The sequence below is a fragment of the Macrosteles quadrilineatus genome, unplaced genomic scaffold (genome assembly GCF_028750875.1).
Source record: "Macrosteles quadrilineatus isolate MER2022 unplaced genomic scaffold, UCM_ALF_1.0 Scaffold_9__3_contigs__length_116548681, whole genome shotgun sequence".
Taxonomy (NCBI): domain Eukaryota; kingdom Metazoa; phylum Arthropoda; class Insecta; order Hemiptera; family Cicadellidae; genus Macrosteles; species Macrosteles quadrilineatus.
The window spans coordinates 70515958-70799751 of record NW_026542602.1 but is presented as its reverse complement, the minus strand read 5'-3'; the positions used below and the strand labels follow the sequence as shown (position 1 = coordinate 70799751).

At 35.2% G+C, this 283794-nt stretch overlaps 9 protein-coding genes across 26 annotated transcripts; 5 read left to right on the top strand and 4 right to left on the bottom strand.

The window, feature by feature from the left end:
- The first annotated feature begins 16196 nt into the window (after nucleotides 1-16196).
- LOC129003801 (ribonuclease P protein subunit p25-like protein) lies at nucleotides 16197-24707 on the top strand. Its single transcript, XM_054432108.1, has 5 exons — nucleotides 16197-16278; nucleotides 18561-18657; nucleotides 19930-20105; nucleotides 20843-20959; nucleotides 24399-24707. Exons 2-5 carry the CDS (start codon nucleotides 18562-18564, stop codon nucleotides 24697-24699), a joined length of 690 nt encoding a protein of 229 aa, XP_054288083.1. The 5' UTR covers nucleotides 16197-16278; nucleotide 18561; the 3' UTR covers nucleotides 24700-24707.
- Nucleotides 24708-25246: 539 nt separating this feature from the next.
- LOC129003113 (alpha-amylase 4N-like) lies at nucleotides 25247-38829 on the top strand. Its single transcript, XM_054431353.1, has 11 exons — nucleotides 25247-25267; nucleotides 25912-26088; nucleotides 26562-26704; nucleotides 27263-27434; nucleotides 30167-30282; nucleotides 33556-33686; nucleotides 34655-34777; nucleotides 35573-35691; nucleotides 36254-36452; nucleotides 37214-37329; nucleotides 38503-38829. Exons 2-11 carry the CDS (start codon nucleotides 25915-25917, stop codon nucleotides 38692-38694), a joined length of 1485 nt encoding a protein of 494 aa, XP_054287328.1. The 5' UTR covers nucleotides 25247-25267; nucleotides 25912-25914; the 3' UTR covers nucleotides 38695-38829.
- A 2584-nt stretch (nucleotides 38830-41413) lies between these two features.
- Nucleotides 41414-55234, bottom strand: LOC129003973 (uncharacterized). Its single transcript, XM_054432333.1, has 5 exons — nucleotides 55217-55234; nucleotides 45510-45657; nucleotides 43387-43609; nucleotides 42771-42951; nucleotides 41414-42274 (listed from the first exon to the last, which is right to left on the bottom strand). The coding sequence occupies exons 1-5, from the start codon at nucleotides 55219-55221 to the stop codon at nucleotides 41977-41979; spliced, it is 855 nt and encodes a 284-aa protein (XP_054288308.1). The 5' UTR covers nucleotides 55222-55234; the 3' UTR covers nucleotides 41414-41976.
- A 5392-nt stretch (nucleotides 55235-60626) lies between these two features.
- Nucleotides 60627-87120, top strand: LOC129003563 (alpha-amylase-like). Its single transcript, XM_054431859.1, has 11 exons — nucleotides 60627-60641; nucleotides 62052-62225; nucleotides 63364-63524; nucleotides 67229-67403; nucleotides 68896-69011; nucleotides 72138-72268; nucleotides 76046-76171; nucleotides 79160-79275; nucleotides 80762-80960; nucleotides 84942-85057; nucleotides 86873-87120. The coding sequence occupies exons 1-11, from the start codon at nucleotides 60627-60629 to the stop codon at nucleotides 87059-87061; spliced, it is 1518 nt and encodes a 505-aa protein (XP_054287834.1). The 3' UTR covers nucleotides 87062-87120.
- An 8291-nt stretch (nucleotides 87121-95411) lies between these two features.
- On the top strand, nucleotides 95412-107025 carry LOC129004265 (alpha-amylase-like). The gene is made up of 11 exons (XM_054432780.1): nucleotides 95412-95500; nucleotides 97394-97579; nucleotides 97743-97888; nucleotides 99434-99578; nucleotides 100593-100705; nucleotides 101317-101447; nucleotides 102030-102155; nucleotides 103363-103472; nucleotides 104244-104442; nucleotides 104949-105067; nucleotides 106778-107025. Exons 1-11 carry the CDS (start codon nucleotides 95444-95446, stop codon nucleotides 106985-106987), a joined length of 1542 nt encoding a protein of 513 aa, XP_054288755.1. The 5' UTR covers nucleotides 95412-95443; the 3' UTR covers nucleotides 106988-107025.
- Nucleotides 107026-110211: 3186 nt separating this feature from the next.
- LOC129003561 (alpha-amylase-like) lies at nucleotides 110212-124943 on the bottom strand. The gene is made up of 11 exons (XM_054431858.1): nucleotides 124887-124943; nucleotides 123000-123170; nucleotides 122683-122822; nucleotides 121858-122026; nucleotides 120733-120848; nucleotides 117159-117289; nucleotides 116481-116606; nucleotides 114737-114861; nucleotides 113556-113754; nucleotides 112830-112945; nucleotides 110212-110421 (listed from the first exon to the last, which is right to left on the bottom strand). Exons 1-11 carry the CDS (start codon nucleotides 124941-124943, stop codon nucleotides 110212-110214), a joined length of 1560 nt encoding a protein of 519 aa, XP_054287833.1.
- A 5047-nt stretch (nucleotides 124944-129990) lies between these two features.
- LOC129003560 (alpha-amylase-like) lies at nucleotides 129991-140750 on the top strand. The gene is made up of 11 exons (XM_054431857.1): nucleotides 129991-130047; nucleotides 130910-131080; nucleotides 131463-131605; nucleotides 133115-133352; nucleotides 133693-133808; nucleotides 134179-134309; nucleotides 135799-135924; nucleotides 137002-137105; nucleotides 138307-138505; nucleotides 139569-139684; nucleotides 140495-140750. Exons 1-11 carry the CDS (start codon nucleotides 129991-129993, stop codon nucleotides 140702-140704), a joined length of 1611 nt encoding a protein of 536 aa, XP_054287832.1. The 3' UTR covers nucleotides 140705-140750.
- Nucleotides 140751-146206: 5456 nt separating this feature from the next.
- LOC129002564 (tropomyosin Per a 7.0102) lies at nucleotides 146207-211018 on the bottom strand. 16 transcript variants are annotated; one of them, XM_054430468.1, is made up of 9 exons: nucleotides 210885-211018; nucleotides 204151-204406; nucleotides 171282-171415; nucleotides 167187-167304; nucleotides 158183-158253; nucleotides 156108-156183; nucleotides 155246-155308; nucleotides 151633-151702; nucleotides 146207-146464 (listed from the first exon to the last, which is right to left on the bottom strand). In XM_054430468.1, the coding sequence occupies exons 2-9, from the start codon at nucleotides 204388-204390 to the stop codon at nucleotides 146385-146387; spliced, it is 852 nt and encodes a 283-aa protein (XP_054286443.1). In that variant the 5' UTR covers nucleotides 204391-204406; nucleotides 210885-211018; the 3' UTR covers nucleotides 146207-146384. The 16 variants fall into 16 exon arrangements, with proteins under 16 accessions (XP_054286443.1, XP_054286436.1, XP_054286437.1 ...); XM_054430472.1 differs by lacking the exons at nucleotides 146207-146464; nucleotides 167187-167304 and adding exons at nucleotides 148385-149268; nucleotides 168549-168666; XM_054430464.1 differs by lacking the exons at nucleotides 146207-146464; nucleotides 158183-158253; nucleotides 167187-167304 and adding exons at nucleotides 148385-149268; nucleotides 157446-157516; nucleotides 168549-168666.
- Nucleotides 211019-222242: 11224 nt separating this feature from the next.
- LOC129002860 (unconventional myosin-IXa-like) lies at nucleotides 222243-281046 on the bottom strand. Of its 3 annotated transcripts, none has more exons than XM_054430960.1 (34): nucleotides 280704-281046; nucleotides 266915-267305; nucleotides 264569-264812; nucleotides 263586-263748; nucleotides 262667-262874; nucleotides 261964-262126; nucleotides 260843-260978; nucleotides 258648-258838; nucleotides 258245-258420; nucleotides 257829-258029; nucleotides 256986-257121; nucleotides 256243-256441; nucleotides 255884-255938; nucleotides 255425-255472; nucleotides 252419-252641; nucleotides 251279-251436; nucleotides 250523-250673; nucleotides 249691-249765; nucleotides 248933-249136; nucleotides 247934-248007; nucleotides 247712-247804; nucleotides 247152-247243; nucleotides 246027-246137; nucleotides 238352-238517; nucleotides 237609-237859; nucleotides 237103-237380; nucleotides 230889-231056; nucleotides 229352-229637; nucleotides 228116-228333; nucleotides 227746-227823; nucleotides 227187-227383; nucleotides 226400-226655; nucleotides 226010-226199; nucleotides 222243-223993 (listed from the first exon to the last, which is right to left on the bottom strand). In XM_054430960.1, the coding sequence occupies exons 2-34, from the start codon at nucleotides 267202-267204 to the stop codon at nucleotides 223875-223877; spliced, it is 5598 nt and encodes a 1865-aa protein (XP_054286935.1). In that variant the 5' UTR covers nucleotides 267205-267305; nucleotides 280704-281046; the 3' UTR covers nucleotides 222243-223874. The 3 variants fall into 3 exon arrangements, with proteins under 3 accessions (XP_054286935.1, XP_054286933.1, XP_054286934.1); XM_054430958.1 differs by lacking the exon at nucleotides 255425-255472 and adding an exon at nucleotides 253349-253594; XM_054430959.1 differs by lacking the exons at nucleotides 246027-246137; nucleotides 255425-255472 and adding an exon at nucleotides 253349-253594.
- Between the last annotated feature and the right edge of the window lie 2748 nt (nucleotides 281047-283794).

Here is a 283794-nt window from a genome sequence, read left to right as displayed (position 1 = left end):
AATGAAACAGTGTTACTCATTATATGAATTTAGTTGTACAGAGTAATTACGTCTTTGAGGTAAAGTTTATCACCAAACCATATTGTAGGTCTATACAAACGTGTGTCTAAATTTCAGCCAGCTTGTATGTCACTCTGATTTCATGGTAAAATGTTTACTGTTTACTTGAGTTACCAGATTAATGGTCACGCTTACAAAGATGGGCAGATTTAGTACAAGTAATCAAGTAATTTATTGGTCATTAAATAATCATTGATTACAATAGACCTCGTCAGAGACACATATATAAAACAATAGCGATACATTATCACAGTCACATTTTAGCATACAAAATAGAAAGGCTTGCATATCACAGACGCTACAATAAATAAATAGCTGTACAGTTAAATAGATAGAAAAAAACATGCATAGAGTTATAAGATTAATACTAAATAAATATAATGACAGTCAGAATAAATATAATGACTAGAATATCATGTTGGCACTTTCTACAAAAAACTCATTCAAGTCATAACAGGGATGGTCCATAAGCCATTCTAACAACTTATGTTTGATGTACAGGTATCAGGTATCGAGGTATCCATGCGTTCACAAACAATAACGACCACACAAAGCACACATATAATAAAAATATTAAGAATCAACTTTTTGTTATTAGAGCAAAAGCATAAAAACTTCAAATTATTGGAATTAACGTATGATACTATTTTGGCCATTTGAAACTTGACCCATTCACCCATTCGTCATCGGGCTTTTATACTATAGCATTGACTATATAACACTACTATAACACTATCATAGTCAATGATGATAGCTTTAAGTTAACTAAAACCAAAAATCACTACAGCCGACCACTAATGATATTGTCAATAGTCAAGAGTATTTATTCCATTGATCTATAACAATACAGAAATAGGAACAGTAAAATAATCTTACTAAATGCTAATACATTGTCTTGACTTCACCCATTCCCTACGCATCGGACAATTATAGTGCTCTCATACAACAATAATATACTATCCAAATCCAATACGACTTAACCCTAAACCATACATTTAATATGTGCCAATACTGCATACTCTCAATTCAAAATTAATAAAGTAAAATACAGTATACGGTTAGGGTTCACTTACTCTACGAATCATTGACACTATGAGCCTCCAAATATGTAATTCTTAAAACACATGGCTCACTTACTCTACAAATCATAGTCTATACGAGCTTCGTAAATAATATTGAAGGTTCACTTGCACTACAGGCTCGTATACTATACGAGCCGATCAAAAATATCTAATAAATGAAGAGGGTTCACTTACTCTACAGATCATAGTGCCTATGAGCCAAGCGTATGAATTCTTGAATAATTCAGGAATAAGCTCGTATAGTATACGAGCCAAAATACTGAATTTAAATAAATTACAGGAGTAGGCTCGTATACTATACGAGCCTATTTCATGATAACTATTACACAAATAGATGACGGCTCACTTACTCTACAGTTCATTGGCACAATGATCAGTAGAGTAAGTGAACCCTCTACAAATATTAGAAGGCTCACTTACTCTACGGTTCATTTAGCTACTCGTCGCGTGGTATGCAGCGCATCGTTGCAGGCGTGTATGGTAAACCAATACCGCAGTTCTGCCGTTCTGCCTTTCTTCTGCCGTTTACTATTCTTGCAGCGTGAAAGAGAGTATGTTAATGCATTGTTGAATTTTTAACTTGTGTACTCGTTGCTAGAAATCAAGCAATTATCAAGTACCGGTATTACAGGAGCTATTTTAAGAGTTATTACAGACTTAATTTTCAATTAATTAAAAAGACTCACGTAAAAGCTTATGCAACTAATGGAATTACTTACTGTGTTATGAACATTTCTATATAATTAAAGTTGTAAATATTTTAAAATTGTTTAGAAGATTGCCTTTTTAGTGTTTTCTACAAACGTGTCTCAACTTAAACACATAGCCGCATTAATGTTAATGTGCATGTGCATTTTCGCCAATGATAATGTACCAATGTCGACCGTACCAATGTCTAAAGTTTACTTTCAAATGGATTTGTTGTTAATTTTTTTTATATTTATACATCATACATAATTTAAATGTTTTTACGTGACAAAATAACGAAATATAACAAGCTACATTACATACAATATAATTTAGGCTTGAGCTAATGGAAAACTGTAGTTTTCGCATACTTGTCTTAACTTACAGATTCAATTACATCCTTTGTTTACCAAACAAGATATTTACATTTATTGAAAAAATAACACTTAGACGGATCAATAATTGTAAATTACGATGACAACTGCATTTACATAACAATCATTATACAAAGAAGTGTGTTTTTGTGACAAAGAGGTCAAATAGAAATTTCTTTTAGAACTATATAATTTATAAAGACCGGCCTTTTACAGTAATATGGTTTACAGTACTTATTAATTGCGCAGTTGTTAAATGCCCTTATAAACATATGGAAATTAAAAATTTAAATTATTAAATCATTTTCTTTACAAACTCATGAACAATACAAAACGTTCGCTGACCCCTCATAGGAATGAAAAGTAAACAGTTTTACAAAGTGTTTTTAAATTTTTATTAGTTTGGGCAGGATTATTCATCAAAGTTAGGTTTTCTCCCATAAGATTAACATGGAGGAATCTAAATATTTAATTGGAAACTTTGTGTCCACTAATTCGAGAGAACGGCTGGGCGTAGAAACTTGGTAGAGGTGTCCAAATAAAGGTCTTGGTCTGTAGATGAGTTATCAGAAGAAAAACTAAGTAAATTCCCTTAGGGCTCTACCCCAGAAGCCTTTAAAGATCCCTCCACGGATTTGTTTACATTTTGGTCATGTGGATAATACTTTTTAATGAAACAGCTGTTAATTTTTAACTGTATTTTAAACAACACACATTTATTAGGAGTTACTGAACTGTCCAAAAGAAGTATTTGCAATGTTATTATCTGTTTGTAATCTATATATTAATTTGAAACTGTTTTTCTTTGTGACAGCTATTTTGAGAGAATGGCTAGGCGTAGAAACTCGGTAGAGGTGTCTAAAGAAAGGTCCCGGTCTGTAGATGAGCCATCAAAAGAGAAACATGGAGATTTCCCTCGGGGCTCTGCCCCAGTGGCCTTTAAATTCCCATTCCATGTTATTCTTATGGGGGAAAACCAGGGTTTTGTCACAGCTAATTTGAGAGAACGGCTGGGCGTAGAAACTTGGTAGGGGTGTCTAAATAAAGGTATTGGTCAGTAGGTGAGCCCTCAAAAGATAAACGAGGTAAATTTCCTTGGGGCTCTGCCCCAGAGGCCTTTAAAGTTCACTCTGCAATTTTGTTTACATTTCGACCATATGGATAATTTTACACTACTTTTAATGAACCGGCTGTTAATATTAAAATTGTATTCATAGGTCTACTGAAACTGTCAAAATTAAATGTTTACATTATTATTTATGATTTTAAATGAATTCTCCACTGCATGACAAGTTTTTTATAGTTTCAACAAATTGATGAATTTATGATACGTTTTAAATGTTTTGTTCAAAAATCTATGCTTTATTGTTCTTAGAAAATTTTAAATTATGAAATAAGTGTGACATATCAATTTCAAAGGAACATATAAGTATTCCTTACCGGGTAAGCTTATGTATATTGTAAGGTTGGCACTTGCCTTTTTTCCTACTTTCAATCATCATTTATTTTTAAATTCAAGAAAGAACACATGAGATTCATTTATTGGTATAAAAGTTTTTGATAATCGGGTTGAAAATTGTGTCATAGATGAGTACGATGAGGATGAGAGCTGTGTTCAAGTTTTGGAATAGACTAACTACGGAGTCTATGGTTTTGGTAAAGTAAGTGTACTAATGTCAATTCAGGTATTAAAAAAAATTGTGTACACAGTTTTTACTTTGATGTACACATGTAGCTAGGTCGAACAACGCATTTAAACCTCACTACATACAAAACATTCGGAAACACAACAGTGTCATCACATCTCATCGCATTTGCATAATTTGTTACCGGACTAGGTTATGGATTTGGTTCCGCAAATGTTCAAGATTTGTGATAAAATGTCCTACAATTACCTATGGTTAATTCCAATCCACGAAATACACGCACAACTTTATGTGATTTATATGGCCAAGGCAAAACTAACCCATAAGCTAATGAATTATCAAGTAAGAACAGGATGATTAAATACATGGGTCGATGTGGCAAGAGAAGGAATTAAAATTGCTGAGATCGGAGTAAGAATGTTACTGCTTTCTAGAGAATCAGATATTTTTATCAAACAGAAAACTGATTTAATATGCTGATAGAATTCTGTATTTTTATGACCAAAGATGAAGATTACTTATAAATCAGGATAGGTTAGTAATAAAATTGACTCTTTCCGTAACATATGATAGACTAATTATATGAACTCACTCTCCCATATAGTAAAAGTGGCTTTGGTATGAAACAAACTCATGAACAAACAATTATAAGACTCCTAAAAAACCCTTAGGGCAACCTAAAGCCGATAAAAAGGTAGGAAATATTCTGTTAAACGAATTCATCAATCACGTTTTTTAAGGAACACAATCGTCATACTTATTAATGCTTATCCTCCCTTCATTTAACTAAGATTTTAATGACTTCACTCTATCCATCGCAGTTAGCTGAATTTACATAAAACCTCAAGATTAACCGTCGATTTCGACGGGGTTCCCCTAGTAGCTATTTACTTTACAAGTGTAGTAAGAGCAAGAGCGTTTTTACATCACGCAGGTGAAGGTTGTGCAACAAGCGGAAGCGAGTTGCATAATTTACCTAAGTGATGTATAAACACGCTAACGTACAAGATTTTACCTGACCCGACAATATACAGGAGGTTACGAACAATATTAATCATTATCCATTTCACTCATCTTCTAACAGTAACGTTCATTTACAAACAAAAGCTAGGTAAGAAAATTCTTCAAAACATAACAATAAAATTCAAGAGCACAGCTGATTTCTAGCGTTGAACGTCGTTGGCTCCATAGAGGTATATTTTTTAAGTTAATCACTCAATGTTATTTAAATGGGTTTCATTACATCACTGAGTGAGTTTTTGATACTTTACATCACTCGAGAAGTAAGGAAGTTGTATACATCACGCTTGGGATAGGGAAGTTTAACATGGCGGGTTAGGTAAAATTAATTTTCTTCTGTATCATGTCATGTTTTTCAATATAACGTTTCATCACGAAATCAGTTAAAAATCCTTTTATCACAGTAACTCTTTGTAATAGAAATGAAATAGATTACCTGATCAGAACAAGGCTTTAATTCACTTAGGAATCTATCTATATATATATAATACGCTAAGCCGATTTTTGTGAACAGAACTCCTCCCTCATTTTTGGACCGATTTTGATGATGATTAAAGTGTCAAAAGAATTGCCCTGATCTGTAGTTTTGCAAAGTGTTTTTAGTTTTTTGATATCTTTATTAGTTTGGGCAGGATCTTCCATCAAAGTTGGATTTTCTCCCATAAGATTAACATGGGGGAATCTAAATATTTAATTGGAAACTTTGTCTCCACTAAATTGAGAGAACGGCTGGGCGTAGAAACTTGGTAGAGGTGTCCAAAGAAAGGTCTTGGTCTTATCAAAAGAAAAACGAAGTAAATTTGCTTAAAGCTCTGCCCCAGAAGCCCAGAAGCCTTTAAAGATCCATCCACAGATTTGTTTACATTTTGGCCATGTGGATAATACTTTTTAATGAAACAGCTGTTAATTTTAAAATTGTATTTTAAACAACACACATCTATTGGGAGTTACTAAATAGTCCAAAAGAAGTATTTGCAATGGTCTTTTCTGATTCTCTTCTGTATCATGCCATGTTTTGCAATATAACGTTCCATTACGAAATCGGTGGAAAATCTTATTATAACGGTAACTTTTGAAATTATTTCTTATTGAATTATCTTATATCTATTGAATGGGTTGTGTCTGCATTTTTTACCACTTTTGCCTATATCATTCAAGACATGATCATAGGTTCGTGAGATTATTGTCATACATGCTTTCAATCATTGGAAAAATGTTCTATTGTGTAATACAATAAAAATACAAGTGCAAAAGGGCACGGTGCCCATTTGAACCGTGTCCATATTTTGTTAAATTGATAGTGGTTTACAGCAACTGGAGAAAACGTTTTACAATATTTTTGTAGAAATATGTGCATGATTTAGAAATTTATTAAGCTGGAAAACTGCAATATACTGCAGACTTTTACGAGAGGTTACTTCAATGTATTCATTCAGCTTAGTGAAAACATAATATAGATATGTAAACAAATAAGAACCTAAACTCTTAGAGAGCCTTTGAATGTCATTAGACTAACGAAAATGGTTGTGCATGTTTACTAGCGCTACTATGCAACAAAAACCATTAAATTTATCCCTAAAATATATATTATTAAAGGGCACTGAGCAGCAGTCTAAAAAATCTATGTAACTTACCCATATAATATAGATACAAAATGATCAAACTCGAATTGTGACATTTATAATTCGGCTTATATTTCTCCAACAGAAAGTTCATCTGCAAAATTTGATTGTAGGCCTACTCTTACCGTTTCTAATAACATCCAAACACAGAAACCATGCCTAAAATAATACCTATATTGACATTTGCAGTGGCCTATATTACTGACCGTGGCCCACTAGGTTCGTAACATTATTGAAAATAACACGACATTTTGGCTGTAAAAATGGCCCAATGAGTAAATGCTATTCAAGCAGCTACTGTTATGACAGAAAGGTCATATTCCTTTTAAACTAGATCACATCATCCTTTATAAGATACGTTGATTAACAATGCATGTAAACGTCAATACTTACGTAACAGCCAATTTACATAATTTTTTTGCTTTTTGGAAATGCCACATTACTATATCATTCGCAATATTTGTTGCCAATGAAGCTGCACGACCATATAAATGAGGGGCTAACAGTTCAAGAATAAAAGCCAACTTCACTTCAAGTATATTCCACAACACCTAACATTCCGTAGAGAGATTCCGACCGACGCGCGTCTACATGTCCATAGTAAAAATGAAAGTGTAGGCCTACCGTGTACTGTATTTATGTTTTATTCGTCATGTGTATAAGTGTACATTTTGTGTATGTGTTTTAAAAACTCCAAGACGCAACTAATCGGGAAGCTCAAGACCTTATATTAGGACTGATGATGGCGATTTAACTTCGCCGAAATGCATCTCCTGTAATAGGATCGACCGGTGGACACAGGTAATTTAACCTTTTATTGATTGTCATACCGATCCGGAACAACAACAAACAACATAAAATGAAGTTATGTATAATAGTTTGGCCAGCATATCTGAAAATATGCAAACCAACTGTTGTTCTTTAACATCTTGCCAATCCAGTGAATACATTAAAATGATTTGGAACTTTGATAGGTACTCTCGTTTTTTCAGGAGAAGGCCGCGTAAAATGGCTCTTGGGCCGTGACAGACAGACAGATAGAAATTTAGATGAGACTTGTTTCGGTTTCTTTAATGTATAAAATGTAAAAATAACCTAAAAGTTTATGATTCTGAGCAATGTATAGACAAAACTCTAATTTTATTTATATAGATTAAGCTGGAGAACTGCAATTTACTGCAGACTTTTTCAGAGAGGTTAATTCGATGTATTAATTCAGCTTAGTGAAAACATAATATAGATATGTATAAAAATAAAAACTTCAACTCTTAGAGAGCCTTTGAATGTTATTAGACTAACGAAAAGGGTTGTGCATGTTTACAAGAGTTACTCAGCAACAAAAACCATTTAATTGATCTCTAAAAAATATATTCTGAAAGTGCACTGAGCAGCAGCATACAAAATACTATACTATAACTTGCCAAAATAGTTACAAAATGCTCGAACTGGCATTGTGACATATATAATTCGGCTTATATTTCTCCAACAGATTATTCATCTGTGAAGAAGTTATCGTGTCTAATAACACCCAAACACATAAACCTTGCCTAAACTGGTACCTATCTTGACAATTTATTTGTAGTGTCCTATATTACGGACCGTGGCAAACTGGGTTGGTAGCTAACATTACTGAAAATAATAAGACATTTTGGCTGCATTTAAGCAGCTACTGTCATGACAGAAAGGTCATATTCCTTTTCAAATATATCACATCAGCCTTTATGAAATACATTGATTATGCACGTAAACATCAATATTTAGTTAACAGCCAATTTACAGTATTTATTTTGCTTTTTGGAAATGCCACATTGCTATTTCATTTGCATCATTTGTTGCAAAAGAAGCCACATGACCATATAAACGAAAGCGAGTAAGCCCCTAACATTACGTGGAGAGATTAATTGACAACTTTATGTATGTATAAGCCTGAGACAACGAACTGACATCCCCCATGTCAAGATAAACCAATTTATTAATGAATTTTAGCCTTAACAGTAAGACCACAACCAATTTCTCAAAACTATGATAAAAATAGGGATATTCATTGGCACAGATGTACGATATGATATGAACTGACGCGACGTGACGAAGGAAAAATCAAACTTACACTGTAACGGATATACACTCCTTTGAAGTTAGAACGTGCCTTCTCAACAAACAGATATTTTTTCTCAAATAAAATCATAGATTAATCTGCTTTACACTGGTAAAATATCGGACATATAGAAATCACTACTAAAATAAACGGTATCAGCATTCTGACACATACTTTCTCCCATAAGTTTGACAACAACCTTTATCATGTGCAAGTGGTGAGAGTAAATATACGGAGATGGGATTTGTACAATTTTGTTCAGAATTTAAAGGTCTATAACCATAGATAAAAGACTCCTTTTATCTATGCTACAACATACTAAATTTTTATCAAACTCGTTTAAACTTTTTTTAAACTAGAGCAGGTAAAGTGATTAACTACAATAGATCCACCAATACGATTTCAATACTTTTTAAAGGTTCTTCCAAAAGAAGAGATACCAGTTAACAAACTAATAGTCTAATAACTCCGATGACGTACGGCACGGGAAATATTTTATTGATTGAATGATCAACCATATTTGGTAACTAACGCAATTAATATAATTATTGTTTTTACACGTATTACTCTTTAAACAATGCTAAATGGTCAAAATATGTATATTAATTTCACTCAATTTATCGCAATTAGATGAATTAGCTTGAGCCTGAGCCTTGAAAGTAACCGTCGATTTTGTCGGGTTTCGCATAGTACTGTATAATCTAATCATAGATGAAGTTATGTAATGAGATAGGCCACCATATGGAGTTTAGCGTGGGCATATTTTAGCCTAGTAGTGTGCTGCTCCTAGTATAAGGAGCTCTAAATATTTGCGTTACCAACGGAAGCGCAAACAATAGCATTGTTTCCTATTGTACAAGCATTCGAGCGCCCGGTTGGCAACGATATAAACAACTCATGGATCGCTGGCTCAGTGTTGGCCGCGCGGTCGAGCTTCCCCCACCACCTACTGGCAGAAGCCGACGCAGCCCATACATTCGCCATTATAAAACACACTTTTTATTTGCTGCACTGTTGAAATTTATAGGGATAGAATATTGCTAACGCTTGTCAAACTCTTTTTACTAGTTAAACCTTTTATGTCTGTTTTGTTTCTTGCAGAAAATAGCCCATCTGAATTCTTTAAAACTATAAATTCACTAAACCCGTTTTGTAGATGTTTTTAGACAACTGATATTGCTTGTTCCAAATTGTACATGGTAAAATAATAAGTGATTACAAAGGAGAAATAGAAAGTACAATATTTGTAATTGTAATTCTATTTTATTAATCGAAATATAGTACATAAACATTTAGAATAATTTTGCCAAGTTTTTGCCGCAGTGGTAACGTTATGTTTGACGTAAACGCGATATTTTTTCATTCAATGTTTAATGACAATGTATCTTACAAAATAGGTCATAAAAAAGTATGCCTATCACGTTAATGTCAAGCATAGATTTGCGGTAAAAACTGGACAAATGTAGTAGGGTTTTTAAGAGTTCAAATGTGTTATTTTCTGCAAGAAAAGAAGAGGACATAAAGTTTAGAACAGTAAAAAGTGTTTGGCATGCATTAGCAATATTTTATATCTATATATTTAAACAGAGCAGCAACTTAAAAAGGTGCGTTTTACAATGGTGAGTGTATGGGCTGCGTCGGCTACTGCCAGTAGATGGTGGGGGGAGCTAGACCGAAAACAGCGCCCGCAGTGCTACTGAGAGCGCAATCCAGTAGTTTTTACATCGTTGCCGGTTGGCGGTTTTTTGCTGTGTCTACTCACTATTTATATTACTGAGCGAAGCTCTTATTCGTCGACTCTTTTATGCATTAGTGATACGCAAACAATTACAGGTCTATTAAAGACCTACCTTAGGGCTATGCCTCATAGATCTATAAAGCAATTCCTTTTATCATTTAGACATGTCTACGCACAGGCCCCTGGCTATGTAGACCTTTTCCTCATAATTTGATAAGGTATTCTTTTTTTCCTCTTTGTGCCATTTATATATAATATACTTTTGTAATTTTTTAAGTTAAGGATTGTATAACAACTAATGTAAATACCATGAATTGTATTATGCAGTTGGGAAATAAAATATTATTTCATTTCATTTTCATTTCATATGGACTAACACGATCGGGTGACATTTAATTGCGAAGCATTCGTTTTGGCTTTGAAACTGTCAGATATTGTATTTGCGGAGGTTTATATGTATTCCTATACAGTTATAGTTTTGCCAGCATATCTGGGAAAATGCACACTAAATATGCAAACCAACTCCTGTTCTGGTTTCAACTTACTACAAAATTCCCGTACGTAGAACGGGCAAACAGCTAGTTCTACATACTTTCTTTGTAAGTTTACTATAAGTTTTAATTTGAGATTTATTGTAGTGTTTAATCAATAGTTTTTTTTTGAAGTGGAATAACCTAAACTAGCTGTTTAAATAACCTCGACTCTTACAAAACAACCTGAGAATAAAGATTAAATAGATTCGTACGGAAATATATTTGTTCATTAAGTAAGTACTATGAAATGTTCCAATGGGCGGAAAACAATATTGTTTAAAAAGGAGATTTTAAATAGGCGCTGTCTTACGCTTTGAGCAAAATAGGTTACTAGCATGTATAGTATATAATAGTAAATGGAGCATCCGTATATAACAGTAAATCCTAGAGGTAGTTTCCGTTTCTTTATGTTTCCTAAACAAACCAAAAGTATGCATGTCAATGCTGATGAAAAGAAATTTCGTGATTAGTTTCGATAACTGGGTAGTGGAACTAATCTGATTAAGGTATGTTTGCTAATTTAGCGGTTTTGACCAAGAACTAAGCTTACCTCAACACACATTTATTTTAATTTTCACATTTCACAGTTGTGTAAAGTGCAAAGTAAAAAATCAACTGCAGTGGGTGATCGTAGATGTTGCTGTGATCTTGGAAGATCTTTCTAATTTCACTGTGATCGTAACATACAGGGTGATTGAAAAGTATGGGTACGGCTTAATATTTTAAAATATAATGCAGATTGAGCTACAATACTTGGTACAAAGTTACAGGGCATAAAACTCTATTTTAACACATATTCATTGATCCAATAACTCTTCAGGGGGACGGCCCACAAGGAGTCGGAAGAAAATCTTAAAAGGAAGCATAGGTCAATATGCACATCAAATTAAAGGTCTTTTTAGTAGAATACAATGCCGCAAACCGTACTTCAAAAGGTTGATCCTGCGCAAAATGGCAGATGTTCAAAGATTTCTTGAATCCGCCATTTTGAATCTTTGAACGACTATCATTTTTTACTCAGGCATTCTTTTGAGCTTGAATTTACGGCCGCAAACCCTACTTCAAAAGGTTGATCCTGCGCAAAATGACAGTTGTTCAAATATTCATTTAATTTACATTGCTATTATACGCTTACTCCTCAGGGGGCACAGCCCTAGGAATCGGAAGAAAATTGTTAACGTAAGCATAGGTCGATATCCACATCAAATTAAAGGTCATCACTAGTAGATTACGATGCCGTAAATTCAAGCTCAAAAGAATGCCTGAGTAAAAAATTATAGTCGTTCAAAGATTCAAAATGGCGGATTCAAGAAATCTTTGAACATCTGCCATTTTGCGCAGGATCAACCTTTTGAAGTACGGTTTGCGGCATTGTATTCTACTAAAAAAGACCTTTAATTTGATGTGCATATTGACCTATGCTTCCTTTTAAGATTTTCTTCCGACTCCTTGTGGGCCGTCCCCCTGAAGAGTTATTGGATCACTGAATATGTGTTAAAATAGAGTTGTATGCCCTGTAGCTTTGTACCAAGTTTTGTAGTCCAATCTGCATTATATTTTAAAATATTAAGCCGTACACAGACTTTTCAATCACCCTGTATGTTTAACTTGCAGATGTAGCTAAAATCGCAACTCGCTTTTTCCAATGTGTCACTTTCGGTTTCTACTTACTTACATTTCAACAACGACATCGGTACTTTTTCTACTTAGGAAGTAAAACTACAAACGTCCAAAACCCCAGATTTGTGCGTTTTTTGTCACATTTCCTCCTAATGTTTGCTAGATATGTGTACCGATTATAGTTTAGAGATTACGTAATCTTTTAAAAAAGAAACCTTTGTTTGGATAAAGGTGGTTTCTTCAAACTGTCATTAGCTAATATGTTAACATTAAAAGTTGCTTACGAATAAATGGGAAATAAATATAATTTTCGAAAACTTAAAAAATTTAAAACCAAGGGAGATTAATAGCTTCGGTACTGCACCACATCAAGTGAATGTTTTTTTTTAGCAAATCATAGTGAGTTTTTAAAGCTTTACGTTGTTAACGTTACATGTTTTGTGGCCTGTGTATTTATTTATTTATATATTTTCCAACGAATTACCACCTACAATACAGTTTGATTAGAAGGACAGTTTGAATTGGTCGTAATCGTAAGTACTATAGTTCTTTTCTTAAATGTAAACGTTGGTTTTTGGTACTGCTACTTTTCCTTAGAACTGGTGTTAGCAGCAAGAATAATTTTTACGTACAAACACATCACTCTTTACAACTATAGTTATCGTTAGTGCTGTACCTTATTTCTTACTAAATTTAAACTGTATAATTTTATTGCGTTTTCTGTCTGGACTCCAAAATGTTACTTTATGCTATGAAAATGATAATACATTAATGAACGATTTTTTTAGCAAACCATCATGAACTTTTAAAGCTTGGCGTTGTTAACGTATAAATGTTTTGTGGGCTGTGTATTTATTTAATTATTTATATACAAGCTGCTATACCCGTGCGTTGCAACGGGAAGAAAATGTGACCCAGAGAGCTATTAAAGTGGTGCTGATGTGCGTTTTAAAATACAACAACTCTATGATTTAGTATTAAAATATAAACTGATTTTAAAGTGTACCTACTTACTTTCAACCCCCTACTTTTAATGTTAATGGATCCAAAAGAATATGACAACATACCTTAGTGTAGCAATAGCATCAATTGCTTCATATTGATGCTTCATGAATGACATGTTTTATCATAATTCTTCAATTTTAGTCAAGCCTCTTTATACTTAGCTTACAATATAAACTACAAAATACACGAAACTTTGAGCAATACTTACAAAACGTATATACAACCTTTCTTTAAAATCAAACATAACCCTCCTCATACATAAAGCGCCACAAACATCTTTTTCGAGTAAATAAACAAACACCAGTTCATTGTACTGACCAGCTGTTTCATTAACTAAATTAAATTAAATCATCGAAACTTTAGAAGCATGCCAGGCGTAGCCCTTTGGAAATCAGCCTGTGGGGCAGAGCCCTTAGGAAATTCATCCATATCAATACTTTTCGGAAAATCTACACACTCTAAGCTTCATTTTGATGTATCATATGCTTATATTTGTATTTGGTAAATGGCTTTAACCGTTTACATACAATTTGATTGTATCACTTTAATAATATAATAGATAGATTTGCCAACGGATTTAAACCATTTTTACAGTTTGATTAAGCCTAAAAACGATTATTATAAAATTTGATGACACTATCAAAACTTTCAAATATTGTAATTTGCTTTGGTTAAAGCGTAGTAAATCCCCTAATTCATTTCTGTATTTGTGTGTGTAAGCCCGTTGGTAACGCATTAATTTCCTTATTTCTCAGTGTTTCGTGAAAAAAGAGCACCTTTGTTAATGAAAATTTAAACCCGAATAAAGTGTGCAGTAGTGAGGTTGAGGTAGTATTTTTACTACTTTTAACCAGTGTGAAAAGTAACTTTCAATTACAGGCCTCCGTAAGGGCTATGCCTCATAGATCTATAAAGCAGTTCCTTTTATCATTAGATATAAAATATGGACTAACATGATCGGTTGACACTTAATTGCGAAGCATTCGTTTTGGCTTTGAAACTGTCAGATATTGTGTTTGCGAAGGTTTATATGTATTCCTATACAATAATAGTTTAACCAGCATATCTGGAAAAATGCACACTAAATATGCAAACCAACTCCTGTTCTGAATATAAGGTTTCAACCTACTACAAGATTCCCGTACGTAGAACGGGCAAACAGCTAGTATTTTGATAAAATTTGGAATATGTTTTTATTTCTTACCAACTATTAACATAAAAAAACAGTTTAACCCTCCCTGATGCAGCAATCCTAAGTACTTGTTAAACTAATTCTATTTAAATAGGAAATAAATGTTATATTTTTAAGTAGACATTTTAGTGTAAATCTAATCAGGCAAATGGAAATTCGCTTAGTTGCTGGTTTGATGCGGTGGGGGTTTTTAGTCTTCACGTACAGAGACTTAAATGTTTGTATTAAATTGTTAGCAATCATTAATCGTGGACAGAATCTTCCACAAAAGATAATTACAATATAGTTTAACACCCTAGAACTCCTTAGAGTAACATTAAAAAAATATTTTTTGTTAAGGCTTCGTCATAGTGTAAAAAATACTCAATACAACAAATTCATTAATTTTACATAAGTAAACGTTGATAGTTGTATGCGTATTGTATTTTTTATATATCTTCTGTATACATCTAGTCCTCTATATTTTCTGTGTACACAAATGCTTTTGTATACAATTTATTTTGCAACTCACAATAACTGAGAAATATGTTTAACCGGTGAACTGTTTTTATAAATTTTTGCCATTATTTCTCAACCCGTGCTTGAAAAAATAGTGACTCGTGGATAAAGCCAGATACCAAATTTAATCTAAATCGGACCACAGGTTTTGTCTGTAGATCTGTATCTGGATCATACAAGTGTGTGTATTATATTACCTGATATTACTCAAAATATGTTTTATTCTACCTATAACGTTTAATTAAATTAAACATTAAAGTCACGCTCCCTCCATTTTTGAAGTATTCAGTCCAAAAATGTAATAAATTTACTTGCGCATACTTTTTTATTTCGTGTTAATAAATAATTGAGGTGATGCAATACACTTATGTAGGCAGTCGCAGCAGTCAAAGCCGGGCATAGCGCCTAGAGTTTCACGAACGCAAACCGCGCAACGAGTAGCTAAATGAGCCGTAGAGTAAGTGAACCATCTAATATTTTGAAGAGGGTTCACTTACTCTACAGCTCATTGTGCCAATGATCTGTAGTGTAAGTGAGCCATATAATATTTTTCTGCAGGCTCGTATAGTATACGAGCCTATTCCTATAATTTATATTGATTCATGATTTTGGCTCGTATACTATACGAGCCGATTCCTGAATTATCAAATAATTCGTGCGCTTGGCTCATAGTCACTATGATCTGTAGAGTAAGCGAACCTTCCTACTGTATTTTTAAATATAATACACGAGGCTCATAGGCACAATGATTTGTAGAGTAAGTGAACCCTCTTCATTTAATTTTTATTTTCGATAAGCTCGTATAGTATACGAGCCTGTAGTGCAAGTGAACCTTCAATATTATTTACAAAGCTCGTATAGTCTATGATCTGTAGAGTAAGTGAGCTGTCCCCCAGTATACATTTACTTTCTTTAGTCTAACAGCCGCGATGATCTAAAACGACACAGCTGCATAGGTAAAAATTTAGGCAGCGTTCCTCTGTAAAAAAGTAACTTGCTCGATGTTTTTTGAGCATGGTTGTGTCGTCGGCAGTGTTTATTAGCCTAACCTAAAATTTCAATTTCTAAATAAATTATTGAAAATATACTACAGTTTTCAAGTGTCGGTAGGTTTTGCCACATTCTCATTATTTCGTCTTAATTAATTTGATCAAACTATCAAAATATTTATAAAAACTGCATTCTAGAAAATAGAAACCTTGCAAACTTTATTTGACAAGGTTTAGTTTTGACTAGGCTTGGGCCAGATGGGAAGGCCTTTAGTGTAGGCCAGGATAGAAAACAATTTTTCTTCAATTAACTTATAGACTATTATTGTCTTATTATACGTAATTGATAAGTGACAAGATCAGTTTTTAAAGTCTCTACCATCGAGAATAAGTAGGCCTAAGCAAATTGCTTCTTCCACGCTAAAAAGATTTTTCAAGAAACCCTTATCAATAAATTTTTGTAGTCCACTAAATTTGTAGAGTTCCACAGAGAACCTACAATATATTATGTAAATACCTTTAGCAAAGCATAAGCTATTACTTAACTTACCCCATCCAGGATATTTCATTCCGATCATATTTAGGACTAGGCCTACAGGTTCGGCCTTACAGGCTACCAGCAAAAGTTGCATTTATTAAAAAAATATAAGTTATGCCTAGCTTAAGGGTGCGCTGTACCTCATATCCGAAATCTCCTCGGGCTTCAGTAGCTATGTTTCACCATTGAACAGTGCCGCAAGAAGCGCTTGCAGACGTTTCCAAGATTACTGTTTTAGAATTAACAAATAATGATAGCGACACACTCTAAACGGCTTATAGTAGTACAAAGACCAATCTATAGTTCTGCGTTTTTCAAATGTTCAAAAAACGTTTTTTTTAGCGAATTTCCCTATAGGGAAGTAGATATTAATAAGTTAAGGCTAGTTGAAAAGACCCTTTTTTCTTGTACTACAACTCAAGTTTATAAGGTGTGTAATTTAAAATAATTGAAATATAGAAACAAAGAACTAGAAAATTTCATCCTCTTTAATATGAGACCTTAAGGCCGTCGACACACGGGAAGACTGTTTTCCAACTGAAATCGGCAACCAGTTGGACAAACTAGTCGCCTACGTCCCGACCAATGTAGTTAAGTGGGACAGTGCACACGGTGCGACTGCGATGCGACCAGTTGAGGACCAGTCGGCGATCCGTCGTTAAGCAACCGGACCTGCCGGTTGCTAGGTGATTTCAGTCGCCTGGTTTGAACAACTTTTCGCATATTTGTATTGCGCTTTTCAAGGATCAGGTATACCAACTGCGATAACTCTTCGTAAGTACTTTTGACATCCTGTACATAGACTGAAATTTTGCGTCTGTTTCTTGTAATGCAGCAACAGCTACAAAGAGCCTACATTAAATATTTGTTTTAACATAAGGATGTACCCAACACCTTCTACTCTACGCTTTCTTGATTGTTTATAAAACACTAGGTCTTTTTCATCTCTATTACTCATTTCAAACACCATACACAGTAGGCCTACACAGTATCGTTATAACAAAATTAGAACTCATTCACTGTCTCAACTCAATTATAGTCGCGCCCGTGTGCGGATGTAACCAACGCAACTGCTACCGTAATCGCGTCACAAAACAGTTGGTTCAACTTTAGTTGGGTTTCAGTCTTCCCGTGTGTCGACCGCCTAACTTTGATTCTACCTTCAATATATCAGGTGAAAACAGAAATCTTGCAAACCCTTGCATTCGGTTGCGTGTCTGGGGTAAAGCGCGCCCTTAACACTGATTTTTGATCGTAGCCATAAAATATATTTTTGTGAGATAATGAGTGATGCTATGTAGCCATTGTTTTTGTCACTCCCGCAGTAAAATAAAAATTTTAAATACCGGTACTACTTCTAAGTTTGTGTTCTCACCAATATCAAAGAGGAAAGTTATTTTCACCTAAGTACCGTACTTAACTTATTCATTTTGAAAATGAAAAACACGGGAAACAAAAATTTTAACTAGGCCTAAGTTTTAAACAACTTAAAAACTTATGTGACCTCATAATAAATCCAACATAGTATCTATCATATTTTAATCATTTAGATTGAAATACCCTGGTAATAAAACCATTTTGGTATGTTCTTGGAACATTTTTCATTGGTTACTTAATCAAGAAAAATCAATTATCATATGGCAACTTGTAAAAAAAATTCTGAAGTAAAAACTATTAAGTTATTTTCCCTCATGAAAATATACCCTTTGTGAACATATACTTGGGGCTACATACACTTAATTTTGAAACTTCATTAAAACACCCAAAGTACCATTTTTTTAAAGGATTTTAAAGCATATAAAACTTTTGGAATTCAATGCTGGTACATTTAATGGAAATCAGAACTTTTATTTGTTTGTAGGATGGACAAGTACAAGAAAGGAAGAAATGAAGAGGAACCCTGGGAAAAACACTTGATACCGATCAGCAATCTTCCAGAGGACTTCCTTTGGATGCATGTGAGATATAATTTCTTCTTAGTATTTTATTTGTTATGAAAGCTTGTAATATTTTATAACTTTTATACGGATTAATGTTCCTGGATCAATTTCCACAGTCACCTTCATTGAATAGTAGTCGACATCAGACTCCAACTCCTCAAAACACTATTCTACACCGACGTTTTGGCCTCAATGTAAGGTACTATCCTCAGGGTGATTTGACTTCCACAAAGATTACGGTCGTCATAAAAAAACTACGATTTTATAAGTATTTTCTACGTTCACCTTATGTAGGCCTACACCTTACGTTCCTGTAGTACTACTCAAACAGGAGTTGGTTGTTTTGCTCTTTTAACAACTTTATTTTTGCCTATTACACGCCTAATTTATTCCTGAGGTTATGTAGTAGCATTGACTATTGGAAACAGAAGAAGACATCCCATCTATATGGATCAGCTTTCGCCAATTTTTTACTAAAACAGAATGTAGTTGTGTGAGCCAGTCACAGATTGGGCTAGTTTCTAAAACTCTATTTTGTACCTTATTTTTCGTTACTGACATAGTTGCTGGGTCACAACAGTTGCTATAGCTCATAATAAGTCATTCCATCAGTTTGACTTGGTAAAAACCATCGTGTAGTTGGCAGAAATGAGTAATTTAGATATCAGCGCAATCTGTAGGTGGCTTACATCAACTAAGACAAATTTTATTAAAAACCTGGCTACACCTTTAACATGGGGATGGAATGTCTAGTTGTTGTATTAATAGTCAAAGGTAGTAGGTACTTCAGTCTTGTTTTTCATTTACATTTTGTTTCCATATTGATCTTATGACTGTTGGTCTTTACTCCAGAACTTGTCTTGAGTTGAAGCAATCCTATTGCCTCCATGCTGATCTTTCTGATTAATTTGTCTGTAGTTTGCTAACTGAAACAGGCCATTCCTTCAGAGGTGACCACGTATATTAATTAATTTATTTTGCCCCAAAAGGCTTTTTACAAAAATGGAGAAGCCATGGACGCTTCACCATTGCTGATGCCCACTTGTCAGCGCCCTCTCTCTGGCAGTAGCCACATGGTCCTTATGCGGGCCCTGCTTAGATCAGACCTAACGGTCTACACTACAGAACCCTACCCCAAAGATTAGCTACTTTGTAACTTAATTCACAGGCCTTAAGCCTTAATGGGCATGGTTTACAGCCATTTTTGTTGAATTTAAAATCTTATAGGCTACCAGTTATGAAATCAATTTTTTAAATAATATTTTGATAATGCAACTTTTGTATTTTCAGGTAAACCCAGGGACAAAGATGAGAAATGTGCTCGACTATGCCATTGCTGAGATGAAAACGAGGAGAGTTGTTGTGTGGTCGGGGTCGGGTGCCGCAGTCGGCAAGGTCATCAGCTGTGTGGAAATCATCAAGAGGCACCACACCTTCCACCAAGTCAACAGAATATGTTTTCGAAAGTAAATTGTTCTTTTTGCTATAGCTAATTGAGAGGGACCACACTAAAACGTGAAATTGAAAGAAAATACTTTTTATTATAGGTCAAGAGTACTGTACAAAGGAATGCAAAAGCAGGAATGAAATTCCACTTTTTGCCATTAAAAGAGTTTAAACAATTTTTAACATCCATTGTACGCAGTATGACGTACAATGATTAATCATCTGTAGAGAAAACCCCTCAATAGATATGCCCTATTTGTTTGCCAAAAGACTGTTTCCTATTATTATAAATAAACAGTCATATGTTTTTTTTTAAATTCTTTTGTCAACAACAGATAATAATTTAGTGTGGTTTTTGTTGAATGAAATAAAGAAGATGGTTTTTGTTAATATTTATTTTGTCATTTTTTAATGTTTGATATTATGTAATCGTCCGTGATATCAAAGTTATTGACGATATCAAGTATTGAAAATAACAAAACACTGAAAATTAAATAACAATGATAGGCCTAAACTGCATTGCAGAGACCTTGGATGTATCACAACAGACTGTGGGCTGTGTCACCTATCCAAGGCTTTTGACTGTGGATCATGGTATACTCTTAGGGTCACTCAGGCTTTTCATGATTTGAATATATTAACATAAAAGGCTATTCCTTGTTCCGAACAGTACCATAATTTAAAGCCAGATCACAACCTTTTATGTTAATTTGTTTTGCGTCAGATATTGTTCAATCTTGAACTGGTTTCATTTTAGGGTGAAGGAGTATTGGGACCCTTTGATAGAAGATTTGGATCCTTTGGTGGTGACTCGTGATCTTCCGACCATTCATATCCTGCTGAGTAAAGACCCAGTGGATACTTCTCAGCCTGGGTAATCTACGCAGATAATCTGCGTTTTATCTTAGTTAACAAGAGGTCGTCTCTGATGAGTGTAAAAACTAGCCTATTTGTTGCCCAAATTCTGCAATGGTAGTCAGGCCCTTTTACCTGCAGTGGGGCAACTGCTAGTATTGTCAAGGTGGCAAAATCTCTTGCTATAAAAATATTCAAAACTCTTAAACTTGGCCTTTTTCTTCAGTCTGACCTTACAAACCATCAAATGGTATAAGGATATGTTATGCTATCTCTTCAACCCTAGCAGTGGCCAACCGTCGCCTGGTGACGGTATGACGTTGATGCTTAGAATGGCCAATGTCGTCTGGTGACGGTATGGGCCGAAATTTTTGTAACGGTAAAAAAACACTTACAATCAACTCAGATGAGAATAATATATATACCATTCGAAAGATCACATTCTGAACTTTCATTTGATTACATAAACAAACCCTGTAGCAGGTATATAACAATGTCACGACGATTAGAAATCAAATGAAATTTTGGCGCGGTACGACTTTTGCAGCCGACACTTGGGAACTGGCAAAACACGTCTTGTTTGGCATTACCCTGCTCGGGTAATTTTCGTCTTGGGATGTTGCGGGTGGTACCACTGGATAGCCATTGATTTTATCTTCATTGTGGTAGTGATATTTATAACTAAATATTGATTGCACAATCGGTACGATTTTATGAAAACAGCTGTTTTCGAAATTTCTAACAAATGGCCAACAGTCGTCTGGTGACAGTATGGAAAATACAAATTATATACAGTGAAAGTCATTATTACTAGTCATATAGTATTTCATTTTGAAGAGGAAGAAATTTAGATTCAGAGAGTGGCAGCCCTGCACTCAGGGTTATTTCTGTATGCTCGCATGTAGACGACGGAAGTGAGTCATTACTGCTACAGTCTGTCAGCTGTCTTGTATTCGCCATTGTTTGTTTGTGTTGTTGCCGGTAATAGTTTTATCCGCGATTTATTACTATGTTATTAGTTTGTAGTGTTAGTGAAGTGTTGTGTGTGTGTGTATAACAGTAATCTTCATGCATAAATATTACTGAATTGTGTGAAATAGGCTAGTGTTCATAAAAGGTTGTATTTTGTTAGCATCATGTCCTAAAATGACGATTCTGACATTCAGAGATTGTTGTACCTATATAATGATATACCCAAGGTGTTATACATTTTTATAAAGGTAAATGAATACACTACAACATGTTTATAATGGTTTGGGGGCATATTCTTCTGCATATAAAAAGAATTTTGTAAAAAAGTTATAGCCTATACTAAATAGACCTACTACTGTATTTTGTTAGCATCATGTTCAAAAATGATGATTCTGACATTCAGAGGTGCTATATATGCTATATAATGATTTACCCAATGTGTTATACATTTTTATAAAGGTAAATGAATAGGTACACTACAACATGTTTATATTGGTTTGGGTGTAAAAAATTTGGTAAAAAAATTATATAGGCTACTAAATACTGTACACTCCATTTTCTCGAAATGCGCAAAAAATTCAAAACGTTCTCAAATTGATACATAATCATAGGTGAAAATAACTTTTTACCATCATACTTATGACTTTTTTGGATTCCTTACTTCATTAGCTTTACAAATATGTAGGCTACATATCATCAGCCTACATAATGTTTCACAACACAAGCAAACACTGTAGGCTATAGTTTACACTTATTTGCGGTTTTGCGGTTATTGTATTATTATGTCCCTATTACGTACCTACAAAAAAAAAATATTTCTAACATGTTATACATTTTTATGTAGGTAATTGAATACACTACAAGATTATTATGTTGGTTTGAAGTAAACAAATTTGGTACAAAAGTTGTACACTAAGTACTGCGAATTTTTTTCTCGAGAAATCGCTAAAATATAAAAACATTATTTTATATACGTATGTTTATAGGTAAAAGATTATTTTTACCATAAACTTTATGACTTTTTTTGATTTCTTACTTCATTAGCTTTACAAACATGTATATATCATTATTAGTATACACATATATTATAGAACTTTTTACAACATAAACTAACACTGTACGGTTTTCAATTTTTTCGGTTCTCCGTTTGTCATTATATTTCGCCCCAAAAACTTATAAAAAAAAATATTTTCCTAACATCTTATCTTACTAATATTATAAATCTGAAAGTTTGTGAGTTTGTGTGTATGTTTGTGTGTATGTTTGTGTGTGTGTTTGTGTGTGTGTTGCTCAATCACGCATAAACTACTGGACGGATTGGGCTGAAATTTGGCATGATGATAGCTCACATTCCCGATTAACATTAAAGCATATTCTTATCTCAAAAACCCTTTCGGGCTCCGCCCCAGTGGCTCTGTAGTTCCCCATGTTAATCTTATGATTTTTCATATTTAAAATGAATTAATGAATCTTAACAGCTGTTTCAATTAAACAAGTTGGTTCTGTTCTATGATATTCAATAGCATAAAAGTTAAAAGGATTACCAACAGGGTGCAGCACTATTAATTTTTTTTTAATATATGACAACAGCTAATTTCCAACCAAAAGGTGAGTGAGCGTAGCGAACGAACTTCAACCTGGAGGCGAGTTAGCGTAGCGAACGAGCTAACCTGAAGGCAAGTGAGCGCAGCGAACGAGCTCCAACCTAAAGGTGAGTGAGCGTAGCGAACGAACTTCAACCAGGACGTGAATGAGCCATGCGAATACTTATGAAGTTAAACGGGGCGAAGCCCGCGGGTACAGCTAGTGTTATATATTTCTATGTAGGGAATTAGATTGTCTACAAAATGTATATAATGAATTTCCCATAAAAAATCCGTAGAAAAAAATGCAGATGCCGCTTATGAAATTTCAAAAAAAAAATTCAAATGTTTTTATTTTTTTCACTTTACCGATAAAATACACTGTCTAAATCATTATGATATTACTATTTCTAGATTCTCCTGCTCTTTCCGAACAAAATGAATATGAGATTGGCTAGGTTTACTTGTACGGTTGAATTTTTACGAATTTTCAAAAAATGGTCTGCAAAATCGCCAAAATGGGTTGGCCATTCCCCACTTCTAACATTGGCCACTGCTAGGGTTAATTACAGGAAACAATAAATTTTTCCTTACAGTTGAAACATTCGTTCTTTCTAAAAACAGGTATATGAAATCAAACTTATTTGTTACTAAATGCTAATGTCAGTTAATCTGATATTTTCTTTCACACAAAAAAGTATCAACGGTTTTACAAGCTTATAGTGTCTTGCTGTCAAACTACTATTTTGCTGGTACTCAAACATGTTCGGTTCACTACCATACTACAAAGATACTTTTAATACTTTCTTATTAAAAATACAAAAAAGCTAATGGTTAAAATATATTTGTGATATGCATATCAGCAACATTGACCTAAAATATTGAATATTTTGTCTGTTTCAGCTATCAAGGGCCCTTGGCTGACTTGAACCAAAAGAGAGACACACCGAGACATCAGAACAAGCCTCAACGAAGAAGAATAGACGGTGACAAATTTGAATCATTTGGTCTTCGCTCTAATAGAACTAAAACTCAAAAGAGAAAAGATCGGGAACCAGAGAGAAAAGAAAGAGGTCCTAGGAGAGATCAGGATGTGGAGAAGAGAGACAAAAGGGTGGAGAATAAACTTAATGAACCAGAAAGTAGGAATAACCACAAAAAAGAAACAAATACTTTAACTGCAGGACCTTCTGATGTCGGTTGAATGTAAATAAAAATAGTTTTATACATCTGTGTGATTTCATTTAAATCCAAAAAATGTTACATAAATCCCGCTACATAATTATTTAAGTTTGTTTATCTTTTATTAGCCTCTAATTAATTGCAACTAACCTTTTACATTTATTTAATAAAATGACGTGATTAAATTTTTTAAATATCAATTGTTTATTATTCTTTCAAATTATAAAAGCCAATCAAATTTAAATATAACAATATCCAAGATTTAATATCAATTTCAGTAAGAAATCTAATGCAATTAGACAGGCGAAAATCAACTGTAATTCAAGCAGAGAGTCGCAAAATTGTTAATATTGTCATCTCCAATTTAAAATGTTCTAAAATTTGATATTTCATGTGATACTGCTTATTTTGTAACCTGGTTAGGATTGCTGCCATAAAATTATATGTTTTTTTACCCAACAAAATATGTTGGGTACTGTATTCAGTGACCAAAGCTATTATAAACAGCTGATAAGGAGAAAGAAGAAAGGTTGCTTAATTTTATCAGCTGACCCAGGGTCATTCTTCAAACAGGTTCAACTTTGCATGGTGTAAGTATGTTTTATCCTAAAATGACAATCTTAAACTTAGTAATGCTTTATTCATATATTTCTTATGAGAATTGCCATTGTTTTATAGAAAAATAGCAATAAACTAGTAGCTAATTTCAAATGTTGTGAGAAAAAAAGTTAAAAGGAAGAAAAATTTAATTTTTTTACAGCAACACAATTTTAAAAGCACTGCATAGTGGAACAAAATTTAAAATATCTCAAAGAAATAAAAAAAATTCATTTGTTTTATTCCAGGCGTATTGGTTTTCTTTAAATGTTCAATTTAAAACTTTAACCTTAGAAACCTTTAATTTAAGGAATTAGAAAAACTTCTTACTATCATGATGGTTGAATATTGTTGGTTAGGACCTGCACATATGCATGTCTATTGCTTACTAAACTTTTTTCAATGAAATTCTTAGCATTTTTCCAATACAAATTTTGAGGCAAACATCTTTATTAATATTTATTACCTCGGTAGCAATATATAGAAGCTTCAATGGGTTGCAAACTTGAAGGATAGTATTCTATCAATTTGAAACCTTTAAGGAAATTTGTAATATGTTATGGAAAATTCAGAGCAATAGACGTTAAGTACTATTATTTAGCCTATAAAGGAAAATTTGATACAACAAATTTCACAGACCATGAAGACAGCAGTGGCCGTTGCTGCCTGTTTACTTGCAGTAACCTACCTTGCGGAGGGGAAAACACTGGATTTGCAGAGAGGTGTGATCGTACATCTGTTTGAGTGGTCGTACCCCGAAATAGCCAAAGAATGTGAGGAGTTTTTGTCTCCAAAAGGATTTGCTGGCGTCCAAGTAAGTAATTAACCTCTTGAGATCCCAATTTGATGAAAACCATAATTCCTCCATATACTTAAGTACAAATACAGTAATTTTTAAAAAATAAAATTGAATCAGTGAACTTCTAATGTACTAGGCGAACTATCTACCTATTTAGCTAGTCAGCTTTACATTATTGGATGAAGTTATTAAACAAGTTGACATATTCTCACTACTCTCAGCTGGACATGTATTTATCCTAATTACAGTCTGTATAATGGAACCTGTCTCCTGACTGTCCTACCTGCCTGCCTACTGGCCAGGGCCTTAAACCATTGGTTAGTCCCCAGGTAGATGAATGGTCAGGAGACAGGTTCCATCATACAGACTATAGTTGGACATATCGGAATCATATTATTAGTCTTGCTTGAAAACATTTGTAAAACCTACTAACACAATTTATTATTTTGGCATGAACATAGTGTATCAACTGTGGGTGATTGTTACAGATCTCCCCTCCTACAGAGAACCTTGTGGTGGAAGGACAATGGTGGGAGAGATATCAGGTAGTCTCGTATCAGCTGATCAGCCGTTCGGGAAATGAAAATCAGCTGAGAGATATGTTAACAAGGTGCAACCGTGTTGGTGTCAGGTCAGTATTTGTTGTACAATATACATTGTATTCTTTGACATAACCATTTTGAAATAAAAAAACAACTTTGTATATGAATGCGTTCGAAAGACTCATCCTAAAAAGTATATGATCATAATCATGTTGAAAGATTTATAATTCAATAAAAAGTTCTAAAGCAGTTAATATTTCAATCATACTTTTTATGATTTATACAATCGTACTTCAATTAAACGCTGTGATTAGCCTATAATGTTAGTTTGGTTAAATAATTCACTTAAACGATTTAAAGAATACAAAATTTTATTTCTTACCTCTCTAGTCCAATTTTAATTTAGAAAATGCTGGCTAGCCTTACAGTAAGCGCAACATTATCAAATCCTGCTACACGTCAAAACATTAAAATAGTGATAATGCTGCACTAGCTTGACTACATTTTTACTGCAGATAATAAATAATATTTTACATAAAAACAGTCCAGAGGCAAGTTAAACCTTCAAACAAAGTAACTCTGAAAATAGACACAAAAATTTTTTCATTATAAAAATTGGAAAATATTAAAACAGTTATTACTTGCAGGGTGTTTGCCGATGTAGTGTTCAACCATATGACAGGGAACAGGGACAACTGTCGGGGTGTGGGAAATTCAACATGCAACACTAGAGATTTATCTTACCCAGCTGTTCCGTACACAAGAGATGACTTTCATCAGCCTCAGTGCTCCATCAATAACTACAAAAGTCCAGGAGAGGTATGTAATGTATAGTGTACATGACAAAAGAGAGGCAATTGTTTTGCTATGGAGTTTCATCTTGTATCATTATACAAGGTGAGGCATAATAACAAGCGATTTTAAAAATACTGTTAAATAAAAACCCTTTGTTAAAAAATTATTTTTATTCCACAATATTTAAAAACATGAAAAAGCATTTTCTGCAACAGTAAAATGTCAGTTATTTCTTGAAAATAACTCCAGTAAGATGGCGTCCGTTTAAACGTACAAATTCCTCCAGCCGGACCTTGAAGTGACTCATCACATTTCGTAGCATTGCCAGTGGGATTTGACCAACTTCCTGCCGGATCCGCTCTTTCAGGGCTTCAATTGTTCTAGGAGGATTACCTTGGTAAACCTTACTTTTCAGATAACCCCACAAGAAAAAATCACATGCTGTGAGGTCAGGTGAACGAGAGGGCCATGCAATATCTCCATTTCGGGAGATCACACGATTTGGAAACAACTGATTGACAATATGCATGCTTACTCGAGCAGTGTGGGATGTTGCTCCGTCTTGCTGGAAAAACATTTCATCGTTCACTTCGTACTGTCCAAGTTGTGGAGTAAAAAAGTTGTCCAACATCTCTGCGTATCTCTGCGAAGTCACTGTCACCGCATTGCCTTGGCCATCTTCAAAGAAGTATGGCCCTATGATCCCTAATGAAGACATGGCGCACCACACAGTTACTTTTTTGGAATGCAATGGCTGCTGATGCAGTTCTCTAGGGTTAACATCACTCCAAAATCGAAAGTTTTGCTTGTTAACATAACCTGAGAGATGGAAGTGCGCTTCATCACTCATCCACAAACGGTTTACAATGTCCTCGTCTTCATTAATTAAATCCAAAAATTCTAAGCTGAACCGGCTTCTGCTTACAAAATCCGTTTCCTTTAGGGCCTGAACCATTTGGATTTTGTACGGGTGGAAGTGCAAATCTTGGTGTAAAATTCGTCTTACCGTTCGGTTTGAAATCCCAAGTGTAACGCTGTGTCGGCGAGCTGAGCGACGAGGGCTTCTGTCAATGGCGACTCTTACACGTTCAACGTTTTCAGGTGTGCGCACAGTTTTCGGTCTTCCTGTTTTCTTCCTTGTCGTTGACGCAGTCTCTTCAAAGTTCTTAACCCAATTTTTAATCGCACAGGCAGATGGCACCGGCTGATTCCGATTAATGTTGAAATGGTTGCGGAATGCACGACGTGCTAACTGGTATGAACTACCGTTTTGATAAAAGGCTTTGACAGCGTACGCACGATGCTGTGGGGTCCAGCGCTCCATTGTGACTAAATGCTATTTCGCGCCAAACGTAACTGATGCTATCCCCTCCACCTCCCTCCAACGCAGCATGGTTCGCGCGCTTTTTAAAATCGCTCGTTATTATGCCTCACCTTTTAGAACCATCCCTCCTGATCCACAACCTTTTTTTAATGTTAATGATGAATGTAGTTTTGAGACGTAAAGTCTAATATCCATCTAACTTATTTCCAAAAAATATTTATTTTCTAAAATATATGCCATCTACGAAAATATTTGCCATCTACGAAAATATTTGGTTGTACAGATCTGCTAGAGTTGTCCATGAATAAAGGTCTCCAAAAAGTTCCCGTTACAGCTGTGGTGGTCTAGGAACTTGTCAGGGGGGGATAACGGGGAGAACATTTTACTATTTTTAAAGCCATTTGGTGACTTTTTAAAGCCATTTTTATTGTCTAGAACTGTTTCCAAAAACCTCCGTTACGTCTTCATGACAAAATGTATGTTTAAATTTATATTTCCAAGGTCCAGTAAGGTGGGGCTCTTAGGGGCTTTCTATAGTAATAGCCCCTCCTTGAAACCAATCACAGCCAATCGAGCTAGTTCAAATTTGAAACTAATGTCATAAAACAAAATTCCCCTAACTTTAGTCCCTGCTTCAAACGAGACTGATGAACCACAGTAGCTGGATTACACCATGGAAAACATTAGGCCTATGCAAAAGTTGAAGACCACCTTCGAATTCCCTCCACCCCAGACACTTGTTCTACGTCAAAACACTTTATTGTCATCTGTCAACTGGTCATAGACATAGACAATACCAGTTGCTAAAAAAGACCACAGAAATTTAAAGACAACTCAGACACAACACAATCCATATTTTTTATTTTGTGTGTATTTACGCCAGTGGCATTTTTTACGTTTTGAAAGGGAACGGTCCAAACCCTGGTCTTGTTACTATCTAACGTCAACCTTTTCAATCAATCAATCAATCAATCAATTTATTTATTGAATTACTTTATTGAATTACTTTTTGTTAGATAGCATCATTAATTCATAGCCCAATGACAAATGGCATCTGGGTCTGGAAAACGATCTCGCTTGGATTCGAACCAGTGACCTTCAGATTTGAAGGCAAGCACTATAACCACTCGGCTACCCAGACAATACCGTAGGTGGTAGGAGCGTCAATTTCCCTTAACAGTCCAAAAAAAGAAGTATTTAAATATGGTTTTCAAATACTTTGCTGGGACTAATTGTTCTATAGGTGTGAGAACCGGCTAAATAATGAATTAAGTAAGGAACACAACTTTGGTCTCGGTTTGTGTTAGCTTCCGTTACTCTTGATGGAGTTATTATAATTTACAGACAACCTTTGTATATAGTTTTAAAACAATTTGATATGTTTATGTACAGTATAAATTACAGCAGTTTAGTTTTATTCTTCTTTTTCTAGGTAAGAAACTGTGAACTGGTTGGCCTGCATGATTTGGACCAGTCTCGAGAGTCTGTCAGAGAGAAGATTGTGAAGCTTTTAAACCACTTAATTGACATCGGAGTCGCTGGTTTCAGGTATAAAATACCTTTTCAGCTTTTAGGTATGATAGATTTATGTTATAGAATGAACGATTGAAATACAATTGTCTTCAAGAAGCTGAATGCCTCGTATGTCGACTTGGGAAATTGTGGGGTTGCAGTATTTTTAACATGATTATTTTTATAATTTAATGATGATTGCTAAAAACAGTTAAAATCTTTGTGTATCAAAGAAAAGTTAGGTTAAAAAAGAACAGACTTGTGATCATCAAGTTTTGTTTAAAGTAATCCAAATAATTTTTAGTACCCTATAACATATATTACTGAATTGGTTTTTTACCTCTCATATTACCAGTGTTGGGGAAGCTACTTTTAAAATGTAGCTAGCTACAACTACTGCTACATTTCCAAAAAAGTAGCTTAGCTACAGCTACAGCTACAGTTCCGCAAAAGTAGCTAGCTACAACTACAGCTACATTGGAATGTAGCTACAGCTACAATTTTAGCTACTTTTCCAAAGACGTTACTTTTTATTCCACGCACATTAGGTAAATGTAAAATTAATTGCAACTAAATTTTTACTGAACAAACATTAAAAAAATTTCAGTATTGTATCCAACATTAATTGGAAAACAAATTATTCCTAATTCCTAGATTGTATTTAATTTTTTGGCATTATAAACCTAACATTACAACAACAGAACCAAATTGTTCGGTGTCCCATCATATTTAGTACTTATTTTTAAATATTGCATTATTTTTAAGCATCTTAAATGTCAATTTCATTAAGTTCAAAGGACATACAACCAAACTATATTTTAAAAGCTCATTTTATTTCTTTAATATAGATTCATTTATAGATGTCTTATATCAACAATTAAGACCAATAAAACTGTAAAACGATTATTTAAAAATACTTTTTCCTACAGTCGCCCGACAAAGTTGGCTTCCCTGTACTGTTTATAGTACAGAAAGCTGCTAATTGCTGCATATTTATACTTTGCCGTACGGTTTATACTTTGCCGCACATCAGGATTCCAACCAAACAACACAAAACAGTGTGGTTTTATTATGCACGTAATCCGTGTACGCTTGGAAATAGGTTGGCAACACTTAAAGATAATAATTCTATGAGCAGCTGATTGACTAATTATAACTACGATTTAACCTGTCATTTCGTGTTTATAGTTTCGGTATTCCTGAACTTTCTGGACTTTTCTTTTAAACGTTTTTAAAATATTCCTACGATCTTAATAAACAAAAAAATACCTTTTAAGCATTTTTTAAGGCGCGGAAACCACTTCAAATTAAATTACTAAAACATACGGAACTATATTCTCAAAACGCGTAGCAAATTTCTTGCCGAGGAAAAATAGCGGAGTGATACGGACCGCGGGTACTACTTTCTCTAGGGCACCATTTTTGTTGCCAGCTGAACCTAAAAAAGCTTTGTATAGTGTTTGAAAGACTAATTATTTATATGCTTTATAGTGACTGTAGGAAAAATATAATGTGTAACACGAGTGAAAAAGGCCTTTGCTGCACTCGAGATCATTCCTCTCGAGTGCAACATTGCTCTCGTGTGCAGCAAAGTGCCACTTTCACCACTAGTTACACAAATAACTATTTTGTGTTACAGAGCCTAGCCTACTGAAATTGGAGTTTATTGCCTTTCTTTTAATGTTAAAAACGACATTGCTATAAACTTTTAAGTGATAAGTTACTTGTAGGCCTACTATGAATAACACTTTTCAATGTCAAGAAATCGTCCTTTATTGTCATTATGCATAGGGCAAATTGTGCTTCAACCTAGTTGGTACAGAAAACAGTATCCAGTAACTTATCCTGAAATCGGCTTTTAATTTAAACATGTTGAAATTTGTAAAGTAAAAATAACATGTAGGCCTACTTGGCTATGTAACAAGTTGGCTATAGTAGGCTTGTTCTTGTTCTTGCTAGGACTAAACAGATAGGATTCCTAATAATTGAACTTGGAACTTGGTATTCGTCTTAAACCATAGCATAGCCTAGGAATTAATAGTCCTATACAAGAGCTGTTACCAGGAGCAAACTATGCTATTTTTTCAATGTAAGTTTCATGTTATATGGAGATTTTTTCGTTACAATTATCATTTAGTCTATACATATCTTAAACCACATCAGGTAATTTCCTCTTTGTTAATTTAGTAAACCTTTGAAAAATCTTCGTAATCTAACCAAGGAAGGGCTTGTGATGATGAACCACAATCAACAGCTGAAGCAAAGGTTAATAGACCAGCTTTCTCATTATTTTAAGGTTTAGTGTTGGTTTCCATTAAAATCCAAGTTGAAACACTATCGGTATAATAAACAAACTAAATTGATTACTAATTTCCCTGTCAATCACTTGCAAGCATTCAATAGCTTCTCTTGTCACCGGTAACGTTTAAACGTCGTCTGCATCTATCGATTTTATTTTATCTGACAGTAATCATAGAGTAGTAAATTAAGGAAATGAGAGCCAAAAATGTGGATAACACTCATTTAATGGCCTCCATGTCCACACAACGTTGTAATAGGGAATAAAACGGCTGCAACCAGCTGTATGAAGCCAAGAAAGTAAGGCCTAATTTTTTTTTTAAATCTCAGTTTGAAAGAGGTTGTTTCACGTAAGGTTGAGGTTATGATAAAAATCACTATCTCAAACAATGTTAATGTAGCGAGAAAAGTAGCTAAAATTCCGCTACAACTACTTTAAAAATGTAGCTAGCTACAGCTAAAGCTACAAAATCTTAAAAGTAGCGTAGCTACAGCTAACGCTACAAAAAAAGTAGTGCGCTACTTCCCAACACTGCATATTACCAAATAGGCCCTATGATTCTTTTTGGCGTCAGTCATATCTATAATTTGTTTGTTAAGTTGTTAACCGCACCAGGCTGCTTGTTTAGTTTGTGTTTGTGTCCGTTTTTTTCATTCAATGGAACATGATGTAAAGCTGTAGAGACTTTTTTGGTGTCTACCTCTCCCCAATAAGGCCATCTTCGATCTTCAAAACAACAAAACAAAACACTTAGAAGAGGAAGTGCTGGACGTCTGGCTAGATAGTACGGGAAGTGTACCACCTACCTTCTGCATGGATTCCATTGAGGGGATCATTAGTCTATTTCCCTGCACCATCCTAGGAAGGGTGTGCTGATGTTTAACATTTTATTGAGAATCACTCCTCAGACCTTTCCCAGGGAGAAGAATGAATAAAAAGCTATCTCCTGTTAAAAGTACACACATTCCATCTGTTTATGTGTAATTATTTGTATTTATTTTATATTCCAGAATAGACGCTGCCAAACACATGAATCCTAACGATTTGTCAGTGATCTACCAAAGACTGAAGTATCTGAACACAGAACAAGGTTTTCCTGCAAAAACTAAACCTCTGATATACCAGGAAGTCATCGATAAAGGTTTGTAGTTTAATGAAGTTTGATGAGGTCTGTAAAAATCTGTTCAAATCTCTGAACCCCCATAAGTATTCATTTATCATTGCAAATTTACTACAGGCGCAGGATACAACAAATAATGTACAAAACCTATATAAACACTAAACAGCTATTAATAGTTAACTAGTGCACCTGTTGTTCGAATTCGAGCAATTGCAAAGTATTACAGGCGTTATTTCCAAACGAATAACAGTCATAATTTCCGAAGACTTAAAAGAGTCAACTCAAAGATAATGTAATCAATCACCCCACACCATTTATCGAAACTGAAAACGAACTCACTCTGAAAATAAACGCTCTTGTGTGTATCATATGTTTGTTATAAAGTATAAACAGCTCTAATTAATACAAATTATTCGTCTGTATAAGTAAACAAAATCTTTTCTTCATAAGAATTACATTGGGATTTTGATGGCCTGTGGGGCAAAGCCCGAGGACTTTTATCATAGTAATTGGTGAAAGGGGTTGTCTACGCAAAAAATACTTAATTTTGACACATTGTTTGTAAAAATCTGTATTTGTTCCTTTCCTACTATTTGAAACAGCTGTGATTTTTACTTATTGTGTACCATGGTACCATGCACGAATACTAGAAATGACCCGCTATGGATCATAAACATAAACGAACAATGTTTTTGGCCCGAAAATGAACATTATTTAACATTGCTAAAATGGAACTAACAAAACCTATGTTAACGCTATTAGTATAGGATTCGCGCCAACAAAGTCATTTGTTTATGTTTATGATCCATACCGGTATTTTTTTAGGATTTGTGGTACCATGTTTATAATATTCAGTTGTAGAAAGTTTCAAGTCATAGTTCAAGTAATTATTAGTTCTAATCACTTCAAGACACAATAGTTATGATTCATGTTAAAAAGTAACAAGTAAGTAAGTAATGTAAGTAGTGTTAGTAAGTAAGTGTTCACAGGTGGAGAGGGAGTGAAGTACGAGGAGTACACTCCACTAGGATTGGTTACCGACTTCCGGTTGGGCGATGAGTTGGGGCGCTGCTTCCAGGGCAAGAATGATCTCAAATGGCTTAGGAATTTTGGTTAGTTTTGATTCTTATGACGAATCCATTCATAAAATTGACCTAAGTCAGTCGATATAATAAACTTAGTGAGCGTTAACTTTCACTAAATGGGAACATTAAGTTAACAAAGCAGATTTTTCTTTTTAGTTTTCAAAAGAACAGATAGTTCGGATTATATCAAAGTTACTTAACTTATGATAGGTTCTGTTAGTGTAATATCTTTTACAATTTTACACTATTTTAATTAAATTTTTTTTATGTGTTTGTAAATTAGTTAAAAATTAAAACCATAAATTATTTTATGATTTTATAGTGGTGATTGTGCTTTTAAATGCCAACTTAAATAATAATATAATTGTAATTTTAAAAAGGATTTGTGAAAAAATAAGGATTAGGTTTGGGTTCAAATCATCAATATCGGCTATTTCATCATGCTTATTGCCTTCAGTTATAGATACACATATTTAAAAAATCATAGTGAAAACTAGTTTAGGAGAACTTGTATTACTAAAATTACTAGGTACTCAATTTTTCAACAGCCGTATGAAATAACCACTACTTTGTCATTAATTTGTTTAACCGTCAAGTGAAAAGTATCTTTTGTATTACCTATATAAGTTTATCGTCATTTTTCATGTACATAATGAAATCGTGAATGCATAGCAAATAAATTTTAGATGTCACAAGTGCATAGCTATTGTAATCATTTTAATATGCTTTAGATTTAATACAACAAAATATTCAGTTGAATTATTTGGAAATAGGGTTATTTTTACAGCTTTCAGTATTGTTCATAATTTAGTTTTGAACCAGGCACAGAGTGGAATCTTCTGCCTGAACAACAAAGCGTTGTGTTTATTGATAATCATGACACGGAACGGACTACAGATGACAAAAACACTCTAAACTACAAGAAATCAAGAGCGTATAAGGTAATTGATTCATATTTTTTTGGTTGCATAATCCTAAAAATTTAATGAAAAGTGTAAAATTCTCAAAAAAATTATTTGGCTATTGGCGTTATAGAAATGCAATTTTTACATAATTTTTTTTTTAAGAATATTGTAGACATAGGCGCCATGAGTTGCTCAAAATAAATTAAATCCTATTAAATCTTAAATAGAAAATAACGGATGAAATGGGATTTTATCAATGAAGGGCAATAAGTACCATGATTTCAAAGCGTCTTTTCTTATGTTTCACACATTCTGTCCCACCCTCTAAATTTTGAAGGCTAAAGCTTAACAAATAAGATTGAGAAACAATTTATCACCAAAGAGAGGCTCAAGCACCTGGCTGCTCACCAGATGATTCTGCACAAACAATTTGAAATTACTCACCATTCTTAAAACGCAACCAAATCTAATACACTTTTGAAACTTGTATTCAAGCACTGAAAAACCACAAATTGATTTCAAACCCCAGCAATCTAGTATAAGAAATAAGATTAATTGGTTTAACCGAAACACTTACATTTCCTCACACTCCCCACAGATGGCAGTGGTGTTTATGTTAGCCAAGGGAGATTACACTAGCAAGATTCTCTCTGGTTACCAGTTCTCCTCATTCGACCAAGGACCTCCTAGTCAGCCCCCACGTCCAATCAACAAGAATGTCTGTTCCCATGGCTGGGTTTGTCAACATCGGTGGCGTCAGATATACAACGCGGTGGGATTCCACAACGTTGTCAAAGGTAGAGTCGGATAACACGTAATAACCAAAGGAGAAAGTTGATATACCGTATATAATAGTATTTGATACTAGTTCTTCTGAGAGAGGCATTTTCCCAAACTCAAGTTTCATTTCACAGGAACACAAAAAAATGTGAGTTATTTTCACGTAAAAAGCGAAGCCGAGGATGGGAATGATTGGAGTAAGTGCCAGGATTCACATTCAGAACAAGTTATGAACAATACTTTTCATCACAACGCAAAAATTACTTACATACAGAACAACAGCCCTCAGGAAAATTAAAAATATTGAATTTTCAATCAACATAAATAAAAGCATAAAGGTTATTACCCTACATAACAATGTGAGAATTAGAAGCTCAAAGTTACGTTCATTGTTCAGCTCATATTATAAGCTAAAACACAGCATAAGCTAAAACACAGGATATGTTGGTGCATAATATTTCTGTTCACATTTTTATTTTGAACAATGAAAACAGCTGATTTCAATAATAATAGAAATACATAAATTGTAAACAAAACACTCGCTAATGTAGTGGGCAATGGGAGAACTGATTGAAAAGGGAAAGTAAATTTAGGGCAAGGGAAACTCAGTTGATCGTTTTCCCTTGCTATAAATTTAGAGCTTGTGAACAATTACGTCGTTTGGATGAACCTACCAAAAGAAAACACATTTATTGAGGATCTCCTTCTTTACAAAAAAAAAAAACTTTTAATACCTATTAAAATATTCAAATACAATTTGAGTTTGGTGCTTATACAGGAACTCCAGTATCGTCTTGGTGGGACAATGGCAAAAATCAAATAGCTTTTTGTCGTGGAAACAAAGGATTTGTGGCTTTCAACTTAGAAGACTACGATTTGAAGCGTACACTCCAGGTATTAATATTGTTTGATCCAAATGCCTTTTAATTTTTAAACATGAGATATTTCTGTATTTTTATATTACTATTCGAGTGTTACAATTTGGCCAGCAGCCATGAGCTGTATTTACGAACAGGGAGAATATACAATGTACGGTTCAAGATATGATGATTTATCATTTGGATAACTATTCTTTCAACCTTTGTTACTGCATTTTTAGTACACTAAATGATGAATCTTTATTTATTTACTAGATCTTGCTAAATTTTACAATTAAATAATAATCTAAAAAGTGGTAAGTTTTAGATAACAGTGATGTGTAAGGAAGTAACTTATTTCATAAACCCTTGTGTTAGTTAAAACAGTTTTATGCACCACCAAAACATGAAGTCCTATATGGTGTGGTTCAGGAGGTATTTGGAAAGATACAAATAATTTTCAGAAGATTAAGCCACAAAAAATGAGGTACAAAATTTAAGAAAGATCTGCCCTTACAAAGATAAATCCAAGACGCTAAGTCATTAAGGTTCTGTCTGAATTTGTATGCATACCAGTCGATCCTGAGAAAAACGCGTAAGACAGCAATTATCGACAATTTTTTAGCCGATACAGTACAAAGGTTAAGTGTACTGATAAAAAGTAGTGGTACAAGGATCTGAACCCAAACCCATGACATCACTGCCTTGGGGCTGAAGTCTGTGGCGCTGCTGACTGAGACATCGACTTACTTAAATTTGCATTTTCTGGGTGGTAACAGTGTATGTAACCATAGATAAAGCATACTCCCTTAGTAGATTTCTCATCCGTATGGAACAGCTGAAGCCAGTTTTATTGTTAGTTCTGTCCAGTGCACTTTAGAGGTAGTTTTTGTTTACAATTTGTTTTTTGTTATTTCAGTAATTTAAAACCTCAATCAACCAAATAAAATGACCTAATCAAAACAATAACTCTTCCTCTTGTTATAAAGCCAAACACTAAAGCCCAAATCATGAAATTAACCCTGAAATAATAGAAACAAAATTTTGTCTGCACAGTCAGTAGACACGTAAAACGAGCTTGAGCATTTACAATGGGATGAGATGTCTACTTGTGTAGGTTAGTCTATGATATAAAGTAACATTACATTTATAATGAAACACCTCAAGCATACGTTTCTGTTAAAAATGATCCCTATTTATAATGTTTCAGACATGCCTGCCAGAGGGAGAATATTGTGATATAATATCTGGAGAAGTTACAACTACAGGGTGTTCTGGCAAAACGGTTCATGTCTCGAAAGACGGACGTGCAGATATATTCATTTCAAGGTTTAATCCTGAAAGTGCTGAAGACGGAGTTTTGGCAATCCACGTCAAGTCTGTAACTCCTTCAACTCAGTGAAAAACTTCACAGAAATCGCTTGATATTAAATTAATTTTAGTTTGTACTAGCTGTGTACCCGTTCTACGCACGGGGATCTTATAATATTCAGTTGAAACCTTCTTATATAAAGAACAGCAGTTGGTTTGCATATTTTAAGATATGCTGGCCAAACTATTATACATAGCTTCATTTTATGTTGTTTTTTGTTGTTCCGGATCGGTATGACAATCAATAAAAGGTTAAATTACCTCTGTGTCTGCCGGTCGATCCTATAACGGTAGGCTTACTTTTATTTTTACTATCTGATCTCGTTTGCATGGCTCAATCACGTCCTGGTTGAAGTTCGTTCGCTACGCTCACTCACCTGTATGTTGGAGCTCGTTCGCTGCGCTCACTTTCCTTCAGGTTAGCTCGTTCGCTACGCTCACTTGCCTTCAGGTTAGCTCGTTCGCTACGCTCACTCGCCTCCAGGTTGCAAATTAGCTGTTGTCATAAATGTAAAAGAAATAATAGTGCTAGTGCTGCACCCTGTTGGTAATCCTTGTAACTTTAATGCTATTGAACATCACAGAACAGAACCAACTTGTTTAATTGAAACAGCTGTTAAGATTCAATAATTTCATTTCTCATAAGGTTAACATGGGCTTCCAGAAATTCCACGTCAAAAATCGACAAAAACTTGATTTTCAAGGGTTTACTGTTAAATATCTAACTGTCTCATATTCGATGAAATACGTCTAAAACCATCTCATATATGTATAGTATTTGGAAAATAAGTTTCAGGCGGGACAGTGCTATAGTTATTGAGGAGTAGTTGTAATAAAGTGCGTATTTTAGCGTTACCAAGAGAATGACAGATAGACAGACAGACAGACAGACAGAAATTGAGATAAGGTTTGATTCGGTTTCTCTGACCTATGAAATGTAAAAATAACCAAAAAGTTCATTATTCTAAGCAATGTACAGACAAAACTCTAATTTTATTTATATAGATTTTAGGGCTTGAACAAATCTTTTGACACGGGTAATTATATACATTTAAATTTAGCCTTGGACCATGTAGTTTGTTCCTAAACACTGTTAACACTTTTGTGTTAAGTATATATTGTGATTTGTGGTGATGTCTTGATTTGTGATGATAATTTTCTATTAAAGTCATTTTAGTCACAATATTTTTTTGCTATTATTGTTCTGTTTTATCACTGAAACAAAATGATGAGTGAAAATTATCCCAATAAAAATGAAAAATGTAAACCAAATCCTATAGGTTGAATCCTGCAATTCTTTGATACACTATTGGAGTACGCTCCAAGTTACGTATGAAAATGAATGAAGATATATAATCTTTTCATCAATATTTTTATCATAGGTTCCAAGTTGACCACAAAATTTTAATTTCATTAAAGCGCAATTTTGAATCAAATACATACACCTTTTTTACAAAAAGGGGTACCTCTACCTTCGGTAAGAGCCAGCAGGGCAGGACCCTTAAAATTTCAATATTCATAAACTATTTATATCTTTATGAAAATAAATTTGTTTAACACTTTTATATCTCAAACCTTTGACTCAAACACTAAAATGGCAAATGGCTAAAACTGCTCTGAAGTAAAATGTTGTAAAACTGCCTTTGGGAGCGTTTCATAAACTCCAAATTTCACAAACTCCAACGCTTAAAATATTAAATAAACAGAGCGGTTCATAACCTCCAAATTTCATAAGCTCCAAATCTATAACTTTCAAATAATCACTGTTACACAATGTCCAGGTTTCACAAACTCCAACGTTTAAATATTAAATAAACAGAGCGGTTCATAATGTCCAAATTTCATAACCTCCAACGGTACAGTCTGGGCCAGAAGTCTCTCTAGTGGTTGCCACAGTCGTCAGATAGCAGGCACCGTTCGCCAGCACTCAACTACTGATTATACGTACATTTTAATGATTGAAGAACACTCAGATGTGTGACTCAAATATATGTTAGCACACAATGTGCAAATCAAATTTACATTTCAGCGAATTTCCCCTATAGGGAATAAGCTATTACCGTAGTAAAAAGACCTGGTCCCAGGACCGATTTACTTTTTCGTTTTGAAGTCCCTAGAGACCAAAAACACCATCAGATATATATATATTTATATGTGTGTCCGTTAGCGCGATAACTCGAGCAAAAATCATCCGATTTTGATGAAATTTGGTACAAACGTGTAAACCTACGTTTATTCGAACGAGTTCGCGAACCAGCATGATCGGACTATGGGAACTCTTACGGAGCAACAATGATACTTCGTGTTACACCGCTACAACAGTAGAACGTGTAGCGCCTACATCCCGAACCACGGCAACCTCTGCAGCGACTTCTGGCAGAGACTGTACCGTTGGAGCTTATGAAACTTGGAGGTTATGAACCCCTCTGTTTATTTGATATTTAAACGTTGGAGTTTTGAAATTTGGACATTGTGAATCGGTGATTATTTGAAAGTTATAGTTTTGGAGTTTATGAAATTTGGAGGTTATGAAACGCACTGTTTATTTAATATTTTAGACGTTGGAGTTTGTGAAATTTGGACATTATGAACCTCACCCCTGCCTTTCATGTGGTTTTTCAATAGGCAAAAAAAATCTGTTTGGTGAAACAAAAAAATAAACATTACACATTTCTTTGAAAAAAGTAAAGAGGTGTAAAATAAAAACCGTATCGTCACTTAAAAATTATCATTTATTTATTAGCTTAAAAAGTTAAATAATTTAACATACCTTATCAAAAATAGAAAAATTACAAAAAATGGTGGGAATCAAGAGGTGGGACGGTATAACCCTATTATTTTATGTTTGGATACTCCAAAACAAAACAATTAAAAGGTTTAAGTATCCATATGCGCCATTCTTAATTAGACCTCTACCCAGGGTTGTAACTAATACACCTGCAGACAATTTCCATAGAGAAGTAAAAGGTTACAAAACTTGTTTACACAATTTTGTAAAAAAAGAAAATATCTCAAATTACCGTACTTATGTTCTGGAGAGAATTTCTTATTTCTTAACTATCCTGATTTGTGAGTGAATTTTGCAGAGGTACCCAGTTCAAATTCGTTCTGCCACTGCATTTACCTACAATAGGTTAAGAAAAATTACAAATGACAAAAAACGTACAATTTTTAAAATTTAAACCATAGAGCATTGCATCATAAAATATGAGTTCTTAACAATAATTTAAACAGTATTTGAATAGAATCAATATGAGTACTTTTCAATTTATCACAATTTTACAACTTTTAAAGGCTAAGAATAAAACTGAGACTACGTTATAAATTTAGAGGAAGATCGAATAGAGATCGGCGAATTAGAGAGATCAGGGACGAGGCGTGTAGAGTTGTCATTATCCGTAGAGTTGGAGGCTGACTGTAGAGTTGTGGGAATCTCCAACTTAACAGGCTCTAGGGAAGGCTCTGGCCTATCATAGGTGGGGGGGAGGGAGGGGCGTCGCTGCCATGAGGGGTAGGAGGGGTTGTAGCTGTAGCGGTTGTAGTTGTTGTAGTTGTTGTAGTTGTAAGGAGGCTCTACGTCTATGATAGTGAACTTTGGCGTTGAAGAAAACCTGAAAAAAGAACAGTTTGAATTGCAAATACATTTGGATCAAACACAAGAACTTTCATTCCAAGTTAATTGTGTTCCTGAATTTTTATAACAGGCAATTAATTAACAATCTCACTTAACGATCATGGTTTTAGTCTTAAGTTGTCACAACAATAGTTGAAAGTGATCTCATGTCTGTGGAACAACCAATGGGTTTTGTTATGTGTGTGATGATGAGCATAGCTGATGAAAGGCCTCATGAAAATAAAAATTCAAAAATCTTGACAAAGTTTTTATTTTAAACTTGAAACCAAATGGGTGTGACTAAAAGAGGACAATGAGAATAAAATATGATTAATACAATCACAATGTAGTACGACTAAACCAATGAGAGTGTGTTATTGTATTCAGGAAAAAACAAACTTCTTACTGAGGTGAGAGGTATTTTGAAACAAAGGTGGCTGAGATAAGATTGTAGTAATACCTTTAATTTTTTTATTCTAAATTAATTTTTCTACCTATTTCTGGGTGGAGTGACATCAATGATGTTTGACTGAACTCTGGTGACTTCGTTTTCGTTGTTGTGGTAGCCCTGATAGCCTGTGTATCCGCTGTATATGGGTTGGCGGTACTGCTGAGGACTGGAGGCTCTGGTGTCGTAGTAGTCCAGCCGCTGATCATACCATCCGGGAGGTCGAACTGAACAAGATGAAAATATTTAAGGTTTATTGTCTGTAGAACAGAATTTATCAAATAATTTCATTGTTAGTTTATATGAAATACAGTTCACTGACCAGCAGCAATAGATTAGAAACACAAAATGAAAATATTCTTAATAATTTTCTTGGGCTCAATTTGGTAAGCTTCTGATTGAAGGGTAAGCACCACTGGGTAAATTAGTAATTTTTAATATTTTTTCTTCAGTATCTCTCTGTGTATTCATGTAATTTTTCGTCATTATGTCCCAATAGGTCACTCAATTACTAAAAATGAACATATTGATGTATAGCCATGTGCTACTAAAGTTATTTATGAGTGTTGTTAACCAGTACTTGACCTATAACCCATGTTTTGCTGAAGTTTGGTTTGCTCAACTTTCTAGTTTATCTTCTCCTTCTGTATCTCTACTCTCACCTATCTCAGGCAGAGTGGCGTAGTAGATGATTCTCTTGCCCTTGCGTCTGGCTGCGGTAGGGGCGGGGGCCGGGGGGTAGACCCTAATGATGGCGGGGGGAGAAACTCTGTCCTCCTTGGTGACAAACTGATGCTGTCGAGGTCTTCTCCATGAAGTGACAGTCGCTCGCTTGCCTCGGGGTCGGTCTCTATGAGGAGTCACTCTCAAAGCTGAACTCACTACCTGCACAATAAAACTACTGTAGCACAGGGCCGTACTCAGACCAGTTTTTACGGACAATTTTACCGGAGCCAGGGCCCCAAGGGGGCCCCGCCAAACATGTTATTCAAGGGGAGGGGGGCCCGGCTTAATATCTTTACCGGGGTATAACCCGGCGTTTTTTTTTTTTTTTGAAGTTTTAATTTTTAGTTTTGACTAGCTGTGTGCCCGTTCTATGCACGGGGATCTTATAGTAGTCAGTTGAATGTGACAAAAATCACAAAATGTGTTGGGATTTTGGACATTTGTAACTTTATTTCTTAAGTAGGTAGGCCATGTATTCCATGGAAAAGTACAGGTATCAAGAATCGTCATTGAAAAAGGTTGTTATGAATAAATAGGTAGGCGTACGTACCCAAGAGATGGGCTATGCGCCTATTGGCTGTATGGTCCAGCGATTGCATCACACGGTGAGTAGAAACAGAAAGTGACACATTCGAAAAGCGAGTTTAGCATCATCCGTATACCTCTATTAGGCCTACTTACAACCACCCACTGCAGTTGTGATTTTTTTTACTTTACACTTTACACAATCGCCATTGAAGCGCCGTCAGTGAATGGAAACCTTGTTTGTAAGCTATTGGCGACGATCATTATAAGTGTCCCAGTCCTATACAACACTGATTCAAGATCTTCTTTCTGGTTATCAAAACTCAAGAACAATTTCAAACACAAATAATCTCTGGTTCCTGACCTGGATGATGCCTAGTTATTTAATTTCATTTACGGTTACACTATAATATTGCACTTGCGATTAATTAAATCCGTTATGTAAGAAAAACGTTTTTAATCTCACTTTGTTTGGGATTTGCTTTCAAAACCTGATCGGAAATGATTTCGGTATTTGTAAACAACATTTGTAAACATATCGGTGACAGCTAGAAAAAATAATCTTGATCCGAACAGCTGTTCATTATTTCATAGATGATTAATATGTGATAAAAATTGACCGAAAACTTGGCAAAAATCGCACAAAACCGCATTTTTGAACGTCCGTAATTTTATTTACAAAGTAGTGAGGCCATGTTTTAATGGCTAAAGACACTCTCGCCAATCCAGTGAATACATTAAAATGACTTGGATCTTGATAGGTACTCTCGTTTTCATGGAGAAGATTGAGTAAAATGCCATCTTGAGTGTTACAGAAAGACAGACAGACAGACAGAAATAGAGATAAGACTTGTTTCAGCTTCTTTAATGTATAAAACGTAAAAATAACCTAAAAATATATAATTCTGAGCAATGTACAGACAAAACTCTAATTTTATTTATATAGATTCCATAAAAACCCATAAAACAACAAAAAATTTGCTTTTCATAAAAACCGCGCTAACTATTTTGTTTAAAATTTAGTAGGTTAACTTTTGGTCGTTTAAACTGTTAACAAAATAGTACAACACCTAATGATGTAAATATTACGGTTCAAAAGTTATTACAATTCTGGTGATTTTTCCCATAAACTAGCATAGTTACTCTCAGCATTATAATTGTTGTTGGGAGGAAGCTAGTGTATGTCTCAGTTTACTGGTACAGGTACCGTTTTTTATGTTTTTTTTTTATATTTTTAGATTACAGATTACAGTCTTGATACTGACTTCACTTCAAACTAAATTAGTAAGGTTTTACTGTTTTTATTTTTTTTACTTTTTTGTTAGAGAATAGTCCAAAAGCTTGAATGTTTTGTTGAAAAATATGCCATTGTATACTTGCTTGATGGTTGGACAATTTGTGCCTAAAACGCTCATTTTACTTTTAAATACAATCGCAATATTCCTTGTACATCCATTTTACAAATCCTAACTTACCCCTGTAAAATGAGTCTTTTTCTATGTTCGGTTTGTAAACTTAGATATACAATACTAACCTGTATTCTGTCCAGTCCGATGTCTGTGCCAGGCTGTAAGTCATTGGAAGGAGACTCCTTGGCCGGTCTAGCGTAGGGAACTCCCACCCCGAACTGACCACTGCAGAAGCCTAGTAGTAGACACCCCACTAGAAGCACTGCTCCTACCCTACAAGTCATATGAATATCAATTATACTTATCATTTAAGATGGGAACACAACCTATGTGCGTATTTCAACCCAAATGAGTGAAGGATGAGTGTAGAATGGAGTTATGATCTTTGTAGCTTATTGTTTCTAACTAAGATCAGCTGTTTCATTAGCCAGGACCATTTATCAAGGCCTATATGATCAAGCACTGCTGGGACCAAAAGCTACACACTTTTCTGGATTGAACCGGCGACCTTTAAATTACTAGGTGAGCAACCCATATACGAGTACTTTACTCGTACTTTACTTTTCACATTTATAATACACATGTATAGTATGATATTACATACACATCTACAGGGTTTGTCCATTTTTGGATTGTGGCCTTTCATTTTTCACAGTAAAAATCGCTTTAGTATAATTTCAGTTTTAACTTGTAAAGCCCTTACAAGTGCCCTTACTAGTTATTTAAACCTTTCCCTCTAAAAAATACCAGAGGGATAGAAATAGTTTGCAAATTATTCTTGTATTTGATCTTAATAATTTTAGATTCGTTTAAGCTTTTATCATTCTAACACATCGGAGTGAATATTTTAAGGCGGAAATTAGTGAACCATCAGATTGAATGAATGATACGTCAGCTCTGTCACTGACTAAGATCACTTGGGCCTTTATTCAGGATAATTTATTAAATTCCCAATGTTCAAGGTAAACTGTGCCAAGTTTCAAGCCCTTGAAAAGATTTTGTCTTTTCTCAGGATCGAACCTACAACCATCTCATCTGATCAGACAAGCACTGTATTCACTCATCTAGCTACTGGGCAATTATCCTTTTGCTCTTGAAAGAGAATATAATTAAGCTCTTTTTGACATTTCCAGAGAACTATTAGAAAATCTATTAGAATGTATATTTTCCGATCTATTTTAAATTTATGCCAGTAATTTCTAAGGGTGGTATAGAGATTCCATTTTGTCACATAAACTCTTTTAGATGTAATTCCGCTGACCAAAAGGAAAACTTTCTTTTAATCTGTTCTAGGCCTAAGAGTTATCCTATTTTCAAATATTGCTTAAAGTTTGATATGAATCACAGCCAATTTGATGGATCATATTGCCTAGTAGACAGGTTGGTTTCTTTGGTTTGGCCATTGTGTGAAGATGACCTGACCGAGAACCGTGTCGAAAACATAATTGTAGAGAAGCACAAGAAGTGTAACGGAGGTTCACACAGCGGTTCCGCCTCGACCTACACCAATTACCATTTTACTTCATGCGCGATATAAAATATGAATCTTATACGACACAAAATTTGTTGCTTGCATGATTTAATTTTGACTCATAGTAATAACATAAAAACCTTAATCCATGTTTTATTTGGTACAGTTATGAGCAACAAAACATAATAGAGTGTGTAACAGTGTAAGGATATTATACTTTTTAGCAAATTTGATGTATAAAGTTTTCATTTGTGTCACGGATTCTATTACTTCACATACACAACCGCACATTAAAAACTATGAAGGTTTTTCGATGGTTTTGTAACAATTCAAGTTTCTAAAAGCTTATATTGAATTCAATCTATTTAAATAACTGTTCGGTTGCATAAATATTTAAACCGCTTGTAACAAAACCGTCAATATGATTACAAAACATATGCAATTTTTTTCTGCAAAATAAAACTATAAAACTAATTGCCTTGAAAATGCTGCGCAATTGGTACTGTAGTATTCAATTAAACTGTTTAATTCAAATGGGCAAGTCTCTAGTCTCTATAAACCTACTTGGTACTAAGTTTAGGCCTAATTAGGGTAGTTTTATGAAAGAACTAGGAACAATAGCAAAACAATTAATGCATGGAGACAGGAAGACATTATGGTAGCCCACCTAAATGGGTAATGGTTCGTGCAAGAGATTTGTGCCATGACAATCTTTTGTATGTAATAGACAGTCACATAAAAACACCATGGTATGATACTATCTACATTTATTTACAACATGGGAAAAATTATATTAGACTATAAAGGTTTTTTTTCATAAAATAATGGTGGGGTTTTAACTGTCTGTAAAACTATTATAAGATGAATTAAATATTTCATATTGGTACCCCTGCATCTGGTAACTCAAATAGTTTTGTTTACATTCAGTAAAACAGCTGTGTTGATTGTTGTGCTAATCTACAACTTACTTATTCTTTTAAATAAACTAAGTTAAAAGTTGTGTTTTCTTTACAAACAGGTTTTCCATCATGATTAGGTTAAATGATTAAAGTTATTAAGTGAACTTAAATCAGTGACTCTTGTACAACAAGCATTTAGAAGAAAATTTAACAACACTCTACATCATGAAAATAACATTTTGTTGGAGTGTTGGAGTAAGCAGTTCATAAACACTGTGTCAGTTATGACCAGTCTTGAACCAGAAGGTTGAAACCATTAGACTTGTGTAAGAAGTCCAACGAAATCCCTCTCTAACCATCGTTTCCTCAACTTGATAGAATGGAAAATGCAAACCGTTTTCATTTTCAGCAGGATGGAGCCCCTCCACATTATAAAACCATTTTTCGAGATGCCTTAAATTTTAAGTTCCCAACCAGGTGGATTGGGAGATGTGGCCCCAAAGCATAACCTACCTCCAAGAAAACCGACCTGACTCTCACACGTGAAAGTGATTTTTTTTTCTTTGATTATATGTAATCCAGCTACTGGGAGGTCACGAATTGTGGATATTTATAGGAATGCACTGTGGATGCGATGCTCCCTGGTGTGGATTAACGTCCGCACTAGTGAGTACTACGACTATCCGCAGTACTATCCTGATAATTAGACCAATTCGTAAATTACAAGGAAAAATGTGGTTCGGATTCCACTATAAACTGTAGGTCCCTTAGTTGCCATTAGCTGTATGGGCTATTAATTAACAGCTGTGTCTAAGGAACATGTCGGCCTTAGTCACTAACAAGACTACAAGATCGCGCCACTCATCCTACACTCATCCTTCACTCATATTTGGGTTAAAATACGCACATAGTGGCGTCCCCATCTTAAATAATTGATAATTGATAATTGATTGATAATTGATTGTAGCAAACATTGTTTATTCTGAAAAAAACCGAAATCAGCCACACTAAGAGAATGAATCAGAGATGTGGTGTCCACTGTAACACGAGAAATGTAGCCTACAACATGTGGGCTGAAATATGAGTAGATCATCGTGTGGATGTATGTAGAGCAAGAAATAGTGCCCATGTTGAAGTTTATAAGCTATGTATAAAATCTTTTTGATGCCAGGAATACAACAAAATAAATCTTTTTTGTATCTTTTCTCGGGTTCTTTTTATGTCATCACTATACCCCACCATTGTTTTACCCCAAATATTCACTATTAGGACTCATTTTGAATTAATGCAGTGCGTTTTTTATAATGAAGAAACACTACTGATCTTTCAATTGTCTATTAAGAACTGCCTATAGGCAGTTGAGAACTTATAAGGAGACTTATAAGGAAGCAGACTTGTACTTCTGGTGAGAGAAAATCCCCAATGATGGTAAGGCTGATGAGGACCAATAAAGGTGCTAGAACAGTGTTTCCTGAGAAAAGTCAGTACGGTAGCTTTTTTGATGGTTCTGGACCGAGGCAATTGCCTTGACCGGACTCAGCTGTTCCTATGATCATAGGGCTTTAAATAAATAATCCTGAATGATGAATCAGCTGATCTTAGTCAGTAACAAAGAGACACAGATCACTGAAACTCCACCATGTCACCTAACACAAAGTGCATGCTGTCTAAGTGAGGTGAGGGTTTTCAATTGCATTAAAAAAACAAATTCTACAGATTGTTTACACATTAAACTAAAACTGTGCTAACCTTTTTCTGCTAATACTTTTAGCTAGCACTTAATTTTAGTGTTAGTAACCACTAGAGGATATGTAACACTCATGGCTGTTGGAATCCCTACAAATTTACAAGATGCAAACCAAATGTTGTAATTCAACAATGAATTCTTCATGGACTCCCTCTAATGTCGTACTAAAGATTTTAAATATCAATTTATTTGAATCACTTAGTATTATACTCAATGTAACATGCCGGAGAGGCCCTGCAGGGCTGAAACGTCACATCCTGGGACCCATTGTTTTGGCAGAGAAGATTTAGTCGAAGAGGCAGATAGTTGCATCAACGCCAGTGGGGCGGAAAACCGGCGTTACAGAAACAACCATCCACGTGCCACTTGCCAAATAACATCCAAACATCGCAGCAATGATCTATCGTTTTAGTACCAAGAGCTGGGTAACAACATACGCCATTATCATTGCTTCTTGGGATCTATTCTTTAAAACCAGTGGAACACTCAGATCATATTTTTTGTTGACAAATAATCAGAAGTCAATATTTTTATAGGACATAAAATTATGATAAAATATTCGTGGTTAGCTACGATTTGTGTAGTAGCTTTGAATATCGTGGAATATCAGTATGCACAAATATAAGAACAGATGCAGTATGGATCATAAACATAAAGCAATTATGTCACTGGTCCGAAAGTTGTTTATTGGATATTTAAACTAGTGTACATGTTGCTCGAATTCGAGCAATTGCAAAGTATCACAGGAGTTAGTTCAAAACGAATAACAGTCATAATTACAATGAATTTAAAAGAGTCAACTCAAAGATTACCGGTGTGTAACTCAGACCATGTTGATCTTCGTTGTTATTGATAAACCTAAAGCATTCCGGCTGGTTTTCTCCTTCGCAAAATGCCTCGCTGACAACACAGGTCATTGATAGGGCCAATTATTGAGAACGAAAAGTCGTTTTGGGGTAGTGTTAGGGCGCATTGTAACCTAATAGTTGAGATTGTCCAGCGTCAGGTGCTGACTGTGATGCCTATTACGCGTCACTGTTCTGTAACTACGGCCGTTATCACGGTTACGCCTCCTGTCTATGTTTCGTTGTCGTCGCGTCGGAGGCATTTAAAAGAAAAAAAACAACAAACAAACAAATTATAGCTACACAAAACAACGATAAATGCACAAATTTAAGTTACAATCATGCTAACACGATCCGTCATAGCGACACAAAACAACGATAAATACACAAATTTAAGAGACAACCATACTAACACGATCCGTCTCGGAGGTTATGTTTACACAAACTCAAATAATAAATAAATGTACTCAATGCGTTTCATTGAATTGGAAAATAAATAACAACAATTAAATTATACAGCTGATCAAAATGTAAACAATTATGTTCTCCATAAGGATAACATGGGAACTTTCAAAGCCACTGGGACCGTGTCGTAACACTTCGGCCCAAGTAACACTTCGGCCCAGTAACATTTCGGCCCAAAACCCTCAGATGTGGCCTACAGTCCAACTCTCTACCTGCCCACTAGTAACACTTCGTCCCAACAAAATATTTGACAGGTTAGGTTAAGTTAGGTTAGGTTAGGTTAGATAAGATTCCACCGATTCTCCGTCATGTGAGGTCAGAGAATGCAAAGGGTGACGGTTGGGCGACATTCCACCAGAGGGTGGTTGCAAAGTATACAGGTCATGTACCTCTTACTACCTGAACTGCGTTCCTCAACCCTTGTCAATTTTTCGTCGGGCCGAAATGTTACTCCATTAGCTTATTTAATCGTCTGTAAAAGCGAGTGGGACGAAGTGATACTGTTTTTCTAAGAAATTTGAGTTTGGCCGAAATGTTACTGGGCCGAAGTGTTACTACATCACTGGGACAGAGCCCAAAGGACTTTTCAAAATTTAAAGACCAGTTTGCAAATCTACGCGACACGCTTTTTCCAATGATACGTCAATGGATAAAATCGGTTAACAAATGGTGGAGATGGGACTGTCAAACCAACTGTCACGGCTACGTCATCTGTTTATGATGATGAGCCATACCGTTTCTGTACATGTGGTAGTAGGCTATGTTATTCGTATAGTTATTTTAACTCATCTCGAAAGAGGAGTTAATATCGGTAATATTGGATACAACTTTAACTATTCGAAAGTCATTAACTACTTTTACAAACATATATTTTTAATGTTTTTTAGAACAGACACCACAGCTTTAGCAGCAATAAGGACATTGATGGAGCATGCAACAAAACATTAAACGATTACAAAACTACAAATTTATGTATATAAATATATGAATACAAGTGCAACAATTTGGTGCTAACCATGGGTGCTAACAGTGCATGCAAGAGCAAATCAAAAACAAACACAGCTAAGATATGACTTGACAAAGACATAGAATTAATTGCCTAATTAATAGATTAGAAAGGCAGTGGTAAGCAATGTCGTGGGTCTCTGCGAAATCAGCTGCAGTTTCAACAGCCTGTCAACATCCTGTCCTGTAGCCTACTGTCAACGACACCTCGGCCAACAAACTTCTCGTAGAATATGTATTTAGCAAAAAACATATTGCAACGAAAAAGCTCTTAGTTACTTCTCAGTATAAAACCTTTAATAATTATCGCATTCTTTTATTTGATTTACATTCATTGATTTTGTCAAGAATGTAATAAATTGTCTTTGTTGCTTACAACACAGTAAAGCTATATTTTTTTGTATCAAATTTACTACGAATTAGAAGTTTGCAATACTGGCCAAATTATCAGGTAAGGTAAGCAAAATTGTTAATTTTAATTGCTTACAAAATATGTTAACGAAGTTCATTAGTTTTATTAGCCATGTGGTTGTTATTTCCTCAGGTTAAAAGAAAAGTTTATCAAATTCAATTCCGAACATCTTATGATTTCCTTTATCAACGACTGTTTTTGTAGGCTACAACGATTTATATTTTGAAAGGAGTTATCTATAGGAAATATGATGCTGAATTAGATAGGCACGCCTGCAATAAGGAGCTAGTGGACCGAAGAACCCCATTACCGTGAAGACGACCAAGTGTGCGAAAAAAATAGCAAAACGCAAAACGAAGCAAAAGCTAAAAAAACTGCCAGCTGAGGAATAAAATCAAAACAGAACCTTTGCAATGGTGTAAATCCTGAATCTATACGGCCGCAAACGATTGTGAACTGTTGTCCTGTAAATTATTGTTTTTTGCAGAAACGGTTTTTGTAACATGAAAAATATATATTTCAAACTCATTTACTTTGTCCCCTAAGCACTTAACTTTCTAAATTACTCGTCGTCAGAATAAACAAAGGCCCAGGAACGTCTTTTTCCTTGTGTAATTAAATAATGACACCTAGGAGGTGCGTGAGGCGGAGAGGCTACCGGTGAGAATGGCCTTGACTTGAGGCTAGCCTGGTGAGGCCGTTGCCCGAGTATGAGGCTATGAGGCAACCCGGGATATTTACATATCCACAATGCGTCGTCACGGATCACAACTGGCCCTCGGACAAGGGATTGTTTTGGAACTAATGAAACTTGCATTGCGTAATATTGGAACATCGGAAGCTTTGGTCTGATAAAGGATAATGCTGGTGGTTTGTAAGGTTTAGGGGGAGGGTAGTTATGGTATACACCTTTACATTCCTTACTATAGTCTGTATGACGAAACCTATATTCGGACCGAGCTGACCGGTCAATGGTAGGCTGTCCCAGGTCGACGAAGGGCCAGAAGACAGGTTCATACAGACTATAATATGCACAAATGTGTTTATGAATGGACAAGATTAAAACAAGTTAATATAAAAATACGGACTGTAAACATTAAAACAAATTGTTGAGCGTGTAATTGATCAGCTGGTCCGGTATAATATTATTGCAAGTTGTACAACAAATTAGTTGAATTTAAACAATAGTACCTGGGGACCGAGCTATGGTTCGGTTAAGTTAAGTTTACTTTGGTAGAAAAGCAATAAAGGATACTCACGTTTAATTTACAACTATTTTTTTCTTTTAGTATTTAAGTTTCAGTGTAATTTCAATTTATTATGAAGGAAATTTTAACCTAGCAATCCATCCATCTTCCATAGGCAAGCATGTTTCTTTAAAACCTTTTTACTCAGCTCGTGTGCATCGCAGGGAAAATCTACGCACACTGTTGGAAAGATATATCCCTGTAGATGTGCAGAATCCCTTTAAAAATTAAAATAGGCTCAAATATAAGCGCAAAAAATTAATTTGAAATTAAAAAAAAATTAACATGAGCTTGATGGGTTTCCATACTGGTGAAGAAATATAAACACAAAATCGAAACAAATGGAATAAATTCCAATCACATGTTTTATTTACAGCGTGGGGGTGAAAATAGAGAAACCTTTACCTTTGAATTACCTTTCTATCACCATGTTAAAGTTGTCACCAGTTTTAACTAAATTCGTCGTAGTTGATGTGAGTCACCAACACATTGCGCTGATCTAAATTACTAATTTCTGTCTAAAATAACTAATAAATAATAAATAAACTATTTTTTACCATTTCAAACTTATGGAATGACTTATTATGAGATATAGCAAAAAAAAAACATTCATTTATAATAGCCCATACAATACTTGCACTTGCATAAACATAGTTTTGACTTTTTTTTAAATGAAAACAGCTGATTACTTTGGGGTAAGTTTTGGTAGGAGAGAGCCAAGTTAAATAATTAGTATTTTTGATCGAAAATTTCACATATAATGAGTACCTAAGTGTAATTTTTGCTAATATCTCCCTTTTTACTGTATTTTGTAATTTGCTAATATACTCTGTGGATGGCTTGTTATAACCACATGTTCATGTTACAAGTCTTTTGTTTACTTTATCCTTGTTGTTTTGTTCAGCCAACATGGGTACTTGGCAACCCATAAGGCCTATGTAACAAAATTTCGAATTGAATTTCATTTTTACGTGGCCCTAATTAGATTATTGCCGGCAGTTTTAACTGCATTAAACACGTTTTGTTTAGGACATAAATAAAATATTTACAACATTTGAAGGAAATCTTCGAAGCCGTTTTAGAGATCTTTGTGCTAGCAAGCAGCATACATACAAGCAAACATTGCTCATATAAGAGTATAGGATAGGATATCAATTTTTCATCACTACGGCATGATAAATATCTATCACCGCACATAAAATAGACCAACATTTTGGTTTCAAACACGGCCCATGTGTTGATTTTTGAGTTTTCATATGGTTTTCTACTTTATAGTTTTTTGTTATTTTTGTTTTTTGTTATTTTTATGTAGTCCTTAACCTTATTTAGTCCTTAGTTAAGTTCCTTAGTTATTTGCAAAACGAATTTCCAATAGCTTTAGTCTCTTTGGTTCAGATCTGTCCGAAGCATAAAATACATTAACTCAATGACCACTCTGCTTCAAATTTACACAAAATGTTGTTTTGATTATTTTCCAAAGCATAACATTTGATACTAGACAATAAGAAACTATGTCCATAAAAATCAATCTACACATAAAATGCCCTCTTCAAACCTACGTACTCATTAAACTGATTTTATTTAAATAGAGAATTAGTCAAATCAAGGAAATTAATAAAATTCTGATCAGGCAGATTGAAATTTGCTTAGTCTGTAGGTTTGCTGCGGTGAGCGTATTTATAGTTCGGTTTATACTAAATGTATTCATTGTTTTTATAGTTCTATTTGACAGGCTACTCACCTCATTGTTGACTGCAGCGTCGGCCGTGACTGATGCGAGACGGGACCAAGTCTTGTACAGAGTTGAAACATCGTTGGTCTATCGCCTTGGAGCACAAGCTGATCGTAGCCCCTCTCAAAACTTGCATTGTTCTACAGTACTTTACCGTACACTGTTACCTTTGCTAATTGATTAAATTGATTGAATGAATATCTAACAAAAAATTACATTTAACATTTTCTACAAAAAAAAAAAAACTCTCAAACTGCAGTGGTTTGTTGTGAGTTATACGGTTATACATAACTTAACTCAGAGTGATTAAATCATACAATTCTTCGTGCCGAGTAAGTTTTATCGGTTCTAGGTGTGATTAAATAGATAACGTAGATGCAAGTGCAATTATACCTTTGATTACTAATCGCACTAACGAGTAACGAGATCAATGAGACGAGCAACAAAATAGAACATTTTCAGTTAGTGGGCTGTACAATCGTCTAGTGCTCTGCGGCGTTAGACCTGGTCTGTCTGGTTACTACGCATGCGCACGGCTGGACACTCATCGGCGCGATGTCTGTAAAAAGCGTCGTTGTGCTTGCGTTCACCGACCTCCTATGTTATCATGTCTGCGCGATACTTGGGCTACCTTGGAATCCGGCGGTTGAAAAAATGCCGAGGTTAGACAATACTGATTTTATAATGGTGTATAGGCCTATGAAAATGTTTGGACGAGTGTTCCATTATGTTTTATCTCGGAAGAAATTATAGTTTTAGTGATTTTCCCATATATATAGGAAATATTACCGTAGGTCTCGTGTTGAGACCTAGAGCTGGGACCGATTTACTTTTTTGTTTTAATATTCCCAGAGGCTAAATCGCCAGCTGCATTTCTGTGTGTGTCCGATAGCACAGTTTTGTTTAAACGTGTTTAAACCTATGTTTATTCAAATTGGTTTTAAAGCTAAAATTTAGATTATAGGAACGGGGTTTTATGGTATATAAAATGGGGGTTCCCATTCAATTTATTTGTACGCATATTTTTAAAATAAAATAAGTTTAGTAGTCATACTTTTAGTTAGTAATATGATATAAATTTAAGGGGTTTTCGTTTTCATATTATTTTTTGTACCGGGGGATCGATAGCCATGGCTTGCTATAGCTTATTTCGATTGTAAAAGCAATCATAAAATAAATATAATATTATACAATTTTTATTTCACTGCTAAACCAGAGTTTACTAACAATTGCCTCGTTTTCCCTTTGTACTGTCCAGTTTACTAGGCATGCGGCCTCAGGTCCGCCAATTGAGCGGAGTAAGCAAGCTTTGATATAAACAAATAACTTTAATTTGATTCATGATTCAAATTGAATACATGATGACGTCACCATAGCAACAATCCAATTGAATTATCGTGGTTGGTTGGAAGAGTTGAAGGAAATATGAATCCAGTCAGCTGTTTCTATTAGGTCATTGATTTTCACTTGTACAGTATATATGAGTAATAGTAAAACTGTGTGTTTGTAATAGCATAAAGATAAGTATTATTTTGTCAATATCCTAATGTTTGTTTAGCTCCCATTTATGTAATAGGCCTATAGGCTTCCTTCTCATTTTCTCCAACTAAAACATTTAGCCAATTAGTAAACTTTGCTCAGCAAACAGAATGACAGAAGAAGGTGACTATATAAAGCAATACCATAGTCAATGGTCACCACAGGAAATAAGGCGTGGCTAATTTCACGAGCTGATGATACCCTGAAAGAGATGGTGGTTATCGCGACGCTAGTGGCATTGAATTGGTGACGTTTGCGCTAGTTCCGCCCCGTTGCCAAAATAGGCCTACTGTACTCAATAAATAGATTAGATTTTAAAGACGGCACTGGATAGAGAATTGATGAATTAAACAAGAATATATTTATTCCTCATGCTAAATTACAGCATCATCATGAAAAATACTGTATATGCATAATAAATTACCGTACAACAAAATTATTAAAATCAAATATAAAAGACGTTTTTATATTAGGCTATGGCAATTTAATTTGAGAACCTGCACTGTGTTGATGCTAAGCCTATGCTATTGGGTTGTACTAAATTTTCAACCTGACATAAAAATGCCAACATGCTGTTCTGTTAGCTGTAATAATTCATCTTATAGTAATTCCTGCTTCGGAAATACAGTTTCTATAGATTTCAATTTGAATACTCTCTTTTACTGTTTATAAACTAAGTACCTGGAGACCGAGCTTTACTCGATGAAAATCTTTTCCCCACTCTGCGATGCCAGCCTTTACTACTTCCTTCACCATTTCCTACGTCATTGTTTCCTTCCCTTCTCATAGCATTTAAGTATTACAGATACATTAATCTAACTGCCACAAACGGTTCCCACACCCTGCGATGCTAAACTTTACTACTTCCGACGTCGTGGACATGTTGTCATATCTTTACATTGCATTTTAGTATTTTAAATACATTAATCTAATTGCCAACAACATTTCCCACACTCCGCACTGCTAGCATTTACTAATTCTTTTAACCATTTCCTATGTCTTGGACATCTTTCCATCCCATCTCATAGCATTTCAGTATTTCAATTTCAGATACAGAAATTGAACTGTTACAATTAGTTTCCAGTTCCCAAACTCCACAATGCTCGCCTTTACTACTTCCTTTACCTCTTCCTACGTCGCGGACCTGTTTCCCTCCCTTCCCATTGCATTTTAAGATAGCAGATACCTTAATCGAATCGTCATAAACAGTTTCCACACTCCGGACTACTCACCTTTACTACTTCCTTCACCACTTCCTTCGTCGCAGACCATGTTTCCCTCCCTTCCCATGGTATTTTAGGATTGTAGATACCTTAATCTAATCGTCATAAACAGTTCCCACACTCCGGACTACTCACCTCTACTACTTCCTTCACCACTTCCTTCGTCGCAGACCATGTTTCCCTCCCTTCCCATAGCATTTTAGGATTGTAGATACCTTAATATAATCGTCATAAACAGTTCCCACACTCCGGACTACTCACCTCTACTACTTCCTTCACCACTTCCTACGTCACGGACCTGTTTTCCTCCCTTCCCATAGCATTTTAAGATTGTAGATACCTTAATCTAATCGTCATAAACAGTTCCCACACTCCGGACCGCTCACCTTTACTGCTTCCTTCATGACTTCCTACGTCGCGGACCTGTTTCCCTCCCTTCCCATAGCATTTTAGGATAACAGATACCTTAATCTAATCTTCATTAATAGTTCCCACGCTCCGGACTACTCGCATTTACTACTTCCTTCACCACTTCCTACGCCGCGGACCTGTTTCCCTCCCTTCCCATAGCATTTTAGGATAACAGATACCTTAATCTAATCGTCATTAATAGTTCCCACACTCCAGACTACTCGCCTTTACTACTTCCTTCACCACTTCCTACGCCGCGGACCTGTTTTTCTCCCTTCCCATAGCATTTTAGGATTGTAGATACCTTAGTCTAATCTTCATAAACAGTTCCCACACTCCGGACTACTCACCTTAACTACTTCCTTCACCATTTCCTACGTCGCGGACCTGTTTCCCTCCGTTCCCATAGCATTTTAGGATTGTAGATACCTTAATCTAATCGTCATAAACATTCCCCACATTCCGGACTAATATTTACCACAAAACTAATAGCAATAACAACAATTAAAAGAAATAATCTGCTTGGAATAATTCAGTAAGGCCGCCAGAAATTATGCGAATCGGTGTATTGTTAAACAACGCTTAATGGTATTCATCGGACTCCTTTTCTTTTGTACTGTCTTTTGTAAATAGGCCATATGTGCATGTGCAAGCTGAGGTGCCCGTGGGTACAGAATGTCGAGTTGCATACGCTACAATTCTTTGTTTACATCTACGTTGTTATCTCGTAACCATCATGGCAACTCATAAGACGCATGTTAAACATTGCAAATTTTATGTCAGTCTTAAATTGTACAGGTATCATCAAATTGAAATTTGTTTGTTTCGAAACATCAAAAATATTTGTCGAAATACCCCTGGTAAGTTTGGATTCAATATGTTCAGCCGTTATTGAGTTAATTGATTACATAGTTTGCATAAGGTCCGATCTCAAAGAGCTTCGCTCGCTTCGCTCGCTCCGCTCAATTATAATTTGCTACTGTGGATGACTTAATAAACACATGTTACAAGTCTTTTGTTTACGTGTTCCTTGTTATTTTGTTCAACCAACATAGGCCTAGATACTTGGCCTATAAGGTTAATGTTAAATTTTTAAATTTTCAAATGAGCTGTGTAGCGAAATACAAAACCTTCCCTAGGTAGTAGCTGTCACCAATCACGTTTTTAGGACAATAAGTCCCTAATAAAAAAAAATAGTCAAAATCCTTCCGCGGGATTTCGAGATGTAACAATGATATTATTACAGACAAACATACATAGAGACAGACATGAAAACAGACATAGCTTGTGTTAAGAGTAGAGTATATAAAAATATTTTCAATTTCAACGCATTAACACCAAAGCTTTCAGTTCCCAAGGCAAGGCACTGAGTTGAAATTGTATGAACCCAAGAAGGTTAAGTTCTGTACTCCAGTTGCTGTTTTATTCTTCATGCTGATGCATGTTGGTTAAACAGGTACAACAATTTATACACGTGTCGCCCTTTCGTTTGCTGAATTCGTGGAGTGTAAACAAAATTGTCGGTAAAATCAACAAAATATCAACTCGCAGCATTTTGTAATCATCCATCCAAATTTGTCATGTGATATCTGACAAGTAATGGCCAGATGGTTTAACAAATTGCAGTTTATTTTGAGCAAGGCAAGTATGATGTTCACACCGCTGCAAATAGCTTTATCACAACTGACCTTGTTCTTATTATTGGTGAGTTTTAATCGATAAATATCTACTAGTTTCAACTTATATAACTTCATCAGATAAAATAATACCATTTTATACCTATACAGGGTGTCCTGTAAGTAAACAGCCAAAATCCAGTTTTTCGGCAAATCTAAATGGTTTCATGAGTCAAAATAAACGAAGATCAAGAATAACAATTTTTGTTACATGCCTTGTTAGCGAGATATTCGCTACTGGTATTTTGTTTTTTAGTATTTAAAATGTATACCTCTAAATCTATTATAGAAATCTTTATGCAATTTGATTTGCAATATAAATTTAGCAATAGACTATTTTTGTAAAAAGGACATTTATAAAATACCGGTATTTGTGTGTTTCCAAATTACAGCTATTTTAATTACTAAACAATGGCTAGTTACGTATATAAAAAGAATTTCTAGAAAACTTGCATTTAGCATTAAATTTCTTATCAAACACCTTCAAGTTCAATAAGATTGAACAAGAAATAGCTAAAGAATCACCACTTTCTAATTGTAAAATAAATAAAATCCGTTATATATCCTATAATGAGGCTCAATGAGGTACAACTGGACTATCTTAGCTTCTTTTACCTCATTTTACAATTAAAATGGTGATTCTTCAGCTATTTCTCATTCAATTTTATTGAACTTGGTTTCATTTTATAGGAAATTTTATTTGCTAAATGAAGATGTTCATGGCATATTTCCATCAAACTATTATTACCATTATTCAATAATATAAGATATAAAAGTTAAAATGGTCACAATCTAGAAACCAAGCAATAGGTATTTTTTAAATGATTATTGTTTATGAAAACGTTTAAACTTATTGCTTATTTGAATCGTATGCCTAATTTCATAAAGGTACCTTTTATACTTTAACTGTACTTTTAATACTTTTCTTAATATTTTTACAGACAATGAACGGATGGTGTTTCATATTCAATAATATAAGATATAAAAGTTAAAATGGTCACAATCTAGAAACCAAACAAAAGGTATTTTTTTAATGATTATTGTTTATGAAAACGTTTAAACTTATTGCTTATTTGAATCGTGTATGCCTAGCCTAATTTCATAAAGGTACCTTTTATATTTTAACGGTACATTTAATACTTTTCTTAATATTTTTACAGACAATGAACGGATGGTGTTTCATATTCAATAATATAAGATATAAAAGTTAAAATGGTCACAATCTAGAAACCAAACAAAAGGTATTTTTTTAATGATTATTGTTTATGAAAACGTTTAAACTTATTGCTTATTTGAATCGTGTATGCCTAATTTCATAAAGGTACCTTTTATATTTTAACGGTACTTTTAATACTTTTCTTAATATTTTTACAGACAATGAACGGATGGTGTTTCATATTCAATAATAAGATATAAAAGTTAAAATGGTCACAATCTAGAAACCAAACAAAAGGTATTTTTTTAATGATTATTGTTTATGAAAACGTTTAAACTTATTGCTTATTTGAATCGTGTATGCCTAATTTCATAAAGGTACCTTTTATATTTTAATACAGTACTTTTAATACTTTTCTTAATATTTTTACAGACAATGAACGGATGGTGTTATATATCTAAGGGAAGACCAAAAGAAAAAAGTAAATTGGTCCCGAGTCTAGATATTACCATCAGACCTAAGGATTTTTATAGTGTATTCCCTAAATGGGATATTCACTTATATTTCATGGTACAGTGTGTAAATTAAGTAACGAAACAAATATGTATTTTGTAAACCGAAATAGATAGAAATATTTTGTTTGTGGCATTTATTGTTAACAAAGGTTCAGCAATTTTTTACATAAATAATGTTTAACCCCCCTAAAGGGTAGGTGGTAGGGGGTGGATAACCAAGTTAGTTACTATTTCTATCTATTTCGGTTAAAAAAAATACAGATTTGTTTCGTTACTTAATTTACACACCGTATGGTAAATTCGCTAAAACCAAACATTTTATAGGCGGAGAAGATAAAATGTGACCCTGTGGATTTTGAAGAACCAGCCAGTCCTCACCATCAGAAAACATTCGAACTGAAGAGTGGTGTTATCGCACATATGTTCATGTGGCGATATTCAGATATAGCCAATGAATGTGAGCAGTTTTTGTCCAAAAAAGGATTTGATGCTGTCCAAGTAAGTTTCTAATTCTAGCTATATATTCAAAACTTATATGGATCAAAATTTCTGACCGAAATATTTTTCCCTGGCCAACAAAACTTATTAGGCCTAATAAACTTTTTGTCAGACTAATCCTATCCTATAATACGAGCAATGCCTGTTTGTCTGTAATATATATCTCAAAATCCAACGGAAGGATTTGGGCTGAATTTTGGAATTACAGACGTATAACCCTATAAAACGTGATTGGCGAGAGCCACTACCTCAGGAAATTTCGTATTTCGCTACACAACTCATTTAAAAATCTAAAAATAGTAACTATGTGTTGGTTGAATAAAATAACGAGGTACAGTAAGCAAAACACTTGTAGCATATGTTTATAACAAGCTATCCACAGTACTAGCAAATTACAAAATATAGTAAAATGAAAAACATCAGTTGTATCTATTGAGCAAGGATTACACTAAAGATTTGATTGTTTGTGGATGCTCTAACTAAATGTACTAAACAAACTTTTTGGTGGAACAGTAGGCCTATCGCAGGAACTGTGAATGGTGCTGAAAAAAAAATAATTTGGTAAATAAAAGTCTAAGAACTGGACTTATGGGGTTTTAGATTGGAAAATTAAAGGAGCAGAAATAGATTTGATCATATAATTACAACAATAATATAATCCAAGTAAATTAATTACATTTGGGGGTTTTAATTTGCATAAAACTATTACCGTGTGCTAAAATCGCAATGAAAAAAGATTCAGAATCTCAATTTCTTTAGAAATAGTAGCACAAAAGCAAAAAATTGTTGTCACAGGCATTTGAAACTATTATGCTTTTGTTTATATCATACTTTTATCTGCTGTCATCAGTGAGCACTAAAAAAATTCAACAATATGGGTTTCAATGACTAGAGGGGAGACACATTTTGTGCACTTAAACTTAGTCAAGATCATAAAAGTGTATCTTATTTTTGTTTAATATTGTACACTTTTACTGAGTACAACATTACAGAGTTGTTTCTTATTTCAGCAATTAGTATAAAATGTGTCCGTTTACGATATTGTTTTAACGATTAAGCCCAATTAACCGAGCAAGGTTCGGTCATCCGGTACTTTCATGTAAAAAGAGTAAACAATCCTCTCATTTTCTTTAAATAGTTTCTCCGCCATTGTTACAGATCTCCCCCCCCTACAGACCATGTTGAGGCAGCTGGGCTAATGAATAGGTACCAAGTAGTCTCGTATCAGCTGATCAACCGGTTAGGCAGCGAGCACCAGCTGAGAGATATGGTTAATAGATGCAACAGTGTTGGTGTTAGGTCAGTATTTCTCTGGTTTACAAAAGGAAAACCCACAAAACACTAGGATATTAAAAATAACATTAAAATAAATAAATAACTCCGGCTTTAAACTAATTTATGGAGCTTCAAAATTCATCGTTTTAAAATAGTTAATACATCTACAAGTAACTAAACTCATTGAGGGTTCATTTGGAAACACAAGGACTTTGGAAATTCCGAATGCGCTAAGGGAACTTGAATCTTGTATGCAGATTGAGTCTTTGCTTTCAAAGCACCATGCTTTATAATGAGATTGTTCAAACCGACGAGATAATTGCCCCAGGGTGGAGTCCTAAACTTTATAGCAGTTGACTTAATAAAAACTCTGAATGAAGATGCCACAAACTGTGTTTTGCCTTATGCTATATTGATGATGTGGCAATCCTTTTGGTTGGTAATTTCAACGGAGCAATCATCAAAGCAGTTGGAATTTAAAGACTTATTTAATAGTATATTACGTTACTAGTCCTGAAAATAAGTGTTTACCGGACGAGTGTGGTCGTTCCCGTGCGAGACGAAGTATATATATGATATATATGTATATATATGGTATATATGATAGTAAACTATCGTACGTAACTCGTCCAAAATGTGTGTACCGGACTCGTATGGTAATCCCGTACACACTCGTCCAGTAAACACTTATTTTAAGGACTAGTAACGTAATATACTATTTTTAGTTACAATTCCGACCATGATACCAATACAGTAACACCATGAACATATGTAGCTTTAATGTTTGAAGTTTCATGACAAAAGAAAGGGATTTTCCTTTACTATTGTAACCATTTAAAACTTCTATCAACAATATGGGATTCTGGGTATCTATATAAATTAAATTACAGTTTTGTCTGTACCTTGCTTAGAATCATGCAGTTTTTGGTTATTTTTACGTTTCATAGCCTAAAGAAAGCTGAAACGAGTCTTATCTCAATTTCTGTCTGTATATATCTGTTTGTCTGTCTATTCTGTGACTCCGTCTGTGACGCCAAAATGTCATTTTACGCGGCCTACTCCTAGAAAACTAGAGTACCGATCAAGGTTCTAATCATTTTTCTGTATTTACTGGATTGGCGAGAGTGTCTTTGGCTATAAAAACATGGCCTCGCTTCTTTGAAAACAAAATAACGAACCATCAAAAACCCAATTTAGTTCGATTTTTTTCAAATTTTCTCTTCAAGGACAGTTGTGTAAAGTGCAAAGTAAAAAACACAACTGCAGTGGGTGATCGTGGATGTTGCTGTGATCTTGAAAGATCTTTCTGATTTCACTGTGATCGTAACAGAGGTTTAACTTACAGATGTAGCTAAACTCGCTTTTCCAATGTGTCACTTTTAGTTTCTACTTACTTACATTTCGACAACGATATCGGTACCTTTCCTACTTAGGAAATAAAACTACAAACACAGACAATAATGTATTATATTGTCTGTGCTACAAACGTCCAAAACTCCAGATTTGTGCGATTTTTGTCACATTTCCTCCGAATGTTTGCTAGATAGGTATATGTACCGATTCGTTTAGAGATTACGTAATATTTTTAATAAGAAACCTTTGTTTGGATAAAGGTGGTTTCTTGAAACTTTCATTATTAAAAGTTGCTTACAAATAATGATATTAATGGGAAATAACTTTGATTTTTGAAAACTTAAAAACCAAGGGAGATTAACTTCGGTACTGCACCACATCAAGAAAAAAAGTTTTTTTGAACAAACCACAGTGAGTTTTAAAGCTTTACGTTGTTAACGTGACATGTTAGGTACATGTTTTGTGACCTGTGTATTTATTTATTTGCCAACGTATTAACACCTATAATACAGTTTGATTAGAAGGACAGTTTGAATTGGTCGTAAGTACTATATAGTTCTTTTCTTCAATGTATACATTGGTTTTTGGTACTGCTACTTCTCCTTAGAGCCGGTGGTAGCAGTAAGAATTATTTTTACGTACAAACACATCACTATTTACAACTATAGTTATCGTTAGTGCTTCACCTTATTTCTTATTAAATTTAATTGCTTAATGTATAATTTTTGGCGTTTTCTGTCTGGTCTCTAAAATGTTGGTTTATACTATGAAAATGATAAAACATTAGTGAAAGATTTTTTTAGCAAACCATCATGAACTTTTAAAGCTTGGCGTTGTTAACGTATAAATGGTTTGCGGACTGTGTATTTATTTACTTATTTATATATTTGCCAACGGATTTACGCCAATTTTACAGTTTGATTAGGCCTAAAAATGATTATCATAACATTTTGATGACACTATCAAAACTTTCAAATAATTATTTTGTTTGTATTTTGCTTTGGTTAAAGCGTAGCAAATCCCCTAATTCAATTCTGTATTTGTGTGTGTATGTATGTTGTTAACGCATTAATGTCCTTATTTCTCAGTGTTTCGTGGAGGAAAAGACAAGAGAGCACCTTTGATAATGAAAATTTCAACCCGAATAAAGTGTGCAGTAGTGAGGTTGAGGTAGTATTTTAACTACTTTTTCCTGCAGTCACCCGACAAAGTTGGCTTCCTTGTACTGTTTATAGTTCAGAAAGCTGCTAATTGCTGCATATTTATACTTTGCCGTACGGTTTATACTTTGCCGTACGGTTTATACTTTGCCGTACGGTTTATACTTTGCCGTACGGTTTATACTTTGCCGTACGGTTTATACTTTGCCGCACATCAGGATTCCAACGAAACAACACAAAACAGCGTGGTTCCATTATGCACGTAATCCGTGTACGCTTGGAAATAGGTTGGCAACACTTAAAGATAATTATACTATGAACAGCTGATTGACTATTATAACTACGATTTAACCTGTCATTTCGTGTTTATAGTTTCGGTATTTCTGAACTTTCTGGACTTTTCTTTTAAACGTTTTTAAAACCTTCCTACGATCTTAATAAACAAGAAAATACCTTTTTTTAAGCATTTTTTTTAGGCGCGGAAACCACTTCAAATTACAAAAACATACAGAACTATATTCTCAAAACGCGGAGCACATTTCTTGCCGAGGAAAAATAGCGGAGTGATATGGACCGCGGGTACTACTTTCTCTAGGGCACCATTTGTGTTGCCAGCTGAACCTAAAAACGTGTTGCATAGTGTTTGAAAGACTGACTAATTATTTATATGCTTTATAGTGACTGTAGGAAAAATATAATGTGTAACACGAGTGAAAAAGGCCTTTGCTGCACTCGAGATCATTCCACACTCGCCTGCGGCTCGTGCGTAAACATTGCTCTCGTGTGCAGCAAAGTGCCACTTTCACCACTAGTTACACAGATAACTATTTACCGGTGTGAAAAGTAACTTTCAATTACAAGCCTACCTTAGGGCTATGCCTCATAGATCTATAAAGCAATTCCTTTTATCATTGGATATAAAATATGGACTAACACGATCGGGTGACATTTAATTGCGAAGAATTCGTTTTGGCTTTGAAACTGTCAGATATTGTATTTGCGAAGGTTTATTTGTATTCCTATACAGTAATAGTTTTGCCAGCATATCTGGAAAAATGCACACTAAATATGCAAACCAACTGCTGTTCTGAATATAAGGTTTCAAACTTACTACAATATTCCCGTACGTAGAACGGGCAAACAGCTAGTAGGTAAATAAAATGAGGGTTCTTTGTAAAAACAGAAAAAAACAACAAATCTCTTTTGCTTATACAGGGTGTTTGCCAATGTTGTATTCAACCATATGACGATAATGAAGGAAAATCTAGTTGGCACGGGAGGTTCATCTGTTTACCCTAAAGAAATGTATTACCCAGGTGTACCATACACAAAAGAAGACTTCCATCCACCCTGTGATATACCAGAGGATAAACCGGTAAATGCAAAACAGGTATGTTCAGACATAGACATATTTTATGTACACAAAACGTTCTTTATAAAGTACATTTCATACACAAGAACATGTGTTTCGTCATAGTGATGTATTTTATAGTAAAATTAATAGTTAAAATAATTCAAATAAACTCAAGTAGGATATCAGAGTTTGTATCTACACTATAGGGTTCTCCAAATATTTATCCAGTGAATAGTAGGCTTTATAAATTATTTTATCTGTTATTTGATCTTTGAATTGAGAAGCATTTACATTTTATAGATACAGGGGTAACTCATTGTACAATCTTAGACCCAAGTCCCATATATTGAGGGCTGTTCCTAAATATTGTCAACTTGTTATGGGGTAATCTGAAATTATATTTATTCCTTTATGTGTAAATTTTACTTCATCTGACAAATGTTCTCTAGTGTTATATATGCAATTTAGAATTTCATTTATGTATGGTAATCAAAAAATTGTGTGAATTCTAAGATTTTTAAACAGGTTTTTACATGATTTTCTCCTTCTTGATTTGGTTAAGATTTTAATGATTTTTCTCTGTATAATTAGTAGGGGTTTGACCTCCGTTGACACTCTCCACAGTATGATTCCATACCTCAATATGGATTCAATGTATCCATAGTAAAATGTGATACATGTATCCTGGGGTACTTACACAGTTTATCAGGCGAAAGAAAGCAAAAGAATTGATCTTAGTTTCCCTTTTATCTTATCCATGTGAATCTTCCAATTAATATGAATATCAAGTAATATACACCCAAAAATCTATGAGATTCTACTAAATTTTGAATTTTATCGAGAATTACACTGTTTTTTTTAAAGAAAATTTAATTATATAAGTTTTGTCAATATTTAGCTTTAACCCATTCATTGTCCGAAAACCAATTTTTTATACAATCCAAAGTGTTTTCCATTGATACAATTCAGTTATTTACTGAGTCCTCTCTTATGATATTGCTGTTGTATCATCAGCAAATAAGATTAAATCCCTGCCAATAGCTTTTGGAAGGTCATTATAAAGATCAGGACAACGTACGGTTAAAAACCGCACAGTTATTTTTTTAGTAGGTAGTGTAAAGAAGAGCATTGGGGCTTTCACACTGTACATTTACGGTTACAGCAGAAACGCGTCTTGCAGCCATCCACTGTCACTGAACCGGACGGTTGTCGCGGCGTGGCCGTGCATAAGTGGGGCATGTTAAATGCAAGAGCTACCTCACGGTTTTTAATCAAACGGAAGCCATAGCCAACCGTTCAGTGCAAATAGATTAGCGGTTTCAAGGTTTATCTTTTATACGTTAACGATACGGTGGCGGAAACTGTATTGTGTGAAAGGAGCGTAATGCTCTTCTTGTCACCAATAAAAAATTTACCTGTACAGTTTTTAACGTCTGCTTGTATTGCTGGATCTAAAGTAACGATAATTAATATTTTTACATTAAGAATTCATATATAGCCTAGTTGACTTTTATTCTTGCTTGTTTAGATGAGAGAGTGTCAAAAATTTGGTATGAATGACTTGGACCAGTCTCGTGAATCAGTAAGGGAGAAGATTGTGCATCATTTGAACCACTTGATAGAAATTGGTGTAGCTGGTTTTAGGTAAAAACTGGTTTTACTTTTAGCTTTCACACACATGTATATAACCCAAACGTAATCTTAGGTACAATTAGTGATGTGGGCCGGGTAAATACCCAGTGGGTACGGTATTTATGAACGCAGAGGATACGCGTCCGGTATTAGGCAAAACGGCAGATACTGTCATAACCTAACCTAACTCACCAATCTTGCTGATAATGAAAAAATTGAGTGAAGGTTAAATTTTGTTCATAAAATAAAATTATAAATGCATCAAATTCTAACAAAAGAGTTACAGTTAAGAAGAAATGGCATTACAAGCAATAGCAAAATATTTGACAGAAAGTCAGTGTCACCGATGGGATTCGATCTGAATACCCCTTGGACATCAGCCAAGTTCTCTATCCACTTCACTACAAACACCGATGGCTGCACTTTGTATCGTTAAGGTAATGGTGTTCCGGGCCCCCACAACCCGGTGACGTCACACCCGGACGCCTAAAACACGACCGGTTACCTGAAACGTATCCTCTGCGATTTATAAATGGGTATTACCCCAGGACATATAAACAAGTGTAGAACGAGAGTTATTAATTTTGTATTAGTGTGATTTAAACCTTATACAGAGTTTTAAGTAACTTATTAACTCATCAGCAATGTGTTTTGCCAGCTGGGGCTTAACCGGCTTAGAACTTCGACCACACTTTACACACTGACAGAGAACAGACGGAGGAGACCAGACAGATGGTAGACGAGTTAGCTTAGTTCCTCACCAGCACTGACAGCGATTATTTCGAGAAGTATTCTCAAGTCCTGAGATCGTGATTGTCCATTTTTGGGGAAGCGTAATTAACTTGTGTGATACTTCATATATAAAGTCTTTGATTTAATACACTAACTACACACTATACACTATAGAAGGGGCGGTGACAGGGCTCCGTGCGATGATCCAAATTCCCGGTAGACCGTATCGACGAGTGTCGTCTGCAACGAGCAGTGCGGCAACGACAGGTTTCACTGCAATGAGCGGGAAACCGATACAACATAGTGACAGGGGTCCGTGCGACGAGCTGGATTCCCAGACGAAAGGGATCTGTGTGAGAAACCAGATGCCCAGACGACAGCGGCAGCTGATGGGACGTACCGGTAAGACGTACTCCAGTAGCAACGGCGGGAGTTACAACAGACCCAGCCTGCAACCGGGCCAGGTGAGGCCAGATGAGCCCCAGCCTACTCCGACGAGAGGAGGGATGGAATGAGCATCAGCCGGCGGCTGTGACAGGAGGGCGGCCGTCAGAACACCTAACAGACCTCAGCGAACCCAAGCACCTGGCAGAATGTCGTGTGCTGAACACGAAAACGTTTTCGGGGGTGGCGACTAGTGTCCATGGAAGGCCACCACGTCTCACTGTGGTGCAAGGGGCAGTGACAGGTCCGTGAGGATTAATCCGGATCACGCCAACATCTTTGTGATGAACCAGATGCTCGAGATCGCCGACGCGGTAAACGGTAAACCTCAGCTAATGCAACGGCCCGGTTGAGTGTGATGTGAACATTACTCGCGAATCCTGGAGTACTGATTTGAGTTTTATTAAAAGAAACAATGGGGTACATCTACACATATATGTCGGGTGCAGGAATGCAATTTGTGAGGAAGTTTCCTCCAGAACACTAGGCCTTATCAAGGGTGCTAAGGGTCAATAAGTGAAAGACTGGGTATCTTACACTTCCATTTTATTCCATGATTTAGGCCTACCCTAACACATATGTTTCTATGTACAATTGTAAATACAATCTTGATCCTGGGTCCGTAGTCCTCAGTGTATCAGGTCTCTTGTTCAGGGTTTGGCAGAGGTTGGATCAGTTCTTGCGTACGTCCTTACTGGTCCCGTGGTCTACAACCCTCCTAAAATATATCCGTGTGGGTCCGCAGTCTAGATCCTTGGTACCTTCACCCCGGAATCCTCAGTCCCCTAGCTGCTACTCTCCACTGGAGACGGTTCTGGCTTTCCTGCACAGAAGTCAAGCTGGGCCAGTTTAATGTGCTACTGCTCTCCACTGGAGACGGTACTGGCGTCACTTGCTCAGAAGATAGCACTCTCTAGGCAGTCTACTCGGTCTGCAGTCCGACGTAAACTCCGTCAACAATTAACGTATACCTATGTATATGCTTTCAAGGTAGTGGGGGACTCCAAAGTCCTCCCCTCCATCTTCGACTACGGACCCCGCGAGGTAGCCCGCGGGCTCAACACGCCCGTCCAGCGGTACCCGTAGCTCAACACGCCCATCAGCTGTCCCACGGGTCCAACACGCCCATGCGGGGGTGCCGGGGGCTCAACACGCCCGTCCGACAGTGCCGGGGGCTCAGCACACCCGTCCGACAGTGCCGGGGGCTCAACATGCCCGTCCGACGGTGCTGGTGGCTCAACACGCCCATTAGGTAGCCCGCGGGCTCAACACGCCCATGCGGGGGTGCCAGGGGCTCAACACGCCCGTCCGACGGTGCCGGGGGCTCAACACACCTGTCCGACGGTGCCGGGGGCTCAACATGCCCGTCCGACGGTGCTGGTGGCTCAACACGCCCATGCGGAGGTGCCGGGGGTTCAACACACCCGTCCGACGGTACCCGGGGCTCAGCACGCCCGTCAGGTGTCTCACGGGCTCAACATGCCCGTCCGACGGTGCCGGGGGCTTAACAGTCAACACGCCTGTCCGGCGGGGTCAGGCCGGAGGCCCAACTGACTTCTCGATGCCAAACACCCTTGTCTTATACCCCGATCGGTACCCAAGTGGTGGGGGGTGTGTACCTTACCCCCCCCCTATCGGAGCATCTTTCCCCTACTTTGGAGTCATTCTTGTGCCTCCGAGTACTTTTGTAGCTTTAACCTCAAAATTATCTAGGGAGTCAAAAACACTTCTTTACAAATTTATGATTGAAGGATTATTATGGCAGTTTTTTACAAAATGTAAATTCAGTTTTCTTGTCGACATGAGCATACACAGTAGTTTGTAATTTAATAATTCTAGACTTAATAATTCTTTCAATAATCAGAACTGTTCTTGAAAACGTTATAGAAGAAAAATACTATATTAATGAAGCATACGTTTAAACTGTTTACATGATGATGATATTATTTACAAATATTCCAGCATAGATTCCGCCATTAACATGCACCCTGATGATTTGTCAGTGATCTACCAGAGAGTAAATCATCTCAACACAGAACACGGCTTCCCTGCAGAAACTAGACCTATGATATACCAGGATGTCTTAATTTTGGGTTCGTAATGTTGTTTGAAATTTAATTATATTTAACTTATTCCAGGGGCGGATCCAGAACAGAGTTTTAGGGGGAGAATTTAAGATAATGTTACTCTTCCAAATAATGTCTATTAAATCAGGAGTTCCTTTTATAAAGCGTTTATAATTACCTTCCATATTAGATAAAAAAGAACCAGACTGTGGGAAATTCATACGTTAGTTACATATGAAATAGAATAATAATAATAATAATAATAATATCAAACATAGTAATAGTAAAAGTTTTATTGCTTTGACAATATAAAAAAATGCACGACACACATTGCCTAAAAACACTTTTAAAATACAATTAATTCTATGACTTCCACTTTTAGCAAAACGATCATCAAGTTTCATAGGATCAACTGATCAACATCTATATCTTTGTGAATATTTTACAAACCTAACCCTACCAGTCTATTCTCTCTCATTGTTGACCTTGTTAGGTTTTTATGAGCCGCAGCATAGAAAAAGACCCTTCTGAGCTAACAGAACCACTGTAGGCAAAATGTTGTAGGTAATTGATGGTCGTCTAGCATCTAGCAGTCAGGAGGCGCAGGAATGTACGAGAAGCAGCGCAGTGCTCAGTGTTACTCACCAAACGAGAAACTACACATTTCACAAAAAAATGCAGACAGTATTTTTAAAACTGCAACACTACAATCCAAACCAAATCTTTCATTCTTAAAAAAGAAAATAATTTACTTCTATCCTGTCGAACTATATTTTAAATCTATGACTAGTTCAAATTTATAATCAGCTCTTGGCCTGGAGTCATTTTGTAGAATTTTTTATAATTTATTTTTATTTGGGGGGGTGGTTAATTTCACTCCCAGCTTGGATCCGCCCCTGACTTATACAATTGTCGATCTCTGATATATGTAGCATACAAAGTCAATTGTTTCTAAATTATCAAAGCACATAAACCAGGTGTAGCGATACTGGGCTCATAGGATCGATTTGAGACTCAATTAAATTCAGAGATTTCTTGTGCGTGCTACCATTCTAAGTCAGAATATTTTATTCAACTTAACTAAATATCTGAGCCAAGCCACATCTATATCACAGCCATTTTGATGATCTAAATTTATTAATGCATTCAACCAATTATACTAATAAATGAGAATAAGCTAAACAACTCCCTTCGCGCCTTATGGGCCCGAATGGTACGGTTATCTCAGTTTTCATAATATAAATATTTAATTAATGATAGAATCCCTAACCCCTTAGTCCCCTCCCTTTACTGAAAAGAATTAGAACATGATTAACATAAATGTAATAATTAAACTTAACACTATCGGTCTCATTCCCATTCCTCGACGACGTAATCTCTCCAGTGGTTCCAGGCGACGACTGCCCTTCTTCTACCCCTTCCCTACTCCCTCCAGTGTACGGGACTAAAGCGGATTGAACCAGTTGATAGCAGCGCGGCTGTGACGCGAGCGTCACAACCTCCCCGGCTTGAAAAAAAATTTTTTAGGTCAGACTAATCCTCATTTTATAATTTGTGACTTACAATCAAACCACAATCTTATGTACCAAATGGCAAATTTTTTAGAAGCACAGTTTAGTAACAAAGCATACCAATAATTTGGAGAATGTGATATTAATGTTTATTTGGTTATAGCGAATTTCCCATATAGGGAATAAGCTATTACCGTAGTACTCATGGTAAGACCTGGACCGATTTACTTTTTCTTTTTGAGGTCCCTAGAGGCCAAAAACACCATCCGTTCAAATTCATATATATATATATGTGAGGCGAAAAAGAAAAAGGGGCCTCTTCGCGGCAATTTACGATTTACTTTACACCTACTTTATATGATTTATGCATAACGAAAGTCTGTATAAGTATAAAAATGTATGTAAACACTAGCTATTAATATAGCCTACCCCAGAGAACCATTCTTAACACCCAACTTGCCTTTACAGTTGATTTTTCAAAAAATCATTAAAATTTACTTCACAATCTAGGTAGGTTGAACTTTACTTGTCATGGATTCATCGCAATTGCCCAGAACCAAGTGTTGTATATTCACCACTTCAATACCTATTGTCAAACTGATATGAAATGTTTGTGCTATGTTAGGGGATAATGTATTTGTTTAAATACTTAAATATCACTTCGGTCCTATTAGTGGTTATACCGTAATCGTTGTCACAATCTTTTTCGGTCCTTTTCATAAGTGCCGTTTTACATATGAAAACGGCACTTACTCGAGTTTCGTATAGTCCTTTTTTCTGGAACTTACTACATATTCCGAATACAGAACTAAATGTAGGTTCCGTTTCATATACTGAAGTGGCACTTACCTCTTTTCTGTATACCATATAATTTAATACTTATTCATTATAGCCATCGTTTAAACCTAAAAAAAAAACAATATTGTATATTATAGCATTTTTGTACAATCAAAGGTTTCAGATAAAATAAAAAAATAACTGTACATTTAAAATCCCCATGTTATTTTAATGGAGAAAAAGAAAGCTGTGGAAGTTTGATTGTTTATGGATATTATATTTTGATCAGAATTTGGCAAATTTATTTATTTTATCCTATACTATTAACATTTGATCAAAAGAAATTTAAGTACACCTAAGTAGGTCTACTTGTTAAATCTAATTTTATTTAAAGAGGAATAAATATGACTTGTCTATATAAAATTATTTTTGTTAAAATCCAATCAGACAAATTGAAATTCGCTTGCTAAGCAGGTTTGTTGTGGCAGTGGTATCTTTTACCATATTTGTAACTTTGTAAGCCTTAACGGTATAAAGATTATACAGGGTGGCCAAATAAATAGGTACGGTACTCATCATTTCACGGCAATTATTGATTGTTTATTGGCTGTACAATCTTATTCCATCTTAAAACGAAGTGCTCTACATGTTTTCCACAATTGTTTATTACATATTCCATTCCTCTGCATGTTTTCAACCATTCCTGAACATTGTTGTGGAGTAATGTAATCTATCGCTAATATAGGGGTTAATAAAAATATTACATATGGTTTCCCCAAGTAAGCCTAGAACAAGCCTTCAAACACAACTTCAAATGTTAATTTAGTTGGATGGACTCAAAGCAAACATGTTTGTTTTATTATTCAAAATGGGACTGTCAATAAAGGTCCAAACGAGATGTTAAGGCTTTTAGTATACGATTCAGGCTAGTGTCGTCATTGGATTATATTATTCGATCCATACCGTTTCTGTTCTAATATCTGTGGAATAATGCTACCAGCTATATCTTGATCTACTTCATTCAAAAGTCCAGCTGATCTTATGCCTTTGTTTATGTGTCAAATACTGCTTCCATAAGGATTACATTGAAACTTTGAGGGCCCATGGGGCGGATTCCTAAGAGATTTGTTTGACGCTATATCGATTTTGGCACTCACCGATGTGGTCTTTATCACCATGCAAAATTTGAAAACGATTGCTTCAGCCGTCTAGGAGAAGTTTGCGTATTACGAAATGCATAAGAGTCGACGTATAAGAGCTTCGCTCAATTATAAAATTATAAGCAGCAGTTTAGATGAGTACCTTTTTTGGGCTACCCTGTATAATAGGTACCATAGATAATACTAAAGTAATACTATGATAGATAATACTAAAGTAATACTATGATAGATAATACTAAATTAATACTATGATACATAATACTAAAGTAATAAATTGATGAATGCCACCTTCAACGAGAGCAGATGTGAAAATCAAACTGATATTATGATGATGTTTATCAATGATGTGTTCACAGATGGCACCGAGCCAGTAAAGTATGAGGAGTACACCCCACTAGGATTAGTCATGGACTACAAGTTTGGCCGTCAGTTGGGAAAGTTTTTCCTAAGCGAAAAAAATCTCAACTATCTCGAGAACTTTGGTTTGTTTAGTTTAGTTTAAACAGTAGTATGTTAATATACTGGCTGAGTAGTCAAAAAATGTTTGCCTAACAATCAAAATGTCGCCTGTTCAATCCTGAGAGCTTTTTTATAACTCGTAACTGGACCCGATCATTATGGGTTTATCTATCATTTATCCCGATCATTCTTTAACTGTCTTCGATTGGGCTTTAAATAAATGATCCTGACTGATGAAACAGCCGTTCTTAGTCAGTAACATCCTTCATCCTTCACTCATATTTTGGCTTAAAATACACACCTAGGTGACGTCCACAGATAATGATAGTATGTTAAAATAAAAAAAAATACCAATAGCTGTTAGAAGATAAGGCCTGTTGACTCTGCCGTGGACATGCAGACGTCTGCAGACTTATTCAGTGTTAAGGCCCCAGGCACGATACGAGCGGTGAGCGTTGAGCGGCATGCGAGCGTCACCAGAGCGTCGAGGGTGGTCACGATACAAGCTGCATTAAGAGCGCCTGTTTGAGCGGCTTGTACTTTTTGCTTGAAAACTGTCCCTAAAAATACCATATTTTGATGGATATTATTTTATTAATTTAGCTGACATGTCAAACGCTGCTCCCACTTCATCTCACAGCTTCCTTGTTAACTTAGTGTTCATGAAGTTGTTGTCTTTATCATTCCATAATGATGAACAACACAGAACCTCACATATCAATTTTCAATTTGACTATCACTAAGCTTTTTCAAAGCAATAATGTATTTTTTCTTCAGTTTGGCCAGAGGCCCACTTGGTCCTATCTCCTCTGACATCTTAAACTAGACTGAAAACCATGGGAAGATGCATGACTCATCTGAGCGTTGTACAAAAAGTGTTCTGCAGGACTGCTTTCGACGCTTAACAGCACCGCTGACTGCCGCTCGCCGCTCAGGTCTATCGTAACACCCCTCTTCAAATTTGCACGGCAACATATGGGGCACAATTGCAGATGCTGGTTTTGTGCCCGGGGCATAATACGTTGCCCGTGCACTGTTCACACCTCCGCTACGTCTGGCGGCTACGTAGCCGATGTGTTACAGACACTTTTTCCCCTGCCCCGTCCCACCAGTGCCATATACTCCATCCTTTTCATATAGACGAAAAGGGTTTTTTTTGTATAAGAAGTGTATAAATTGTGTTTGAGAAATAAAATTCATTTGAGAAACTTCTTCTTCAATATTAATTGGATGTTTCCATTTTTTAGGTTTTTGGGATATTGAACACAACATGCTAAGTATATGGAGTATATGGCGCTGGTGGGACGGGGCAGGTGAAAAGAGAAAAGCGAAGGGGGTTTATAGACTTTTAAATAGGTTTTGTAACTTTTTGGATCCTTCCTTATTACTTATTACAAATAGATGGATTTGAATTCACAACAACGCTCACGTCTGCCACATAACTTTTCTTTTATTTATTTGATTTAACGGTTTTTACGTAACAATAAACGATCAGTCATTATAGAGCTTAAACCAGCAACAAAAGCAAACAATTGTTACCTATTCATCCATTTTGACACAATAACAATGTGATCAAATTAATATGACAGTGTAAATGGCAAAACATGTTTGTAATATTTTACACAATATTATTTTTTTCATCATCTATGTATTATAATTAACTAGCGTTACCCGCAGGCTTTGCCCTGTTTGACTTCTGGTATTAATAAAATTATTAATTACCATACCGGGTTGGGTGGCATTTTGAGTGACTTTTCATGGTTACTTCGAAGAACAACATTGGACTTACAGTAATAAGCTGTCAGAGCTCATTCAAATTAAAATGACTATCTCCTGGTTTTGGATCTATTCATGAAAAAAAATCAGCTCAATTGGTCAAGTAGTTTTCACGTTATTGACATACAGTAGACTCCCTCTTATCCAGACTCCTCGGGACCGAGCCCAGTCCGGATAACGGTTTTTCCCGTTAAACCGACGTCCCCAAAACCTCGTTAAAACGGATTATTTAAATGCATACTCTATACAGTATTTGACTTAAAATTAGGAGAGCATTGTATTTAGACACGTAATCACTGGTCTCAAATCTTTCCCACAAGAACAGTCGTTTCAGTACCGCCCACTTTCTGCCGATCTAGTCCGGTTAAACCGATGTGCTGATAACAATTATCCGGATAAAGAGATGTGACTTCTACCGATTGTAGTCCGTTCAAACCGATTTCCGGTTACAAGGTGTCCGGATAAGAGGGAGTCTTCTGTACTTCAAACATTCATATCTATAATATTAGTTTCTTCCATCGAAGTCATTGACTAACAAGACTACAAGATCGCGCCACTCATCCTACACTCATCTCGATTCATACTTGGCTTAAAATACCTACTCTGTATGGTCGCCATTTAGTATTAAAAGTATTAAAGACTTGATCAGCAATGCACTAAAATTATTAACAGGCTACTCCGTTTCCTAGAGATTATTTTTGGAGAAAACAAACACAATACTTTTTTATACAAAATTGAAAAAATAAAGTCAATAAGTTTATGAATTATGCACTTAAAAATAAAATTACCCTATTCACACAACACCACAGCACAGCAATTTAGTATATCATTGTGTATCACAGTTTTTTGTTGCTGCTTTGTTCAAATGAGCTGTTATCATAAATTTAAACGAAAAGTTAATAGTGCTAAGTTAAAAGTCACCCGCGGGAAATGTTCTCGTCGATATCCGCAATCGCAGCAAAAGCGTAGGCCTAATCTTTCAATTTCGTGAGCGTGATCCCTCCAGACATAAAAGCTTTTACTTTTAATTGGGCATTATTGTATTGAGTACTGAGAAAATCGGCTCGAGTTAGATTTTCTGACTTTGTGTTTAATCTCTCAAGCTTATAGGCCAGAGTGCCTATCTATTTAGAGCACACTTTATGTACCGTTCACTGATATCATAGCACACGTTGTAGCATACTAAGCTATTCAAAACAGTTTTCACTATTGTTGTTTGTTTGATTTAAAACCAGGCTCAGAAGCAAGTAACCTGTCCAAAAAACAAAGAGTTGTGTTTGTTGAAGATTATATAACGGAACGTATCGGAGACGTCGCCTATTTGAACTACCAGAATCCAAAACGGTACAAGGTTAGAATTTACTGTGTTTTGATTTATTCCGCTATTTAATAAAATTCATCATTTTGTAGTTATATTTTATATGTCTTTTTCTTAAGTAATAGTTTTTACTATTTATCTGGGGATGCTAACCATTATCCAAAAACTTATTAACATAAATTAAAACATAGGATTCTTGGATAATATAAAGCCGAGTTTGATTACACCACATTCTCACCCCCCGCCACTTATGTAGCACTTGACCAGTTAAATTGTAACACAGAAATTCTGTATTTTTCATGTTAAAATTGTGTATCCGTTTATAAATAAAAATACCCCCACCACAGCAAACCTGCTGACTAAGCGAATTTCCATTTGCCTCATTGGATTTTCACGTAAATACTTCTATATTTTTTTTATTTATTTATTGAGTTACATGTCAGTACATCATAATAACAGGACATATTGTCAATGGTTAAATAAAGACTTAAAACTAATAGATAAAACCATAGACAAAAAGAATTAAATACAGACCGCCAGCCGTGCAGTGGCACAGAAAACATACTACTATAACCCAGAATGCCAACCGCATGGTAAAAAGCAATAAGTGTTTTGAGAGAGCTTTGCCTGTCAATTCGTAGGCAGCGCCACCAGCGTTGCTATGCTGAGTGCATTGCAACGCTGGTGGCGCTGCCTACGGATTGACAAGCAAAGCTCTCTCTCGAAACACTTAATGCTTTTTACCATGCGGTTGGCATTCTGGGTTATAGTAGTATGTTTTCTGTGGCAGTGGTTACCATAGGTTGTGGCACACACCGTTGGGAGTTCATGCCCCAGTCACGTAGCGCGTAGGCCGCAACCACATGGCGCTCCCAGCGGCGCACGCCAGAACCCATTGGCAAGCCTGGCTTGTATTGTGTGGCAGAGTTCTTTACTTGTGGATTTTGAACTTTACAATTTTTAAGTTCATAGAGTGTTACTCAAATCTTATTGGTTATGTTCGTTTTCTATGAAGATTGCCGTTTACATTGATGTATGGACGACGTTGTAAGTAGCTTGCAGGTGATTGAATAACTTTAATCTAGTGACCTCCTGATTTGATTGAACTACCTTTAATCTTACATATGGGACATCAAATTTGTGAATTTGAACGAATGGTGTTTTTGGCCTCTGGGGACCTTAAAACGAAAAAAGTAAATTGTTCCCGGGTCTAGGTCTTACCATGAGATCTGCGGTAATAGCATATTCCCTATATGGGAAATTCGCTGAAAGGGCGCCATAAAATAGTATAAAATGGTATATGCACATAAAACAACAGCTAGGTTTCAGATACAAAAGGATACACACGTTATGTTACGTCTATTGTATTTTTAATTTATTCATAATAATTTTAAGGCAAGAGAAACTGGATTTTACCAAATGTTCAGTCACTGAAACACCATTGTAATCCAAGCAATTGCAGTATCTTGAAACTTTATTTAAGAATTAGTAGGAGCTTTATTCTTTTTCCTATTCACAGATGGCAGTGATGTTCATGTTGGCTCATGGAGATTACACTTCCAAGATATTTTCGAGTTTCCAGTTCTCAAAATATCGTCAAGAACCTTCTGATCTACCTCCACGTCCTATCAAGAAAAACATTTGTTCCAACGGTTGGGAGTGTCAACATCGGTGGCATCAGATATACAGCGCGGTGGAATTCCACAACGTCGTACAAGGTAAAATGCAAAAAAGAAGGAACGGAACTGATGTGAATGTTATCTTATAGGAAGTGTTTTTACTTTATCCCCTTGTACATATTCTTGTACATATTGTACATATTGTGTATGCAATATATGGAGAAAGTCTTGTTGTTCTGTAAAAATACATTTAGGTTTGAGTTTCGGGTGGAAATATCCGTTTTGGAACCCCCTGAACCCAAAAAAGTGGTTTTAGAAGTGATGTCTATGTGTGCATGATTACAGAGTGTATATTTACAGACTACACCTGTCGTCCTGGTGATACTGTTATCCTGATTGGTTAGTGCGCTGATGGCTGGGCATTTTTTTTAGTTATAAAAATTAATTTAATGAGTTTAAAGAATTGGTGGAAATTTGAAATGAAAAACCCTGAGTTCACTGGTTATGCTGATTTAATAAGAGATGATAAAAGTTGAGAATACACAATGAATTTAATTAAATTGAGAAACGCATAACTTTTAGTGGACTGTATAAATGAATAATTTACTAGAAAAATGCTAACAGAGGATGCTGTATGAACACTGACTGTTACCCTCATAAAACATCCCCAAGCCCTGACGGGGCAAGGGAAGGGGTTTTTAGAAAGTTACAAATTTGGCAGGAGCTCTATAACACTGATATTTTTAGAACTCTTAGCATTTCCTCTCCAATCTTGCTTGTTTAGGAGCTATAGGATGCAGAATGTACACAACAAGCCACTTTTGCCAAGATGTAACACACACTGTTACTCTTAACGAGTACCTAGCTTTAACAAAACATGTGAACAATAACAAGTTTTAAAATTGCATTTACATTCCAATACAATCATAAAATACAAGATGTTCGTAAAAAATTTTAAAGTTAGTCGCCATTTTAGAAAAGTGTAATTTATATTTTGTTATGTTATAAGAAATTAGTTGAAGTTTTCAATTATTTGATGTTTTGTTTAAACCTATCTATATATATTTCATTAAGTAAGGTGATTCTTTGCGTCAAAATTGTGAGCGACTGGAAAGTCAAAGAACATTTGGATTACTTATTAACCAGTCAATTTTGCAATGTACCGTACCATATAATATATAAACCATGGATAACGTTATATACAGGGTGTTTCAGTAAAGCGTAGCGGGCTGTGCAGATTCAGATTCTACATGCATATAGTATATGCATATAGCTTAGTTAAGCCGTAATCCGCCATTTTGTATTTTTTTGAAAATAATTAACACGATATATGCGACGCCGCGGTCATTGCCACAGACCGAGGTATACATTTGAATCTTACACATGGACCGGCTGTCACTTGGTTAACATTACACACAGACCACGGGCGAAAACCTGTAAAACAGCGATAATTTACATTGTAATACGCTACAATCATGTTTGTAAATAATTTATTCTTGTTTTTTTTTATTTTGTATAACCTTTTGTAATGTTGCATATTTGCGACGCCCGGTCTACAGCGAAGACAATAGTGAAAATTATCATAGTTTTATTGAAATAGACCAAACGTCACATATATGCGACAGTCCATTTTTGTTTGTGTTTTGAGGTGAAAGTAAGTAAACAAAACAGATTATTCAAGAACAGTTTATAACTGAACAAATATAAAAGCTACATAGGATAATGCAGCATACATACTGCATACATACATACAGTAATGCAGAAAAGTAAAGACCAGTTTTTTCAACTATCATTATGACGTCACCAATCATCATAATCACAGACCGAGCGACGCAGTTGTAATCAGACATCTCTGTAGACCACTGTTACAAAGATATAAGCATTTTAATAAAATTAGAACCCCGACGCAAATATGCGACGGCAGTCTATTTTAATGTGACTAGCCATCGCATATATGCGACGACAGTCTATGAGTGGAAACCGGCCGTCGCATATGTGCGTCGCTGGTCCATGTGAATGGAAAATTTCATACTATTGCAGTAGGGAACGTGTTTATAACTCGAAAACCCTTGGAGATATTTTTATGAAACTTTGTATACACTTTAAGTCTATAGGTAACATTCTCCGAAAATATCTTTGATCAGGCTCATCAAATTTCAAAATGGGGGCTGGGGGCTATTTAAAATTTTGTTTTAATGGCTGGTTTTCATGGAATTTTACTTTACAAATTTTAAATGGCCGCCATTTTGAAATTTGATGAGCCTAATCAAAGATATTTTTGGAGAATGTTTATACCTATAGACTTAAAGTTTATACTTAGTTTTATTAAAATATCTTCAAAGGGCTTTTAAGATATTAATTATTTTCCGAAAAAAAAAATACAAAATGGCGGATTACGGCTAAACTAAGCCGAAATAAAAAAAAGTTATTCTACATTTTTGACTTATTTTTGCATGTAGAATCTGAATCTGCATAGCACGCTTTACTGAAACACCCTGTATAATTAAGTCTTTTCGGTCTTAGAATGTTGAAATAGTATACGTTACTAACCCGGTAAGTGGTGTTTTACCGTACGAGCACAAAGCCGAGTGCGGGATTTTCGTGTGAGTACGTTAAAGCCCCACGAAGTAAAAGTGGAGTGGCTACGTAAAAGTATCTTACGAAATATCGAAAGTAACGTACGCTACTTAACATCATAATACACCGAATAATTAGTACATTTTAAAAGCATAGTGACTATTATTGGAGTGGCATTATTGCTGTAGACAAGGGGAGAGATTACGGTCTCATTATTGACCCAACAATTCGTCTCGAGACAAATGAAAGTCAGCCAAAGGAAGTTCATGAAGACAAAGTGAAGATATATAAGAAAACTATCCCCTATTATTAAAAAAATATAAAATATCAAAATTTTAAGTTTATGGATTACTTATTAGTTCAAGAGGAACACTACCAGTCCAGCAATTTTTGAAGAAATTCAATTTGGAAAATCAAGTGTTATAGCCTATCTATTATGTTTGACAGCCCTAAAATGTTCTATTAACATTATAAGAAACCATCTTCATAACAATAATCATAATAAGGTTTTAACAAAGGTTTTAACACACATGTAAAATTGTTATGTCATTTTAGCGAATTTCCCATATAGGGAATAAGCTATTACCGTAGTACTCATGGTAAGACCTGGACCCGGGACCGATTTTTTTTTCGTTTTGAGGTCCCTAGAGGCCAAAAACACCATCCGTTCAAATTCATATATATATATATATATATATATATATATATATGTCCGTTAGCGCAATAACTCGAGCAAAAATGATCCGATTTTGATGAAATTTTGTACAAACGTGTAAACCTACGTTTATTCGAACGAGTTCGCGAACCAGCATGATCGGACCATGGGAACAGGGGTTTATGGGGGCTTTTATGGGGTAAAAATGGGGTTTTCCTATTTTTGACCCAAAAAACATAAAATTTTGAAATTTCTTTCCAAACTATTTTGTAGAGCTTAAAAAAACAAATAATTTAGTATATTGAAGTGTTATAATGCGCCTAATGGTTACGGAGAAAATTCAAAAAAAATGTTAATTTAAAATTCCCATGTTATTCTTATGGAGAATAAGTAAACCGTTGTAGTGTGCTTGTTTATGAACATATTTTGATCAAATTTGGAAAATGTTTTTATTTCTTACTAACTATTAACATTTTACATAAAAAAACACTTTTACCCTCCCTGTTGCAGCAAACCTAAGTATGTGTTAAACTGATTCTATTTAAATAGGGAATAAATGTGATATTTTTAAGGAGACATTTTAGTCTAAATCCAATCAGGCAAATGGAAATTCGCTTAGTCTGCAGGTTTGCTGCGGCGGGGGTATTTTATACTTTGTTCTACAGCAGACTACAATGTGTAGGAAGATGTTAATTTTTAAAATAAATTTTACCAGTGGTTTGTAACATCCCTTACAATCTGTTTCTGCATTGGTACTCTCAGACCACAAAATTCTGAACACCTTTTTCTATCACTACGTAGAAGCTATCACTAAGATAATTTTTTTCATGAGTTCAATTTTTTCCTAGGTACACCAGTGACGGATTGGTGGAGCAATGGCGTAAATCAAATTGCTTTTTGTCGGGGAAACAAAGGATTTGTGGCTTTCAACTTGGACTCTGTCGAATTAAACAAGAATCTCCAGGTATTAACACCGGAAAAATGTTATTCCGATCCAAATATTTATCTCAAATGACTGTAAAAGACTGTTTTACATTTGTATTTTTACTTTAATGAAATCTGCTTTATTGTATAATTTAGAAAATATGTTTATTTTGTATTCATAAATACTTAAAACTATGTTCGGTCGATACTAGAGATATTAAAATCAATGAAATATTACAAAATTTGCTCTTAAATTATCAAGATGCTCTTAAATTGTCAATTGACCGAGGCAGTGCAATGGTTTTAAAATTATTGAAAAACACAACTTTAATTAAAAAATTCAATTCTGTAACGACCTCCTACCTATATCCAAGCGCTTCCCAGATAACAAGCTAAAACTAACCAATTCCTCCCATTTATAAATTGGTGGCGTTATATTTTATAAAAAAAAATCTTCCCAGTCAGAAATGTCTTGTGTTAAAAATTTGACACATAGCAATGAAAGGATGGGCTGTTTCATTTTCATTTATGTAGTTTGCTTCTATGCAGCACAGAGGCTCCTCCCACACTGGCATCATTTGTGAACAGAATGACACAAATTGCAGCTCTGTAACTGTTTTGTAGGCGGTGTGTTAAAAGAAAATTGTAAACCATTGAATTTCCCACCACCATGTCCGAGGTAAGGTCAGTGATACGTTTATTTATGAAAGATACGGATCCGTTGCCAATATCCATCGCCAGATGAGAGTTTACGACCCTGATGCAATGATAGTGTAAAAAGTGCATAAATAGTTTGGAAAGTTTAAAAATTGCCTTGAAAATGTTCATTTAGGATGGAATTGTGTTTTTGGTGGGTACCCAGACTTCTTACAGAAGACCACAAAGGAACAAGGTTTTCACTTGAATAAATTAATAATGTGGTACTGTAATTGTTGTTAGATAACCACGAATGAAGGGTACAATCTAACTTCATAGTATTGTCAATGTATTAAAATCTAAAAATAATGGTTTCAATATACAATCATGAGAAGAAAACAGAAAAAATTAATAGACATACTGATATTTACCGAGAACCAAGTACAAAAAATTGTACCATCCCGACCTTAAATTTTACACCTTATTTTTAAATTACTGCAGACCCCTAGCACGGATATTTTTACACTCCACAGACCATTTTTCCTCACTTTACCTTCACTCATTGCATTAGGGCTATAGGCTATAGCCTGAAGTCATGCCATTCAGTCCCGACCAAAGTCATCTGAATGAATGCAGGCAATGAATGTCAGCAACACTGACCTTACCTCGGATGGGGCGAGAGATTTGATGGAAAAATTTTTTTTAAACACAGCGAAGCGTAAATGTCAGCTATAGAGCTGCAATTAAATTCATTCTGTTCACAAATGATGCCAGTAAGTGGTGAAATGTTATCTTTTTGGTCGAAAAGGAGAAAAAAACAAATGTTCACCCCATAAAACCCCTGCTCCCACAGTACGGTTATGCTGGATCGCTAACTCATTTGAATAATTGTAGTTTCACCCGTTTGTACCAAATTTCATTAAAATCAGATGAATTTTATTCAAGTTATCTTGCTAACAGACACACACAGTAAATGTATGAACGGATGGTGTTCTTAGCCTCTGGGGTTATCAGAACGAAAAATTAAATCGTTCCATGCACAGAGGTAAATCCGAGCCCAGCCATTGAAGAGTACCGTAATGCAGACCCGTTAATTCTAAGAAAAGCTGTAAGACAGCATCGTCAATTGTGTTCCAATGTTTGAGTTTATTGAACATTATTATACATGCAATGCAATACTATATATTTATGTTAACAACCCATATTGTTATTGTTTCAGACACGCCTGCCAGAGGGAGAATATTGTGATATAATATCTGGAGAAGTTACAACTACAGGGTGTTCTGGCAAAACAATAAAAGTCGGAAAAGACGGAAAAGCAAGGATACTTATACCAAAGTTCGACCCTGCAAGTGTTGATGATGGTTTTGTGGCAATCCACATTCAATCTGGAATTGTATATGAATAAGGGAATTGGAGGAAATCTGAGATGTAATTTATACAAATGAAAATATATGAAATAAATTACATGGAATTTTTCATTGTTGAATTATATCTTAGCAATCAATACATAGCTCAATATTACACTAGAAACTTTCCTATCACTATTAATTATTAATTAATTAGGTCAAATGAAATCCCTTACATCAAAGAATATTTAATGGCTAGACTGAACTGCAAGCGTTAATCAGAACTGGAGATGTAATAAAAATTATTTTTAAAAATCTACGAAAGTACGAAATGTCCATAAGAAATGTATGGGGGAGAGTTTTTGTTTGAATATCTTCAAATGGTAAACAGATATTTAAAAACAGATTTCGGCATTGAAATCAGCATGAAAATCTAGTTTATAATGATGTGTTACAACGTTATCATTACATTTACATTTTTTATTTATATCCAATATGGATCCAATATAGTGGATCCAATATGGCGGATCCAAGTTGGCGGCTAAAAAAGAGTTCCCTATCGAAATGAAGTACTAACCACCCTATAAACATCGGGGCTGGTTGTCATCCCAAGTCAATATCTCAATGCATGTGGTATCTTTTTTTCAAATTTGTCCATACATGGGAAAAGCCGCCATTTTTAATTGTAATTTTAGGTAGTTTCCTATGGACCAATTTTTGGCAACTTTTAGTATGTCACTCTGCAGACCCAACACTACAAAACAAAACCATAAAACGTTTTCTTGCAATTTTTTTAAGGTCATATCCTATATTTCTCTGACTATTAGGTGAATTATGCAACTCGCTTCCGCACATTGCACAACATTCACCTGCGTGATGTAAAAACGCTCTTACTACACTTGTAACGAGTTATTTTCCCTAGGGGGGTATATTTTTGCTATTTGGCCGCGCACCGATTGTTGAGGTGAGCGAGCGGCGGCAGCGAGGCTAGCGAGCGCCCTTTGACCCGGCTTATCAGTGCCGATAAGCCTGGGATATCCTAGATCTTCAGGACAGTATAGGAAGGACATTCTAGCGGTGGATCTCGGACAGTCAAGAAGTGAGTGTTGGTGTCGTGTGTCTAGTGAGACGTCCAGTGGTGTACGTGACAGTAGTGTCGGAGTATGCTGGTGGTGTGATCGCGCCGAGTGTTGGTGTAAGTTGGGTACAGACCCACTATTGGTGAGTGGACGACGTTCCTTACATTTTGGTTTAAGAGCTGATAGTTGTTACCAAAACATTCATCTCTGATTTCATTGGTTGAGTTGTAACCGTGCTAGTCAAAGCCTGACGATAGTTAGGATTTATATTAGTCAGGAATAATATTAAAGTGTATTCCTGACGGTTCTGGGCAGGTGCTAGAGCGCAAATAATATAATTAATTGACTGTAGTAGATATTATTTGGCGTTGTACCTAGAGTTAGTTATATTACTAATAACTCGGAGGCCCGACAAACCTAGGCTGCACGATTTAGCGTGCGTAGTTGGAAGCACGAGGCCAGTAGGCTAGTAGCTAGTTTTATTAGCCTATTAACAGAAGCCCGGCTAAGCAATATAACGTTGATATAGTAGCAGTAGTGGTAGTAGCAGTAGGGTTGGTATTGATTAATCATTTAATTATTTTAATTTAACCTGAACAGCTTGCTTAGTAATCCAACACGTTAGCTTGGTAGCTTGGATAGCGGAGTACCGGCTATCAGATAATATATTTATCTAGTGTTTGGAACGTATTTGATATTTGTTTATCTGCTACTAAGTAGCTCAATATTTTAATAGTGCAATTGCCATTTAGTTTTGCTTGTTTGGCTTGGTATTTATTGAGACCAGCTACTAGTGGTGTAGTCACTCTACCTATAGTGTACTTGTATATTATTATGTGGTACGATTATTGAGTGAACTGTTTGATTCTTAGCTTGGGCATTAGAGTTGTGTATTGGATTATAGTGGCCTAGTAGACCCCGCCTGGTGATAACACGCGTTGTGGTTTTTATTGGCAAGTCGTCGTATAACTCACCGTGTTTTAGGCACTCTGGGCTTAACTATTGGATAGTTAGGACGAAGCCCGAGTCGCGTAGTCAGCAACGACCCCCTAGGAGTGTGGAGAATCGGCGTAGGCCTGGTAGTGATTATTGCACGTTTGTTGTGGTGACTTGTTTTTGACTTGTTCACAGTGCCCGTGTATGAGCCAGTCCTATACCGGTTAGACCCGGCTATTGGCCTAGTGGTTTCCCTGACCTTATCGCAGACCCTGGAACAATACCCAGCCATCATAGGCTGAGCTATCCCCGGCAAACGGTTGCGACTGCGACTGCACTTTTAATATATTTTCTCGGTGCAGAAAATAGCGTCGCAAGATGGCGCCCGAACAGGGACTGAGGTTGGCAGTGGTGCTGAGTTGCTGACGTATTAACGGCGCCCGAACAAAATAATTTTATTTGTGCAGATTAGCTGCGGACTTGTGCAGATTGGCTGCGGACCTGAGCTGTTGAGCAGAGTTTTAGGCAGACCTGCTGTGATTTTATAGTCGGTTGGGTAGGCCTAACCTGTTTTCTGTTACAGCGTGGTGTGTTGTGAACCCTAATTTATTTAGTGGTTGTATACATAGATATTAGTTGGTAAATATTTTTTTGCTAATTAATTGAGCTTTAGTGTTGAATACTATTTGAGTGAGAACCCTTATTGTGCATTTGTGGTTTGACTTTCACACCTATAATTGGGTTGATTTATTATTTTGCTAATTAATTGAGCTTTATTATTGAATATTATTTGAGTGAGAACCCTTATTGTGTATTTGTGGTTTGACTTTCACACCTATAATTGGTTTGATTTATTATTTTGCTAATTAATTGAGCTTTACCATTGAATATTATTTGAGTGAGAACCCTTATTGTGTATTTGTGGTTTGACTTTCACACCTATAATTGGTTTGATTTATTATAACGGTGTTAAATATATTTTAATTGGTTTCGCTCTTATTTTTGCGGATTAGTCGTGGTATTTAAGTTTTAAATATGGTTGTGACTACGAATACGACGTCTGTGCTGGGCGGTACGCCTATTACGTCTGCTATTGTTACGACTAGTTCTGGGGTTAGCTCCGAACTGTCGGTGATGACGACATCGTCATTGTGGCCGGCGTCTTTGCCCGTTTGGCCGACTATTTCATCGGTCGTGGCTACGACGGTGACAACTTCTTTGACCTATTCCGCGCCAGCGACTATGTCCTTGGGGTCGCAGCCCCGGGACGGTCGCGTGGGTTGGATATATGACCTCTCGAAAGGGGAGCTCATGAGGACGATGGACCAGTATGGTTTGGTGACCACTGGGACTTCTGCTGAATTACGGCAGAGATTTTCGTCGTTTTGGAAGCAGCGGAATGCCCGTCGGTACAGCGATGATAGGCTGTGTACAGCTGGGGCTGCTGCACCGACATATTTACCGCCCGCTACTACAACTGTGGAGCTTCCTGACCCCCAGAGAACCGTACCTCAGGTACTGGGTAATACGGAATCCGACCGACTTAGCAGGGAGTTAGAGGCGGTCAGAGAGATTCTTGGGTTGTCTTTGGAGACTGATACCCGGACTCTTCGAGAACAACTTGCATTGGTGGTGCGACAGGCGAGGGGCTCGCCGAGTAATGAGGTCGGCTATGGGTTCGGAAGACCCGCCAACCCTACGTCCCCTGTTGTGGCTGCTCCAATGCCTACCTTTGGGTTACCTAGTAGACCCGAGGGATGGCAGCGGCCCAATGATAGTTCTGAGAGACCAGCCCGGCTTCTAGCTTGGAGCTGCCACGGGGCTCGGATATGCTCTCAAATGAGGCCAGCAGGGTGGAGCCAAAGGATTGCTCCAAAGTATGCAACACGGTACGGAAGTGGGGTTTAAGGTTTGATGGCCGACGAGACCCTGTGTCGTTCCTGGAGCGCCTTGAAGAGCTGATGGTCTCGTACTCTCTAACATCAGAGGACCTGCTCAGAGCGCTGCCGGAGCTGTTGCAAGGCTCAGCGCTTCTATGGTACAGGAATTGCAAGGAGCTCCTGTATTCATTCGACGCTTTTCGGCATCAATTTGAGATCCAGTTCCTTCCACCTGGTTATCAGAGGAATTTGGATGAGGAGATCCGAAAAAGGACACAGGGTGAAGGCGAGCACTTCCGGGACTACGTTGTTGCCATAAGTACCTTGCTTAGGCGTAGCGGTACGTTGTCGGAGCATGGTAGATTAGACTTAATCTACAGCAACATGCGTCCGGAATACAAACTTATGGTACGCCGGCGTGACTTCAGGAACCTGGCCGAGATGGTTGAGTTGGCCGAAGATTATGAGGCTTATATGCGCGAGAAGGCAGCCTTCCGACCTCCTCCTTCTCCGAACGTAGCGCTGGTTTTGGAAACCGCCTACACGCCCAAAAAGAAGGCGGAGAAGCGCGCCGAAACTGCCGCAGTCGAGAAGCGGAGTTTCGAGAGACCATCTCCGGAAGCTGAGTCGCTTGGGCGGGTGCTTCGAAGTCGGATAGGGTCCACGGTCAACGGCCCGTGACAGCAGCTAGAGCGCCTGAGGGTCCAAAGGGGACGGTGAAATGCTTTAGGTGCCAGGAGACTGGTCACTTTGCCAAAGGATGTGGCAAGCCGAGGACCGTCTCCTGTTATGGATGTGGCAAACCCGGCATGACAGTGAATCGGTGTGGATGTCGTGCGGGAAACGGCAGGCCAGCTCAGACATCAGGAGGTCAACTGGGCAAGGCCACCCAAAACGAACGACCTCAGAAGAGTGGTCCGAGTGGCTCGGAAAACTAAACAGCCTGGTTGGTGGAGTAGACGAGAACCGGCTGATTTCGGAGACAAGGCCCTTTGTTGAAGTTGTGCTGATGGGCAGCGTTTTTAAGGCGTTATTGGACACTGGGTCCGTAGTTAACCTGGTTGGGCGCGAAGTCGCCGATCATCTTCAACACCAGGGGGTAGAACCTTTTAAGAAACCCTCTCCTCTAAGGATGGCAGATGGGTCACGGTCGAGGGCCGAGGATTCGTTTCGGCTAGCAGGAGAAGCTGCGGGAAGACGGTGGATGGGAGATGCCTTGTACGTCCCCACTCTCACCACAGACATGATCTTGGGTATGGATGTCATACGACATCTCGGACTTGTGACGGTCGTGACGGAGGTGATAAGAATGGGCGTGGGTGGTGACTGTTCTGGCCAAGGTGGCCGCATAGACAGTGTCAAAATTGGTGACGAAGACCCCGAAGGCCCTTGCAATGGAAATCCCCGTCTGGTTCCTGATGCCAAATCATTCAGCACCACGTTGGCTGGTAGTGGCGAGTAGAAGAGTTTTTCTTTGTTTTGCTTTGAGACCCGTGGTAAAAGAGGAATCATTGGGTTAAGAGCCGGAGTATTTTGTTTTGGCCGGAGTTCAAAGATTTTTTTTTCTTTTTGGCCGTTTTCTTTTTTTTCATCCCGATGTAAGTGGGGGATGTAACGAGTTATTTTCCCTAGGGGGGTATATTTTTGCTATTTGGCCGCGCACCGATTGTTGAGGTGAGCGAGCGGCGGCAGCGAGGCTAGCGAGCGCCCTTTGACCCGGCTTATCAGTGCCGATAAGCCTGGGATATCCTAGATCTTCAGGACAGTATAGGAAGGACATTCTAGCGGTGGATCTCGGACAGTCAAGAAGTGAGTGTTGGTGTCGTATGTCTAGTGAGACGTCCAGTGGTGTACGTGACAGTAGTGTCGGAGTATGCTGGTGGTGTGATCGCGCCGAGTGTTGGTGTAAGTTGGGTACAGACCCACTATTGGTGAGTGGACGACGTTCCTTACATTTTGGTTTAAGAGCTGATAGTTGTTACCAAAACATTCATCTCTGATTTCATTGGTTGAGTTGTAACCGTGCTAGTCAAAGCCTGACGATAGTTAGGATTTATATTAGTCAGGAATAATATTAAAGTGTATTCCTGATGGTTCTGGGCAGGTGCTAGAGCGCAAATAATATAATTAATTGACTGTAGTAGATATTATTTGGCGTTGTACCTAGAGTTAGTTATATTACTAATAACTCGGAGGCCCGACAAACCTAGGCTGCACGATTTAGCGTGCGTAGTTGGAAGCACGAGGCCAGTAGGCTAGTAGCTAGTTTTATTAGCCTATTAACAGAAGCCCGGCTAAGCAATATAACGTTGATATAGTAGCAGTAGTGGTAGTAGCAGTAGGGTTGGTATTGATTAATCATTTAATTATTTTAATTTAACCTGAACAGCTTGCTTAGTAATCCAACACGTTAGCTTGGTAGCTTGGATAGCGGAGTACCGGCTATCAGATAATATATTTATCTAGTGTTTGGAACGTATTTGATATTTGTTTATCTGCTACTAAGTAGCTCAATATTTTAATAGTGCAATTGCCATTTAGTTTTGCTTGTTTGGCTTGGTATTTATTGAGACCAGCTACTAGTGGTGTAGTCACTCTACCTATAGTGTACTTGTATATTATTATGTGGTACGATTATTGAGTGAACTGTTTGATTCTTAGCTTGGGCATTAGAGTTGTGTATTGGATTATAGTGGCCTAGTAGACCCCGCCTGGTGATAACACGCGTTGTGGTTTTTATTGGCAAGTCGTCGTATAACTCACCGTGTTTTAGGCACTCTGGGCTTAACTATTGGATAGTTAGGACGAAGCCCGAGTCGCGTAGTCAGCAACGACCCCCTAGGAGTGTGGAGAATCGGCGTAGGCCTGGTAGTGATTATTGCACGTTTGTTGTGGTGACTTGTTTTTGACTTGTTCACAGTGCCCGTGTATGAGCCAGTCCTATACCGGTTAGACCCGGCTATTGGCCTAGTGGTTTCCCTGACCTTATCGCAGACCCTGGAACAATACCCAGCCATCGTAGGCTGAGCTATCCCCGGCAAACGGTTGAGACTGCGACTGCACTTTTAATATATTTTCTCGGGTGCAGAAAATAGCGTCGCACACTTGTAAGACAAATAGCTATTACCCAACCCGCCATGTTAAACTTCCCTATCCCAAGCGTGATGTATACAACTTCTTTACTTCATGAGTGAAGTAAAGTTTCAAAAACTCACTCGGTGAGGTAATGAAACCCAGCATTTAAATAACATTGAGTGCTCAACTTAAAAAAATATACCTCTATGGAGCCAAGTTCAACGCTAGAAATCAGCTGTGCACTTGAATGTTATTGTTATGCTTTAAAGAATTTTCCTAACCTAGCTTTTTTTCGTAAAAGAACGTTACTGTTAGAAGATGAGTGAAATGGATAGTGAAAAATATTGTACGTAACCCCCTGTATATTGTCGGGTCAGGTAAAATCTTGTACGTTACACGTTACGCAAGAGCGTGTTTACATCACTTAGGTGAATTATGCAACTCGCTTCCGCTCGTTGCACAACATTCACCTGCGTGATGTAAAAACTCTCTTTCTTTTCTACACTTGTAAGGTAAATAGCTATTACACAACTATATGGTAGGTTTATTGGGAATGTTGCTGGAAGTCAAATTTTCGCTAGGTCAATTAATTTATACTTATGCCAATAGATCAAAAACTACAATGTTAAGTACAATGTTTGCAGTGTCTGTAAGTCAAAATCCCATTGAGTCAAATAATACAGCCAGTACTGAAAACATAGTCTCTGTTAAAGGGATTGACAAATTGACAGATTGGGATTTTGACCTAATGCAAAAGCAGTTTTAATATGACAAAATACGATAAACTACAAGTTTAGTTTCACTGAGTGCAGTGGCACAAGTAAAACAAAAAAGGAGAGGAAATCTTTCGAAATAAAACAAAGTTTAAAAAGTTTGAACTTATTATGGTTAGCTGGCTGCATTTCCAACACTCATCTCCATTCATACTTGGCTTAAAATACTTACTTTGTAAGGTCGCCATTTGATAAGAAAGTATTCTGCAAACAATGATAAATTGCAAACAGGTAGGCGGAAATATCAGAAGTTTTTTATAAGCCTACAAGCACTTAACTTAAAATACATTAGACTGTTGAACGATTTTTAATTGACAGAAATTATGCAATTATTAATTTCAACCAAAAAAGTTGTAAAGCATCTAAAACCACCTTAGTCGCATGCAGCAAACTATTGTTGCCATGAGAGGACCCAAATGGTCCTTGTTTTATTTCCGGTGATGGGGGGCCTCAAATCACCATCTAGCCGAGGGCCTCCAACGGAGCCAGACCGGGCCTGCTGATGCTTGTTGGTTAAACAGGTACAATTTATACACGTTTCGCTCGCTTGCTAAATTTGTGGAGTGTGAACAAAATTGTTGGTAAAATCAACAAAATATCAACTTGCAGAATTTTGTAATCGTCCATCAAAATTTGTCATGTGACAAGTATTAATGGCCAGATGGTTTTACAAACTAGTTAGTTGGAGCAAGGCAAGTATGACGTTCACACGGCTGCACGTAGTTTTATCACAACTGACATTGTTCTTGTTATTGGTGAGTTTTAAGATAAATATCAGCTTAAATAACTTCATCAGATTGAATAACAACCACCAGCAAACCTGCAGACTAAGAATTTCATTTCGTATGGATTCATACAAAAATATTTTCATAAACTAGACATTTATTTTCTATTTAAATAACATTCGACTTAACAAGTAATAGGTTTGCTAATATTGGTACACTTCTGCAGAGGACCTATGATTGTATCATGGCAAGTCTCCCAATTAAATTTAGGTAGTAACTTAGAAATTATTATTAGTAGTAAATTAGAAATTAAATTGTTTGATAGTTTAAGGGTTCTGATACATTCAACATAATAATATGGGGGTACACTTCCGCAGAGGACCTATAATTATATTATATAATGAATAACAATAAATATCGAAACATATCAATATTTATCTGGTTCGATAATAATATTATTTTATATAATAAATTGTCTTTATGTTTTTATGTTGATAATTTTATTCATTAAATATCAATAAAAACGTAAACAAACCAATTTTGAAATTGATGGTTACAATCACGAATACTATAAAAATACTGTTATCCTACTAATATTATAAATGAGAAAGTTTGGATGTATGGATGTATGTTTGTGACAAGTAAACGCATTAACCACTGGACGGATTTTGCTGACATTTGGCATGATGATAGCTCACATTCCCGATTAACATATAGGCATATTCTTATCTCAAAAATCCTTTCGGGCTCCGCCCCAGTGGCTCTATAGTTCCCCATGTTAACCTTATGAGTATTCATATTAAAAGGGAATTAAATAATTTAGTCTGCTGTTTCAACTAAAAAGTTGGTTCTATGATATGCAAAAGCATTAAAAACTTACAAGGATTACCAACAGGGTGCAGCACTATTATTTTTTTTTAATTTATGACAACAGCTAATTTGCAACCAAAAGGTGAGTGAGCGTAGCGAACGAACTTCAACCTGGAGGCGAGTTAGCGTAGCGAACGAGCTAACCTGAAGGCAAGTGAGCGCAGCGAACGAGCTCTAACCTAAAGGTGAGTGAGCGTAGCGAACGAACTTCAACCAGGACGTGATTGAGCCATGCAAACGAGCTCACTTATGAAGTAAAACGGGGCAAAGCCCGCGGGTACAGCTGAGTGAGCGTAGCGAACAAACTTCAACCTGGAGGCGAGTTAGCGTAGCGAACGAGCTAACCTGAAGGCAAGTGAGCGCAGCGAACGAGCTCTAACCTAAAGGTGAATGAACGTAGCGAACAAACTTCAACCAGGACGTGATTGAGCCATGCGAACGAGCTCACTTATGAAGTAAAACGGGCTAAAGCCCGCGGGTACAGCTAGTGGATCATAAACATAAACAAATGATGTTTTTGTCCCGAAAGTAAACAAAACTATATGTTAATTAATGCTATCGGTATAAGGGTTTTGTTTACTTTCGGGCCAAAAACGTAATTTGTTTATGTTTATTGGCATTTTATAATAGTATTTGTGGTTACAATAGAACAAAATTATATAATCGATATATCTTTATTACTATGATAATATATTGTAGGTTCTCTGCAGAAGTCTACCCTTGATCAGTAAACTACAAGTTTACTTAATTTCCATAAGAATATCATGAGAAGCATATTTGAATCATTGAATCGTATGCATAATTTCATAAAGACCCCTTTATTATTTTTATGAGATGTTGAAAGGATTGGGTTTTTGGCCTATATTATAACATCAAACGAAAAAGTAAATTAGTCCTGTGTCTAGGTCTGGGTGTAGCTGAGACCTACACAGTTGTATCATTCTCCGTTTTTTACTAAAGTGTGGACATTTATGTGTTAATAACACTGTAGAACATTTTATTCTCATATAAGGAACATATAAGGAAAGTTCTTATAAACCAAACATTTTTCAGGCCGGGAAGATAGACAGTTATACGCTCCCTGTAGATGTAGAAAATGAAAAACCAGCCAGTCCTCGCCATGGGAAAACATTTGAACTGAAGAGTGGTGTCATCGCAAATTTGTTCATGTGGCGATGGTCAGATATTGCCGATGAATGTGAGCAGTTTTTGTCCAAAAAAGGATTTGATGGTGTCCAAGTAAGTTTGTAATTCTGACTTATGTTCATAATTATATGTCTAACAAAAAATGTTTTATTCCCGGATAATAAAACTTATTAATACACTTTTTATTGGTTAATTTAAAATAAATAGAGCAAATAATTCTCAAATTTCCTTTATCCTTTCTCCACCATTGTTACAGATCTCTCCCCCTGTTGAGCACGTTAAGCCAGATGGGCTCTGGGATAGGTACCGGTACCAAGTGGTCTCATATCAGCTGATAAGCAGTTCAGGGAGTGAGAATCAGCTGAGAAATATGGTTAAAAGGTGCAACAAAGTTGGTGTCAGGTCAGTATTACTCTGGTTAAAAAAGGAGAAACCCTTAAACTTATTTATGATATTCTTTAAGAAATAACATTCAAATAAACAAATGACTCTGGCATTGAATGAATTTATAGAGCTTCCAAAAGTCATTGTTGTTGGATAGTTTCTAGTACTACACCTTCGCGTATCTAAATTCATCCTCGGTACATTTTGTAACCCAAGGACTTTGGCAATTCCGAATACAGTAAGTGGACAGGGATCATCTGGTATTCAGATTGAGACTTTGCTTCAAAGCAGAAAGTTAAGAAATTCATAGGGCTGGGCGCACACTGATCCAGCATTTCACCTGAAGCAAAATGCACAACGATTTGCTTGAAGCGTTTTGTTTATTTGCTTCTCCAATGTGCGGGAGGTTCAAGCATGATTCAGCATTTGGTTTCAAGCAAAATTAAGAAAAATAAATATTAGAATTACATATTATGTCTACTGGTCTTATACTGCAGTATTGTTTTAACATATGTGACGAGGAAGTCGACTATTGCTGTATGTCAGTTTTTGCAAAATGCTGGACTAAATAGAAAGACAACATTGGGTTCACCCTATCAATCTGTTAATAGACAGCTTTCCTCTCAGAAATTAAATCAGATCCAGGGAAATTTTACAATTATTGTCGAATAAATGCTATACTATTTTATAGAAAGGGTGTTTTAAATACCGTAAGAAATTATTATTGGATAGTGTCATGATGGTTATATAAATAGGTAATGATTAATGAACTGAGTAACCTTGGTAATTTCTTAATTATTTTACTACTTTGCATGACTACCAAAATGGTAGCAAGAAAAATTAAACAACAGTATTGTTCATTATAAATTCAAAATATATTTGTTAAGTTGTAACGCAACTTCTAAAATTTTTCAAAGAAGAGTTATTTTTTAATCAACAAACGGTCAATTGAATTTTGAAAGCCACTAAGCTTTACTAGCTAGAAAGGATTTGGCGCATGCGCAGAACGTTTTGCTCCTTGAAACATCAAACATTGTGCTGTATGGGATCCATTCGTCGAGCAACTGCTCAAATGTTTCAAGGCGTTGCGAGGCGCCTCGCAACGTTTGTTTGATCAGTGTGCGGCGTCCCATTGAAATACATGGGGTGCTCGTACCCAGCAAAACATTTTGCCTCGCAACACTTGCTTCAGGTGAAATGCTTGATCTGTGTGCGTCCGGCCTAATGAGATTGTTGAAACAAGAACGACTAGAGGATGCACCTCTCCTTTAGAACTTGATAGCAGCTATCTTAATAAAGATGGGTGCTTTGCCTTATGCTATATTTTGAAATGGCAATCCTTGAGGTTGGGAAGTTCAACGGGACATTCATCAAAGGGTCTGGATTTGATGGTAAAGAGCATTTTTAATTACAATTACGTCCACGACAGTAATACAGTAACATGAAAATAAACCTTAAATGTTTCAAGTTTCATGTTAAAAGAAAAGATTACATGGGCGAAGGTAAAAAAATGGGTTCTTTGTATACAAATAGAAACACCATAAATCTCTTTTGTTTATACAGGGTGTTTGTCGATGTTATAATCACCCATATGACAGAGGTTACTGACCGAGATGGCGTGGGAGGTTCATCTTTTTTCCCTGAAGACAAGTATTACCCAAGCGTTCCATACACTAAAGAACACTTTCATCCACGTTGTGAAAAAGAGGTATGTTTAGGAATTGTGGTCCAGCTGTCATTGATCATTGAGGTTTCAATAAATGGTCCTGACTTATGAAAGACACAAGAAAAAAAACTTTGAAGAAACAAGACTTGCAGTAATGTTCAGACAACAATACTTTTATAAATAACAAAAACACAATCAGCTGTTATGTTTTAAAACTCCTGATTGACGTATAACGTGTGATTGGAAAGATGTTTAGACAATATAAAAGGAGTATTAACATTGTTTAAATGGAGAAAAGTGGTTGTGCATTATGAAAAGAACACATTTCTCTGTTATTATATGTATATCCATTCTTAACAAATAAGGTATTATTGAAAACTACATAAAATTTACCAACTTTTTTGTCTTGTGTAATTGTTTTGTATAGTTAACGAGTTTTGTGAAATTTAAATTTGACAATAAAGATTTTAAATGTCCGCCATTTTGAAACGGTTTATGATTTTTTATTATAATTTTAAACAAAATAGGTCTTAATAAGATAAACATTTTTTGCAAAATATCAACACTGTATCTGAAACCTTTTAGGAGTTATTAATTTCTTTGTAAAAAACACATAAATACAGACAGACGGTAAACTAGGCACCACACAGACCATTTTCCTATGGTGAAATGTGTTTGTCTTGACCTAACGCAATAACGCTATATACATGTGTCCTGAGAGTTGCGGGAAACCCTATATATTAGACCATAGACAAATAGAATAAATATAGACCGTCAGCTGTGCTGCGGTTAGGATAAGCTAGCGGTTAGCCGCTAGGATTGCCGTGTAGCTGATAGCATACGGCGAGTCGGCGAGGAACCAACGATGGCAGCGAATCGAACACCGAGTGGCACATCGCGGAACCTTCCTTTGACAGTCTTTATTTATTCTGTTTGTCTATGATTACACTCACAAAAAAATCTTTATGGAATTGCTAACTGAAGTACAGATAATTGATATTTTTACTCTAAATTTTATATTTACTACAAATGATTTACATTTTTTTGCTTTTGTAGACAGAGTGTGCAGAAGGTAGTGTGAATAACTTAGACCTGTCTCTTGAATATGTAAGGGAGAAGATTGTGGAGCATTTAAACCACTTGATAGAAATCGGGGTAGCTGGTTTTAGGTAAAAAAATCTCTTTTACTTGTGTAATAGCTTTCACATGTATGTACATTATACATATAGGTATAATACATATGCTATGCAATAAAAGATAAATTGTTTTGTTGAAAAAGGAATTATACAAGATGTAGTATAATTTATACATCTCATAATAGGAATTACATTTTAATGTGCCATATTAGGTATGTATATTTTCATGATTTTAATATGTCTCTACCTTACAATCAGCCTGGACTCCCAAAGAAGTAGAGCAAGGCCGCACTTTATAGATTAGTATAATTTCGGACTTAGGACTTGAGTGGAGGCACAACACAGGCTTGGGCCACGGAGTGTTAAGTTTTAGAAAAAGAAATTATGAGATGTATACATGTCAGATGCAGGAATGCCATTAACCAAAGGATAAGTTATAAGAGTTTTTACAAAATGTTGATTCTGTTTTCTAAACTTTATCACATGGAGCTTTACCGTAATTATGAATACCGTAGTCTGTAGTTTAAGAATTCTGAGCATTATGAAAACTTATCTTAAAAATATAGATAAAAACTTGCTGTCTCTATAAATAAAGGCTACATTCTATCGGTTTGTATGATGACATGATTTACCAAATTTTTCAGAATAAATTTGGCCAGTTTTACGGCTGCTGATAACTTGTCAGTGATCTACCAGAGACTGCATTATCTCAACACAGAACACGGTTTCCCTGCAGAGACTAGGCCTTTGATATACCAGGAGCTCCTGGATTTAGGTTTGCAAGATGCCGTTAAAAATTTTATTTTAACTAATAGTCAATCTTACAGCCTACAAAGTCAATGTTGAGCAAATTTCTCATTAACAACACTTTGGCTAGAATATAACCAGATATCCATCCAAACCTCAAACTCGAAAATGTTGACAAAAACAATACTTTCTCCATATACAAGCTATAGGAGGGGGAAAGTAAAAATAATCTGTAAATTTAAAATTCCCAGAAGAAAAAGAAAACTGAAAATTTGTCCATTTTATTCTACCATTAACATTAGATCAAAATCACCCTTTCCCTTCCACGTAGAAGCAAACTTGTTGCTTAATTGTTAAATCTAATGTTAATTTACTGTATAAGGTGAACAAATATGACTCGTTCATAAAGAAATATTTCAGTTAAAATCCATTTAGACAAATTGGAACTCACTTAATTTAGGTTTGTTGGAGTGGGAATATTTTTTACCAGAATTGTAACTTTGTAAGCCTTAAAGTTAAAAAATTATAATAGATTAATGCCACCTTCAACGAGAGCAGATGTGAAAATCAACTGATATTATGATGATGTTTATCAATGATGTGTTCACAGAGGGTGAGGATCCAATAAAGTATGAGGAGTACACCCCACTAGGATTAGTCTTAAACTACAAGTTTGGCCATCAGTTGGCGGAGTTTTTCCTAGGCAACAAAAAACTCAAAGATCTTCAGAACTTTGGTTTGTTTGGTTTAGTTTTCCTAGCAGTTTGTTTATACTTATTTTTATAGTTTTAAGACAAGCTAGCTGAGTTTAAAAAGCTCATCTAACAATAGAAATGTCTCAGAAAGTCAGTAGCTTGGTGGTTTGAAACTGGACACAGCTGTCTCATCATTGGGCTGTAAATAAATACTAGCGTCTCAGGGGGCTGGTCAAAAACCGATGATAACCTCTTCCGCGAAGGAGTGGGGGATTGTGGGAGTGTCCCTCACGTCCATTTAAGAAAAATTATAAAATAATTTTTTTAATATTATAAAATTCAATTGTCATAACCAAACACCGACAGCTACTTTGATTAGCTTGTTTGATTACTAACCAAACTTGCTGATAATATAAAAAAGATATAAAATAAAAATTGAATGATGGTTTACTCCAAAAAATAGTTCTGTTCATAAAATAAAATTATAAATGCCTCAAATTCTAACAAAAAGATGTAAAGTTAACAAGTATTCGCATTCTAAGCAAAATCTTTCACAAAAAGTTAGTGTCACCGGTGGGATTCAATCTGAATACCTCTTGGACATCAGCCGAGTTCTCTATCCCCTACACCACAAACACTGATGGACGCACTTCGTATTGTTGCGGTAATGGTGTTCCCTCAAGAGAAGAGGGTGACGTCATGCCCCCCACTCTTTTGCGAAAGAGGTTCTCATCGGTTTTTGACCAGGACCCCGAGACGCTAGTGTAAAAAAAATGATTCTGACTGATAGAAGACAAGATGATGTTAGTCAGTAACATAAACAAAGCTACACAGATCACCTCACTTCATTCTACTAATTCATCCTATAACTAATCATGGTAGGGGGTTGAGTATGCACTGAAAGTGTAACTTTTCTTGACTTTTGATTGTTGTTGGGGGCATCTTGAGGATGACAAAAACCGACGTTGTAGGTGCACAACCTTGGGGGGGGGGGAAGATGCACTGAGTTGCGTTCTAGAACATCGTTCATATCTCGTGAACTAGACACGATAGAAAACATGTTATGTAATACCCCGAAAGTTATTTGTATGTTTTTTGTGCTACATACATGTAGAAAACCATAGAACATGTTATTCAATATCTATTGGTATTCATTTTTTATAATAAAAAATATATTTAGTTTTAATATTGGCACACTAACCTATTTAAAACAGATTTCAATATTGTTGTTTGTTTGATCTAAACCAGGCTCAGAAGAAAGTATCCTACCAAAACGACAACTGGTTGTGTTTGTTGAAAATCATATCACGGAAGGAAACATTAATCATCTAAGCTACAAGAAATCAAAAGTGTACAAGGTTAGAGTCGATTGTGTTATTAATTCTGATACATTTAAGAGAAATTAATTATTTTGTAGTTATATTTCATAAGTATTGAACTTTACTAATTTTTACTATTTAGTGGTGTAGTCGTAAATTGTGCAGATTGTGGACGCTTAACATTATCCAAAGAATGACTAACATATGATTAGAACATAGGACTCTTGGAAAAAGAAGAGTTTGGAAACCCACCTACATTACCATGCATTCCTAACCTACTTCACCACTGCTTTTTGTAAATAGCAAAAGCACATAATCATTGGAAACAAATTAGTTTTCGAATGTTGAGAGCTTTTACAATAGAGGCATGTTCAATCCTGAACTATTTAAATCCATATAATCCGCCATCTTGAATTAAAATTCAGGCTGCCGAGTAGAGCCCCCTCAAGATATAACACGTTTACTCGTTTTGAGGTAAACAAAATCCGCTATTTTATGACTTCCTGTGCTATTCTTATGGAGAAAATGTTGTGTTATATCTAATTTTATGCTGAACATATCAGAATTTCACGATTATTCCCTACATCACGGACTAATAGTTCATCACATAAAACACCAGCAGGATTTCAGATATAAAAGCGAACTCACATTCTGTGGTGTATATGTCATATTTTAAATTTATTCATAACACTAAGGTAAGAGATACTCTGTTATACAAAATGTCTAGTCAGTGAAACAGAATCGTACCCAAAATGTCATCCTACAACTTTAAGAAACAGTAGCTTCAAATATTTTTATTCCTATTCACAGATGGCAGTGATTTTCATGTTGGCTCATGCAGATTACACTTCCAATATATTTTCGGGTTACTCGTTCGAAGATGACCATCAAGGCCCACCTGATCTGCCCCCTCGTCCTATCAAGAGAAACATTTGTTCCAACGGTTGGGAGTGTCAACATCGGTGGCGCCAGATATACAACGCAGTGGAATTCCACAACGTTGTCAAAGGTAGAGTGGAATAAAATAAGAAGGAACTGATAATAAAATTGTCATAAAGGAATTGTTTAAATTGGTATTGTGCATACATACTTCAATATGCAAATCCATTATTTAAACCAAGACAGTTCTATCAACTGTTCTATTACTTTAGGTTCACCATGATGACCGTTAATTGGGAAACTATGAAAATTTTTAAAAGTATTACCTGCTGTGTAAATTTAAGTTGTGGCCAAATGAGCTGCAAATCTGAAACAAGCTAAAACCACAATGGAATTCATACTTGGCGATAGCGTCGATTCTCCTTCACATCGTTTTCCTGACACTAATCGTACCATAAGGGTGAGATTCACCAGGATTGTGGTGGATGAAAGAAATAGCCTCACAGAAGTTTCAGAATGGGACGGGTGGATTAAAATACAAAGAATAAGCAACGGACAGGGAGTAAGATGTTTTTGTTTTTTTTATACATTATAAGCAGTAACATTAACATGACAATTTTTTTAATGTTTATCTAGGTACGCCAGTGATAAATTGGTGGTGGAGCAAGGAGAAAAATCAAATTGCATTTTGTCGAGGGAACAAAGGATTTGTGGCTTTCAACTTGGACTCTGTCAAATTAAATGAGAATCTCCAGGTATTGACACTGAGAAAAGTATTATTCCGATCCACTTACTTCTCCAATGACTATAAGATTTTCCAACCATTAGATGAAAATGGTCACATCACAACAGTACCCAATACCCTATTTCCACATTATTCATTCCCACACTCATTCGAATGACTATTCCCGCACGTTAAATAAGCTGATATTACTGTTGGTGTTTTTCTAAAACACTATCATCTGGTAAGCAAATAACATGAACTAATGTAGTTTTATATACAGCTAAAAAGTTACGGTAATTGTTGTGATATAATAAGTTAATTATGGTGGTTGGGAAAATATTGTGTTTCACGAGCAAAAATAATCATTGCTTCTCTCAAAATGTTTGGCCTTTAGCTTCCTGCGGCCATCTACAGTTCTTGGACTTCTGTTTGAATTCTCTCCCTCAATATTTGTATAACCTTCTAAAATCATATCTAACTAATCGACTTTTTCAAACAAAGTCTGAGTACCTCAAGGGAGTGTCCTTGGCCCCTGGATATATTTGATATACACATAAGAAATCCCTATATTCCTCAACGTCACATTTAGTTGCTACACTCGCTGATGACACTGCACTATTATCAAGTCATGTAAACAAATTAACTTGCACCCCCTTTAACTTTTAACTATTTGAGATTGAAATCGGTGTGCTGCAACATGTTTTGGATATGAAGGGCTGCAATATTTATGGTCGGTTTTGACAATTTTGCCATTAGGGGTAGCGGGAGTAGGGGGTAGCTCAAAATTTTCAAATAGCAAGTATAAACGAGTTTGGTAACATTTTGCAGGTCTTGACGAAACATAACAATTAACATAAAGAAAATAGAATCGCACCATTAATAACGAAATGGCAGTTCAAAATTACTTTTAATAACCGTTGGCTTATCATTTTTAGCTGCCATTTTGTTATCAGATTTCTAATTTCTTTATTTTAATTGTTATGTTTTGTCAAGACATGTAAAATGATACAAAACTCAACTATACTTGCTATTTGAAAACTTTGAGCCACAACCCCCTCCCCCCACTACCCCTAAGGGCAAAATTTTCAAAACTGACCATAATTATTGTAGCCTTTTATACCCAAACAATTCGCCGCAAACCAATTTCAAATATCTGAAATAGCTAAAAGTTCAAAGGGGTGCAAGTTAATTTTTTTGCCACCCTCATGGTTATTTGGATTTGAAACGTTTTAGGGCGCCATTTTGTTACAAGAGGGCAGATTTTGGTTTTCTTTAAGTCAATTTCTATTTTTCTATGTTTCGTCAAGACCTGTAAAAGAATGTGCAATTAGGGTATCTCTTTGTTTTAAAATCATATCTGAAAACATAATTTAAAACATGTAAACATAGTAGTTTACACAACTACCGGTATCGCGTTTGGTCTATTTGTGCGAGTTGCATACACTACTTTTCCTATGACAAGCTGAGACCGTTTTTAATTACTAAAAATCACTACTCATATGTTTTCATGTACTATAACCTTTTTTCTTTGCCACTGACAGTGATGCAACGACTGATTGACTCATTGTACCAACTCATTAACAATGATTAAACTGATACAAACAACTGATCTTTTCAATTCTGAGAACTGATCTAGGACGGCTAGTTAAAAAAACCGTAGGTAAATGTATTTTTTAACATTTCCACAAAACTTTATTAATAAAATAAAGCAGAGTGTATGTTTATGTTAACGATATTTCAGACATGCCTGCCAGAGGGAGAATATTGTGATATCATATCTGGAGAATTTACAACTACAGGGTGTTCTGGCAAAACAATAAAAGTTGAAAAAGACGGAAAAGCAAACATAGTTATACCAGAGAACGCAAGTACTGATGACGGTGTTGTAGCAATCCACATTCAATCTGGAACTGTGTACGGAGATGGGAATTCGGAGAAAACTGAGATGTAATTTCTACAAATGAAAATGTATGAAATACAAATAAATGACACATGGAATTTATCATTGTTGACTTTCTCACTTTGTTTCTTGATAATCACTAAATCGGATTGAATGGTGGAAAAATCTGATCTTGCCAGTTATTAATTTTTCAGTTATTCATGCCTTCCCTGATGTGATCTCAGATCTCATTGTAATTTAAAAACATTATTTAATTGTTCTTCTGTCCTATTCAGAAATACGATTGGGATATGCATTCTATATAAAGGATTTTTAATGCAAACTTTTATACAGTGTGGTAGAAAAGTCCCGGAACGGTTAAATATTTTAAAAAATAATGCAGATAGAGCTAAAATACTTGGTACAAAGTTACAGGGCATAAAACTCTATTTTAACACATATTCAGTGATCCAATAATTCTTCAGGGGGACGGCCCACAGGGAGTCGGAAGAAAATCTTAAATGGAAGCATAGGTCAATATGCACATCAAATTAAAGGTCTTTTTTAGTATAATATAATGCCGCAAACCGCACTTCAAAAGGTTGATCCTGCGCAAAATGGCAGATATGTTCAAAGATTTCTTGAATCCGCCATTTTAAATCTTTGAACGACTGCCATTTTTTACTCAGGCATTCTTTTGAGCTTGCATGAATTTACGGCATCGTAATCTAAAAGTGAAGACCTTTAATTTGATGTGCATATCGACCTATTCTTACGTTAACAATTTTCTTCCGATTCCTAGGGCTGTGCCCCCTGAGGAGAAAGCGTATAATAGCAATGTAAATTAAATGAATCTTTGAACAACTGTAATTTTGCGCAGGATCAACCTTTTGAAGTGCAGTTTGCAACATTGTATTCTACTAAAAAAGACCTTTAATTTGATGTGCATATTGACCTGCTTCCATTTAAGATTTTCTTCTGACTCCTTGTGGGACGTCCCCCTGAAGAGTTATTGAATCACTATGAATATGTGTTAAAATAGAGTTTTATGCCCTGTAACTTTGTACCAAGTATTTAAGCTCTATCTGCATTATTTTTAAAAATATTTAACCGTTCCGGGACTTTTCTACCACACTGTATTTTATGTCTCATTTTCTATGTAGGTATATGAAAAGTAATTTGAAGTTACCAGAACTTCAATGTTTTATTTAATGCGCTATAGCTTAAAATTAAAACTATAGTTCGGCCGCTTAGAAAGCGACCTCCTCCAGCATTGGTTTAGCATTAGTGCGCAGGTCGTTTTCTATGTGGCCGAACTATAATTAATCCAACCCAAAGTATCCAACCCAAGAAATTTAAATAGTTTTGACAAACTTTTTAAAGTTACGAAATACATAAACGTTTTGTAGGACAATAATATTGTCATGCAGATGCTAGCAGCTCATCCATAAAATCCACCACAGAATATTTCTAATAATCAATAAATAATTTCTAAAACTCATGATAATTATGGAAACTGTTAATAATCAAAATACGAGAGTAAATTTTTCAAGTAAGACACATTTTTGTGCCTATCGCTTCTTATTTCTCGTGTACGCCCCAACGAGGCTCCTCGCCTGGCATACTTTACTTTGTGAGCAGAACAGTGTCAATTGTATTTTGTAGCTGACATGTAACTTACACTTTGCTGTGTCTCTAGAAATTAAAAAAAATATTAATTCCTGCCGCATGCAAGATAAGGTCAGTGATATGTTTTTCCCTACAAGAAACATATTGGCTGCGAACATTCATTGCCAGATGACTGAAGTTTATGGCCATAATGCAATCGAGTAGGGTAGGGTGGAGAAATGGGCCAGGGAGTTAAAACAGCTGTTAAAATGTCCATTTTGAAGGGAATTGTGTTTTTGTTGGGTACCCAGACTGCTTACAGAAGACCACACAAACTAAAATAGTTTTGACCGCCATTTTTACTCCCTAAACCATTTTTCTCTCACTCATTGCATAGGACCATAACCTTCAGTCGTCTAGCTATGAATTTCGGTATCAGATATGTTTCTTGTGGTAAAAAATGTATCTCTTTATTGTACCTTATCTCGCATGCGACGGAAGACTCAATAAATTTAAAAGATTCTTAACATTCAGCGAACTATATTCGTCACCAGGTCAGAGCCTAATTGAAAATCAATCCAGGCTAATGAAAATTCGCTTAGTCGGCAGGTTTGCTGTGGCGGGGGTATTTTGACTTAAGATACTGTACATATTTTTTACTATACCTAATCTATATTATTATCTTTGACTATTCCAATAGTCAATGCTATTATATAAAAATCTTATGGTGTCTGTCTGTATGTGTATTACTAATAGGCGCAAAAACTACTGAACCAACTGGGCTTAAATTTTACAAAAATATAGCTACCATACCAAGGACCATTATAGGGCTATTCACACTTTGATGCTGACCGTGGGCTTTGCCCCTTTGGCTTTAAAAGTTCTGAGGTGAAGATTTTAAAAGTAAATATTGATTTGTCTCCATGGCTGCGATGAGAACAATAATAATGTTTGTTTACATTTGCTTTGACAGTGAATGAAAAAGTATATCGGTCCCGGTTCCAGGTCTTACCTTGCCACCTATGGTAATAGTAGCATAGACTAACCAACACAAGTAGCCTTCTCATCCCATTGTAAAATTTGAAGCACGTTTTTCGTGTCTAGTTCATGTACGCCACACTTGGCGCTAGTGTCGACGAAATTTTGTTTCTATTATTTTAGGGTTAATTTCTTGATTTGTGCTTTACTGTTTGGTTAAATAACTAGGGGACAATATATTGTTTATGATTAGATCGTATTATTTGGTTAAACGATGTTTTAAATGACTGTATTAACGGGAAACAAATTGTAAACAAAACACGACCTCTACATAAAACCGTACAGAACTAACAATAAAATTGTCTTCAGCTGTTCCATAAGGATGAGAAATCTACTAAGGGAGTATGTTTTATCTATGGTAATAGCTACTTCTCTATAGAAAAATTCCCTAAAATTAAATAAGGAAAAAGTAAACTGTGCAAACCTACAGCAGATTAATTTTCCTGATTAAATTTTCAACTTTTTTAATAAACATATCAGATTTATTCCCAATTTAAATAACATTAGTTTTAAAAGTACATATGTTTGCTGCTACAAGGGAAGGCAATAAAGTGTTCTTAGTGTTGTGTAGTGAGTTTCAAGAAATAAGTCAACAATGATAAATTCCATATGTCATTTATTTTTATTTCATACATTTTCATTTGTAGAAATTACGTCTCAGATTTCCCCGAATCCCCATCTCCGTACACAGTTCCAGATTGAATGTGGATTGCCACAACACCGTCTTCAGGACTTGCGTTCTCTGGTACAACAATGTTTGCTTTTCCGTCTTTTTCAACTTTTATTGTTTTGCCAGAACACCCTGTAGTTGTAACTTCTCCAGATATTAGATCACAATATTCTCCTTCTGGCAAGCATGTCTGAAACATTATCAATATTGGTTTTTAACATAAACATATTTGTAATGCGTTGTATGTATAATAATGTTCAACATTGGACACAATAATTAGTGATTGCTGTTTTTCAGCTTTTCTTAGAGAATTAACGGATTTGTAAGATTAAGGTACTCTGGTGAGACGGAACTTGAATGGCTTGGCTCAGATTTACCTTTTTGGATGGACTGATTTACTTTATTTGTTTTCTAACCCCAGAGGTCAAAAACACCATCCGTTCATATATGTTTTTTTGTATGTGTACGTTACCACAATAACTTGAATAAAACTAAACAGATTTTGATGGAATCCGGTACCTACAAACATGTGAAAGTACATTTATTCCAATAATTTACAATCCAGCATGATTGGACCGTGGGATCAGGCTTTTATAGGTTTTATGGGGTGAAAACAGTTGTTTTTTTCAACCGTAAAATATAAAATTTAAGTAATTTGTTTCTGAAAACTTGTTTATGGCGTTAAGAAATAAATGATTTAATATTGGCGTTATTGTACCCTTGATGGTTACAGAGAAAATTTCATCAAACTGTAAATTTAAAATTCCACTACTATTCTTATGAATAAATTGTCATAGTTTGCTTGTTTATTGATATTTTGGCAAATTTCACTCTAACAATTTACTATAAAACCACACCTTATATTAACTTTCCCGTAGCAGCAAACTAGTTCTCACGTGTAACCTTTTGAAATGGGGAATGTTTCTGACGTATTTAAAAATATTTTGAGTAGAAATCCCATCAGCCTTGGTTGATTTAACTTTTTTATTAAAATAAAAACAAATCGTCGACCAAGTTTTTACAACTATTTCATCGTGCTTTAGAATACAGTTTATTAATACATAACAATAATATTTTGAATCTCCACAATTTTGACTTGACCAAATTTAATTTCATTTTAGTAAGTAACAAATGAAAATCAACCTCAAATCAAATCAAAATCTCCTTTATTCATGAATGTTCAAGTACAAAGAATAGAGTCAGTGAGTACTTATTGTATATTCACAATATTTTAAATTGTAAAATTCCTCAAAGGAGTAAACTGCTTTTTCTACTAGGTATTTTTGTAGGTTAAAGTAAAATTTCTTACTATTACATTCATTTTTTATATCTTTTTTGGTAAAAAGTTTATATATCTAAGGCCTCTATACACTGTGTTTTTTTTATAAAATTCTAAATTGTGTCTGTTTTGTATAACATATTGTGCATTTCTGGTATTATATCTATTACTGGTAGGCCTACTTAGTTCTAACTGTATTTTTGGTAAATGGTGCTGCTAAGTATATTTTATTGTCTCGTATATATAAATTCCAAACACTGTTAGGATTTCCAAATTAGAAAAATTATACTTTACACTTTCAATCCAATTTAAACTTAGCATTAATCTAATAGCTTTCTTTTTTAACAGAAGTATTTGATTAAGGTTTGATTTTGAGGTCCCTCCGTACACACTAATTCCGTATGATATAAATGAATGTACAAAAGCATAATACACCAGTTTTAGAGCCGAAAGATCACAGACATAGGACATCCTTCGAAGAGCATACAAGCCTGATGAAATTTTGCCTACAACATGCTGGACATGAGAGTCCCAACTTAAATTGTTATCATAATAATTCCTAAAAACTTTAAATCATTTACTTTATTAATTTTAGCATTAGTCTTCAAAATTGTCTCATTGTTTTTATTTTTATTTGTACAGAAAGAAATGTAACTACTTTTATTTTCATTTAAAAGTAAATTTTTGCTGTTAAAAAAGTTTTGAATCTTGTTAATATAGTGAGAATAAGAATTTTGTACAGCTTCGAGAGTTTTACCTGTCACCAAAAGGCTTGTATCGTCTGCATATAGGCAAACTTTGCTATCTGTTCCTGAAATAAAACTAGGTAACCCCTTGATATAGCACAAAAACAGAAGCGGTCCTAGGATAGATCCTTGGGGTACTCCGTATTTGATAGGTTGTATTGTTGAATTATGAAATTGTATAACATTTTTTGTACTAAGCCCTTTTGTGACAGTATTGTTTCCTATCATTAAGATATGATTTAAACCATATTCTATCTGGCGATTTTTCATTCCTAAGGATTGTAATGTTTTTATTAATTCTGAATGATTTACACTATCAAATGCGCGAGTAAGATCTAGAAAAATCCCCAAAGTTTTATTTTTTATCTATGCTTTCAATTATTGATGTCACAAAATCTACACTAGTGGTTGTCGTTGACCTTCCAGCTCTAAACCCATGCTGATCTTCATCAAATAATTTATTTTTCTCTAAAAAATCTACTAATTGATCGTACACAACTTTTTCAAAAATTTTAGAATCTTATACTGTACAGTCGTTGAAGATAAGTAATTGTATCGGAATAATGTATTCACCTGTAGATTCTGGTTTAATTCGACATTGTCCAAATTAAAGGCCACAAATCCTTTGTTTCCTCGACAAAAAGCAATTTGATTTTTTCCATTGCTCCACCAATTTGTCACTGGCGTACCTAGGGAAACATTGGACTCATGAAAGAAAATGTGAATATTTTACATAGTGATCAGATCTTTGTTGTCCGAAAGTCAGCTTAAGTGGTGTTCCAAAACTCCTGGGTTGTAGAATTATCTTGTAGAAAGTTCTTTTACGGGCAACCTACCTGCTTACTTCCTCGTGTAAATGACGTTTAAGCCCAAGCCTTGGAAGGAAGACCCATGCTCAAACTGCTAGGTCAGAACAGCGCCATAACAAAAAAATCCCATTCATATTGAAAATTACCTTGAATTATTCATTTATTGGGTAAAAGTTGTGTTCGCTTCGACCTAAGAAGATAAATGCAATTGAAAAAACCTTTAATTGTGCAAATTTTTTGCTAATGCTACTTAGGAACTACAGCGTGTTACATCTTCGAAAAAGTGGCTTGCTGTTAACATTCTGTAGTTAACTACAGAATGTTAACAGTACTGTAGGTAACTATGAACTGTAGTTCCTAGACGAGTAATTTTAGAGGGGAAATGTAAAGTCTTAAAATTGCACGTAAATTTTAAAAATATCATAATATTTCTTAAGGAACAACCTGAACAAGTTTCCCAGCAGTTCCTTCTTATTTTGTTCCACTCTACCTTTGACAACATTGTGGAATTCCACTGCATTGTATATCTGACGCCACCGATGTTGACACTCCCAACCGTTGGAACAAACGTTTCTCTTGATAGGACGAGGAGGCAGATCAGGAGGGCCTTGACGAACATCTTTGAACCGGTAACCCGAAAATATCTTGCAAGTGTCATCTCCATGAGCCAACATGAAAATCACTGCCATCTGTGAATAGGAAAAAGAACCGTAAGCTATTAAGATTCTTAAATAAAATTGCAGGATGTTTCGATTTGGATACGATCCTGTTTCAGTGACTAGCGTTTTGTAAAATAGAGTTTATCTTGCCTAAGTATTATGAATATTTAAAATTGATTTACAATACATCGCAGAGTGTGTACCCTTTGGAATCTGAAATCTAGCTGGCGTTTTAGGTGCTTACACTTGGTTTAAGCTCTCTGAGCATTGTATGGTGGTTGTTCTTTGGATAATATGTAGTTTAAAGTGTAGAAATATATATATTTAATTTTGTAAGGGGATTCTTGTGTCAAAATAATTGTGGGCATCTGGCAAGTCGTAGAAAGATCGAAGAGGGTTCATATTAAGGTCTTAGTACGGGACGGCAGAAAAATTGTAAAATATATTTAGCATAAAACTAGTTATAACATAAAATGTTCTCTATTAGAATAGCGTTGGAAGTTAAAACTAACTAAGCAGCTGATTTTGTACCTCAATACATTTGATCGTGTTATATTTTAATGCCATTACACAATATTAACATGTGTTCTTTGTTTGTTTTGCCAGTCATAAAATAGAATTTTTACTTTCCAGGGAGTAAAAAGCGTTTTTAGCCCCTAGGGAGTAAAAACCAGCTGTTGTCAACTTAGTTGTAAATTTCTATTGCAAACAATTGCATATATCGAAAGTATGTAAGAAGCAGTGAGGAATTTAGGGCGGAACAAGGTGAGAATAACTCCAACTCTGCTTTTCCCGAGAATCCTATGTTTTAATAATGTATGTTCGTCATTTTTTGGATAATGGTGAGTGTTTCCAAACTACACAATCTAAAACTACACCACTGATAAGTAGTAAAAAACAAAACATATGAAATAAAACTACAAAATAATTAATTTACCTTAAACAAAACTAGAAAATAATTAATTTACCTTAAATTAATAGCAGAATAAATAACAACACAGTACACACTAACCTTGTACGCTTTTGGTTTGTTGTAGCTTAGAAACAAATCTACTGATAATAGTGGTAATCGTTCCGTGATATGATTTTCAACAAACACAACACGTTGTTGTTTTGGCAGGATAATTCCTTCTGAGCCTGGTTTAAAATAAAACAAACAATGATATTGAAAAATGTTTTAAATAACTTAGTGTGACTGTACTCAAACTTAATATATCCTATACTCTAATACGAGCAATGTTTGCTTGCTTGCTTGCACAAAGATCTCGAAAACGGCTCCGACGATTTTCTTCAAATGTTGTAAATAGTTCATTTCTGGCCTAAAAACGAGATTCATGCAGTTAGAACTGCCAACAAAAATCTAACTACGTAGAAAAATGAAACTGAAAATAACATTTTTTTAACATTAGTCTTATGGGTTGCTAGGTAACCATGTTGGCTGAATTAAATAACAAGGAAAAAGTAAACAAAAAAGACTTGAAGTTGTGGCATGTGTTCATAATAAGCCAACTACCCACAGTATAATAGCAAATTACAAATACAGTACAAAAGGAAACACATCACTTGTTAATATTGAGCAAAGATTATACTTAAGATTACTCGATACATTGTAGTCAAGGGTAGCAGTGCAAAGTCTACGATCTGTTTATGACGAATACATTAAGGTATCTGCAATTCTAAAATGCTATGGGAAGGGAAGGAAACAGGTCCGTGACGTAGGAAGTAGTGAAGGAAGTAGTAAAGGCAATCATAAAATGTTATGGGAATAGAGGGAAACAGGTCCGTGACGTAGGAAGTGATGAAGGAAGTAGTAAATGCAAGCAGTCCGGAGTGTGGGACTGTTTATGACGATAAGATTAGGGTATCTGCAATCCTAAAATGCTATGGGAAGGGAGGGAAACAGGTCCGCGACGTAGGAAGTGGTGAAGGAAGTAGTCAAGGCGAGTAGTCCGGAGTGTGGGAACTGTTAATGAGGATTAGATAAGGGTATGGGCAATCCTAAAATGCTATGGGAAAGGGAGGGAAACAGGCCCGTGACGTAGGAAGTGGCGAAGGAAGTAGTCAAAGCGAGCTGTCCGGAGTGTGGGAACTGTTTATGACGATTAGATTAAGGTATCTGCAATCTTTAAATGCAATGGGAATGGAGGGAAACAGGTCCATGACGTAGGAAATGGTGTAGGGCGTAGATGTGTGGATTTATGTATCTCCAATACTAAGGTGCTTTCAGAGTGAACTAATGATTTTCCCCGAGCAAAGCTCGGTTCCCAGGTACTTTTTTATTAGGTATAAAATAAAATAAATATTTAGCATTGAAAACAACAAGGGGATAGAAACAATTTTTTTTTAATAATTTAATTCATCAGTGAAATTGTCAAAAATACCTTCCTGGCAGCAAAGCTGCAGACAAAGCGAATTCCCATTTGACCGGATTGGATTTTTATTAATATCTTTCTTTAAATGTCATATTTTATTCCCTATTTAAAATTTAACCAATACATAGATTTCCCGCTATAGAGAAGATAATAGAATTTTTTTAGTGAAATGTTGATAGTTGACTATGAAATAAATAAATTTTCCAAATTTGTTTAAAACAAGCAAAAACCCATTGGTGATACGGCGGAATTAGAACCCGGGACCTCAGGGATTGAAGTCCCGTGCTCTAACCATTAGACCAGCTCGCTCCCACAAGATTTTAACATATAACCAAACAATATAAGTATTTGAACAAACTATTATTAAGACTAAACCAAACAAACCAAAGTTCTGAAGATCTTTGAGATTTTGTTTGCCTTGAAAAAACTTCCCCAACTGAAGGCCAAACGTAAAGTCCAGGACTAATCCTAGTGGGGTGTACTCCTCATACTTTATTGGCCCCTCATCATCTGTGAACACATCATCATAATATCAGTTGATTTTCACATCTGCTCTTGTTGAAGCGTCATTCATCTACAGTATTACAGTGGGCAGTGGTAAAAAAAAATAAAAAATGGGAAAACCCAATTTTTACCCCAGAAAACTCCCCATAAACCCATGTTCCCAACTAACTAACTGTTCCCTAACTTTGACTGTGTAGATAATTTTTTTCACTTCCCATAGTCTGATCATGCTTGTTCACAAAACTCGTTTGAATTAACATATTTTTACTTGTACCAAATTTCATAAAATCAAATGTTTCTTTGCTCGAGTTATTGTGGTAAGGGGACATTTTTTTTTGTATATATATACTGATAAATTTGAACGGATGGAGTTTTTGGCTTCTATAAGGACCTCAAAAAAAAAGGAAATCAATTTCCGGTCTAGGTTTTACCAAGAGACCATATATTTACCATACATTGAGACCATATTGATAACCTAGGGTAATAGTGCATCCATCCCCTATGTGAAATTTAATTGACTATTAGTTGTAATTAAATTTCAAACAGCATCTTACGAACCAAAAGTATAGACTTCATGGAATATCAGAGGTCTAGTTTCTGCAGGGAAGCCGTGTTCTGTGTTGAGATAATCCAGTCTTTGGTAGATCACTGACAAGTTATCAGGATACATTATATCGGCAAAATTTATCCTGAAAAATTAGTAAATAACTACATCATTTAAACAGAAGAAACATGTGTTTAAAGTAAACATGTTTATGAATAGCTCTGATTATGCCCAGACTTATTAAACTAGAGACTACAGTAGGCCTATGCTCCATGTGACATAGCTTAAGTGAGCCAATGAGGCCATGCTGCAGCGCGGGTAGTGCAACACTACGTCACAGTGGTGGATAGTTGTACTTAACTCTTACCATTAAAATCTTACAAACAACCAGCTTGTTTATTTACCTAAAACATATGGGAATGGTGATGGCAATGAATTTATCAATGAAATCCATCCACTAGTGTGACGTCATGGATCCTGCAGCATGGCCTGCTTTTTTCTATTGGGGCCTTGGCCAATGTCAGACTTTTTGAACTGCAATGTTTACAAATAAATATAATTTAAAAGCAGATGTTTACTTTCACCAACGGCATTTCTTGACATATCTCAGGCATTTGATAAGGTATGGCATGACGGTCTTGTCTTTAAATTGATTAATTTCGGGTTTCCAAAATATTTAACCAGTATTGTAAAATCGTTTCTCTGTCACAGGACCTTCTCTGTTAAAATTAGTTCTTCCAAATCATCTGTACGACGAGTCAATGCAGGAGTTCCACAAGGTTCAATTTTGGGCCCTGTATTGTTTAATCTATACATGGCAGACATCCCTCTTCCAGAAGACGCCTCATTAGCTCTCTACGCCGACGACACTGCTATCCTGTGCCAACATTCCGACATCCACGAGGCCACGTATTCCCTGCAATACTCTGTGGATCTTCTCATTGATTGGTTCTACAAGTGGAAATTTCGCCTAAATTCAACTAAATGTGAAACAAAAATATTTTCCTTGAAAAAACATACATTGCCACATGAAATTCAAATATATGGTAACTTTCTACCTTGGAACCCTGATGACCAGGCCATAAAATATCTTGGAGTATGGCTGGACAAAAAACTTAATTGGAACTACCACGTTAATCAAAAACTATCCCAAGGTTATGCACGCCTTGCAAAGCTTTTCCCTTTAATCAATAGGAAATCTACTCTGAAGCCAGCTTGTACAGTTCTAATCTACAAATCAATAATTCGGCCCTTGATTACATATGCATCTCCTATCTGGGGATTAGCTATATCAAAAAACAAACTCTTCAAAATTCAAGTGATTCAAAACAAAATTCTAAGAATAGCGGTGAATGCTCTCTGGTTTGTTAGAAACAGGCATATACATGAAGAACTAGGAGTGGAGTCTATCTCGGCCTTTATTGAAAAAACAACCTCAAAATTTCTAAAATCTTTAAACGATGTTCCTGGTGCATTAACTTTTCATCTTGGTGAAGCAACTGAGAACAGGAGGCTACGTCGAAGGCTCCCTCAAGATCTATTGGATGAATGAAGCCTAAAGACGATTAAATTATTCTCTAAATTAATTATGTTACAGGGTGTACCAGGTTTGGGCGAACCCACGATGTTATTATAGTTAATTTCTTTTTAATTTTGTTAACACTTCTGTGTATAATGTCTACGTTGAACCAGAAATAAATGCTGTAAAAAAAAAAAAAAAAAAAAAAAAAACTTTCACCAACTGTTTTGTAGGTTTCAATAATCACAACATGCTGTATTAGTCATATGATTTGAAATAGTGTCACAATGTTTCCACGGAGTGCAGTACAGAAAACTATTTTACTTTTGAATAAGTCCAAATATATTAAACCCCAATCGCAGCACACTTGTGCACTAAACAACGTCTAACTTCTCCAATGTTAAATATGTAAACATAAAAACCTTTATCAAAGTATTATAACAATAAAAGGGATGGCAATGCCTTAATATTTTTATCTTTTATTCTATGCCCACACAATCTAACATAAATTATTAGGTTAATAATAATCTTGTGTGCTATCTCAGGTATTCAAAAGCCTCTCAATTTGTCATTAACCCACCAATTTACTGTCTTTAAAAGAAGGAAGTCCAATAATACTAATGCGAAACTTAAATCCACCAAAGCTGTGCAACTTTACCAGACTGACGAAAAAATGACAGCAAAATTGAATGAAGCAAAAATTATCATCGGTAAGTTTCAAGGAGAATAGTCTTAATCCCAAGAATACTGATGATTTCATCCGAATTACCCTCTGAATTTAACCAACTATAATTTCCTTTGTGTCTTGCTTTCCCAATCACCATTATAAGGCACTAGGGCAATCCCTGACCATAGTCAGTTTAAATTAAGAAAATGCATGCTTTTCACACGGACAGCTGTATGTTGCGTGCTCACGTGGTGGTAGGTACGCCTAAAAATTATAGATCTATACACCTAATGAAAAAACAAAAAACATTGTTTATCCACTGGCAATTAAGTAAAATATTCTATTTTTATTTTTGGTATACACTTTTATTATTCATTGTAAAGAACAAATTACCATTTAAAATTATAGTTGTTAAGCAAGCGCAGCAACGCGTGCCGTGTAACTGCTAGTATATATATATACATATGTATATGAATTTGAACGGATGGTGTTTGTGGCCTCTGGGGACCTCAAAACGAATAAGTAAATCGGTCCCAGGTCCAGGTCTTATCATGAGACCTACAGTAATAGCTAATTCCCTATTTGGGAAATTCGCTAATATTCCCTATATAGGAAATTCACTTAAAGTTACAAAAGACAAAAAGGTTAGACATTTGTTTCCCTTTACAGAAATGTACAATTTGTATAGGGTCATAACACAAATAACAGAAAAAAATTTCATTTTTATAAAGGTCTGCAAATTTATTGAATTTGAGCAAATGTTTTGTTTTAACTTCGGAAAATTAAAATTTTCTCCCTTATTTGTCTTATGAACTCATACAAATAATGCATTTCCGTGAAGCAAATTAAATTTCCATCTTTATTGTCATCTGTAATCTTTTTATCAATCCTAGCTATGGCTTTTTAGTTATTAAGCTTAGAAAAATGTAAATGGCCGCAATTTCAAAATTATACAAAGTAGAAACTTGATGTATTGCAAAAGAATAGATCCTATTAGTCATCATACTTGTACCAAGTTTGAAGTTGGTACCTCAAGTAGTTAAAAAGTTATGGCAAGCTATGTAAAAAATACATAGGCCGCTACACACTGACCTACGGAAAACGAATCGAGATAGAACATATGTTTATGACATTTTTGGTTTGTTTTGACCTAAGGAACTTGACAATGGAGTTTCGGGGGAGAGTTTCGAAACACCCTGTATATAGATACATAAACAAATCATGAAAATTACATAATACAGCACATTCACAGTACTGTGTATCATGGGATCATATTAAAAACATAAAAGTATACAGATATATGGCACATTGACAGTGCTATGTCTAACATGGAATAATATTAAAATCATGAAAATATACACAAATACGTATGAAAACAATAAGTAAAAACAGTTTTTTGTACCTAAAACCAGCTACCCCGATTTCTATCAAGTGGTTCAAATGATGCACAATCTTCTCCCTTACTGATTCACGAGAATGGTTCAAGTCATTCAGTTCATCATCTTGACACTCTCGTATCTACACCAGCAAAAACAAAAGTCAGTCTATATGAATATTTATATAAGAGGTATAAAAATAAATATTTTGTATAAAAATATCAATTATCTTTAACTCAAATTTAGCAATATGAGCATTTCATTGGAAGTATTATAAATAAATTGATTGATTGGTGGTTAATAGATATAGTCTTTCATATATACAGAGCCTAAAATTTACAATAAACTGCCATTAAAGATTAAATAAATTTACTAGTAAGCCAAATAAAAAAAAATATTTGATAACGCTGCTATTGGAGAAGGCAATTCTATCTTTGAAAGATTATTTTAAAACGTTTTGTTTTTCAATGACATTGTACGTTTACTTCTATATTTTTATCCCTATTGCAACTAATTATTATGATGTTATTTTGCCTCCTTATTTCAAAACATTTGTTTTTTAATCTAAGACTTCTAGATTTATAGCCTTAGACTATATTCATCTGACAAATTAATGATGGTATAAATACAAAAATAGATATATATCTCTGATATCCCTCAGTGGCGTTCCTTTAACACCGGTTTTTGCCATATGGTTAAACCATATACTCAAAGGTTAAATTTGATCAATGGTGTCAAGAAGAGCATGAGAGATTCAGACTACGACAGCAGAAAACCATGCTGTCTTGTAGTCTACTGCCACTGAACCGGACGTTGTCGCACCGTGGCTGTACGCAAGTGCCGCATGTAGTTCAATGCAAGCTTTAAGACTGTATCGTTTTTGTCGGGACTCAGGAGACCACCGACCAGTATAAATAAATCAGCTGTTTAGTGTTTACAATCTGGCTTGTCAATTGGACACTATTTATGTTTATTGTGATATTGTAAACACATTCATCTCATAAACGTATAATGTGATAGAAACATAGACACTGTGTAAAACCAAACGGTTTGTGACGGCACAAACCCTGTAGAGTGAAAGGAGCAGGACTGATGATTACTTGATGTACCATAGTGTCACAATACTTCCTTCTCACAAGCCCTAAACATACCTGTTTTGCATCAGACGGGTCAGTTATTGTACAAGCTGGATAGAAATCTTCTTTTGTGTATGGTACACCCGGGTAATACTTGTCTTCAGGGTAAAAAGATGTACCTGCCACGCCAACACGTCTTTCCGTTATATCTGTCATGTGGGTTAATACAACATCGGCAAAAACCCTGTATAAACAAATAGAAATTTATTGTTTTTCTATTTTTATACAGTAAACTGATTTTATTAACCTTCGTCTGTCTACCTGTTCTCTTTGAATAATAATGTTATTACAAAGATCAACAATATTAAAATCCCAGGTTGATATATATTTGTTTAAATGGTAGAAATAGTAAATACAATCCTTTATTTTAACGTGAAACTAACATGGTGTTACTGTCGTGGACGGAATTGTGATAAAAAATGCCCCAACAGTTCCAGCTCCTTTGATGAAAGTTCCATTGAACTTATCAAGGATTGCCACTTCTTTATAGCATAAGGCAAAGCCAAAGCACCAATATTTATCAGAGATTCAATGAAGTTCAAAGAATGTATTTGGAGGTATTGGTATCAAATTCTGAGGAGAGGGGGCATCCTCTAGACGTTCTTGTTTCAAAAACCTAATTGTGAATCTCCTTAACTCCCTGTTTTGAAGTAAAGTTTTAACCGGAATCCAAGATGAAATCCCTGTTCCCTTACTGTATTCGTAATTGCCAAAGTTCTTGTGTTCCAAATGCCTTTGGAATTCATTCAATGCCAGAATAATTTGTTTATTTGAATGTTTTATTGAAGAAAGTCTTAAATGTTTAGTTTAAGGGCTGTTTTTAAAGTAGCAAATACTGACCTAACACCAACACTGTTGCATCTTTTAACCATATCTCTCAGCTGATTCTCACTCCCTGAATTGCTGGCCAGCTGATATGAGACTACTTGGTACCTAGCCCAGAGTCCATTTGACTTAACGTGCTCTGCAGGAGGAGAGATCTGTAACAATGGTGGAGACACTAATTAAAGGCATAGAGAGAATTATTTGCTCTTTTTATATGCAATTAGTCCAACAAAAAGAGTATTTATAGGTTTTGGTATTCGGAAATAAACATGTTTTCGTTTGATATTTTTATCGAAATAAGTTATGAAAATAGGTTAGTATTAGATACTTACGTGGACACCATCAAACCCTTTTTTGGACAAAAACTGCTCACATTCATCGGCAATATCTGACCACCGCCATGTGAACAAATGTGCGATAACACCACTCTTCAATTCAAATGCTTTCTCACTTGCTGGTTTTTCATCTTTTATGGGGATATGGTCCCCTTTTATCTTCCCTGCCTGTAAAATGTTTGGATTTAGAATATTTCCTATCTATGGAATATTTATACCTTTCCTATGTTCCTTATAGCCTTGTATGCAGGGCATAGAAGGAATAAGGTATAACCGCAGGTCTCATGGTAGACCTAGACCTAGGACCAAATTAACCTTTTTGACGGTGACAGGCCAAAAACACCAAAATTAATGGTATCTATATGAAATTAAGTATAATTATGATAAAGTATAGTTAAGTATGTAAGTACCATTAAAGTAAGCAATAACTTTTCCTACAGTTAACTGACAAAACGGGCTTTCTAGTAGCCTACTGATTATGGCACTCAAAAGTAGCTAATTGCTGCATTTACTTAACACACTCATTAACCACACTCATTTTACTTTGGCCGCACTCCAATATTCCAACCATACAACAGAAAACGGTGTGCTTTTATTAGGCATGTAATACGTGCATGCTTTAAAATAAGTTGGCTACACTTAAAGATACTACTACTACGATCAGATGGTACAGACAGATAGTACAGATGGTAACAGACCCCTTGGTAGATCTTGCTACCCCAGTTAAAAGTCTGAAATGACGCCTATGGGGGGGGGGGGCAAATTTACATGTGCCTAGGGGCCGATGTGGTCATAATCCGAATCCGCCACTTTACTTTCCCTATTGAGGTTTTGTGATTTATATGCTAGTGTTGGATCTGAAGATTTTCCGTTTTGTGGTGTTATTAAACGTTATGAACTTAGTTTTTTCAGAATTTAAAATAAGGGTTATGATCATGTAAGTAGTGTCCAATGTTGTTCATTTCACTAGAAGAAATGAATCAGCTGACAAAATCAAATTTGAGACCCCAGTTTGGAGACATAATTTTGAATTTTGCTTATGAATAATCATATTTTCTATGCCCCTCAAGTAACACAAAAAGAGGGTTTAGAGTAAAATATGTTTAAAGTCAAAACTGTGAAAATTGACTTTTTCCTCATGTTTGCACCTCTAAACATGGCAGTTCCCATTTAACCACGATTACCAAGGTTAAATGGGAACTGCCAACTTTCTACTTCATTACAAAGCAGTGTATTTTACGTAATAAAAATATATAAACTCTTTATTTATAAAAGTTCAAATTGCTCTCATTTCGAAAACACATTTTTTTAAATAGTTCATTGCTACTTTAAATCACATATAAAATGTTATAAAGATATACAGTACCTTTAATAATTTGAAAGATATTTATTTTAAATACTATACAATTTTGCAATTAAAGAAACATAATTAAATCAACAATAATATACAATCACACACACTATTAAACTACCTATTTATATTTTTATTATACTATTGTTATTGTTACTATGTTATCGTTTTTTTCTATGTCTTTTATCAGATGTTTGATTTTTATATTGTTGGATTGTTTATGAACCGACATTTTTTGGGTGCCTCGATTATTTTTTTGTTAGGTTGGTTGTCATTATTTTTTCACATTTTCTATCAAAGAATAGTTTTTCAAATATTCTTGATTTCTGTTTTTTTTTACCCATTATAATATTTTGGGAGTTTGGCTGTTTACTTACAGGACACCCTGTATACAATATGAGGGCTTTGCCTTATATATATATATATATATATATATATATATATATATATATATAGATAAATTTAATTGTTATTATTTTATCAGATGGAAGTTATTTAAGTCAAAGCTAGTTTTTTTTTCTATTAAAACTCACCAATAATAAGAACAAGGCCAGTTGGGATAAAACTAGGAGTAGCCGTGTGACCGTCATACTTGCCTTGCTCCAACTAAACTATGATTTGTAAAACCATCTGGCCATTAAAACTTGCCATATGACAATTTTTGATGGATAGTTACAGATGATGCAAGTTTATATTTTGTTGATTTATCTGCCCTGGTTTACTTCAACCTTGGTTTTTATTTACTTTGACATTAGCCTATTTCTAATTATTTGGATAGAAACTAAACAACTGTATCATTTCACATCTAAAGTTTTGAGTTCAAAAGATAAATTATCAATATTATAGTGAATAAAAAAAATATTTTGAATTATTTTAAATTACGTATTTAGCCGTAGTTGACAACATAGTATTTAACGTAACTTTACTTGTATGCTAAGCCATCTCCCTTCTTGCATTGATTTCAATCATTTCACAGAGTATTTTTCTACAATATAAAGTTATTTTGTAATTGCAAACAAAACTGTTGTTGCCATCATTTAAATCAGCGATTTCTAACATTTTGATGAGTATTTTTCTAGTAAGTTTTTTTGGTTTACTAGCAAACAAAATTGTTATTTGCACCATATAGCAATGTTTTCTAAACTTTTTTCTACAAATGTTTATAAACAAACTGACAGCCCTTGTTTTGAAATTTATTATATGTCACCATTGGTTTTAACGTAACCGATTCAAGTTTACAACCAATTTAACAACAATGTTGCTGTTCAGAGTCCTTTTCAAAAGAACATTCGTAGCACATATTATTATAATAAAGCTGTACATATGTTTTTTTTTTCTTTTAAGAAATCTTTATTGTTTTTTTTAATGCAATGTGCAAACACAATGATACAGCACACACAAGAAACTTAGGTTTTAAAACCTATACGTCAGTGGATCTATACACTTTCTTATTTTTGTCTTTTTCTACGGCAGTTAGGTATTTTAGATTTTTTAAATAACATTTAAAACGAGTATGATTGATTTCTCAATAATTCTAACCAGAGTTTGACCCCGCCCCTTTCAACTGCTCTGTGAATGTTGTAACCGTGTGGTAACCGTAATCCTACCGTTGTATTTCAGATGAGTTGGTGGTGAAAAATGAACGTTATCGCGTCATCGGAGATGGCTTAGACTTGGCATTTGTTGAGTTATACGGATACTAATCTACTGCGCTAGCGTGTGCCATCACTTTACATTCACCTTTAGATTAACCGACAAATCTGTTTGTTTCTGCTTTTTTTCTGTGCTACAAAGGGACGGCAAATTTGCCCCATCCCCCTGATCTGTTGATCAGTCTCTGTAAACAATTGTGATGGTAAAAATTTTAATCTGTAAATATCTTTTTTTTTTACATAACTTAAATTATTTTTGTACCGTACTGATTTTTGACTGCTATTCTGAACGAAGCTCAACAAACATCAGTTGAGGAAATGGCTATCTCGTAATTGTTGCAATTTCAAATATTTATTATATTTTTAAAACTTTAAGTATTTTATTTGAATAATTATTTCAGATTCTTTTAATTTGGTATTACTATTAATTACTTTGCTGGTTTTAAATAAATTAACTGACTTCTGATTTCTTGCCTAATCGTTTTAATAGTGTCATTAACGTTAACCGACTTCAAAGTCATTAATCAAGAATCGAGAAAAAAATAACTTACAAATCGGTTGCTTAGAGCTCTACACAGCATGAATGTCACTTTATTTTTAATTTATTTGATTTTGTTTTATCAGTTTATTTTAGTTTTAGAATGTGATATTTTGTTTTATTTTTTATTTGAATGCTTGTATTTGTCTAGTTGGCTCTTAATGTACTAGGGGAAAATAATGTGCAAAATCATTCTGGCATTTTGGAGTTCCTGTATGGTGTAGATGTGCAATAAAACGGTGTTTTGCAAAATTCTAAATTTAAGGAGGTTTAGGGGGGTTGAAGCTATTTCTGGTGAAATTAGACTATGTAAGACTTTATATTTTGGTCCGTATAAGCTGAACAAATGCTTGGATCTTAAATCTGATGGAAAACCATTTGAGTGGAATTGAATTATCTACAAAATTTGTGTTTCAAGTGTTTTTCTATCACACACAGTTTTAGAGTAAAATCTGTTTAAAGTCAGAACTGTGAAAATTTACTTCTTCCTCATTTTTGCACCTCAAAACTAGGCAGTTTCCATTTTACCACGATTACTAAATTTGCTATTTCATTACAAAGCTTTATAGCAGTATATTTTTACAGGGTGCGGCAAAAAAAACCGACCCATTTTCTGCAGCGCACTGTTCAGCGACAGGTCGTCTGAGGGTGGTGGGAGTAGGAAAGCCTATGCAATGCCATTTTTTTTAGTCATAGAGCAGTGGTCGTATCAGCTATGTGCGGTTGTTATCGAGTCGTTTTTAAAAGTAATGATTTAGTCATTGCAACTCAGTGGCAGTTCCGTGCTTTTATTTAATTAGGTCGACATAGAGAACTTCCCGGACCCCCCTCTCGATTGGGGTGTGTACCCCCCAGGCCCCCGGCATGGTCACGTTAAATAACCCCCCCTTAACGTAATCCTGGCTACGCTACTGAATAAATGAATTCACTTTTTTATAAAAACGACTCTATAACAACCGCACTAGCTCCGGCGACCACTGCTCTATGACTACAAAATATGGTATCGTGTAGGCTTTCCAACGAGCCTACTCCCACCACTCTCGAACGACCTGTCGCTGAACAGTGCTCTGCAGAAAATAGATCGGTGTTTTTGCCGTACCTGTACAAATAGATACAGGTACCAAGTTACATACCTGTACTAGTTACAGACCAATATCATTGCTACCAGTTTTTTCAAAAATCCTTGAAAAAGTTGTATACAACCAGTTGTTGGATTTTTTGGAATCAAACCAGTTGCTGGATCAAGAGCAATATGGTTTTCGACCAGGAAGATCCACAACCACTGCTAGCATTAACTTCATTGAATCAGTTATCAACTCAATTAACAACAATGAAAAAGTTGTTGGAATATTTTTGGATTTTTCTAAAGCTTTTGATAGTGTCTCACATGATAAATTACTTGAAATTCTTCATGGCCTAAACATAAATAATAAAGAATATAATTGGTTCAGATCATATTTAAACAATCGGAAACAATGTGTTCAAATTCGACATACCTCATACTATCCAAATTGCAAATATGCATACACCCAAAATGTCTTGTCCAACTTTAAAACAGTAAAGTATGGTGTCCCACAGGGATCTATACTGGGTCCCTTGTTGTTTCTTTGCTACATAAGGGGGTTTCCAGGAGTTGTAAATACTGGAGGATCTGTATGTCTGTATGCAGATGATACAAACATAACAATTACAGGTAAATCTCAAGAAGAAGTGGAACTAAAGTCTTTTTTAAATTTATTGTCAGTAAATGAATTCACAAATAACAAAAATCTACTAATAAATTCAAATAAATCTAATATTTTATCTTTCTCCACAAGGCAATCAAGATTAAAATTACAACCAGATATATATTTTAATGGTTCAAAATTAAATCAAGTGGAGCACACTAAATTTCTTGGTCTAATATTAGACCAGCATTTAACCTGGGATGAGCATGTGAAACATGTGGTAAAAAAATCTACAGCTGGTATTTATGCTTTGCGACAAATGTCCCGTGTCTCAAGCATTGAAACTCTTAAAACTATTTATTTTGCTTTGATAAATTCACATATAGCTTATGGAATAGCTTTATATGGTGGTACCACAAAAAAAAACCTAGACAAAATTCTACGTCAACAGGAAAAAGCTCTTAGAATTATCTTTAGTATAAAAAACAGAGAATCAGTTAAAAAATATTTTTCTAAATTGGGTATAATGACCATCTATGATTTATACATTTTTGAAACTATTCTACATGTAAAAAGTTCAGATTATCAAACTAAAAATTTCCACAGTTACAATTTACGAAACACCAGGCATGTAGAACAACACAGATTGAAGTTATTTGAGAAAAAAACCAGTTTCATTGGCAACAAATTTTTATTTAGCCTACCCAAAAATATTTTCAATGAACATAATTACAGTAGCTTTAAAAAACTACTGAAAAACTATTTGCAATCTAAATCATTATATTCAATTGAAGAGTTTTGGAATTTAAATGATTAGAAATATGTTATGTTATAATTTATGTTTGTAATCTATTATTTAGGATACTTGTATACCTAATTTTTTGCTTATCTTTTCCTTTCTGTGACGCAGTTCATGTATTTGCTGTAAAATACTTGATGAATAAAGATGATTTGTATTGTATTTGTATTGTATTGTATTGTATTGATAAATGAGTAAAAAGCAGTTAAAAACATATTGTACAAGTGCTTGAAGTACCGTACATACTTTATTACATTTTAGGAATTTCTTCTGAAATTGTACCGAATAAAAGCCGCAATATCAAAAACACATTTGAAATTTATTTTATTATTATTATTATTTATACCTTCGCACTGTTGTGTTGCATCCTTTTTCTCTTCAAAAACTAATAATATTTGCTACAGCTTGACGAGAATAACTTTCCAGAACTGCCTGCACAAACTCAGGTAAAAATAATTAAATGTGTATCGGTAGCATAAGAATAATAAAAAGAAGGGGCAACATAAATCAACGATAACATCAAATCAGGAACAGAGACAGTGACAGAGAACATCATGTCTCAAAAGAAAGGTTGTTGTGTTACACTACTTTAAGATAGACTTTCAAATACTTTATAATAAAGTCATGAGAAAACTAACTGTACCATTGGCAAATTTGGTTTAGGGTATAATTATGAACCGCCACTCAGAACAGAAATATTATTTTTAGTAAAAACTTTATGTGGGTTTTCCCAGGGAGTAGTTCTGTAGCGAAGTCACAACTTCAGCAGTCTTATAATTGTAAAAAAACCCAAACGTATGTAGGGCAAAATATGTTTTACATATGTCGCTTGTTTGCCTAATTTGTGGCTCGTGAACACAATTATCGGTAAAAATCAACATGTAAACTTGCAGCATTTTGTAACCATCGATCAGAATTTGTCATGTGACAAATTAATGGCCAGATGGTTTTCCAAATTAGTTTGGTTGGAGCAAGGCAAGTATGGTGTTCACACCGCCGCTAATAGCTTTATCACAACTGACCTTATTCTTATTATTGGTAAGTTATAATCTTACTTATATTTTGAAAGTTTGTGTGTTTAGTTAGTTTGTTTGTTCATTTGTTTGTTTGAAGTTCAATCACACTTTAACTATACTGGTCATATTGGGCTGACATTTGGTATGATGATGCTCACATTCCCGATTAACATATAGACATATCTCAAAAACCTTTACTGCTCCGCCCCAGTGGCTCTGGAGTTTCCCATGTTAACCGCATGAGTATCTATATATTAATACGCAAGCAGTTTTCTTTTCACAGTCATATCTCGATAACGGCTTGACGGATTTTAACGTTTGAGGTGTCAAATTAAAGGTATTTTTAAAGGTATAAAGAATGTTAAGAAAGGGCATCACTTAAGTACAGTTAAGGGCTAAAGTTTGGGAACAGCGGTGCTATCTGTTGACATTTGATCAAACTCAATTCCTTTTGTTTACAACTAGAACATATGGACGTATTTTTAAATAGTTTTAAATGTTAACCATAGACTTAATACTTCCAGAGCAAAGCTGGAATTTGTATTTTTATTTTAAAATCTGTTAACTTTCCTGGTTCATAAAGAAAGAGTTTCCTAGCAAGACTCGACAACAAATCCTTATGTATATGTGAAAGGTTTGAATTTTCTAACGGATTTAGTTATAAAGATACTGGTACTGAATTTATCTATCCAGACTTTTTTGTCACCCTGTCTATGAACGGATGGTGTTTTTGGTATGTGGTCGTCAAAACAAAAAATTAAATTGGTCCTAACTCTTTTTCTTATCTTTAATTCTTGGTTATAGCGTATTCCTTATATTTCCTATATGGGAAATTTACTAATAATCCATACATGGGGAATTCCTATAAACCAAACATTTTACAGGCAGGGATCATAAAAGGGGACCATACCGATGTCGACGATGAAAAACCAGCCGGTGGAAAAACATTTGAACTGAAGAGTGGTGTTATCGCACATTTGTCTATGTGGCGGTGGTCAGATATTGCCGATGAATGTGAGCAGTTTTTGTCCAAAAAAGGATTTGATGGTGTCGAAGTAAGTATCTAATTGTAATTAATAGTTTCATCTCTATAAAAGACAAAAATCACCGACTGACAGATGATCACTATATCTCACAAAATATACGACCTCTAGGTTGTAACAATTAAAACATATTTCTTAGGGGGTCCATGACGTATGATGTGCAATAAAACGAGGGTTTACAAAATTCAAAATTTAAGAGTGGTTTTTGGAGGGGGATGCTATTTCCTGTGAAATTCCATGCCCAGGATCTCCGCCCGCCGCAGAAAGAAGCCAGTTTACTGGTGGACACCTCGAGATTGCTGAACTCCGGAGTAGATGCCTTGGCTTCTGACGAGCAGCGCACTAAAATTGAATCTCTCGCTGCTTTTGATTAGGTCCTCCACCTTTGTTCCAGATCTCTCCGCCTGCAGAGACCGTTGAGCCAGGCGATACACTGTGGGAGAGATATCGGGTAGTCTCGTATCAACTGATCAACCGTTTAGGGAGTGAGAACCAGCTGAGAGATATGGTTAAAAGGTGCAACCATGTTGGTGTTAGGTCAGTATTCATCTGGTTTTAACATTCTCATTTAAATAACATTAGATTTAACAAGTAATTTTTAAAATTTTACAAACTGAAACAGAAAACCAATTCAAATCTGTATTTGAACGCATTTTCTCTATCTTCTTCTTTTGCTCTATCCTCGATTTCATGATTTAATGGTGGGATATATAAATTCTAGTAAATACCGTGAAAAAAAACTCAGTTTAAAAAAAGGAAACAAACACCATGTTAATTTATCAAAATACTTTAAACTAAAAATGTAAATATAATAACTTGTATTGTTATTTTCGCAAAAATTATGCTACCTGATGTTTTTTATACAATGCATTTTGTTGACTACCTACATTAAACAAATTATCAAAATAAAAGAATATATTATTATTAAGGGTGCATTTGGCAATACAGGGACTTCAGCTATTCCGAATGCACTAAGGGAACGTTGATTTCATCTCGTTTAGAGATTGAAACTTTGCTTCAAAGAAGGATGGTAAGGCTCTTGCTGTATAATGAGAGATTGTCAAAACAAGAACGACTTGAGGATGTTCCCAGGGTAAAGTTCTGTCCCTTCTCATTTAGAGCTCGTTTGCTGCTGACTTAATAAAAAACTCTGAATGAAGATGGATTCTTTGGATTTAATGCTTGCGGTCATCAAAGGAGCTGGAATCTGGCAAAAACATTTTTGGTTACAATTTCCGCCCATTACAATAATACAGTATAAATATAGATAAAACCAACTATTGAACTAAGGAAGTATGTTGATCTATTATAAAACACACTCCATTAATAGATTTCTCTACCTTATGGATCAGTTGAAAACAGTTTTATTAGAATAGAGTTCTTGTTTACAATTTTTGCTTACTATTCAGCTATTTTCAGCTATTTTTAACCCTGTTTGATCATGGGAGCGAGCTGGCGTAGTGGTTAGAGCGCGGGACTTCAGTCCCTGAGGTCCCGGGTTTGATCCCCGCCAAGTCACCAATGGATTTTATCTAAGTGATAATGCCGCAACCCCTAGGTCTAGCCTGAAGTAATGTGAAAAACAATCCCAGGCTCGTGCCTAGCGTCCTTAGGACAAAAAAAAACCCTGTTTGATCAAATAAAACGATATAATCATAAACAATAACTCGTCCCTGAGTTATTATAACAAAACAATAAGGAACAAGTAATCAACCCTAAATAGAAACAATTTTTCATCTACACAAGCACCCAGTATCACCAACATTTTTCAAGACACGAAAAACGAGCCTCAAATTTTACAATGGGATTGAAAGTGTACTAGTGTTGGTTTGACTATGGTATCACCATGAAAACGTTGTTTGTTGAAAGAAAAAAATGTCTTTTATTATTTCAACCATTTACAAAATATATCAACAAGTATAGCTGGAATTTTTATTTTGTTATCTTTTTTACAACAGTACCATTCAAAGATAGATAGATATGTAGGTAATAAAACAAAATTCTGTGCAAAACTAGAAAAATTACGAATCTCTATTGCTTACACAGGGTGTTTGCCAGTGTTGTACTCAACCATATGGCAGAAGTTAAGAAAGATAAGGTTGGCGTGGAAGATTTCTCCTTTGACACTGAAGTCGTCAACCCTATGGCAGGAGTTGCGGAAAAGCGTATTGGCGTGGGAGGTTCATCTTATTACCCTGGAGACATGTATTACCCAAGCGTTCCTTACACTAAAGAAGACTTCCATCCACAATGTGATGTAGATGATACATTAGATGCAAAACAGGTATGTTTAGCGATTGTACAACTATATGACTGTGAGCAAAGACAAAAATTATTGTTGTGATGAGGGAGATATACATGGTGAAACTGTAGTACAGTCATGCAATTACTGTGTGTTCCTTTGCATTACAAAGTTGAAAGTAAAGTAGTATTTATTTTTAACGCGTCATGACGTGCCGTGCCATGCCGCGTCCTGTGTGTTTTCACCCTAAGAAGACTATATTTTTCTAATAATTAATCAATCAATTTATTTATTAGCCACACAAGAAAATGCTTGTATCTAAAATATTTTTACATTAAATTTTTTTATTTACCATAGCTGATTTGTGTTCTTGCTTGTGTAGATAAGAGAGTGTCACGATGATGATCTGCATGACTTGGACCAGTCTCGTGAATCAGTAAGGGAGAAGATTGTGCATCATTTGAACCACTTGATAAATATCGGGGTAGCTGGTTTTAGGTAAAACGCTGAGTTTATTTTTAGCTTTCACATGCATGAATGTAAACATAATATTAGGTATAATCCTTAACAACTATTAATATAACGTTACATATGCTATGACATTTAAGATGATTGTTTTGTTGAAAAAGGAATTGGTGATTACAGTATTCTATGTGCTGTCCGGTTTAAATATGTTCCCACGTTGCACAAAGCACTGTCAATGAGTAAAATTATGTTATATTTTCATGCTTTCAAAGCACTGTAACATTAAGAACTGTACACAGAGCAATGTGTCAGTATACTTTTATGAATTAAATATGTAACATTACAAACAGCTGACCACCAAAAATTTGTTTATATGATGACGTAATATATACGAACATTCCAGGATAGAGCATGCCAAACAAATGCATCCTAAAGATTTGTCAGTGATCTACCAGAGACTGAAGTATCTAAGTACAGCACATGGATTTCCTCGAGAAACTAGACCTCTGATATACCAGGACGTTTTTATTATAGGTTTGTAATGTACTGTTTAAAATTTAATGATATCTATTCAACTGATACAATAATCAATCTATGATACATGGCCTACAACTCAATTTTTTCTAAGTTTATTAAAGCACATAAACTTGAACAAGCAAACCCACATTTTCGACTTTGTGGTGTACAGACAAATCTTATTCTTATGAGCCAGAAGGCAAAATTCCAATAAGCACTGTTAAGTAACAAAAGCATACCGGTACAAATAATTTGGAGAGTGTGATTTTTTTGGAATCTTTGTTTTGTCTTTCATTCACTATACTCTTAAAATGTTTTTTGTCACACTGCAAAAAAAGAGCTGTTTATAATACAAAGGAGGTCTTTTACCCCCTAAGGAGAAAAAAGGCCTTTTCCTACAGTTACCTGACAAAGTGGGCTTCCTCTTGCACTGATTATAGCATGCAAAAGTAGCTATTTGCTGCATTTACTTACTTTTTCCGCACTCTTTGACCTTTGTTGCATTCCAGTATTCCAACCAAACAACCCAAAACTGTGTGCTTTATTTATTAGGCACACAATACGTGTACGCTTGAGGATAAGTTGGCAACACTTCGAAATACCTTCAAGCATTGCCAACCTATTTTCAAGCTTACACGTATCACATGCATAATAAAAGTACGATGTTTTGTGATATTTGGTTGGAATACTGGAAGTGCGGAAGAAAAGAGTGTGGCAAAAGTAAGTAGATGAAACAGTTAGCAGCTTTCTGTGCTATAATCAGTGCAAGGAAAGCCACTTTGTCAGTTTAGGAAAATAATTGAGCTTTTATTAAGCATCTAATACGTGATCGCTTGAAAATAAGATGGCAACACTTAAGATACTTAAAGATACAAACTACAATCAGCTGGTACAGTGTTTCCAATGACGTTCAATGTTTGGATTTAACCTAACATAAAAACGTGTTGTATAATGTTTGAAAGAAACTAATTACAGTATTTATATGCTTTATTGTAACAGTAGGAAAAATATAATGTGTAACGCGCGCAGGGCCGTCCGAAGGGGGGTCAACCAGGGCAAGCTGCCCCGGGCGCCGTGGCTGAGGAGGCTCCTAGCCGTAGCTATTTGTATTAACATAGTATTAAAATATGCGAATGCGACTATTACTGCTGGGGGGGGAGGGGGCGCCACGACCACGTTTGTTCCGGGCGCCGCCAACCCTAGGGACGGCCCTTAACGTATGTGCGAACTGCCTTTGCCTCACTTGAGAAACTTTCCACACTCGCCTACAGCTAAAACAGAGAGCGTAAACATTTTTCTCGTGTGCAGCAAAGTGCCACTTCGCAAACTAGTTTCACAAATAACTATTTCCCTTCCACGTAGCAGCGAACTTTTAGTACTTGTTTAATCTAATGTTATTTAAAAGACAATATTTCAAATATTATATTTTACCACTGTAATAGATGAATGCCACCTTCAACGAGAGCAGATGTGAAAATCAACTGATATTATGATGATGTGTTCACAGATGATGAGGGGCCAATAAAGTATGAAGAGTACACCCCACTAGGATTAGTCCTGGACTTTACGTTTGGCAGTCAGTTGGGGGCGTTTTTTCTAAGCAAAAACGATCTCAAAGATCTTCAGAACTTTGGTTTGTTTAGTTTAGTCTCCATAGTAAAAGTTAGTACTTACACTTATATTGTTTATAGTTATAAGACTGGCTGAGTAGTTAATGTACTTTATTAACAATCAAAATGTTGCCGGTTTGATCCTGAGAAAAGTCCTTAGCTTATTGATGGTATCATTTGGTTTATCGATCATTTACTCTGATCATTCTTCAAACTGTCCTCGATTGTTAGGATTTTAATAAATAATCCTGACTGAAGAATCAGCTGATCAGCTTGGTCAGTAACAAAGCTACACAGATCATCTTACATCATTCTACACTCATCCTTCACTGACATTTAGGTTAAAATACGCACCTAGGTGACGTCCGTGTCTCAATTGATAATAATGATAAAATCTCAAAAATTACCAATAGCTGTTAGAAGTTATAGTTATCTCTATTATTACTTGGACCGAGCTGTGTGTTTTTGGACTCAATCAATCTGGAGAGAAATTGTTCTCTTAGGTAAACCTTTGTTCTAAAAGGTGATCTTTCACTTGCCTATCAAACTTTAGCAGCTACAGTAGACTCCCTCTTATCCGGACTCCTTGGGACCGAGGCCAGTTCGGATAACAGGTTTTCCGGTTAAACCGACATCCTCAAAAACTCGTTAAATAAAACGGATGTTTACTGTGATATTCGACTTAAATAAATTTAGGAGAGCATTGTATTTAGACACGTGATCACAAGTCTCAAATCTTTCCCACGAGAACAGTCGTTTCAGTACCGCCCACTTCCAGCCGAACTAGTCCGGTTAAACCAATGTGCTGATAAAAGTCTGGTTAAAGAGATGTCGTTTCCTCCGAGTGTAGTCCGGTTAAAAGGTGTCCGGATAAGGGGGAGTCTACTGTACAGTAAAAAAAAAAAAAAACTCTTGTGACTTTCTTCACTTTCACTGATAAATAAAATGACTACTCTTTTTCTGTCTCGATGGTAAAATTTCATGTTATTCAACAGCTACCGGTTTACATTTTTTGTAATAAAAAATATACATAGTTTTATTAGCACACAAAGCTATTCTAAACAGTTTTCATTATTGTTGGTTGTTTGATTTAAAACTAGGTTCAGAAGCAAAAGAAGAAAGACTTGTGTTTGTCGAAGATTATTTCACGGAACGTTTATATGGCGACACCTTTCTAAACTACCAAGATCCAAAACCGTACAAGGTTAGAATTTACTGCACTGTTACTTATTCCGTTATTTATTTAAGAGAAATATTTTATGTCTTGTTTTTTCTTTTGTTTTAGCGAATTTCCCATGTAGGGAATAAACTATTACCGTAGGTCTCATGGTAAAACCTGCACCCGGGACCGATTAACATTTATGTTTTGAGGTCCCCAGAGGCTAAAACACCATCCCTTCAAATTCATATAAATATGTAAGTGTCCGTTAGCACGATAACTTGATAAAAAATCATCCGATTTTGATGAAATTTGGTATAAACGTGTAAACCTACAAAGTAGCGGCAACTAGCACTCGCCAGCGAGTAAAAATTCAGTAGTGCGAACAATAGGACATGTTCTATTTTTGAAGCCACTAGTGGCTGGTAGCCGAGAAACTAATTCAAGCAAATCATTGAATTTGGGTACTATTTGAATATTGTAGTACGATTGAGGGTCCTCACTCGCTAGTTCTTTCATAAGCGTCTCCTTACCATCCAATCCCTTACCCACTTCAGTCCTGACCTTCTCGTGTAATCCATAAACCGACACTCGTGTTTCCTAAGGATTGGAAATAAGTGGTGATGTTCACTATTTTTGTCCATGCCTTTCACACTGCTTCCATGCACCCCGACACTTCTCCTACTGATCAAAAACTGCCACCTAAGGTATTTTCCACAAGACTAATACACTGATGTAAAAAATACCTATGCCCTACCTATGATAAATACCTATGATGTATGTAAACCTATGCCCTTTTTTTACTTCTCCCCAGTATATGGAGAAAGTATATTGTTTTCGTAAAAATTTTTGAGTTTGAGCGGATATATCCCTTTTGGGTCCCTCTGAACCCAAAAATGTGGTTTTCAAAGTGTTGTTTTGATCTACAGTATAGCTTATTACCTAAATGGGAAACTGGTTAATACCTTGGACTAGTAGTTTAATATACTTTGAGTTTCTTTGTTTAAGGAACAATAGCCATGCAATGCTCAAAGAGCTTAAACTTTTCAGATACCAAAGAATATACACATTCTGTTATGTCTATCTCATCATTTTAAGGCCAGTGAAACTCGATTTTACAAAACGTTAAGTGTTTAGTCACTGAAACACCATCGTAACCCAAGCAATTGAAATATCCTGCAACTTTATTTAAGAAACCTAGTAGGCTTAACAGGAGCTTCAAGAGTATTCTTTTTCCTATTCACAGATGGCAGTGATGTTCATGTTGGCTCGTGGAGATTACAATTGCAAGATATTTTCAAGTTTCCAGTTCTCCGCACATCATCAAATCCCTCCCGCCTTCTCTCCTCATCCTATCAAGGAAAACGTTTGTTCCAACGGTTGGGAGTGTCAACATCGGTGGCGTCAGATATACAACGCAGTAGAATTCCACAACGTTGTCAAAGGTAGAGATGAAATAAAAGAATGAACTGGATGTGAAAGTTTTCATATAGGAAATGTTTTTATTTTCTCCCCTTGTGCATAGTGTATGCAGTATATGGAGAAAGTATTGTTTTTTTTTTCAAAATTGTTGAGTTTGAGTTTTAGGTAGAAATATCCTTCTGTACTGTCCTCCTGGACCCATAAAGTGGTTTTAGGAGTGTGTGCATGTATGCGTTCTGAGCTACTGTAATTCTGATATTTTTAGAATTTAAATGCAATTTTAAGGCCTATGTACTCTACCTCTCCAAATTTACTTGTTTAGGAGCTATAGCATGCAGAATGTACACAGCACTCCACCTTTTCTACAATGTAACACACTGTAGCTGTTAAGAGTAGCCTTAGCAAAATATGTGAGGAGTAAAAAATTTTGAAATGTAATATTCATTCCAAAACAGTCATAAAAGACAAGATGTTCTATAAGAAAATTTTACGTCAGCCGCCATTTGAGAGAAAGTGGAACTCATATTTTTAATGTATTTTGAAACTATTTAAGTTCTCAATTTAATGTTTTCTCTAAACCTAATAGTTTCTGAGATACCAAAAGGGGTGGCACAGTTAAGAGGTTCACCCTGCATAGTTATGGCAATATCTTCTAAGGTCAGCACTAAAGCAACTACTGTATTACTCAATAAAATATTATAAGAGTCGAAGTACATTTTACAATTAATGGAATTTATTTGTATTAATTACGGCGCGTCTGGTATATCAGTTTGAGCATGGGTCTTCCTTCTAAGGCCAGGGTTTAGGCCACGTTTACTTGAGGCAGTAGGCAGGTAGGTTGCTTTGGGTAACTTGAAATTCACTAACTGAGGCAGGTAACCTGCCTACCTAATACCCTGCATCTAAACTTGGCTTTGGATCCTGTAAAATGAACTTTCTACAAGATAATTCTGCAACACAGGGGTTTAGAAAACCCCTTACAAGTATTTTCTGCTTTGGTACACTCTGACAACAAAAATCTGAACACATTTTTATATCACTGTGTAATATATTCACATTTTCTTCATAATTTTAACGTTTTCCTAGGTACGCCAGTGACGAATTGGTGGAGCAATGATAAAAATCAAATTGCTTTTTGTCGAGGGAAAAAAGGATTTGTGGCTTTCAACTTGGATTCTGCCGAATTAAACGAGAATCTCCAGGTATTAACACAGGAAAAATATTATTCCGATAATTACTCATCTCCAATGACTGTATTAAGGTTGTTTTTCATATGTTTTAAACTGAAATTTAGATTGCTTTATTGTATATTAAAGAGTAAATCGAAAACAAATGCTAGTGCACACAAGAAATCACAAAACTACCTCGAACACATTCGCCTCTCGAACTTCGAACTTGCCATGATCAGCTCTGAAGCCAAACTGAATTAATCTTTAACAAACTGTGTCAACAACTTAAAAATCCATGATGCGTTCTATCACTGCCTCGGTAATCTTGCAAACTGCAGAGTTTGTCATCTGGGCAAACTGCTAAGTACATACCTACAAATTTACACAATGTTGACACCGAGGAAATATTTTAATCACGCTTGAGTGGCTGAAAATGGTGAATCTATGGTGGAGGCATGTAAAAGTTTGGAGTCGCCATTAAGATTTTATTGTTATTTTTGATCCGCAAAATTAGATGAATTTTATTTGAGTTATCATGCTAATGCCGCTAATAGGACACATACACACACACACACACATATTTATATGAACTGATAGTGTTCTTGGCCCCAGGGGATATCAAAACGAAAAAGTAAATCGATCCATTCACAGAGCTAAATCCGAGTTAAGCCACTCAAGTTCAGTCTTGCCAGAGTAGTGTATGCAGATCCGTTAATTCTCTAAGAAAAGCTAAAAGACTATCATCAATTAATTATTGTGTCTAATGTTTGATTATATTGAATCATGCAATGCATTATAAATTATATGCATTTATCTTAACCACCTATATTGATAATGTTTCAGACATGCCTGCCAGAGGGAGAATATTGTGATATAATATCTGGAGAAGTTACAACTACAGGGTGTTCTGGCAAAACAATAAAAGTTGAAAAAGACGGAAAAGCAAACATAGTTATACCAGAGAACGCAAGTCCTGATGACGGTGTTGTGGCAATCCACATTCAATCTGGAACTGTGTACGGAGATGGAAATTCGGGGAAATCTGAGACGTAATTTCTACAAATGAAAATGTATGAAATAAATTACATGGAATTTTTCATTGTTGACTTATTTCTTGATACAGTATTACTACACAAGGTGTTTACCGAAATTTCACCAGAAACATTTTACTGCCTTCCCTGTAGCAGCAAAAGTAAGTACAATGAATACATTGGTTTTCTATTCATTGGTAAGCTCTTTAAAAAAGTATGTTATTTTAATAGGGAATAAATCTTACTTGTTTACAAACCAGAATTAGAAAAAAAAAACGACCAGGCAAATTAAAATGTGCTTAACCCAAAGATTTGCTGCGGCAGGGATATAAAAAATTTGTTTCTTATTTTATTCTTTTTCATTTGACTGTTTTAGTTCGTTATTGTTTTTATCTGTTGGAAACCCGGCTTTGCCTTGCTTGTTACTAATCTTGTCACATGATTGGTTTCTTCCACTTGAAGAGATGATGGGATTCTAGATTTTCGTGAAACTTAAATGACTTTTACTAATCAGTCATATACATCAGGCACTAAACTGATCCATGAAGTATCCTATTGAAATGGGAACTAAGGATTGATGATATTATGGGAAGAAAAACACAGCATTATAAGAAGCTTTTTATATTTATTTAATATATAATTTAAGCATTTCTTTACTATAAATACTAAGCAACTACCAAATTTAACATAACGTTTTAAAATGCTATTCTTATGTTTTTAAAGGCAGTGATGATTTAATTACCAATTATGAAACAATGAAAAATTACCACAAGAAAATGCATTTAATTTATTAAATAACAGTAACTATGAGGGAAAAAAACTTAAAACTTGTACACTCTGAGCAAAGCAAAAATCTAAGAATAATAATTTCATACTAGTATATTAATAAAAAATTAAAAAAAGCATGGTACCTAAAATCATTTGAGTATAAATTAGAATAAAAAAATGTACAGGATATAAAAAAAGTGAATTATGGTTCATAAAAAGGCTGTTTTTGCGTATAGCTTCTTAGTTCACGTGTAAGCTGCGACGAGGCTTCTCACCACTTACTGGTGTAATTTGTGACCAGAACGACGCCATTTGTAGCTCTGTAACTGACATTTTTGTATGAATTGCTGTTTGTTAAGAAAATTTTGTAATTTATTGAATCTTCCGCCACACGAGAGATAAGGTAAGTGATACACTTTGATCACAAAAACACATCAGATACTGACATTCATCGCCATATGACTGAAGTTAAGGCTCTGGCATTGAGTGAGAGTAAAATAAAGAAATGGGTTGGAAAAGGCAAACGTGGCTGTAAAACCTTTTCCCTTTGTGGTCTTCTGTGAACAGTGTGGATATCCACCAAAAACACAATTCCTTCCGAAATGGAAATTTTCACAACCGTTTGAACTCCCTGGCCCTTTCCGCAACCTACCCTATATCATTACATTAGGACCATAAACTTCAGTCATCTGGCAATGAATGTTTGCAACCAATACGTTTCTTACAGTGAAAAAAATATAACTAACCTTATCTAGCGTATGATGGGAATTGATTATTTTTATTTACTAGAAACACAGCAAAATGTACACCAGCTACAGAGCTGCAAATGTTACCGTTCTGTTCACAAATGATGCCAGTAAGCGGCGAGAAGCCTCATTGCAGCGTACACGAGAACTAAGAAGCTATGTACGCACAAAAATGGCTCTTACTTTAAAATCGACCCTCATATTTTTTACTAGAAACAGTTTCCAATTAAGAGTTTTTGGAAATTTCTGATTTATTATCAGAAAGATTCCGTGGTAGATCTGATGGAAGAGCTGCTAGCATCACCATGACAATATTATTGTCCTACAAACCGTTTATGTATTTTTTTATGAAAAAAAACATTTTTTAAAAAGTTAATCAAGTCTATTGAAATTTATTGGGTTGAATATTATTTGTTTTAGGTTTCAACTAGTGAGAAACATGTTGGAAGTTCTATAGAAACTTAAATTTTTAAATATATTGAATATGAGACCTTAAAAATGCATGTAGCTATTCTATTACAAACAGTGAAGTATTTTGATTTGGTGTGTTGATTATAAAATTGACGTACATTAAGAAATGTATAAACTGTATTCTTTTGCTGTACTTCAAATGTTTCCTTGATTATGAATTACTTGATGTTCGTATCTTAAAATAAAAAAAAAACATATAAAAGCTTATTTATAAAAAAAACTTGGTCAGTATCAAACTCCTTGTTTCCAATTAAAAGTTTTAACTCGATAATATTGCTAATAGCTTTTAAATATGTGAAACTCAAACAACTATTAAAACTTAATCACTAAAATATAAAAAAATGCTTTATATAGAATGTGTATCACAATCACATTTCTGAAAAAATAAATGAACAAATAAACATTGTTTTCAAACCACAATGCGATCACAGGAAAGGCGTGAATGACTGAAAAATTAATAACTGGCAAGATCAGCGAATGTCTCCACCATTTCATCCGATATTTGTTTGTAACGTTCCTTTTGTGTGACAAGGTCATCTGTAAAATACAAGACGAGATTATTAAAATAAAACATACACACTATGAATACTTGAACAGAACCGCTATGGATCATAAACATAAACAAATGACCTTACTGGCCCGAAAATAAACATTATTTAACATTGCTTGAATTGAATTTTCCAAATCATGTGTTAATGCTATTAGTATAGATTTCGGGCCAGCAATGTTATTTGTTTGTTTATGATCCATAACGGTTCTGTTCAAGTATTCGTGAACACCAAGGAAATATCTAGTATCAGGTGATTTTTGGTGTATCTAATTAACTAGTTCAAGGCATGTTAAAACTCTCCAGAAATAACTTTTATATCCCTATAAAAAAATCCTAAGAACCTAGGCCCTCATATGCATTGTGTTACATCCTTAACTAGTTCATCGCAGTCCTAACTATTACTGGGAGTGGTGTTCCAGTGCATACGGAATGAAAAACTATTTGAATTACCAGTAATTAATTTCAGTAAATCACAACTGTCAGCAGCATTTTGACAATGAACTTTCTGGAGCACATTAGTGCAATATGGGAAATAAGCGTAGGGCTATTTTTTTAGCAGCATAATATTGCTTTATCACCTATCCTGGGTGGTGAAGAATTTGTGGATTTGGCACAAATTGCTACTTCAATACACCTTTGGGTTAAGAATATAGCTTCAACCAAACTCATCAGGAGTATGGTATGTCAAAATAGGCCTGTAAAACAGGGGTTTTCAATCTCTAGTCCAAATTAATTGGATCAAATATTTGTTTTCCAACGCTAGGCCTATGCACTATTCTGCTAATTTAGTGCAAAACTGAGACAAGTAACTGTTTTTCACTTCACAGTTTTCTGTTTTTCATGTGTTTTTTTTTTTACTTCATTATGAATTAAATCATTGTTAATGTCTGTAAGTGTTACAGATTGAGAAACTGTCCAAACAGCTCAAAACTTGTATTTTTTAAACTTGTATGTTAAGTATTTTGTATTGTAATAGTTATATGACGTAGAACTATGATTTTGTAATACCAGCCTAATGTTGTTATCAATCAATAATTAGATTGCAATGTAAAAAAATTAGGACTTTCACACTATATGGTTTTCACCATAGGGGTAATTCTTTACAGTAGTGTAAAGAGCATGAGGACCTTCACACCATACGGTTACAGCAACGGCAGAACCTGTGCAGTCTTGCAGCCGTCTACTGCCACTGAACCATTTGATTGTTGCGCCTGGCCGTGCGTCAGTGGCGCATGTAATTAAATGCATGCTTTCATACTGCACGCTTTTTAATGGAACACGAGCCCACCAGCCAGTGCCATTAAATAGATCAGCTGTTGCAAAATTTATTGTTTACAATCTGACCTGTTTGTATTTATTGTAGCGTTGCAACACATTCATCTTGCCACATGGTAAGAAACCGTGTAATGTAAAAGAAACAGTGTAAAATCATACTATTTTCAACCAGACGGCGGAAACCGTATAGTGTGAAAGAGGCGTAATTGTTAGGCATTGGCCTACTTATAATGGAGTTCACGAATTTAGTTCTTTTTACTTATTTAAGACCATATTTTCTTGAAACAGGAATCTGCCTCCTCAAAACTTCAGCTGCAGTGTGTTTTTTTTTACCATTGATAGCGTTGTTTTTTTTCTTTCTGCCCAAGCAGCAACTTATGTTTTGATACAAGTGAGATTTTGTAATGCACCTTTTTTAGTCTGTGACTAAGGCATTGCTACTATACTGCTACCCTATAAACTAGGAGGATTGTAAATTAAACTCTTTGCATAAAATGATAATATCATGCTATATATACACCGGGGTTGCTTTAGTAAATCGGCCTGGGCCCAGGAGTCATGTTTTAGGTTTGTTGTGGGCCCAAGTGAAAAATTCATTTGCAAGGAAGGGAGGGAGGGGGGGTAAGTATCTAATGGGGCAATTGTGCATCACCTGGCCTGGAACTTTACCATAGGCCTGGTACACATTTTACACAGCTCGTAAATGTCAGATAATTCTATGAAAGAAATAAACAGGCCAAGGCCCAGCCTAGTTCCAGCAACCCACTTTTAGGAGACTTAATAATGTTTTGATAGAAATGTAAATTAAAATGGACAAGTAAAAAAGTCTGGAGGATTGAAAATGAAAACCCGTATATGACCGTTACACTTACTCTTTCTTTGCTAATACAGTTAAACTGATCTTCTTTACAACCTAATTTATAAAAAAAATGATTTAGACTTGAAAACACTTTCTACAATAAAATAAACAAACTGTGCTATTTTCAATGTGACTTTCATGCAAATATGTGAAGTGTAGCAAATATTACAGAAGCATGCAAAGTGTTGAAAAATATATTTGAACAATTTTCACAAATGTCTACAGTTTATTCAGAAATTCTACCATAAAAAGGGAATTCATTTAACATTAAAACTTCTGTATAACAAAATTCTGAAACTTATTAGATTATTTTACAGTTTATTTTATTTGGTTTAGTTTATGGTGTTATCCAGTAGTCCGTTTACAAAATTAAGGTGGTTTAAGGAAAAGGATTCTAGGTTCCTCCAATCAGCTGTCATAGAATCACTTCCCCTCAAACCGCCTTCCCCAGCAAACGGAGCATAGATGTATTGTTAACATTATTATATAGAATTCAAAATAGCACTTCAGCATTGCCAGTGTTAATAATAATAATTCCAAATTTATTATTTTACCAACTGTTCGAATGTCTTGTTGGCAAAGGATTTAAGACAATTCAATGAGGTTACCTTTGCGGTAAGACATATGAGTTTGCTAACTGGATCGATGGAAAAAATACCTAGAACCATCTGTTGAGTACCAGAGATTTTTATAATCATTTACAATAATAGCCTAACTTTATGAAGACATGATAGTCTTCTATGTCAACTAAGTGACAGTCAATTTATGCTGAAAATCAAAGTAAATTCCTATTTAAAGTAGGCAAATAATTAAAATGAAATAAAAATAAAACAACGGAAAAATGAAAAGACGATAAAAACAATACAATATATATTTATATTCAGTTACACAATGATAAAAATATAGTTTGTGGGTAGTTGTTTAAATTGTTTTTTAAAAGATCTGTTACATAAATTATCCTAGATGTTTTGGAATTGATAAGATGAATCTGCACCGCTCAACAATCAAGCGAGTGACAAAAGAGGCGAAGCTCTCAACCGACCAATTCGGAGAAGGTTTGGTCCAGATCGTCGCAGATGTATTTGTACTTCTCCTTCTCATGAACCAACTCATCTGTATTGGCGGAATTAAAACAAAAATTATAAAATATTCATATTAAAACGTTTTTATATGGTTACAATTTTGGATTATTTTTGCAAATAGAAGCGTAAGCCAAAAACAAGTGAGAGCCTACGATTCGATTAAGGAAGCGAAATTCATTAAAACATATAGGTTAGATCTATGTTATTACTAGCCGATGCAAATACAGGTAATTTACAAAAATGTTTTGCAATTACGTACTCATTAGTACGAAGTATATCATGACGATCATTCTTATAACCTTTTATATGGTATGTGTCACAGCAAAAACTTTAAAAACACTTGTGACAAAATTGTTTTAATTATCATTGACTACCAAATATAACAATTTCAATGAGTATGATGATTTGCACTTGTTTCTTTAGGATAAGAAACAGAATGGAAAGAAATTAACCTCAAATGTTTCAAGACAGTTGAATAGCCAAAATAATATCTCTCTGGTAAGAGTGTGGAAAATCATGGCTTACCTTAGGTCTTGAGATCACGCAGATTTCAAAATCATAAGCTGTTTTTAGATTTATAACATTTAAAATGTATATGTAGACAGGAACAAAATTATTCGCCCAACAAATATCTTTTATTTATGTAAAAAAATTATATAATTCCAATTATTGTAATTGTATAATCAGCATAAATTTGACAAGTTTATTTAAATATTTTCATGTTATCTATTTGTCATATATTTTTTAAGGTTGATTATCTCTTAAAAAGTTTACATTCACATAGTAATTTTAAATAATCACCATAGCTTCCAGTTTGTTAACACTACAGTATATTATTTAAAGAAAGATAAAAAATTGGCATCTTGTTTAAAAAATTCTCAGTGAAGACTAGATGCCATGTACAAATAACCTAGATACTTGCAAATTTTAAACATAGATTTGAATTGATAACTGAACCTAAATTTATTTTCCCCAGCAGAAATAACAGTTTGGTACCTTTTCAAACATTTAATATTTAGATACCTTCCTTAAAACAGAATGCATCTGTATTATTCTTTAGAATTTTTGACAATTGAAAAAGAATAAATTTATAAGTTGAATTATTTTTCCTTTCCATACTTCCACTGCAATAGAAATATATTAACGCCAACTAATTTTTAAGATCCTTGATATATATTTTTTTTGAAGCTGGACCAAAAATCAAAACTACAGACATCTTTTAACTTTTCTCTAATTCAAATACTCAATTAATTTAATCTTAAATGTAATTCAAATCCTAAGTGTTTGTATGAATACTCAAAAGCTCGTTGAATTTTCCTAAATATGCTCACACTGAAATTTTGGGATGCAAAACACTGATATAGTTTAGCGAGTGCCAATAGCGCAATCTACAGTGAAAGCTCTACAATGACAACACCTAAAGCAAAACAGCAGAAAATGCAAATACTGTACTTAAGTGCACTATTCTCCTTCTACATATGCTGGGGTGTGCGTAATTTTACTTGATTCTTTTTTTTTAATATCATCCACAAAAGGTGTTTATTCGATTATCTTCATATGAGGAACTTTGTATGAATAATCAAACTATTTTGTATGGCAATAAATAATGCTGTACAAAAAAATATAGTATTTAATTTAAATCCCCATAGACTCTTTGCTTTCCAAAGCTTAAAACCTCCCATTGTCATTGTGAGAACTGTCGTGTTCATTTTCAGACCTTTAAACTGTTATTAAGGATTCAAATGTCATATTGTTGTTTGTTACTTAAATGGACTGAAAACAGTATATAAAAACAAATGCACATTACAAATTGTTCCTGCAATGAAATTTGTAGTGCTATAAAGACTTTTATTATTTTTACAACGAATGACTGAACACACAGTTCTCATTCCCCAATCAGCCAACGTTTCACTAAACTAAAGAAAAAGCGGAAAAATGAAAACAAAATCAGTACAATGGTGGCAGTTTTATTCACCTTCATATTAAGTATAAATTTCAAAATTATATAATAGATACTTAAAGGAACCTAAGTAGTCTGTACAATGTGATATTGCTGAATGTTCTTGCACATTATTTTCCCCTAGTACATTAAAAGCGAGTTACATGAGCCAACTAGGCGACTACATAAACATTCAAATAAAAAATAAAACAAAACATCACATTCTAAAACTAAAATAAACTTAGATAAACTAACAATCGAAATTAAAAATAAAGTGACATTCATGCCGTGTAGAGCCCTAAGCAACCGATTTGTTAGTTATTTTTTTCTCGATTCTTGATTAATGACTTTGAAGCCGGTTAACGTTAATGACACTATTAAAACGATTAGGCAAGAAATCAGAAGTCAGCTAATTTATTTACAACCAGCAAAGTAATTAAAAGTAATACTAAACTAAAAGAATCTGAAATATACAAATTAAATAAATAAATACGAAGAGTTTTTAAAACATAATAAATATCTGAAATTGCAACAATTAAGAGATTAAAATAGCCATTTTCTCAACTGGTATTTGTTGAGCTTCGTTCAGAATAGCGGTCAAAAATCAGTACAAAAATAATTATTGATGTTAAAATAGATATTTACAGATTAAAATTTTCACCATCACAAGTGTTTACAGAGACCGATCAACAGATCAGGGAGACGGGGCAAATTTGCCGTCCGTTTGTAGCACAGAAAAAAAGCAGAAACAAACAGATTTGTCGGTTAATCTAAAGGTGAATGTAAAGTGATGGCACACGCTAGCGCAGTAGATTAGTATCCGTATAACTCTACAAATGCCAAGTCCAAGCCATCTCCGATGACGCGATAACGTTCCTTCTCCACCACCAACTCATCTGAAATACAACAGTAGGATTACGGTTACCACACGGCTACCGCTACCACACGGTTACAACATTCACAGAGCAGTTGAAAGGGGCGGGGTCAAACTCTGGTTAGAATTATTGACAAAAAAACAATCATACACGGTTCAAACGTTATTAACAGGTTCACTACCGGCCGTCACACTCCTCTCCATGTAGAGTCTCCAGACACCCGGTAGTGAGTTAGTTGCAAAAATGAAAATACCTTCTGTAGAAACGAGACTAAATCTGTATCGTTTTATATTTAATATGCTACAAAAGTTCTTTTGAATAGGATTCCTCACAGTTCTGAAGAGGTTCCTTAATGTTGTATAGAATGTAGCATGAATTGGTTATGTTCAAATCAAAAGGGGCAACATTTGTAGTAAAGTGTTGAAAACATTGCTATAGACTGCGTGAACGACAATTAATTTTGTTTGCAACAAAAAACCAAAAATTTTAGAAAAATACTCTGTGAAATGTTTGAAATACAAGTAGGAGTTTTTGAGATGGCTTAGCATACAAATTACACTTAAACATTATGTTGTCAACTAAGTCTAAATTCATAATTTCAAATAATTCGAAATGTTTTTTTCTTATCAGTTACGTTTATAATCATTTATCTTTTGAACTAAAAATTTTCAATCGGAAATGATACATGTTTATAATTTCCATTCACACAAATTGAAATAATATAAAAGTAAATAAAAATCAAGTTTGTAAAAAGTAAACTAGTGTAGGTAAAGAAACTTCTACAAAACACAAATTAAAGTGAGTATAACTCAATAAAAAGCAAAAATTACTTAGACTGGTTTTAAACTAAGTAGAACATAGATTACCATGCATATCATGCTGAGCTGTTTGTGTACGTACATGGTACATGACTGTGATATGTACAGTTTACCAAACTGTCGAGTGGCCACGGAGGACTGGGATTAGTGGTCGGTGGTTTTTATACTAGAACCTTGCATTTTAAGCGTTAAAAAAGCAATTGATGTTTTTAAAGCAGTTTAAGTACTGTTGAATGTATTCATTAGTGTTACAAAATTTGTTGTGGTTATTAATTCATGAACTATAGATTGTAGTGTTTTGTAAAACCCGACTTAAGCATGAAAAATATGAGGAAAAACATTAGAGATCTTAATTTGTTTGCAACTATCATAAATTTTATATTTAATTAGCAACCGTACAATAAAGAAATACATAACAATGAAGTAAGCCTAACAACAATACATATCCAATAAGCACAACTTAATAATTTCTTGCACATTGTTAACAATGAGCAAATATATAACGATGAAATAATTTTTAACAATAATTATTTAATATTTCGCTAGATTTATGTACACGGAATGTGAAAGGTGCCCCATAATTTGTTTCCAACAACCCTCGGTACCTTCACCAAACCCTAAACCAGCACCGCTCGTTTATTTACTTGTTCAAAAATTGTGTACGCAGATAAAAAAGTAAATAAACACAATTTATATAAAATTATATTGATAATGAGACAATTGTGTTATTTACTTATGTAGCAATGTGTACACAAATTTTAAAAGGCAATAAAAGTATATTTTTTTTTCAAAAACTTCTGAATAAATTTTTTTTACTAAGGAACCACGACCAATGTTAATCGTTTTCTTTCAGAACTAAATGAAATTTTTGTTGGGGTGAATGTTAGTTCCTGCCCAGGGTTGTTGGAGTGTGCGGCGTGTGAGTGCGTGCGTTAAGAGGCGCCTAAGTTAAGTGTTGTTTACATGTTCTGAATGTCATGAAGAGTAGCCTCCATCTCCTCCTGCAGAATTTTGCTCTTCTCTTTCTCGGTGACCAAGTCGTCTACAAAAACAAACGCATGCTCAAACACAAGCGCACAACAACAACACACAAAAATAAAAAGGAACAAAATAAAAAACTTTGTGTTTTCAAGTTCAACTACTCTCTGTTAGAGCAACACTGAGATTAGTCGGACTGTACACGAATTAGTGGTTTAACACAGTAAGGAAATCTGTTACTCACTCGGTTCAACGCAAAAGCGATGCAACAATGAATGTACAGTAACATTTTAAACATAAACAAGAAGATATTTAACACACTGCACTTGGTATCGAATAATCATTTAAATAATCATTACTGTATAAAGATTGTCAACTATAAACACAAAAGATATTTAGATAGTAATTTAAAACAAATAAAGTGGATTGATTTGAAAGAATTTAAATACTTATCAAACTGATTAAAAGGAAATTGTGAATAATCTACTGAAATGAAATAAGGAAAACATTAAAAGATTCTTTAGTAGAAAATTTGTAATTGAAATATCTAAAGCAAATGGAAGAAATATTGAGTCGGAAAAACACATACCTTCCAGCCTGTCAACCTCCTTCTGGAGTTTCTGTACGGATCTCTCAGCGAACTCAGCACGAGCCTCAGCCTGGCAAACATTGGATAATCAGTAATCAGTAATCAATCAGTCACCCCAATCAGTAGATCCCAAAACATACACTGTTGCAAGACACAGAAAAAGTGTACCATTTTGAGTATATATCAGGACAAAAATTACAATCTAATGAGGAATTTGGAGGACATGTCTAGGAAGGTTGTAGAATACAGAGGTAAAATGTAATACAAGTCGGTAAGTTAATTTGTAATTTATGTCCGTCAAAATTGACGCAAAGTCTGGACTTTGTGTCTAATACCTTTGTCAGAAAAGTTTAAATTCAAATATTTTTTTAAATTTTTAATTTTTTATAATAATCTACTAGTAAATTTTAATAATTTACATTAAAATTAAATACAAAACTAATCAGGATTAAAAGAGCTATCTGTCCATTGAGGCCTCCTACGAGCTCGACTTGGAAGCACTTGAAGCAGATTCAAATCTGACAACACCGCATGTTCTTTACTTCCTTCAGTACTTTTCAAGTTAATTTCCACCCCTATGCAAAGATTGGTCTTGTAGCAAAAAATAATCTACGTTCCTGTCATGAACAAATTGATTTTGTAACAAGATCACTGTGGTTCAAGAGGTCATTCCCTTAAGAGCCTGTTGCCAGTTGGCAGATATGAATTGAGAAAAGTGCTATAAATATAAGTAAATATATGCAGGGAGTTTAAATGAATGAATGAAAATCCTTTATTTCAACAGCCAAAGGAGTTTGGGGATGGTTGTAAACATTTTGGACATGAAGACTGGTTGTGGCCGTTCAGTTTTGTTCGCATTGCTCAAATTTTTAATGATCAAATTTTTAATTATGACTTAACTGATTGCCAAACTGATAAAGCTTGTCTCTAAGACTACTTAGGACAATAATAAACCCTGATAAACATAAATCAACAAAATAATTTTCTTCTACTTCAATCACTATGGAAACTGAGAGACGATCAGTACCACGTTACGCATATGTGTATGCGTTCGGCCTTCTGCAAACTCACCAAGGCACTTACGCACGTGTTTTACGTCTATACACTTCTCCATACACATTTATCGACCGGCAGCGGATTTCAATAGGGTTGACCTCAATTCTATAGAAACCTATCCACATAACCTGATTTATACTGGCAGGAGCATCAATCTTCCTTGACATTATAATCAGCTACTAAGTCAAGAATAATCATGTTTAGTGATAGTCAAATCTAGGTCTTCAGGTGATGACCACGTTGTTGAATAAGGTAAACTGGAGGACAACGTTTCGGATGAGTAACTCAGTTTGCCCCGAAGACGGATATCTGCAATCCGAATTGTCAGTCTCTAGTTTACCTTATTCAACGAGGTCACCCGAAGACCTCATTTGAAAATCTACTGTGAGTGTGGAAGCGTATCATCTATATGTTAAGTGATGGGAACAGGCTAGACTATTACTGGAGGAAGTAAAGAACAAGATGTTGGATTGAGATTTGATTAAGCTCGCTTGGCGATTGAAGCCGGTTGGAGAACATAGATTGAGGACAGCCCTCATAATAACCAACTTTAAAATCATATGACTCATTGCACAACTGTTACAGAAAAACAAATGTGAAAATCATAGATTATGGTTGACAAGAGAATATCCAACCCAAAATGGAGCCAAAAATGACAAAGCATAACAGTAGCAGATAACATTTTGCTAAAGTTAAAGCTCAGTAATTCATTCAATGAGATATATAAATCAAACAACACATCAATCGATCAAACATTTACAATCAAATGGTACATGACACTACTACTAGTACAATAAAAAAATAAGAAAACACAAAAAGCATACAAAGCAAAAATAATTGAAAATTAAGGCAAAAGCATCAAACAGCGTTACAACCAAAAGCATCTAAACTAGAACTTACGGGTTAACGCTATTAGCTAGTGTTGCTGTAGCGTATACCACCAAAGCTGCCACCTCCACCAAGATAGGGTTCCAGTCCAATAATTATACAACTTTCAAACGGTTTAGTCATCAATAGGTAATAGTTTGCAACATTGACTGTGAATAGAAATAGATATTCCATTTCCAAAGTTGTAGCCAGTTTTCGTTAACATGGACGTAGTTGAATTCTTAAGAGTGTGATTATGTAAATAACAGATTTCTGTCGAATACGCCAACTCTTTTGGTAAACCAATTTAAAAGGTTGACTAATGGCAAAATATGGTATCTTTTATTTCACATAAATTAGTTCTTAACAGAAACTACAGAAGAAAAAAGAGTTTTAGACTGTGACGCACACCGTGATCTCTATTCTCCATGTTCTAAAAAGATCTGGTATAGATAGGATGTATACTTCAGCATCCAAAAGTCAACGCTTGCACCTAATTGAATCGTAAACTAGGAAAATCACGTTGCTAAAAAAACCAATGATGTAATATTAAAACCATAAAAAATTTACAAAAACTTAAAAATTTGTACCATCATCAATCTAATTACTGGTTTTTATTTTTAAAAAGCCAGGTAAAGAGTCTGATAAAAAAAAAAGTGTAAAAACTATTTTAGGGCATTACATTAGTTTTGATTCGATTTGTTAATGAACATGTGACTATCTGAATGTATTTGAAGGGCGTACAAATAATAAACATTAGCATTACATTAAACTGCTCAAAATGCAAAACTTATGACAATCTTTGAGAAGCATGACAAGGACAGAAAAATTAAAAAAAGGTACAAATCAAAAATAAAACAATGAAGTCAAAAATAAAGTCTGCTTGAAATAAAATACTAAATGAAAGTAATTAAGAAGAAATACTGAATACCCATACCTTTCATGCATTTTAGCATGATCTTTATATCATCGGACAGTGCTCTTTTATGTTAGCTGGGCTTCAAACTAAATATTCACCCTTTTCTTCTAAAATTGATTGTTTCATTAAAACTTAATCAAGACCAAACTAGATTATGAGTGGATCATAGGCATGCAGTTTACCGATTAGAAGTTCTATCAATTTATGTTGCCACGTAGTAGAACTCTTTGGCAAAAGCGTTTGTGAAAATTTCAAAGTTATGATAGAATAAAAGGCCACTACTCTACTTTTTTTCACAATGCACTCTTAGTGTCATTTGTAGGGTATTAAAACCATAATCTATTATGTCTGAAAATAATATGTACATTTTTAATGGACCTATAAGATTGGGTGTTCTACAAGGTATAATAGGAGTGTGGTTCAAAAACAAGTTTAAAGAAAAAAAATGCCCACATTGATTTTGTAAAAGGTAGAACAATTACAATCAAGACATAAAAGAAAACACTGTCCGAAGCGAGAATATACGTTGGAATTACCTCTTTGAGCTGGTTGGACAGAGCTTTGACCTGTTCCTCGAAGTTCTCTTCTCTCTGGGTCGCCTTGATTATACACACAAGTTAGTAAACACATAAAACACTCGCAATGAAGCCAAGAAAATGAATGTTTCTCAAAGAAACTGCCAAGTCTGATTGGTCCACACAAACCAATGAGAAAAAAGTAGCGTAAACAAAAACAAAAAACAGGGTTCAGGGAACATGCGAGGTATGATACCTCCTTGAGTCTTGTGGTCAAAGTCTTGATTTGGTTCTTGTACTCTTCCTCACGTTGGTTAGCCTGTTTAAACATTGCCAAGTCAGGAGTAGAAATAAGATGCCATCATAGATTTACAGTGATTAACTTACGAGCAGGTTTTAATTTCATAATAAGTGGCCTCTGTTCTTCTATGAGCTACTAAAAACTGCTGAGGAAGAATGGAAAGGATTTATAACAACACTTTTGTAAATTTTAACAAGTTTTCTGCAACAATTCAAATAAATCGCTTGTCAATTTGGACAGTAATATTTTCATTTAGGTAATTCCAGTTTTTTGAAGGAGTTTTAGTTCAACTTATTAGATTTAAAATTACTTCTCTATCGATTAATTTACAAAAATATTGTTTTCTCGATAATTCTGATATGAAAAACTGAATTTAACTTATCGTATCGTACATTTGATTAAAATAGATTGAGAATGCTTTAGGCGTACATGAGATGGAAACATTTCAGTGATTTTACTGAAAATTAATATTATAAATACCTTGGTCAACAGTTTTTAACAGTGAAATCCAACACTTTTCTTCTTATCGTCAATTTACAGTCAAACGGATGTTAATTTTTGGATCTTAAAGCTTGTAAAATAATTGTCAAAACTGATTAGGAAGTATGACTTCCTAATCATGGACATCCTGAATGGGGTATGTTTTTGTATGGTCACAAAAAAACTTCCCAAAACTCGTAAGACTTTTAAATTAATAACTTTCCGATTTTTAATATTTGATGCAGTAATATATATTATCTGTCTGAAAATCTCTATTGATCAATAAATATTGTATATGTCCCTACATTTTACTGACTGATCAACCAAGACTAAATACCTTTTCTTCTGAGACTTCCAGGGACTTCAGGTTGTTACCGACGACGCGGAGCTCTTCCTCAAGCTCTACAATCTTTCTGTAAATTGTAAACAATATATATTAGATTCAAACAGTAACATTAATATAAGGTAGTTATCATACATAACCATTAAAATATAACAATCTTGTATTAAATTGATGGTAAAGTTTGTATAAAATAATTGTCAATTTTAAAATATTTTTTCAAAGTCAATCCGTAATTTTGCTGATTAATTAATCGTCTTTGAAGAATTAAAAAACAAAACAATGTTTTACAGAATAGAGTCATTGCATCAGTTCATTTGTCTGTTTTTACAGGCATCAACGAAATTTGATACACAATTGAAACCTTGCAAATGAGAAGCCACTAGTTTTGATGATTACACAGATACAGCAATGGTGTTTTCCAACAGCTACGTTAGTACATTGATGTAACATTAGTATATTACGTTACTAGTCCTGAAAATAAGTGTTTACCGGACGAGTGTTGTCGTTCCCGTGCGAGACGAAGTCGAGTACGGGATTACCATACGAGTCCGGTACACACATTTTGGACGAGTTACGTACGATAGTTTACGCCATACTACTAAATCCATACAAATCCTTATTTCCACCAACTAAAGGACTAAAAATCACTAGTCATAACCTCTAAGAGAGGTTATGTTTTTGTTTATAACTACTCACTGCCACCTAAATACAGTATAATCAGCTGATTGGTGTCCGGCAAAACTCATTGCAGCACAGTAGTACGCAATGAAACCCCATTTGAATAAGCTGGCGGCAAACAGCTGTTTTCTGGACTAATTCCTTGCGTGGGAAGTTCGTCAAAATAATGTAGTGTGGCGTAAACATTTTGTTGTATGATTGATTCATGAAACAATTGCTACTAAATTTATGAGGCATAAAAAAAAGAAAAACACAATCCAGCTTGGTTATCTGAGAATATTTAGTGTTGAAGGGCAAATAGATAAACAATAAAAAAGATGTATCTAATACCAGTGTTTGGTGTGTTTTTATTGTGCATACATTAGCCCTGGACTCTAAATTTCTCAGGTAAAGTAGCTGAACTCTTTTCCTTAAAAAAAAATAATATTTGCTAGCCAATTGGCTTTTCTTCAAAAAGTCTAGTAAGGCAAGATTATGAGTGAAAACAGAGTTGAGTAACTGAGTATAAAATGTATCGTACTAATAAAAATGAAGGATAATAATGTAATTAAATGGTCACAAACTAATCAAGTTTGATGAGCGAAAATCTAATCGTAAAAACTACTGATATATATTTACGAGGCCACAAAACCATGCAAGCGGTGGACAACTTACGAATCGCTCTGTTCCGCTCGCTCTTCGGCTCGTTCTAGATCTTGTTCCATCATGACGAGCTTTCGAGCCACCTGTATTACCAAGCCATGCGTTTAGTGCTAGTCTAACACACTAGGTACAGCTCAAAACAACAAACTTGCGTTCACACGGAATTCATATTAAAACAGCAAACAATTTGATTTATCCATTGTGAGATTATTTTAAATTTTGATTGGATGGATTGTTATAGTGCAATTTGTGCTGAAAATGTAAATGAAACAAACGTAAAAATGCAAGGCGTTTGGTTGTGTAATGTTGAAATTTGACACAATACAAAAAATATTATTGCAAGAGTGAATGTGAATGCAAAATTATTCATAACAATCATAAAAAAAAACCTTCAATATATGTCAAAAGTGGAAGTGTAACACATCCAAGCATATGGAAATCGGTGGAAAAACCAAATATAAAACATGCATAATACATCTAAAACTAAATATAAACAATCATATGAGAATTACAACCATAAGAAGAATTTTGTTTTACAATGAAGTACCATGTAAAAGAACAAATATTCTCAGTTTTGCTCATTAATAAAATGTAGATAAGATGCAAATATGAATAAAACATAACATTACTCTTATGGTTATAAGTCTCATTTTTATATAAGCATAACACTAAATACAGCTGTGACGACGGCATAGCATTCTCTGCAAACAAAACACAAACGAAACCTTACGGAACAAAAAAAAGCTTACGATTCTCCAGCCTCAGCACGCTCTTCCGCACGCTCCAAGTCAGCCTCCACCATTGCCAACTTACGAGCGACCTAACACAAAAACAAATCAGCAGGCTGGCCAACGTTACCACCACAAATACGAAAGTTTAACCCTCTGAAACATTTTCTGCGAGAAATACAGGTTTGACTTGATTGAATTTAAGACAACCAATTATTTTGTTCAAGTTCAGTAAAGTTACAAGTTTATTTCAATTTACGTTAAGTACTCTTTGAATTTTAAAATTATTAGGTAAAAAGTTCATTTGAAGGCAAAATTGGTAAACAACACTACTGCTACGATAAAAGGCACACAGATTAAGTTTTAAAAAACAAACGTAATACCAAGAAGCACACAGTTGACTTTGTTACGTATTTTAGTTTTGTGAATAATTTTGGGAAATTGTTAATAACACCACATCAATAAAACATTTTTTAGAAAACAAAATTTAGTCACAACGATGCAGAAAGTACTAAACTTTGCAAATTACATGCTGTTCTAGAGTTAGTAGGGTTGTTGTGACGGTGTCTACCTGCTTTGGTGAAAACTAGACAAGAGAAAACCTAGAGACAAGTCTTACGTCTGCGTCAAGCTATGTACAAAAACATCTAGCTGTGGTGATCAGGGTACAGTGATAGGTTAATCTATGAGCTAAAAATTCAACTAATCACAATAGTAAACCTATCCATACAAAGCTATTTGATACAATAGAAAATAAACATGTCCATTAAGTACTGTAGGCTTCATTGGAATTTCCGTTTGATGAAGTTGAGTCATGCTGTAAAAGATATTTGCTGATTTTTGAAGAGTGGAACATGGCTTTTATCCATACTTCAAGGGTTTTGAGAACTGTGGTCGGTTGAAATGATAACGTCTTCAAAGTTGGGTCATGCTGAAGTAAACATATTCGCTGATTTGAAGAATTGAACATGGCTTTTATCCATACTTCTTGAGTTTTGAGAACTGTGGTAGGATTAAATCTTGACGTCTTCAAAGTTGGGTCATGCTAAAGTAAAGATATTCGCTGATTTGAAGAATTGATTATGGCTTACTGTATAAGTTGCACTGCAGTAGAATTTTCAATACCTTATGGCTATCAATGTGTTCTTCTTGTATATGTAACACGCCAAATTTGCATGTATGTACATGGACAATTTTTTGTTTCCCTCTTTGTTATAAATCCTTTCTATGCGCTTAGCTCTTCAGGTGGATTGATGAAGCTGATCTCACTGTGCGATGGTTTCAAATTGACAGTTGCTGCGTTGGAGGTTGGACTATAGTTATTTGCAAAACTACTACAGCACTGTATTAGCTAACTCAACGACTTTGCCGATTAAATGCTGATGCAAACAGAATGACAAATCCTTCTTTGACAAAATTTCAAGCGGTCTGAAAGCTTGATGCAGAATTTATTGGGTCATGGCCTTGAATTGTACTTGTTGGATATCAAGTCTTTAAATTTGATTTTTGATGAGTAGACTATTGGGTTGATTTAGAAAAGATTTAACAATTTCTGAGTGTGTGCCTCTACCTGTGGTCTTTATCCTAAGTTAACAGTTCAAACTTTGGTTTTGACTATCTAACCTGTTAGAAAATGTAGTTTATAACGTCCAGAATCAATTCTTTGTAAGATGGCATTCAAATCTAGATTGAATAGCGAGCGCAGAGAAAACATTTGCTTACAAGTTAGTTTTTGTTGTGTTATATCAGAAAATGTTTGATATATGGTATGTAATTATTCATACTTCTAAACTTTGTTCAAGGCTGTCATTTACATTGCAGAGTAAGATGCAACTTCTTTAAAACTAACTTCAACTTAGTTTTTAGTTTAACTGGTAATAGATAACATAAAAAGTTAAAAAATAATACTTGCAGCATGTTAGCGCAATACTTAAGCGTCACTGTACTCCTCTTGTTTTGCTGTGATAAGTATAGTTTTTTCAGAGCCTCACTTCTGATAAATGCTTTCCTTGCTATAATTACCTTACAAACAACTGCACTCAAAGAAAAATATCTTACTCTTCGACATATTTAACTCTTTCAAACCCAGAACTGATGTTTGTAGCATTAATTGAGTCTGACACAGTTCTTTCACCAAACATTTCCTTGTTTTATCAATCAATGTTCCAATAAAATATGTTTGTAATTTGTCTATACATTTTTTGTGCAACATGGTGGTGATAATGTCAGTTTATTGAACTACTAATGGATACTACCAAATCATTTTCCCCAGAAGTTTCTATTGCATTTTAAAGATCTATTTCAAGTATAAAAATTCTATGGTTCAGTTTTTGGATTTGAATATCATTACAGATTCAAAAACACATGAGTGTTATAGTCCTCGCCACCCTAAGTTGCGTGTATCTAGTGCGGCCTTTGGCTGCCTCAACTTAGGGTGGCGAGGACTATAACAATACCTTTACAACTCGTAAATATTTTAGGAATTTTGGGTTTCACTTGCGTTTAACCAAAACTAATGTTACTTTCTCTCCTATACATATTAACCATAGTCCTCGCCACCCTAAGTTGAGGCAGCCAAAGGCCGCACTAGATATACGCCGTGCGGCCTTGGGCTGCCTCAACTTAGGGTGGCGAGGACTATAGGCTATATGGAGAAAGTATTGATTTTTTTTAAGTTTAAGGTGAAAAGTATACTTTTTTAGTCCCCTGAACCCAAACAATTGGTTTTAAAAGTGATGTCTGTGTGGGTATGGAATTGTAGAGCGCTACAGACTACTAAGCCTGTGATCAGATTATGATAAAATTTGTTCAGTACGTTCATTTCATGGAACCCACAAGAGTATAGATTTTTTGAAATTTTGATTTTAATTATGATTTTTCATGGAACCCTATAGAATAACAGGAAAATTTGATTTTTTAAACGGCTCAAACAATTTTGATTAACATTTAGTATGATTTGGTCCTTTTAATTTTAAACAAAATTGTACAACCCACAGTGCTATTAAGATTTTGGTAGGCTACAAAAGTTATTGCAATTTTTGTGATTTCCCCATAAACCGTAATAGTTACTCCCACCGTGTACCCATTATAAGAATTGTTGACAAGCCAATAGGAGAAAGTATGTGTTAGTTTGCTGGTACCGTTTATTTTACACAGCACAATCTACATGCTATTTAAAGAAAATACAATTTGTTTAATCCTCCTCATTACTTATCTATATTTTGTCACTTGGAGCAGTTTTAAGAACTTGATTTGTACAAAAGTAATTATATTGATCAGAGAATTGGTCACACAGCAGGACTCATCTCACCTCTATTTACAGGGAGACATATTGTAATCAAACCTTGGTAATAAAATGTCAAATAATTGAATGATCCTTTGTTTCTGATCCTTCCTTGCACCATATTGTTTGTGTATTGTGTTAAACGTAGAAGGTACGTGAATGTATAGTGGTTGAAAGCTTAAATGGCATTGATTACAAAATTGTTCTTTAATAAAATGTTATACTGTAATTTCCACTAAGATTGTCACAAGTTTCAGTTCAAACGAACCTCAGAACTGAAGCACACTACATTACATCCAAGGATGGTGATACTAGGTTACAAGCCGTGATTTAGAACCAGAAGTTGGTAAAAAAAAAATAATTTACTTCAACCGATCTCTAGTTGATCAATTTTATTGATATGTGATTGATCTGTTTGTGTGTATGGATAACAAACTAATGTTTAAACTACATTTTCTTTAACAACTCTATATGGGTATTTTTATACAATATCTATATCCACAATGCAATATGAAGATTTATACATTATTTCGGTTGAGTTTAATTATTTTGTGCCAAAATTGTTAAATTCTTGAAGGAATTAAAGTTTCAAGACATATTTTTTTTTAGATATTTAGAGTAATTTATAATTTTTAAGGTTTATGCTCAACATAGTGATTTCTCAGGGGTACTATTTATAACATTTTCTGAGCTATCTCCTCAGAATTTAGTAGTGTTTTGCAACAAATAATAAGGAAGTAACAAAAGTCAACTAAGAGACAAAACATCACCATTTTCATAATCAATTTTCAAGCAAAGTTCAAAGAGTTATCTGATAAACATTTTCAGGGTCACAGCCAATACTATGTACCTATATAATTTTGATATTTGAAGCAAATAAGCTGAAATATTTTAACCAACAAAATACTAACAAATTTAAATGGGTTTTTTCATATAATTATGACTCAAAGAAAATGTTCAAACTAGGTAAAAACTAGAAGACTGAATGTGTACATATAATTTGACTTGCATTTACCAAAAAATATTTACTTGAATTAAAATTCCAAAGTAGTATTTTGAAACAAAATGGTAAGTACATTTTAAATTTTAAAAAACTTTTTCATCAGCATCGCAAGTGTTAATGGCAAGTGTTATTTGACGTATTTTTGTACTTTCAGGTATTTTAACTTTATGAATTTTGTAAGTCTCTGGGTTTTAAAACTGTTTATGTAACTTTATTGATATAGAATATCCTTATCTTCTTCAACACTGGCTGTAATTTAAAAAGTAAAAAAAAAACTTCATCAAGCAAAAAACTAGCCAATTATGGAGATGTTATAATTTAGAAATAATAAACCTCTTATCAATATAGGTTTATATTCAAAAGTGATGAAAGTTTGTCTAAAAATGTTGCATAAAGTATGTAGGAAATTTTTAAATAGCATTTAAGTACCTTTCAGTGAAATAAAGCCATTAAACTTTACTTCTGAGTTAAGTTTTTGTTGATTTTGTATTTGACTTTTCTTAATCTTTCCTCGTAACTTCTTACTTTACTAAGTGCCTAGACCAAATTCTTGGTAAAATATACATCGTGTTTTATCTTTCAAGTATAGATACTGACACTTGAATGAATCCCTTAACAGTAAAATATTATTTTCATCCCTGACAAGTCATGCCACCATTTCCTCATTTGTCCATCTTGAAATCTTTGCAAGATCCTTTCACTGTCGTTCTATTTGAACACAATGTATGTAGGTGACTCAAGTAGTGTGGGCCTCAAGAGTAAACCTACAACACATGCTATCTGACAGGTGTGCCAACCTTCATTTATTGCTTCAGGAAATGTATCAACCTGATAACCAACTATCACAACAACCTTCCTGTGTATTTCTTTCAATGTAGAGGCAAAACTCTGAATTTTTCTTCAAACAAATTTTCGATAAATCGTGAATTGTTTATTTTTTACTCTGAGTGAAAAACAATATACTTTTTTATAAGTATAAATATTATAGTTGTTTATAAACTGTGTAAGAGAAAAATTGTAAGTTCAGATGAAAATAGAAGTTCAAAGGGCAAGCTTTACCATTATTTCATTAGCAAAACACATTATTTAAACGTTTGCTCACAGAAATAAATCTGCTAATATCCCTCAGACAAGATCCCATTAGGTGAATTATTTCATAAATTAACATAAAGAATAAACTCTAGGTTAGTCCTGGTAAACTATCTTTTTAAAGTAGTTTCAGGAGATTAATAAAACATATTTTTTTAAATTGGACTTTTCCCATCTCTTAATCTTATAGTAGCCTTAAAATATATCATTTTACGTTTCAGTGTGAATGAGTTGGCAATGAAAGTTTTGGAATATGTTAAAAACTTGTTCTTACTAGAGGAAAGGGTTTGTTAGGATAATTTTATTTACATTTAATTTGATTCATTTCTACTATAACGCTCCTTTCACTCTATGATTTTTACTGTCCGGATAAAACCCGTAAGATTTTACATTGTGTCATCGTAAAACATTTTGTTTGTGGCTCTTAGTTTCCTAACAAGAAATGGACTGTGGTAAACAACTTTTTGGCATTACAACAGATTTTAACTGGACGCCGAAAAATGTATAATGTAAAAAAGCGCAACAATGCTAAAAAACCTAATCAATAGCAGTCAATAATTTTTTGTGAAAAAATTTGACTAAAACAATACAAAATCCCATGCATGCACTAGCAACGTTCTTCTATTTTTTTTTTTTTTTTTTTATAAAAAATGCTACTGGTGTAGACACGATTAAAAATTTAACTATTCAATTTTTACGACTTTAATTTTATAACCAACCCTACGTCTAGTGAAATTGCAGCCAAAAGTTTTTAAGGGTAAAATTCTGTAAGAGCAACACAATGAGGCTATAGCTAAAATATAAGATCCAAAACTTTAAATTTCATCACACACTGAAAAAGTAAAACTTTTCAAGGGTTAAATAACCATTCACGGATGAATAAATTACAAATTTTATTGTTCAAAACTAAATACATTTAAAACACAATCAATGAGATAACATAAGAGCTGAAGCGTAGTTGAGTCAGATGGTAAATGTAGTCCAAGTGCAACCTTCCAATAGCGAAATACTCGGGAGGAATGTACCAAATTACACAAGACATATCTTCAACTATATTCTGTAGGCTGTACACAACATTTAGGCTGTTGAAGGGGAAGAAATTAATCCCCTCCACTTGAACCTACCTTTAAAAATAGCTCAACAGCTTGAGGTTTTTCAAAATTATAAATCAGCTGCACCAAATATTAGGTAAAAAAGTAGTGGGGGAACTTCCCCTCAAACCGCCTAAATTTTGTGAACAGAGTATAGGTTAAAACTAAGGCATTAGGAACAGCTGATTGATTGTAGTCAATTGAACATTGTTAAAAGAACTTTATCGGACAATTTTTAAGTGCCTCTATTTAAACATAACAATTTAAAGAAACCTCTAACCTTACAGAAATGAGATTGTTCTGACTTAAAAAAGTTAAGCATTTTCAAAAAGTCAAATAAAGTATACCTCAGTTTATTCAATCCTAGTTTGGATTTAGGTTTGTTGGGATTATTGTAAAAAATCAAATTGAAGATTATACGGAGCTTTTTCTTGCCAAAGGTGCTTCCGAAGTCTAATACACTACCCAACCACGATGAATGTGAAATTAACATTCTGTAATAAAAATAGTGTTACATGTAAAAAGTCCTCGGCAGATTATGTTAGATATTACTTTTTTAACTGGGAGTCGGAAAACTGCAATCAAACTAGTTGCAATCACTTCAAATTAGGCCCAACAATTTTTCTGTGATAATTTTTTTTTATGTGTAAGCACAAATATAAGTACTGTGTTATGGCAGATAACTAATATGTCGTATGTAGGAGGAACAGAAAAAGTTTAACATGGGAACAGAACTTTACGGCAGTGAAATTTTGGTCTGCTCAATTGTAAAGCCTTTCCACAAACATTCCAAGTACTAAGTTTCTGATTGTTGTTTTAGTGAGATGAGGACTGATATAATAAGTCACTAAGGATGATATTATTTCTTTCTGTATCAGAATTTTCACATAGGTTTGTAATAACTGAGGTATATTTTAGACTAATAACAATAGTTGAAATCTTTGTTACTACTTTTCATTTCAATAAGCACAGTGAAAAACTGTAATAATATCTAAATTTAATCATGAGCTGTTATTTGAATTAAGGCACAATTGGAATGAGCATAAAATTGTTAAAGGAAATATTAAACAAAACTATTGATTGAATAACAGGAGTTAAGATCTGTATCATAAAGTAATACAGACATTATTTACGGGCTCAAATAACACATTTTACTACACAATAACAACAAATAAAACTTAAACATTTGCATGTATACAGCACAGGTCAAAATGGTTAAGGCACTCATAGGACGTATAGAACAATTTTTAATTTCATTGTTATAAAATACTTGTGAATTTATAAAGCAAGTTGTCTTACATACAAATTTTACTATCTTACAAGTTAGTTTTACACAAAGGCCTCTTATTATACATATTAAAATATATAAACTGTTATCTAAACATTAGCAAATAAGCAAATTAGAAATGTTACTTCCTAGCATAGGATTTTACTACAATGAGAACTTTGGATGTAATCTGGTAAAAATTATTTTACATTACAATAAATTGCACCAAGTTATACCATTTCAAAAAATATTCACCCATCGGATCAACCAAAATAAAATACCTCTTACCTAATTGAAAACAATTTTGAAATCACCTGGAACCAGGTTTTCAAAAATAACTGAAAAAAAATCTCTATAAATTCATAAAAATATGCTAAACATTGTATCACAATCCCGTCATAGTGCAAGTTTACAAATATAGATGTTTCTATACTATTACCTTTGAAGAGTGACCTCCTAGCACTTAACTGACCGACTACTCCCTGACCACCACATCCGTCTAATATCACCAAAACCTACCACAAATCTGACTAACCACAAGACCCCACAAGCATGACAAATCTGCCAAATGCCCAATGTTCAACAAACAAAAGCACCAAAATAACAAAAATCGGATACATTTTTTGGCAAAATAAAAAACCGTCGTTTAAGCTAAGAACGTGTACATAGTCTTTAAAGCCTCAAAAACTTCTACGAGTGTCGTAAAGGCTAATCACGCGAGTTGCTTACAATACTTTACCTTTTTCAAATGTCAACAGATCAACAATTAAATTGGTCGTTACCAGCTGATAAATTGGCATTTGAAGCATTACAATTTTACTAATTTTCTCTCAATCTTTGAACTGCATTGATCCGTTACTTTATCACTAGTGTTATAAAGTAAGTAAACAATGCGGTTAAGTGAAACTTTTTGATCCTGGAAATTGAATTTAGATAAATAAATATTTATGTCCTTCCGCACGACAGCGTAGCAAAACAAAATACACAAAAACAAGAAAAAATCCAAATCAACAGGAATAGGCTAAGTTCTATAACAATAAGCGATTACTATAAAAAACAAAGAAAACTCATGGGGAGTAACTTCCGATTTTACGTTACAAACAAATATTACTGCCTCGTCGGACATTTGACCTATTCGCCATGTTCGGGTCAACCCTGCCAAACCACCGTAGGGACGCAAGGAGGGGGAACTGGACTCAGACAGCTGTACATATTTGGTGTTAGTGAATCACAAAATATCACTAGCCAGCAGCGAGGAGCAGCGACACACATTAGGTGGGCTCAGTGTTCACCTCATCATATTTCTTATCTGCCTCCTCAGCCAAGAACCGAGCTTCCTTCAACTGGTTTTCCAAAGCGTCCATTCGCTCTTCATCTGCCAAGCTGCGGTTTTCAAGCACCTTACGCGCTCTACAATACAACATGAACGTTAACATCACCTGAAACACTTGTTCCTCCCCATACGCAGAAAGGAGGATTTGAGTTAAGCTTCGTCTCCACTCCTATCGCCATCTGAAATGATTATTAGGGTCATCTAAACTTATGAGATTCAAGGCGGTCTAGCGATCACAGGGAAAATTCAAGTGGTCTCTTGATGGGATTTTGATTTTTTGCTTGACAAGTCTAGACAAAATACATTAGTTTACTTTTGTTACTCGATGAAATAGAATTAGTGTTTGTTTGAAGAATCAAAGGTCATGACTTAAGCTCCCAGCATTTTTCTTGTACAGTAGAACCCGTCGTATCCAACCTCGTTATAACCGCCTCATAGGGATATCCGACCTTAGGTCCCAATAAAAGATACATATCTATAGTAGAGGCGTATGAGCAGCTCAATGTTTTGGCATAGTTTTGCTTACAAGCTCAAGAGATTGAATGCTAAATCAGAAAATCAAGATCAAGCCTAGATTTTACAACCACGATGTATCAGAGGAATCGTCAGCATAAATCGGTTTAAAAATTCACAAATAACAACAAAAATGTTTCAGGGATGGCGGAAGAGATTGATATTTCCACGTTCATGTTCAATATTTGGCAAGACCCCAGAGATTTTCACGATTTTCAGCATTTTGATAAGTCTCCACTGGATGATCTACATTACATTTTTGTTTTGCATCACACATTCAGTTCATTTTCTAAGCTTTTAACGGAAGATATTGTATCTCCCAATAGCTCTAGTTTTTCACGGCTGATTAATGGCCAGGTTTCTCTGCCTATCAAATTTGACACAGATTGAATCCCAGAGCGGCCTGCTCCAAGTCCCGCAACCCGATTGAATATCGCAGTTCTTGGAAAATAAAACAAGAATATTCACAATCCCACAGCCGTATTAGCAACAGTCTGCATGATGGAACCTGTCTCCTGACTTCCGTCTACCTGGGAACTGGGCGTAGTTTGGACGGCCCCGTCCAATACCATGTACACCCGGTCAGGAGACAAATTCAATCATACAGACTGCTAAAGTAAATCCCGCCATAACTGACTTCACCTCCACAAATAACACAGTACTTGACAGATTCTACTCCCACTCAGTTGCTGGGATGCCCAATTCATGTTCCCCAAACTCAAGTTAAGTCTTACTTTAACCAACGTCCACATCAACAGACCACCGTCTCCCAGCTGCCAGACCACCCTTCTCTGCGGGACCAACCTACCTCCTCATACTTCTTGTCAGAGTCTTCCGCAATCATCTTGGCCTGAGCCAGCTGCGCCTCCAGTATAGACACTCGGTCGTCCTCCATGTTGGTTCTGTTCTCCAATGCCTTGCGTATCCTTCAAGCACACACATCACTGCACTACGGCCCTAGACCACTAAACTGTCTTTCAACATTTGGCAGCATATGGTTTCAAACGTTCAACGTGAGATTTACACGAGTCTAGACCATAATCTATAGATATTTTTTGGATTTGAAATTGGGAAGAAACGAGCCTCATCTGGAATTTCTGTTATAAAATCTCTGATGCTTCTGAATAGGTCCAAAAATTGTATTACTCTAGCAATGACTAAGAAACTTAATTTACTTTTGCAAATAATTTTTCTGGACCTAATAACTTAATTTTAGCTTGGTATACAAGTACGCTAGATCTAGCATTTGTAAGTGAAAAGTGACTTCAACTTTTTAATTAAGTTTATGTTTTAAACCTCAGATTTATTTTTGATTGCATTCAATGCTCATTATAGAAGGTGATTATAGAAGGTAATAATTTAGATTTTTTTAAAATTTTGAGTGACAAAATAATTGAAGTTAGATATGGATAGAAGTTTTACCATGAAATTAAAATAAAGAAATATTAGAACAACACACCTTTCGGGGCTTAATTTCTTGATATTATTTTTTATACTGGGGTACATTTATTACAAAATAACTACTAAAACGTTAAAATTTAATTTAGTAATTTTTTCAATAGTAGAAATAACTAATCTTAAAATAGCTGGAAAACGAATGGCGAGAACAAGAAGTTGGCAAACTAAAAAAATATAGCGTCTTAAGTAGGAAGATTATGTAAATTTAATATCAAAAGAACACATACCGGAATGTGAAAAGATCCCTTTTAACTAATTTCAAAAAAATATAGCCTACAAATACTTTTTAGACAATTTAGCCAGACAGAGAAACTCAAATATGCTGCCAGATGCAAATGAAAAACAGTGTTATAAGATTCATTACCACAGTACTTGTTGTTTTTGTCAATAAGCCGTTAGTAAAAAGTTTGTTTTGCGGCTAAGTTAAAATCAATGTTATGAATGCAAGAGTATTTTGATCACCAATTACAAAGAGATTTTAATTTACACTACGGGTCAGATTAAATAGCATAATTTAGAAGGTGGTACGTAACGTAGATGATAAAATAATTAAATAGCACAAGTATTCATCAATTATATTAATATAAAACACAAACTACTATTATTAATGTAGAATTTGAACAACTCAGTTCAAAAGCAATAACAGAGTTTTGTTACTTCTTATATTTAGTGTGTGGTAAAAAATCTTTCTAAGGTTGCTGTTAAAATACACAAAACACACAAAAGGTTTTTTATTAACTTTTTTTCTTTAAGAAAGGAAACTTTCTTTCATGCTTTTAGTCATAGAATGCAAACTAACTGGAGTTAGCATAGTTATCAGGAAATCATACACTGAACTGATTCTATATACAACAATAATTCACAATTATTGGAGTACCGGTACAGAAGTTAGTTATGATATTTTTAAACAATTGATATTAAAAATTCAAATTATGCTATAGTTATTTTGAACCTTGAATAAAAAAATAAGCTGCAAGCCAGACGGTTCAGGCATGTTTCAAGGCTACTTCTTGATACAAATCCATTTGTCAATCAGGCATTTCATAAACAAACTCCATTGCTGATTTGACCTTGACACAAGGAATGCAAGGTCAAACCCAACAACCATCTTGTCTGCTATAGGCTATATTGGTCATTGTACTTGGACAGAGGAAAACTGTGAATGTTATCACTTTCGTATTGGGGGCTAAACAAGCTCATGCCACACAAAATTTACCTTGAAACTTTTAATCCTTGGTGAAGTGGACTAAAAGGCTTTTAAAAATTAGGTATTCTATCACTAAGTATATGAACAAATGGGTCAGCAATTTTCCCTGATCTCTGCATAGCCCATCTTTTACTGAAGTATATATCAACATTGTAAAATAAATTATACATGATTTTGGAAATACAGCAAATTATTTTAATTCACATAAAAATTAACAAATACCTTTTTTTGCCTATATTTCCACACAACATTGTTTAAACAAATTTATCACTATTTTTCACAGGCTGAAATATCAACTTAAATTAGAGGGAAAATATGTTCACATAGTCTTTAATTGTTGATTAGCTGAGTAAAACAATTTTTCCTGGTAGCTGGAAATTTAGATAAGAGATTTAAGGATTTGTGCCGAATATTTACTGAGTTTCAAATAATTAAGATAGGAAATTTGTTGTAGGCTATGATAAGAAACCTAAGTTTGAAATAAATGCAACTAAGTATTCAGTACATTAAAATCAGAAGAATAAATTGTAGTCCCGTTACACCACTAAATATTGGTTTATAATATTTGAAAAATAAATAGTCTAAATTATGTAACAATATTAAAATTCCAGAAGTAAGTTAACTACCAAGTTAGAGTCATAAGTTTAGGTTAGGATGTATGGAAACAAAACTCCAAAGAGCGGAAGAAAAACTGTTCAAACCATTTCGAACATTTATCAACAATTTCGGAATCTCGTACAACAAACTCCAGGCCTGATCAGCGTGATCGTCGATGACCCTGATCTTGGAAAGAGGTTTCATATAGCCCTGTTGAAATTACACGAAAAAACCATATGAGATACGCTGTGAACCCAAAGTATTTGTCGGAGGACTTACCTCTCGGACTCGTCGGCCGCCTGGGAGGCCTCGGCCAGTTTAGCCGTGGCCGTTGCCAGTCTCTCCTCAGATCTTTCGAGGTCCTCCTCCAACAGTTGGATACGACGGTTGAGGGCAGCAACCTCACTCTCGGCCTGCACAACACAAAACTTGTGGTCAACAACTTGTACCAACAAAGGGTAGTAGAAGTAACAAAGCATTGGAACATACAAGTAACCCCCACAACTGTCTATACACATTAGTTGGTCAATTTAGGTACCATATTTAACGTTTTTCAGCGATTGCGGAAAACAATGTTTCCGTGACTGTGGGAGAGGATGTCAACACGACCGCAAGAAAGGTTCAAGATTCAGAAAAATATCTTTGATAAGATTTTTTTAAAATAACATTAATAGACGATGTCAACACGACTGCAAGAAAGGTTCAAGATTCAGAAAAATATCTTTGATAAGATTTTTTTAAAATAACATTAATAGACGATGTCAACACGACTGCAAGAAAGGTTCAAGATTCAGAAAAATATCTTTGATAAGATTTTATTTTTAAATAATATTAATTGTAATTAATACTTAGGTTTGCTGCTACAAGGAAGGTTCTAAAGTGGGTTTTTATTGAAATGTCAATAAATTTATTGAAATAAACAAACTTCATCAAAATATACTCCTAAAGAAGCAAACTACAACCGTTTATTTATTCTCCATAGAATTGACATTGGAATTTAAATTTAAAAAAATGTTTAGTATTTGTAACCATTATGTAAAACAACGCTTCAATATAGTGAATAGTGAATTGTTTGTTTTATTAAGCCCTACAAATAGTTTGGAAATAAACTGCGGCATTGTAGGCCTAATTTTCATTTATTTCAAGTTGTTATCATGTTAGCAGACACCCCTAATTAATGAATTTTGAACAGAAGGTGTTTTGGGATCTATATAAACCATAAAGTATATCGGTCTCGGGTCTAGGTCTTACTTTAACCCATAGGCCTACGGTAATAGCCTGTTCCTTTTATACAACATTTCCTATAAAACGTTTCCTTTTCCTTCATTTTACTTTTTATTACCAAAACGCGATTTTTAAATCGTTTTTTTAACCGCATAATCGTTAAGATAACAAAGTTAGATAGCCTAACGAGTTAGATAGTTTTTCTTCATCAAGTAACACCAACAACAATCATCGAATCAATTGACAATCAAATCAGTACGGTGGTGTTGTGGGCGTGTACTGCACACGCGCGGAAGTGATCACACCGTCACACCGTAGTACGACGGCGCGGCCCTGGGCGTATATCACTGTATCGCACATCATTACCATTATGTGCCAAACTGACGACTACTCTACCATAAAACTACAGTAGTACAGCCCAGCACATAGTAAAAAATCCTCCTGACAAAATTTCATGAAAACAATTTAGATGAACAAAGACGTGTAACATGAAGATCTCGGTAAAAGTTTGTCACGAAAATAAAATCAATGACAAGGACTATTTGGCATAATATATAATTTTCAATCAGCGGAAGTGACTTAATGTTATGTGAATTTCACAGTGAAAGTTAACACGAGTGATAAAAATCCGACAACTATTACTGGGTACTTATTCACCCCTACCATTTAAAGAAAACATGGCAATAAAACCACAGCAATGCAGGGTCATAAAACATGTGACACGTAATTAAATAGACCCAGTCCCTTGTCTACCGAGGTAAAAGTGGACAAGACTGGAACTTTCACCCGGGAGAGAGGCGCCAAGCCAACCACCCACAAGCTACGAGGTTCGAGGAATGTCCCGGAACATCTTCTAAACATATAATCTTCAATATAATATCCAACAAACAACCACAAACCTACATTGACAAAAATGTTCAATTTCGAAAAAGTACTTTGAATGTAGGCTATCCAAAAAGTATAAACTCCATCAACCTTAAGAGGTGTCATTCCTGGACCAAATGAAACTAAAATATCACGTTGAAAAATTTTCAAAACCCAAAAGTTGCCCACGCAGCCGCAATTTTGGTTTCCTTGTAAAATTTGGGCGGTAGAGAGTTCGGGGACACCCTGTATATCACCCCCATATCACTGAATAAATTATCCCCACTACGAATTTCAGTTTAGCAAAATCTATATTTTAGGCCAGGCGCACACAGGCGATTTTGAGTCGCGCAACAGTTGCCCGACTAAAATGTTCAACATTGTTTTAAATTAGAGTGCGCACACGAAGGAAACAGTCTGGGGACAGTCGCGCAACTGTTGCAACCGATGTTCCCGGACCCAATTTGCCAGCGACTGCTCTGCGACTGAATTGTTGCGGGACTGTCGCTCCAGGTTTGGTATCCATTGAACCAAGTGTAGATGCGCACACATGCAACTAAATTGTCGCTGTGTCGCTCAGTCTCACCCGAGGAATTCAACTACTCGTGGCCAGATCTGTCACTAGTGTTTGCTCTCTTTTTGTTGTGTGAAGTTTTTAGAAAAGGAGTTCCGTGATGAGGATGTCAAACAATTAATTGATTAAGTTGACAAGATGCCGCCTTTATATTTAAAGTCATTGAAAGACTGTTCGAATATTAATTTGAAGAAGAAGTTGTGGGATGAAGTGTCCTTGGCAGTTACTAAAGATTGGAACAACCACAAGAGGATAAAATAAAAAATCACAACTTCAACGACAAAGCACTACGGCTGTATCATTGAAATCCATTCGGTACTGTTAACGCTGTTAACGAATGTAATGTCTTTAGATTAGATTCACAATTGTAAAGACTTTAGATTCACGACTAAAAAGTTGCCTGTGTGCGCACTCCAGCTCAACTGTTGCTAGACTTCAGAGTCTCCGAGTCGGTTGCGCAACAGTCCCCCGATTAGTCGGGCAACTGTTGCGCGACTCAAAATCGCCTGTGTGCGCCTGGCCTTACGTAAAATGTCGTAATTTATGAACTATTCAAACTCCAAAGCAGATGTGGAACAAATCAAATTTAACTACCGAAATACTTTGTCAATCTAATCACTCCAACAGTTCTAAACCACAGTAGACAATCTTCGATATTCAAGTATTTTGTGTTTAATTTAAATAACTTTAAATTTTCAGACACCTCTATAGACGATTTTCAATTTTAACTAAACATTTAATACCTCTACAACTGATTGATACGTTGACAATTTTCCTATGTATTTTTTTCAAATTATCATTTCACATCGGTGATTCATATGTACGTGTTTTCAACTCAAGTTTGTTACAAAACAAAATAATCCCGCGAAATCAAAACCGTGTCAATTGTACGACGGATGGCGGATCCAATTGAGGACGAAGGTCATAGCTCTGGACGCGTGACGGACGAGACACAAAATGACGAACGACGACGATATCATGGTGGCAGTGTAGCTGTCGCCAGCCAGTCTGTCTGCAGGGTGGTGAGGGGCGAGGGTGGTCGTTGATTAGGGCCAATACCATGTCAACACGCGCCTAGATCTGAACCGTATGGCCAGACACGTACATAACACGTCTCGCTATAGAGGTTAAACAATGGGGGAGAGGTTAAACAATCTAAAATAGGCCTAGTTAGACATACATTTAAATCGACCCGACGAGTAAACAGATAAACAATAATTTTAAAACTACCAAATGAATTAAATCATAGAGGTACAGGAGAGTTTGCAATGAATATGATAACACAAGTTAATAATTCAACATAAAAATTATTTATGGGTTAGAAAATAACATAAAATATAAACTACAGGATTTGTTTTACACCAAAATTTTATGAACAACGCATACACCACCTGTTCCGTGATAGTGACTGTATACTACACTGATATTAGTATAGTTATGAAGGATTGATCTGATATATGCTGAAATTTGTAGATTTTTGACAAACCAAGGGCCAATTCAACATGAAATTAAGATCCGAATATACGACAAATAATTACAGGATGTGTTTATAAATCCAGGTAACTTGCCGTAACATATTACTTACTGTTCTCAACAAAACAGAGAAAACGTTTTAATTGGGGTACAATCGATTTTGTAGGTCTACAAGTTGAACTCAGTTCACTGAGTCACCTGATGAATCACGTATCGACCAATATGTCGTGAGCAATGTCATACAAGTGCGCGGCGAAAGAGACGTGGCAACGCCGCAGACTCGGCCTACTGAAACAGCTGTTCATAAAGGAGCTTCTCCGCAATTTATTCCCAAGGTCGGTGCGACGTTGCCACAACGCCGCGGCCTTGCATTAGAAAACGCTATGGCAAAGTGCATATAGCCCACGATGAGTGTAATCAACCACATTTACCGTATTACGCCCTAGGAGGATTAAAGATTACGCCCCTATAATGCCCGACCCAATTTACAACTAGTTATGGCCGTAGTTCTAATTCCAGACGCAGCTCCGAGTGTGTGAGTGGGAGTGAGACATTGAGATACCGTTAACGAGTCGAGTGTCTCTGAACCTAGCCACTAATTGCTGTAGGTCACTCAATGTCACTCTTCCAGAGAACGCGTTCATACCGTTCACTGGAGCGCGGAGTGTCAAAAATGACTTAACAGTAGGGGTAAAGGATTGAGTTAGAGGAATTTTAAACAGCTGAAGGAGTCAAGTCATCATACATAACGCAAACACAACATTGAATTCCCTATTTAAATAAATTTTTAGTACCTAGATTTTCTGACACAAGGAATGTCATAAAGTGTGTATTTGATAATAGACTATGATCTACTGGTTTATGGTATACTAGCTGTAACCCGCGGGCTTTGCCCCGTTTAACTTCTTAATTTTCAAGATTATCTCGTTCGCATGGCTCAATCACGTCCTGGTTGAAGTTTGTTCGCTACGCTCACTCACCTTTAGGTTGGAGCTCGTTCGCTACGCTCACTCACCTTTGGGTTGGAGCTCGTTCGCTGCGCTCACTTGCCTTCAGGTTAGCTCGTTCGCTACGCTAACTCGCCTCCAGGTTAAAGTTCGTTCGCTACGCTCACTCACCTTTTGGTTGCAAATTAGCTGTTGTCATAAATGTAAAAGAAATAATAGTGCTGCACCCTGTTGGTAATTTTTGTAACTTTAATGCTATTGAACATCACAGAACAGAACCAACTTGTTTAATTGAAACAGCTGTTAAGATTCAATAATTTCATTTCTCATAAGGTTAACATGGGAAACTCCAGAGCCACTGGGGCGGAGCCCGAAAGGATTTTTGAAATAAGAATATGCCTATATGTTAATCGGGAATGTGAGCTATCATCATGCCAAATTTCAGCCCAATCCGACCAGTATTTTTCACGTTCACTTGACACAAACATACATCCATACATCCATCCATACATCCAAACTTTCTCATTTATAATATTAGTAGGATTTAAAAATGAATTTGAACGAGTAGTGTTTATGTTTATGACATCTGGGAACTTCAAAACGAAAGAGTAGAGTGACCACGGGTCTGAAACAACGGTTTTACAGTAGCTTACTGTATTCCCTATATGAGAAACTCGCTAAAACAGCAAACTTAACATGCAAAAATATTCTCTGAAAATAAAAGGACATATTTTTTTAACAGCTAAGAAATTAAATGAGTGTGTATATTGCAGGTAGTTTTGAAGCGGCATTTGAAACGTTTATTTTTAACACAATATTTACATCCAACTGACGATTGAAAGCCCTGGCGCGTTTATGATTACAGACCACAATCTACTTCAATAATCGATTAAACGCAAGACAGACCCAAAGCACTTCGCCATGTACGATTGCACGTGTGTCATGTGTGTAGTGTGTGTACAGTAACAGTCAAGTGGAAGCAGCAGGCACAAGCCTACATGATGACGTCATCGGCCAGGAATGTTCGCCGCTCACTCTGCTCGTTCATACCGTATAAAGCCACGGATCTGCTATCTGCTTCCCGCACTCAACACTCAACCAAACGCATTACGTCATCATGTCCAGTTATAAATAGAACCCTACAACGTTAGACATGGTTACTTGTGTCCACACGGAATGTGTAGAGTCTATGTACAATGTACAGTAGGTTTAGAAAACTGGTATTTAAAACTCAGAGAAAATTACACCAAGATCGTGATCGCTGAGAAAAGATCAATACGCACACGCCACATATTGAGCGTCTGCTTCGAACCAAAACTCGGGAAGTTTCTCCAGACACAATTGACCAATTAGTTCGTCCGCGTCACCAGAAGCGGTCGCTCTTGGCCGGCAAATCTGAAAACCGGGTCTGGGTCGCCTTTTACCATCCGCGGCTTTCCAACATTACTTACGTAATCGTATGGCAGCAACATTGTTCTTCACCGAAGTTACATCTACAGGTTATATTGTGTACATCTAAAATCAAATGTTTACAAGTGTAAACAAGAATTAATGTCTTTTGTTGGATAATGACTGAGTAAGTGGTTTTGTTTGTTTTTGTTGTGTTTTTCTGTACCTATACAAAATCAATGAGGCTACGACTAATTTTGGGAAAAAGCAAGCCGTCAAGTTTATAATCCTCAACAATTTCCAACTTTTCTCCATCAAAATGATAACTACATTTAGCTACAATTTTACCGGATAGGCCTATTATCGAGTTGAAAATTCACTGGCGATTGACAGTGGGGTTTGAGTGCATCAAACTTCCGTCGGTAACTTTTTAGAGGAAACGTCTCGGAAGACTGCTCGCGGTCCGATACCGCGGAACCGATGCTAAATACCGTGTCCACCGTGTCCGGACAACTGTGGGTACGGGGGACGTGCCGGCCCCATCAGCTGTGGGTCCTCGCCCTGGCCGACGGCGTTTTGTAATATGAAACCTTGTCGACACTGCTAATCATTTTACGTCGTCAGAGTCATACCATAATATAACACATCAATCGCACCCTGAACTATAATTACTACTAGCCGCTCTTGGACAAACATCAATCCCAATCAAACACTGACATCGATCTAGAATGCAGAGATCTAAAATAAATTGTCAATAAAGCACTAATCAAAATTTTACATCCATAAATTGTTTTATCAACGTATTAAATTCCTTGATAAAAAAGGCAAGTTACGTATCCCGAAGTCAAATTTATCGGTCTTTAACGCTCGGTGACTTGGTCGTCAACGCTATCAGTTACTCGCAATCTTTCAATACAAAAATATGTCTAACAATGGGTATTACAGTTGGATTGTTCTAGGTTGGGTGAAGAGGACATAGTCATAAAACAGCCTCAATCCATTGGGGGTTTTAGCTCTCTGGACTGGAACATCACGAAGAAGAAGAAGGGAGGTAGGGTGCTTGTTGGTTGGCCTAGCTAGCGATCACTGATCAGAGTTTAGTTTTCTGTTGAGTGTTGATACATCAAGTAGCCTACGAGACGAGTAGGCCAGAGTTGTATCGGAGCCAAATGCCGACCACGCTTCTCCTTGAATAACGATCACTTCGACAGACCGGGCTGGAACAGGTGGTTCTAACGGTAAAATACGTCGTCATTAATAAGGCGGCATTGTTACATGTCCTGAATAAACTTTGGAACTTTCTGAACTTGTACCTTCAGCAGACGACGGCGCCGGCTAAATCCCGTTTATCAGACTATTATTCGTCAAACTACTCAGCTTGTTTTCCCTAATTGGTCCAACACACTTTTTTGTAAACATAACAAAACCAATTAGCCAACATAAACGAACTTTTTATTAAACTGCACAAATAAATTACCAAAAGAAGTTTTCATTTATGAATCCTATTAAACGCAGACTTATTTGTGTCTCTATTTCTAAACGTTCCTTTGGAAAGTTGATAGTCTTTGTATGGTCTTTTTACTATCCTAACCTAACGTCAAACTTTTGTAAAATATTCTTATCTATTATTAGTATAAAAGAGTATAGGATGTTGGTTTGTCTACTGGTACAGTATCTGTATATTTGGCAGTGATAAACTCAAGACACCGCTGAACCGATGGCCACCAAACTTGGTACATAGATGTAGAACTTCATGGAGTAGGTTTATACACAATCAATTTCGTGATAACTTTCAGGGCTTAGCCCTGGGACCGTCTAAGAGCTAAAAGGTACCCATGTCAGGGATTTTGAAAGAATTTAAATTTGATTTGTTTATATGAAGACTTGTTTCTTGGTTCCATATGTGGTTAATGAATTAGACTCTTCCTTTGATTATGAAATATAGGCCTACCGTAATACTATATAAAATGCTGGTTTTACAAAAAATTACCCGAGCGAAGAGCGGGCCAAACAGCTATAGAGAGACATACAAATAGCGGTTATCTTAGCACACGGCACCTACTTTAGTACCCCTAAAATTTTAAGAAATTTCCTATCTATCACAAAATGTCCAAGTAGAAGAACAAAACAAGCCACTCTCCTAGTTCAATCCAAGTGTCATCATCTACAAAGTGAATTTCCTTACAGCAACCCCACTTTCTACCTTTCACCCAGCGACAAATCTGACAACATAATGCACTAAGTGGGTCAATGTACTGATGTTGGGTGGATATTTGCATTCAGTTAATGGATGACCCTGGGCATTAGGAGATAAGTCCATCAAACCATGACAACCGAGGTTGATGGCTGCCACTGCTACAAATAACCCACTCCACTAAACTGAGTTCTATCACTAAGTAGTAAGATAGAGGAAACACGCTTGTGAAACGACTGTGCGCTTTCAGCTCTAGTATGTTGTGCAGGAAATATAATTTTGCAAAGAATGCGGATATTCCTAGGTAATATACGAAACACAAAGAAGAGCCCGAGCTGTGAGCACTGTGTGGATATTTCTATTGCACAGGGTCCTCCTACACCATGAGTGTTGTAGTATATGAGGTTGAGGGGGCGGTGGTGGACTTTGCTCTAGACACCCTAGCGACCAATGCTAGACACCACTTAAGTGTACCATTAAATATTTCCTCTGTACCTTCTACCTCTGTGAATTTATGTTGAATTGGTACCGAAGATAAACAATCAAATGGACAACAGAGGTTGATGGCTGCCACTGCCAATGCAAAAAATAACACTCTCCTACCAAACAGAGATTTGGTCCAACCATGTTGGATTTGGGCCGAAGATTATCAAACCGAACAAATAAGGAAAAGCATCCTCACCACCTAATTGAGAGTTCCATGTTGGAAAATTAGGGGTCTTCAACCACACCATAATAGGCAAGGTTGATGTTTGGTACAGCAACAACAAATAATCCTCCACTCTTAGTCCTGTGTTTTCTTTGCTTTGAGTTGGAAGAAATGAGTGGAAAAATACATGAGTGGTATTTATAAGTTGTAAGATGTTTTAACAGAATCGTAGGACTTAAGAAAACCATTACAATTTGAAACCAAACTATGAACTTGAGGAAACCAAAACTGCTTTTTAATAATAACGTAATAATCTATAGGCCTACTGTTACTGCTCCTATGTATTTCAGGTTTGAGGACAATTAGGCTGTGTAATAGGCTGTGTGAGATATCCAAAGTCGATTCCTGGTACAAACCCTTACGATTTTACATACAAAACCATAATCCAGTTTAGAATGACTTTCATTTACAGAAGAAAAGGGGGTTCTAAGTTTGTAATTGCTTCTTTCTTTCCTAAATCTTAAAGAAATCTTAAGTATTCTATTCATGAATACAATAAATTAGGGGCACGGTACCTAGCCTACAAAGGTAAATAAACAAATTTAAATTTTCCCTAGTAATAATTAACCCATTAAAAAGTCTCTTCTAAGGTTGATAACTCGACAACTGGTCCCAGTCCAAACTACATATTGTAGAAACCATTTCAAACCATACTTCAACAATACTAGCCAGTCAAGAGCCATTAGAGTAATGGTTTGACTCATGATAACTTATCAGAGAGGAAGATAAGCACACTCATACCATATAAGGCCCCATTAAAAGATTTATTGAGACGCTTCTGAGAAAAAAACAATATTGCTGATCACTTATTTTAAACTTTGAATTCCACAACAGGGAGGGCAAAGAAAATATTGTCTCACAAAAATCACTAGCACAATTTGAAAAGATAGTTCTGAGGTAAAATTGTCTAAACGTAATTAAAAAAAAAGTCAAATGGAAGTGTATGCAAAACTAGTAGTTTTGATGGCAGGATTCATATACTAGTGGACAAAGGGCAACACACAGGGTGGGGTTTCCTGGTTATTCAAGTCCGGGGTTAGTAGCCCAATTCCCACACCTACAGCACAATGACCATGGTCACGCACTGTAGCAAATCAGTTCCTTTCTGTGATGTTATCGGGAAAAATCTCAGCTGTGCGTACTTTTATCATGTGTTCTGACTGATGTAAAAATTTAGTTGTGTCAACCAGGAGTTTATGGTTCAATCTCCAAGCTGGGCTGACTCTATAGGATACCATTTGTCATTGGAATATTGTAGCTATCAATAAACGGTTGATATTGGATGGTGAAAAAACAGAGCTGGAAAGTTCCCTTACCAAAAATGTAAATCACGCAGGTACACGACAAATTAAAAAATTCATGTTAGAAGAAAACGCAAACAGTGGCCGGTAAATTGCCAGTAGGCCTATGGTTAAATAAACGATATAGGCTACTTAAAAAAAGTTCTGACATTTGGTCTGCCTACTATAAAAAAAAAAAAAAAAAAAAAAAACTTAGCCTAAATCATCCTCCCACATAGCTTTGGCTTAAGTCAAGTTAACTTGATTTAATCTACAATCTGTTCAAAAAGTAGAACAATAAGCAAATACAATAAAAAAATCAACATTAGCTCCAATTTATTTTAATTAGGCCTAGCCTATTTTGAACCATTTACAAAGTCTCTAAGATACGTAGGAAACATTTGTGGCTTTCATCATAAGAATTGCGGGTTGTCCATCACCTGATTTGTGATCTTATTAGCTTTATTATTATAACATTAGGTCTAGCAACTTTGTACGGTACTAGGCCTTTTAGTAATTTTTTGTTTTAACGATCTATTAATCCTTTATATTTTTACAAATTTTACTTTTACTGGGGGAATTTTACCCCCTTCATGAGGTCAGCTCAAAATGTACAGCCCGGATTTTTACCCGCTGGCCAGACATATAAATTAGTGAGAATTGTTAATTATCTTCATTCAGTTTTAATTTATTGTTTAACATTTTATTATAAAGTAGGCCTAGCCTATCTTAATTTATTTTTAACATCAACTAATAGAACAGGATCTTAATTTTAATTTTGAGATTCAAGTATCAGGATTCAATCTTTGAAGCCACCTGTTGGTTTATATGACATAGGCCTAAGTTAATTGTAAAGATTTTATTATTATGTAGCCTCTGAGGCTATCTTTATTTAGGCCTATTTATTATGTAATCTCAACTAAGTAAACAGAATTCGCTGTTTAATTTTAATGTCCGGGATTTGCGTTTGGGGCTAACTATTGGTTAATAAGTAGGCTATGTAAAATAAACTGAGTAGGCTAGCTCATTTAAATGATAATTGGGTGAACATTTCTTAAACGATTTCATTGTACCACCGTGAAACACAATGTATTTAGTTTCTGTAGTACAATAACACAAAACAAAAACATTGTTTACCATGGTTGTATAATAAATCGTTAAAGAATTCTTCTTAAAACAATTACTTAGTACCATTCAGGTGTTTGTTTATAATTAAGTTAAATAAAACCAGAAATAAGAAAATCAATCTTTCTTAATAATTTCTATATCCGGCCAGGTGGTAAAATTCCGGGGGTGAAATTCTGACCCGTACATCTTCAGTTGTCTAAATGCTAGTTATATGGACAGGGGGTAAATTCCGGTTTTTATTGTTAATTTAATTAATCACGCTCTGTCTATTTTCATAAGACTTCCAAATCCGCAGGGGTAGAATTCCGCCCACGAACAAACTTTTGAGCGCTCAGGTTACTACGTCATAGTGACTTCAGCTTTGACCAGGGGGTAAAATTCCATGGGGATAAAATTCTGGTGACCCCAATAAGAATAAGTAACTTAAAATCAATCGTAAGTTAGTGTCCCTACCTTACTTATGCCTTTCAATAGGTACTTGACAGGTACGGTACACACTGTGCTGCAGCGGTTAGTTTAGTAGTTCAGGTCGGCTTAAAAGTTAGTTTAGTTTTTGATAATACCAAACTAAGACTTAAATTAACGTGACTTAAAACAGGTAGGTACACTTCCATATCTGTTGGCACAAACAACCGAATGAGTAAGTAATATTGATCATTCGATTGTTTAATTTGATAAATCGATCGATATTAGTACCGTACCCTTCAAAATGTATAAAAACCAAAGTTTATCTTAAATACTGTGGAGGGTAACTTAGGCCTATCCTAAGTTCCTAAGTTAGCCTAATTAACTTTGTTAAGTTAAAGAGAGATAAATTTATAAATAATGTAGGCATACTTAAGTTACATCAAATTGAATTGGCTATCTAATTAGTTAGGCCTACTGTAAGTTACCTTATTATAGTTTATATTGAATTAAAATTTAAGTTAAATATTTCATCCGATAATATAATCGTAGTGTTCCCTGTGGAACTATAGGCTACACTTTATTTAAGGGAATAGTAAATACTGTACCATCAAACTAGGGTACAGGCTATTTGTTTAGTTTTGAATACGGGTAAGTATATTCTCATTATAAGTTAGCCTAACCACGGTATATGGCCTATTTTGAACGCTTTTTTCCTTGAACGCTTTTTACTTGGACCCTTGATAAGTAATCGCAAAAAGGGCTAAGTTAAATATCGGCAAATTTATTTTTGGGAAAAATGAGGCCTAACTTATAGGTAAGTTACTAACTTACCGGTAACCTACTTCGTAAGTTTAAATTATATTATGTCTTTCTTATTAAATTATTTTTCCCACTTCAAACATTAAGTTATCCCCCTGTGGAACTAGCCTAAACCAAAAAGGCTTTGAAGTACCGAAATTAGGTTGCTTCTCATAAGTTAACTAAGACAAAAAACTAACAATGGGGGAAAATTCTTAACTTAAAAATAAGTGCAAATATCGCACTGGAACCATAAGTTACCCTGATTAACTTACACAGCCTATTTGGGCATTTGATGACTGAGGTAGGTATCTAAGTTAAGTTAGCCAACCACACTTAAAATACGGCATTCCTAGGCTAAACTCACTGTAGTAAAAAAAAAACACAACATCCAACAAATAAATAATTTATCATTTAGGCCTAGGGGTATTCAAATTATTTGAATTCTGGCTTTTTCAGGTTAACCTGCAGAATTGTTTTGACAGACTTGTCGTCTGTCAGCACCCCCCCTCTAATCGAGTTTGAATCATATGATCGTGTATCGTAAACACAGTGCAGGAAAATAAGCACCTGATCGATAGGGTAAATGAAAGAACAGATGACAAATTTACGACTTGGCAACACTGGCAAAATTCGCTAGGGGCGTGTACCGCAGCGGCAGCGCAGTTCAGTTTGGCATTACACCCGCAAAACAGGGCCACCTGTTCAAATCCTTAAGCTGTAGTGTATTAATATCAGTGGAGCCTTAATTTGAATTCGCTTTATATTTTCTCTCAGTAAGAATGAATCGTAAGAAAAAATATAAACTTACTTCTTCCCGGCGCATGACTTCGACCTGGAGTTTCTTATGGTAATCCTCACATTCCTCTTTATATTTTTCCATTTCTTCTTTAGTTTGCCTCATTTTCTTCTTGAGTACATCCAAGATGGTACCCTGCTGTATGTTTGTCGTCATTTTTATATCACTAGTGGTTAAATTAGTTCCTAAGTTATCACTTCAACCGAACACAAACGCACGGACACTACAAACGCACAAGATGGAGACCCGACTGACGACGACACGACAACTTCAACCACCGACTGGGTTGGGTGGGTGAGCGAATCGCCAACAAGGCTATTCAGCCGCCTAGTGATGTAAAATCATTGCGCGCTAGGTGGTATGAGAAAGTAGTTCCCAAGTATTTCTGTTATTTTCACTCGTTGTGTAATTTTTTTTAGAAAATTCATACGTTGTTCACATAAGTTTAGTTAAACAAAAAAAAAAACATATGTATAATGGGTTTGAATTATAAATCCAGGTAATTGATGTTGATTCCGGTATCAATGAATTTCCGCATATCGGGGCGCCAAATTCAAAATCTAATCAACGTTGTTCCTGTTTTTTTTGTGATTTTACCTTTTTTATCTGTGAAAGATGTTCAAATCAAATCAATCATAATTTAGATTTATTAATCATCAATAAAGTAAATTAATGAAACATAGCATGATCTAGTAATAATTAACATTAGTTCGTCTTAAATCCAATAATTCAATGCAATGAAATAGAATAAGTTATAACTTGTAAATCCAACAACAGTAAGGTATTTTATAAATTATTGATAAACTGGGTAATATAAAATACAATATGTGTGAAATATTTGATTACAACAAAATAGTAATAATCAGAAAATAAGCAATGCTGAATCATTGGGTTGACTCATAAATACTAAAGATTAAGGTTGAGCAACTTCAACTTGAGATAAGAAGCTGTAGATTTTATGATTGAAAGTTTATTTACCATATTTCAAATGAAATCATAAATATTTCCATCTTGTAATTGTATATTGGTTTTGGATGTATCACACAACTAAGCAAGGCACTGGAGTGTATATTTATAGTTTCCTACTCCTGAAAAACTATTACCGGTAGATATAGTTTAGATCGTCATAATAAAAAATATATATATAGCTTATAAAACTCCTCTTTGGAAAGTTTATTCATGAACTATCATGTGTTTTTCTTGAGCCGGGTATTTAGGTAAGAAAGTGTATAAAAGTGACATTTTTTTACTTTTACCTCAAATTATTTTCTTGAATTTGTTGCATAACTTGATTGGATTCAATTTAAGAAATAAAAATGCCTGCTACGTTCGTTGGAAAGGAGATGCAGACGTATAAGGCCAGTTGCACAAACAGCCGTTACCTTAAGAGGCAGAGAAAGCTGGACTTCTGGCTCTGTTGCTGATTGTGATTCACATCGGCTTGTATCATGCTTCACTCATTATCATTAGCACGTCGAACAGACCGGAAAATTATGTGGAAATCACAAACGCTGCAGTTTTGGTTTGAATATTAATTTTAATGAAACCGTCAGTGTTTTTGACAGATGAAAAACGTCGGTTTTATGATTTGGTGCAAAAAGAAATTGCATAATTAATTCCACGTGCATTTTTATAAGTGGAACTGTAAGAATCTCCTATTGGTTTGGATTATTTAATCATCTCGAACAGTATTGTGTTTACTACCAAAGTTCCTCATCAAGGCTGAGTAGTTCATTTGGTGTGCGAAAAAACTTAAACGTTTAAGGGCATGGTTTAGTTATTATCTGGAGTCTGGCTGCAGTCAAGGCCCCACTAGAAAAACAGGCCATGCTGCAGGATCCATGACGTCACACTTGTGGATAGATTCACTGCCATATCCCGTTTGTTCAAAGTAAATAAGCTTGGCTGTTTGTCAGATTTTAACGGTAAGATTTTAGTACAACTATCCACCACTGTGACGTAGTATTGCTTTGCCTGCACTGCAGCATGGCCTGTTTTTCTAGTGGGTCCTTGCTACAGTCTTGGTCCCGATCAACAGGTGAAAATAAAGAGGTCTTCTGTTTTGAATGCTTTTCGCGCAATCAGTAAAAGAACAAGTTTATCATAGTTGATTTATGAAAACCAACAGTTGCTCTGATTCGGATTTAAGACAAATCATATTGAACTAATACATGCATGTTCCAATGCTTAGTTAACATTGCCTAACACATAACAATATTAGGCTATATTCTTTATAAACATACACAGAAATCATTACTCTGTGGAAAACTTCTCCTAAATTTAACACTTATAAACAAACATTGGATGTATAAATTTAATTCCACATTCATTGTGCACATACAGTACAGAGTGTCCATAAGCCAAATGTTTCAAATGGAAGTTTCAACCATTCTTGCCATTCTAGAAAAATTAGGACACGCAATAACGCTTTATGTGTGTTTAGCTTTTAGCAAGTTTCCCTTAGAGGGAAGATGCTACGTAGGAGGTATGGTAAGATTTAGAACCGAGACCGTTTAAATTTTTCTTATTGATGTTCACAAAATGCTAAATACATTGTATGTCTGTCCGAGAAAAGGATAACTTGAGCAATATTGGCACGATTTTGATTAAATTTGGTATGAACGTTTAGGGTTGGTTACACTTCAATGGGTTCACAAACCAGCAAGATTGGGTCATGGTTTAAAATTTTTAATGGTAAATTTTTCAAATGTGCACAAAGTTAAAAAAATGTACGCCTTCACTTGAGTTACAAGGATGTATTCTCATGACAATGAACACAGGAATAGGAAAAATTCTGTCACAAGACCTGTACTGGGCGGTGAATGTGGAATTGAGTATAGGATTGGAGGAGAACATGTGGACAATGTAAATACAATAGTTACATGGCATAGTTATTTTAGCATAGACTGCAGTCATAGTTCTACTGGATAACCTTCCATTGTAGTACACAAACTTTTCATCTTGAAAAGTCTATAGCTGTAGTGTAACCTAAATAAAGCCTTCATCCATTGATTTTGAGTAAAACCAGTAATTAATTGTCATACCTGTACCATAGAAAAAGACTTAGCACAATGCGTTCACAATGAACGCGTGGGTACGTTCACAATAAAAGCTGGTTACAAGCCCTTGCAAGCTCCAATGGGCATTGTTTACATTGTATCAAGCGTGTGCGTTCACTAAGCCTATCCCGGCTAACAAGTGCTTGCTACAAATTCTGACAAGCACGCAATAGAACGTTTCCTACTTGTTTTCCGGCTCTTGTTGACCAAACCAGTCAGGGACAACTGTGCAGTACCGATATGTATGTCGATGAACTGATTGATATCTCAAGTCTTTAGACGAGGGGATATTTGGGACAAACAATTCCCCAAAACTTCACTAAAACACTTTCAATTTTCTCAAGATGTAACTAAATGTGTTTAAATCCTTTCTCATATCCAGAAAAAAACCTTACTTTGTCCAATTTCAATTGAAGAAATAGATGGTGGTATTCCCCAAAACTACATCTTCCGCAGATAATTGCATGAACACAGACTTTCCATCTAGGAATATCAATTCAACGTTGCAACAAGCAACAACCAAGCAAAAATAACTCTTCGTCACTTGAGAAAGACAATGTCTTAACCAAAGCTGAGAAAACACTAAGCTTGAAATGCAAGCGTATGTTGTGTACACACAACAATTGGAGCAAGCGCTGAAAATAAGTTACTTGTAACAAGCTTTCTTTGTGAACGCACTCTTATTGCCATGTCATGTGCTTACCAATACAAAACACCCTATGTCACATTGTCAACAATGTGTACTGTATTTTTGTTAATATCCCAATAAAATTTTATTGAAGAAAGGGAACTGTGGAAGAATTGGTGACGATAAAGATACCTAGGTCAGGAATAATGTAAACAGAATAAATGTAAAATGATTGGTTTGTATGTACTTAACAAAGGACAGTATTAATACCTACTATAGAATTACTTCTAATCAGTATGTTTAACAGTTAAAGGTTTATTTAAAAAGGTATTTAAAGTTTAAGGAACCTTAAACGAAGACAAGTTAACAATGTACCTTATGATATAGTATCACCAAATAACTTTAACGGCTTTTGTAAGAGGTTGGGGGTCTCTTTTCATCTTGGATTTGCCAGTTCGAGGCCTTGGTTTGGTACGTGAAACGTATCCAGCAAAGCAAGGGGTACAATACAAGAGTGGACTTTACCGGTAAAAAGTAATGGCAGGTACCAGGATCCGAATCTACGACACGCTGTCTCAGGCCGTCCATGACGCTACTGACTGAGTCAATGACATAACAATCAATTGTTCTGCAAACTGTTTCTTGTGTGCTTTGTAGAATTGTAGGGTATTTTCTATGAATTTTCTGTATTCTCTAAACATTGTCCACCTCATCCAGTACCTAATCCGAGTTTTCTAGAAGTAACATTGATTACAAAATATAGCCTACTAGATGTTCTGTAATAAAGAGTAAGTTAAACCTGGTTGTGGGGGTTCAAAAAATGGTATTATGCTGATACTCATTGGTGTTACAGAGTTCCGTAGCCTACATATCTTCTCAGTGTAAGGCAAGATTGCATAGGACAAGTGAAAGAAATACCAGTGAGTACGGATGGCAAAGCGATAAATAGCCTAAACTTTAAAACGAGTTTTAGCGAGTTTGTTTAATTTAAAATTGAATTAGGTTGGATCGTAACGTAAGGTTATCCTTAGAGGTGAGCGACATTTACTGTGATATAACAATTACCGAAGTGTCACCTGTTGGAATAGATTTCTGAGATTCCCTAAAATGTTTAGGCTTATCTTCAGGGGAAGTGAATCAACTTAAATAGTTTCTTATTAAATGGCGACCATACAAAGTAGGTATTTTAAGCCAAGTATGAATGGAGATGAGTGTAGGATGAGTGCCGTGATCTTGTAGTCTTGTTAGTGACTAAGGCCGACATTCCTTAGACACAGCTGTTAATTAATAGCCCATACAGCTAAATGGCAACCAAGGGACCTTTTGCCTTGGTATATACGAATTGGTCTAATTATCAGGATAGTACTGCGGATAGTCTATTCCACTGATCGTGAATGCTTTTGAAGCAAGCATCACAAAATGATAGTAGGCTACCTTAGTATAAAATTACTGAGAATACCATGCTAACATAACCATAATAACCATCATGTAACATCTTAACTGTTAAAATGAGCAAGTGAAATACCGCGCTGATATTTCCTTCTTATTAACAGCGACCAGCTGAAAAGTACTGGATATCAAGTCATAGGAGACAAAAATAAATAGTGTTATTTCCCCTATTACAAAAAAAAACACAAAAAAATAACTAAGAAACGTTCATGATTATTGCAAAGTAACGGTATTTCCCATAACTAGTAAGTTAAAACCAAACTCAACTCACCACGGGCACGGCTAGCTGTGCCTGGATATGACTGATTCTAAATCCCAACTGACAACGAACATTTCTTGTACCAGTTGCAAACAAATAGTACTTACACTTTAATTCAGTTGTAAACTCTTGTAATTTGTTAATAAACATCTCTTATTTTTGGAATAATGTACCTTCAAGTTCCCAATATAGAAAGACGGAGTTTGAAAAAATAAGTACCGGGACTCTATAAAGCCAATGAGTATGTAAACAATCAAAGAATACTTCTTTTGTACATTATTTGCCATAGAAGTAGGGTGGAAATCAAGTAGGCCTAAAGATAAAGAGGATAAAATACCTATAGTAATTTCTATTTGGAGAATTTTCCTACCAATTAATTTAATTAGAATAAAATTATCAGAATGGCACTCCATAGCAAAATGTAACAATTGAACAATTTACTTTGAAAACTTCACAACTATTTACTTGTGAAAGTAGTTCAAGAATGTGTGGAATCCCCCCCCCCCCCATCACCATTGATACTGGGAAACAGTAGAAGAGGAAGTTCCAAAAGTGCAGACTGTTATCATGCCAATGTTATCTAACTTATCACATTTTAAACTTTCAACCCAAACATATAATGTAAACAATCGAATGCCTAATAAATTCCACCAACCAACAATATATTTTGCCGATGCATGTATTTTGAATGTGCTTTGTTTACATTGTTGTTTGTGTACGTTTTGGCGGCAAATTCAAAACAAGTACACAAGTGTAAAATGTAGTTAAGTTTATAAGTCAAAGGGATACTAAACAAAGTGTGACGGAACGATGTTTCACAAAGATATAGAGGCCAGTAACAAGCAAACACTCAGAAAGTAAAAGTATTTCTCCCAATTTCGCCATGTACACTAATTAGTGCTTATCAGTGGGAATGCCAAACACAGTACCGTATTTATATAACGAGCGACTCATACAGGCTATGCACCTACCTTTCTTTATGACCTACCCTTTTCAGCTGAGAATTGAGAATATTATGAAGTTCATTTTTAATTATGCTGAACTTCATCAGCGTGTCGGAGCTGAAGATGGAGGACCCGAACGCTAGGCCCGGGTAGTCTGCACATCTTCTTTTCCTCCGCCGCTGTTCTCGCTCGGCTATAACCTCTGTTCGTTCGCTCGGACATCGTAGTTTCGCCAACTCCTCCGTCTCCTGATCCTGTTCTTCCTTATCGTTATCGCTGAAGCTGCTTCCATCGCCGTCCAGTCGCTGAGGCAACCCTCCAGTGACGTCATTGTCCAGATCAGCTGATGAGTTGTCTGCGTCTGCACCAATCACAGTTCGCTCCTGTACCGCGGGTGACACAATCACTTCGTTGACCCTAGCAGCACTGTTATCACTCGTGGACGCTTGTTGTTCGTTGTTCTTCCTTCTCGCCGACTGTGGACCGTACCTGTGAACTCTTGAGCCGTGTTTTCTTGGGCTGGTTTTGTTTTGGTCCGCCATTCCTCGTCGACGAAGTGCATTATTTCTCTCGTTCTGCCATCTTGGTTGTGAATGAGTCGGCAACGACTGTGGCGCTCTCCGACGGACGTTGCCGGAACTAGATTGTCTGCTTCTGACAACTAGCGCTAGCTGTGGCGGCATCTCGCGGAGAAGCCGCGAACTAATACGTCACTCAACAATGCCGCAACAATGAAAGTCTAATCTTTTGTTACCAAACTATATCTTCCAGATTATACTGATAATCCGTCAGGCTTTAACTCTATCAAAATACGAGTCCACAACACTCCACAAGAATAAATTATGTTATTTATTTCCCAGTAAATATCACAACTACATTAAGTTCTCATTTGAAAGGTTTTTGGAGACTGGCGATCTACAGCACTACGACGAGCATTTATTCACTTCCACTTCGTTATAAAAAGAAAATTGTTCATGCAATTTTCCAGTACGCCCTCGTTTCCTAGCTGCGGGAGGAGCCGCGCCATATTTGGACGGAGCCCAGGCGCCTATTTCTGACTCGCCCCAGCGAGGGGGTATTTTTAGCGGCAAAGAGGCGATACGGTTTCAAAATTCCGTGACGCACGCGTTGGCGTGGTTCAGACATTGCTCGCATTTGCGACGTAGATGTATCCTTGCGTGGATGTCATGTGGCACTAGATCACAGATCGACAAATGGGAATGTGTTTTTAATGTTGCAACCCCATACTGTCTGGTGATAGAGTGACTGAAGTCAGGGCTAGGGAGCAAGGAAGACCGAAATAAATTCCAAGTAGACGTGAGGGAGAGGAACATGACGCCTGCATAGCATTTAAGATGACGAGAAGTACAATTCATAATCACGTAACAAAACATGACTGCCAAGAATGATCCCTTGAATCGCGAAAAGAGAGCTACATCACAAAATTTCGCTTTGAAGATAAATCGTCTTCAGAGTGTTTCAAAATCTACAATACTTAATATTTAGAAGTATAGAAAAATCTAGAGTAGATTAGGTGTACCAAAATAAAAACAAAAAATACAAAATAATTATGTACTTTGTTTTTATGTTTCTCTTCGACGTTCTACTTTAGAGACATTCCCGGATTTTATATGCTCTAATAATCGTGGAGACAACGTTGAATCACCGGTAAAACCAAATAGAACTTGTACTTTCTAAATATTCTACATTAATTCGTACAGTGATCTGTCATGGTGAAAACGAGTCTTGCACGACCGATCTTTATAAGATATCTTGTATCATATAAAGATATGGATTGATCCAGAAACAAGAACAACAATTTAACCCTTGTAAACACTTTGGGTCGCCGGAATTTTATCCCCCTGAAATTTTACCCCCTGGGCAAAGCTGACGTCACTATGACGTAGTAACCTGAGCGCTCTCAAGTTTGCGGGCGGAATTTTACCCCCGCTGATTTGGGAGTAGAGTATAATGAAAATAGACAGAGCGTGATAAATGAGATTAGCAATAAAAACCGGAATTTTACCCCCTGTCCATATAACTAGCATTTAGATGTAGATGTACAGCCCGGATTTGTACCCCCGGAATTTAACCCCCTATGCAGATATAGAAATTAGTGAGAATAATTAATTTTCTTTTTTCAGTATTGATTGAATGGTAAACATTTTATTTTTAAGTAGCCTATCCTAATCTATTTGTGACCTCAACACTAAGTAAACAAGTTTCGCTTTTTAATTTCGAATATAATAAATCGTTAAAGAAATATTAGAAACAAATATCATTATGGGCTACTCAGTTTATTTACATACATCTTCACCAACAGTTGGCCCCAAAAATCGAATCCCAACACTCGAATCTAAAAATAAAACACAAAACCTGTTTCATTAGTTGAGGTGATGAATCAAGATAGGCTACTTAATAATCAAATGTTTACTATAAAATAAGAACTGAAAGAAGAAAATAAATTACTCTCACTCATTTCTATATCTGGGCAAATGGTAAAAATACGGGGGTTAAAATTCCGGGGTTAAAAATCCGGGCTGTACATTTTGAACTGACCTCACGAAGGGGGTAAAATTCCAGGGGTAAAATTTCGGCCTGTACACTCTAGGTTTTATAATTTGATGTGTTCTGATTAAATTCACAACCGTGAAAATATACGTTTAATTCCACCTATAATTTATTAAACTGATAAACTGATCTGCAACTTAAAATTTTGCGACCGGAATTTTATCCCCAGGTTTGTAACGTCAGTTTTGCTCAGGGGGTAAAATTCCAGGGGAGGATAAAATTCCGCTACTCTTTAAGTACCGGTACGACCTACGATTAAGTGAGTTTTTTTTGCTTATTAGAGTTTTTATTTGAGAATGTTTGTAAAAAAAATAATGTACATCCACGCCTAGTTTCGGATAATATTGTCTAGTAAGTAATAAGAGATTCCCCAAATCAAGAGAAATTCATATCATTTTTCATTTAATTTTGTTATGAACTAAAAGGAATTTTGCACATTTTATAAAGTTGTACACTAAAAACAAACTTGGGTGTTAATGACAAAAACGGTTACTTTGGCGTTCAATTTTCATGTGACATCGCATTTAAAATGTAATTATTAAAACATAGTTCTTGATAGTAGACATACATACAAAACTGTTTGTTTAACAACCCTGCCTATCTAGACAAACATGAAGATCTAGATGTTCGCTAAAATCTCCCTGTATAAAAAAATATTGCAATGACAATTCAAAAACGTCTGCTTCATTTTCGATTTTAACACAGGTTCACAAATCTGTTGCCCAACTCCAAGCATTTTTGTTTTTCAAAGAGTTTTCCCAGTTTTCAAAGAGAATGCAAACACTTAAAATTTAATAATATATCTTTATAAAAAGCGTCACAGTCCATAAATTCTTTGGGAGAATTAAGAAAATTTGACAGTTTTAATAAGGTAGTCTATTACAAAAATATATACAGGGTGGCTGAAAAGTAACTTGTACCCCCCTTAGCTTTTCAACCATTTGAGATATTTGAAATCTGTTTGCGGCAACCTTCTTAGATATGAGGGGCTACAATAATTATAGTCAATTTTGAAAATTTTGCCCTTAGGGGTAGTGGGGGTAGGGGGTAGCTCAAAATTTTCAAACGACAAGTATAGTCGAGTTTGGTGGAGTTAGGTCTTGACGAAACATAACAATTAACATAAAGAAAATAGAAATCGGAGCATTAATAACAAAATGGCAGTTCAAAACTACTTTAAATAACCATTGTCTCAATCATTTTTAGCTGCCATTTTGTTATTAATGCTCCGACTTCTATTTTCTTTATGTTAATTGTTATGTTTCGTCAAGACCTACAAAATGATACCAAACTCGACTATACTTGCTTTTTGAAAGTTTTGAGCTACCCCCTACCCCCGCTACCCCTAAGGGCATAATTTTCAAAACTGACCATAATTATTGTAGCCCTTTATATCCAAACAAGTTGCCGCAAACAGATTTCAAATATCTCAAATAATCAAAAGGTTAAAGAGGGTGCAAGTTAATTTTTTTTGCCACCCTCATGGTTATTTGGATTTGAAACGTTTTAGGGTGCCATTTTGTTATTAGTGAGCCGATTTTGGTTTTCTTTATGTCAATGTTTATGTTTCGTCAAGACCTGTAAAATGATACCAAACTCGACTATACTTGTCATTTGAAAATTTTGAGCTACCCCCTACCCCCACTACCCCTAAGGGCAAAATTTTCAAAATTGACCATAATTATTGTAGCCCCTCATATCTAAGAAGGTTGCCGCAAACAGATTTCAAATATCTGAAATGGTTGAAAAGCTAAGGGGGGTGCAAGTTACTTTTCAGCCACCCTGTATATAACACCTGAAAGTATAATTTATTTTTGTAAAAAAATACAACCGACTTCAAACGCTCTAAAAAGAATGAAATAATTTCAATAAAGTAAACTTTTGTATTAGGCAAGCTCATGTATTTTAAGTAGGTGCGGCTCTATGATGATTTTTGATACACAATTGAAAGAGGGTGTCCATATTGCAGGTGACTATCTATAACTAAAGTTGTTAATCTGCATGTCTTTTTCATAGTTATGCGTTAAGTGTTATTTTATTACCGTAATCAGAGATCGGCATTATAGTGGTATTAACGAGCATCTTTAAAAAAGATTATAACGCATTTAAATGTTTCTAGCATGGAAAAGTAACGTTTTAATACCAAACTAGCTTCTTTTCCCTATCATAATATCAAACTAAATCATTTTCCTATTCATATAGAACATTTGTGTGTGTTATTTTCATAATGCATTTATACTGAAGTAAACATAAAATACAAGAAAATATTTCCTTTAATATATAAACAAAACAGTTCAGTATGTTTTATATATATTTATGTTATCCAGCTGCAATTTATTGATTTTTAAAATACACACACAATATTTAATTTCAATCATATTTGCAGTTTGAGCCGCGCCGACTTGAAATACGTGATCTTGCCTAATACATAAGTTTACTTTATTGAAATTATTTCATTCTTTTTAGAGCGTTTGAAGTCGGTTGTATTTTTTTACAAAAATAAATTATTTCATGATTTTTAGTGACTGTATAATTTTTTATATATTAATTACTTGAGGTTTTTTGACAAGCAAAACTATTTGAAACAATCAAAAGTTCCACAGAACAATCATTATTTTAAAACTGCTTGAGTCACCTGTTCAGGTTACAATCAATGGGTATGAAAATGAACATTTTTAGATATTCCTTAAGAAAGAAAGTGTTGTCCATTACATTAGGCCTAATGAAAAACTAATTGTCTTTTCTTGATACATAGAAATGTCAGACATCATCAATTCCTGAAATCGGTGTGCTTCTACATTATAAAAAGAAATACAGTAACGTCTCAAGCGTTTTGGAACAATATGAAAGTTATTCCTCAGCTACCAGCACTAAAAAATCTCTCAAAAGTGGAAAATTGGTTGATAACACGTATAGTACCTTTGGAAAATATTATATGAAAGATTGGTTCAGCTAAAAGTGGTGTAAGTAATGTAGGGGGTTTTGTTTGCTCAAGATATAGCCTAGTCGAAATTGCAAATCATCTTCCTATTCCGCGATTACCTGAGGTTAAACTACTTTCACATTGCAAAATATAATTGTATTTTGAACAGAATCTCGATTAAAAGGTAAATTGACTCGTTTTCCGATTAAATTTAACTCCAATAAGTCAAACGCATCCTACTTTAAAACGAAAATGAGCGAGTCGCAAAAAAAATGAAAACAGCAAAACAAACCTCCTACAAATCCTAGAATCCACGGATATTGTAACATGAACGGTATGTATAATAAACATAAACAAATGACGTCACTGGCCGTGAATATGTTAGTATTATTATCATATGGAACTGTCAAAAAATGTCCGAACCATATGCTAAGGTTATCAGCATATGATTCGGGCCAGTAACGTCAGTTGTTTATGTTTACGATACATATGTTTCTGTTCTAATATTCGTGCTAGATCCTAACGTTACCACCTCTTTATTCATTCATTATTTTAAAAATGTAAATGTAAATCAGGAGCAGCTATGTAACAACAATGAATACGACAAATTAATATCAGCTGATTTATCAAAACAAATTACGATCAGCTGATTGTTCAAACCATCAATCGCCGTTTAATTGCTCAATAACCTCACTGCCTCTCACAGCCTATGGAGGACCTTAGGAGAGGTTTTTCTACTTTTAGGGCAGTCCGGCAGCTCAACCCATACCAAGGTATACCGGTGACCATCTGGGTATCTGACGCCGACCTCGTGGTGAAACATACCCATATACGGCGCCAGTCAGTTGGCCAAGGGCATAGGGAACAGTGTGCTGGGCAATCGATGCACTATCATAAGATAATCTGTATGTTGCCAGTATAATCTAGGAAGAAGAAACATAAATCTTTACGTTGAGGCAATTGACAGCTCAGAAATAGAGAGGTATAGAAACAATTATCGTTGTCATGCAATTTTTTGTAAAAAATTGTAGATTTATTTTTACTAATTTTATTTTTTCCCCATTTACATAGTAATAGGTATTGTTTTCGTGGAGATTTTAGTGGAAATATCCGTTTTGGGTCCCCATGAACCCAAAAAAGTAGTTTTCGAATTGATGGCAGTCTGTGTCTTTTGAGTGTGTACAAAGCTAGAGACCACACCTGTGGTCCAATTTTGATTACATTTGGTATCTATGTAGGTATTAATTCATAGAATCTCCAAGTAATTTTTTCACTTTTTTATTTTTTTTTTTGTAATGGTAGTTTTATTGTAAACCCCATAAAACCGGTAAAATCGAGATTTTACAAAAACGACCAAAACAATTTTTATTAAAATGTACCTAGTATTTTATAGCCTTTCTAATTGATTTTGAATTACGGTTCAAAAGTTATTGCAACTGGTATTTGCCATAAAAACCAATAAATAAAAAAAATCTGATAATAAATAATCGGCTGGACCTTTTTAGATTAAAATTTAGTATCTGGTGGTTCTTGTAACTCCTAAAATCCTACAAACCCCTAACACAGTAAAACTACGGTTTCAAAATTCTTGCAATTTTTGTGATTTTACCCATAATACCATTAGTTACTCCCACCGCTCGTTCATGATAAGGTTTATTGACAAGCTAATGGGAGAAAATATGTGTCATATTGCTGATACCGTTCATTTTACTTGTGTTTGACGCCGTTACAGTTTTTTTATACATTACACTATTTAAATCTACATCCTTGTGTTACATCCTTGGTAAGTTAACAGACAATTATTGATGCTTATGAATTATAGAAACATAGACAGTATATGCTTATAAGAACGTTGGTAAGGTAGTTTAGTAAAGTCAAAGCTATTAGTTTGATGCCAAATATCTACGCAATATTGAAAAATATATATTCAATTACCTAGTTTTTTTGTTGTTATTTTTAGGTAAACTAATTCCTATAAAAGAAGATGTATATGTACCCATATAACGCCCAATTTTTTCGATAACATATTTATTTCGTTGTCCAATAACAAAAATCGACTTTACTTGGGATCGAACCGTCGACCTCTAAACTTGAAGGCGAGCACTGTAACCCAGACGGTTACAAGCCCTGCCAACGTTTTAGGCACATAGCCATAATATTCACTATAACCTTAAAATCTACATTGCGAACTCCTAAAAACATCTCTCATTTGATAATCTCCTAGTGCCAATGTGCAACCATTCAGTGGTGTTCGTCTTCTTCATACCAGCAACCGTCAACGTCACTACTGCTTGAGTGACGTCATACTCATATTACGTCACCTGTCAATCAAATCTTTGTTTTACCACCAATGCCACGACCTCAGTCATCCCCCAGGTGTATTATGGGTGTGGGTTGGCCTTTACAGCTAGGTCGTGGTCCTACCATGCACGGGTCTGGCTTCACGAACATCGGTTACCATCATGTCAACTGTGTGGTTCGAAATCGAGCAAAGCTTAGTGTGGGATTAGAACTTATATTCACAGTGATAAGATATTTCTCCACATAATCGAAATAGATTAATCGGTTTACAATGTGTGCTACGCCGTAGGGTTCTGATAAATATGTTCAAAATAGATGCGGACTAATTTACATAGTGATTTCTTGGGTGAAAATGAGCAAAAAATATATACACGTATGTTCTCATCTCGTTTCGTTTGTTGTATGTCTGTCTGTGTGCGTTAAACATGCATAAACTCCTTAACGGTTTTAACTTCAGCATTGAAATTCTGCAAACAATTTCATCTAATTGAACACAATCTTTTTACACAATTTTCTTCATAGTTTTAACATTGTTTAAGTTAAGTAACTGTAGGTATAGCCAGAAAGAAATTAATTTCTCAGTTATTCTTTGTCCGAACGATCTTAATAAGATATTGTTGAAATCTCCATAACATTCACTTAATTTTATGTACTGTATCTTGCAATTGTTTGAAAAAAACCAACGGGATTCATTAAATTTGGTAACAGATATATTTAAAAACAATTTGAAAATGTTTAAGACTTTTTATTCTCATTTTACACAAAGATAGTGGTCAACAAGAAGAACATTTTGCAAAATCTCTACGCTCGATCTATAAAGGAGTTATGAATGTGTTTTTGTAAAGACAAAAACACACTCACACATACATTCAGACAGCCGCTAAACTAAACGAAAAGTACATCATTTATATACACTTTTAGCATATGTTTGCCCCAACAATAACTACATAAATTATGTCCCAACTTTTTTTATCACCCTGTATACTTTTGGAATAAATAAGAAGAGATTCTGAAGTAAATTAATTTTCTTCTTACACCTAATAGCGCACACAGAAAAGGTGCATCGGTAATCCTTACAATTATAGTACATTAACATTATAAAAAACGACAAGATTTAGAAAATATTTACTAATGTGTTGAAATCGAACTTATTTCCAGGCATAAGAGCCCAAAACGAGAATATAGGTAAAAAAATATTCTATTAAAAACCATGCATGTAAACAAGTTTGGGGATAGCTTTTATATGAATGTTCTTAGGTACGCGATCTCAGTGTTATTTTATCGGCAGGACCACTGTACTGAATCATAAGGCGAATTTGCCTCCTTTATATTCTTGGCATAAGTTACCAATCTTATAAAAGAGACACGGTTCAGTTCCATAAAAGAACTGCTTTATGAAGCCTTTTTTGTGCTGGTTAATAAGGTCTGTAAAATAAAAGTGATCCTAATACGAGTCAACATAATTCTTCGTTCTTGAAGAACATTGAGGCTGCATTTACCAAACACTCAATGTAAACATTGCAATTTAAACTGCCATTTGACCTTTTACAGTTAATTTAAGATCTGGTAAACGCAGTTAAGTCTCGCATTGGGGAATGAGTCAATCTCTTATCAAAGGTCAACCTGTCCTTATCTTCAAGGTCAGTCACCTCAAGGTCGTACAATATCTGCGAAAGTGTAATCTGTTCTAAAATGAGGCGTTTCGATTTTTCCTTGTGAGCGCGCGGTGAGTTGCCTTATCAGGACGTTGTCCATTTAAGGTTAACGGCCTTATGTGAAATTAATTGAAAAGGCTGCAAAAGTATTGAGAGGGCGGGGATTTGAATAATCTCATAATTTGTATGATTTGTGAGATTCGGTCTAATGAATGGTTACAGAGAATAACAGTAATCAGTACAACGTTGATTTTGCTATCGAATAATGTTTATTAAACGCGTTACAAATATGTGTTACCCAGTTATTCGAACTTCACAATTTGTAGAATTTTTCTTGATTAATTTGTAACATTGCGTTTCTCAAACTATTGTTTGCAATGGGAGAATATTCAGTCATTCTGATTGTACTTGTTGACCCTGTCCCGTTCTCGAGATTTTTATTTTAATTTTTGTAATGGAAAACATATTTGTTTACATCTGCACTTATAACTTTTGGTCTACTAATTCGCAATCTTATGCTACATAACAATACTTAGTAGGCTTAGTATAGGCCTACATTGTGTAATGTGGAATTTTGCGTTTAACCCTATTTTATCTTAAGGTACAAAATAAGGGGGGATATACAGGACATCTATGGCAAGTTTTAATCATTATAACGATACTCCGGTTTAGTTTTTAAAGATATTTCCATTGAAATAAGACACTTGTCACATGTCCCTACTTGATCAATGAATGTTAATGAATACTTCAACACTACTATAAAAATAAACGGTATCAGCATTCTGACACATACTTTCTCCCATAAGTTTGTCAACAACCTTTATCATGTGTAAGCGGTGAGAGTAAATATATGGAAATGGGATTTGTACAATTTTGTTCAGAACTTAAAGGAATATAACATGTTACATTTTTATCAAAATCGTTCGGGCCTTTTTTTGGGAAAATCCAATTTTTCTTTTATTTAATGGGAGTTTTATGGGAAAATGACATAATTTACAATAACTTTTAAACCGTAATTTTTACAGAAATGGGATTCGTACCATTTTGTTCAGAATATAAAGGACTATGACATACTAAATTTTTATCAAAATCGTTCGGGCCATTTTTGGGAAAATCCTATTTTTCCGTTTTTTATGGGGTTTTATGGGAAAATCCCTATTAAAAATTAAAATTTCTAAAAAATTAAAAAAAACTATCAAAATTGTAAGGACTATAACATACTATGTTAAATCAAAACCGTATTTTTTTCTAAAATCCTATTTTTCGTTATTTTATGGGGTTTTTAAGGGAAAATAACATATTTGACCATAACTTTTGAACCGTAATTTTTACAGATATGGAATTTGTACCATTTTATTCAAAATTTAAAGGGCTACAACATACTAAATTTTTATCAAAATCGTTCGGGCCATTTTTGAGAAAATCCGATTTTTCCGGTTTTTTATGGGTTTTTATGGGAAAATCCCCATTAAAAATAAAAATTTCAAAAAAATGAAAAAAACGCCTGGAGATACCATAGATTAGAACCTACATACCAAATTTCATCGAAATCGGACCACAGGTGTAGTCTCTAGCTCTGTACACATCCAGACACACAGACACACACACACGCACACACACACACACACACACAGACATCACTTCGAAAACCACTTTTTTGGGTCCAGGGGGACCCAAAACGAATATATCCACTCAAAACTCAAACTCGAAAATTTTGACGAAAACAATACTTTCTCCATATACTATGGTATAGGGGGAGAAAGTAATAAATGTTATCGATGAAACCGTCATATAGTAGTATTATTATAGTATATTTTAGTTAGTAATATCATAGACTAACCAACACAAGGAGTATGTTTTATCTATGATATCGGTTTGCTTTATAAACATATCTGTTTAGTGGAGTTTTAACTATTGTAATTTTGAACGGAATTATAAACATAACATTGCCGCTAAAACACTATCCGAAGATATTTAGAATTTTAGAAATGCGTTTAAACACAAACGTTGGATAAAGTATGCAAAAAGATAAAAATATAATTGAAATGAGGCATGAGTTGACGTGGTACTGTACAAACAAAACAATGAATACTCCCTAGATAAGCTTATATTAAAACCATCAGCGTGGCAGCATAAGGAAGAATTAATAATAGATGCGACTCTCTCTGTGAAATTAAGGGATTAAAATGGTGTAGTAAACATTAAGTTTGACTTTAAATCCGGGGAGTTCCATAATTCGCGGATAGAAGTTATAGTCTATATGATGGAACTTGTCTCCTATCCCTTCCGTCTACCTAGATGGGCTCGGGCCTTAAACCATTGGTTAGTAGACGGTAGGTCAGAATACAGGTTTCATTATACAGACTATATAGGCTACCTTGACCCATGCCTCCTATACAGCTTATCAGAAAACCACAAGTTGGAAAAATCTATTGTTGCTAACTATAGTCTGTATGATGGTACATGCCTCCTGACCCTCCACCTCTGGGGACTGGTCAATTTTTAAGGCCTGAGCCACCATAGGTAGACAGGTACCATCATACAGACTATAACTCATTACGTTCTATGTCCTATACATTTCACTATGTCATCTTACTAGAGTTAGCTTCAACAGATGGAATGCAACTCCAATCCATTGCGGTCTTTATTGAATTTTTAACTCCACCTATTTGAATGAGATCAAACACATGTCTTGCCGGTGACATCTGTCCAACCCATAAACAAGTATAAAATTAAAGGTGACATAATGTAGATATCATGTGTGTTACACGTGACATGAGTTGGCAGAAGAACCTTTTAGCACTTTAACTCAAACCCATTGTGGAATCATGGCTCACACTTGATTAAGAAAGGCGGTTCACCGCTAAAGATAGATAGGCTTAGTGAGTTCGTGGCTTTAGAAGAACGCAACAGTTTTAAGTGGTGATTTATTAGGATCGCAAATTGTACTGACCAAATTGCAGATGGATTCAATCTTTAGGGTTCACGACGCGGGTCTACCTATACATTTGCTTGGCAGTACTTCACTTAACGATCCAATTGCATAGGGAAGAAGAAAGTAAAAGAAATGCCAAAGGGGGCATTGAGGCTGAAGAGGACATAATCCTAAACAGCCACATAACATTTTCAAGGTCACTGGTATACACGACTGCGCAGCAATGGAAAATAAAGAAATCCCTGCAGAAAAGTTAACAAGTGAGATTTTCGACGTTTCCAATCGCAATGTCAACCGTTTAATCTTTTAATACGGATAGAAAAGGACCTAGAAGTATTGCAGTTACTTTAAATCACTATCTGTGCAACCCCGTCTATTCCTTAGCCACCCGTACTTGGCTCATAGATTCTAGATAAGGTATATGCGGACGAAGAAATCAAAAGAAAGAGGACCCGTCAGAATTTCTTCTCTGAGATTTTCAATGTTACCACTTGTAATATTGTTTAAATAATTGAATGTTTATCCTGAAAAGTGTTAAAACGACTTCACTTCCCCACAACCCAACTTCCCAACACCCAGTCCCAACCACCTTTTCAACCACCACCCTTATATTAAGGAAGGACATGAAATCACTCACGTTCTGCAGGGCCTTGTCCTTCTCCTCCAGCTTGGCGTTGACTTGCATCAGCGACTCCTGTGTCGTGTCCAGCTCGTTCTCAATGGTCTGGATCTTCTTCTGGAGAGCGCGGGCCTCCTCCTCAGCCTTCTCGGCTCTCAAGTTCGCGTCACGCGCTTGCTGTTCGCACAGCAAAGCTCGGTCCATCGCGTTGTCCTTCTCCAGCTTCATCGCCTGCATTTTCTTCTTGATCGCGTCCATTGTGGCGGGGTTTTGTCTGGAACAAGAGAGAAAAGGGTAAGTATACAAGTCGAGGAAGGTTGGCAAATGGAAGGTGAGGACGTGAAGATTTGCGATGGTAGGGCCTATTTCAATAAGTGTTTTTTATGTGTTGGATTACAAAGTTAAGGGAAGTGGATAAAGATTATAAAAATCCTCAAAATTGTGTAGATAAATGTAATGGAGATGGTGTATGAACGTATTTGATTTCGGTAATATAAATTACATGAACGAAATATTTCACATTTTCAACGGATTACCTACCCGAATTTACCTAATCTGGTATTTTTCATTAGGTCCTCGCCATTTACCATTTACTATTAAACAATTTTAGGGTGAAGCTAAATAATTCTGAAAGACGGGAAGTCACTTGACTAGGTAGTGCTAAGAAGTGACTTGTGTGTAGTATTTGCTACAATTGTTGATTTACCTTCCATGGATAAAATTTCCGATAGCGTGAAGAAAGCATGAACCAATATCTATATGAGGAGCCGTCCAACACCACCAAAAACGGTGGAATTACTTACATTAAGTAAAAATTCAATATCCAAATTGTGAAAAAAAAAATTAAATTTCAAATACACAAATTGAAAGTGAGTAGCGTAAAAAATGTAGCAAGAGGTAATAAAAATAATCTGTAGTGCAAAATATCAGTAATAAAACAGAGTAGCCAAGTACGCGACACATGAGAAATTCATTGTTTTATAAAACAAGTTAACCTTAATCCTCGTATCTCAATGTTGATACAAATAAAATAAACATTAAACATTTCGGAACAGATGGTATTAATACACATTTTCAAACAGATGGTAAATGACTAACGAATAGCTTAAGACAATGTTATTTTTACTGAGCTATATTCAATGATACAACCCTCTGATTAAAACGTAGCTACGCGTCACACGTCAGAGTCGTCGCTATCAACGAATATCTCTGACAGGTTAATGCACTCGAACATAAAGCCATAATGAAAACGGTATTCAGGTAATGGGATTTTTGATAAGGTTCAAATGGTTAAAAGCTTCTTTTGATATTTCTAACGGCACGTTGACTAACATAGCCTAAAAGGATCGTAAGCGTTTCATACCGAGTCATGATTTATTCTTTCTAGTTAAATAAAATTATAGTGACATAGGTGCCAAAAAGGTCGACAATATGTTGTGGTCCAGTAAGTTATAGTTATACTCGGGAATATTTTATATACATCACAAATCGATCAAAGGCTGTTATATTTTCTATTCGTCAAACTTAATTTTTTTAATGAAACTCATAATAATGTTCGTACTTTATCAATATCATAACTTAAGTACTGATAAGAAGAAACTGTGAACCATCATTGTATGAATTCGAAGTAATGGTGTTTTTGGCTCTTTAAGGACACCGAAACGAAAAATTAAGCTGGTCCCAGGTCTTACTATGAGACCTACGTTAATAGACTATTCCCTATATGGGAGATCGCAAATAACATTTAAGTTATCATTTTCTAAACAGTCACAACTGGGACTCAATTGTTGACATTTTATAGGAACAATAACAATATCAAAGGCCTTATCAGGCTATAATATTAGGCCCCTGACCAAATTGGTGGCCTTCGAATAACAAAGTGGGCATAATTCATCAAACTAAAAGAAACAAAATGTTTATCAGAAACTATTTAGCAAAACTCTTGTAAGATTGTTGACACCTTCCTGAGAAACAGCTGATGTATACTGTACAACAGTTCTGAAGGCCGAGCTTTGACACAAGATGGCACTTGATGTTTATAAACCGAATTACGCTGAAGGGCGGAAGAAGTGTCGGACTTCCGATGTGTCAGCTGTTGAATATTTACACCGGAAACACGAATCAGCTGATTAAGCAAACAAGAATTCTTTGTTGTGATTCACATGTTGTGAAGTTTGTCAGTGATATCGGTTGCACTGTAATACATTGTTGTCACTGCTATAGGTTCTAGGTTCTCACCTGGTATACGCCCATATATTAGTTTTGCTACTTTATAAATCTTATTGTTCGAAAAGTGCATAACAATACCAAGAAGTATAAGTATAAATAAACAGCTGTTATCCAGAACAAAACAATTGAATACGACAACAATGACTGCTGACGACACATTTTGGAATACCCAGAATAATGCCACTGTTAATAAAACAATTTAACTGTCATCTATATATTACACCACCTAACCTTGATAGTTAAGTTATTTTGTGAAATTAATCTTCCTTTAGATGATAGTGTCTATCTTCCTTTAGTTTCTTTAAATTTGTCAGATTTATTTTCTATTTAAATAAAATATACTGTATTTGAATGAGAACCTAGATCGGTTGCTACAGGAAAGGTAATGAAGTGTGTTATTTCATTGAAATGTTTATAGCTTAGTATGAAATAAACTGATTCTAGATCATATTCCTAAACAAGAAAATAACAACTGTTTACTTATTCTTCATAATATAAAATGGAATTTTTTAAATGTAGTCCTATAGTCTTTTTTTTTATTATTTTCTCCATGACTATAAAGTAAACAACAACTTGTCAATGAACTAAGTGAATTATTTGTTTTTAAAGCTCTACAAAATAGTTGGGGGAAAATGCATGGTTTGGGTTTGGTAGTTAGTGTTTAGGAAAATTAGAAAATCAATTGTTTACCTCATAAAACCCTTTTCCAACAGTCCGATCATGCTTGTTCGCAAAACTCGTTCGAGTAAATGTAGGTTTACACGTTTTTACCGAGTTAAATCAAAATTGAATTATTTTTACTCGAGTTATTGTGCTTAATGGACACATATAAGAATATAAATAATCTAGGTGTACAATACAGTCGTCTGATTGCAAAATTGAAACGGAGCAAACATATTAATCCAATACCCAATAAAGTCAATGCTACATCTGGTTCAAAAGAGATGTCTACTTTTGTAGTATGCAAAGTCAACGCTAAATCTAGTTTACGTAAAAAAGACATCTCCTTGCAGTATCCAAAGTCAATTGTACCTGTTTAACATAGGGGTCTAAATGGAATGCCTACTTGCAGTATCCAAAGTTAATGGTACATTTGGTTCACGTCAATGGGATGTCTCCTTGCAGTATCCAAAGTTAATGGTACATTTGGTTCACGTCAATGGACTGTCTACTTGCAGTTTCTAAAGTCAATAGTATATGACTGTGTTAAACTTCGTGCGAATAGGTTCGGCCGTTCAGGAGTATTTGTAAAAAAAAGCAGGAGTGTAAGTATAAGAGCTTTGCTCACTCCGCTCAATAAATTTATATGAATTTGAACGGGTTGTGTTTTTGGCCTCTCAGAACATCAAAATAAAAAAAATGGTGCCCCCTGATGGTCTAGTCTTACCGTGCCACCTACAATACTGTAATAGCTTCTTCCCTAAAGGAGAAATTTGCTATAAAGAGAGACTAATCTCTTGCTTTATTCAGTCTGTGCTACTGGCCAAAACACAACAACCTCAAACAAAAACATTTTTTGATATTTTATGCGGTTGGTTATCCCTGAAATGTGCATTCAATGAGGGAACTTTGATAAAAAGATATTGATTTAGCTCCGTCACACTAAAAGGCTACAATCCCAATCCCAATTTGATAAACAATTTGTTTTGATTAATTACAAGTGTGTCCAAGGATATAAACTATTTCACTACACTTATTTCAACCCTAATGCTTTGAACATTTTTTAACACACTCAAACGTCGTAAAAAAAGATGAATTCTTGACAATCAGCTGTTAAATGTTTATATTTGAAGTCACTGGCAGATTCCAAATTACAATTGTTGCAATACATTTCCAAATTGCAAGTGGGGTGAAACCAAAATAAATATAATGAAGACAAGAATTCATTGCAATTTTATGAGTTTGGTGTTTATGATACCTCCTTAAGAAATTAGATTCTGTTTGGCCCGATTCCTTATTCCACAACAAACAAGAAAACCTACACAGTACAGCTTTTATACAAATACCAGGAGATACGTCAAACATACAGAAGAATGTAACGGCGGAGAGTTAGGCTAACGTGTTAAATATTTTTTAATGTAGATTACTCAAACATAAGCTAATGTATGAATTTCAGAGAAATAAATATGAATAATGAAGCTGAAGCAAGAAAATATTTCTACCAAAATACGCAGTGTGCGCCACATCATCGGATTGCAGCCATCAGAATGGACTGCGAGAAAATACAGTGGTGAATGGCAGGAATTGAACCTATACATCTTGTATCGAAGGCCTGCATTCCAACAACTACAAACAATGCAAACTATGTGATAAGCAAATTGTCGGTTCGATTTACGCTTCAATAGACAATTAATTACATTAATTATCAAAATTAATATAAAATAAATGTTTACAGCATTTTATTGGGTTTTTCGTTAAGCTACTTCAGTACAAACACGATGACGAAAAAGAAATCAGCTGTTAAATGTCAACAGGATTGTTTTATCGAGCAGTATTAAACTGTCAAGGGGTTGTTATATTTACATTATAGTCTGTATGATGGAACATCGATGGATGGAACCTATCTCATGGGATTGAACTCCAGCCATTGGTCAGTCTCCAGGTAGGTGGAGGGTCAGGAGACAGGTTTCATCATACAGACTATATAAGATACGCTGATTTACTTGACAGTAAGTTGTTTTGTAACCCTGCACGTTTTTATAAAATTTGGCCTTGGAAATTAAAATTGTCTAGATTTAAAAAAATTGCATTGTCAAATAGAATATTTTGTGGTACAAACTTCAAAGCCCAAAATGAACTTAACACAACGATCCGATGGAGTAGGCTACCTATTAAAAATGAATAAAAATATGGAGGATAACAACTTAAGTAGACCAAACTCAGAATACAGTAATTAATAAACATTTTTGACTCTTTCAAAGGTAGATTGTAACAATGTATAGCCATTATGAGTATTTTTGTAAAGCAACGTATGAAAACCCAATTATATTGGTTAATAAATCGAATTTAGGTTAACTAAATATGCGTTTTAGATGATGAAAATAAAGTTAATTTCAAATATTTGGTTTATACAGAATTAAACATTTTGTGTAACACAGTTTATATGAAATGGATTTGAAATTAGCATATTTGTAATTAAAGATTCTTATCGGGAGACACAAAATATATTGTTACAAATGTAATATAGTTCACAATAACCTACTCAAATATGTGTCTATTCCACAGTTGAAACCAATACCCACACTAGAGTTGATATTTTTGGGCCAGGCTATTATTATTTTCTGAATCAGGCTGTCACTTTAGAAGCGGCGTGCTTCTAACTCATCTGGCGTCCGCCACAGCGCTGGCGTCTAAATTTTTATTTTAGAAAGATATGTGCAAGTCGAAAGCTTATAAAATTAGGACCATTAGACGTGTATTAAAGTTTTTAAACGAATTTCTAGGTTAGAGTTAAGGAGCTGTATGCAACCTAAACGACCGTACGGAGATTTTGATAATTTAATTTCCTTGTCACAGCTCAAGAAAGCCTTGTTAACAATACTGTGTTTTTGACTGTGTGGAAACAGCTGTGGCTATATAAATAGTTTAAATCTTAATATACACTTTAGGCTCACACAAACGATGAAACTAAATAAAAATTATTGAATAGATCATTGGGCAAATCGGTGTAGGCCTAATGGTGTAATAGCTATGGTTGGGTTTGTATCATCTTTAAAACCTACAAATAGCTTATTTTTTAACAAAACTAACGTGGAATTCTTTCCTGACATGGGCTAACAATAAAATTGATCATATATTTTCTAATGAGTTCATTCATATGATAACAAAGGAATAATTTGAGTACCTAAGATTTTAAAAGAAAAATGTCCGTGACACTTCAACTAAACTAAGCCATATAACAGATACAAATAAACTCGTACAAACAATACATTCACGCCACTTTGTATAACAAAAAATAGCTAATAAATTTAATCATTTTTTGGCTAGTGACAATTTTTAAATAAAATGTACCCTGGTAATTTAATATCAACTTTCAAAATTGTAAGCATGTGTTATACTATAGGATAAGATTTCACTATACGAGAGTGCAATTATATGATAGGTTGAAAATAATGATCATTGTAAAAAAGAAGATGATAACTATTTGTTTAAATCAGCTGATAAATTATTTTTTTAATCAGCTGATTCTTGAGCAATAATTTATTGTTTATCAAAATCCCAATAGTTAACTTCTGGTTATATAGTTTTGGGAATGAATTGCTAAAAAATGAACGTTTTGTATTGTTGATCCAAACTATTTTCACAGCTTTTAAATTACAAATATACTTATCCAATACTTATAAATTTATTATGCACTTAAAAGCTAAAAAGCGAAAACTTTGAACACTTTGTCAACTATTCAACTGAACTTATTCCTACTAAACAACTGTGTTCACTTATTCCATTCTTATGTTCATATACCACAAGTGGTGTATTTAAATTTATTGTTTAAATAATTTTGTACAAAACATGTGAGTACTCACTTGACTTGGTCTGGGAGGAGGTTGGAACACTCGCGTACAGATCGCGCGACAGTAGCAGACTGACTTGACTTCGGGCTCCGAACCTTCGGATCGTCTTTCACAAACCTTACCGGGCCTTACCCCCTCCCCTTACACCCCTACCATACACCACTACTGACCGATATATGGGAAAATGCATAAACAGTGGCTAACATTTATATCTTAAATATCCTGATATAACATTCTTTAAAATCGTACTTTGGTTATTTTTGTAAAATTTAATTAATCATCCATTTACTTACTTCCCTAGTATGTTTATAGTGGAGTTAACACACTTGGTAATAGATGATTTGATCGATTTACAATGTATATTTGAATAATTATTTTGGTCGATGGGCTTTTATGCACGAAATTGTCTCGACGTTTGACGATAATTTTTGATCACTGCTTCTGACGGTGTTATATGTAATAATGTTAACCATATAGCCAAAATGCAAGAAGTATTCACCCATACACTAAGGAGTATAAAGGGTAAATATTCCTATATTCTCTTAAAATACTCATTAAAAATATATACTGTACTATTTGCTTCAAACAACAAAAATTATAGTGAAACAAAATCGCCTAATAGTGTGAATTTCTTTCAAACACGTTTGGATTTTCCTACCCATTTATTGCATTGAATTACTGTATTAAATTATTTTTACAATATCTGTTCATATAAACTTCATAGTTCTATAATTGTAGTGGTATGTCTGATGACAGGTCACAGCAATTCTTATATTTTTCTGTGTGATTTTGATCTTACGTTTTGGGACGTGTGTTTCCAAGAAACTCTTGACAATTACCATAGATAGACCAAGTGTAAAATTTGGTGTTTAATTTATGACTTAGGTTAGAAAAAAAAGGAAAATAATCAATTCACACTCATGGAAATAAAAAATTAAAATACAGTATGTGGAATACATTAGAATTAGACAGTGTTGTCTCTATACGATCAATGCCTTTAGTTAAACACGTCTGCTTTTGTTTGCTGATCACTGCCAAACATGTAAACCAATCCAGCCAAATGTCGTATAATTCTGGTACAAAACGTATTTCACGTTTTCATTTTCATCTCATAACAACAACAAATTAGTGACTGAATTAGGAAATGTAAAAAAAAGTATTTTACAAAAATACACAGGTATCCTAACCAAAGGAATAAGTTCCGAAAAATGGTAAGTAAATCCCTCATATTCTTACAACCACGTCCAATTCTGTAACAAAGTAAAAATTCGTTTACTTGTAATTTTAAAATATTGAAAAGACAGGAGAAAGCATTGCCTTCTATTCGGGCTATTAACTTAATTTAAGTCAAATTTTTAATTTTGAAATAAAATACATTAGTGATAGTATCCTGATTTCCTAAGGGGTATAAAAAGATATTCCCTTAAAATTGACCTTGTGTCTGGAAAATTTGATCTAGATATAATTTGGTCAACAAGGTAAGCAACATAAATTTGAGTTAAACACTAATATTAGAAGCCACTTTGTCGACATGTCACTTGGTCGACATGACACTTGGTCGACATGTCACCTGTTCGACATGTCACTTGTTCGACATGTCACTTGGTCGACAAGCCAGTTGACCGTTTCAGTCAAATTTTAGGCACCCAATTTCCAAACTTCCTTGCGTTTTATCATACAAATAGGCCAAGCTGTTTTTCCTGTGAATTTTTAAACTGCCACACTTAATACCTGTATAGCTTTAACGTTAGCTATTTAAAGAGTAGTAAAACAATATTCTACCACAAATAACTACCTGTATAAAATCGTAAATAGTGAAATGAAATGGTTTGTTAACGATAGTGTATAATTTGAATATCCGAGCTACGCGTAATTGGAGTTAACGAGCGAGTCCTATAGAGTTAACATTCCTAGGTTTACATTTACCTGTACATTTTCTGTATACGGTTTAATAGTTATCCGTGTCAGATTCTAGCGTGAACTATTTGTTGTTTCATAATCGGTGATCGCGTTGAATAACTATTGAATGAACATTGTACTGCAAAAATTTGAATTTCGTGTATACCATGTAGATGAATTTCTAATGTTTTAACCCTAAACAATTCGTTACCAAACTTTCGTACGAGCAAGTTCCAAGCAAAAATGTAATGTAACTTATCTATGTAATGGAAAAAAGTTACTCATCGCAGAATGTATGTTACCGGTAGCTGAGGAAAATGTTTTTCCATAAACGCTTGGGCAAATTAATGAAAAATTGATAATTTGTTTATTTTTTGTCGTAGTATGCAATTGGAATATTTTGTAAAAGATTCGAAATTAAAATATTGTTAGGGAACAACATACAGCTTTAAAATTATTCATAGGTACATAGGTTCATCCTTAGTATCTTCAGACAAACTATATGCCTGCACATATTCTTTCAAACAATTTAATAATAAATTCAAGGTTTTTGCAACTACAATCCCACTGAAAGAAGTACCAACCATCGCACGGTTGTCAAATTCTTCGTAATTTTACATACTGTAGTAAATTGTCCGCGTAAGATACCTCTGAGTAAGTATAACTTGGTTGTTTTTCAAACTACAATAAAGATTTTTTTCTCTCCATGTCTCTTTGTTTTCATATCGACCAATCATTGTTCGATGTTCCCATTCGACTGACGGCAATGAAAGACAAAAACACTTCTGGCCCAGAGGAGGTGCCAAAACCTCCTTCGGCTGGCGAGCTAATTATAACACACGCACAATGTCTAACAGAGCTACCAACCTCATCGTGAGAGCGAAAAAATACTCATCTGTAACGTTGGTAATGAGGATTATCACTTGGTCTGCTTTAAAAATATTTCTCGTTATATTAAAAAAATTTAATAGTTGATATCGTCGTCTCTTGAAGCTCGCCCCCTTGATGTAAATTAAAATGATTTTGTCTGGTTGGTATCGCTGTCAAAGAGGGAGACTGCACGTGTCACCAAGTGGCGTTTTTTAGCGTCTAAGGATTTTGACGGATTCAAAGTAAGAGTTGACATATTGTAAAGAAAATCTACTGTTCGTTTCAAAAATAAATATACTTGAGTTTGAACCTATGCTACAACGTTAGTATAGGGATCCAGCTTTTAGTATTACTAAGTAGAAACTATGTCGAACCACGTTAACCTAATTTTAATTCCCCCCCCCCCCCTATGCATATGGAGAAAGTATTGTTTTCGTCAACATTTTCGAGTTTGAGTTTTAAATGTGGATGTGTATCACAACTGTAGTCTGATTTTCATGAAATTTGGGATGTAGGTACTAATCCATGGTATCTCCAGGTATTTTTAGTTTTTTTTTTTAAATGTTGTTCTTTAATCAGCAATCATATATATGTGATCGTTGTCTTTAATGGCGATTTCCCCATAAAATTCATAAAATAACGGAAAATCGAATTTTCTTGATAATGGCCAGAACGGTTTAGTTTCTGAGCAACATGCTTTTAGGCTAGGTATTATTTATTTACGAAGATTATTTGGGCTTTACTCACCGTTGTTTTTGTCTGTGATGTCTAGGACTCGTCAAAACACATATAAAATCGTGTACATATGTCGTCAGATTTAGAACGATTTAGAAAATTTAGTAAAGTATAGTCCTTTAAATTAAAAAAATATACATATCCCATTTCTGTACAAATTACGGTTGAAACGTTTTTGTAGCTTAGGTTAATTCCTAATAAAACCCATAAAATACCGGAAAATCGGATAAAAAACGGTTCTGATTAAAATTCGTATGTTATGGCCCTTACAATAGTACTACAAAAATTGTTTACAACCTCTAATACCATTACCATTATTACCAGTTTTCCCTACAAAATAGCATAAATACTCCCACTGCTTCCCCATGCTACAGGTTGTTGACAAGCTAATGGGATACAGTATGTGTCAGATTGCTGATACAGTTTATTATTTATAGGTTTATGTATATAAAGTATTGAGCACATAAATTAATTAGGTAGGCTATATCACAAACTTTCACAAAAATCCTTTCCCGATTTTTTACTCAAGCATTACCAAAATGACACAACGAGATGTTACTGTTTGATGTGAAGTTTATTCGTAAATGATTTTAGTCTTAGATTCGTTCATGTATTTATAACACTTTCGCAAATACAGCAAAATGGAAATCGAAGCGCAAGTGACGAAGTGAGCCCGAGCTAAGTATAGCTTCACTCCGCCCACGTTCGCCAACCTTTGTAATGGAAGAATGGCTTCTGGTCACTGGAGAAACTAGTGTCCATTATGTTTTGATTAAGTTATAATTACTTATACACTACTCAGGCCATGTGAATACTTATTGAGGAAAGTGAAAGTGAAAACATCTGCTTTCTCATAACATCGGGAAAGTTAGAATCAGTGAAAATGCATCATGTTGTTGTACTTTAACATATGAATGTGGAATGAGCGAATGCACGAATCTATCGCTATAAAAGAGCAGTTGTAGTACCTGGGGACCAAGCCATTGCTCGGTAGTTTATTTCCATTTTACCATACCCCCTATATCGAGTAATCTTCTGTGTAATCTTTGCTCAATGCCAATAGCAACAACTGAATGTTTTCCCTTTGTACTGTATCTTGTAATTTGCTAGCATACTGTGGAAGGCTTGTTATAAACACATGTTACAAGTCTTTAGTTTACTTTTTACTTGTTATTTTGTTCAACCAACATCAACATGGTTACTTGACAACCCACAAGGCCAATGTTAAATTTTCAAATTAATCGTGTAGCGAAATACGAATTTTCCTGAGGGGGTGGCTGTCGTCAATCAGGTTTCTAAGGCTTTAAGTCCCTAATTCAAAAATTTAGTCAGAATACTTATGCTTGATTCCGAGATTTATATTTAAAGACATTTTTATAGCCAAACACACTGTGCTCGTATTAGAATACGGTAACACACAGCTAAGGAACAACTTTTTCACTCTGTCTGCACCTAAGGTTACAGACAGCCACCTATGAATCGTCGTCTAGTCTTCAGACGATCGAGAAGGCCGCGGTGAATCAGCTGATAGGAACAGCTGTTTTGATGACGTCACAACGAAAGTGACCTTTGTTTGACCTACATTGTCGCAGCGCCACCTGTCAACAGCGGCGTGTTTGACGATTGTCACTGGCTTACAAACAATCAAGAAAGGACTAATCATATAGTTGCGTGAGAAGGCACTGAAGACCTAACGAACTCTGCAAAAGGAGCTCTGGATCTAGAACAAGAACTCCGAGCATGCAATGCCACCAGTGATGCCAGAATGAGTGCTGGTGCTGGTACTAGTGAGAAGAATCATTTCTAAATTATCACCATCATCATTATTACGAGTTAATGATGCTTTCTCAAATTAGATCTATCTAAGTCAACTTCTAACGAGACAATGGGTTAAATGGCTACCTTGTAAGGATCTTTATTTTTTTACCACAAGTTAGTAAATGTAGGATATTGTTATAATCCACAACCAAATCATGTTTGAGATACTGTTAATTATGACTGATTTGTACAATAAGCGGCCCGTATTATGGGGATTACTTTTAACCTAATTTGGTGAAGCTCGAAGCTTTTTTGTTGAGCTCGGTTACATTTTTTGAGTGCTCTCATATTTCTCTTGCTTTAGGGTAAAATTTACGGTGTGCGCTTTGGTATTCCGCACACGTAAACATTAGTTGATAACCGTTTCATTTCATTAAAGAATTTACAAGATAAAATCCCGAAAAATAACGAAACAAACTGTATAAACTCGAAAAATTAACTCTACTCTCACACTGGTCAGAATTCAGAAAATACCTTTAAATCGCCTCCAGCTGATCCACAAGGAACAGAAAGCAATGCCAACTTTTGAACAACTTTTTCCTCACTCGAAGGACACACGTTAGCCCTACTGCAGACTGAAATGCGGCTATCGAATCAGTCAAGTATCATCTGTTAACCCAGATGCTATGAATCTATAATGACGCTGACTCAGCTACAGCGGCCGTCTAGTTCCAAACATGGCAACAAATCTGGCCGACCTTCCGCACATAACACTCCGTCAGCGCAACATATGTGGCACCGGCAAACATATGTTCATGTGTATCAGATATGTTCAGGTAACAACTGTATTGGCTGTATGAGTCAGCTGGGCAACTAGATCAGCTGTGCAATGAGGGAAGTATTGTAACTATTAAACAGCTGGTTGTTGATAGCCTATTTGAAAACATTCCTATAGTTAGTGGTTGTCTGTTTTGTTTATTTCGGCACCACTGGGGTTTTAACATAAGAAGACATGTAAATTGATAGCTTTTGAGGCCAAAATATACCGTCAAATCTTTGGAACTGGGCAACAGCTCATCAATCTGTCTGAATCGGCCAGATTTTTTTTTCACCAGTCATCAATTAGGTAGGTTACGTAGGAAAAGGAAATCATCATAAACTCAACATTTACCATTTTAGAATTTAAAACTTTTACTTTTGAGAAACCATTAGGAAAATTCTGAATTTAGTTCATTTATATTTTATCAGAACTGTTAACCATAAATTAAAAATTTGTCTTTCCCCTCCTAAACATACACATGGAGAAAGTATTTTTATGGTCAACATTTTTGAGATGAAGTTTTGAGTGGAAATATCTGTTTTGGTCCCTCCTGAACCCAAAAAAAGTTCTAAATGACAAGTACAGCTACATACTCTTGGTTGGGTACATTCCCATGGTATCTCCAGGCGTTTTTATAATTTTTTAAAACCTGTTGTTGGGTTTACTATAATAACCCATAAACATTTTTACAAAAACTGGTTGGACGATTTTGATTAAAAACTAGTATGAAACAGTCGTCTTAACTTAAAACAAAATTGTACAACTCCCAATGCTGTAAAAATTATGGTTCACAAGTATTACAATTTTTGTGATTTTACGCATAAAATGTCAAAGTTCATCCCACCACCTACCCATTAAAACAGTTTTTCACAAGCTAATGGGGGAAAGCATGTGTCCGTTTGCTGATACGATATAGTTTTTTCTTAGCATTATAAGCACATTTGGACGTTCAGTGTTAAACCACTCAATTGTGGTCCAGAAGTATAAGAATAAACCAATCTCTCAAAATCAAATGCATCTTAGCTGTGCGCGTATTGTTAATTTTTGTCAAAACCTCGTAAACAGTTGAACGAATGAGTCATCAACAGCCAGTCACAACTCCACAGTGATAGTAGAGACACTGGAGATAGCCAGGCCCTGACCTTGACCTGTGTAGCTCTAGGCTGTGGGTCAACCAAACCTAGACACTGGCGCCAAGGATCCTTATCAACGAATCTAGGAGGTTATTGATTATGCTCACACTATCCTGTAAAATTGAGATCTGTAACAACATGTCTTCTATCATGACTATATAGTTTGTTCCGACAACCCTTAAACAAGGGTGATCTCAGGGATCTCCTTCGTTACCAATTTGAATAAAAATTCTTAATATGTAACACAGTTTTGTTTTTGGTCATGTAAAGCTAGGATTCACTTTCATAAATGTTTAGCACATATATGTTACATTTCTCTATGTTACATTTCATACTCTCAATCTTTAAAAAGATTTTCAACTAATCAGAACTTTCAAAATTGGTTCTGGAGTAATATGAAAAGTAACAAAATTATTTGCATAGGTGCAAAAATATACGAGGGCGGTTTTTTAAGCGAGGACAGTTTTTGCGTATAGCTCCATAGTTTTGCAGTTCTTTAGCTGACGTGTACGCTTTGCTGTGTTGTACGGAGCAGATTGTTCAACGATTGTGGCTAGATCTCAGAAGATGATGGTAATGTTTCTGTGACACTCATTATTTTGCCGCGATTGCAGATAATGACAATGTTGTCATGAATACGGAAGACGTTCATTTTGCCACATCCACAAGAGACGATGATCTTTACGTTAACCACATGAGATAGTCTGCCGCTATAACAGTACAGTTTCCGTCGTTCGGGATATAATGATGATGTCCTTGCGAGTGTGGGTCTAGGATGATTTTTCTTTCATCACGGTAGACAAGATGTTTCCGTTACCACAGATAACGTAATAAGAGTTTTTGAGGGAGACGGTGATAATAACCCCAGGACCATCGGAAATGGTTACGATATTACTGCGATAACATGGTAACCAATAGGCAATGACACTGTTGGCTTAAGCAGGAATAAGACTTGCCGTGGTTGGATTATCGAGGTTCTATTGTACATATAAAAAAATAGCACAACAGGGGATTTGACAGATCATACAAAGTAACATGTTCCCATATTGTTTATTTTTATATTTATAGAAAAGTACACAAATAATACAAGTATAGACATTAGGAGTATCGATGAATAAATTATAACCGAAATAAAACAGAAAATGCGAAAACTTTACCAGCTTAATAAATGCAATCTCTCACACTATTATTTTGCAACCACTTTGGATACAATATTCAAAGTTTACATAATTAGTCTTAGAATATTGCTAAAGTAATTGTTTGAAACTAAAACATTTTATGTTTTAACAAGGACTTAAATAAATACAATCAGTCGACATCAGATTTAAACTGCTACGGTCATCGCAACGAGGGCTTGTAATTGACTTGGTTAATTATAACAAAAGTAATTTAATACAGATAGGGCATTTGCCAGGAATTATTAAGGCAAATGCCTTAATAATAATTTAATACAGAGAGATTCTGGTTAAAAGACTGTTTTCCCCTACAATAGGAGAAATTTGGTATTCTTATTAGAATACCAAATTTGAAGGTAAAACATAATAATACAACAAATTTGGTTTTCAATGAAACCTTTGACAATTAATTGTTTTGGAATTAAAAGTTGTAAACTATATAAAGAGATATATAAAAACCTTTATGGATTTATTGATTAGATATATTTTTTTAATGAAAATTATTTATCATTACCCATTAATTATCCCCACTCATATTTTAAATTACTGTATTTAAATTTTAACAATTAAAAGACTTTTTTGCCTTCCATACATTTTTCATAAGTTACATGAATTACAAATAAATCAATAATCTTTTCTTAGCACGGACATGAAACTAAAAATCTCTTCACTCAAGAAAAACACCTCTAAAGACAAATTATCTTAAATTCCTTCAAATTTGGGAGCTACCATATTAAACCAGGAAAAATTCCATTACACAACGAATTCTCTCAACTCCATTTTCAACAATAAACTTTAACACGTTAACGTAATAAGATGGTTTAACAACAGCCTAGAGACTGACTCGAGTTATATTGGAGTTAAGTTTACAAAAATACAGCATTTCAACAAGTAATTCTCAGTCAGACTGGAAACTAGATCGATATGCATAAGGTTAGATTAGAAAAATAAATCTTTACAACTGTCCATTGATAAACAAATGCCGATAATAAATGCAATCATTAACCACAAATTGACAAAGATTCTTGACAAGAGAATGATTCGATAAAATACAAAACAAATGAACTGTGCACAATAATAAATCCTATCTAATTTAGGAAAACTATTATTGAATTAAATTTAAAGTTACTAAAACATCCCACTATCTCTTATCATATGAAATTTTAGATAGCAAAGCTACGAAAATTTTCTCCCACTCAATGGCGGAAAAACTAACTTTTATAATGTTTAAAAAGTTATGTTCTTTATTTTATAAAAATATATTTTTTTGAAATTATACGTAACACTTCTGAATCTTTAGATTTAGATATCTAATTTCAACAAGAATAATTAATTATCATAGTGTTCAAATAGTTAGATGGGAACTTGTAAGTAAAAAATGTGGTTACTTAGTTAGAACCAGAACCTAACGCACACAGATGCACTTTTTTGATTAATGATAATAGATTTTTACATTAGCAGTGGCAAAAAAGGAAAAATATCACAAAGTCCATTTAAAAATTAAACAGGATTGCAAAAGTACAACTAGAACAAACAAAAACATTGAGACAGCCTTAACATTCTTATCAATTACAAATGAATCAAATACAAATTGAAGCTAGTCTCTTCCACAATAATAATTAAATCACAAAATCTCGTCTTAAAAAAATAATTGAGCACAAATTGAAAAAGTTTGTTGTTAAGAAGTATTATAAATCATTAAACAAGTAAATTATTAAATATTTGATCAGAAACAAAAGACAAAAGTAGAAATTATTTTTAAACTAAATAATTAAACACAAAATATAATATAAATAATGTGTGAATACATTAAAAATCACAAAATACGTATAAAATCAATTGATCACTTAAAATGATTGAGACTTTTCTTCTGGATAATATGCAATAAAATATATTTCAACTCCAAATTTAGTTATAATTCACAACTAAAGAAAATGATAGCATAAACAACAGCCAAAAGCATGCTATTGTTGAACAATTATTTGCCAAAAGTCAAAAAAAGATGTTTAAGTTAAAAGATAAAAACAAATTGAAACATTTACAAACATATCACTAATCAGAACCTAACACAAAGATATTTTCCAAAAAGTTTTTAGACATTGGACTCTAAATAATCAAATGCATTTTTGCACCATCAATTTTGTATGTGTAAGCATTGACTATTGGAAACTGAAGTTGTATTAATAGTCAAAGGTGTAAGCAAGCACCCCATCCAAATTAAATTAGCTTACCTATTCTTATCAGACAATAAACGTCTACTTATGCCCATTATAATCAGAAAACATCTGCATAAAAACCAAGTGTTTATAACACAAACAAATGTGGTTTTGCCTAGTTTTTGCACCAAAATGAACCCATTGGCCAGGTACATTTACTTATGATGCGGGATGATAATATTTGCAGTTGAAAATGTTCCGGTTGCCACGACAAAAAGTGAGTTGGATTAGACTATTCAAAAAACATAACAATATATAAATTTATAAAGGGAAGCTCTATTTAACAGTGTATACGTAAAGGGTGTGTGTATCTTTCTAACATAAATGTTGTTGGGTAATAATACAAATCTGATAAAAAAGGTAAATAGTAAAGGTAATTTATCACTAGAGCCCAAAGTGATATTATGTGTAACTAGCTCTGATTAAAATGCCCCCGCTGCAGCAAACCTGCAGAGTAAGCGACTTTCAATTCGTCTGATGGAATTTTTACTCAAATATCTCATTAATCTTGTCAAATTTATTCCGTATTTAAATAAAAATAGATTTAACAAGTACTAGGTCTGCTGCAATAACCCGACAGTGGCGACACCATTTTTTGTACAGTCGTAACAATAACAGTATGCTTAGCAAATAAATGTAACAGGAAATTTCAACACTGTATCATTATAATATGATTTTAGTCAATAGTTTTACTAAGCAATTTTATAACAAATATTTATAAGTGTCTAGAAAGATGTTTAAACCTAGGGTAAAACCGATCCTTTTTCCTTTATATTTTTTTTTAGCTTGAGGCTACTTTTCAAACTTCTTATTTTCGGACCTTGGTAAACAATCAATTAATTTTTTCATCGTAACGTTTGTTTACAAATTACTCCCACCCCTTTCGTTCAATGGAGTCACTCATCCATTAGTAAATAGAACTACCGGCAATCAATTGTTTTAGTAAATTAATCTGACCACCACACACCCTTTAGTATGATAAACAAGTTGTAAACATTAACCAGTGAACAGTTTAACATGAAATAATTTAACAATAGTAAGTTTTTTTCTATTTATAAAAAACATACAGAAAGGAAGCACTTTGCGATAACAATAATAAATTATAGCAGAAAGTAACTAAAATTATGTCTGGGAAAAGTTCCTCGCAAACAGTATTATGTTAAATAATTATAATTGAATTTTTATAAAATATGTCGGTGCAAAAAACATAACATAAAATAAAATCGTTCTAATCTGATAGAGTTTGTTCTAAGCACATTTTCATGTAACAATAAACAGTCTCTCTGAAGCACTAACAATTGATAGTAGAAAATAAAAAAATCATGAATTGTATTAGCAAAATCCAGAAGTTGTGAGTTTAAATTGATTTCTTAAAGATACAAAATCATTTGGCACCAATTCAAATAATTATAACTAGCTATTGTTCGTTGGAATATTATTTGTTCATTGTTGGACTAATGTTAGTTATTGGTATTTCAACAGACGATACCCTAAATTCACATTATGTTTTACATTAAGTGACAACAGACTTAAGAATGGTCAAGTCAACTTCCACATTTATGGAATGTTTATTTATAGGTCTCTTATTTTCCCCAATGTTTGTTATGACGTGTAAAAATGTCTAGTCTACTAAATAAAAAGTGTGGCTACAAAACGACTGGTTAAATAATCAAATATACAAGCAAATGCACAAAGATTGGTTTTGTACTTTCACTTCTCGTAAGTAGTATAAACTGCTTAAACATTTTTGTAGAAAAATAATACTAACAGTTTATTTTGGCATTCTTTCCACAAATATAAAAATTGACAGAAAATAAATTATGACCTAAACACGACTAATATCACAGAGACGTATCTTTTGAAAAATTATAGTAACGTGATTCACACATAGAAAATTAAGTCTATTTTTATGTCTTGGGAAGGAACGGCGTACAGTTAAGGATACATTGAAAACGCACAGTCATCTTAACGAGTACAGATTTAGAATCGGTTTGACAACACACACACATCAATGTCCGGCGATAACACAGCGATACAAGAATAAAAATATCAAATTCATTTGTTCAAATGGAATTCCTAGTTAACTGATCGACTCGGACAGTCTTCAACACAAGAACCTCCATTACAAGGCTTGTTAAAAACTTACGCTAGAAGATAAATCGTTACAAAATCCACGTGTTAAATCATAGTTAGAACATTTCTGTACAAAATATAATTACAATCCGACACGAACACTTACGCGGTCTGTACAGGAACATCTAGTTTATATAGCGTTACGTTCATTGATTTTTGTACAAATCAAAAAATATCGATAACACAATTATGTTATTTATATATGTATAAATATGTATAAGCACCATCGATTATGTCCTTGCGTCTGAGCGAGGGGAGGAATGTTACACCATGATGGGGTCTTCGTCAAAGTCCTGGGAGTTGGAGTGGGGGTGGGGAAGGGGGTCTGTGGGACGTTTGCACCTCTTCTGGCCGAGGTTGCGATGCCTCGACAATGGCTGGGCTGCAACAACAAACAACCTCAGTATGGTGATAAATAAACTCTTCGTATGGAAAGAAAAATGTTGAGTTAGAGTACAATAAACTACAATAAAGCATGTTCAAGACTTTGGCAGTGTAGAATTACAGCAAATGGTAGACTACTGAGTGTTTGAAAAACTCCACTACCGCGAAAATAGCAAAAGTCAGTAAATAGGTACTCTAAAAAAGACTGTTAAGTTAATACATTTCAGACAGTTTTAGAGTGTGCCCGACCCCAGCTGTTAGCCCAAAGGCCCCCTGCCGCAACAAACCTACAGACTAATCAAATTTACAATTACTTGAATTAATTTTTTTACAATATTTACCTAACATTAGGTTTAAGGAGTTCTTAGACTAAAACAAATGTAATGACGTGTTTTTGAGTGAAAGATTGATAGCCAGGACCGGATTTCCCAATAGGCCCGGTAGGCCCGGGCCTATGGGCGCAAGGTCCCAGAGGGCGCACGGCCAAGAGGAATTTTTTTATAGGCTATCTAAAAATAAAAATAAATAGTCATAGTTGATAAAAAAACTTCCGAAGTTCATAAGAAGAAATTATTGTTATGAAATTTAAAATATTTTTCATAATTACGCATTAATTTCGTTACAAAATTGCTAACGAACATTGGTTATACGGGAGTAGGCTGTAGGGATGTTGACGTTGACGAGCGCCCAAGGGGTACGCATCGTATTGCCACTATGCTGGCTCGGCTTGCTCAGGCTCGGGCTCGGCACTACTGATCATAGTGATTAGGGGCGCAAGCGTGCTAGACATTGTTACCACCCTCACTTCACAAAACAAAAGTTATTAACTAATCTTTTGATTAGTTTACAACAATCTGCATGATCAAGTTAAAATATATAATACGTTGTGTTGAATATTAAAACGATTAATTTACGTTTAAATTTAACGAAAAAATATTAATCTCAGTTTGCATTAGATTTTAGAAGCATTCAATACCCTCCAAAGCACCATTAATGCTGTAATTTTCTCCTCAGACCTAAGGATCGGTATGGTTGGCAGGAGTATTGCTCTGTTTTGCTTTGGAAATATAACCTAGATACAGTACGACCATAGATTAAATATAGCTCAAGTCGACTTCTTATGACATTGTTAATTCAAAATTTGTTCATGTCTAGTTCATGTTGGTGATACTGGACGTTAGTTTTGACGTAATTTTGTTTCTATTTTTTTTTTTTTTTTTTAGTTCTATGATGTGTGTTTTAATTTCTTGTAATATAAACAGGAGACAATTGTTGATGATTAGATCGTTTTATTTTGGATAAACTAGGTTTAAACATAGATAAAACATACTCCTTAAATAACAAGAATTGTTTTCAGCTAATCCAAAATTATGACAAATCTACTAAAGGAGTAGCCTATGTTTTATCTATGGTATCACATACTGTATGGAGTTCAGGTTTTTGGGCCAGGAATTGGAATCAATGGCCATGTTTTTTTTTTTTTCAGGAATTCTCGGTGGTTTGAGTTGTTTTGTTTCAGTCCCACGGCCACAAACGTGAGCATTTATTAAAAGCATAAAATTGCTAACAGTGTTTAAGACAGCATTTTGTATTCATTTTTGGTATTCAAGCAATTAACTTAGGCCTATGGGCGTGATATAGTTTTTAATAAAGGTTTGAAGGAAAGTAACTGTGACCAGACTAGGGGGCGGAAAATTATTTGGGCCTAGGGGCGCAAAAATGCTAAATCCGGTCCTGTTGATAGCTTAGTATGTTCAAAATAATTAACTAAATAAGTTAAATTTTATCAAACTATATCCAACAGGCAAACTACAACAGCTTACTTATCCTCCAAAGGAAAAAATCTAGTTTGAATATATACAGGTTTTATTTACCTTAAAATGTTTTACCGCAGAATAGTGTTTCACCATTCATTCTGTGATTCCTTGTAATTATACCCTACTTTGCAACAATGGACAGCCAGATTCACAACATCTATGCGACTGAACATTGCTACAACACTTTGTCTACTCACGTTGAGTATCGACGTCATCCAGACTCCCGTCGTCTGTAGACAGCAGGTCGTCGTCGGACGTGGTGCGGGTGAGAGAGGGCAACGTGGACGTGAGGATCGCCTTCTCCTTCCTCAACTCCTCGATGTGACCCATCAGGATCTCCTCCTCCAAGTCCGTCTTCTGCGGCAGCAACTCTTCTGGTGTGAATATCTGCACAGGAAAAACACGTGTTTAATGACTGTGTCCCATTCGCACAAATATCACTGAGAAAGGTGCAGAGGAAACTTGCTTATGGAAAGACCGTGCAATCAGCTGTAGTATTTTGTACTGGAAATATACTAAAGTTTTTAACCGTTCCCTATTACCCACAACTCAAGATAATTTAGGAATTTGTCTACTGCAAGTCTTACCTTTGAGCTTCTCAGTGAAGACAGCCGGTGTGTAGCCGTATGCGCCGCAGTGTCCAATGTGTCAATGTCCGCCAGTGTGTTCCGCAGTTTGCGCAACTGCTCACTGACGATTATCTCGATGCACTTTGTCTGGCGAGCGATGTCGTTGAGCGAGTCTTGCGCCGGCACTGCTTTGTTGGTACGCAGGATGCATGGTGCAAACACTATTGCCAACGCACTTGAGTTCATCCGGTTTACATCTTCGTGCGACGCCACCCTATAAAACATGTTCAAAATAAGACATTCAACATTTAAAAATACCAAGATAATGTTTAGATCCTGAATTAATGTAGGCAAACAAAATTACAATTAATCACAAAGCTAACCAAAATACTTACAAGCTATGTAATGTAAATCATGAGATATTTATTAATACAAAAAATAATTTACACTTAGAAAAATAAAAGGATGGATTTATTAAAGTACATAGGCCTACATATATTCTTGATGAGAATAGCTTTTTGACACAGTGAGACTTTTGTAATACCTATTATAACACACATTATTAAATTTTACAAACAACCATTTTAGTGCTGCTTATTAAACTTTACAACAATTTAATTTAGCTCTGCAGAAACTATTTATCGCAACACACAATTTACAACAGGTAAACTCTGTCATACTTTCATACCTTCAATGAGATACCTTTGTTCTCAAATCAACAACATTCTGACAACAACCGAAACAACTTGAAAAGAAGTAAAATCAGTTAACAACCGTAAATTCTAATAATAGTAAAAAAACAAACCTGGCTAGGTGAAAGATAAGTCTTTCCATGAGGTGGTAGTTGGGCTTGGGCAGTCGCCGCAGGATGGCAAACAGCGAACTGACGCTGTCCTCGGGAAGGTTGGCGGCTCGTAAGAAGTCCTCGTAACAGTCAAACGTTAGCAGTGGCTCCGGCATCTCGCGCAGGAAACTCTTGAGCACACTGGCCAATACGTGGACCTGTGGAATGTGAAATATAATCAGTTGATTTAGTTGAACAAGTGATACAACATGTTTGTTAATCTACAACAAAAATCAATGTGATTTTAACGTGGGAAATAATCGATTAGTAAACATTGAAACACTGAAGATTTTCATCTAGGTCATTCACCCTGCATTCATGTTCAGCTTCATTTTTACACAAAGAGTGTTGTTGCATCAAAATAGTGAGATGAGAAAAATATTAAGTTTACTTTGTTCAAATTAGATGATTAAAAACAAAAGACTAGGACTAGAAGTTATCAATGAGTCAAATGAAATAAAAAAAAACTAAAGGTGCAAACATTCATAAATTCAATCCAGTATATCTATTATTTTCTTACCTGGTAGTGTTCAAATTGGACGGTTTCGATATTGTCTTCCTCCATTCTAGCTTTCAGCTCACGTACCTTGGAGCTTACCTGAAAATCAAGTTTATCAAATTTTAAATTATATTACAGTGGAACTTGCTTGATTCAAACTTCCTGGATTAGAACACTATTATCTCAATTTGAATTTTCTTTTCAAATAGTAAAGGTTTAAAATTTTTTTATTGTTTATGAATGGCAACTGGGGTTTTACAAGACTAATGCACCAACAAATCGTGAGATATTTCAATAGGTCTAAGTAATGCGCTCTCTACCCAGTCTAAGTCATCTCTCACACCTCTATTGAATAATTAACATTTTAGAACAAAATCTTTTCACCACTCACCCCCGATTTTCTGTAAATGCCCTCCATGTACAAGCCGTACATCTCTATAGTGGTGATGAGTCGGTCCACGACCAGCGGGACTTTCCCATCGCCTGTCGCCAGCTGGTGGAGCGGGACTCCGAACACTCGGAAAGGTGACATCACTCCCCCCGCCCCCACCTGCAGACGACACACCCCTACCTGGGTGTAACACTTCTTGTGGCAGGTCAGTTTACAATCTGAACAACAAACACACATGTCACATTAGTCAGCTGATCAAGTTGCTTTAAAAACTACACACTAATCCATTTACTTTAATAACACAAATTATATTTGGAAATAATCTTGCTGATCCAGCCTGTTTATAATCTAGGGCACTCAAACACTTCTTCTTCTTCTTCTTTTCTAGTTTGCTTGTAAAGCTGGCTTCCGGTTTAACAAACCATGTAGCCACACTACTTCATCTGTACAAATTTTCCAGGCTTTTTAAAATGTTAGCAGGATGCCACTCGAACTCAAACGGACAATGGAGTCAAAAATGACAGCTGTTCAAATATTCCTTGAATTTGCAGTGCTTATTTATACTGCGAGGTGACCGCTAAAAGTCAGATGAAAATCATAAACGTAAGCATAAGTTGATGTGCACATAAGATTAAAGGTCTTTATTAGTGGAATACAATGCCGCAAATTTGAGCTAAAAATATTTGCTGGGTAAAAAATTGTAGCCGTTCAAATATTCAAAATGGCAGATTAAAGAAATATTTGAACGGCTGCCATTTTTGACTTGGTTGTCCGTTTGAGTTCAGATTTGTGGCATTGTATTTTACTAACGGAGACCTTTAATTTGATACCAAACTTGACATTTGTTGCTATTTAAGAATTTTTTCTTGACTCCTTGTGGACCGTCCCCCAAAGGGGTTATCTGGTTGGTAATTGGGCAGATGAGTGCGTTAGTACTTATCACCAGTAAGCACGTGTGAGTTTTGGTATTAAGAGCTTCCAGACTTAATTGTCACCCTGTATTTAAGCAACACAGCCAAAAATATAAGTTATTATGCCACAGCAGAGTAAATGACATTTTCATAAATTACCACACGACGTCTGTTTTACCAAAGGCATTGGTTTGTTGACGTTGAACAGCACATCAATAAGTTTACAGCACAACTCCCCACCTCTAACTACGCTTAAATGCTCAAACCCTCAATAGTAAACGTTTCACTGGGAGGAAATATTCCAAAACCAAACAAGAATTCTTACTCTGACACACGAGGCCCCGCTCCAGCGGCCACATGAAGAAACTAGTGCAGATCTCACAGGCGGTGGGTATATTGATGATAGTCAACACAAAATGGTGGCCCGCGTGTGCGATTGGATCTTCCGTCTTCCGTTTCTTCTCTTTTTTCCTCTTCGTTTTGTGAGGTTTCACCTGCTCTACTCTTGTCTGCGCCATGAACTCGTTGAGAAAGCCGCGGAAAGCGTTCACACCCATCGTCACCGGGAAGTCAGTCTTTGTCTGCTCTTGGGTGCAGACTGTCTCCATCACCTGCAAAAGTTATGAGTGTTTTGACTTTGAGCACTTTACATTGTAAAACCTGTATTATATTTTGGTCTAATATGTACAATACAGGTAGTGTAATTATCCTTAAAGCTTGAAATGTGAAAGAACACCAAAGAAAATAATTGCATGAAACTAAACATACATCTCTGTTTAATCATGAAAAATTAGTTTTAGGCGTTTTTTTTAGTTTTTTGCGAACTTTGACAATGTTGAACAACAAGCCTAGTCATTTTAGCGAATTTCCCTATAAGGAAGTAGGTCTTATGGTATGACCTAGGCCCGGGACCGATTTACTTTTTCATTTTGATGTCTCCAGAGGCCAAAAACACCATTCGTTCAAAATTTTATATATGTATAATATGTCCATTCGCACGATAACTTGAGTAATTTTTGTCCGATTTTGATAATATTTGGTTTGAAGGTGCAAGGCGGGATAAACTTGAATGAGTTCGCTAACCCGCATGATCGGACCATGGGAACGGGGTTTAACGGGGGTTTTATGGGGTAAAAATGGGTTTTTCTAATTTTTTTAAACTTAAAACACACAATTTACTATCAATTTTTCTCTAGACCTTTTTAAAGAGCTTAAAAAACAAATAATTTAGTATATCAGAGTGTTTTTGTACAACAATTGGTTACTGAGAAAATTAAAAAAAAATTTAAATTTAAAATTCCCAAGTTATTCTTATGGAGAATAGTATAATATGTTGTAGTTGGCTTGTTTATGGATAAATGTTGATCAAACTTGGCTTTTTCATTTATTTCATACTAAGCTATTGATATTTTAATAAAAAACACACTTTATTAGTTTCCCTGTAGCAGCTAACCTAGTTACTCGTTAAACATAAATGTTAATTTAATAGATTAATAATTACAAATCAATCCAGGCAAATGGAAATTCGCTAAGTCGGCAGGTTTGCTGCAGCGGGGGTATTTTAATGATAATTTGGAAAACAGATAAAGATGAGTATAGGCTAGATCCGTATGAGTAGGTTTTAATGATTTCAGGGATATCCATTTAAAACTTGAGGAGTTTTTACTGATCGACTGTTCCTTTATACACATTTTCACTGGTTTTGGTAGAGAGAAAACTAAAAAAGTATGACAATTTGTCATACAAACAATATCTTAACCAGAACCAACCTTGTAACACCAAAGTTAGTTTCCAATACCCTTTGAATTTATTCACACTTTGCCATGGAATCATACGCTGGGACAGTGAAACAATAGACTTACTCTGAGGAAGTTGGCGATGAGATCCTTATACTTGATATTGAGTGCCTCTGGTCCCTGCTTGTTGACAACACTGTATGTAGCTACGAGGTTATCCTTGAACTCTCTTAGAGCTTGCTTGAACACCCTGTCTACTTGACTCTGCTTGTCCCCACTCTCTATCTTGTAGATCTGCAAATCAATGAAAAATGCATCAAACATAATGTTACCAACTATAGGTTTCATCAAATTTACTTTATGGATGACGATAATTAAATGTGTTATTGTTCTACTTATTGCGAATGAGAATGTTAAAATACAATTGAATGGAAAAATAGAAACACCAAAATTCCCTGACTTTTCCAGGTTTTCCTTGACCACTGAGAAATAAAGTAGTTTAGAAGTATGGAAATGGAAAGGATATGCAAAAATATGGGTGGGCTAGTACTCAGGTATAGAGTAATTACTCAAGTTTTAACGAGTACTCAAGGTCAAGCCAAGTAGTCCGACTCAGAGATGAGTAGTTGGTTAGAAGTACATTCAAGGTTATTTTTATCACTTTTATCTAGTGGTTAGTACGACATGACATAACACTAGGAAAATTGTCTTAACACATTATGTTATGAGATGACCAGTGGCGGATTTACCTACGGCGCCGCCCCTAGGCCCGTTCGGCCGGCCGCCCCTTTGTGTTCCGCAATTGAGGAAAGGTTTCAGCGTAAAAGCAATATTAAACTTCCCGTTGTTGGCATGCTTATTAATGCATTTTCCAGGAAAACATAGTCACTATATGAGTAGGGCCTACTTTATATTAAAGTTGTATTACAAGGTTTTAAGAAAAACATATATTTAGTTGTTGAGACAAGAATAAATATGAATATGAATAGCCTAAATTAATCGCCGAACGCATTGCCGGCCGTTCTTGACTAAATTCAATTCAAATGTATTCAGCTTCAATTGTTTTTTTATAATTTCCAGGAAATTAATAATACATATATATATATTTGAATTTAGGTGTTAACGTAATAGGGCTGCTGATAATATATTAAATTACGGCAGTAAAAGTACAACAGAGAACCCTAAAACTTATATTTCTAGTAGATATATATATTCCAGTTAGTTATATAGATATAGATATATATACAGGGTCTTTTTAAAAGAATGTCAAGATTTTAAATGATAATTGCTTCGGTAATATTCAAGGCAACTAAACGTTTTATACGTAATATTGAAACTAAAATAACTAAGTTTTGTTTCTCCTGTAGCAAGGGAGGAAATTTTGACCTTGACATGCGCAAAACAGGTGCGCGGTGGTAGGCCAATATTGTGACCCATACGCCAGTCGCTAGTATGACGTTTACGGCACAACAGAAGATACAAATTGTTATCTGAGGTTCGCATGGTTTATATTCATTGCTAAATTAAATTAAATTAAATCTACTTGATGATAAAAGAAATCGAAGCTGGTTTAATGGTTTAATCTTTTAAAAACACCCTGCATATTAATTTAATGTAGTAATATCATGCATCATATAGGCCTACTCATACTAATGATAATAATAATAAAGAACTTAAGAACTATATTTAATGTTATATCATTGACTATTGGGTTGTATTAATAGTCAAAGGTTATATACCTATTACGGAATATTCATAGGCCTACCTTAATTTTCCCATTTTTGGTGAAGAAGATTCAAAATAAGACAGCTCACAAGGTTTGTTAAGCTTCATTTATTATTACTCTTGAAGATACTTTTTTTAATACGAACAGGTAAAATTTGTTTAAACTCCTATTTTTATGTAACAGAATACTGAAATGAAATCTAAATGAAAAAAGTGAACAATTAGTCACTTATAATTATGATGTTCTTTGTATCTGAAATTAATAGTATTATTCATAGTATTTTTAATTACTTAAAGGGATTGCTTCAAAAACCAAACTGTTAACAAATTACGAATGTGAAAGCATGTTCTTACATATTTTTACATCTACATCAAACGTTTACGTCTTGCTTTCATTACAGAAAACTCTTCTATCAACTGTTCAAATGCAAAGTCTTCACAATTAAGGATTTCGGCTTCAATATTAAGAATAGCTAGGGAATTCAACTTGTCTTCCTTTAGGGTAGAACGCAGATAAGACTTGATCCTCTTTAATGAAGAAAATGATCTTTCTGCAGAACAGTTGCTAACTGCAGTAGACAAATACATCCTAAGAGCTATATCCACATTAGGAAATGTATCCTCCAATTTTTCTTCTCTGAGGAACTTGCTCATTGAGAGAGGTGTGCATGTGACGTTATTGCACTTTATCAATTTAGAAAAATGCACACACTCACTCCCAAATGATGACTCTAGGTCGGTATCGTAAAGGTTTTGGAGTTTTGTTGCTTTTTCTAAAATTGCTGATGGTTGTGTATCTGAAAGGTCAGTAAAGACTGAAAATCTGTCAGCTATTAAAGAATACGCTTCTTTTCTTTTTTGTAATTCAATTTTAAGTCTGTCGATAATAACATAAAAGGTTTCCACTTTAAACTTGTCTCGCCCTGTAAGGACGACTTCGTCTTCAGTCTCTTCATCTGGACGACGTTTTCTCTTCTGAAAGCGTTTTGAAGTAGTGTCATAATCACACTCACACCATTCACATCGAGCCATTGCCTTTTTTTTCGTATTCGTCAAACATTTCACGAAGGGAGTCCATGTATTCTACAAGAGAATCATATAGTCGGTTTGCTCTTTCAATGGATATATCAACACTTTGGAGCGTCTCGCTTACTTTTTCAAATCTTTCTAAAATATCTGTCCAAATATCCAGCATCAATGCAGTTTCCAATCTGTACATTCCATTTAAAATGCCATGTGCTTCATTCCTCACCAGAGGTTTTTCGCAAGGGTCGTTTTGGTAAAAGTGTAGGGCCTCGATAACAGATTGCCAGTTGTCACATAAGCTTCTACAAGCATCTTCCCGTGCATACCACCTTGTATCGGATAAACCCTTTACAGTTCTACTTGTATGCACCTGGCACTGCATCAACTTTTCCCAACGTTTTGTTGAGGCTGAGAAGAAATTATAAATATTTTGTACTAAATTAAAAAACGTGCATGCTTCCCGGCAACAGCTTGCAGCACATGTGCCCACTAAGTTCAGTGAATGTGCAGCACATGGGACAAAAAGCGCTTTGGGATTGATTTCTTTAATACGAGCTTGTAATCCGGAGTAAATCCCAGACATATTACTCGCATTATCATAGGATTGACCTCTACAGTCATTGATGTCAATGGAATGTGATTCTAAAGTATTTAGCACAGTTTCAGCCAAATTCTCTGCTTTGTGTCCAGAATTGGGAATAAATTGAATGAATCGTTCAACAGGTAAGCCATCTTTGCCAACATACCTTAATACAAAAGACAATTGGTCGGTGTGTGAGATATCTGGGGTTGAGTCAACTATTACAGAGAAGTATTTGGCAGTCTTGATATCATTAACGATAATCTTCCTAACTTTACTGGCTAGTAAATCGACAACTTCATCACATATGGTTGAAGAAAGGTACGAGGTTTGTCCTTGTCCAGGGTTACCATATCGTTCAATGTGATTAGCCAGGAAGGGATCGAATTCAGCGATCAGCTCCAGTGACATCATGTATTCCCCATTGTGCAAAGAACCAAATTTTTCATCGCGGCCGCGAAGAGGGCGGCCTCTGCTTGTTAATTTTTTTACAACAGCAAAAACTCTAGAAAGAACATTTCTCCAGTATTTAGTTTCAGCTTCTACATACGAATCATACTGAGCCGTAATAGTTCCTAAGGTTTTTTTTCTTGTCAAAAGATCTAACTCACAATTTTTATGGTCTTGAGAATTTTCGTGTGCGGATAAAATACATGCAATGTTTTTCCAATCTGATATGCCTTCAGTAGAAAGTTTTGATCTGGTAGAACCCACATATTTTGAACAAAAAAGCTTGCACGGAGCACAGAAAACGGAACCACTACTTGGAGAATAAACTAAATATTCCCTTGACCTTATCTCACCATTAGCTAATTGACGGTAAAAAGTACTCTCTGTCAAACATCTTGTTTTGTCTCCAAATTTCCTTTTGGACGTTAAAAATTGCAGTTCTTATTTTGTTTAATACCACGGCGTAATAGGATTTCAATTGTAGCATCATTTACTACCCATTCAATAGGATCATCACTTACCAGGCCAGTGTCTTTTAAATCTACCACTTGCACGTCTGTTTCACAATTATCATTACTTTTAATTTCAATAGCAACGTTCGAACCATTATCTTTGTATTTGTCGGTATCAGAGATTTCAACTGTATTGACAGTTTGAACTTGAACTTGAACACTATCGTTGTCTGTCGTATTAGTTATCGCACTCGTACTTGGGTTAACAGAGAACTCGTCGTGTTTGCTTTCATTTTCTTGTTGACTATTTTCATTTACTTGTTATTTTTTACAAAAATAACTGTCCACTTTTTTCACAGATTTTAAAAGGGAAGTCTCTCTCTCACGCTTTTCCTTTGACTGTTTACGGAATGCTGCTCCACTTAACTTTTTTCGTTTTTCACTCATTATTGTTATATTCTTTATGCATATTTACGAAATTAAAATTGCTAAAAAAGTAAAACAAAATCAAAAGCGGTTACACACAAAATTAGTTTTTATTTTAAATTAAATAAATACTGGTAGGGCCTTTTATTAATAAGTTTTACATTTTAGATTAAACTATATTACGTTAATTCGATTAAAATTATTTAGATTATATATTGTTCTGCCAAAACAAAAATAATTTTAACTGACCTTTTAACGATTTTACCTACGACCGTTTTTTAAGTAGCCGTTTCAGTTCAGTTCTTAGAATTGAAAAGTTTCTCATAACAGCATTGTTTACATCCATAACAGCATAGTTTTACTCAAAACAACACGGGTAACGGGTAACGGACCAATGAGGTTCAAAGAAACAAGGATTGAGAGTGAAGAAGTAAAATTGTAATGATTCGAACTTCAACTAATCAGCTGTTCACGCCAATTTAATTGTTGAGTGGTGCAATTAGTGTTTGGTTCAACGTTTCGTTGCATTACTGTCATTGGCAGTGAGAGGTTATGAAAGAAAACATAACCTCTCTTAGAAGTTATGGGTAGTTATTTTTAGTAATTAAAACACTGTTGTAGGTAAAGTAGTGTACGCAACTAGCGTAAATTCGTAAATAGTGTTAATGACACTCGTAGACTCGTAGAAGTTTATAAGGCACTCGCCAAGGCTCGTACCTTAAATTTTATACTCGTGTCGTTAACACTAACTTTACGCAATCGTTGCGTAAACTACTATTAACTGATTAGATTCCACGAATCGACGAATCCATTCAGTTATTTGTTATAAGCCTACTATTGCTATTGAACTTTATGCATTTAAATTAATAAGTAAAAGTATAAACACGGCTTTTGCTGGATATTATAAAGACTAAAATTATGACTACGGTAACACCGTTTTCGTTTAAGAATTAATTTAATTTGTATGAGTAGTAGAATAGTTATTTACGATTATAGATGTCGTAAGCAAATTATCAGTGTAGGCCTACTTACTGTGTAACCGCTTTTGATTGCAAATACTAATCCAATCCTAAACAGACTGATGATAAACATGCACTTCACTCAATGGCTAAAACATACACAACATTTGCCACTGCACTGAAACACAACACAGGTACTAGGTACTACCAGAGGGTACTACTGTAACTGGTAATGACACACTGACTACTGATAGTGCTCACTACTGCTACTCGCAGTGTATGTCTGCATCTGCACGTCGGGACATGAACGTGAGTCATCTTCACCGATCGTCTCGTCACCCTGGCGCCCGCCACCACGCACGCCGCCCGTTACCCGCTGCGGCCAGGCGCCCTTCAACGGCGGGCGCCCCTCAACGGCTGGCGCCCCTAGGCACGTGCCTAGTGTGCCTTATGGTAAATCCGCCACTGGAGATGACACAATGGATACGAGCATCAGGAAATGACATACTACCTCAACTAAAACTATAGCCTTATTAGGATTTTTTGTTGAGTAAAACTCTCTCTTACTTAGTTGAAAATGCTGTCAGTAACAGTGCAATATTCTAATGTTTTGAGTATATACCTAGTATAAAGTTTTGTGTTTCCTGTGCCAGTTTGGACTCTTTCCCATTCAGGTAAGCCTGCTATCAGTTGTAAAACAGCAAATAATCAACTCTATGTACCTTGGTTGTGATGAAGTCCTGCATCAGTTGCAGTTCACGCACGTCTGATATGATGCGGTCCGCTCGGTCGGTGAACTCGCTAGTGCCGGTCAGACTGAACTGAGACAGTTGTTGCTGTGGGGCGGAGGGTCTGAGGGACTGCGGGCCATGCATGTTGTGACCGTGGCTGCGGGTCATCTTGCGGTGCTTCTTGCGACCACCACTCACCCTCGGCACACACGGCATGGACAGCACGCCACCGTTCTGTATACATTTGGGATGGAACAACGCTTTGCAGTCTGAAACACAACAATGGTCTTTTACAGCTTTCAATAAGTACATAATTAAGGTTTTAAATTATCTGAGAATTAAGATTAAAATACTTTTATCTTTCTGTATTTAGTTATTGAATATAAAAAAGTACTCCTACCAATCAGACCTGCAGACTAAAAAAATTTTCATTTGCCTGATTTTAATCCGGTATAAATCTATTTTCCAGACTAATTACATAATATACACCTACTCACCTATACACTTGTGTCCCTGAGTGAGGAAGGCATCCATCGGTTTGTCACAGTAAGCACACCTGTCCTCCTTGGAGAACCGACCCTCTTTGCAGAAGTTGTGTCCTGCGATGGTGAACATGGACGTGCCCTTCCACTCCAGCAGGCCCAGGTCCGGGGACGGCAGAGGGGGCAGCGGAGGTGGGGGTGCGGGGGGAGGGGGCAGACGGTTTGCCGGGTCACTGTTCCTCCGCTTCAAGTCCAGCTGTGATGGTCTGCAAACATATCAGCTGTTATTTTGTATTTTTTTGGCTTCACTCACCAGAGAGAATAGTTTTATCTTTGACTTTATTTAAAATTAGAAATGTTTGTGTTGAAGATTTAGAGAGTTTACAGAATTGAAATGGACGTAGTTAGGTTGAGATACCAAAAGAAAAGACTAGACTGTTAATTACTTTTTTCTGTTGAATCCGATAGATTTGTTAGTAAGCTAAGCTTACAGAAACACTTGCAAAATACATGGATTTATTGAAAAGGAATAGGCCCAAAATTCAGATAGCTTACCTCAGAAAATAATCCATCTATAAATAGTCTGTGGACTAATGTATAAAGAATAAGGCTAATAGATACAAATCATAGCTGAATTCTAATTTAGTCAGGTATTTCTCAATTTAGACATCCTTCTACTGCACATAATAATGTGTTTGTAACACTGTTCTGTTCTTCAGCATTATTACAGAGGTATACGATGGGGGTGATCTACTGACATTTGCTGAGCGTTGTCTCGGCGCCGCGCCAACCGTGTCGGTGCCAGTGGCTCGGCGTCCACTGTAGGTGCACGTCCAGTCACGATCATCGGATGATACAACGGCTCTCTCACATCGTCCATCTCACAATCGCTCAGTGTGTCTGTCTTCTTGTTTGCTCCAACACCTACAACATTGACAAAGGTGGGTTGAATTAGAGTTAATAAAAACCTTTAAACTCTATTTAAGGGTTATAAATAAGGTAATTTTCATGTTTCACCTAACCATATGGACACAATCCAAATAATAACAAGCTTTTGGTGGACACACATTAAGGTAAGCAAAATGCCAGCTTTTAGGCATACAAAAAAAATTAACTTAACCATTAAATTCCCACAATAGCTTATTACAGGCAACTTGAACTATTAATAAATAGTAAGTCCCTCCAATTTTATTGCTAGGCTAATCCTTGGTCTTATTAACAAGAACGGATTTAATAAAATCCTAACTCACGGTCATTACCCTTATATGGGGAGCGGTTTAGTGGTAGAACGCGGTCCCTCAGGTCCCAGGTTCAAATCCCGCCAAATCATAAATGAATTTTGGTTTCATCTAAGTGGTGATGCCGCATGCCTAGAGCCTTGCGATCTATGGGGGGGGGGGGGGGGAGAATATACAAATCCCAATAAGTATTTCTAATTGATGATTTACTGGTAATTGCTGGTTCTGGTGGGGGCTGATAGTGAAGAATATAAATAAATAAATCAAGACCCACTTATTGAAGTACAAAACATACAGTTAATACTGTGTACATCGTTGATTTCAGGAATAGATGTGGGTTTACTTTTTAGATAAATAACCTTTTCAAAGTATAAGAGTCGAATACTTATGGGGAACAAGAAATTGTTAAATTATTGCTGGTTTAATTAGTGAAATACAAAATGTTCAACATTTGACTTTTAATTTAATTCTATAGGCAGTGAATTTGGTTCAAAATATTCTTATTATATATTAACTGAGTTCCTTCGGGAATGTTGCTTAAAGTCAACAGTCCCGGAAGATCAAATAATTTATACCTGTGCCGCTAGGTCAAAAACTACAATGTTTGCAGTGTCTGTAGATCAAAAGTCCCAGTAAGTCAAATAGTACAGTCCGAGCTAAAAACGTGGTCTATGTTAAAGCAATTGACTTATTGGGAATTTGACCTAATGCAACAGCAGTTTTAATATAACGAAATACGGTAAAATACAAGTTTAGTTTCGCTGAGTCAACAGTGCCGGAAGATCAAAAGCAATAAAAGTGAACGTCGATTCAGTGTAAAGTAGACCTCCTGCAACGCTTACTACACCAACAAAACTCGCTCTTAGTTACTTCGTGTTTTGTCATAATTAGAATAGAGCTAAAATTATCATATTTGGTATATAGCTTATCTATTAATGCTTCTTGCTAACTGTTTGGTCAACACTGTAAATAGGTATAGTTTATGTAATAAAAAGCCTTTCGTCAAAATTTGTGGCATGAAATACACGCAAGGACGATCTGAAAATTTCTGGTTATTATATACACTTGTAAAAGGAGATCCATTTAATTTTAGAACTATTTTATGAGTTATAATGTAGTCTACAAATAAACTGTGTAAATATTACGCCTCGGAAGGGTTGAAACCTGTCCAAACTATCATATATATTATTAAAACGTAATTGGGGTTTTTTTCACATTCTGAATCAACCAGTCGACGGATTTTCATTATTTTTGTGTTGAAAGAAAGATAATTTTGAGAACTAGGGAATGTCAAAGCCATAATTATAATTACGGGTCCCAGTTTTTTAGAAATTAAGTTTTAATTTTTAAAAAGTCTACCAGCCGACGCTAACCTTCTAAGCTAGCTTTTAGTACAATATAATTTGCTTAACATAACAGCTGTAAACATTCAGCATTTGTGACACAAATTCAGCATTTGGAAACAAATATTGAGAGTTGACTTATTTATACTATGTGTAATGCTGACCATTGATACATTCAATTCTTAGGTATGAGGATGGCAGATTAATTAAATATGCATAGTAAAATAGTAGGATGTTCAAATTATTTTTTAAAGGAATCTTTGTAATCATCGATTTGTTTTAGTCCCATATAATTTGTTTTAACTAACAGCTGGTTGGATGTAATATTGTTCTATATAACTATTAGGTTTTTGGCGAATTTCCCATATAGGGAATAAGCTATTACCGTAGTACTTATGGTAACACCTGGACCCAGGCCCGATTTAATTTTTCGTTTTGAGGTCCCTAGAGACCAAAAACACCATCCGTTCAAATTCATATATACAGGGTGATCAACTCAAGGAGGCCACCATTGGGAAATCGGAAACGGTAAGAATTAGAGAAAACTTTAAATGGGGGACATTCCTTTATTTTTTGTGGCAGTTAAAAATATGATTTTAGTTTTTTTATCATGTTTTCGGATAGAATATGCAATTTAAAAACTTTTTAGCCTTGACATTTTTTCGATAAACCCACTAGTTTAGGAGTACAGCCTATGGAAAAATGACTTCCGGTGTACATTTTACATCATGTAGCTCCTAAACGAGCAAGTTTAGAGCAAAATTGCAAAAAGTAAATTAGTCTTAGAATTGCATCTACATTCCTTAAAGACTATATAATAAAACTAACTTTTTAAGTTTGCCGCCATTTTTTAAATAATTTAATTCATATTTTTAATTAATTGTATGGTCTTATTGGTATGTGGATGCAGTTGTAAGACTTTTTTACTCTTCGCACTTTTGCTATAAACGTACTTGTTTAGGAGCTACATGATGTAAAATGTACACCGGAAGTCATTTTTTCATAGGCTGTAAATCCTAAACGAATGGGTTTATCGAAAAAATGTTTGGGATAAAAAAGTTTTTAAATTGCCTATTCTATCCGGTGTTCTATAAGAAATTTCAAATTTGGCCGTCATTTTGGAAAATGGTGACTGAATAAAAAAAAACTAAAATCATATTTTTAACTGCCACAAAAAATAAAGGAATGTCCCCCATTTTAAGTTTTCTCTAATTCTTACCGTTTCCGATATCCCAATGGTGGCCTCATTGAGTTGATCACCCTGTATAGCCTATATTTATTTATATATATTTTTTCCGGGGGGAACCCCAGGACCCCCCTCCTTTTTGGGGGGTATTCCATACCCCCCAGGCCCACGGTGACCCCCCCAAAATATATGTCTAGGACCGCCCTTGTCTTCTTTACCTATAAAACACATGGGATACAGCCTTTCTTCACTGATCACGTAATGCGTGATTTTCTATAAAGTCTTGGAAAAATAAAAGGTAAAATAGATAGAATACAGGTGTACTGTATGTGGTTTACACACAAATATTCATCAAACTGTGTGATATTTTGTTATTGCAATGAACAATTTGGGAGTATCGTATTGTTTAAGTCGATAGAAAATCTCTGTTGATCCTGTTTTACAAGGAAACCAAAAAGATACAGTAGTCACCACTCTATGCGACATATTCTAACCAGAACATTCTTATCGTATGATTCTATAAGCATTGGTAGGATTGCAAAGTACTACACAAACATTATTTCAAGGGTGATAACACTTACAATTTCCGCTGACTTTAAAAGAGTAAACTAAAATATTATACTAACGGACACACAACTAAATAGAACAACTAATGGAAATACTCACGATGTACATATACCTAACAGTTCGATATAAGCATTGAGTATACACGTCAGTAGATACGTGTATACCCAATGATATAAGCAACGGTTCTTGCAATTTATTGCTTATTGTTTTTTAGAGTTGTTTTCGGACTTACTCTGTTTTCGGACTTACTCACACTTGTATAAGGTTGTCCACGTTTGTCATTGATAATGTAGCCATGTTACACCCGTTGTCACGAATATGTTTACAAGTTTTCCGTCTGTTTTTGAATAGCGATACATTTTTCCACATACTTAAGAACCACCTGATTTCGTGCATTAGGGCCTACATGTTCGTCTCAATTTTATTTGCTTTAGTAGGCATTCTTTTGGTTGATGAGGACTTCAATAGGTCCTTTCAATGATTGCTCATGAAATATCGTACTTTGTCCATTAATTTTTATTGTTTGGTAAAATGGATTAAATTATCCAGCAAACCCAAAGCGAAATAGTAAATACTAGGTGAAACCCGTCGAAATCGACGGTTACTTTCAAGGCTTACGCTAATTCATCTAACTGCGATAAATTGAGTAAAATTATACATATTTTGAGCATTTAACATTGTTTAAAGAGTAAATAAGTGTAAAAACAATAATGATATTAATTGCGTTAGTTACCAAATATGGTTGATCATTCAACGAATAAAATATTTCCCATACTTTGGAAGAACCTTTAAACAGTATTAAAATCGTATTAGTGGATCTTTTTTAGTTAAAAACTTCCCCGATTTCATCAGTGTAATAAGGATTTTATTTCCTTGAATTGCATAACAGCAATTAATTGAGCTGATCTAATATAAATAAATCAATATGTTCTTCATAGGCATAACATGGGTTCTTTAAGAGCCACTGGGGCTGAGCCCAAGGGATTTAAAAAACGAAAGGTTGGTTTGCAAATGTACGTGACACGCTCTTTCTGAGACATGAATGGTCAAAATCGCCTAAGAAATGCGGAGGAGTTCAACGGAAAAATTTCGTGTTGGCGTTATACAGTATGGTTGAAAAGTCCTGGATTGGCTATATTTTTTAAACAATATAGATAAAGTAGTGAGACTTGGTATATCAATAATAGCCATAAATATCTACTGTCTTAAGCTATTATAACTTTTTTATCCCTTAAGGGGGATGGACCACAAAGACTAAGACAAAATTCTTATATAATTTTAATACTATTTTACCTGTTTTTGAAATGGCGACCATACAAATGTATGCATTTTAAGCCAAATATGAATGGAGATGAGTGTGTGATGAGTGGAGCGATCTTGTTGTCCTATTAGTGACTAAGGCGAACATAATCCTTAGACACAGCTGTTAATTAATAGTCCATACAGTCAATTAATAGCAGCAGAGGTCAAGTTTGGTATCAAATTAAAGGTTTTATTCATAAAAATACATTGCCGCAAACCCAAACTCAAACGATGATGATGATAATCATGTGATGTAGCTAAAACGTATCGTTTGAAATTTAACAGCTGAAAATAAGTGAAATAGAAAAGGTTTTGGTCAAATCCATCAAATTGTAATTGGCACTTGTGATCCCTCTCCCTTCGGTTTGATGTATTCCTCTCAATCAGTTCCAACCTAGGAGGATTAAACATTAATGTTAATTAATGTTAAATCCTCCTAGGTTCAAACCTGAAACACCCAGATCGAAACTCGCCTGTCGTTATTTTAACATCGCCATATTTTTTTTACTATATTTTTCAAAAAAGAAAGATTATATTGATTTACTTTGGATTTTAAAAATGTGAACGTTTTATTTTATTAAAGATTTATGGTGATACGTAAATATTGTGGTGTGGTAAAGTATATTATATTGTAGTTAAGTGTTAAATTTTGAAATGTTAAGGTGAATCGAGATGAATCTTTTTAATAACATGGGTCTCTCCTACCTTAACATACATACCAAGTTTCATAAACATCGGTTGGAAGAGTGTATAAATAAATATTTGTATGTAAAAAATATTAAATGGCGGATATCTGGTTAACGAAACGATTTTGGAAAAAATGTTATCCTTCATTTTCTGTTTATTTTGACCCAAGGAATTACTAGGTAAAGTATCTCCCCGCTCTTTTTTAACACCCTGTATATGATGTATTCTTATTAATATAAGTGAAAAGTGTAAGCTGGTAATACAGAAAGATTTTTTATAAATAATATGAATATCTATCTCTTCTCTATAATATGAATAATATGGTGATCTGTATATTCATCTTTTTCTTGTCCTTAGAACTGTAAATTAAAAGTCCACTCAGCAGTCGTATCGTACGATGTAGTTCTTTCCATGCGTTGCGAAATGCTAAATTTGCCGTCCTCTTCAACCCAAGTTATCTATTGAACCACTGATTGTAAAAAATTCAAAAAAATATATTTTACCCATCACACTTTTGGCTACAACTTTGCCACAGACAAAACCTCTCTAACCCAAAAACAAACAAAAATCTCGCATGGTAACTTTTTCATGTTAGAAATCACGATTTAAAACTATTTCACCATACATATCAATTTTTATTAATTAGATCGGTAAATAGTTTAAAGTTCCAACAAAATAGTCATCGAGTAGGACTAACCAAGAAGCTCTGTGCCAATTTTCAAAATTTTAGCACAACTTTAAGTACACCAAAAAACGAAATTATTGAAGTCATGCGTCGAGAGGACTATCGTTGTTTTTAACAGATTATACTTTTGACCTTCTGACACTGTTGACTCAGCGAAACTGAACTTATATTTTATCTTATTTCGTTATATTAAAACTGCTGTTGCATTAGGTCAAATTCCCAATAAGTCAATACCTTTGACATAGACTACGTTTTTAGCACGGACTGTATTATTTGACTTACTAGGATTTTTGATCTACAGACACTGCAAACATTGTAGTTTTTGACCTAGCGGCACAGGTATAAATTATTTGACCTTCCGGCACTGTTGACTTTCTGCAACGCGTCCGTTCCTTCTTAGGAAAAAAAGCAGATAATTAATTACTGAGCAAAACGGTTGCCAAAGCTACAAAAATCATAGACACTGTGCTTTCCTAAATTCAGGGAGGGGGGATAAGATCAATTAAGTTAAAACATCATACTACCAGTTATAAATACTTTATATCAAGTTTAGACTTATAACTTTCAAAGTGACAGCTACACTAGCAGTGAGTAAGGATGAGTGTGAGTCTTTTGGAGCAAAAAAACTACAATTTAAAAAATAATGAATGAATTTGATTAAAAAATTAAAATTTTACAGGGAAACTCAACACGGCTTTAGCACAAACTAAAGGGGTTATTTTACACAAACTGATGGGTGGGGCAGATTAAGGGTTACTCCTCGTCCTTACCCCTAATCTTTCTAGAGACCAACCCCAGACCTTTCTGCCACCTCCCCTCCTCTCTTGGACTAGGAGGACTTAGCTCCTCTGGAATACGATTTGTATCGGGATGTATATAGTACATTAACACAATGAGAATTCTACAGGTTAAACCTCTCTACTGTTCACATTAATAAAACAAATCAGAATTAAATTGTTCCAATAGCCTACATCTAAAATCAGGAGCTGACGGCCAAGTCAAAATGTCTTTAAAAATAGAAAATCTTATTCTACCGCAACTTTTGTTGAATTATGTTTGGCACTGTAAGTACTTGCAAGCTTTTTAAACCACTTAATTTTAAAGCTCGATAGATCAAGCATCAAGTCAGTAAATGAAGCCAAGCAGAAGCTTAATTTACTTTCATTTATAGAAATTCTTGCTCACTCAATGTTATTATTGGGATCCCAGTAAGCTTGACTCGATTAAAAATCCTATGTGAGTTGATCAAGGAAAGCTGATACTATTTTCTAAAAACTGTCAAAAACCAACTAACTTTTCTCCACAAACCATCGACCTTATGGAATCCACTCAGCTAACATCACAAAAACACGTAAAACATAGCTTAACTTTTACAGAGAACACATAGCATAGAAAGCACAAGGTGACCCTAATAGTGAATCGTACCCATGAGCGCCTGGATCTGACGCTTGGCTCTGTACAGCGTGTCTCGCACTTGAGAGTCGCTGCTCCGCGTGGACGTGAGCGAATCACTACTGCCCTTGCGCTCCTTGGCGTCTGCACATGCAACAGACACGTGCAAACAGCGAACGTGGCAGTGCGACAAACAAGCTACCAACACCTCACACAACCACATGTGTTGGCACACAGATAATGCTATGTAAACTAATTGACAAAATAAAAATATGTAGTTGTATCTAGCAAAACAAATATCTGTTGCAGTTTGTCTAAAATTTAAATACCCAAATTTAGATCTTATAGGATAGTTTCATGCAGACACAAAACAAATTTATTTGAATAATGTTAAATGCCAAAGCATACATTTTGCAGGTTAGGGAAAACCAATTATGTAAAACATTATTTTTTGCTAGTACATATAGCAAATGGTAAAGCAAAGACAACAGAAAATGAAATAAAACATATAAAATACTTCACCCAACAGGTTGGATTATATTGCTATTTTAAATTGAGCAGCCTTGACACCCTATTAATCAATTGTAGATGATAATCTACTTGCGTATTGCCAGAAGGTGACAAATGTAGTTACGTTTCATGCTGTACATGTTTAAAGCTTGAGAAGTCAGCTTATCACCTTCAGGCAATATGTAAATAGCTTGTCATAATAATTTTAATCTTTACAGTAACTGTGTTTGAAATGGGAAAATTTCTCAAGACCCTTTAACTTGGTGAAAATTATTAATTACACAACGTATTGCCTTTTTTTTAGGTATGCAAAAAATTAACAGTGTGTTCATCAATGTGTTGGAAAAAGTAGCTTTTTTTAAGGACATTTAAAAATAAGGTATTAAGGAACAAATTAATGCATTAGATAAACAAGCCAAAGTACAAAAATCATTTCATGGAATCAACCAACTTTTTATCACGTGATGCAGGACATTCAAAAGGAACTAAATAGAATGAAGTTTAATTTGACAAAAACGTCATTGCAACATTCAATCAAAAAGTGCAAATAGATCAAAGGAAACTAATCAAAATACATTACAAACTAATGCATTACGGTACGTAAGCTACCTTAAGTGTGCAAAAATTAAATAGGTAAAATTAACTTACCCAGGGAACTGTCTTCCAGGTAGAAAGTGTTTTTACTCCGCCTCGGTGATAACTTCTTCTTTGTTTGTATTTCTTTATTAGGGTCTCCCACTCTGTAACCGTGTGTTGATTTAAGTACAAATATCTAAAGAGTTTCAAACAATTCAAATAATTTCGTAGATATATTTCAAGCAAATAAAAACTTTATATTTATTAAGCGATAATTCATGAACTATTAAGACTCGTTCACATTTATGTTCTTTGCTCCAGTGATCGTAAGTCACTGCAACCAGGCGATAAAAAAAACCAAAAGCAGCAAAAACAACATTGAAAATTGCACTTCGTTACAATATGACAACCAACCGATCAGCAAATCGAACCACATTAAGTTAATAGTTGGGTGATGATAATTCCCACATAATACAAATCCTTTTTGCAAGGAAATATATGCATGCACTACTCATGTATGTCAAGAAACTCAAGATTAATTGCAACTCTGGAACGATATGCCGTTTCTCTATCGTAATATATTTGGACCCAGACATTAGATTATATCAACCAAGTGATGGGATTAATTTTACCTTATTTCATGTAAAGTGTCGTCTTGCTGATTTCGCCTGGCAAGTGGTTCATGGTTTTGTTCATTATCACTATCTTCATGGACCCCACTGCTCCTACGAGAAAGGTTTAGTAATTACAATAAATAATTAAATCTAAATTTTGTATTAAAAAAAAAAAACAAATCAAATTTGTCATATCAATAATAATTTTAACAACGACTAAGTAAGATAAGTTATACTTACTCAGAATCCCTGCTGCCGACATCTTCGTGGCTCGTCTCTGTTGACAAGGGTGGTCTACTGTTGGTTAGCTTTGCCTGGAAAAAATACAAATGAGATAAAACGTGGGTAAGTCGACAAGTAGTGTACAGTATGCTAGCGAATGAGAGGAAGTTTTTAGGCATATTGCTTTGAGGTAGGGATGGTCAAGTCTCGAAATTTCGGGAAATTTTAAATCTCGTTACACGAGACGAGATTTCTTTTTGGCCGAGATTTTTATCGAGACGAGAAAAAAAAAAAAATTTAAATTTAAAAACGCCTGCAGAAAGTCAATGCAATGCAATACAGGAGCGTGTTGTAGTTGCGTTTCCTTTGCGAAGGCGTTCTTATTTAATTAATTCTTTAAATGTAAATATTACTTTAATTATTTAAATAATATTACTTTAATAACATTTGAGAAGTTTTGTTAAGTGTAAGCAGTGTGAGGAATGTTTTATTACTATAAAAAGTCAAAACAAGTAACTATTTTATAAAAATTAATATTGCTTTTATTTTATGATTTATTTTATTTTAGGATAAGTTGAACTCTATCCTAACTGATATCACTATGTTTTCTAATCGTAGGCATTTTTAATAAGTTAGGCGTGATTAATAACAAAATGTTATGCTGATGTTTTTTAATAAAATATTGTAAATATTCTTGCCTATTATCATTATTTTTGTATTTAAACAGTCATCTAACAATGTTACAAAATCAGGTAAAAATTTTGAACGTGTATTTCCCGTTGTGTATGAGAAGGGAAATCCCGTCTCGATCTCGTCTCGAAATTTTATGAGAAATAAAAAATCTTGTTTCGTTTTGTCTTGAACTTAATATCCAATCTCGTCCATCCCTACTTTGAGGTTACAATATCTTTTGTTACACCACCAGGTTTTAGTATCACATTACCTTCAAAACAAGGACAACACTTTTCTGACTAAAAGCGAATCTTTCCAAATAGAATAAACTAAAACAAAACCTACCTTCCGAGGAACCATGGAGCGCACCCTGTTTCGGGTGATGTAGCCGCGAGCGTGTGCCTGGAACTCAATGATGTTCCGTTTGAGCTTCTGGTACCAACGCCAGGTGGAGTAGGCGCGCCAGGCTGATTGTATCTGCACGGCCGCCGAGCTCCACTGTTTGTCTTGGTACACCTGCTTGCGAGCCAACACGCCTCTCCAGTACGCCTGCAACAGGGAAAGAATAATGGAATGTGGAGTATAACAGAAACAGTGACACTGGTTAAGTCATTAAAGCTGCGTTTACACAAGGCCAGGAAGGCACGGACAAGTTACTACTTTTAGAGTTTTTTAAGTTATATGAGCCAAGTAACCTACCCGCCAAGTGGTTTCATGCAAATACAGTTTAACAGATATAAAAAATATACATGGTCTAGAGCAGCGGAGATAAATATGCTTGGTCAGTGCAATACCTGATATATATCACAAAGGAATGTATTTGTTGCACTATTATAAAAGAGGGAACAAAAAACTGTACAAGAATTAATGTCTGAGTGATTGACATGATTGTCTCAAGTACGTTTTGCTTGGAGTGATTGTTGGCAGAGTGAATCCTCCCCAAAAACTAAGCAACTACTAAACCAAGCAGTGGTGAATATTTTAGAAACCACTTGACTATAAAGTAATCTAGTTTAAAGTAGACTAATAAGTATATTATTGTAAAACAAAATTGAAATAAAAGGCATTTTACAGGGAAATAATCCTAAAAAAACAATACAAACCTGTATTGTAACGACAGCTTCTTTCAGCCTTACAAATCTTCTTCGTTCCAACACAGCTCGGAACCACCTTTGAACCTGAAATATAAAATGATAGTGAAGAGGAGTGACATTTAACTTCCTTACAATTAAAAATATCCTATCTCCAAAAGTCTATTAAATATTGTTTAAGGTTTGGTACAATAATATTATATGTTTTTAAAACAGAACTTTACTCTAAAAACCAACTTCACAGCTTTATTAACTGTTTATCAGGGATTTTAGGGTAAACCCGTGTGATAATACAGCCTAAGTTGAACTGGCATTGCAGTAGTCGCAGATTGCCAACTTCAGGCAGTAACAAAGCGCCACTACTGACTTTCGCTACAAGAGCGCAGAGATGTCATAGACTGAAACAACAGCTAAACTTGCCTGTAATTTGACACATTACCAAGTCAACAATATTGAAGTTAAGTGTGACTGTTTACGCCTCATTTCAAGTACAGAACTCCAATCATCCAAACTACATCCATATTAAAGAATCTATATAATCCGTGATCATGCAAAATACGGATCATCTCCTGCAGTTGTGTAGACGTCACCATTGTCTCCTACAGTCATGAGAAATTCATCATCTCTCCCATGTCATCACTGTCCTTCGCAACTGCAGCATTAGAGTAAATTTTTCAATCCCAAAATCTTCGGAGACCCATAAAAATACTCCAATTTTTTTCTAAATTCAATTATTCAAACTTGTTACCATCCGTGGTACAGCCCCATTGCAGTTCTGCTTTAGTAGAAACTAGTTCCAACTGAATGTAGTATTGGATCTGTAAAGCTGATATCGGACACTCACCTTGACAATGCCAGCCATGATCTGCTGATGCAGCTTGTAGTCCAGCTTGAGTTTCTCACTCTCTCTCATGAATATCTTGGAGCTTCCCACCTGGTAGTTGTCTCTGTTGAGGTTCACCGTCAGTAGGAAGTCCTTCACGTCGTTCTGAGAGCTGTCCACACAAACATGTATCATTCTACTGTTAACAAGAACATTGGATGTATAGAACATAGGCATACATCCACTGGATGTTCAATCTTGAATCTTTAGCGAGCAGAAAAATCAAGAATGAGATAGTTGGGCCACTTAAGAGCCGAAAATGATAGAATTCCCAAAAACATGAGTTAGCCAACGGCAGGAGACCCAGAGGAAGACATAGAAGAAGGTGGATTGACAAGGTGAAAGGAGATGTGGAAGCAAGAGGAGTGCAGTGGCAGTTTGTGGAGGAAGAGGATTTGTAGAAGGACAGAAGAAGATGGAGAGGCCAAGTGAACACCCCCCCCCCCCTTCCTCTTGCCATCATGTACTACAACACTCATGGTGGAGGAAGACCCTGTGCCCTGTGTGATAGGAATTCCAACACAGTGCTCGCTGCTCAAGATCTTCCTTGCTTGTCACAAGTATATTTTCAGCACAACATGCTAGAGCAGAAAGTGCACACTTGTCCCATAAGCAAGTTTCCTCTGTACCTTACTTCTCTATGGTCATCTTAGTTCTAATACCATACACTTCTCAAAGTAAATGAGCCAAGACACAGTTGAGATTTGACTATCCCACCTGAGCAATCCTCTAGGTAGAAGTATCCTGTAAAGCTGGATAAACTCATCAAAGGTGAGTCTGACGTTGTATCCGGCTTGTCGAATCCTCACAGTCTCCAACATGCCTGTATACCTCAGCTGTCTCTGGACTGTGTCATCATCAAATGTGTTTGGAATCTGTAAAGGGAAGTCATAGTTAAATAGGTTCACATGTTATATAAAGTTAAATAAGTAAACACTGGTTTTAAAGATCCTAGTTTGTAATACACAGATAGGTAGACTTCTTCTGGACTATCCTTGTCAGATGTCATAATAATAACAAATTAATTCTTCTCAAAACCACGCATTAGGCCTATGTGTGAAAAAATAGCAAACTATATGTGACTATGCCCATAGCGGCACAATTGTGATTCATACCATAGACAAATAGAATGAATATAGACTGTCAAAGGAAGGTTCCGGAATGTGCCGCTAGAGCGTGCTCGATGTCCAATTTGCTGCCGTGGTCGGCTACCAGCAGACGCTGCAGCGGTGTGCACCGTAACTACAAGACAATCCTATCGGTGGATGCTAGAACATATGCCAACCGCAGCACTGCTGTCTATCTATATTTAATTCTTTTTGTCTATGGCCAAAAACATGTTGTCTTATCCCGTGATGAGGCAAAACCCAATTTCATATCTCAAAAGCACCCAAACTTAAAAAGTTTTAGTTTTAAGATTCAAAACTAAGTACCGATTCAATTTCTCTTATTTATGTTACAATGCCAGTCAGAAGTTTAATTAATTTCTGTGTTTGTTGTCGACACAAATTTTGTTTTCTAGGATTAGGTGTATCAGCCATGTTATTCATGTTGATATGTCAGGGTCAAAAGTCCGATTTCTTTCAGTATTGATTGCAAAATAAACATTATATAATTTTTACCCAAATTTTTTGCAATCTTAACCAGGCAGGTAAAAAGTGTTGCGTACAGATTTCAATATTTGAGATATGATTTTTATATTAAAAATTTCCGGTTTCCACCGTCACTAGTCTTAACCATCTCAAGCCTAAACCAAATAGATGAGAACAAGGAGTGTGTTGTGCATTCAAGAATATTCCTTAACAAATCACAGTACCAAACGAAAATTAACCACAAGTATGAGGAACTCAGACCCACCTTTTCCGCATTGCTCTTGATACACCGTATAAAGAACGGGTTGGCCTGGTTGAGCGTATCCATGAGGCTGTGCAGGGATTGCTGGAACTGGGCCGTCACCGTGAGTGGTTGTTTACGCGCCTTGTGTGTGTGTGTCTGTGTCCGGCCAGCCAGCGTCTTGATACTCTCCAGGTTCTTCAATCCCTTCTTGCCCTGCTGTCGAGGTCTGAAGGACTTGTTCTTCCTACAAGCAGACATATACTGTCAGAAAAATAGAATGGATTGAATCACTTTCCAGAAAAATGCAAATAGTGTTTGTGAAGTGTCGTTAAAAAGTTGTTATTTCAGTTTAATCAGATTCATCAAATAGCTTTACATCAGGTAACACGGATATTATCCCTAACAAAAGATGCAAGAGAAGGTCAACAAAACAGTCTATAGTAAGTTGGTGTATTTCCTGCAGTTTAAAGGCAATGCTATAGTATTAACAGTTCTAACCAGTATTGCATTTTCTTTAAAAAGGAGCAAACAAAATTACATTCTTAACAGTCTAGCAAATCAGTGACTACAGAGAAACCTTGAATATTTAATTTTTTTCCAACCAACATTCGTAAGGAGTTTTTTTTTTTAGCTTAAGGCAAATTTTTAAATATATTTGTGAACTCTTTGATTAATACAGTGGGTCCAATCTGATACATAATTTACTCCTGAGTGAAAACTTCAGTTACATTTAAGTAGCAGACAAAAAACCTTCTCTAACCAAAAAATAAATAAGAAATAAGCAGATTAACTACAGTATAGTACTCAATATGTACAAACTAAAATAGTTACGTATTCAGTAAGATTATGCAGATCTAAGAACTAAAATGTGTTAACACTAAGCTTCCTTGTTTAGTCCACCACCACCAGTAATTCCCGCCACCAACCGAATAAACAAGTCCCAATACATACATCACGATTTGAGTCGCACGTTCAAAAACTTTAGCATCCTCAGGATTAATGGCTCGTCGGAAGACAGGTTTTTTGTCGCTGTCTGGGGTTCGTTGTTTGTTCGTTGTCTGATTCGTTGGTTGTTGGTTCGGCCAACTGAAACGGTTGTTTCTTTGTGGCTCTTTTCGTTGTTCGTCGAACTTGTCGTTGTTTTGTTTCGTCTTCGTTGGTAAGTTAGAAGTGCTAGCACCGTATCTTGGGTACAATCTGTCACATTCACCCAAAACCCGTTATTTTCAACTCTTTGTTCCTTTTATCTTAGTTAGTAAAATAATTATGACAGTTTGTGGAAAAAAATGTAAACTGATAATTCACCAAGTTTTACAGTATTACATTTTACTCAACATTAAACATATATGTTAATGAAATAAATTAAAGTTGTTAAATGATTCTCTTTAGATAGTTGGTTTTGTTTGGAAATACAAATAAGCAAATAATGTTTTTGATAGCTGACAAATGCTATTAAGCCAAACATATTCTTCAGGTTATGTTTTAAAATAAAATCTGTTGGTATAATGTAAATGTTAATTCTAATTTCTAATTGTTGCAAATTATACCACATACACTTTGAGTGCCTGTGGTGTGAAGCCCTGACTGAATCGTATGTATGTAAAAATATTTCTTAGTACAGTTTCCTGTTTCCTCTGATATAGACTTCCAGTATTTATTCAAACAATCAAATTTTAAAAGTAGTCTTAGTTAGATAAAAAATGTGTACGTCCATGTAAAACAATAGAACACATTAACAAAACAGAACATTAATAACAAAATAATTATATCACACAACAGTTACACATCAAAACAGGTTTAAGGAGGTAACAAAAGAAAACTTGTTTAAACAAAAATTTAGTGCATAACCAAACTCCAACCAAAGATAATAAGAAGACCTGTTAACTTGAGGGATGGACGAGCACTAGTCTTAAGCTTGAAGGGAAATATTTTACTTCTTTTAAGGATAGATACGATAAGTAGTGTAGATATCGTACTATCGACAATCAATTGGTAGCTGTGGCAACTAGTTTTGGCTCATTATAATGTGAAAACAACAAAGATATTGAGCATGACTAGAGTTCTAACGATGCAACCGGTGGGAGTGTACTTCTAGATTATTAGGCGTGTGTGAAACATGGCGACCTTCGGAAGAAGCTATCCTATCCTTGTAACGCCTCTGATGTGAGCCGAAACTAGTTGCCACAGCAAACCACTAGATTACGGATAACACAGTTATTTAAACAACTTATATCTTGGTAATCTAGATACCCATAATAGGCTACCCATTTTTTAATAAAAGACAAAATTATAGCTTTTTTGAAATGTTGGAATATAATTTTTAGGCCAGTCACAATACCTCCCAGTTATAATAAACTCAGATTAATTTTACGGTAGTTTCACAACACAATCCACAAATTAACTATTCAAAGAAACGGAAACAATCATAAAATTGAACTGGACGTGAAAATAATTTAAAATTTATTCTTTATTTTTTTAACATCTTTATTTTATTTCAAGGTTTTAAATTATCATTCTAACAATAAGCTACATTTGTATAGTCCTTCATTTGTTCGGATTACAATTTCATCCAGCTGTTTTTATTTTTCAATAACAAATTATTGATAAAAAAATTAAAAACTTAAATTTAATGTTATCTGATAAAAAGATAGGGCATTTGCCTGTAATTATTGAGGAAATTAACAGGAAAGCAGGCTTACCTTTAAGTCCATAGAGACACATAAAATATACAACACAAAAGTAGAAATTTTTGCGGTCAAGTGGCTGGTTCAACTGCCATTGACATTTCTCCAATGAAAATTCCTACTTTTGTGTTGTATATTTTATGTGTCTCTATGGATTTATTTAAAGGTAAGCCTGCTTCCTGTCAATTTCCTTAATAAAATTATTGTTAATTATTTACGGGTCTTAAGTAACACCAGGAGAAGTTTATTTATAACAATTGCTTTCAATACTTCATACTTTCAATATCAAGGTACTCGCCCATCCCCGGTTGACAATGAAACACTTATTTGGAGCTCAACTTACGCTATCCTGTTAACCGTGAGGTTAACTGATGACACGGTCACAAGATGGCTACAAAACAGAACAACCGTGTAAAACTGATTTACTGGTAACGTACACAACTACGGAGTAAACTGTGCAACTTGCAAGTGGAAGTAGTATAACTATTTGGCAACTACATAGGATCAATTTAAAACTAATAAAATCTTTTAGTTTGCCAGAGTACCAATAAAAGCACGCTTGTATTGATCTTCAAACAGAATACTTAACTCTCAATACTGTGAAAACTAAGAACAAGATAATACTTTCATTTTATGCTTTGCCGAGATATAACGGATGTACAAACTGGGAATATGTACAAAGTGTAGTACAAATATTAGCAACTATGATAGCCACACGATTTCAAACACTGTATCTACAAAAAAAATTTAATAATGGGTATGGCACTGCAATATATATAATTAGCAATTGAAAATAATTTACCTGATTAAGTTTTCATTGCGATATCTATTATGAACAAGACTTGGCCTGGATCCATCTGAAAAAAGAGGTTTCTTTAGAAACTGAGATGGCTTACAAGTACACAGTTTCTTAGAAAATCTTATCCATCAACATCAATGACTTTATGTTTTGTGAAACGATTATTGTGATTTAATAAAAGATTTTTGAGGAAAAAATTAACTAACTATAGGATTTACAGCAAATCTCAATCATTGGTGATAGCTGTAAATTGTTTCATGATAGAAAGTCAGATGAATGGAAATGAACTATACTGTTTCTGAAGCTTTAGAGATAGAGTAGGAAAAATACTAATTGGGGCATTTTCAATTCTTAGTTGTTACCTCTGAACTGGCGATGGCGCCGGCCAGCCTCGTTGAACGCAAAGTGTGCTCTGAAGAACGCACGCAGGATGGCCCACCGGAACACCGCCACTGGGTCTGCGCCGACCAGCTCTCGCACAAACGCCATTGAGGAGTTTTTCAAAACGCCAACCATCTCAGTCCTCATCAGGTCCAGGTTCTTTTCCCGCATCTCCGCAACCTGAAATAAAATATTATGAGGAACTTAGGCATTCTAGATAGTTTTTTTCCTAGATAGGTTTGGTTTCAAACCACTGGGTCCATTACATCCCATTATTGGGGAGCGAGCTGGTGTAGTGGGTAGAGCGTGGGACTTCAGTCCCTGAGGTACCGGGTTCGATCCCGCCAAGTCATCAATGGATTTTATCTAAATGATAATGCCGCAACCCCTAGGTCTAGCCTGAAGTAATGTGAAAAACAATCCCAGGCTCGTGCCTAGCGTCCTAGGACAAAAAAAAAAGATGTGTTTCTTGTACAAGATCTGATGATGAGGACTTAAGCTCCTTGAAACGCGTAATCCAGGACCAACAGGATCATTCTGGCAGTACTCAGGTAATTTTATACCTTTTATAACAAAAAAAAAAAAAAATTACATCAGAACTTATACCCAGACTTGTACTTTTCCTTTCAATGTTGCAATTTGAACTCATCATGCAGAATGTTCTCATTGCCAATGATTACAAAGACTAATATACGTCAACATGCTTAAAAGATGTTGTAAATACCTGATATTTGACCCTGCCAGCGTAGTGCCTTACAATGAAGGCAGGCTCCCGCTTGTGAGGCATCTCATAGAAGGCATTGTCCTTGTGTACCAAGTTGAACTTTTGCAGCAGGGTCTCATTGGATGCACCAGGGAAACTGCAAAACATGAATTATGAAGGTAAATTAAAGAAATACTGAAAAACAAGTGGTTTGACTCATGATGAATTTTGGAGATTTATGCTTCCAAACTTCACTTCAATGTGAAGGTTTCACCTTGTTAAATGTTGTGGGATAGGCTTACTCTTACTAACAATTCATTTTTGTAACAGATTTTTCTTAGTTTTCTTTAAATGTTTTGAATTGAATCAAATATTTGTATACACTCACTTTCATAGGACACTTATACAATAAAAATAGGCAAAATGATTGATTGGGTGTGCAACTAACAGAAACTTTACAACTAACTAACAAAAAACAAAGTTTTCACAATATTTAGGGATCTGCAATCTGATCTCGTTTTAAGGTGAAATATACCTTATGTTCAGTACAAAAACCCAGCCAAAGCTGGAAAATCGCATAGAAAGCAATAAACAGTACAAATGGAGGTTAGGCAAACACAATAGAACATCTGCACAAGATGGTGGCTCAAAGAAGACATTGAAAAGTCTGTTTCTTTCTATTTACCAGCTTCGGCTGAGTTTGAGCTGATCTTGTTAGGTTTCAGTTACTTTCACGCCTGATGAAAAGCTCAGTATCCCGACTAAGAAACTTCAACTTTGTATTTTTGAATAACTCTGGTAGAAAATATCCACAATAATCCTATATAACAGGAGCTAAGTTATTTCACAAGGTCGTATACTGACTTGCACTCATCGTCCAGCAGACACAGCAGTCCGCTAGGCTTGGCCTCTATCAGATGAAGGCAAGCTGTATTGTCCAGAAAGTCAATGTCGCTCCAGCGGATGCCTTCCTTGCGGTACTCCTCCTGCTCGTACTTGAACACATGTTGGTTGAAGTAGTACTGCAAGTGCTCGTTGGCGTAGTTGATGCACAACTGCTCGAAACTGTAAACATAATCAGTTTTGAAACTACGTTTTGAAATGCAAGATCAATTAAATCATTCCAAAGTTTATCAAAGTTCACATCTCGCTGAATAAAGGACAGTGAAACACCTGTAGTGATGAAGGCAAGAAAGTTTATTAAAGTGTAATTATAGGCATTGGAACTAAATTTTGCAGCTACTTGCCAGAATTATTTAACACAGTGCAACTCGACTCACCTGTTGTATGGGCCAAAATCTTCAAACCCGAATATATCCAGGACACCGATGGAGTTGCCCTGGTGTTCTCTGAGAGTATCCTTCTTGGACAGTAGAGCGTGGTTGACTTGCAGTACGATCCAATCAAACAACGCTCCGTACAGACACTTGGCCATGGCGTCTCTCGCTGCTATAGCCTACAGAAAAGGAATATATCTGTTAAGGCATCCAAAATCATAACTGTTCTCTCGAGTGTAAATAGTAATAAGCTTGTAAACAAAAATATTTTTGAAACAATATAAAACTGGGGATGAAAATATAAGAATATTGTGTTCTTTGACGAGAGGCTTGCAAGTAGTGTGGAGGTATAGTCTAAAGAGCCTCCTTTAGAACCTTAGGTAATTGATAGTAAAGACGAAGTTACCTCAGGGAGTCTGTAGTTGATGACCAATGTCTCGCCTGAAGCTCTCGCTCGTTTAGCAGTCAGTGCTGCCAACAGCGTTTCTCGCTTGACCCTCAACAGTCGGCTGATGATATCTACTACTTCAGTGTTGCCAACTGCCACACCCTCGTCATGGTGGTACACAGACTTGCGAGGCAGCAGTTCTACATTTCCTGCGGATTTCAAGGCATTTTATGAGATGTCTCACAGATAGAAATATCAAGTTTCTTAAATTCAAAAGGGATCTTGTTCACATTATTAAATTAAATTCCATGCCTAGGTTCACAAACTATGAATATTGCAATTTTTATCGTTACTTTGAAATTGGCTTGAAAATTGTAAGTACCGTACAGTTAAATACATGCAATTTATAATGTAATTTCTGGTAAATAAACACTATGTTAACATCTGTATTATGTTCAAAATACTCTTATAACTAAGATTTAAGCAATATTTCATCTGTTATAATATTTTCTAACTGTAGTAAGATTTACAATCAAACGTCACACACTCGCGTGTTGATAGAAAACCTCACGTTTCTGTAGCACATCGTACAAACCATCAGAAACTGACTGTTACTGAGGCCATTATATGTGCAGTTTACTATAGCTAATAATCTAATTTTGTTTGCCAGAAGGAGTCAATTATTGTAGATGTTATTCATGTAGTATTCAGTAGTCATGTAGTATTCTCGTCGGCTCATCTTCAGTAGTATTCTTGTACACACATACATACATATAGATATAATTTTCAATACAAGGATGCTGCTGAAGATGAGCCGTGTTAGGCTCGAAAACATGTACAGCATGAATAATATCTACAATTGACACCTTCTGGCATAGGCAAGTAGATTATTACATATGGTAAACATATTAACCCTTTCAGTGCTATGAAACGATATATCGTTGTTTAAAAAAAACCCTAAGGGATATAGAGAGGAAGGTTATTGGGTGACCTGCATTTTCATAGGATACACTACCAACCACTTAGCTAAAAGATTCGCCCAATCCGATGATTTCGAGGTGTATGTCTAAACCAAGGATTATGAACACCTCACTATGCCCCAGTGGTTGTAGTATATCGCTACAAACACACAGGTCACCAATTATTTGCCACACAGGACGGGATTCGAACCCGAGCAGACGAATGCCACTGGCCAAGTGACACACGCCCTAGCCTTCTCGGCTATCTGTGCTTGAAGACTGGGGAGTCAAAACCCGGTATTTAAGCTGTCGCCACCGATTGCGAACAGATGGCGCTGCAGATGGTTGTTCAATGCGTTACTAGGTAGCAGCACCAGCTAGTCACGGACTATTTAGATGCAATATTTTAGTTTTAGTAGTAGTAAATGTGTTCCTGAGACTTTGCTGCAAAACATTAGTTTCCCTAAAATTGCTATATTACAATAACCTCGTCCAACTAAATCAGGGTTAAATTCAATATTACATTGTAAACTATATGTCTTTTGATTTTGTGAGATTTCGGTTTCAAATAATGCTATCAGAACATAAAAATTTATAGGAAAACCAGGAAAATTACTACAAAAACTAAGTTTTAATTGATGTTTACTACAAATACCGGGATTTATCTTTCTTATATATTTTCTTATTGTGTTATTATTCAAAATTAGCCTAATTAATAAAATAGTGACAACATGACAGTTAAAATTCAACAACGGGTAATGGAATTAAAAGGCAAACAAAAAATTCTTACAAAATATGAATTATTGGCCTAGCACTGAAAGGGTTAAAGGTGTCAAGACTGATCAATTTGAAAAAAAAAATGTGCAGTAGAGGTGTGCGAGCAGCTCAATTTTCGAGCTGAGCTGAGCCTAGTTGTATGCTCGGGAGATCGAGCAGCAAGTTAGAAAATCAAGCTCAAGTCAAGCTGATCACGATGACATCGGCAAAGATTGCACTGTCAAAAAACCCTCCTTTTATCGATTGCAGAAAACGACAAGAAACATTTTTGCGAGGGACTATAATAATATTTCCGCGACCCTGGGAGATGTACACGATTTTATTGCGATCACGGAAGACATTGGTGATGTCAATACGACTGCGGTAGATATTCAGGATTTTGAAATGATCGCGGAAGAGGTTGATAGCCTATTTGAAACAACGTAATTTGTTGCATGTTCATGATCGTATCTTGCTATTGTAGCTCTAGAGACTTACCTAAAAGCAACACAGCGGAGAGGACGGCGAACAGTCTGCGTTGCTTCTCTGGAGTAAACCCTACCATCTCCATACTCTGCTTCAACCTGGAGAACTCATGGTTCTCGTCTACGTTCTCCAGCACAAAACAGCCACTCTGTGAACAACGGAGAGAACGTTATGAGCAAAACTACTTAGTGAAGGTTTTAGGCCCCATTGGTAAACTAAGCCAAGTACAAGACAATGAGCAATAATCAAACACATGGCTACAAGTTAAGGATATGATGTGCTCACATTTTTAAATTAGACATAGTCTTCCAGCAAACAAAGACAGCCGAATACATTAAAGTTTGATTAAGTATGGGAGCTTTCCTCAAGTAATAGGGTAGTGCAGTGGAACCTCAATGAGAATACCCTAGATAACAAGTGGGCCCTTAATAACAAGTGTAATTTCAAATTTCCTTAATTTCATATTACTTAATTAAATGTTATTGCAAACAATGCAAACATCGGAAAGGAGTCGCCCTCGATAACAAGTAATATTTTTTCATCCCCCAATTATCAGACTTGTTACCAAGAATCTACTGTAATGTGCACAAGTTTGTAAAAATAAATTTATTACATTCAGTACAGTAAATGAACATAGCTGATGGTAAAAAGTAGTTCCCATCACCCCTTTACCTAGTTATGCTTGCGTAATGGTAGGTAAACCTCAAGACTCCTTTGGGGCCTACCGGCCACTACTTTGGGTGATAAAACTCAGGAATTAAACTCAGCACTCGCTTACAAAACCCAGCTTTATTCTTAGACCACAAAAGATACTAAGAACAAGAACACAAAGATCACTAACTAAGGGTACTTTGGTATTATACCGACCACACCTAATATAACCTAACCTAACCTAACCTAAACTAACCTAACCTAACCTTACCTAAGGGTGGTTAACTTAGGTTAGGAAGATTTTATTATTTAAACTAATTCAAATCTTATTTGGAAGTCGATTTATCAGTGTGTGGCCGATATAATACCAAATTACAAACACCAACAAAAGAATGGAATGGAACAGTGTAAATTTTGTTTGGAACCACCACAACATTAACTTAATATTCCATTACACAGAAATAATGTTCAATAGTTCTCACCCTATTGAGGTAGTTGTATTGCTCAGCCTTGCGGAGATGCAGAGTGGTACGGTCATCCTCGGAAGCGCCTTTGAGCAGGTAGTAGAAGACGTGGTAGTTGCGCTCATTACGACCTTGTGAGCAAATGCGCGACTTCTCTAACAGATACTTCTGCACCACGGCACTATCACATCACGTCAAAGTTAGCAAATCTCGTACAGTCATTTGAACATCAAGGTAGCAAAATTGTGACCAAACAAAATTAGACTGGAGAGGAAAATAACCTTTAAGCTCAATCTAACTAGGTACATTCGCACATCATTAAGTAAGGACATAAATCAGTATTTTACCTGTTTCTGGGTACAATACATGCAAAACTTGCAAAGACTTTTTAATCTCTACAATTGTTAACGATTTACAAACATATTTTCATAATAGTTATTGTGTAGAGGCTTTAGGTTTAGCAGATCAGAGCTGCTCTAGGAATTGGTGAAATGGAAAAAAATATCTGGAATGAAAATTGTAAGCAATAAAATGTTTAATTGATTCCCTCCACCATTTACGATATTTTTTACAAATCCTAAAACTTAAACTGTTCACACTAGATGTTGTAATCATCTCCCCCAATCGTGGCAAAACGACAAAAAAAATCGCTCCAAAACGCAAAGTTCTCTTACAATTTTCCTTGTAATAAAAAAATATATAAACTGCGACTTTATCTTACCCGTGCACCATTCCGTTGGGCTTGTAGTTGACCTGGATGAACTTGCCGAAGCGACTGCTGTTGTTGTTATGGGCTGTCTTGGCGTTACCGAACGCCTCCAACACTGGCCCTGCGCTCAGTATCGTCTGCTCCACACCACTGCCTTGCGCTCCTTTCTGTGACAACGCTGTCAAGTGGTGGAGCAGGAGATTGGTGCTCTCCGTCTTGCCTGGCAAACCATGATACAACATTTATAATACTATTATTAGATCATGAAATACAGTTACTTTTTTTTATCTGACACTTAGGGGACGAGGAGAGAGTCAAATTACCAAAATTGTTAGACCACTGAATTTAATACTAAATTTTATCTATAAGCTAGAAAGATGCAACTCCCAACAAATAGGAGTTAAATTTAGTTATAGACATAATTTTAAAAAGTTTCCTAATTCAAAAGAAAATAGTTTGGTTTAGCTTATCAGTCTTTGCATACAATTGTTGCTTGCTCCGATATCGTTAGATATACTAAAACCTATATTTACCAGTATTTCACAGTTTTAAATAGGCCTACCTACTATAAATTTCAAGAACACAAGTTGGATTGACAATCCAAAAAAGAACAGTAGTGTTTTTAACCTAATAATGAACAAAATGTTTTTCGGGATCAAAAGCGTTAGGCTACACTTTTGACAAAAGCGATAAAATCACTTAGCCCAGAAGTAACTTCCATGATGGTAACAAAACAGAGTAATGGACAGTTATCAGTAATTTACACCAGTAAACTCTTCAGTGGCTCAAATCAACTATCTTTACTTTTGTTTTGAAACTGGCTACACAACTTTAAAATGGGAATAGAATGTCTAGTTCAAACCACAACCAAAACTCACTCTCAAACTAAACAATGAGTCGCTATGACATTAAGCGTGACACTGAAACTCACCGCTACCACTCTCCCCGCTGATGACGATGCACTGGTTGCGTTTACTCCGCAGCATGCTGTGATACGCAGAGTCAGCTACTGCGAAGATATGCGGAGGCAACTCCGGACCCAGTCTGCGGTGTTGGTACAACTTGACATACTTGGGATTGTAGATCGGATGGAACTGTTGACACATACGATCAGGTTATTGACAAAACTGATGATCTAACTTCCTCTTGATTTATTTAAAAAAAAAACAATTCAAATGACTAGTTATGCTGAACAAATCCCAATGCACACAATGAAAACTAAGGGATAAAAATTCAGAAACTAATGTACTTTAGAGACCAAGCTATTTGGGTTTGAACCTTGTTAAATAAAGATTTTTTTTTATTAGCCTGAAATGCGGTAAAGGTGCTTTAAAAAATTGTACATTTTTATGACTGTAAATTGCCCAGGGGCACGAAAACACTCACAATCATCTCTTGCGATTGCGTTCTTGTTACCAATATTCTTGTGATTTCTAAAGGATTTGATTAAAATTCACTTACAATTCACATTTTCCCGGGTTGGCTGTACATCCTTGTTGGTATTTCAGAACACATTTTTTTAAATTTGAATTTATTTAGTAACCTTTCTTTCCCAGATCCGGTGGTACAGATTAGCAGGACTGTGGTTTAGTTTTAGGTTATACACAACCACCTTATGGTTACTGAATTATAAAGGGAGCTTAATAATGTTTTGGCACATTACACAAGTGTTAATAAAGCATTATAAGCAAGAGACTGTATTGTTGGTAGACCATGTTATATTTTGGCTATTCTTCTTTTAGATGTTTTTTTCAAAATTCTTTTACTGAAAGTAATTTGATAACGTAAAACCCAATTTACAAAAAATTACACACATTACACACAACTTGGCGTTTTCAATTTTTTATTTATTTTTTTCACATAACGACTGTCCACTGCAAAAAGGCTGTCAAGTTCCACATCCTTCCCACGTACCTTGAATGGATTGACGGCAATCAGTATAGAGCCGACGTAGGTGTAGATGTGGCCGTTAAGAAAGCGTGATCGTAGGTTCTCCAACAGCGTCTGCTCGTTGAGGTCCGGCAGCTGACACAAGTCCGGATATTCCCGGTCCTGCGGCTGGTACAGGAAGCGGTAGAAGTAGTCCCGGATCAGTTGCGGGTCCATCGTGAACCCGTCCGACCACAAGTTGTCACTCAACTTTTCCCTCAGGTAGAACCTAGGGACAAATTGTAGAAGTGTGGTTAAAAGTATTTACAAGGCTAAAAAAAACAAATTTTTTATGCACTAAATTAACTGAGTTATATTTAATCTAATATAGGTATCAAATAATATAATTTTTTAATTGAATTATTAATTTACCACAACCCTGATACACCAGAGTGCTTCGTTTAGTTCTGTGATGAGTGAATAAATTAAGTATGGAAACCATAAGATAGCTTTGTTACTAAGATTGAACTGATTTTAGCCAGAATCATTATTTAAAGTCATTAAAAATATGAACTGATAATTTTCAAACTATTGTAAATTCCTTTAACTTTTTCTCATCATCAAACTAACCGTAATATTCTAACACACTTCAACCATTATCCAAATGATTTTAAAATTAGATAAGAATCTCTATTTTCACTTCTATGATTTCTTAATCAGCTTTTTCCCATTTACCTACATTCAAGCCCATCCATTCACCTCCTTAAAAAACTTCTAGCAGGTGGCTAGAGCCATACCTAAATTTCCTAACTCGTACAACTAAATTGTAAAGATAATTTTATTTTATAAATAAACTATTCACTTTATACCAATTACCACAACTCTATTATTAAACCAATAAACTATTTCCAACCCAAAACAAAACTCACTAAACACAGCCAACTGGTAAAGCTTTCCAAAAGCAAAGGTAAACAAGAAAAAGTAAATCTCAACAAACTTAAAATCATAAATCTTGCAAACGGGCACTTGCAAATCCTATTCAAAACATCGAAAAGCTTCCCACAACACTGACGAGAATAATTTTTGAACTGAAAGCCAGTGAGAAGACTGACACTAGAGCAACAAACAGCCCGAGTCCCTTAGAATCGGGTGTCTTCACTATATCACTAAGTATTAATAGCAGTGGCACGCTGCCAGCCACTACACGGTGACAATATTATTAATGCAGACAATTTGACCACACACTGATGCCTTTGGCTGCTACGGTCCTTCGTTCCGATTCTGGGAAAACAAAGGCTCACGCTCACATAAACAATTGAGATGGATTTCCCATTAGCCTACATTGTGAACCCATGATTGACCATACGTAAATTTAGGTTAAGATAATTTAGTCGGTTGCAGCATTTCCATTTTGTTTTATTTGCGTGAATAATCGACCAAGGAACCAATGAACCCACATAAAGCAGTTGGCCTAACACTTATTCAATTATTACAAATATATTTGACTAACTATCTAGCGTTTCTTTTTCTTTAGGGCAAGTTTATAAAAAAACTTTGTATTACTTTTGAAAATATTTATTAGCTTAGGAATATAAACACATTATATAGGTAGGTAGTAGTTTCAGTCAAGCATTAATCTCAGTGTCAAATATTAGTATGGATATGTAAAACTCTAGGACACTAAAACAGTTTCACTACAGTATCAGTTATAACAATATGTTTATAAATAAAATCCACTATTAATTGCACAAGTAACGTTTTTCTTTCTTTATTGAAAGACTAACAATATGAAAATCCCCATTCAATTGATGCACTTGATTTAATCAACTATAAGTTTATTTAATCAATTATAAGTTTATTTAATCAATTAAATAAGTTTTTAACTCTTTACTTTTTAATAGATAGCCTAAGACAAAAACTACAAAAGCCAAAATAAGAAATATTTTGACCTACCACTCGAGGTTAGTTAAAGATTTAATGGTGGACGACTAAATTGAATTACCGCTTGCCATTTCATCGAGAGAAAGATATTTCTACTTTTATGGATGGCCCTAGAGAATCAAGGTGGGCTTCAATTCACCGAACTACAGTATTATCACATTGTGAATTTCCATTGATTAGACATGATTTAATCACAGAATTTTTTTTAGTGAGTAGGTAAAATAGGAAAATCAACTATATCATATTTGGTTGGCAGCAGTGAGACGCAACCCTATTAGCAGTATGACCATCTCGCAGCCAAATGCAGTGACTGGCTACACTCGTAGGTCGTCGTAAACAGGATAAGCACTGAATCTCAATTTAACGATATCAAATATTCCCATATATCAACTAACTTTCAAAAATAATTCAATACAAATTTTACATTTTGAAATATATTTCCCAACTCACCTATAGAACTCCTGTTGCGCTGAGCTCGTCTTGGGCCACAGTAACATAACGGCGACAGGACATTCCGCCGGCCCCAGTCGTCTCTCCTTACACTCTCTACCGAGTGCATCGCCCACCACTTCTGCCAGTTCGAACCCTGCCGCTCCACACAGCGACAGTCTCTCCGCGATACACAGCACGATCTCCTCACTCGTCGTCTGCTTGCTGGCTTCCACCGAGAGTGCCTCATAGTGCTGTGACAGCGCTCCCACAAACACCTGCACGATGTACCTGTTGTTACCCTCCTCCATTCTCCCACATCAGTCACTCGAACCCATTATATACCGGGTGGAATGTCTCCTGGAATCTTCGTTGCTGCTGGAATGCTTCTGGAATGTTGTTCGGTTCTGGTCTGCAACAACAAATATCAATTAGCAGTTGTGCAAGTGTGGGTTTCCACCTGGTTTATTGACATATTAACTGATTAGAGCGCATCCTGGTCAATAAATTAGTGATTGCTTATCTTTAAATATTTCTGTGAATGAATCATAATTATTGGAATTGCAATTTTCAATGCCAATGTTGATTAGTAACTCTGATGGAATTATATTTTCAGCTTACGTAACAACCGAAAGTGTATAAAAAAATCACACAGTTTTGTAGGTAAAAATACACCAGCTTGTTCGATCGAGTAGTACTATCTGAAAACTCAACTTGTGGGAACTTGAGAACCATTAAATGGCAACACAGTACAAATTACCACTATGAATCTAAATCAACACCTTTTACAACTCTGACTATGATTTCTAATATATATCAATGTGTTACATGGTATAAGGGTGGAAAGGATATTAATAATTCTTAGGATATTAACATAGACAAAAAGAATTAAATATAGACCGTCAGCTGTGCTGCGGTTACCATAGGTTCTGGCGCACACCGCTGGGATCGCCACGGTAGTTACAGCGTACGCGCTACGTAAACTACAGCGGTGTGCGCCCGAACTTATGGTAACCATGGTAACCGCAGCACGGCTGACAGTCTATATTTAATTCTTTTTGTCTATGATATTAATAAGTAACCTTGACTAACGTAAACTCAGAAATAAAATTTCTAATGCAGATTTTGTGAGGAGTGTGAGGTAAAAGATTAAGTAAGATTAAGATTAAGATTAAGATTAAGATTAAGAAGTAATATTAATTAAGATTAGATTAAGATGTTAAGTAAAAAGGGACGAGATGTCTTCAAAAACCTATGAAACTTAGGCATGGCTTGTAAAAAAAAGAAAAAAAAAGATAGCAAAAACAAAATGCACACAAATTTTTAATTGGCTTAGTAAACAAATAGGCCTACCAGAACATACAACACAAGTAATTTACTATCTCCACCTAATAGCATAATGGAGAAAGTATTGTTTTCCCCCTATATTTTGGAATTTGAGTTATGTGGGTCTTTAAGCGTTTTATTCATTTTTAAAAATTTTGTTTGTTAACCTAACTGTTATCTCATAAAACCCGTAGAATAACAGAAAAAATTTTATTTTAACAAAAAAGTAAAGACAAACGATTTTTACTAAAACGAAGTATGTTATGGTAAGTATATTATATAGCATTGACTTTATAAGGTCAATGATTATAGTTACTCCCACCACTTGCCCATGATAAGGGTTGTTGACAAGCTAATGGGAGAAAGTATGTGTCAGATTGTCTATTTTATTGTTGAGGAAGAACTATTTATCAATATGTTGACTGTTTACATTGCAGTATCAGTTATATGGTGGGTTCCAAGTAATGGGCAAACAAGGCTTATCAGCAAGTCTTACTGATATGAGATAAACAGATGTTATCATTAATCAGTAGAGAATATAGTTGGGGTAGGAGATACTAGGCAAAGACCAATGAGTAGTTTAACCATTGTAGGTTGTAGTTTATTAAAACAGCCAGAGAACCACACATATAAATGTCCTTACTTTCTTGTTCATCTATATTTTCATAATAATTGTCTATCTACACAGGGTGATCAACTCAAGAAGGCCACCACGGCCAGAATGAGAGAAAGCTTTAAATGGAGGACATTCCCTTAATTTTTGTGTCAGTTAAAAATATGAATTTAGTTTTTTTAAATTCAGCCGCCATTTTCCAACATGTCGGCCAACTTTGAAATTTCTTATGGAACACCCTATATAGGTACTTTCCAAAAAGACAATAAAATACATCAAAAATATTAATTCCACTATTTAAAAAATGGCCACCATTTTCCAAAATGGCAGTTAACTTGAAAAGTGGAAAACTGTGTATTTTAAGGTAATTTTTGGAATGTTTGGAATGTAGATGCAATTTTAAGACATATTTACTCTTCACTTCTAAACTTACTCGTTTATGAGCTACATGACGCAAAATGTACACCGGAAGCCATTTTTTCCTCGACTGAAACTCCTAAACGAGTAGCTTTATAGAAAAAAATGCCAAGAATAAAAAAGTTTTTAAATTAAGTTACAAGCTCTATCCAAAAACATGATGTTTTTGGATAGAAAACACCGGCCATCCAAACACGGTGTTCCATAAGAAATTAAAAGTTGGTGTCCATGTTGGAAAATGGCGGCTGAATTGCAAAAAACTAAATTCATATTTTTAACTGCCACAAAAAATAAAGGAATGCCCCCCATAAAAAAACTTTCTAATTCTGACCGCTTCCGATATCCCAATGGTAGCTCCTTGAGTTGATCACCCTGTATCTCCGTTGTCGGAGAGGGTTAGAGCTCAAGACCCCTAAGACCCCAAATTAAACATTTTTTTCCAATTTTAATTTTAAAACCAATGAAAAATTAATAAATCAAATTTAGGAGCACAAAATGTGTAAAATTAACAATTTTGTACATAAATTTTAAAAATTTACCTCTCTTGACAGGGGATTATTCTATAACCTCTAGCTCCTGGCAACCCTTAGGCCTATAGAAATGTTAGATTGAAGCCCATGGGTGGGATTTTTCTTTAGTATTAAATTGGCTTAGGAAAAAACGGCAAGTGCTGTTCTGTTTTAATAATAATTGAGACATATAAAATGCTCTTTAATTAAATTATAAATATACGACAGGCTTCTCAATATTTTAAAACAGCACAGCAGTACAACATCAAGCTATACCATCTAATCAAATAATTTTGCAACAAGTTTTAATAGGCCTACTAATTAAACGTTTTACCAAGCAGTGTTAGCATAATTAAAAGTCTCATTTAAACATTGGACTCAATTGAAGTATATTTTCATGCAGAACATGCTCGCATGACTAAAAACGGAAGCAGTACGGTAGAGCCCACTAACGATGAGGAAGGAACGAGAATTTAACCTCTAAGGTTGGCAGAACATAACATTTCTCAACGGATTACAGCTGCTAATCAAACCACTGGGAACGGTGATAATTGGTGTCAGATGAGAACAATGCTAGGTGAAGCAATTAGAGACGCGTCCACTCACTCACACTGACACACTCTGACCCACTGCTTGTCATAGGCATGCTATTGGTCATCTACTACTGAGAAACAGATGGTATTGTAGAAATGGGTTTCCCCGAGATCAAAATATTGATTAAATATGACAACCGTTAGATTAATTGCTCTTTAGAACTACTGTTGGACATTATGTAATTCGGAACTTGTTGACAAGTTGTATCAATCATTAGTGGTGATTTCAGTGAGAGATCTTTCTTACAACAACAAGAAATCACCTGTTACTGACTGTTAGTTTAACCTGTCAAAGCGACGTGTTGTTATAGTAGAATCTAGTCAAAATATTATGAATAGTAAATTTTGAATTTAACAACCCCACTCTCAATGGAGAACAAAGTGAACTTGAACATCTGTTTAGGGCTTAGGCTATTAGTTGAAATATTTTGATGGTTCAGTTTGATTCCAAGCACAAAATTTAATACAAAACACTAGTTTGAATGAACATAAAAACTTAGAAAGCAAACGGCCAAAATTCAGAGGGTGAATTTTGTATAATAGGCTTAACCCAGATAGTACAAATCTACATAAGTTAGAACTAGGGCTTTAGTTTTAAAACAAATATAGGCCTACCTATAAATATTCTTAAATATTCGTATCTAATTACAGATTTTACCCTAGTCTATGATTAATAGAATGGTAATAGTCGAGAAAGGAATTATTTATTAATGGTTCAATCTCTAACCATTTTAGGTTCTGTACTTTAAACTTATCTTATACTTATAGATTATACATAGGCTATTGACCTTTTAGAGACGTCAAACACTGTCATTTGTTAAGTGGTCGAAATAAAAATTACCGTAGAATCTAATAAGTAACAAAGTGATAATAACAGCCAAATCGCAAATATCGCTTGGATCAATTAATATGGACATATTTACTATCTAACAATTTATTTCCCTGTTGGAGTTGACATATCAAGCTATCCCTGAAGTTTGAACACTTTAAATGATAATCATTTGTCTGAGAATTGCCAACAAACATGCTTAATACTTTAGCCTAAAATATGTTTTAAGAGGAGCCTGTCATAGCAAATTCAATTCAATTCTTTAAGACAGAGACAAAGATTTGGGTGTGTATTGGGTTGTATGATTAGGATGAGGGTAGAATATAGTCAGATGATCTGTGTTGCTTTGTTACTGACTAAGACCACCTTTTCTTAGCCAGGACCGTTTATTAAAAGCCTTATATTCAAGGGAAAACTCAGTCCAGTTTCGTACCATCAAAATACACTAGTTACGCCTACTGTATTGTATTTTATTAAGGCCTAGTTTAGTTACAATAGCCATTTACTCTTCCAAACTTATATATTTATATTTTTAAACCTTTAAAAAAAAAACAATAACTTATGCTTCCAAAAAGAGTAAAAAAGTCTAATGGGTTAGTGGGATGGAAAACAGGTGATTATTATGTAGGCAGCAAAGCCTAAGCTGTATGGTTTAATTTGCAAAGGGAGGCCGCCTATAGCCTACGAGCCACATCACGTTCAGTTAGTGCCAATTCCGAGCAAGGGAAGGAAGTAGGGTTGAGATCGCTTGTTATATCAATATGGGGGAACAGATGTTGCAACGCTAATTATATGGCTATCAAACACATCCTTTGATAACGATACAATGCTGGAAAAGACAACTTTCAATTTGTAAGAAATATCTTAACAGTAAAATACATTTCTGGGGCTACATTTTTCAATCATACTCCGCTTAATATCTGTGATAAAAACAAACTCAAAATAACTCGATACAATCTTAATTAGAATTTTATAAAAATGTCATTTACGATACCGGTACAGTAGCTAAATCTCTATGAAGAGGCTTGTATAAATAACAAGGTGTCCTAAAAACAGATTGCAATTTTCGAATTACTATATACCAGATTAATCGAATACTTTACAAAAGTGACATTCTAAAGCTGTAACGAATACATAAATACCCCCGCCGCAGCAAACCTGCCGACTAAGCGAATTTCCATTTGTCTTAATTGATTTTCAATTAAATATATTTTAGTAACATTTAGGTTTAACGAGTACCTACCTAGGTTTGCTGCTACAAGGTGTTTTTACATAAAGTGTGTTTTTTTGTAAAATATTGATAGCTTAGTACAAAATAAATAAATTTGATCAAAATACAAAATATATCCATAAACAAGCAAACTACAACAACATTTGACAATATTCTCCATAAGAATAACATGGGAATTTTAAATTTTCTCCGTTGCTATTAACTGAACAAAAATACTTTTATATACTAAATTAATTGTTTTTTAAGCTCTTTAAAACGGTCTAAAGAGAAATTGGGAAATTTTGTGTTTTGAGCGTCAAAAGTGAGAAAAACCAATTTTTAACCCATAAAACCCCCCGTAAATCCCCGTTCCCATGGTCCGATCATGCTGGTTCGCGAACTCATTCAATTTTACAGCGCTTTACACCTTTAAGCCAAATTTCATCAAAATCGGACAAAAATTACTCAAGTTATCGCGTTTACGGACGTATAAGTTATATATATATGTATATATAAGTGTATATATATATATATATATACACATATATAAAAATTTGAACGAATGGTGTTTTTGGCCTCTGGGGACATCAAAATGAAAAAGTAAATCGGTCCCGGGTCTAGGTCTTACCGTGCCACCTACGGTAATAGCTACTTCCCTATAGGGAAATTCGCTAAAAAACACCTCCAAGTTCCACTTGATTCCGACCAATCAGGCCAAAATAGTGTAGGCCTAACATGTAAATAAAATGTCTGTATTCGTTAAGGAAAGGCTATTAATAAACAGCTGTGTCTCAGGAATATGTCTGCCTTACTCACTAACAAGACTAGAAGATCTTGCCACTCATCCTACACTTATAGGTATTTAGATTAAAATACGCTCATAGTGGCGTCCCCATCTTAAATAATTGATTGATTGATTCCATTTGCCTAATTGGACTTTCACTAGGCAATATTTCCGTAAAAATGAAATTTATTCTCTCATTTTATTTTAATTAATGCATACAAGGTTTGCTGCTGGAGAGGGAAAAAGTGTTTATTAATCAAATGTTTAAAAATAGTACAGGATTAAGTCAATACATTTACAAAATTTGATCAAAATTGGTTACACGCCCATAAACAAGCAATTACAACAGTTCACTTAAACTCCATAAGAATCCCTAATATAGAAATTTTTAATTTACAGTTTCCTTACCTATAAAAATTTCTCCTTAACCAAGCGCATTTAGCCTACAAAATTATAATTTTTTTTTAAGTTCTACAAATTAAATATGGTTTACAGAGAAAAAGGGAAATTCTATGTTTTGAGGGTAATTATTTAACTTACTACAAGTTAGGTGCATCGACATATAAAACTAACTGGATCGGCTGCTAGGCTCCGCGACCCGAGCCAACGACTGGGGTTGCGTTTTAGATTTTGCAGGCGTCATGTGGGATTAAGCGTCTCGCTGCGCCACATCTTAGCATTGTCGCGGTCAGGACGATGCACTTTATCCAGCCCTTTACTCTCTACTAAAACGATGTAAGGCATTTTAATAATCAATTTTCATGAACTTTTGTACAAATAAAAGTGTAAAAAAAACCCTGTAAATAACAGAGTTTTTTTAGTTATTAATTACAACAATTAATAAATATTAACTGACGGCGGATATTTCACACTGAGGTTCCTTAACAAATATAATTTAAATTCCGATTTTAATTTTTTTATGATGGAATCTATATAAATATAGATTAGATACAAATAAGTTATCGTTGGTGTTGCACCTTATTACAGCCGTATTCAATTTAATTGATGTCTAAACTGTATAAGTTTTGCTTTTTCTGTCTGGATTCCAAAATGTTCGTTTATGCTAAGACAATGATAACTCATTTTAGTAAAACATTTGTTCAGCAAACCATCATGAATCGTTACGATTTACGTTGTTCATGTATCAATAGTTCGTGGCCTATTTTGGTCATTTATATTATAAATTACCAATCTAAATCGTCTAATAGTACTTCATTTCATATTGTAAGCCGTCATTTTGACAGTATCGGGTCATCTTCGGTCTAAGCTAATATAAATTGTTATGATAAAATTTTATGATTTTGAGAAAGATTTCAAATACTAATTTTATATGTACTTGTTATGCTTGAAGCGTTGCAAATTCCTTAATTAAGTTCTGTATTTTTGTGTGTATGTCTGTTGCTAACGCATTAGTGTCCTTTTTCTCAATGTCACGAAAAAAGGTAATGAAAATGTCAACCCGAATAAAGTGTTAAATGGTGAGGTTGAGGCAATACTTTAAATACTTTTAGCCATTGTGGAACTAACTTTCAACTATAGACTTACCTTAGGGATATGCCTCATAGATCTAGGCCTATAAAGCTCTTTTTAGTTTAATCATTGGATTTAACATATGGACCAACACGAGCCGCGTGACATTTAATTGCGAAGCATTTGTTTTGGCTTGAAACTGTCAGATACTGTATTTGCGAAGGTTTATTAGGTAATAGTTTTGCCAGCATAATCTGAAAATATGCAAACCAACTGCTGTTCTTAATATAAGAAGGTTTCAACTGACTACTATAAGAGCCCCGTGCGTAGAACGGGCACACAGCTGGTAAAAGTAATAAAATATTACAATTAAGAAACCTTTACGACTTTGTTCTTTCTTCACTTAATACTCTAACGAAACCAATTATGTTTCAATGTTACAATACAAAATAGTTTGTGTTAAAATGGGTTTTATCAGTTTCTCGTAAAATACCAAATATTCTGGGGTAAGGTATTAGTAAGAACGAGGTTAGATTGTATAAGAACATTTTATTTAGGAAACTTTGTAAAACAAAGAAACATATTTAGCCTAAACATTGCTAAAAAGAATAAGCTTATTTAATTTCTGCCGCATACCAAGCTTTGACAGAGAAGCTTCTGCTGTTTTACGCTTAGAAATGCTGTGGCATATAATTTTGTTAAACATAATACCAATTAATTTGATTAATTTCATGTCATGGCTTTCCTCGCCAAATTCATTATTACCTTTATGATTAAGAAAAACGTTACCAGCAAAGGTTCTACATGCTAACAAAATAGTTTTTGAGGGAGGTTATTGTAACACGCACGTGCGCGCAAGGTCAAGTGTCGAAGACACGGTTTCGCGCGCTATATCCCACATGCTGCCTTCAATTTGCCCTAGCGGCAACCCCGATACACTCCTGTATTGGCTCGGAAAGTTCTACACGACCCTTACGGCCTGCGCGCAATCCAGTTAGTTTTATATGTCGATGGTTAGGTGCCTCCAAAAGAATTTTTTATTTCAATTTCTTACTTTATAGTACCTACCGTATTTTACTTCCTGAATCTAAATATACCATTATTTTTCACCGCTGATGAATATTAGGTACTCAAGATATCACCTTAAAAATATACACCATTAGAATAAACGAGGTAGGTCAGATGACATTATATACAAGTAGTGGGTGAAGTAAGCCTAGGCCTACAGCTGATTGTTTTCAATCATAGTCAAGCAACTGGAAGTGACAACTTTATTAGTTGACTCTGATTCGGCGATTTGAAAATCACCTACACTTTTCACATCTTAAAACAATAACAATAAATCAGTCCCAAATTACGTTAAGTGTAGTTGCCGAATTTAATGTAATTTATTATTGTTACCAGTATTTTATTCTTATTGATGAATTATAGCCTATGTCACCTTTTAGGAATTAAATGATAAAATGGTGCTGTTCTAACATAACCTTTTTCGAACCTCTAGAATGTTGGCAAACTCCTTTTGATGTCAGAAAAGGCATGTCAGGGTGGACGGTCGGGCTTTATGCGAATTCGGTAAACATAGTCATTTGAAGGTAGGTTAGATGAGGTAAAGGTAAAGTTTAGGTTAGTAGATTCCCTCTTATCCGGACTACACTTGGCGGAAATGACACCTTTTTAAGCGGACAATTTTTATCAGCACATTGGTTTAACCGGACTAGATCGGCAGGAAGTGGGCAGCACTGAAACGACTGTTCTCGTAGGAAAGATTTGAGACCAGTGATCACGTGTCTAAATACAATGCTCTCCTAAATTTAAGTCGAATATCACAGTAAACAGTCCGTTTTAACGAGTTTTTGGGGTCGTCGGTTTCACCGCAAAACCCATTATCCGGACTGGCCTCGGTCCCGAGGAGTTCGTATAAGAGGGAGTCTACTGTAATGAATCGAGTTGTTGGTTTAAATGTTACCTACAGTCTGTTATTGTTCCAGAGTGTCCACAGAAATTTTTCATTAATTTCCCTGACTTTCCATGACCATTAACCATTGATTTCCATGACTCACGAACTTAACTCAAAAATTATAATATACCGTACACACACGAATAATACTGCCTAGACAAGTTATTTCACAGAAAATATTGAAATATGTAGGTAACATTAACAGATAACAATGGAGTACAATAGGTACAACAATGAACTAATACAAACTCAAAACCCATAAACTAAGAAAACTGTATAAATTGAAATTGTCGTACATTTGTGAAAAATTCGGAAAAATGCTACTATAGTCGGGGTTACGGCCGACTAGAGCATTGAAAGGTCCCCTGAAATACATCCAACATTGGGGATTTCCATGACTTTTTGCCTATTTCCATGACTTTCAATGACCAGATTTTTTTTCCATGACTTTCCAGAATGTGGACACCCTGTGTTCAATTAATTAATCATTGAGAAAAACACTGTACCTAATGTAGGGTACGGTACTATTTAAAAAACTCAAGTAGCCTATTTTTTAATTAATACTTTACGGCGTTTTTCTCAGGGTTTTAATTGTAGCCTACAAAAACAGACTGTAGGTAACTTAACGTAAACTAACAACATTATTCATTATAGGCTAGGTTAAACTAAATTTTACCTTCCACATCTAACCTAACTTCAAAACACTTGTAAAGCAACACTCCAAGAATTCATATAAAGCTCGACCAATGTGACGATATTCCCGTTTTATAGAGAACATTATTGTCTACCTCTACAGAATCACTTGAAATATTTAGTCAATGATAATATTTTATAAGTTAATAAACGATGTTACTCTTCTCATTAATCTATGTTACTCTCTACACTTAAACTAAGCTTAACGTAGCCGTCAGACTAGCAACAGTAGCAGCACAGTATTGGTTTTGGTATTCAACTATTCTAGTTCTGGTTGTAGTTGTAGTGAAGTGATGTGTTGTCATTAGGCCTAGGCTGAATGCCGATCAGAATCAGAGTTAGGCTAGTTAGATCTTCCAGATTGCTTGTCGTGTGGTTGAAAACAATCAGCTGTAGGCTTACTTCACCCACAGTTCATTCCACTTGTAAAAGTCATGTAAAAGTCATCCATCCTACCTTGCTTGTTCTGGTAGGAAATACTTTACCAGGTACTAAATTATACAGTACTTTGTTGTTTAGCTCTACAAAATGGTTTAGAAAGAAATCTTACAAAATTGTATATTAGGGTAAAAGCCCTCCATAAATCCCCGTTGCCATAGTCCGATCATGCTGGTTCGCAAAATCGTTGGAATTAATGTAAGCTTACAGATTTATACCAAATTTAATCAAAATTGGATGACGTTAGCCCAAGTTATTGTGCTAACGCACATTGTATAAGTAAGCCTACCGTATCTAGAACTTATTTTGGAGTACAAAACAATTTCTTTTTGAATGATGTTGAGCTCGAAGCAACTGATCTGAAAGTTAAGTTTCTTCGGATTTTACTTAGCTTGACAGAAACCTGAGCTTTCATGCCCATATTGACAATGTGCTTAAGGTAGAAGGATTTCTTTAAGAACCTTTCTCCTCAGCCCAGTGCATATTTTAAGGGATTTCCAATGGGCGACAGTGGCGCCGGACTTACAGGGAGGCCTAGGGGGTATGGAATTAAAAAAGGGGGTCAAGGGAAATTTGTGCTTAAGTTAAAGTGAAAATCACACATTTCTACGTATCTTTCAATAAATTTTTCGAATATATTTCTTGTAAATAGTCCAAATAGGCTTAATCTCAAATAACTACGTATCCTAGAACGTTGTACAGGCCAAGGCTCCCTTCACAACCTCTTGGGCCAAAATCATAGCTCAATAGGCCTACTCTAAAATATTTATGAATCATATAAAAATATGCCGGCGTCACCTATTTGTACTACCGTACAGTGTTGGGAAGTAGCGCGCTACAAGTAGCGACGCTACAGTAGCGCGCTACTTTTTTTGTAGCGTTAGCTGTAGCTACGCTACTTTTAAGATTTTGTAGCTTTAGCTGTAGCTAGCTACATTTTTAAAGTAGTTGTAGCGGAATTTTAGCTACTTTTCTCGCTACATTAACATTTGTTTGAGATAGTGATTTTTATCATAACCTCAACCTTACGTGAAACAACCTCTTTCAGACTGAGATTTTCAAAAAAATTTGGCCTACTTTCTTGGCTTCAAACAGCTGGTTGCAGCCGTTTCATTCCCTATTACAACGTTGTGTGGACATAGAGGCCATTAAATGAGTGTTATCCACATTTTTGGCTCTCATTTCCTTAATTTACTAGTCTATGATTACTGTCAGATAAAATAAAATCGCTAGATGCAGACGACGTTTAAACGGTACCGGTGACAAGAGAAGCTATTGAATTGAATGCTTGCAAGTGATTGACAGGACAGGGGAATTAGTAATCAATTTAGTTTCTTTATTATATCGATAATGCTTGAACTTTGGGTTTAATGGAAACCAACACACCTTGAAATAATGAGAAAGCTGGTCTATCAACCTTTGCTTCAGCTGTTGATTGTGGTTTATCATCACAAGCCCTTCCTTGGTTAGATTACGAAGATTTTTCAAAGGTTTACTAAATTAGCAAAGAGGAAATTACCTGATGAGATTTAAGATATGCCTAGACTACATGATAATTGTAATGAAAAAATCTCCATATAACATGAAACTTACATTGAAAAAATAGCATAGTTTGCTCCTGCTAACAGCTCATGTATAGGACTGAGGCTATGGTTTAAGACGAATACCAAACCAAGTTCAATTATTATGAATATATCTGTTTAGTCCTTGCAAGAACAAGCCTACTATAGCCAACTTGTTACATAGCCAAGTAGGCCTACATGTTATTTTTACTTTACAAATTTCATCATGTTTAAATTAAAAGCCGATTTCAGGATAAGTTGCTGAATACTGTTTTCTCTACCAACTAGGTTGAAGCACAATTTGCCCTATGCATAATGACAATAAAAGACGATTTCTTGACATTGAAAAGTGTTATTCATAGAATAAGTAATTTATCACTTTAAAAGTTATAGCAATGTTGTTTTTAACATTAAAAGTAAAGAAAGGCAATAAACTCCAATTTCAGTAGGCTAGGCTCTGTAACACAAAAAGTATTTTTAAATAATCTTTTTGCAGTTTTATTGGTCTTAATTGTTGATATAAAACATCTATAAATGAATCTATATTAAATTAATAAAATTAGCTTTTAAAATATAGTTTGGTTGTATGTCCTTTGAACTTAATGAAAATTACATTTTAAGATGCTTAAAAATAATTACTAAATATGATGGGACACCCAACTATTTGGTTCTGTTGTTGTAATGTTAGGTTTATAATGCCAACAAATTAAATACAATCTAGAAATAATTTGTTTTCCAAGTAATGTTAGATACAATACTGACATTTTTTTAAATGTTTGTTTCATAAAAATGTAGTTGCAATTAATTTTACATTTACCTAATGTGCGTGGAATAAAAATTAACGTCTTTGGAAAAGTAGCTAAAATTGTAGCTGTAGCTACATTTCATTGTAGTTGTAGTTGTAGCTAGCTACTTTTTCGGAACTGTAGCTGTAGCTGTAGCTAAGCTACTTTTTTGGAAATGTAGCAGTAGTTGTAGCTAGCTACATTTTAAAAGTAGCTTCCCCAACACTGCTACCGTATATCAAATCAATTATTTGTTTGACGTAGCCTATTGTTTGTTATGTAACTGAATGGCCAATAAAATCATTTGAAAGTTACTACCTAGGTTAAGTTATGCATTTGATATTCTTCTATGAATTGGCCCATGTCATTCCCAATGATTATAGCCTATACTATACTTGGAAGGTTAGACCTATTTTAGCTTAACTTATAGGTCAAGTTTTGATACATCAATATTTCCATAAATGTACCTATCAGAACATTCTTATGATTACACTTATATATTCTAGGGGAATGTTAAATTTCATCAATTAAATAACATCACAAATACGACAGCTTGGCAATATTAGCCTATGTGACCCAACTCAGTTTGTTATCATGGATTTTTTAACTTTAGGTCAGACTCACCTTAAATAAACTAGAAGTTTATTTTCGACACTTGTAAACAGCACAAACACTAAAAGAACTCGTTGGATAAAGAGAAATTCACAGATTTAACACTAATGAACTAATTTTCTCAAAACAAATTCATAAACTCCATTGCTTACTTGACCTACAGATGGGTCAGTATTTCAGTCGTCATTACACATCACACACCTGCAAACTTAAAATAACAGGAACTTATTAAACTTATTGGAATGTCCAACATTGTTAGCTTGAAAACTTCATTGAGTAGTTTAGTCACACATTTAAAAATCTGTTTCATTTAGGTTTAACTAAAAAAGAAATAATCACTATTTCGATGAAAGGCGTGTCATTCTTTCCCACGAAATCTAACAGTCAGCTGAGTGCGCTGGACAATTCAATCCATTACGGATCCTTCAACTCTAAAAACTGCTTGGACTTTTTTCGTGCCTAGAGAAAAGGAAGCAGGAAAAGTGAGATCACTGTATTAAATAGAATATTTTGTACACACTTATATGCATAAACTTTGCTCTGGAGGCCAGTCATAGTTTGTTGTTTATTTCTACTTTTTTTAGTCCGCACTTCTCTACAGTGTGGACAGACACCATTTTGCGGATTGACTGTGTGCAGTGTCGAGCAGCACTCATATTCACTGGCTGTACAGACAGATTATTATCTCATTTAGTAATGTCTCAAGACTTTCCGGCTGTACCTATTCAGGATGGGCAAAGCCGTGTCACCGCACCCAATTGCATCTACTAACTGCCTGGGCACGCCCGACAACGTGGGAATTTTTTTCCACTGCTTCTTGCGAAAGTCCCCTACCCTACTCGATGCTCATTACTATGTGGTAGGACCAACGATAGGACTGCCGTGTCGGTAATCACAACGTCATCATCCCGATGATGATGGAGGGCGAGAGGACGTCTCCCGTGGTCGTGTGGATATCATTGTCGTCTTCACGGTCGTGTAGACATCATAATCGTCTCCCCATATCGAGAAAAAAATTGATTTGAAAAATTAATTTCCCATTCCCATGAATACATTGTCATTGCCTCCCACGGTCACGGAAAATAATGAATAAATATTCCCCTGGAGCGGAAACATAATCATACAGTAGTCTTCTGCGATCGCTGCAAAATTCTGATCATACCCCGCGTTCAAAAGTAGACCCCTGGTAACGAAATCGTCTCCCTGGTCACTAAAGATTTTCATAATTTCCCGCATTTATGAAGACACATCGCCATGTAATTACCGAGGGGCGTGAATTGCCCGCAAAGGCTCACATGTGTGTGAGTACGTGGGTCAGCCACCAGCACCACGCTGTCCCTAGCTGGGTCACTCTAGTTTCTGTGCCCAAGAGTGACTTTGAGGCAGCCATCCACCTGTGGAAGTAGACCCGGCGAGAACTGGGGGAAACAGGTGTTCTCGGGATGTTACACGCACCCATTTCAGTGCTCTGTGTGAAAGTACAGGCATTAGTTGTTAGGCAATACGTAAGCCCTGGAAATGTATCCGGGTCACGAAACAGTTGTTGGTTCAGGGGCTCACAACCACGTTGGCCTTCTGGTCACACAGGGGCGTGAGTTCCTGTCCGCAGCAGTGGAGTGGCTTTTCTCACCAATCCCAGTGAGACCCCTCCCTGAAAGACGAGAGGGTTATACGGCTTCTTCCTTGCGGAGCGAAGGCTAAAATCCGAAGCTCCTCAGGATAAGCCGGTGAACGGAGGATAACCTCAGGATAACCTCCATAATGGAGGCCATGCTCCATAGATAGCTTCGGTCACAATGTATCAGTGTTCCCTGGGTGAGCGACCAGGGGCCGTACCGACCAGGGTTGACCCAGCCACAAGACTAGCTTCAGTCTAAAATTAGGAGGTGCTGTGTGGTTGTACCCGCAGGACCGAGGGCAAGTAGTCCTGCAGCTTGTGGATGGTCTCTTGGGGGCAGTGGTTAAAGACGGCGAAAGTCTGGTAGTCCCGAAATATGGGATGTGTATCCGTTCACGTAAATAACGGATCGGGGGCAGGCGCGATAACCTGTCTGAGAGGACATCAGGGGTTAGACCTGAATGCCTGTCTGAGAGGACGGGCAGCTAGATAGCTGTCCCACACGCTACGGTCCGGGGTTGAAATGGAGGAATGCTCTCCATCGGCCAGAACGCGGTGCACTCCTTTGGGAGTGCCGTCTTGAATAGGTCGAAGTTGACCTCTAAGACATTAGACATTAGTGCCGCATGCGAGCGAGAGCTTGAACTGTGGGGATATCTCTCATGGTCATGGCAAATAATGAATGAATATCCCCCACGGAAAGGAAAAATCGCCATAGTCATCTGCGATCGTGGCAAAATTATGTTCACCTTCCATGGTAGTGTAGACATTATCGTCGTCTTCTGCGATCGTGGCAAAATTTGGATCATCTCCTGGGGCCGTGCAGATATAATCGTCTTGCACGATCGTGGTAATTTTCTGATCGTCACAAAAGTGTCTGGTATCGGAACGACGATCGATTCTCGACACCGATAAGTTACCAATGTCCAAGTATCGGTGGTATCGGGAATTGGTATCAATAAACAACACATCCCTTATAAAAATTGGTAGGTGGCCCGTCCCGTGAGTGCCCCTCTCTCTGGATACGCCACTGAGTAGGGAGGGATTTTTAGTGAGTATAGTCTGATCAATTCAGCAGTCAACACAGCCACATATCCCAGCCACCTCTGCGTGCTTAAAATTATCATTCTGCATTCCCATCGTACAAAAATAATTAATTCAATAATTGTTAAGGTGGACAGTAAACTGTAGTGCAATGTCAGGAGAAATACTGATGACGCTGTTTATCAGTGACGGTTGTTTTGGTCTCGCCATTGATCATAATATTACAGATTAAGAAATTCCACTTTGGTGCTCATAAAATCATAGTGATCGTATCTAGATCTAAAACCATCGGTTCTAGAATTACCTAACACTAGTGGCTTGTAGGGGCAATAGCCCCTATATTATAGCTCAGAGTAAATAAAACAAAATTTGTTTTATTTACTCTGAGATTATAGTAATTACTAGTGGCTTGTAGGGGCAATAGCCCCTATATTATAGCTC

Coding starts and splice junctions, on each gene's coding strand:
- LOC129003801 (XM_054432108.1), top strand. CDS start 18,562: ATGGACAAGTACAAGAAAGGAAGAAATGAAGAGGAACCCTGGGAAAAA. Junction 18,658..19,929: donor AGGACTTCCTTTGGATGCAT/GTGAGATATAAT, acceptor TTGTATTTTCAG/GTAAACCCAGGGACAAAGAT. Junction 20,960..24,398: donor GTGGATACTTCTCAGCCTGG/GTAATCTACGCA, acceptor TGTCTGTTTCAG/CTATCAAGGGCCCTTGGCTG.
- LOC129003973 (XM_054432333.1), bottom strand. Junction 43,610..45,509: donor TCGGACTGGACAGAATACAG/GTTAGTATTGTA, acceptor TTTATTGTGCAG/GTAGTGAGTTCAGCTTTGAG. Junction 42,952..43,386: donor CGCCACTCTGCCTGAGATAG/GTGAGAGTAGAG, acceptor CATCTTGTTCAG/TTCGACCTCCCGGATGGTAT.
- LOC129003113 (XM_054431353.1), top strand. CDS start 25,915: ATGAAGACAGCAGTGGCCGTTGCTGCCTGTTTACTTGCAGTAACCTAC. Junction 30,283..33,555: donor ATCGGAGTCGCTGGTTTCAG/GTATAAAATACC, acceptor TTTATATTCCAG/AATAGACGCTGCCAAACACA. Junction 34,778..35,572: donor CAAATGGCTTAGGAATTTTG/GTTAGTTTTGAT, acceptor GTTTTGAACCAG/GCACAGAGTGGAATCTTCTG.
- LOC129004265 (XM_054432780.1), top strand. CDS start 95,444: ATGACGTTCACACGGCTGCACGTAGTTTTATCACAACTGACATTGTTC. Junction 97,580..97,742: donor AAGGATTTGATGGTGTCCAA/GTAAGTTTGTAA, acceptor CCATTGTTACAG/ATCTCTCCCCCTGTTGAGCA. Junction 99,579..100,592: donor ATCCACGTTGTGAAAAAGAG/GTATGTTTAGGA, acceptor TTGCTTTTGTAG/ACAGAGTGTGCAGAAGGTAG.
- LOC129002564 (XM_054430460.1), bottom strand. CDS start 191,811: ATGCCGCCACAGCTAGCGCTAGTTGTCAGAAGCAGACAATCTAGTTCC. Junction 168,667..171,281: donor GCGGCCGACGAGTCCGAGAG/GTAAGTCCTCCG, acceptor GTGTGCTTGAAG/GATACGCAAGGCATTGGAGA. Junction 155,074..156,107: donor TGGAAGTCTCAGAAGAAAAG/GTATTTAGTCTT, acceptor TGTATAATCAAG/GCGACCCAGAGAGAAGAGAA.
- LOC129003560 (XM_054431857.1), top strand. CDS start 129,991: ATGGTGTTCACACCGCCGCTAATAGCTTTATCACAACTGACCTTATTC. Junction 133,353..133,692: donor ATACATTAGATGCAAAACAG/GTATGTTTAGCG, acceptor TTGCTTGTGTAG/ATAAGAGAGTGTCACGATGA. Junction 135,925..137,001: donor CAAAGATCTTCAGAACTTTG/GTTTGTTTAGTT, acceptor ATTTAAAACTAG/GTTCAGAAGCAAAAGAAGAA.
- LOC129003561 (XM_054431858.1), bottom strand. CDS start 124,943: ATGACGGTCACACGGCTACTCCTAGTTTTATCCCAACTGGCCTTGTTC. Junction 122,823..122,999: donor AAGGGTTTGATGGTGTCCAC/GTAAGTATCTAA, acceptor CCATTGTTACAG/ATCTCTCCTCCTGCAGAGCA. Junction 116,607..117,158: donor CCATGAAGTCTATACTTTTG/GTTCGTAAGATG, acceptor ATGTGTTCACAG/ATGATGAGGGGCCAATAAAG.
- LOC129003563 (XM_054431859.1), top strand. Junction 69,012..72,137: donor ATTGGTGTAGCTGGTTTTAG/GTAAAAACTGGT, acceptor CAAATATTCCAG/CATAGATTCCGCCATTAACA. Junction 79,276..80,761: donor AGAATCCAAAACGGTACAAG/GTTAGAATTTAC, acceptor TCCTATTCACAG/ATGGCAGTGATGTTCATGTT.
- LOC129002860 (XM_054430958.1), bottom strand. CDS start 267,204: ATGGAGGAGGGTAACAACAGGTACATCGTGCAGGTGTTTGTGGGAGCG. Junction 260,979..261,963: donor AATACAACTACCTCAATAGG/GTGAGAACTATT, acceptor CGTTGTTCACAG/AGTGGCTGTTTTGTGCTGGA. Junction 231,057..237,102: donor AGGACTTCATCACAACCAAG/GTACATAGAGTT, acceptor ATTGATTTGCAG/ATCTACAAGATAGAGAGTGG.